Source organism: Sorex araneus, chromosome 8, assembly GCF_027595985.1.
Source record: "Sorex araneus isolate mSorAra2 chromosome 8, mSorAra2.pri, whole genome shotgun sequence".
NCBI classification, from domain to species: domain Eukaryota; kingdom Metazoa; phylum Chordata; class Mammalia; order Eulipotyphla; family Soricidae; genus Sorex; species Sorex araneus.
The window spans coordinates 52,683,910-52,925,771 of record NC_073309.1 but is presented as its reverse complement, the minus strand read 5'-3'; the positions used below and the strand labels follow the sequence as shown (position 1 = coordinate 52,925,771).

Below are 241,862 nucleotides of genomic sequence, written 5' to 3'. Positions count from 1 at the left end.
GCAACACCTTGTCGTTGTTTTCTGGGAAAAGAGACAGAAACTGTCCTAGAACATTCCAGGTGGATTGAAAATATAAATGCATCAAATGAAACAAGAAAAATATCTGAAGGGTTTAAAATAAAATCTGCATGGTGAAACAAACCCATTTTTTTTTGTTTTGTTTTTTAGGTCACACCCAGCGATGCACAGGGCTCTGCACTCAGGAATAACTGCTGGCGGTGCTCGGGTGACCATGTGGAATGCTGGGAATCGAACCCGGGTCGACTGAGTGCAAGGCAAATGCCCTACCCGCTGTACTATCGCTCCAGCTCTTAAAACAAACCCATTTTATAAACTTGAGATAGAAAAGGAATTTCCTAGCATAATGGTGAAGCTGTCACAATTAAATGTTGATCAAAAATAAAGTAAAACCGGGGCTGGAGCACTAGCACAGCGGGTAAGGCGTTTGCCTTGCACACGGCTGACCCGGGTTCGATTCCCAGCATCCCATATGGTCCCCTGAGCACCGCCAGGAGTAATTCCTGAGTGCAAAGCCAGGAGTAACCCCTGAGCATCGCCGGGTGTGACCCAAAGAGAAAATTAAAAATAAAGTAAAACCGGGGCTGGAGCACAGCGGGTAGGGCGTTTCATCCTGGATTCGATTCCCAGCATCCCATATGGTCCCCCCGGCACCGCCAGGAGTAATTCCTGAGTGTATGAGCCAGGAGCAACCCCTGTGCATCTCCAGGTATGACCCAAAAAGCAAATATAAATAAATAAAGTAAGTAAAACCTTGATCAATTTATGCTACATAAATCTCCATAGTCAAAAACCAAGGTGGAAAGAAATGGAAATCTGGGAACATCATTTAAAGATTTGGTGAGAGAATTTTACTACATAGATCTTAACAATCAGTAAACACTTAGGGAGCTAGAAATGCTTTCCTTCCTTAATAACCAGGAATGTGAGAACTCTGACACAATGTTCAATGTCAAACATCTAAAAACTGCTCCTTTGGGCTCACTCTTGAAGCCCATGTCCTCCCTTGAACACGCTTCTCTCTTGTTTCTTTGCTTACTTATTTCCACTCTAAAGAATTCTGTGTTCTCTCTCCTCTCTCGAATATGTTTCTCCCTCCTTCCCTCTCTCCCTCATATATATTTTTTCTTTTTTGAGTCACACCCAACGATGCTCATGGGTTAGTCTCGACTCAAGAATTACTCCTGGGGCTGACACCCAAGGACAGTAGATACAAGGGCCAGGGGGATTGCCCCATACCTGGAAGACTGCTTCATGAGCAGAGGGGAGAAGGCAGATGGAATAGAGAAGGGATCACTAAGAAAATGATGGCTGGAGGAACCAGTTGGGATGGGAGATGCATGCCGAAAGTAGATAATGGACCAAACATGATGATCTCTCAGAGTCTGTGTTGCAAGCTATAATGCCCAAAAGTAGAGAGAGAATATGGGGAATATTGTCTGCCATGGAGGCAGGGGGAGGGTGGGAAAGGGGGGGGTATACCTGGGATATTGGTGGTGGGGAATGTGCACTGGTGGAGGGATATGTGTTTGATCATTGTGAGATTGTAACCCAAACATGAAAGCTTGTAACTATCTCACGGTGATTCAATAAAATTTTAAAAATTAAAAAAGGGGCTGGAGCAATAGCACAGCGGGTAGGGCGTTTGCCTTGCACACGGCCGACCCGGGTTCGATTCCCAGCATCCTATATGGTCCCCTGAGCACCGCCAGAAGTAATTCCTGAGTGCAGAGCCAGGAGTAACCCCTGTGCATCGCCAGGTGTGACCCAAAAAGCAAAATAATAATAATAATAATAATAATAATAAAGAATTACTCCTGGACACAGCAGGTGGGGCATTTGCCTTGCACATGGCCAACCTGGGCTCGATTTCCAGCATCCCATATGGTCCCCTGAGCACCACCAGGAGTGATTCCTGTGTGCAGAGCCAGGAGTGACCCCTGTACATTGCCGGGTGTGACCCAAAAAACAAACAAAAGAATTACTCCTGGTGATCGATCCTCCGGAACCTATGTTATGCTCAGGATCCAATTGCTGCCTAATGCCCTACTTGCTGTACTATCTGGCCTCCTTTATAAACCAGTTTCAATAAGAACAACTTTGCTTTACACACACACACACACACACACAATGCTGGAATGATAGCACAGGGGGTAGGGCATTTGCCTTGCACATGGCCCACCCGGGTTTGATCCCCGGCATCCCATATGGTCCCCCAAGCACTGCCAGGAGTAATTCTTGAGTGCAAAGCCAGGAGTAACCCCTGAGCATTGCTGGGTGTGACCCAAAAAAACAAAAAAAAAAAAAAAGAAAGAAAGAAAGCAAGAAGGAAAGAAAGAAAGAAAGAAAGAAAGAAAGAAAGAAAGAAAGAAAGAAAGAAAGAAAGAAAGAAAGAAAGAAAGAAAGAAAGGAAAGAAGAGAAAAGAAAAGGAAAAAGAAGAGAAAGAAAGAAAAAGAAGAGAAAGAGGGAGGAAGAAGGGGAGGGAGGAAGGGAAAGAAAGAACAAACAAAAGAATAGAAGAAGGTCCATGAGGGTGGAGAAATGGGTTGAAAAAACAAGTCAGCTTATAATTTAGTTTTTTTAAAAAAATCGGGACACTTGGCTCTCTCTCTGTTCCTCCTTTCTGTCTTAATTTTTGATGTAAACACAGAACCATAACGTATGGGGTAGAAGCAGGACTGGCTGAATGTTCTGTACCGTTGTCTCTCTAGCTCCCAGCTCCATCTATTATGGCTCCCAGTGTTCCCGAAAAGGTGTTGATACACTTCATCTCCCAAAATGTGGGAAGCAGGGCTGGAACAATAGCACAGCGGGTAGGGCGTTTGCCTTGCACGAGGCCAACCCGGGTTCGGTTCCCAGCATCCCATATGCCCCCCCTCCAAGCACCACCAGGAGTAATTACTGAGTGCATTAGCCAGGAGTAATCCTTGTGCATTGACGGGTGTGACCCAAAAAGCAGCCCCCTGCAAAAAAATAAAAGCAAAAATCCCAGACTGAAATATTTAATTATATATTAAATATCCCCAGCACCTACCCAAGAATCTCATTGTTTATTCTATCATTTGTGATATATTAATGAAAGTGGTTAATAATTTGCTAAATATAACCAATGGATTTTTCAGAAGAAAATATTCCTTTGATATGGTTCACAGGGCAGATTACAACTTCAGATATGATTTTAATCTTAATGTTTGATCATCTTTCCTTTTTCTAATTTTTTTGCTTCCTTATAGTTTTTTAGTAATCTTTTTTTTTTCTTTTTGGGTCACACCCAGCGATGCTCAGGGGTTACTCCTGGCTTTGCACTCAGGAATTACTCCTGGTGGTGCTGGGGGACCATATGGGATGCCGGGGATCGAACCTGGGTCGGCCGCGTGCAAGGCAAACGCCCTACCCGCTGTTCTATGGCTCCGGCCCCAGTTTTTTAGTAATCTTTTGATGCTGGCACAGAACATGCTGTTATGACTTTTGACAAATTAATGGAGGGGCCAGAGAGATACCAGAGAGGATGCTTGCCTTGCACGTGACTGACCCAGGTTCCATCCCCAGCACCACATATGGTCCCCCAAACACCACCAGGAATAATTCCTGGATGCAGAGCTAGGAATAACCACTGAGCATAGCCAGATGCGGCCCACAACCCCATAAAACATTTAATGAAGGCATAGGAACACTGGTACTGGTGGGAGTGGGGAGTTATCAACAACTCTGTAAATCATGGTGCCTAAAGAAGAATATTTTTTAGGAAATTAAAAAATGAAAAGGAAGGGGCTGCAGTGATAGTACAGGGAAGGCCTTGCACATGGCCAACCTGGCATCCCATATAGTCCCCTGAGCACCACCAGGAGTAACTCCTGAGTGCAGAGCTAGGAGGAACCCCTGAGCATTGCCAGCCAGGTGTGACCCAAAAAAGAAAAAAAAAAAAGAAAGAAAAGGAAGATGGAAACAAACTAAATGTCTACTCATTTTTGATCTGTGTTAAGCTACAGGTTGCTTTTATATTTGTATCTATGCATTTTACTCTTGCGGTTGTTGCTGTCACAACAAGAATATTACATTTTTTGTTGTTTGGGGACCAACCCCTGCAGTGCTCAGGGCTCACTCCTGGCTGTTCCTGAAGTGAACTCAGGGGTTCACTTCTGGCATAGGTCTGGGGACCCCATGGGGTGCCAAGGGTTGGAACCTCGATCTGCCACTTACGAGAAAAGTGCCCTTTCTCCCTCATTGTTTATTTATACTATTTCCCTGGCCCCTGTGATAGTACTTTTTAAAGCACTGAGGGCGTAAGAGACAGTACAAAGGGTAAGTTTTTTGACTTGTACACTGCAGACCTGGGTTCTATTCCCAGTGGTCTTCCAGGAATAATCTCTGAGCACAGAGCCAGGAATGAGCCCTGAGCACTACCAGGTATGGCCCAATACACACACACACACACACACAAAAAAAAAAAAAAAAAAAAAAAAAAGGGAGTTGGAGAGTCTAAATCTCAGTATAGGATTTTAATTTGGATGCTCATTCAAACAAAAACCACTGTAGAAAGACATTTGTTTTAAATAGCAAATTATGTTTATATAAATAAATTGTATAATCTTATATCAACACTGAATATTATTGTGTTAAAACAATAGTAGACTAGTATGCTTTTATCTTTTTTCATTTTTTATTTCTTTTAATTTTATTGAATCACCATGTGGAGGGTTACATAGTTCTCAGGATTATGTCAGTTATACAATACTCAAACACCCTTCCCTTCACCAGTGCCCATCTTCCATCACCAACCCCCCCCCCGTATACCTGCCGCCCCCTCCCACCTCCCCAGTCCCCACCCTTGTAAGTGATAAGTTTCACTTCGTTTATGCTTTATCTCGATTACATTCCATGTTTCAACACACAACTCCCTACCGTTGCTGGGGTTTCCCCCCAAAAAAGAAAAAGACAGTCCTATTGCCAAGGAAGCATTTGATAGTTCTCCATTGCTAAGAATATAGAGATATTAAGTCCCCGCTGTTTGTTACATAACTTTTCTTTTTCCCCCTTGCCCCGCGCCACCGAGTTCACGCCTGTTTAGTAATCACCACGCTGTCTGACAAAGGGAAAAAATACGAAAAGGATGGTTATTTCCCGTCATCAGCCGGCGTGGGGCTCTGGCTTAGTTGATAGTCTAGTAGAGTGTCTGCAAGCAGTTTCTGGAACCAAAGGTCTTGCACTGGTATCGGCTCCGGCTCGAGATTCCACCAGCGTCCCGCTGTTCCATGTACATAATTTTTCCCCTTATATCCCATTCCCACGCCACCAGGTTTGTTTGCTTAATGGACATCACACTATGATTGACGTCACGCCGCGTTTCTTCCCGAGAAAGAAGGATATTTCTTCTCAGCCGGCGTGGGGATATAGCTTAGTTCAGTCTAGAGAGATGGCTACCACTTTGATTGCCTTCAATATTTCAGCAAAAGACTTACTATTCTTGTTAGGATCTCCCACAAAAGTCCGACCCATTAAAAAGGAACCATTACATATTGCTGATGCTAAGATGACATTAGGTCGCGCGGCCGTGGCAGCGGCCGCGAGGTTTTGGGTTTCTGTATAAAGTCCCGGGAAAGTACAACCAGAAATAACATTACTACAAACTTTTACCCTTTTATGGTGCTCATAAGATGGAGAAACCTAGAGAGAGGCTAGACGTCTCCATTTTGTGCTCAGAAAGCCGTGGACCCTGCGCTGTGCTCGGGAGGAAGGGGTTGAGAGAGAGAGGTTAAAAGAATTGGGGAATGCCCGGTTTCCACTGTTGCGGCCCGCCGTGGGGTCTCCGATCCCGTGCCGGAATTAGTTCAGTGGGCTGCTTAGAGTTCAAGGGCGCTCTTTTGGGCTCTTCCATCATGCTCGATCCACGGCAGCGCCAAAAGGCTGCTTTTGTCTTTATAAAATTCCTTAAATTATCTCTGTGCATTACAGGACATAAATATCATTGGAAACATACTTTAGATAAAATTAAATTATTTTAGAGACAAATGGCAACAAAAATTAACTCTCCAAAACACATAATTTAACTGGCTTTTGCAATTTAAGAACTGTCATTATTTGGAGTTTAGAAAGACATTTTGAGGGAGCTGGGAGCTTCTTGCTGACAATGGCGTTGTGTGGACATGAAGGGACCGGTTTCTCTTTGCGCTCTGAGTTCTCTGTAGCCCCTGCTGACTGATTATACAGTAGGAGAAGGAAGCAAGCCAAACATTGTTACATGTCACTAATTTTTGGGTAATTCATTACTCATGAAGAAACAGCCGAGACAGAGTTCCCAAAGGCAAGGAACAAACTTCCAATTAAAAAAAACTCTTTGCTCTATGTAACAATTTGCAAGAAAGTTGCTAAATTAAGTATACAGTAACATTTCAAGGATAACTATAATAAAAAAGAAAGAAGCAAAAGAGAATTCAGTGCACTTATTTAGAGAGGCAAGGCCAGTGACCAGAGACAAATTGTTCAGAGATTAAGGCACCATTGTGGTGTGTCTCCAGGGCAAGGTCAGTGTGGACCTCTGAGCACTAAACCAGGAGTACCCCTTAAGAAACACCAGGTATGGCCCAAATACCCCTATTGACTCTATATTTTTTGTTTTTGGGTCTCATCTGGCAGTGCTCAAGGGTTGCTCCTGGCTCTGCCGTCAGGAATTACTCCTGGTAGGGCTCAGAGGGCCATAGGGGATGCAAGGGAGAGAACCTGGGTCGGGAGCATGCAAGGCCAGCACCTACCTGCTGTACTATCAATCCAGCTCTCCTCACCCATTTTTCTTTTCTTTTTGGGTCACACCTGACAATGCTCAGGGGTTACTCCTGGCTCTGCACTCAGAAATTATTCCTGGCAATGCTCGGGGGACCATATGGGATGTCGGGAATGGAATCCAGGTCAGCCGTGTGCAAGGCAAACACCCTACCCGCTGTGCTATTGCTCCTCCCTCCCCCCCTTTTTTTTTTTAAGAAAGGAAAACAATGGATTGAGTGACTACAGAAAAGACAAGAAAGGAGGGGAAGGGAAGCATTTTAAAGAACAAGAACTCAAAATAATAAGATGGTGGACACAGGACCAGATAGTACAATTGGTGAGGTGCTTGTCATACACACAGCTGACCGGGGTTCAGTCTCCAGTACCCAATCCCTGCTAAGCGTGATGCTGAAAAGAAAAAGAAAAGAAAGAAAAGCAAATTCACTGATTCAGAGTAACCAAGGAAGAACAGACCCCAAGAGAACTATCATCCTGTAACAGGGACTGGTGATCACTACATGTTACATCCAAATACAGAGCATTAAAATACATTTTGGGTATGCTCTTTTAGGCATACCTTGGAGTGGCTTGGTGCCAGGTAGACCAAGTGGGCCTGGTAATCGAACCTGCATTTCATTTTCCTCCATGCTTTGCTCAATCTCCCTGCTTTGAACTATCTCTCTGGTTCTTAAACATGCTAAAAATAAATAAATAAATTTTTTTTAAAAAAAGGAATGTTGGGGAGTGATGGTACACTGATAGGTCATCTGCCTTACACGTGGCCTAATGGGTTCCATCCTGCACAGAGCACAGCCGCGTGTGGGACACCGAAATGAATTGGGATGAGAGAGATGGGTCAATGGTAAGCTTAGCATATGCCTTACATGCAGGAGGTGGTGGTACAAACCTGGCAACAGACTGATCCACTTAAACTACAGGACAATCAGCCCAGAGGTGGGAGGAGCCCCTGGACACTGCCCAATCTCGAGGTGCAGCAAATAAACAAGACAGAATATTTTTTTTTGTTTTGTTTTTGTTTTTTGCTTTTTGGGTCACACCGGTGATGCACAGGGGTTACTCCTGGTCTGCACTCAGGAATTATTCCCGGCGGTACTCAGGGGACCATATGGGATGTTGGGAATCGAACCCGGGTGCAAGGCAAACGCCCTACCCGCTGTGCTATTGTTCCAGCCCCCAAGACAGAATAGATTTATACCATATGTAGCAGGAAAAAAAAAAAAAGCGAAGATAGCACTATGTTCAAATGTGAATATAAAGCTGTAAACCTTCAACGTTAGGGAAAAGTATCTGGAGAGGATTATTTTCATATTTGGCTTGAAATGCCAACGAATCAGCTCTTTACTCAAATATTATTTTCACGCTTCTGGAAAATAATTTCCTCTTTCAAAAACAATTCGCCTCTCTCGCGGTTACTAAGCAACGCTCGCCAGATCAAACCATCCCGGAGGGTGAAGGAGGATTCTGATGTTTTTGTGGATTTTGCTCTAAGGCTGGGCGATAGTACCCCACTCTCGAGAGACTGTTTACAGCCTCGGAAGGGAAAGGAGGCCTGTTGGGGATTGCTAGGCAACACTTCCCGTCGCCATCTTTGAACAGGGCAACGCGTCGCCCGGACGTTCCTAAGAACGTGGTCGCTAGGCAACGTCTCTCGGCAGCTGCTCCATCTTTGAGCGGGATTAGGGGTTTACCACGATCAAGTGACAATCGAGTCCGAACGCGGTTGCTACACCACGTCTTGGCCCTGATGCTAACTGTGCGCCCCGCCGCACTGTCAAAGGGCAATCAAGATTGAGTACGGTTGTTCGGCAACGCCTCGGCACCGTCTCCATTATGAAACGGCAATCGATAAAGGGAGGGCATCGCTCGGCCACACCTTGGCACCGTCTCCAGCTTTAAGCAACTGCAGCACACAGTTTAATTGTACAAAGCCCTCGATAACGTGAGGGATCCCAGGCCACACTTTTGGCAGGGTGACCAACGTCCAGCCGGCTCTGCATCCTCTTCTTTCAGTAAACGAAATGAAGCCCGTTCAGGGAAGGGAGGCTGCGGGCTCCACCGCCATCTTTGTTAGGGGCACTATGACTTCCGGATAGCCCGGAAGAGGCTTATGGGAGTCGTAACGGGATTTGTGGGAGGTTCGATTTGTGGGAGAGTGGGTTCGCGTTGGGTGAAGAAAGCTGGAGTGTAGTTTTCTTGCAATCCGTTCCTCATCTCCCTCTCTGGCGGCTTCCGACGCCAGCCCCGCTTCGAGAGACCACGTCATGCTCCAAGGCGGGCAGTGACTGTCCTCTCCGACGGGAGGGGGGGAAGTTCCAAATGGGGGAGGAGGGGTCCGAGGGCACCGTGCATCTGCTGTGCCTCGCGGCCTCCAGCGGGGTTCCCCTGTTCTGCAGGAGCAGCCGTGGCGGCGCCCCAGCTCGCCAGCAGGTGGGGCCCTGAACGCTTGGATCCAGATATTAAAAGGGGCTTCTAGACCCCTCTAGAAGCCAAAAGGGCTTAGACGGGACTGAGGAAGTTGCAGGGATGAGTTTTGAAGGAAAAGGGGCCTCGTAACTGGACTCGAGTTTAGAGGTTATCCTGGGTCCCCGAAGAGAAGCCCTGGGGAATCTGGAAAGAGGAACGACCGGGAGCCTGGATATGATGGGTCCCAAGGCCAAGAGACTCGGGGCTTCCTGACCCCAACAATTCCCAACTTCTCCCCAGCTCCCTTTCTCTGTCATCGGTTCCCTCAATGGAGTCCACATGTTTGGACAGAATCTCGAGGTGCAGCTGACCTCTGCGAGGACCGAGGATACGACCGTGGTGTGGAGAAGCTTCCATGACAGGTCCCCAAGCAGTGGCACGCGCCGGGGACAGGGCCCTGGTGACAGATGACCCTGAGGCCTTTCGTGATCTCCATGGGCAGCTGTGCGACTGTGGGGATCTCTACACAGACATGACCCTCTCTGCCTCTCTGAGCCCTGACTGTCACTCCCCCACAAACCCCACTATGTTTGGCCTGTCCTCATTCTTCTTTCTCCCCTGTCACAGCATCACCCTCATCATTCTGTCATCAGAAGAGGGCACCTCGGAGCTGAAGCTGGAGCGTCTCCTTCAGATGGTGTTTGGGGCTATGGTGAGACTCCCCTTTCCCAAAGCAAGCCGCCTCCTCCCTGTGGCCCAGAATCCTGCAGCTTGGGACCTCCCGCTCCCCAAATCAGGGGTGTCCCTGCCTTTTCCTTTGATTTTGTTTTTCTAGGTTCTTCTGGTGGGACTTGAAGAGCTTACCAATATCCGCAATGTGGAGAGGCTGAAGAAGGAGTTGAGGGTGAGGCGGTGGGAAGGGGTGGAGGGGAGGAAGGATGCCAGGGTGCTGCTCTTGGGAAACTACAATTCCCAGCAGTCCCTGGGACAGTGTGACTGGGAGTTCTCAACTTCCTGAGATGGACCGGTTTGTTTCCAAGCTACACCCAGAGATGCTCAGGGGTTACTCCTGGCCTTGCACTCAGGGATTATTTCTGGTGGCGCAGGGGGACTGTATGGGGTACCGGGGATAGAATGTGGGTTGGCCGGGTGTAAGGCAAGCGCCCTCTCCGCTGTGCTATTTCTCATGCCCCTGGACCAGGGAGTTTTGAGGGGGAGGCAGCCGAGCGGAGCCTGGCAGGATCCTAGCTCCTTCCTCTCCCCTCTGCTAGGCCAGTTACCGCCTCATTGACAGCTTCCTGGGGGATTCGGAGCTCATTGGGGACCTGACTCAGTGTGTGGACTGCGTGGTACCTCCAGAGGGGTCCCTCCTGCAGGTATTGGGGAAGCCTTGGGGACTCTTCAACTTGTCCCTCTGCCTGGCTTGACATCTTCCTGCCTTCTCGGCTTCCGGTCCACCCGTGTGTCTCTTGAAGGATCTATCTGCGCCCAGAGCTGACCCCATCTCTTCCTGGTCCTGACCCCTCTGCCTCATGTCTGAGGACATAGGGAATCTGACACCCACCAGCCAACTAGACCTTTCTTCTAATACCACCAGCTGCGTTCTCCCAGCAGCCTCCCGCGGCCCATGGGGCCCAGCAGCTTCCTTGCTTCCCTCCTGCTAGTGAATCTGCCCCCTGGTCCTCAAACACCTCCTGGGATCCTGCACGGGTTTGGTCACCTGCGTGCAGCGCCACTCTCGGCAGATGACCAAGCATCGGTCAGATGAGCCTGTATGTTGCCAGACGCTTTCAGCCCCGCTGCTTGTTAATTCGCTTCGCCAGCTTGATAACAGGCCAGGGAGCAGGCACCTTCCCTGTTCAGTACACTCACAAAGTGACTTGGATACTGCACCCACACATAAAGGAACCCAGGCCTAGGTGATCCCCGCTCCCGGCTCAGCCCCTCCTGCTCGCGTTCCCTGACTGCCCGTGGCCTGTCCCCTTCCCCCAGGAAGCCCTCTGTGGGTTTGCCGAGGCCTCCGGCACAGCCTTCGTGAGCCTGATCGTGTCGGGCCGGGTCGTAGCAGCCACGGAGAGCTGGTGGCGACTGGGGACGCCCGAGGCTGTGCTGCTGCCCTGGATGGTGGGGTCGCTGCCGCCGCAGGCCGCCCGCGACTACCCGGTGTACCTGCCGCACGGGAGCCCCACGGTGGGTGGGCGGGGCCTGCGGGGAGGAGGGGTGGGGCGGGGCTGGGCGGGGCTCGGCTCCAATTGGCGTCCTCCGCCCTGCGGTTCCAGGTCCCTCACCGACTTCTGACCCTGACGCTGCTGCCGGGCTTGGAGCTGTGTCTGCTCTGCGGGCCACGGCCTCCCCTCAGCCAGCTGGATCCACAGGTGACTCTGGGACACCCGCCCCCCAGCCTGCCCCTTCCTCGGCTCCGCCCATGCAGCCCGCAGTCTCATCGGGTCAGGGGGGAGGGGGGATGGATGCCTATGGGCGGGCCTGGCCACACCGTTCACGGCCCCCTGCAGCTCCTGGAACGCTGGTGGATGCCTCTGCTGGACCCGCTGAGAGCCTGCCTGCCGCTGGGACCCCGGGCACTGCCCGGGGGCGTCCCCATACACACCGATGTGCTCGGGTAAGGCTAGGGGTGGGGATGGCGTGGGGCCGGGGTCTCAGCCTCCGCTCTGGCCACCCCGCCCCCTTCTCCCACAGTTTGCTGCTCCTCCACCTGGAACTGAAGCGGTGTCTGTTCACGGTGGAACTCTCCTCCGATAAAGGTAACAAAGAGGGTGCGCCGGGAGGGCAGAAGGGCCTGTGCAGCGTATCCCAGGAGGGGCGCTGTCACCGGGTCTCTCCCCCTTCCAGAACCTTCTCCTGAGCAGCGCCGGCGCCTCCTTCGTTCCTTCTACTCCCTGGTCACAGCCACACACTTCCCACCAGGTGAGCACTTCAGACAGGAGCGCTGAGGCATGGATGGGCCACGGAGGGCCACAGCTGAAGGTTTAGCTCTGCCGCTGCTCTGAGCCTTCAGGGGATCCTATTTGTTTCCGGGGCACCCTCCGGAGACAGGTGCTTTGCTGGTTGGTTGTGGGGCCCCTGGAGGTGTTCATGGGGGACCATGCAGTGGTGGGATTGAACCTGGGCCTCCACGTGGCACCACACGTGCTCCAGTGCTCTGGGCCACCCACCTGACCCTAGACAAGTGCTTCAGGGTTGTGACTTGAGTCCCCCGCCCAGGTGGGATTTATCGACCATGGTACAGGCTCTTCCCAGAGCACAAACAAGGAACCAGGCTCCGCTCACGTGCCAGAGAGCCCCGATCCAGACAGAGGTGGCCTGCCAGAGGCCCTGCTGGGGGGCTTGGGGTTTGGGGGGACTGCCCATGTGGACCCCTGGTGGGGCAGGGGGGACTCTCGAAGCTGCAAGGGCCAAGAAGACCCCTTGGGAAGGGCAGACAACTCTGCTTTCCTAGCCATACGCCCCTCATCCCACCACATAACATAGGGGGCCCTGGAGGGTCCGAGAAGCTGGGCTGGGGCCTCCCCAGCAGCAATGGGGAGCAAAGCCAAAGTCTGAGGCTGCCTGTCACCACAGGCAGCTGCTGCTGTGAGGCCCCTTCAGAGCCACAGTCGGGTCCCCTGCCCAGTTGGGCCGGTGCCTGCTGACAGCTTCCCCCCGTCCTTTCTCCAGAGCTGGGGCTGCTGGACGAGAAGGCGGAGGACGCGGCCCCCCAGGCTCAGGTGCCACGAGCCTGCTACCTGGTGTCGGGCACTGAGGAACCAGACTCGGGGTGTCGGCTGGTGGCCCTGCAGCTGTGGCCCCGGCGGCTGCTGCTGCTCCTGTCTCCCCAGAGCCCCACGCACGGGCTGCGGGGCCTGGCCACCCGCACGCTGCACACCCTCACGCCCCTGCTCTGATCCACGTGGGGCTGTTAGCGTCTCTCTGTTTATTCGCTCACAATAATACACGACCCCTGGACGGGGAGAGGCGGGAGGGGCTACGACAGGGTAGGTGGGAGGGGAGGAGGCACACCCGATTCCCTGGCCCCTCTCCCCTCTGTGCTTGGGGTGGGGGAAGGGAGGGAGGGGGCTCCCCCTGACCCCCCAGAATGTAAACAGCAGCAGATGAACAAAAATAAAAATACAAAAGGCCGGAGGAGGGTCCCAGGCATCCCCCCACCCCTGGGGTCTTCCCTGTCACCAGAGGAGGCCCCCATGCCGCCCCGTCCACAGAAGCTGCCTCAGTCCTAGGGGCTGCCGGCCACATCCCCGGGGGCAGAGTCCAGGGCTCAGAACTGCTGGGCCAGCAGGTCACACAGGTGACGGGACACGGTCTCCTTGCTCGTGCGCAGAGTCAGCCGGTACATCTGGAGGGAGGGCAGGACGATGAGAAGCTTGCTATAAGGGCTTGGTGGGTGACAGGTGTGTGTGGGGGGGGTGGGGAGGGCTCACAGGGCCCGGAGCGCCAGCATCACATCATGCCTCAGACACGACCCCGAAACCAAAGGGAGATGAGAATAGATGCACCCCAGAGAGACAAGGCAGGGCGATGGGGACTCGGAGCAGAGGGAAGGGATGGGGGGGCAGGCAGGAGTGCCTGGGCGGGGCTCCTGGGTCTCCCACTCACCTGAGCCTGGGCGTTGGGCTCCAGCCGGAGCAGACAGCCCACCTGCAAGGCTTTAGTCTGGATGATCCCGGCCCCCACGAAGTTCTCTGGGTTGGGGTCGACATTATCCAGGAGTGCAGAGCCAAACCCCAAGAGCTGGGCCGGAAGGGAGATGGTTATCAGGGGGTGCCCAGGGAGGGCAGCTGGCGCGCCTGCGTGGAGAGGGCAACCGAGGCCCAGGGCCCTTCGCCTTTCCCTCACCTTGGCCTTAGTAACTTCTGCGTCCATGGGGTGATTGGCTTTGAAGATTTTCTGCGCCTCCTGTTGGGGGCTTGGGGGAGCGGGCGAGGGAAGGTGGGGTCAGGGGCTGGGTGCTCTAGCTATGTCCGCTACCCCCGTCCCGGGCACACCCCCCCACTGCTCACAGGCTCAGCTGCTTCCAGCGCTGGAAGAAATCCTGGGCCGCCATCTCCGTGGGCTGGAAGAATTTGTTGATGGTCACCGGGAGCTTCAAGGTGAGGGCTTGCGGGGTACCCCCGTACCTGACAGGGAAGAAGGAATTGGGGGGGTCAGCCCCCAGCCCTGCGGCCGGCCCCTGCACCAGAAAGGCCAACCCTGCCCAGGCAGGCCCCGCCACCTCATCCAGAGACCCGCCCCTCACCTGAAGCGCACGGACAGGAGCGGGGGCGTCAGAAAGTCCCGCAGACACTCAATGTTGAGAACCTGCTGCACCTGCGCACCACCATCCACCTGCGCCGCTACGCGCTTGGTCTGCACGGCCAGCTGTGGCCGCTGGGGTCAAGGAAGACAGAATGGGGGGAGGGTGCCACCTGCCCCAACCCGGGATTTCCCCACCCATCCCAGATAATTCCTGGCACTGTGCGCTGCGGACACTTCCCTGAGCAGAAGCCCTGATCCACCCGTTAGGTGCCCTCAGTGGTCCACCGGTAGTCTCCGGGGCCCTCTCTGTGAGGTCCCATATCGCCCGGCTCTCTGAGGCCAGCTTTCATGGCCTGGGGTTCACTCTGCTAACTAAACACTTTCAAGTCTGGCACAGGGCAAGCAAGCAGCTACTGATGTTATCCCCACTGCCTTCATCCCCACCAACCGGGGCAAGGATGGGTGTCCGTCTCTGGCCCTGGCCCAGAGCTGAGGCTTCGGGAAGCTTCTGGAAATGTCATGTTTACTGAAGGACTTAAAAGGTTCCCCAAGCTTGGGGCTCATGCATGACCCGAAGTACAAATGTGGAGACCAGGGTTCAGAGAGGGGGCTGGGGAGAGAACAGGAAGGCACAAGCGCCCCACAGCCCCTTCCTGAGCCCTCGGAAGGGCCTGGCTCAGGGTGCACGGGAGCCCTTCCTGAGGGGAGAGCAGGACCTGATACATGCAAGGCCAGGCATCAAAGGGGCCGGATCAGGTTACACAGACAAGGTGTCCTTTGCACCAGTGACAGGGCACCACTCTCATCCCCTGCCCTGCAGGACAGGGTTCCTCCTGCCCCCACCCCAGATGGCACTGATCGCACAGAAGTAACCCGGCAGCTCAGGTGCTGGGGGCCTGGCGACAGCCAGAGGATATGAGTCTGCAGGTCTCCAGGGTGGACAACTGAGGGCAGGAAGTTCTGGAACTGCACGGAAGTCTTGTTGCCATAGAAGAGATACATGCGGCCTGCAGAGGGGCAGGAGGGGGTGGTGGAGTTTCGTTTCCACCCAGGCCCTGCGCCACCAGCCCGCACCCTGACCTCTCCCACAGTCCCAGCACGCACCCAGGTTCTGCCGGAACTCCGACTTGACACCGATTTGCAGCAGCTGGTTCTCGAACAGGACTCCGTTGTTCTTGCATACGAATCTAGGTGGGCACAATGGGGGATGGCAGAGTCTAGACCCTCAGATCCTCCTCCCTCAGGCCCAGAAATCAAGTTACCCGCCACCGCCTCCCCCAGACCCAGGAGTCCAAACCCTCAAGCACCTCCTCCCTCCGACCCAGCGACCCAAACGCCCCACCACCCTCCCACAACTCACTTATTGAGCAGTTCGTCTGCTTCTGGGATGGGGGGGCCGACATCCTCCGGACCTGGGCTGGAGGCGGAAGAGCAGTGAGATGGGAGAGGGTGGGGCCCAGACGCGCAGGCCCAGAGGTCAGAGTAGGGGTGATGAGAGCGGGCTGGGGCCGACTCCCAGGCAACCTCAAAGAACCCAAGAACCTGGCAACTGTCCCCGGCTCTGCGCTATCCCGCCCTCCTGCCAGAGGACCCGGCCTCACCCTTCTATCCAAGTTCTTGCCTCTGCTGCTCCTCGGGAACCCCACAGCCCGAGCCCTCCCTAGGGACACAAGAGTCCACCCCCACCCGCACCCCCTTACTCAGCAGCTGGAGCTGGATCAGCCAGCAAAGCCATGGGGCTCTCAGGAGCAGGCGGCTCCAGCTCGCTGGGCCATCCAATCCCAGAGCAGACAAGAGAAGACAGGCGTGGCAGGCAGCCAATCCCAGAGAGGCAGCAAGAGGGTGGAAGAGAGCCGAAGAGAGACAGAGGGAAGGAGAGAAGGAGGAGCAGACTGAGACCCAGTGGCGGGGAAGGACAGGGCAGGGGCGCCAGAGAGTCCAGAAGGAGGGGAGAGAGGTGCAAGGGCAGAGGGAGCTGGGGATCGCGGCGCGGCAGTGGTACCTGAGGAAGGCCTCCTCTGGCGTGGGCCCCAGGCTGGGCTGGGTGGCAGGGCCATCGGAGAAGACATCCACCAGGAGGTTTCCTGCCCCCGAAGGGGCTGGGGGTGCGGCCGGGGGAGGGGCTGCCCGCAGCCCCAGGAGGTCAGCGGAGGGCGAGGGGGTCGACTGTGGGGCAGTGGGTAGAGGTGAGCAAAGGGGATGCCCACACTGCCCCCCACCCCAGCCGCGGTAACACCCCCCCACTTCTGCCCCAGGACCCACCACGGTGCTAGGGGTGGGCTCCATGCCCCCATTGAGGTCGTTGCTGCTAGGGTCCCTCCGGCCGTCATCCAGGGTGCTGCCAGCCCCCGGCCCCTTCTTGCGTTTCAGCTTGGCCAGGATGGAAGACTCGCGCTCCGGGAAAGGAGGCATCTCCTCCAGGACGGTGGCCTGCGGAGCAGGGGGACAGCGGACGGCTCAGACCTGGGAATCGGTGGGCAGGGGTGCCCCTGGGAGCAGCAGGGCAGCAGGGCTGGGCGGGGGGCTGACCAGGACGTCAGTGCTGGCCACTGAGCTGAGGGTGAGGTACTCGACGGCCCGCTGCTGCAGCTCCACGTCAGCGTTGCGCAGCTGGGAGCCGGCCCGCAGCACACCCTGGATGGTGGCCTTGGTCTCGGGAAAGAGGTTGATGAACTTGATGTAGGTGGACAGCAGCAGCGCCCGCGTGGCCACACTGCACAGGTGGAACTTGGAGTGCAGCAGCGAGAACTGCACTGAGGGGCTGTGGGGGGGGGGAGCCGGGGTCAGTGGGCAGCCTCGGACCACCACCCCCACAGCCCCTCACCCTGGACCACGAGGTTCTTGGAGGGGAGGCGACAGCCCTGACACCCCAAAGGGATGAGGAGCCCAGGGACCTCCTGGGAGGCGTCCTCTGACCTGGAGCGCGGGTCCCCGGCAATCAGGTTCCCGAACTCCCCAAGGATGTAACCGCCGACCTTCACCATGTTCTCGTGGCAGGCGGGGGCCTGGAGCGCCTGCGGGAGGGAGAGGCAGGGACAGTGAGGGGGACCTCAGACACGCCTCGGCACGCTGAGAGAGAAAGACCAAGCCTGAGACTCCTTGGGATGTGGGGGGACTGCAACGGGGGAAACAGGCCCAGGGCTGTGAGGTGACCAGCCCCGGCTCACCCAGGTGGCAGAGGTCAGGGGACCCGCAGGGCCAGCGCAGGTGGTGGAGTCCCCCAACCCCGCAGTAGGCTGACCTCAAAGACAGTCTTGGCAGCGTAGCCCTGCACGTCGTCCCGATTGGTGACAATCTGCAGCACCCGGTACCACACCTCCTCGCTCACGTAGTCGCCCGCAATGCGGATGAGGTTGAGGATGGTGTCCACGTACCAGCTGTAGTCCACGGCGTACTTCTCAGCCAGGATGGCCACCTTCAGCACCTGCGGGGGGGGTGGGGGCACAGCAGGGTGTGTGCTCAGGCATCTGGTCCCTCGGATCCTCCTCCCTCAGACCGCCAGCTTCCTCCCTCAGACCCGGGTGCCGGTGCGCCCACTCACAATCTCCTCGCGGATGGCGTAGTCTGCCGTCTCCAGGTAGCGCAACATCTCCGACACGATCTGCTTGGCGTTGCTCCGGTCGCACATGGCATACAGGAGGTCGGCCGCCCGCTGCCGCACGCTGACGTCCCGCTCCGTCTGCAGGAGGAGAGCAGGGAGGCTGTGCTCCAGGCTCCACGGGGCCGCGGAAACCCAGAGGGGCCCCGGCAGACCCGCGCACCTTGAGGGCGTTGATGACCGTGTCGATGTGCGTCTTGACGGCTTCGTGGGAGAACTCGGAGCTGGCCAGCGCACACATGCTCTCCAGCGCCAGGTAGCGCAGGTTGGTCTCACGGTGCTGCAGAAACTGGCCCAGCTGGTTACAGGCGCGCACCAGCAGGTTGGGCTCACTGCAGGGAGTGGAACGGTTGGCGGGGGTCACCCTTCACACAGCATCCTCCCCCACTGGAGCCATACACGGACTCCTCCCTCAGACCCAGGATCCAGGCCCTCCTCCCTTCGACCCGGGATCCAGCCCCTCCCTCCGGGGAGCGGGCACCTGTCGTAGTGGATGATGAGGCTGATGGTCTCAAAGAGAATGGCGTTCTTGGCATTCGAGTGCTGCACCTTCTTGGACTTGGGCGGCTCCTGGGCCTTGTTGAGCACCGTCTCCAGACACTCCACCAGCCGCCCTTTCACGGCGGCATCCTCTGGGCACACAGACAGTTTGGTGAGCATGCAGGGGCCGCAGCCCCAGGCGGGGGTCTCTGCACTGCCCCAGCCCCGGCTTCCAGGGCAAAGTGATAGGGGAATTTGTCCCCGCACTCAGGCTCTCTGCTCCTGGAAGCCTCAGTTTCCCCTTAGCACTGATGCCCTGAAGATCCCTCGAGCTAAGACAGCTCCAGGAGCTTCCCCAGATATCCCTGAGCCTTGGCCGGGGGAGGGAGAGCCAACGCCCCCCCATGGAGCAGACAGGGCTGGACTCCGGGCCTGGGTCAGGAATCAACAGCAGACAACGCCAGGCGAGCACAGAGACTGCGATGCTACCGGAAGATCTGAGGCACCCCACCCTTCTGTGGGTCCCGGGCCGGGAGGCAACATGAAGCCCCGAGACCAGCTCAGCTAGGTTCTCTTGTGATGCCGCACCCACACATCAGCAAATTCAGGGGGCAGAGGGTCTGGAAAAAGACCACAGGCCTCTTTGGTGGGGCCCTGGCCCGGGGGTGGCTCAGGGCCAGAGCATGCATGAGGCTGCAGTTGCTCCTGGGCTGGTGTGAGGAAGCCATCCAGGGTAAGGCTCCGCCAGCACGCACAGTGGGCTCAGAGACAGCACAGTGCAGAGGGCACTGGCCTTGTGTGCGGACACCCCAGGTTCAATCCCCGTTCCCATAAGGTCCCCCAAGCCTGCAGGAGTGACATCTGAGCACAATTCTTGGAGTAAGGCCTGAGCATCAGTGGGCATGGCCCAAGAACAAAACAAATAAAGGCACATACAAGGAGCCAGGGACTGGAGATATTGCACAGCAGGTAGGGCATTTGCCTTGCACGCGGCCGACCCGGGTTCGATTCCTCCGCCCCTCTTAGAGAGCCCGGCAAGCTACCGAGAGTATCCCGCCCGCACAGCAGAGCCTGGCAAGCTACCCATGGTGTACTGGATATGCCAAAAATAGTAATAAGTCTCACAATGGAGACGTTACTGGTACCCACTCGAGCAAATCGATGAACAACAGGACGACGGTGCTACAGTGCTACAAGGAGCCAGGCGGGGGGTGGGGAGGCTGATGGTGGCACTGATCCACACAGAACAGCCCAGCAGCCCCTGGACCTGGTGGGGGACTCTGGGCCTGGGTCATCTTGTATATGTGGGTAGGACAGGAGGCCCCCGGCCACTCGTCCCGCAATGGCTTCAGATAGAGCAGAGAGGCCCCAGTGCAGCCTCAGAACAATCCCAGGCAGCCCAGAGGGCCTGTTCAACCCGGCAGGCGGGGTGCGGGGTACCTGGCGGTGGGTAGCACTGCAGCAGCCGCAGGAGCTTCACCGAGAGCCACGGTGCCGGCACGAAGTAGTAGGTGTAGTCCTGGAGGTCAGTGGAGGCGGAGGACACAATCTGGATGGAGGGAGAGGGCAGTTCTGGGTGTCTGGGTGGTCGGCGGAGAGGGCCTTCCCACAGGGGTTTGGACACACAGGGCCCTGGGGCCCCGAGAGCGACCAGTGTGTGCTCGGGGGCAGACAGCAAATGCACTTCCCGTCTACTCTGGCAGCTCCCTCTGCTCAGCACCTCCCCACAGCCCACTGGGCAGGTGAGAGTCAGGCTCGCAAGGTGGCAAGGAAAGTAAGTGCAAATATGCCACCAGTTTTTCTTGGAAAAACTCCTACTCGGCCTTCGAAACCCCATGTCCGAGAAGCACTGCTAATGGTATTCTGCACCACCCCCTCACCGCCATGGCCTGGGTTTCCCCACTGGCCCAGCAACCTGGATGTGTGGTGAATGATGAAAAAAAGGAGGAAGGAACAAGCTGGTGCTTTCTTCCTAGTCAATGGCACAGGGCTTCCAGGAAGCCCTCCCGAACTGCGGGGAAAGTGCCTCCTTTGGGGAGCTCTGCCCCGGGCGACTTGCAAGCCAAGCCTCTCCTGATGCTGTGACTGGACCCAGGCCCACCCTGATGCTTTCCCCAGCAGCTGATGGTCTTGGGTGGAAACAGGTGTCAACACCACAGAGATGGGCCAGATGGGGCCCAGAGACGCACAGCCACCAACCCAGAGTCACACAACCCGGAAGAGGCCTGGAGAGCGCGATGCCAGCTCCCAGCCCAGGCTCCTAACTGTGCCGGGGCTGACACGCACCCGGCTGAGGCGTGACACAGCCAGCGAGATACATGTCTTGAAGTCATCCGGGTTCTTCTTACAGAGGCAGGTGATGAGGCTGACAGCAGCTGTGACCACGCCCTGTGGACAGGCAAGGGGCAGGTGAGGGTCAGCCAGGGTAACGAAGCCGGTCTCAGGGCTCAGGAGGCCACAGGGATGTGGGCGTCTGCAGGGCCCCCCACCCAGGGGGTATCAGACACCTGGGTGAGGGGATGTGAGTGGGAGGGAAAAGACCAGAAATGGAGTGTGGGGCTGGGCAGAGGGCAGAAGGCACGGGGGGTGTGGGAGGGCACCCTGCGCTCAGGAACAAGATGGCCTCACCGGGGATACAGGGGTAATGGGGCAGTAGGGGGGGGGGGCAGAGTGATGAGAGGTGGGATGGGGGCACCTGAGTGAAGGAGGGCAGAAACGGGGGATGGGATCTGGTTGGTTAGGGCAGTGGGGGGGGTGCCAGTACGGTGTTGGGGTCAGAGAAGAGACTGGGATCCCAGGCCCCCAGATGGGGGAGGGCAAGAAGGTGAGTGGGCAGTGGGCAGTGGGGTCAGCAGGCGGTTTAGCAGGTACAGGCGCTCACCATGTGCTGGTCATTGAGTAGATGCACCACGCGGGCTGTCCACTCGCCCATGGGCACCAGGTCAGGCGAGGCCTTGTAGAGACGTAGCAGGCAGAGCGCGGCACTCTGCTTCACACTGTCCATGCTGTCCCTGTGGGCACACAGGGTGGGGGGTGAGCACAGTGGGGTCCAGGCTCTGGTGCGCTCAGGGACCCCCAGCACCACAGCCCCCCCACCAGCAAGAAAAGAAAGAACTCGAGTGTGACTTTCACATGCCTGGTGGTGGCTGGTGCTGCTGCCTGCCGAGGATGCAGGGACAGCCGGCCCCAGGGCACTCAGCAAAAGCACGGAGTGGGAGAAGGGTACAGGGGGCCAGAGGGGGCACTGAGGGCACCACAGCACAGCAGGAGTGGGAGGGAGCTTGCCCTGCAGCGTGGCAACCTGGGCTGAATCCCTGGTACCCCATATGGTCCCCCTCACATGGCCTGGAGTGATTCCTCCACTGCTGGGTGTCACCCAAGACCAAAAAACATATTAGGGGCTGGAGCAATAGTATTGGAGGTAGGGCGTTTGCCTTGCATGCGACCGACCCGGGTTCGATTCCCAGCATTCCATATGGTCCTCTGAGCACTGCCAGGGGTGATTCCTGAGAGCAGAGCCAGGAGTAAACCCTGTACATTGCTAGGTGTGACCCATAAAGAAAAAAAAAAAAAAGCAAATTAAAAAAACCACCAAAACCCAGACCCCAGAGCAGAGGGTGCAGAAAGTGGGGTAGCAGGGCCATAGCAACAGCACAGCGGGGAGGGCGCTGGCCTGGCACGCGGCCAGTCCAGGTTCGATCCTTGGCATCCCATAGGGTCCCCCGAGAATGCCAGGAGTAATTCCTGGGTATAGAGCCAGGAGTGGGCCCTAAGCATTGCCAGGTGTGACCCCAAAAGCCAAAGTAAAAGAAAGTGGGTGCCGCCTGCGTGTCTGGGGTGCTGTGGTGCAGGGTGGAGCTTGGGTCCAAAGGAAGGACCTGACAGAAGCTGGGCCAGGGCCGGGGGCCAGTTCTGGGGGCTGTCCCCCAGGGCTGGGACTGAGGCGGACCCAGAGCTGCAATTCCACTCTGAGCTGCCCTCCTGAGAACGCTGAAGGTACGGGTCAACGGTGGGCAGCCCCCCGCCCCGGCCTCTCCACCCTGCAGCCCACCCCCGGGCCTCTTCCAACTCCTACTCTCCTGTCCACCGCAGCCTCCCTGAGGGAGATAGAATTCTCAGCTCTGGTTTCAGGGCCAGAGAAGGTGAGCTGAGACCTAAGAGTGACTCATCAGCTTGGTGAAAGGAAACAGAGACCCCGACAGTGACTGTTCAGGCCAGACTGGAGGACTAGGAGAGAGGCAGGGGCACCAGCATGCAGGCCCAGATTCAATCCCTGAGGACCAACGGGGGTGGTACCAGTGGGCCCAGAGCACCAATGGGCCCAGACATGAAATCAGCCGGTCCAGACTCGGGCCAAATCTGGCCTGGGTAAGCCTCACAGAGCAGGGCTTAGAAAGGTCGTTCCCCCTCCAACACCCACACGGTACAGGTATGGGCCCAGGCATAAAGGGACAAAACATGCACGGGAAATCCCGCCATCACACTCTGGAGAGCAGGGAGGCAGGGCCCCAGGAGGTGGCTTGAGGGGCTAAAGGGAGCCACTATAACTCTTCACCTTAAATTTTTCATATTACTCTTTTGGCATTTGGGCCACACCCAGCAGTGTTCTGGGCTTACTCCTGGCTGTGCTCAGGGATCACTTCTGGCGATGCTCAGGGACCATGTGGGGTGCCAGGGACGAACCCAGGTTAGCCGTGTGCAAGGCACACGCCCTCCCATCGGTACTCTTGCTCCAGCCCCCCTACATCTGTTTTTAAATCATTTTTGTTTCCCATGACACCTGGAAAAAAGAAAAAGCCTACTTCTTTTTCCGCCCGGGGATCCCTGCTGTGGCTCCTGTCACCCTGATCCGACTCTGCCAGCAACAACTCATCCTCAGCCTGGAGCTTCACGGGTTTTCCCGGCTGCTGCTGTGGGCCCGGGGGTGGGAGGGGAACGCTACCACTGGGTTCCCGCCTTTCAGCTGTGCTTCACTACAAGTTTGTGGATGCCCCCCAGGAGGCCCAGCCTCGGGTTTGAAAGCAGTGAGTGGGTTGCCCGGGCCGAGGTTCAAAGCTGGTAATTGGGTGCCCTTGCTTTGAAGATGGGCCTCCAGGCCCTTCTCTGCCTTGGCCGAAGGCGGCAGGGCCCCACAGACCAGGGCCAGCCTCCCTGGCCGGCACGCATGCCCTCGGGGAGACCCCAGTCACTCTTGGCCTGGGGCTGGCCTGCACGTCCTCACTTTCGGACTTGGGGTGCACGAGAAAATCTCCCTTTGCCTCGGTCACCCCGCTTTGATGCAGGGTTTGGGTGGAGCGTGAGTCTCATCCACCATGCTGACCTATTCAGGGCATGAACACAGGCAGAGGACGCGAGGAGCCCCAGTTCTATCCACTGTCACAATGGTCCCAGAGCACTGCCAGCAGCAATCGTGCGCTCACAGTGTGTGGGGACCCCAGAGCAGCCCCTGAGCTGCTGTGTGGCCCTAGGCCAAAATTAAATCCTAACAATCGCCAAATAAAAATAGGGCCGGGGCTGGAGGGCTAGTACAGCAGGGAGGGTGTTAGCCTTGCACGCGGCCAACCCGGATTTTGATTCCCAGCATCCCATATGGTCCCCTGAGCACCGCCAGGAGTAATTCCTGAGTGCAGAGCCAGGAGTAATTCCTGAGTGCAGAACCTCTGTGCATTGCCGGGTGTGACCCAGAAAGAAAAAAAAAATAATAAAAATAAGGGCCAAAGAGATATACAGGGCACAAGGCACTGCCGTGCACGATGCTGACCCGTTTGCATCCCCAGCCCTGCAAAGGGTCCCCCGAGGCCTCCAGGGGTCACTCGAGCACAGAGCCAGGATTAGCCCGAGCTCTGCTGGCCGGAGCTCCCAAACAAAAACAAGTAACAAATGCAATGGGCCAGAGAGACAGTACAGCAGGCAAGGCACTTGCCTTACACATGGTGGCCCAGGTTCAGTCTCTGAGGCACCCCCTAGGGTCCCCCAGGCCCCCCCCAAAGTAACAAACTTAAGAATAACAGTCAGGGGCTGGAGCAATAGCACAGCGGGTCGGGCATTTGCCTTGCACGCAGCCGACCCAGGTTCGAATCCCAGCATCCCATATGGTCCCCTGAGCACTGCCAGGGGTAATTCCTGAGTGCAAAGCCAGGAGTAACCCCTGTGCATCGCCGGGTGTGATCCAAAAAGCAAAAAAAAAAAAAAAAAAGAATAACACAGTCCTGGGAGCTGGAGCTATAGCACAGCAGGTAGGGCATTTGTCTTGCATGCAGTCAACCCGGGTTCGATTCCCAGCATCCCATAGTTTCCCCCGGGCACCGCCAGAAATAATTCCTGAGTGCAGAGCCAGGAGTAGTAACCCCTGTGCATCGCCGGGTGTGACCCAAAAAGCAAAAAAAAAAAAAAAAAAAACCAAAAATACAGTCCTGCCTTCTTCTCCTCCAGGCCCAGAGATCTCTGGACACACCCAGTCACAATGTCACCCCCCCCAGCCCCACCTGCCTTTCTATCCTCATCACAGGCCACTTCCCCTCCTCTGCCCCAGCAACTGCAGACACCACACCTCTCACCTGCAGGGCCTTTGCACCTGTCACTATCGCCAGAGATACCCTTTCTCTGCAGTTTCCTGGTGACTGTCCCCTCCTCCTTGGTCTCAACTACCTGCCAGCTCCCCCTTGGACACCCCTCCCCCACAGTATCACTGTGGAGGGGTGTTGAATAACATTGGTTTATCCTTGCTCCTCCTCAGGGAGCTTACTTTTATCGAGTTACTCCCATCACAGTGCTCCCAGGGCATACCCAATTCCAACAGGCACTCCTAATCCTTCATTGCTTTTCTCTTTCCTTTGCGTACTTAGCAATGTTCTTTTTTGTATAGACACAGGAAGAGAGTTGATGCTATGCCTTTGTAACATGGGAGTTAACTGACTCTGAATAATATATGCTCCTGGGCATCCATCACTTTTACCTGACTTAAGTCTCAGTTGCCTTTACTTCCTAACAACCCCAAAAGGAGGGTCTAGGAAAGGGACTTGGATGGGCCCAGGGCAAGCCATAAGCTATAATGGAATCAAAAAGGGACAACCAAATCACCATAAGAAGTATAATAAGAGCACAGTCATAGAACAAACTCTGTCATGGCCCAAAAAGAAGTAACGGAATAAGGACCCTGCTGGGGTTAGGAAAGACTAACCTGGCCTGAGGACTGTAGTCTGGGATATAAAGCAATATCCCCAGGAAGAGCCAATCTTTATGCTTAATATATTTATTTCTGTGTTCATACAAAATGACTAGAGATATTAATAACAAGTAAATTTAATATGATTATTTAAATGGCTTACTAGCTAAGTAAAGGAGAGAGCAAGAGTCCTTAGATGGAATCCCGCCCTTGAGCAGATCTCCCAGTTGATCTCCTAGCTGAGCCCCTAGATGAGATTTTGTCCCTGAGTTAATCTCCTAGAAGAACTCTCCCTGAAGGGGGGGCTCTACACCTGTTTATTATTACGATCATGTTCAACCACACCTACATGTACCCCAACCCTTAACAATTTTTCTTTTTTTTTTTGCTTTTTGGGTCACACCAGGCGATGCACTAGGGTTACTCCTGGCTCATGCACTTAGGAATGACTCCTGGCGGTGCTCAGGGGACCATATGGGAATCGAACCGAACATGGGTCAGGTCGACATGTGCAAGCAAACGTCCTACCCGCTGTCCTACCCGCTGTGCTATGGCTCCAGCCCCTGCCTTCACGATTTCTATACAACAGCTAACTCTGATTACCAACTAGCCTGTGGTCAGTTCCTTCATTCCCTTGCTCCACACTGTTCCCCGTCAGCTGGCTGGGGGAATGGTTCTTAGCGAATGCACCCACACTTGAACTCACAAAGGGGTCCGAGAAGTCCCCTCAGCTCAGTCCAGTGACTCCTACTTTCCCCCTCCGAGGTGTCCCCATTCCCCAGGCTGGCCCAGCTCCCAATGGATGCCAGCTCCTCCTGGAAGCACTCGTGGATTTGCCAGGCTCAGGCTCCTCCCCCAACAAAATCCGTTCTTCTCCCAACTACAATGCGCCCCCCCAGCCTGGGTCTGAGAGAGCCCAGTATTTCATCCCATGAGGACTGCACCAACACCCCTTGTGGGACTGGCCACTGGGTGGTCTGGGGGCACAAGCATGCCCATGGCTGAGACAGTACCCAGCACACAAGAAGAGATGCTGCTGGCTGATGAGGATCCAAACATAGCAGTGGTGGGGGACCCCCCCAGATGGAAGGGGAATCCCTCTCTGTTCTGTTTTTATTTGGGGGGGGGTCACACCAGGTGATGCTCTGGGGTTACTACTGGCTCTGAACTCAGGAATCACTCCTAGAGACGCTTGGGGGACCCTATGGAACACCAGGGATCGAAGCTGGGTCAAATGCCCTCCCTGCTGGACTGTCCCCTCTTGGTTCTAACAAGACAGCAACGGCCAAATGAGCACACAACCACTGATCCTGGGATTTTCGGTCATTTGGGGACAGCACCCAGCCGTGCTGGGGATGGAACCAGGGTTGAACCCCATCCTCTCTCCCCAGCACCACCCACTGGCAGCCTCACATGGGCAAGAGGGTTTCGGGACACCCCAGGCCCGCCTCTGCATCCCAGCAGGAAAGCGGTGAGACCCCGGCAGCGGCAGAGGAGGCTCGGGCATGGCCCGGTCCATGCCTAGTGCCTCACCCGGCCACGAGGATGCGAGGGATGTCGGCGGCAAAGGCCTCGCCCATCTCGCGGCTGCCAACGTTGGCGATGCAGTGCAGGGCCAGGCACATGAAGGTGGGGTTGCGGCTGGCCAGGTCGTTCTTGATGGCGTTGTTGATGAGGCGGATGAGCTCGGAGTTGGAGTTCACCAGCACGGAGATGAACAGGTAGCCCTGAGGGCAGCAGACCCCAGAGCGCCGTCAGCCCCTCCACGCTCACACTGAGGGGTGCTGCCCCCACTCTTCTCTTGCAGACTAAGGGGGGTCCTAATCCCCAGCCCTCCTCCCTCAGACTTTATTCGAACTGAGGAGTTCTGGCCCCCGGCCCTCCTCCCTCAGACCCAAGCGTCCTCTCTGAGGGGTGCCAGCCCTGCCCCGCGGCGGGCCAACACTCACGATCTGCTTCTCCGTGTACTTGTTGGAACTGAGAAGGTTCACGGCCTCCATGTGGCCGAAGTCGATGTCATGGCCGAGCAGGAAGATGAAGAGTAGTTTACACACGTACTTTTTCTTGCTGTAGCCATCCAGGGCTTTGTCCCCTGGGCCAGAAGGAGGACATGGGGCAGAAGTGAGCATGTTCCCACGAGGAGAGCACAGGGCCCAGCCTCTGGCCCAGCCGCCCTGCAGCAGCCCCCCTCCCCACCAGCCCTGGTCCTTTCCTTCTCACCTTTGAACTTGGAGCGGATGTTGGCCAATTCCTTGTTGATCCTCTTTATCTCTGCCTCCTTGCTCTTACCTGAGGAGGAGAAGCAGGGGGTTCTGGGGGCACTCTCTCCAGCCTCCCTCACAGCTGCCCCCCACTTGGGGGCCCAGGGAGCCCCATTCCTGCACAGCTCCTCACAGCCCCAGTCCCAGCCCTGGCCTGACAAAGAAATGGATGAATGTACATATTTTGGGGGGAGTCCACACCCAATTCATGACTCTGTGCTCAGGGATCATTCCGGGTGGTGCTCAGGGGACCCGGGGATCGAATCGGGGGTCTCTACAAGCCTGTCATCTCTCTCCTGTATCCCTAGCTCCCTTACCGCCACCACACCCACCGCCCAGTCTCCCAAACACCTGCTGTTCCCCAAGCCCCCAATTCCCAGGAGGCCCCACTGACACCCCATCATGAGGCTGCAATCTTGGGTGCTGAGCTGCCTGTCTGCCTGAGACATCCTGACCCCTCACCCAGAGCCTGCCCGGACCCCCGGGCCAGCTTCTGGAATTCCCCTACAGTGGCCGGAGCACCATAGAGAGTGGACTGAATGGTCCCCAGTACCGCTGGGTTCCAACATGGAGCCACCCAGGCCCAATGGCTAAGTACTGCCAGGAGTGCCCCTGGGCACTGCTCGGAAGCTGCCCACCAGATATCCTGTCACTTTTAGCATCGGTGTTGTCTGAGCCGGCTCCACCACAGACCAGGGTCACTGCACAGGAGCCCCTTGGCAGAACCTCACATACGGCAGATGCTTAATAAGTGCAGTGACTGAAAGACAGACACCTGCTGTGGCCTCCAGCACCTGGGAGCTCAGGTGGCCCTGGAGGGGCCTGATGCGAAGGTTGTCCTTAGAGAAATCCCAACTTTCAGGGATGCCCCACAATGCTCTTTTCAGCTGCCACCTCCTCCAAGAAGCCCCTGGTAATTACCACCTGCTGGTCAGTGCCAAGCTGACCCCAAAGCTGCCCCAGGTGGGGAAAAAGGAGAATGAAAACCAGGTCATTTGAGCACTGTCTTAGGACTTCAGATCCAGTGTCCCACATGCACCAAAGACCAGCCTTGCAGCCCTGCTGGGTGTGGGTGCCAGCAGGAAGGCACGTGTGTGGGCATGAGGCCCACCATGGGGGAGCACAGACTCGGGGAGCTCCTAGCCGGGCTGGGAGACCCACGGCCACTGCAAACAAACAGAAATAATGACAAAGGGAAGTGGTGTGTGTGTGTGTGGGGGGGGGATAATAAATGGATTCATCACTCAGGACAGTAATTATACACAAGCTCCTGTTTCGCATGACGCGGTTTATAAAGGGTAAATTATCTCACGGAAAATATCATCATGAAGTCACAACCTCCACATCATATGGGCAACCGGCTGTCACAGGTACACCTGTCGCTCGCTGGTAACTCCAGGCGACTGGAGGCTCTCTCAGGCAGTGCTCGGCAGTCTAGGACTTCTCCCCAGCTGATATCTGACCAACCAGGCCAGGGGTTCAAGGCCAGGGCCAGGCGGTGCCAGGGAGGGGCTGGGGTCCTTCAGAGGCTGGCTACATCTGGGGATGCCCAGGGATCAAACTGGGGTCAGCCAGCAGGGACCGGAGCCCAACGCCCTGCACAGGGCCAGCCCAGGTTCCATCCCCTCGCACCCAAGACTCGTCAGGAGGAATTCCTGAGCTAAGAGCCAGGAGGGAGCCCTGAGCACTGCCGGGTGTGACCCTAACCCTCCCCCACCCCCCCGCCCCCGCCAAAAAGAAACAAACCTCAATTGAGGTGAGCTCCTGAAACCCTGAGGCCAGGGGATTGGGGCCGGGGGTGCCCGGGCCTGGTGGGCAAAGGCCAGTGCTTCGAGGCGGAGTCTGAGCTGGCCTGGCAGAGCTGGCCTGGGCAGTCCCAGCGGCCACTCGATCCCTCATTCATTAATCACACACTGGCTCCCCGGGCCCCAGGCTGAGTCGGACTCTGGGGGTGCCCAGAACCCCAAGAACAAAAACTCTGGGCCAGGGGAGGCGGAAGGAGGAAGCCCCCCGCCTTACACTGGCGCGAGGTGGAAAGGGAGCAGCAGGGCAGGGCCAACCTGGGCTGAGGCTGTGAAAGAGGAGGAAGAGGCAGGGCGAGACCTACTGTGCCAAGGAGCACTATCCGGAGAGGTGCCAGACGACCCTATGCTCCCCCTGGGGGGACAGCAAGGGGCAGGGCCATCCCACTGCCCCAGGCCTTCCCCCTCAACAACATGAGAATGTGAATGTGAATTCCGTTCCCAGAACTGCCCCCCACCCCCACCCCAAGGGTGGCACTGCCACAGTGACACAGGCAATGTGACAGACAGGGAGAGCCGCAGACAATTACTCTCTCCTAGCAAACAAAACCAACTTCAAACCTGTTTTAAAACAGGCCCACGACCGACTCACGGACACTGCCTGGTCCTGGGCAGACAGGCCTGGCCAGCCCCTGCTCAAGTCTCTATTAGGGGCCAGAGCGATGGCACGGCAAGCTTTGGCCAAGCCGGGTTTGATCTCCAGAGCCCACAGGATCACCTGAACCCCTCCAGGAGCGATCCCTGAGCGTAGAACCAGGAGGGACCCCTTACCACTGCTGCATGCAGCACAAAAACAAAGCAGAAAAAAACACCAAACTTGGAGACATGGGATGGGGCCAGAGCAAGAGTATAGCGGGGAAGGCACTGTCCTTGCACGTGGCCAACCCGGGTTCGATCCCCGGCATCCCATATACCCCCCAGAGCCCGTCAGAAATGATCCCTGAGCACAAAGCCAGGACTAAGCCCTGAGCATCACCGGATGTGGCCCCGAAAACAAAAGAAATGGAGGGGGCCCGGACCTGCAGCTCTGTCCTGTTTTAGGGGTCACAGGAGAGTTGTAGCCACTGCTGGGTGCATCTGGACCCCTTTCCCCTGGCAACTCCCCGAGTCCCCAACCTGCTCTGCCGGCTCCACCTTGGGCTTCTGGTCAGAGGAGATAAAGCAAGGAGGGGTGGCCTCACAGCACCCCCGGGGGCACCCACAAAAGAGGTGTCCCCGGCTGTGAGCTAGGGCCCAGAGTCTAGTGTGCGCCTTCCTGGGGACTAGGAAAGTGTGACGGGGAGTCAACTTTTTTGTTTTGGGGACCTGTTTCTGGTTTGGAGGGCACACCCCACAGTGCTCAAGGGCTACTACTAGCTCTGTGCTCAGGAATCACCCCTGGCTCGGGGGACTCTATGGGGGTGTGGGAATCAAACCTGGGTGGGTCGAGTGCCTGGCGACCCCTTCCCTGCTGTCCTGTCTCCGGCTCAGGAATCAGGGCAGGCTGGCAGGTGTCAGGTATGTGACTGGACCCGAACCTGCTGCTCCCCATGAAACGTTTACTCAAGAGCAGAGCGGCTCCGATGGAGCTGGAGAAGGGTCTAGACGGGACGGGTGGGCACACACCTTGCATGCCTGACCCCAGCACCACCCACGGTCCCCTAAGCACCACCAGTGGTGGCAAGTCCTGAGCAGAGAGCTGGGCACGGGCACTGAGCACTGCAGGCATGCTCCCTACCCCTGCCCTCCAAAAAAAACCCAAACAAATTTACCAAGTCGTAATGGCACTGAATAATGGGCAGTGTAGCCCGGGGCAGTGAACCTTATTCAGATGCAGCTCAAGGGCCCTTCGCTTTTCTCACGCTTGCAAATTTCAAGCATCTGTAAGGCTAGAGTTAATGGTGGTCAGCAGGGGCTGAGGCTGTCTTCACTGCAGAAAGGGTGAGTCTGGCCTGCCTCCCACCCAACCCCTGTCAGCAGCTAACCTGCTGTGCTGGGCACCCTTGCCTCCCCGACCCGAATGCCAGCTCCCCAAGGGCAGGGCATGGCTGCCTGGAGCCTGGTGGTATGGCCGGGCGGCCCTGGCAGGGGAGGTGTGGAATTGCTCAGAGGGCACAGTGAGAAGGGACAGGCGCTGGGTTCCGGCCGGGATCGGTCTGTCCCTACAGCCTAATGCCCAAGAGGGTGGCAGGTCCTGGGAGAGGATGGGAGTCCCCAAGTGCCATGCGTGCCAAGAGGGGCCATCATGCCCTGCCCTGAAGACTCAAAGAAGCAAAGTCTTTCTTCCCTGTGGTCCCCCCTGCACCTCCAAACTGGCTGCTCCCCACCCCGCAGGGGGGCCACATCCTCCGCTGCCGCCTCCTCCTCCTGCCCCAAGCCCAGCCCTGCCCAGGGCCTCTGCCCAGCTGCCCAGCTGCCCCTCCAGCAAAGCCCTTGTTCCTTTCCCAGGAAGGATGCTGCCCGCATCACAGCCCCGTTGCCAGGGGCCCCTCCAGCCCCCTGCCCTGCACTGCCCCCAGCACCTCTCCGACGCCAGAATACCACCCACAGCCTCGAGTACTGGCCAGCCGCCCTGCGAGGACCTGAGCACCCAGGGAGGGGCTGGGGTTTAGAGCTCTGGGAATGGGGTGGCACCGAGATGTGCTTGTGCACACTTCATTCATTCACTCATTCATTTGTTCAGCAGAGGAGCAGGTCCTGCGGAGCGCAGAACTGAAACTGGAGTCAGGGTGGAGAGCGGGCCCGGCTGCCACGGGCTGCCCCCCACTTCAGAGAGGACTGTGCCCAGCAGGGCCGGCTCAGGCCACTGGGTCCCAGGCACTGGCAGTCTGGGAGGTGCAGGGCCCCAGCCCTGCCCTGCGGACTCCCGGACAGATAACTAGCTGAGAGGCTGGATTCCACGCTCCAGAGGGGCGGTCCACGCCCTCCGCCCTTGGATTAGGCCAAGCCTCCTTATCTGTAGAATTTGCCCTTTCTCTCCCTCTTCAAAGCCTGCCTCTTTCCAGAACCTTCCCCCACCATGGTCCTCCAGTTGGATCCTCCACCATGTGACCCCCAGTCCCTCCACTTGAGGCCTAGGAGACCCGCCTCATCCCCACTCCTCAGTGACCACCCACTTCCCTTCCAGCACCCCCCAGGCCTCTCTGCATCCTAGCCCATGCCTCCTGCAGCAGCCACACAAGCCTCAGGACCTTTGCACCTGCTGCCTGTGGTCTTGCCTGCCTCTCCTGCTCCTCGGCTCTGGGCCACGCAGCCACCAGCCTTCCTTAGCCATCCTCCCTTCCCAAAGTCAGCTGAGAAAAGACTCCTGGGCCCCTTCCCAGTGCACTCACTATGGGGTGCCACCATAGGCTGATATCAAATTACAGAACATTCTCATCTACCTCCCCAGAACACCAGCCTGGACTCATTAGCAGTCACTGGCATTCCAGTCCCCCAAACCCTCGGCAGCCCCTAATCTCCTTCCTCTCTCCAGCCTTTGCCTGCTCGAACACTCGTGTAAACGGGGGCCACCCCACATGGCCTGCAGGATCTGGATTCTCTCACTATTGAGTTTTAGAAAACCCCCCCACACACACACACGCACTTTGGGCCACACCCAGTGACGCTAGCAGGACTCTCTGGCGGTGCTGGGGTACTGATGGTGCTGGAGACACACTGCAGGCCTCCCACCTACGAAGCCCATGCTGAGGCCATAGCCCTGCCACCCCAGCCATCACCTTAGCACTTCCGGTGAGGTTTCTCTTGGATCCGAGGCCAGAGTTTCGATCTTTTTTTTTTTTTAAAAAAAAAAAACTTCTATTATTTCTTTTTCTGGGTCAGAGGGAGCTTAGATAGTTAAGGTACTGGCCTTGCATATGGCTGCCCCTGGTTTGATCCTGGTCCCCTGAGCGGCTCGCTCCAGGAATTACCCCTGAGCAGAGCCAGGAGCAGCCCATGTGCATGACCAGGTGTGGTGCAAACACTGCCTTCCAATTGTTTATTATTATTTACTTATTTTGGTGTTGGGGCCACACCCAACATACCCAACGCTGACTCCCGCTCCTGCACTCAAAGAGCACGCCTGGCCGGGCTTGGGAGACCCTAGGGGAGGCCAGAGACAGAATCTAGGCAAGTCACATACAAGGCAAGTGTCCTGCCTGCTGTAGCACCTCTCTCTGGTTCACCCCTCAAAATTTTTAAATAGAAAAAAAATTTTAAATAGAGGTTATAGCCAACAGTGCTAAAGGAAGCGGCCTGGGCCTCCCAGGGGGATGCCAGGCCTGATGACAGGAGCCTGACAGCTACTCACAAATGCGTGCCAGGGAGCAAATGCAGCGCGTGCGACATGTGTCTGCCACATTCACCCGCTCCCAGCCTCACACACCACGCTTTTTCCTGGCTGAGTAATAGTAATGGTCCATTGCAGGAAGAGCACACAGCCCACCCTGCCGCCTGCTAATGGACATTTGGGCTGTTCCCAATGGGGGTATGAGGCGAAAGGCGGCTTTGAGCATCTGGGCACCAGTGTCTAGGAGGTCAGCTGGCACCGGGCCTCAGTGCCCACCTTCCTCACCACGAGGAGCGATCCCTGGTTCTTCCGGCCCCAACTCAAAATGTCTGCATGTCTGCACGCCCCTGGGGTCCCTCTGGGTTCGAAAGTGGAGTGGAGGGGGGCTTTCCCCACACTCTCCATGTCGCATCCAAAAGCCTGGGACAGTCCCTTCCCAGAGTCACTGGGCACCTGTCACCTCCTGGGGTCATTCTCAGGACTCACCCAGGGGCTGGGGCACAGGTGCAAGGGGCTGTATGCAGCTTTGCATGAGGGAAACCAGGGCTCCGACACCAACACCAGTGTCCCTAGAGCACTGAGGTGGGAACAGCCCCGTGTGGCAGCTCCACAGCAGTTCTGACCCTCCCCAGTGCTTATGGAGAAAAGGCAAAAACTGCGCCCTTCTCCCCTCGGCCCACAGAACACGCGGCACCCATCAAGATGTCCCGGGGCACCAGCCTGAGGGACCCCCAGGCTCTGACTCCCCCGCCAACACACACACACACACACACAAACATCCTTCCGCCTCAGGCCCGGGCATCCCCTGGCATCCCCCAGGTCTACTCAGGACCCCTGACAGCTCCCGGGGGCCAGGCCTCCAAGGCTGAGCTGCAGCCGTTTCCTTGTGTTTCCACCCGATGACACTTGTTGGGGTTTTCTGTTTACTCCCCACCACACACACCCCGGCCGTGAAGCTGGGCACGCTCCCCAGGGTGGGAGTCTCAGGTCAGGAGTCCTGAGTCTGGGATAGTGACAAGATCAAAAGGCATCGGAGAAAGAACAGACGGGACGCATGCGCCGTTGGACTACAGAACCCCCCATCAAGTCAAAGGTGAAGTGACAAGTGGGGGGCCCCCCACCCGTCTGGGATGCATGGCAAGGACCCTCCTCCGATCCCCCAACCCACACTCTCCTCTCTCCAGCGTGGGTCCTCACAGTGGCCACTCCCTGAACCATTTCTCTGTGCCAGTGTCTTCTAGAACCATGATATTCCCCGCCAGCCATGGGGTGGGGGGCGGGGGCTCCCTTGGAGGCTGGGTCTCCCTATCTCCCGAGGAGGATGAGTCTGGAAGGCAGAGGCCAGCACTTGCTCTCCTCTCGGTAGGGAGGTGTGAAGAGATGATGAGCACAGGGAGGGGAGGCTCATTCAAGGTCACGGCTGACTCACTGGCACCCCAGCCTGCTGACCCCCCCCAAGCCCCCGGAGGCAGGCCCGGAGGCGCCTGGCAGCTCTGCAGCCAACACCCAGCGGTGGGCACAGACTTGGCAGCCGCCCGCCCGCCCTCCTGTCAGTCCTTCCTGGGCTCCCGCTGACCCTAGGTGGCAGCTGGGCGCCAGTACCTGGCTCTGGACCCCTGACCCCCACCATCACTCCCTTCAAGTGGGCTTCCACTTCTCTTTCCTGAGACCCAGCTGGCATTCCCCAGCCCCCCACGTTATCACACGGCCCCCTCTGTGCTCCCACAGATCTTCAGTACCCCTCTGCACTGCCCCCAGCACCCCCCTTTATCCCTTATCAGGGCCTCCCATCGTCTCCCACCCGCCCCCAGCTCCGTCCTCACCCACCGTCTGGACTTTCTGTCACTCCCAGGCCTCATGCCAGGAGCCAGGGATGGTGGCTCGACCTCTCTCCGTAACACCCTTGCATCCAGCCTCCCCCGCCCCGCACGGCCCCACCGGCCACCCTGTGTCACCCCTCTCGGCCCCGGGGCTTCCTCCCACCCCACGACTCCCGGGTATGTACCCCAGCAGTGCACCTTCTCTTTCTGTAACCCCGCCGTTCTCGGATGCCCCTGCCTTCCCATCACTCCCGGGAGGCGCCTCTGGGGCCCGGACCCCGGGACCCCATCAGCCGCCTCCCTCTCCTGAGACGCTCCCGGACGCCTCCAGCACGACGCGTCGTCACCTCAGGAGGCGCCGTGACACCCCGAGTCCCGCCATCCCACCGACCCGAAAGTTCCCCGACGAACCCCTCGACTCCTCTCCTCTACGACCCCGACGGCTCCCCATCCCTGGGGCCCCCGGGTGGCCCCCCCGAAGCCTGCCGCCGACGCTCCCCCACCCCCAGGCCCCCCGACCGCGCTCTCACAGTTCCGGATGTCGGAGATGAACACCGCGAGCCCCCGCATCCCATCGCCCTTGGACACGGCCGGCATGATGGCGATGGTGTCGGCTCCAGGCCGGGCCGGGCAGGGCACAGCGCAGCGGGGGCTGGCAGCGGGCACCGGGAGGAAAGGACCCCAGGCAGCGCCGAGGAGCCGAGCCGGCCAGGGGGGGAGGGCGGGCTGTGGGGCGGGCGGGCTGGAAGGCCGCAGCACCGCCCCCGAACCCGCCCCTTCTCGCGTCTGTCCCGAGTTCGCAGCCATCCATTGGCTTGAGCGATTGTCGTTCACAGGCGGCCTCACCCCCAATCGCTCTCTCATTGGCCCCCGAACAAAGGCACGCCGATACGATTGGTCCGGAGCCCCGCTATTTCCGTTCGGGGAAAGGAGGAGGGGGCGTTGCCCTAGAGACAGGCGGAGTTCGGTTACGTTCGATGGGACCGCCCCCTACGCGAGGCTGAGGCCGATGGTGATTGGCTACGACCGCTCTACTAAGTGGGAGGTATTGACGTGAAGAAAGGCGGGCGAGCGGGCTTGGGAAGGTGGGGCTTAGGGTGACTGGGACCAATAGACGAGTAGACCGCCCCCGCAAGGGTCACGGATTCGCCCAGCCTTTCCTACTCCGGTCTTCCATTGGGCAGTTGTGAGGGCGGGAGGAGGGCAACGATCAGTAGGGCAGGAAGGAGGAGGAGGGGCTGTCACTCAGCCGGGCTGGGATAGGTGGAGCGACGCCTGCAATTCCCTGCTGCAGAGAAGGGCTTGGGAGGGGCGCGAGAGCGGGAGATGTTTACTGCGCAAGCGTCTCTCGGTTCCCCTTTCTTCCCCCTTCCAATTCCTCCCCCATGCCCCCCCTCGTCCGCTTCCTTAAATCCTCTTCCAGGAAGACTGCCTACCTTCCCCCTCCTTATTGCTGTGGTCTGCATGCCTGGACCCACATTATCGAAACACCCAGAATCGCTGATGCGATTAAAGCCTTGTCCCAAGAAGCAGAGTTGAAACTGAGGTTCCGGAGCGGTGGAATGACTCACCCAAGGTCACACAGTTTAGACTTGACAAAGCCGGGATTTAAACCATATTTTGGCTCTTTTTTTCAATATGTATTTTCCCTTACACGTGTACTTATTTCTATGGTTTTGGCAGCCTTCATATCAAATTGAAATCGGCAGTCTCTCCAGCAGAAAGGGGACCTCGAGCACTGGCTGGAAGAACATTGGTGACTCAGCTTTGGCCCAACAACCACTCCTCTACACCCCAGAAACACTTTGGTTGACTGACTTTGGGCAAACGAAGCTTCTGGAACTCTTAACGCCCCAGGCGATTGAGAAATTGGGGGCAAAGGGGACTGGAAGAATCCATTTCTGTCACCTCCAGGAAATAAACACCAGCCCTTCTAATCTCTGAAGCCTAGCATGTTTGGAATGAGCCTGGGGGGATGCCTTGGGTGTGGAAAGGTCCACTGAATTGGGGGGGGGGCAAGGGGGAAGAGGACACCCCCCTCCCCACACCAGTCCAGTGGACTCAACTGGTTGAGTTTCCAGGAACAGGGCTTGGACAAGTCCATTCTAAATTCCAGGAGGACAGACACGGCTCAGCTGTTTTGATAAGCAGAAGAGTCCATTTCTCCTATGAATTGGGGGTTCTCTCTGCCCCTAAATACCACCACTCGCCAGCACTGCTAACAGGCTTTGGGATTAGGAGTTGGCAAAGGTCTGGGGCCAGAGAGATATTGCATGTGCCAAAGCGGGGGCACCCCTGACACCACATATGGTCACTAGCCCCACCAGGAGTGGGGGGTCCCTGAACACAGAGCCAGAAGTCAGCCGTGAGCACCACCAGGCGTGCCTCACCACCCTCCCACCCCCCCCAAAAAAAAAACAAAACAGAAACGGTCCTTTTTATGGAATGAAACAATAAGTATGACAAGACTAAAATTCCCTTGGTGATTTGGGTAGGAAGTACTTTTTTCTCCCCCAGGAAAACGGCAAAAACATACTTTAGTAAGGGGGTCTGGGGTTAAAGTGAGTTCTTTTTAATGAGGGGAAGCAAATGAGAGACTAAAAACAGGGGAGTGGGGCTGACGCTTGTCTCTAAATAGAGCTGGGAACGTAGCTCAGTGCCAAGTGCATGCTTTTGGGAGTCAGGCTTCAGCACCTGAGATGTTACAGAGCACTGAACTGGGAGTAGTCCCAAGCACCCAAAACACAGCCCACAAATAAAATTAGGGGCTGGAGCAATAGTACAGTGGGCAGGGCATTTGCTTTGCACGTGGTCGACCCGACCCAAACTCCATCCCCAGCATCCCATAGGGTCCCCCAAACACCATCAGAAGTAAGTCCTGAGTGCAGAGCTGGGAGTAACTCCTGAGCAACACTGGATGCGACCCAAAGGGCCAAATAATAATAATAATAAAATTAACAAGAGGTGGACCATAGCGATAGTACAGCAGGTAAGGTGCTTGCCCTCCACATAGCTAGTTCCATCCTAGCCACCAGATATATGGTCCTAGGAGCCCTGCCAGGAGTGATCCCTGAGTGCAGAGTTTGGAGTAAGCCCCAAGCACAGGAGGTGTGGCCTCAAAACCAAAGGAGAAAAGGGGGGCAGGCATTCTTCTCTCTCTCTCTCTCTCTCTCTCTCTCTCTCTCTCTCTCTCTCTCTCTCTCACACACACACACACACACACACACACACCACCTCCCTTCGCTGCCACCTGGGAGAGCGAACAGCCCACCTGGGGTCCCACGGAGGTCATTAGGGATTCCTGTGGATTGCAGAGAAAAACACCATGATGAGGAGAGGGCGGTGACCCTAGCTTTTGTTGTTTGGAGGCCACATCCTGGGCACTTCCTGGTTCTGTGATCATGAGCTGCCCCTGACTGTGCAGAAGATCTTATGCAGTGCCAGGGGTCAACCCAGATCAATCCCACAGGCATGGTACCAGCTTTATCTTATGGACTATCCAGCCATCCAGGTTCTACCTTGGTAGATGTGGAACTCTCTCCCCAGCTGCCATACTTGAGCGGAAATGGAAGCATGTTTGTCATTTTTATTATTCTGGGGGTTCTGGGCCACACCCAGCGGTACTCAGAGGTTACTTCCGGCTCTACACTCAGGAATCATTCCAGACAGGCTTGGGAATGAGATGTGGGGAATCGAAACCAGGCCAGCCACCTACAAGACAAATGCCCTGGCCGTTGTACTGTCACCCCAGCCCCTGGCTTTTATTTTTATCTTGTTTTGGGGGCCACAGCAGGCAGTGGTCTGGGGACTCTGCAATGTTGGGGATTCAACCTGGCACTCCCTCATACAAAGCATGCACCCTTGTCATTTTTTTCTTTTTGGGTCACACCCAGTGATGCACAGGGGTCACACCTGACTCTGCACTCAGGAATTACCCCTGGCAGTGCTCAGGGGACCATATGTGATGCTGGGAATCGAACCCGGGACAGCCTTGTGCAAGGCAAATGCCCTACCCGCTGTGCTATCGCTCCAGCCCCACCCTTGTCTTTTGAACTGTCTTCCGGTTTCAAAATACATTTTTAGCGCTGGACCTAGAGCAAAGAATTCTGAGGTCGAGCGGAAGGAGCCTGACGGGAAGGTTCAATAGCCTGGAATTCCGAGATCCATGATGCAGGGGGCCGATGTGGTTCCCCCCAAGAGCTCTTGGTGGGAGTCCTAATGACTTGAAGCCACATTTCCCAGTCCAGGGAGGTGTGGGCCGGGAAGTGATGACTCCATGGTGAAACGTTTCTGCCGTGTAAGTGTGGAATCAGAAAGCCCCCAATTCTGCCCCTAGCATAACCCCACTTGTCTAGTGCGTTCTTAGCAGCCCTGTAGGTTCCCGGAGGCCCCACGAGTGCCATCTCCAGAAACAACAATTACAATGAAGGGAAAATGGGGGGAAATGAAAAAAAAAATACAGTGAGAGCCCCATGCCCTATTAGAGATCTGGAGAAAAACAGAATGAGGGGCCTGAGAGACAACAATTCAAATACTGCCCCCAAAATGTGAGATGAATTTTAATAATATTATTTTTAGTTGTTGGGCCACACCCAGTTGAGTAAGCTGAAGCTTACTCTTTGCTCTTTGCTCTGGGATCACTTGGCTCATGGAACAGTATGAGGGGCCTGGGATCAAACTGGATTGGTCAGGGGAGCTGGAGCTATAGCACAGCGGGTAGGGTGTTTGCCTTACATGCGGCCGACCTGGGTTCAATCCCTGTCATCCCGTATGGACCCCCAAGCACTTCCAGGAGTAATTCCTGAGTGCAGAGCCAGGAGTAACCCCTGAGCAAAGCTGGGTGTGACCCAAAAAGAAAAAAAAAAAACACCACACACTGGATTGGTCAGGCAGAAGTGACAATGTAGCAGGACTGACAGGTTCTACCCCCGGTATCCCATATGGTCCCCCAAACACCACCAGTAGTGATTCCTAATTGCAGAGCCAGGAGTAACCCTTGAGCATTGCCGGTGTGGCCCCCAAACAAACAACAAAACAAATTGTCTTTATAGTGTGCAAAGCAAGTGCCTTAACCCTTCAACACTCTCTCCAGCCTCAATAATAACTATTTTATTTCACTCTGTCACTGTCACTGTCACTGTCATCCGTTGCTCATCAATTTGCTCAAGCGGGCACCAGTAATGTCTCCATTGTGAGACTTGCTGTTACTGTTTCTGGTATATCGAATATGCCACGGGTAGCTTGCCAGGCTCTGCTATGTGGCGGGATACTCTCGGTAGCTTGCCAAGCTCTCAGAGAGGGACGCAGGAATTGAACCCGGGTCGGCTGTGTGTAAGGCAAACGCCCTACCCGCTGTGCGATATTTATTTCACTCGATAGAACAAAATATCAACATGCCTTTTTGGGGGGAGGAGGGTGTGTAGGGCCACACTCATTGATTCGAGGGGACTGTTACTCCAGGCTCAGTATTCAGGGAGCGTTTCAGACAGTGCTTCGGGACTACAGGGTGCCTGCAAGCAAAGCCCAGGTTTAAGCCATTGGCCTCTCCCCGCCCCAACATTCCAGACGTTCTTAAATCTCTCCAGCCTTGGGAACCCGCCGGCCTGAGCTTCCTGCAGAGCCCGGCCACCCTGATCACATGGCCAGCCTCACGCGGCTGTCACATCAAGTGATATGGAACTAGTGGACCTACTGGAATGAGACTATCTCAGGGAGTCAGAGCTGGAGCCAGTGTGAGATTTCAAGGCCAGGTCAGGGCCAAGTTCACATCTGGGGAGCCAAAGGAAGCGTGGGCAAATCCTCACTGGTATAACAAGGGAACCCCAAAAATCCAGACCTTTAGCTTCCCCAACCTGGATCTTCAAGACTGGTCCTGACCAGATCAAGTGGCTTTACTCAAGAGAAGTCGGGCTTGTCCCATCTTCCCGGCTAGCAATGGCTTCCGGCCAGGACCACGCCAGGCATTGGCCCAACACCCACCTCCTCACCCTTCATGGGGCTGGCCGGGGTGGGGCCCCTGTGATTCTCAGCTCCTGGCAGCAGCTGACTCCCATCCAGGGCCTGTGGCCAATTCTCTGCCCATCCCCGGGGCCCTTGGCCAGTTCACTGCAGTGGACACATAGCCGCCCTCTTAACCACACCTCACACCTCCACCCCCCATTCTCCTCATGGCTGGCTTCCTCTTAGTTCAGTTTTGGTCTTTAGAGAAAACTTTCATTTTGTTTTGTCTTGGTTTTTAATTTTGGGGACCACACCCAGTGATGCTCAGGGCTGACTCCCAGCTCTGCGCTTGGCGATCACTCCTGACGGTGCTCAGGGGACGCCCTGTGGGATGCCGGGGATCAGAGAGGGTCAGCCATGTGCAAGCCCTCCCTGCTGAGCTCTGGCTCAGCCCTTTTTTGTTTTGTTTTTAGGGTGAGGGTCTATTTAGGGTTAAGCTAAAGGTGAGGGCTATAGAGTTGGGTAAGTTTCAGGTACAGGGGGCGTCATCACTGCCATATGTGCCAATACAGCATGACGAATCAGGTATGATGAGGGGGGCTTGGGAACCCTAAGCAAGTCTTGGGGAGAAGGAAGTGGAACCTGCCCGAGGAACTGTCCAGTGTTGGTCCAGGGACTCATCACTTCCTGCAGGGGCTGGATCCCAGTCAGGGAGGCTGGAGTAATAGCACAGCGGAGAGGGTGCTGGCCTTGCATGCGGCTGACACCGGTTCTATCCCCAACACCCAATATGGTCCCCCAAGCCCACCAGGGCTGATTTCTGAGTGCAGAGTCAGGAGTCATCCCCTGAACATTGCAGGGTGTGGCCCCAAGACACAAACAAAAGACATGCAACGCTACTTTGGAGTGATAGTACAGCAGGAAGGGCGTTTGCCTTGCAGGCGGCTGACCTAGGTTTGATCCCTGGCATTCCACAGGGTCCCCTGAGCACCACCAGGAGTAATTCCTGAGTGTGGAGCCAGGAGTTAGCCCTGAACATTACCAGGTATGACCAAAAAGCAATAAATAAAGAAATAGAATCCCAGCCGGGGGGAGTTCACAGAGACCCTGGGCAACAGGCACCACCCCCGCTGGGCCCCCTGGGGACACAGTGGTTGGACCCTTTATGAGGCGGGCAGGGGTCAGGGATCTGGGGGCCAGCGCAGGTGGCATCTCAGAGAAGAGCTGCTGGGAGCTGACAGCACCCGCCATGGCGAGCGTGGTAGTGAAGACCATCTGGCAGTCCAAGGAGATCCATGAAGCCGGGGACCCCCCGGCGGGGGTTGAGAGTCACTCCCAGCTGGTTCCTGAGGCCCCCGGGGGGGTGACCAGCCCAACTAAGGGGATCACGAAGAAAAAGAAGGCTGTGTCGTTCCACGGGTGGGTTTCCTGAGCCTCGGGGCTCTGAAGGGTTCACATCCACCCCATGGAGTTGGGGGGTGCTGAGGAGGGGTGGGAAGAAGGGGAGCAGAGGCGGATAGGGCATGGAGGAAGAGAGTGGGGTGTGTAGGGTGGGGGGAGGAGCAGGGAGGTGTGAGGGTGGAAGGGAAAGGTGCGTATTGGGAAGAAGGAAGGGGAAGGTGGTGGGCAAGAGGAGAGGTGCCGGGGTGGGGGGCAGAAAGGTGGGAAATGGGATGGGAGGGACAAAGGGGGTGCAGGAGTGGAGCAAGGTGGGAAATGGGGGTGAGGGAGGGAGGGAGGGTATGCAGGAATGAAGGAAGGTGGGTGAGGGAGGGAGGTGGGGTGCAGGATGGTGGAGAGGGAGTGGAGGGAGGGAAGGACACAGTGGACAGAGAAGGGAGACACAAGTCCTGAAAGTCCACAGGGCTGGAGGGGGGCAGAGCCAGGGGGCTGCGCTGACCCACCGCCCGTCTGGTCCAGGGTGGAGCCCCGGATGTCCCACGAGCCCATGCACTGGTGCCTGAACCTCAAACGATCCTCCGCCTGTACCAACGTGTCGCTGCTCAACCTGGCCGCCATGGAGCCCACAGACTCCTCAGGAACCGAGTCCATCACGGAGGACAGCGGGCCGCTCGCGCTGCCGGGGCCGCCCCCTTTCCCCAGTGTACCCTGGCCTGCCGATGACCTCGACCTCTCAGATGTTCTGGTGAGGGGCTCCGCTGGGCAGGGGCCCACAGATTGCAGCCAAAGGCCTAAGATGGGGAGGGAGAATCCTGATTTGGAATGAGAAAGAGAGGGCTGTCCACCAGCAGGAAGTCCAACTTTGGTTCTTTGTCATCCCAGAGATCATACCAGGGTACCCCAGAAGGGCTTCTCAAAGCCAAATTGAGAATATAAGGGAAGGCTTCCTTGAGGAGGCAATGTTAGAAATGGGTTTTGATGAGTGAATAAGAGTTCTATGGTTGCTTCACAGAGAATCAGGATTAAAAGTGGGAAACAAGCTAGATAGGCAAGATCAAAGGGGATCAATCAGTCAATCATAGTTGAGTTCATTATCGCCTGTGCCAGCTGCCAAGCCCAGGTCTTTCAGGGGCTGGTCCCTGAACTGGGCTTGACAAGGCTGCTGAGAGTCACACTATAGCAATAACTCTGGTAAGAATGAGCTAAATAACAAAAGGCTGATAATCTCATGGTTTTATACCCAGGATATTGTGCCCTGTTCAGCAGTGGCCCTCGGGGACCTGCATCTTATGTGATGCCTGACAGAACTGACCAGTTTAAAGATAAAAAGAAAAATCCTGGAATTGAGGAGGAAGTTCTGAGGTGTCTTGGGGGCGACTCTGCAAAGCAGAAGAATCTCAGAGCAGGCTGGAGGCAGGGGTGGGAAATGCTGGGCTGGGCGAGTAGAGCAGATGGGGAAGGGGGGTGCACTCTCCTCCCTCCCACCCCAGCCTCCCGTCCAAGTTATGTCCCCAGCAGACTGTGACACCAGAGAAGTTGCTCCAGGCAGCGGGAGTGGACACAGCTGTGTGCTTGTCCAGGGCTGTGCCCACACGGTCAGCTGGATCCAGAATATGTGAAACCAGTGGGACCTCAGTCCCCTCGTGGGGGGGTCTAGGGACACACAGTGGGGCAGATGCTGAGCGGGAGACAAGGACCCCAAGAGAGGGGGACAGAGATCCAGAGGGAGGGGGACAGAGGCCCAAGAGGGGGGCAGAGGCCCAGAGAGGAGGATAGAGGCCCAGAGAGGGGGATAGAGGCCCAGAGAGAGGGGGACAGAGGCCCAGAGAGAGGGGACAGAGGCCCAGAGAGAGGGGACAGAGGCCCAGGGGTGGGAGACTAGGCCAAGAGAGGCCAGAGACAGGGGTCAGAGACCCCAAGAGGGGAACAGGCCTGGGTGGGGGCCCGCAGGTCAGAGCTGAGCATCTGCCCCCAGACTGATGAGGGGCTGGTGAAGGATGTGGCTGACAGATGATACTGATGACATTCAGCGCTGGCAGTCTCAAGGCCCCATGACCGGAGGGTCAGCAGTCAGAGGCGCCGCTGGCCCCCTCACTCTAACCAGCCAATGGCCTGTGCTCTCTTTTGCTTTTCTTTTTTTTTCCCCTTCTTTTATTTTGGGGGGCTCGGCTGTGCCAGGGCTTGACTCCTGTTTCTGTCTTCAGGGGTCACTCGGGGGGCCCTATGTGGTATTCCGGGGTCAAACCTTCACGGCATGAAGCCTGTGAGCATGTCTGGCCGCAGGAGCAGTGCTCAGGTTCATGGGAAAATGGGCACCGAGGCAAAGGTCCTCGCTGAGGTCACCCAGAAAGGAAGCAGCAGGACACGGTGACCCAAATTTCCCAGAAAGTTACTCACGGAAGCCACATCCTTCGGGAAGCCCCGCTGAGCACTGTCCTGCTTGCGCGGGGCCTCCGCTGAGTTGCGGCCCATGGGGGTGTCGGCCGTGTAGGCTGGATAGGGGCTGCCACCAGGGCCCCTGACCCACCGCTCAGCAGGACCCTTCAGCAGCTTTCCGCCTAAGTTTCTTACCACAGAGGCCTCACCAAGATGCTGCCCCTGGGGGCCATGTGGACAGTATAGGGGGTAGGGGCCTGGTCTTGCATACAGAGGGACCTGGACCCTGCTTCCTTCCCCAGCACCAGATGTTATCCCCTGAGCACCACCTGGAGTGATCTCTGAGTACTGCTAGGTGTGGCAAAAAAAACCACTTTCTTTTGGTGTTGCTTTTGGGGTACACCTGAAAGTGCTCAGGGTTCACTCCTGGAGATGCTGGGGAGCCAAGGACCAAACCAGGTTGGTCACGTCAGACAAGAGCCCTACCCACTGAGCAATCTCTCTGGCCTTGACTTTTTTTTTCTTTTTGGGCCACACCCAGTGATGCACAGGGGTTACTCCTGGCTCATGCACTTAGGAATTACTCCTGGCGGTGCTCGGGGGACCATATGGGATGCTGGGAATCGAACCTGGGTCGGCCGCATGCAAGGCAAATGCCCTACCCGCTATGCTATTGCTCCAGCCCCGCTGGCCTTGACTTCTAGTGTATGTGCATTTCTCTTTTTGTTTTGGCTTTTTGGGTCACCTGGTGATGCTCTGGGCTTACTCTAGGCTCTGCACTCAGGAATTACTTCTGGCAGTGTTTGAGGATCATATGGGATGCCAGGAATCGAACCTAGGTCTGCCCCATGTATACAAAAACCTTGCCCACTGTGCTATCACTCTGGTCTTAGGACTCCGAGTCTCTTTAAATGGTGCCTTTGCTACTACTTCGCTCATGAGCAGGCTCTCATCATTCAACCCAGCCCTCACTCAACAGTGGGGATCAGGCTCTGCATTTTTTTTACTTTTTGGGTCACACCTGGCATTGCACAGGGGTTACTCCTGGCTCTGCACTCAGGAATTACCCCAGCAGTGCTCAGTGGACCATATGGGATGCTGGGAATCGAACCTGGGTCAGCCTTGTGCAAGGCAAAGGCCCTACAAACTGTGCTATTGCTCCAGCCCCCAGGTTCCGCATTTTTTTATTTTGGGGTCACACCCAGCAATGCACAGGGGTTACTCCTGGCTCTGCACTCAGGAATTACCCCTGGCGGTGCTCAGGGGACCATATGGGATGCTGGGAATCGAACCCAGGTTGGCCGCGTGCAAGGCAAACGCCCTACCCGATGTGCTATTGCTCCAGCCCCCTCCAGGTTCCGCATTTGAAAGGTGCACCGAAGAATCTGTAGATGGGAGAATGCGCCCAGAGGAATTTAGGGGTTACTCCTGGCTCTGCATTTACTTCTGGTGGTGCACAAAGGATCGTATGGGGTTCAGGGGATTGAGCCTGGGTCTGCAATGTGCGAGGCAGGCACCTCAACCTCTGTCCTATCTCTCTGTTCCCACCCCCCATATATATGGGTGTGTGTGTGTGTGTATATATATATGCATATATATATATGTATTTGAGGGGCCACATCTAGTAGTGCTCAGGTACTCTTCACTCTGTGCTCAGAGATCACTCCTGGAAGGGCTCAGGGTGCAGGGGCTCAAACCCTGGATTGGCTGTGTGCAAGGCAAATGCCTTACCCTCTGTTCTCTCTCCAGACCCTCTGCATGTACCTTTACTTATTGTATCTTCTCAGTTATTTGAGTTACACTGTTTTTGTTCACTTTTAAATGTTTGTTTTGGGGCAACACACAGCAATGCTCAGAGGTTACTCCTGGCTCTGCACTCAGGAATCACTCCTGGTGGTGCTCAGGGGACCACATGGGATACTGAGGATTGAACCCCGGTCGGGCACATGAAAGGCAAGCAACCTCCCCACTGTACTATTGCTCCAGCCCCTCATTTTTTAATTTTACAAAAGGGTGAAATTTGGGGGTGGCTGCTGCCTCCACCATTATGCTTCTACCACCTTAATGTAATAGCTTTTATCTCATTCTTCTTCTTCTTCTTCCTTTTTTTTATTTTTTGCTTTTTGGGTCACAGCTGGCGATGCACAAGGGTTACTCCTGGCTCTGCACTCAGGAATCACCCCTGGTGGTGCTCAGGGGACCATACGAGATGCTGGGAATCAAACCCGGGCCGGCCGCATGCAAGGCAAACGCCCTATCCGCTGTGCTATCGCTCCAGCCCCTCACTTATTCTTTTTTTTCTTTTTGGGTCACACCCAGCGATGCTCAGGGGTCACACCTGGCTCTGCACTCAGGAATTACCCCTGGCCGTGCTCAGGGGACCATATGGGACGCTGGGAATCAAACCCGGGTCGGCCGCGTGCAAGGCAAACACCCTACCTGCTATGCTATCACTCCAGCCCCTATTCTTATTATCCAGAGAAATCACACAGGAAATATAACAAGCCCATTCACAGTGGAAGAAACTTGTCCCCCCACCCCCATCACTTTTTCATTATGTCTTAGTTCAGCAACTGTGATGAGAAACTAAAATACTTGGCTTAACGAGGATAATTTCCCATACGAAAGTCTCGACAAGTAAAGTAGGTTTGATCTTCCACGGGTGCAGTTACAGGCCCCTAGGTTCTGATTGTTCAGCTGTTTCTAAGCCACAAATCTGTCCACTACCTCCTAGACATTAAGAAAGGGCATGTGGAGGGGAAATTATATCTGTACTCTCAGAGTTGTCTCAGTACTGCAGTTTCACTAATTTTCTTCTCCCACGTGTTGAAACTGGTCATTTTGAGAGTGAAGAAATAGTGCCTGATATGTAGCACAGCTGAGGTGGATTCAATCCCCAGAACTCCACATGGCCCCTCGAGCCCACCAAAAGTGACTCCTGAGCACAAAGCCAGGACTAAGCCCTGATCACCCTGGAGTGTGACACCCCCTTCTCTCCTTCCCCCCTTAAAAAGGCTAAGAGCATGTTTTGCTTGTGGGGAACTGGGGTTAGATCCGTGTCATTGCGTGGTCCCCAAAGACCGCTGGTAGAAACCACCCGCCCCCCATAGTCACCCTCCAGCACCACTGGGTGTAACCCTAAACCAAATAAATTAGAGGAAGATTTGGATATTACTTTTAGGAGTGTTAACATTTGCCCATTTTATTGGCCAGAATTTAGTCCCATGACTACACCTACCTGCAAAGTAGGAAATGTAGTCTTTGCCTAAGCCGTCCGTGTCAAGTGAACTCTTTTGGATGATATAAGAAGCAGCCCTCCAAAGCCAGTCAGGCAGTATTCATTTGTATGCTTCTATGGTAATGGGGCTGGAGCAATAGCACAGCAGGTAGGGTGTTCGTCTTGCACATGGCCGACCCGGGTTCGATTCCTTCGCCCCTCTCACAGAGCCCGGCAAGCTACCGAGAGTATCCTGCCCTCACAGCAGAGCCTGGCAAGCTACCCGTGGCATATTCAATATGCCAAAAACAGTAACAAGTCTCACAATGGAGACGTTACTGGTACCCGCTCGAGCAAATCGATAAGCAACAGGATGACAGTGACAGTGACTTCTATGGCAATAGACCTTAGTGCTCAGAGGCACCACAGGGTGGCCGGAGCGAGAGCACATCAGGGAGGGCGTTTGCCTTGCATGTGGCTGACCAAGGTTCAATCTTTAGCGTCCCATATGGTCCCCCAAGCACCGCCACGAGTAATTCCTGAGTGCAGAGCCAGGAGTAACCCCTGAACATTTTGGGTGTGACCCAAAAAGCAAAAAGAAAAAAAGAGGCACTACAGGGTCAAAAAATAAATGTAAAAAATTAAAAAACAAAGGTCATGCCTTACCGTCCAAGTACTCAGGTCCACAAGGCATAGCGCCTTCATTTGCAAAATGAGCCTGAATGATCTGAGCCCTAAGTACACCCAGGAGGGCGCTGACTTTGAATGTGGACAAACCGGGTTTGATCCCCGCCACCCCATATAGTCTTCCAAACCCACCAGGAGTTATCCCTGAGTGAAGAGCCTGGAGTAAGCCCTGAATACCGCCAGAAGTGGCCCAAGAACAAACAAACAAACAAAAAATGAGTCAAATAATCTCAGGAGCCTTGCCAGAGAAGGAAAACCAGGTGAGCACTTGACCTCAGGTAGAGAAAGCACTTATATGGAGTAAGCTGGGAGATCTAGTATCTCCAGTTTCTGGAGAGAAAATAGTCTATATTTCATATTTATTTTATTGCTTTGAGGTGAGGGCTCCCAAGCAGTGCTCAGAAGACAGCTGTGCCACTCCTGGTGTTATCTGGCTGGCAATGCAGCCAGAGAGTTTAGAGCCAGGGATCAAAGGAAGGTGTGGGCAAGGAAGGAGCTCCAGCCCTTTAGTTTTTCTACACATGAATTCTTTTTTTTTTTATTTTGTTTGTTTGTTTTGGGTTTTTTGGCATTTGGGGGTCACACCCGGCGTTGCACAGGAGTCACTCCTGGCGCATGCACTCAGGAATTACTCCTGGTGGTGCTCAGGGGACCATATGGGATGCTGGGAATCAAACCCGGGTCGGCCGCGTGCAAGGCAAACGCTCTACCCGCTGTGCGATCGCTCCAGCCCCCATATGAATGCTTTTTTTTTTTTTTCTTTTTGGGTCACACCCGGCGACGCACAGGGGTCACTCCTGGCTCATGCACTCAGGAATCACCCCTGGCGGTGCCCAGGGGACCATATGGGATGCTGGGATTCGAACCCGGGTTGGCCGCGTGCAAGGCAAACGCCCTATCCGCTGTGCTATCACTCCAGCCCCTATGAATGCTTTTTTATGTTTACTTTTTAAACTAATTTATTTTATTGGGCTGGAGTGATCGCACAGCGGGTAGGGCGTTCACCTTGCATGCAGCGACCCGGGTTCAATTCCTCCGCCCCTCTCAGAGAGCCCAGCAAGCTACTGAGAGTATGTCGCCCATACGGCAGAGCCTGGCAAGCTCCCCGTGGCATATTCAATATGCCAAAAACAGTAACAACGAGTTTCACAATGGAGACGTTACTGGTGCCCGCTCGAGCAGATCGATGGGCAACGGGATGACAGTGACAGTGAAACTAATTTATTTTATTAAATCACTGAGATATAGTTACAAAGCTCTCATAATTGAGTTTCAATCATAAAATGATCAAACACCCAGCCCTCCATCAGTGCGTATTTTCCGCCATCAATGTCCCCAGTATCCCTCCCATCACCCCCACCCCCTCCAACGCCCGCCTCGGTGGCAGGCACCTTCCTTCTTACTCTCTACTTTGGGCATCATGGTTTGCAATACAGATACTGACAGGCCATCGTGTTAGGTCCTTTGTCTACTTTCAGTACACATCTCCCGTCCTGAACCATCCCGCCAATCATCATTGACTTAGTGATCCCTTCTCCATTCCAACTTTCTTCTCTCCCAGCACCTGAGGCAGGCTTTCAAACCTCCTGGCTTTTGTCTCTACTGTCCTCGGGTGTTAATCTCATATTATATTATTTTATATTCCACAAGTAAGTGGAATTCTATGTTTGTCCCTCTCTTTCTGACTCATTATACTTAGCATGATAATCTCCATGTTCATTCACTTACAAGCAAATTTAATGACTTCATCTTTTCTAACAGCTGCATAGTATTCCATTGTGTAGATGTACCACAGCTTCTTTAACCAGCTGCCTGTTTTCGACCACTCGGGTTGTTTCCAGATTCTACTGTGAGCAGTGCTGCCCTTTGAGCTATCTCCCTAACCCCCAGCATGTTGTGGGGGGAGTGGAGCCACTCCAGGCAGTACCCAGGGCTTTCTCCTACCTCTGTGTTCAGGAATCACTGTCGGCAGGATTGGCGGCCCCTATGTGGTGCGGAGGACCGAATCCAGATTGAGTACATGCTAGACAAGCACCCGACCCACTGTGCTATCTCTCTAGCCCTGTATGTTTTTGTTAGTGGTGTTTTTTTTCTTTTTGAGTCACACTCGGCGATGCACAGGGGTTACTCCTGGCTCATGCACTCAGGAATTACCCCTGGCAGTGGTCAGGAGACCATATGGGATGCTGGGAATCAACCCAGGTCAGCCGCGTGCAAGGCAAACGCCCTACCTGCTGTGCTATCATGCCAGCCCCCAGTGGTGGTGCTTTTTGGGGGGCCACCCCCAGCAGTGCTCAAGATTTAATTCTGGCTCTGTGCTCTGGGCTCATTCCTGGTGGTGCTCTGAATCATATGGGGTATAGGGTGCTGGCATTTGAACTGCCTGAGCCCTGTGCAAGGCAAGTGCCATCCCCGCTGTACTCTTACTCTAGATTTGTATGTTCTTTGTTTTATTTTGTGGGGCCATGCTCAGGGGCTCTTCCTGGCTCAGTGCACTGGCGTGAGACTGGAGAGTGCTCGGAAGACCCTCTCAGTGCTGGGTAAAGACCCATGAACAGCCACATACAAAGGCAACACCTGACTCCAGTACTCTGTTCCCTTCCCCGCTAAATCCAGGACTAGGTGTGGGCCATAGCCACCTCCCAATTCCAGGCTTTTCCTGGGGCTTGGCTTTTGCTCACACACACCTGACTCACCCCCCTCTCTTTCTTCCCCAGAATGGGGTCAACAGTGGACTGGTCCGTGCCAAAGATTCCATCACCAGCTTAAAGGAAAAGACCACCCGGGTGAATCAGCATGTGCAGACACTGCAGGTGTGAGGCTTGCCCCTGCCAGCACCCCAGAAGAACTCAGCCCTCTAGGGCCCTTCTTAGAGCCCATCCCCCATTTTAAATTTGCACAGACTTGGGGAGGTGGAGGTACAGGAAGGAAATGGAGTGGCCAGAGCAATAGTAAAGTGGGGAGGGCGCTTGAGCTGCCAGGAGTGGCCCCTGGATGCAGAGCCAGGAGTAAGCATTGAGCACTGCTGAGTGTGCCCCAACCAAACAAACAAAATAGGGAACAGAAAGTGTTCCCAGACCATGAGCCAAAGAGCACAGCACGTAGGCCACCGGCCTTGCATGCAGCCAGCCCAGGCTCGATCCCCGGAACCACACATGGTCCCCTGGGTCTTCCAGGAGTGATCCCAGGGCATATCTGGGTGTGACCCCCACAAAAAAGAAAGCATCCCAGCAGTGTCCACTTCTCCCTGGGGCCAGGGGGTGTCCCCTTCCCCCAGCCAACCCCTCATCCCTCCATGCTCCAGACTGAGTGCTCTGTGCTCAGTGAAAATCTGGAGCGAAGACGGCAGGAGGCAGAGGAGCTGGAGGGGTACTGCAGTCAGCTCAAGGTGAGACTTGGGGATCAGGTGCGGGGGGAGAGAGGAGCAAGAGGGTGGGCGGGCAGCAAAGAAGGGGAGCCAGAGGGAAATTACCACTGGAAAGGTCTCAGGAGAACGCTGTCACCCCCCCCCCCATGCATCAGAAGTGGGAGTGGGCGTGTCTTGGGCTAGAGAGAGAGCACTGAGCTGGGAGTAATCCGAATAATGAGGACAAAAGTTATCAGGGATTTTGGAGTGAGAGTCCAGCAGGGAGGGTGCTGGCCTTGCATGCAGCCGACTCCAGTTCAATCCCCGATCTCCCATATGGTCCTCTGAGCACTGCCGGGAGTGATTCCTGAGCCTGTGAGAGCAGGAAGATGCCCTGAGCACCAACACATGTGGCCCCAAACCCAACAGTAATAACGACAATAATGACTAATGGGGCTGGAGTGATAGCACAGTGGGTAGGGTGTTTGTTTGCACGCGGCCGACCCGGGTTCGATTCCCAGCATCCCATAGGGTCCCCCGAGGACTGCCAGGGGTAATTCCTGAGTACAGAGCCAGGATGCACAATCCTGTGCATTGCCGGGTGTGGCCCCAAAAGCAATATAAATAAATAAATAAATAATGACTAATCATGTACCTTGGGCTGAGGAGCTAGTCCAGCAGGGAGGCACTATTGCAGCCCATCCTGGCTCCATCCCAGGAACCCAAAGATTTCCTTGAGCACCAGTCAGCAGAGAGCCTGGAATAGCCTCTGAATACCACAGGGTGTGGCCAGTCTCCGTCCCCCTCCAACTAAAAGGAAGTTGGGGGAGAGGCGCATTGTCTTGGTGTGCTTGACCGGTAAGGAAATTGCCTGGGAAAGGAATGGGAAGAGGAGCTGGGAAGTGAAGGCAGGACCCTGCCCCGCTGTCCTGACCCAGGAGAACTGCCGGAAGGTGACTCGGTCGGTGGAAGACGCGGAAATCAAAACCAACGTCCTGAAGCAGAACTCAGCCCTACTGGAGGTAAAGGGGTGCGGGGAGCCCAGGACCAGGGGAGCGGATCAGGTGCATGAGGAATATGGCATGAGAGTACCACCAGGGCACGCCCATGGTCCTCAGACTTACAGACATGTGTCTAGGAATCAGGCCTCTTGTGATGACCGGGATGGGAGTGGGGAGCTGGACGGAGACAGGGAGAGATGGCAGTAGAGGGGATTCAGTAGACCTCCAATGAGGCAAACCCCATTAACACTGGTAAGTGGGATGCCCCAACATCCTGTCCCCCATCCGCTGCCTGTCCAGCCAACTCCAGCATTGCATCTTGTCTCTTTGTCTTGGTTTTTGAGTCACAGCCGTTGGTGCTCGGGGCTTACTCCTGGCTCTGTGCTGAGGGTTCACTTTTGGTGGGCCAGGGGACCCTATTGGGTGCTGGGTATTGAACCCAAGTTAGCCCTGTGCAAGGCAAACGCGCTGCACCATCTCTCTGGGGCCTGGATTACATTTTGGATTTGAGGGCATCAGGAGACAAGGAGATGGATACTGACGCCTTCCTGTACCACCCCCAGGAGAAGCTCCGCTACCTGCAGCTGCAGCTGCAGGATGAGACCCCACGGAGGCAGGAGGCAGAGCTGCAGGAGCTGGAGCAGAAGCTGGAGGCTGGTCTCTCCAGGCATGGTCTGGGCCCCGCCAGCCCACCCCAGGGTGGTTCCGGACAGCCCGGCAGCCCTGAAGAACCCCCTCGAGCACGCAACCTGGTTGCAGGTGGCTGGGGAATGGGATCCCGGGCGTCTGAGGGCCCCTACGTGAGTGAGCAGGAGATGCAGAAGGTCTCCGCCGGCCTGGAGGAGCTGAGGTGGGTGGGCTGCAGGGGTGGAGCCTGGGGTGATGGGAGTGCCGGAATTACCAGAGATTAGACCTTCAGGGTTGACCTGGGTGGGCAGGAGCTAGGGCAGTTGGGAGTTTCATGAAACCCCTGTTGAAGGGCTTGGGGCAGGTCATCAGATCAGTGAGGGGTACCTGATAACAATAGAAATGGGGGTTCTTGGGCTGGAGAAAGAACAAAGGGGCTAAGGCACTTGCCTTGCATTCAACTGCAGCAGGCTGCACCCTGGTTCCAATCAATATCCAGCAGCAGATATGGTCCCCCAGCACTGCCAGGAGTCACTCCTGAGCTTAGAGCCAGGAATCATCTTAGAGCGCTGCTGGATGCAGCCCCCAAACCTCAAACGAACAGAAATTATGGTTCTTTTAAAACATGGGGGTGCAGAACACTAGTGGAGTGGGTTTCATGTTTGTCTTGCACGCGATTCACCTGGGTAATGGGTTCAATTCCTATTACCCCATATGGTCCCCAAGCATCGCCAGGCGTAATTCCCCAGTGCACAGCCAGGACTAACCCCTAAGCATAGCCGAGTTTGAATCCAAAATTTAAAAAAAAAAAAAAAAAGGGCCTGGAACAACAGTACTGCGGGTAGGGCTGTTTGCCTTGCACGTGGCCAACCCGGGTCCAGCGTCCTGTGTGGTCCCCTGAGCACCGCCAGGAGTAATTCCTGAGTGCAGAGCCAGGAGTAACCCCTGTGCATCCCCAGGTGTGACCCAAAAGGCAAAACAAAACAAAAGGATGGGATGAGAGCAGATTTACATGGAAGGGCCGAAGGTCTGGGTGGGGCAGGGGGTTGGGGTTGTCAAAGGCACATCCACCCTGAGACCCTGACCCGATCCGTTCCTCTGATGGTCCAGGAGGGAGGTATCTTCGCTGACCGCCCGGTGGCATCAAGAGGAGGGGGCAGTGCAGGAGGCCCTGAGGTTGCTCGGCGGCCTGGGTGGCAGGCTCGATGGCTTCCTGGGCCAGTGGGAACGGGCGCAACGAGAACAGGCACAGACCGCACGGGGCCTACAGGAGCTGCGAGGCCGGGCTGACGAGCTGTGCACCATGTAAGGACCCAGGCGAGTGGGGATGTGGAACCCAACCTTAAGGGAAAGCCTGAGCCAATCAGCTAGTGCTACGACATGAAGCCCCTAGACTGACAGGAAGAACCTCCAATTAGAGATCAGAGAAGGGACTTGGCTTACCTACTAAAGTCTTGTGGGCGGGCCCGTTGGGGATGGGTTTGTTCTACCTCTTAGAAGGACAGAAAGCTCAGTCTGTTACCAGACCACTAATAAGTGTATAAGAAGGTAATGGTGCTTTAAAACACAAAAATCAGGGCTGGAGCGATAACACAGCTGGTAGGGTGTTTGCCTTGCAAGCGGCTGACCTAGGTTCAATTCCCAGCATCCCCTGTGGTCCACCGAGCACCGCCAGGAGTAATTCTCGGAGTAATACTCCTGAGAGCTAGGAGTAACCCCTGGGCATAGCCGTGTGTGACCCAGACGGTGTAGCCTACTGTGTTCGATCCCTGCCATCCCATGTTTTCCTGAGGTCCCTACCAAAACGTGACAAAAGGCAAAAGCCAGTAAGTCACAGCAGAGGGTCAGGACGGGATAGAGACAGGCATCTGGGCTAGTAATGGGTGGAAGGGGATTTGGAGGAAGCGCCCTTGCAGCACGGATTACTCTTTCATCTCAGGGTGGAGCGGTCAGCAGTGTCTGTGGCTTCACTAAGGAGCGAACTGGAGGGGCTGGGCCCAGTGAAACCGGTTCTGGAGGAACTGGGGCGGCAATTTCAGAACTCACGGAGAGGATCCGAGCTCTCCATGAACCTGGATCGGGCCCCCCAAGGCTCCTGTACCCGCTGTGCTAGGTAAGAGTGGAGGGGAGCCTCCCTGAGTCATTTCGAGTATCCTGACTTGTGGTGCTGGGAAGGAGGGAACGTGGTCATAGGTGTCCGGCTTGGAGAGTCCAAGCAAAGCCCAACACACTTGGGCCCTTTGGGGGGAGTGTGTGGGGGGGTGAATTTCAATTGGTGCATGGTGGTAAAGGTGAGTTTGTAGCCATCTGATGCCCTTGGGTGGTGGACATCTCTGGGCTGAAATTCCCTGCACTGGCACTGAAGGGGTGCCCCGGTGCATGATGGGAAGGATCAGTGCATGCGCAGTGGCACCAGGGCGGGAGGGTGGACGTCTTTATCCTGGTGCCCTCTCCCCACAGCCAGAGCCAGCAGTTGTCCACAGAAACCCTGCAGCAGCTGCTGGAGCGAGCTCTGACGCCGCTGGTGGACGAGGTGAAGCAGAGGAGCCTGCCCCCCGCCTGCCCCAGCTGCCAGAGGCTGCACAAGAAGATTCTGGTACAAGGAACCAAGGGCCATCGTGCCCCACTTTTCAGTCTGAGCAGAGGAAGGGGAGCCCTGGGTGTGTGGCAGGATGGGGAAGGTTGAGCTATGGGCAGCAGGTGCCAGGGGACCCATACATGCATTGCAGTGGCAAACAGAGGGGCCAAGAGTTGGGGTCCAAGGGCAGAACCCTCGGGATGGAGACTGGATAAGCAGATGGGACACTGGTTCCCATCTACTATAGGACACAGGAAACTCTCCTAGTGGACTTTCCCAAGACCCTCGAGGACCAGTATGGATAATATGCATGCGCCCACCCTAGGTTCAACCCCTGACACCACATAGTCCCCCAAGCATTGTGGGTATAGCCCTAGAGGCCCCCGATTACTGCCAGGGTGGTTCAGGCAATTGGACAGAGCCGGTGGCTGTTGAACATAGGGCCAGTGGGCAATAATTGACGGTGGGGTCTCCTGGAACTCTGAGCATCATTTAGGAGCCCCCCTACCCAAAGGCAATCAAGATGTTACAGCGGTCAGAGGGGGACCCCTAAAACATCCAGACGCAGTGAATGCTAATGCTTTTGAGTAGTTGGTAGAAGATTAGGTCTGGGCCAGAGCTGCACTGGGGATGATGCCTAAAGCATGCTGGGATAGAAGTTACCGTAGGTGACATAGCCAGGGAGCCCAATGGGACATTGATAGGACAGAGCCATGGGATGGACTGGATGAGGTCATGTGGGCCATAGGGCCTCAAGGCAGCCTTGTGCCAGCTGGTGGGACTCATAGAACAGGGCATTGTGTGGTTCCATGCATGATGGGATGTAGGACACCCTGTGACAGAGACACGGTCCCAGACACACAGCTGATGAGTGGCCGAGTGGTAGACCCTGACTTAGCACCTGCTGGGACATAGGGAGCCAGCGCACAGTAGGGGACAAATCCAGGCCTGCTGGGAAAGGTGGGCATGGGGGAGGCGCCACTAGGGTCTACCCCGGGGGAGGCACCTGGGCCCCCTGGGATCCTGCCCCTTGCCCTCCGCGATCCAGCTCCCCTCCACCCCCAGCCCAGTTCCGCAAGCCCAGCTGGGCCCACACTCCTCTTCCCAGGAGCTGGAGCGCCAGGCCTTGGCCAAGCACGTCCGCGCAGAGGCCCTGAGCTCCACCCTCAAGCTGGCCCAGGACGAAGCCTTGCGGGCCAAGAATTTGCTGCTGACGGACAAGATGAAGCCGGAGTGAGGAAGGAGGCGGAGGGCATGGGAGGAGGTGACATCTTGGCGGAAAGGCAGGACGCCTCTGCTCCTCCAGCCTGCTGGCATGCCGCACCATCCACGCCCACCCCCCTCCCCGCTCTGTCACACAGGGAGAAGGCGGCCACTCTGGATTATCTGCATTTGAAGATGTGTTCTCTCCACGATCAACTCAGCAACCTGCCACTTGAAGGGTCCACGGGGACAATGGGGGGAGCAAGTGGCGGGGGAAGTCCCCCCAAACGGGGGGGCCAAACCCCAGAACAATAAATGGCCCCTCATGCTGGCATGAATCCTGTGTCTCTTTGGCATCAAAACAAGGACTGATCAGTTCCACGCACCCCAAAACAGCCTCTGCTTGGATGACTCATGCCTGGCGGGGAGGCAGAGAGCTGCTGATGGCGCAGCTCTGGTTTTCACTTCGGATTTTTTTTGTGTGTATGTGTGTGTAGGGGGGGGTTGGTTGTTTGTCTCATTATAGGGCTAGAGAGAAAGTACAGTGTGTACGGAGCTTGCCTTGTACACATTTGATCTGGGTTTGTGCTCCAATGCCCTGAGCCCCAGCACAGAGCCAGGCGTAAACTCCGAGCACTGCTGGGTGTAGCCCAAAAAGCAAAATGAAAAGATACCAGGGAAATAGCCCAAGGACTGGAGCATGTGCCTTGCATATAGAGTTTGATTCCTGGCAGCACGTACTCCCCACCCCTGGAGTCCCCCAGCACCCACTGCTGAAGTGTCACCAGGAGTGACTTCTGGTCTCTGGAGCATTTCTGGGAGGCCCCCTGGGCTCATAAAGGTAGAAAGAGGAGCTGTAGAGAGAGAGAGTACAGCTGGGAGGGCACTTAACTTGCACGCGGCTGACCCGGTTCGATCCCATATGGTCCCGGAGCACCACCAGGAGTAATTCCTGAGTGCAGAACCAGGACCAACCTCTGAGCATCGCTGGGTGTGGCCCCAAGACAGAACAAAACCCAAAAAGGACCGGGGCAATAGTGTAGTGAGCAGGGTGTTTGCCTTGCATGCTGCTGATCCAGGCACCCCAGATGGTCCCCCAACTCTGCCAGGAGTGATCACTGAACACGAGCCAGGCGTAAGCTCTGAGCACAGTCAGATGTGGAAGGAAGGAAGAAGACTCAGGAGGTAAACAACTGGGCTTGAGCCTGCATTCCATCCCTGGCACTGCAGTGAACTCTGGGAACGAAGCCCCGAGCACTGACTGAGCAGGAGGATCAGCTGAACACAGCCAGGTGTGACCTAAAAATCACCGAAACAAGGGTGAAGGTGCGCTGGAGGATAGTACAGAGGGTAGGGCACTTGCAATGCCTTTGGTGACCCAGGTTAGATCCCCAGCACTGCATGGGGTTCCGGAGCCCTGCTGGGAAGCAGCTGCAGCAGATGATGATGCTAATAAGCTTAGGGCGCTGTTCGGCTTTCTGGTGCGCATCTGTCTCGGATGCCCCCTAGTGGCTTGGTTGACTGGGAAGGCGGAAATGTGATTTTCAGTGTCCAGCCCTCAGATTCCCAAAGCTTAGCACAGGAGGATGGATAGGTTTGGCTTCGGGGGGCCCTCCAGAGCAGTGCTCAGAGGGTATGGGGGCCACTCCTTGGTGATACTAGGGGCAGATGTTTCAGCGCTGTGGCAACCTTTGTGTTGGGGGAAAGGAGGATGAATTTGAAACCAAGAGAATAGTTCAATGTTTGGTGCACACAATTCCAGTTCTGGCAGGAGAGAGCACGGTGCGGCTGAGCACAGGCTTTATTATTTTTTTGGTGGGGGGAGGTACTTCTGGCGATGCTCAGGGCTTACTCCTAGCTCTGTACTTAAGTCACCCGGCAGTGCTCAGAGGACCATAGGGATGCGGTAATTGAACCCATTCAGCTATGTGCAAGGCAGATGCCCTACCTGCTGTACTAGTGCTTCAACTCCTGACCACAGGCTTTCCATGAAGGAGACTCGGGTCCCATCTCCGCCATGCATGGTCCCCCAGCACCATAAGGAGCAACCCCAAGCACAGGGCTTGGAATAGCTCCTCACCCCAGCACATAGCCCAGAATATCTCAAGCTCCAGACAACAGTTGTAGCCAAAACACAAGCCAGTCACCAAATATTCAGTACAAAGTGCAGTGTGTGCCAGGCCTGTGTATTATGTGTAAATTAATTTTGTATTCCTAATGTCCAACTGTCTGCTTTTTTATTTTGGGGCCACACCCGGTGATGCTCAGGGCTTATTCCTGGCTCTGCACCCAGGAATTCCTCCTGGAAGTGTTTGGAGGACCATACGAGGTACTAGGGGTAGAACCTGTGTCAGCTGCATGCAAGACAAGTGCCCTCCCTGCTGGGTTATTGGTCTGGTCCCCAACTATCTGCTTTTTAAAGTTCCCCAAACACCAAAAACTGATTACTTTCCTGGATAGTTAAGTCTGAAAGTGTCATACTATTCATTTCATCCAAGGCACATTATGCTTTAGCGCATGCACACTCACAACCACAATAGGATAGGGTCTGGTTCTGTTTCAGGGCCACACCCAGAAGTGCTCAGGGCTTACTCCTGCCTCTGGACTCAAGGATCACTCCTGGGGGGTTCAGGGGACCATATGGGGTCAACTGCGAGCAAGGCAAATGCCTTACCTGCTGTACTATTGCTCTGGCCCTTGGGGTTTATTTATTTTGTAACACCTTTGATGCCAGTTTTCTAAATTTCTTCTAAAGAACTAGATCAGCAGCTAGAATTTGATCAAATTAGTTTGATACTCAAGACCGCATGAGGGTCCACCACACCCGCTAGGAGTGATTCCTGAGTGCAGAGCCAGGAGTAAGCCTGGATTGCTGCCAGGTGTGGCCAAAAAACAAAACAAAATAAGAATTAGACCAATGAGGGGCCATATAGATAGTCCAGAGCTGAAACACTTGCTTTGCATACAAGCCAACAGAACTCAAGCCCTAACACCACATAGGGTCCCCACGGAGTTTCTCGAGGAGTGATCCCTGGGCCTAATCAGGGCTTGAAGTAAGTCCTGAGGACGGCTAGGTGTGACCCCAAAATAAAATAAAAACCCAAGGAAGAGGGGTACCGCAGTTCAGATGCAGCTGATTCCTGGTTTGCCTGCTGGGGCCACAGGCTGCAGCAGCACCACTGGGAGGCGCCCCAGAGCACCTTGAAGTGCTGCACAAAATGCAAAACCAAACAGATTAAAACACGAAACATTTATTATCTCACAGCTCCCGCCCAGGGCCTCAGTGGTCTCAGCGAGGTATCCCAGGCTGCACTCATCGCCGGGCTTGACGGGGGCTGAAGAACAGAAACCAGAGCCCAGCGAGCCCCTCCACACCTCTCCCCCAGGCTGCTGTTGGCCCAGAGCGCAACTCCTCATCCCAGCACCTCTGTGCAGCTGCTGTGGGTCCGCTGTGGGCCGCTGCTCCAGGGCAAAGGGCTCAGGAGACAGAAGGAATCCAGAATGTCGCTCAGGGCTGAGGTGCATCTACCTGATTCTTCAAACCCAAAAACAAAAACCAACAACAAAGGAGCTCACTCTGGGGGAGAGAACTAAGGCAGTTGTGGGGGTCCACTGGTGTCAGCAGGTGAGAGGCAGTGAAGGGGTTCTGGATTTTTTTTTTTTTTTTTGCCTTTTGGGTCACACCTGGCAATGCACAGGGGTAACCTCCTGGTTTTGCACTCAGGAATTACTCCTGGCGATGCTCAGGGAACCATATGGGATGCTGGGAATTAAACCCGGGTTGGCCGCGTGCAAGGCAAACGCCCTACCCGCTGTGCTATTGCTCCAGCTCTGGGGTTCTGGATTTTTAAGGTATTTTTTATTTTTGCCACACCTGGCGATGCTCAGAGGTTATTCATTTTTATTTTTGTTTTTTGGGTCATACCGGGCGCTGCACAGGGGTTACTCCTGGCTCATGCACTCAGGAATCACTCCCAGCGGTGCTCAGGGACCATATGGGATTCTGGGAATCGAACCCGGGTCTGTCACGTTCAAGGCAAATGCCCTACCCGCTGTGCTATCGCTCCAGCCTCAGGGGTTACTCTTGTTCTGCACTCAGGAATTACTCCTGGCGGTGCTCGGGGGACCATATGGGATTCTGAGAATCAAACCCGGGTTGGCCGTGTGCAAGGCAAACACCCTACCCCTGTGCTATTGCTCCAGCCCCGATCTCGACCTCTTACCTAGGTAGAAAGCCCCTCGTGGAGCATCTTGGAAGAAACCCTCTAAAAGCTGAAGCGCATGCATATGTGGCTGCGCCCATGTGCAGCCTGTGTCCATGTGTTGTTGCCCAAGCGTATGTATCACCTGCATCTCCCCTCTTGAGATGTGGACTTTCTTACTTCTATATCGAACACTGGGATGTGTGCTGAGGCTCCCTCTCTCCTTTGGAGGAGCCCGAGTTCTCTCCTGAGTGTATTTCTCTCTTTCTCCCTGACTGGAATTCTCCTCTGAGAGGGAAAGGCCTGGGGAAGGTCTAGGACTGACTTTCCTTCCCTGCAGGGTGCCAGGCTCACAGCTGATTCTCGACAGTCCTAGATTTCCCCAGAGGACAGAGGGAGAGGTGAGGGTCAACGGGGCAGGGTGCACTCCTGGGGCTGGCCACAGGCAGGGGGTCTGGGTCCTCGGTTTTGAAGGAGGGGCCGGAATCTGGACTCCCGGGTCTGAGGGAGGAGGGACTGGGGGTCTGAGGGAGGAAGTTGCAGAGAGAAAGCGGCAAATTCTCTTCTCTAGCTGTCGCCCCTCCCTGCTCCATTTTGCAGAAGTCACCCGGAGACCCCACCAAATATCAGGGCCATACCCAGGGGGACTGAGGCGGACCAAGAAACACCCCTAGGGTGCTGGAGCAATAGTACAGCGGGTAAGGTGTTTGTCTTGCACGAGGCCGACCAGGGTTCGATTCCCAGCATCCCATATGGTCCCCTGAGCACCGCCGGGAGTGATTCCTGAGTGCATGAACCAGGAGTAACCCCTGTGCAACGCTGGGTGTGACCCAAAAGGGAAAAAAAACACCCCCAGGGCCTCTCATGTGCACAGCCTGGGCCGCCATGTGAGCTGCCATGGAGAAGTTGGGTGCAGTGAAGTCTGGGTGTACCTGGGTGTACCTCACGCAGGCTGTACCTGGGCTCCTTCCCTCTACACAGGCACTAAAGTTGTGGCAGAGGTGGAGATGGAGGTGGAGATGGAAATGGCAGTGATGGGCGTTGGAATCTTGGGCCCCGGGTCAGGGTGCCAGTACAGTGGGGTGGCGTTTGCCTTGCATGCAGCTACCCCAGCATTCCCATCGGGTCCCAAAGTACTGCCAGATACAATTCCGTAGGGCAGAGCCAGGAGTAAACCCTGAGCATCACCGCCAGGTGTGACCCAAATACCAAAAAAAGCAAAAAAAAAAAAAAAAGTTGGGGGCATATTCAGGATGTGCCATGTAGCTGGTACCAGCTGGGGCCACTGAGCATATATGTGGGTTGGTGGGTCAGGCCCAGGACTGGCTATTTTGGGGTGAATGGACCTTGGGAATAGAGCCCCCAGCTGAAGTCTGGAGTGTGGCTGGGAATTCAGGGTTGGGTAGGTGAATGTGACCAGGTCCTTCGACTCTTCCTGCCCCACCAGATCAGGAGCTCAGTGGACAATGCTAGAGTCGCACGCATCTATTTTTTGACGGGTGTGGGATTTTCAGACTCACGCAGGCGCCTCTGGCCCGCACCGGCTGAGGCAGAGAGATAACCCCTAAGAAGTCTGGGAAGACCAGCTCCCCACTAGGTGGGCTGAAAGGGCAGAGGGCGCTGTGGAGGTCTTAAAACAGAGGAGGAAGATGCAAACCTGTGCCTCAAATCCTTCTCCCCTGCCCCTCTGGCCCTTTGCGTGAGACTCTGTCTCTCTGGGAACAAGGAAGCGATGTCCAGCAAGGCATCCTCGATGTGCTGGCCCAGGCGGTGCGAGTCCTGGCGGGAGAAACAGGCAGGTGAGGGTCAACGGGGAAGGGTGCACTCCTGGGGCTGGCCACAGGCAGGGGGTCTGGGTCCTCGGTTTTGAAGGAGGGGCCGGAATCTGGACTCCTGGGTCTGAGGGAGGAGGGACTGGGGGTCTGAGGGAGGAAGTTGCAGGTTTTGAGCCCTGGGTCTGCGGGAGAGGGTGGGGCGTGTTCCTGGCTGTCTCACCGTCTTTGTGCTTGATTTCTTGCTAGAGATGTGAAAGGTGACCATGTCTTCCCCCATGAAGATGTAAGAAACGCCATAGCCGTGGTCATCAGCCTGCAGAGGAGCAGGAAGAGGCCCGTGGAGCCAGGTCGCCCCTGCGGCCACCACCCTCAGCGCAGAGCCCAGAGTCCTCCTCCTCCCCCCAGCGCCTCCAGGGTCCCAGCTCTACTCACAGGCCCGAATCCACCCCCGGAGGAAATGTAGTCGGGGAAGTTGTGGACATCAAACAGTTGCGTCTGCTGAACAGGGATCTGGCTGGTGGCCAGAGGCCACTGCTCCGAATGAACCTGCGGACAGGAGCTGGGCTCCAGTGGCGGACATCCTGACTCACCTGCACCCTTTCATAAGGCCCTTCTAACCTCCAGCCCCTGCTTTCTTTAGGGACCCCCTCAGGGTTTTGGCTTACTTGACTCCACCCCTCTGCTCCTCGCCCTGCCCCACGCCCCTCCTCATCACTATCACCAGTCCCTTCTCCATTGAGCCACCCTCCTCCACGCCACGCCCCTCTCACCGTGCCCCACCCTCCCGTAGCCACGCCCATATCCAACATGCCACACCCCTTTGTGGTTACGCCCTCTCCTCATGCCCCACCCCTTCTTCATGGCCACGCCCTCCTCTATAGCCCTGCCCCTCCTCATTCTCATTTTTCTGTTTTTCTCTTGTGCTCACCAGTATCCCCCCATATGCCCTACTGGTCCTGAAGTGCCTCCCTTCTCCAGGGGCTTCCATATCCCTCTCTAACACTTTTCCTTCACCCCAACCTGGTCCAGGAATGGTGATGGCAGGTGGAGGAACTGGGACACGAGGCAGAGTGCAAAGAGGTGGCGGTCGACGCCCTGTCCAATCATAGCCGCCTTCAGCAGAGCCTGATGCTTGTCCACTGCCAGACGGAACAGGGCCAGGCACTGTGAGGCCTAGGGTCCCCAAGAGGTCACAGGTCATGGAAAGACAGGAAGGGATCTTACTGCCAGGGCCTGTCGAACCCCAGCTCTTAACCCAGCTTTTAACATGCCTTACAAGGCAGAGGTAACTATTTTACTGCAATAAACAGGCCCAGATTCACCCAGCAAAGCAGAATCAAAGGCATGTCCAGGTCTGATACCTGACGAGCGTGGGCTGAGGGACATAGGTGCTGGGGATGTTCGGAGAAAGAGGTTATATTGAGCATTGGTTTGGGTTTTGTTTTGTTTTTTAGTTGGGGGGAGGCTATCCCTGGCATTTCTTGGAGGATACTCAAGAGTCTGTCCTTGGGGGACCCTATAGTGCCAGGGATTGAACTCAGGCTTCATGCCTGCAAGCCCTCAGAGTATGCGTCTTCAGCTTTTTTTTTATTTTTGAGGGCCACACCAGGCAGTGCTCAGGGCTGACTCCTGACTTTGCATTTATTTAGGAATTACTCCTTACAATGCTCAAGGGACCATATGGGATGCCGGGGATCAAACCTGGTCACATGCAAGGCAAGTGCCTACCAGTTGTACTATCTCTTTGGTCTCCCCTTTTTTTTTTCTTTTTGGGTCACACCCAGCGATGCAGGGGTTACTTCTGCACTCAGGAATCACCCCTGGCGGTGCTCAGGGGACCACATGGGATGCTGGGAATTGAACCCGGGTCTGCCGCGTGCACGGAAAAATGCCCTACCCTCTGTGCTATTGCTCCAGCCCCTCCCAACCATTTTTTTTTAAAACACTTGTGGGCAGTGGTTGTGGATAGTGGTTGCAAACCACCTTCAGTGAAGCAGAAATATTTTTTTCATGAGCTGGCAGGAAATCTCTGTAGGCCAGCAACGGTCTAAGCACCTAGAGTCTAAAGCCACTGTTAGGAGTTGGAGAGATAGTTCAGCAAGTAAGTTCTTGCTTTGCATGTGGCCGACCCCCCTAAGGTCCCCTGAATGTTGCCAGCAGTAACTCTGAGCACAGAGCCAGGAGTTGAGCCTGAGCATCTCTAGGTGTGGCCCCCCAAACAAAAAAAACCAAAGTCACCAATAGAATATATGGAACCGTGTAAGTGAAGTTTACATGATCAAGGAGAGCTTGAGGTGGGGTCAAGACTCTTGGGGTGCTCTCCAGTGGCTCTGGGCTCACCACATTTCCCCCCCCCCCACACACACACACATGCACATATCAGTGAGCAATCTTGGGTCAGGGACTGGGTATGGCTTGGCCTGGTTCATTACACCCATCCTGGAGTCTGGCTGCCACGGGGGCACCAGACATGTGTCAAATGCCCATGTTGGAGGGAGGAATGAGCGCCACGCGGGGCCACACCCACCAGCCTCTCCTGGGACTCCATGGCTCTCACAAAGTTGCAAGACTCTCGTGTGCAAGACCGCACAGTCTCCGTCCGACCTTCGAGGAACAAGCGGGTCATCGCTGACTCATACGTCAGGCAGAATCGGCCCCGGTCCTGGGAACAAGAAGAAGAGCCCGTCAGCGGGCCCCAGGCATCACCACTCACTCCAGACTCCCCCACCGAGCACTGTGAGCGGTCAGAGAGACAAATGATGCAGCAGCAACTGAGGAGTCTGGGAAAATGCCCAAGAGGGTCCCACCTCATGGCACTGAGGGCCAGAGCACACACGTGACAAGCAGGCCCTCTGGGTTAGACCCTGGCATTGGGAGGAAGGACCACCAATCCCAGAACACTTGTGGGTCTGACCCCAAATCCCAATCCCCGCTCCTCCAGAAAAGGTCAAAACGACAGGTCCTGCGAAGGGAACTGTGGTCATGGGAGTCAACTGACCCGGAAGTAGGCCAGCTGCAAGGCCGTCTGGATAAAGCCATCGGAGGACAGGTGGCAGTGTTTGATGAAGCCCTTGCCAAAGTGGGAGAAGGGGAAGACGTGGCAGTCGATGTCCTCAGCCAAGGTCTTGGCTCCTCTCAGGGCCAGAGAGATGGACAGATCGATCTAGGGGAGCAATGGCCAGGATTAGACACAGGGCAGGACCAGAGCTGGGAATGGAGTTCAGGTAGGGGTGAACTCGGGGTACAGGGACAGGGAAGGCACTGGGGCTGACAAACCAGGTGAAGGGATAGATGTGGGGAGGAAGGTGGTGAGGGAGGAGCTGGGGGCGGGGATGTGCTGGCATTCTGACTGGGTCAGGGAGAAAGAAGACTGGGGTTCAGGAAGGAGGTAGTTGGGAAGAGAAAGAAGACTGGGGTCGGGCAGGAAGGAGATGGGGTTGAAGCGATAGCACAGCGGGTAGGGCATTTGCCTTGCACACGGCCGACCCAGGTTTGGTTCCCAGCATCCCATAGTGTCCCCCAAGCACCGCCAGGAGTAATTCCTGAGTGCAGAGCCAGGAGTAACCCTTGTGCATCACCAGATGTGACCCCCCAAAAAAAGCAAAAAAAAAAAACAAAAACAGGTAACCTCTGAGCACAGCTAGGTGTGACCCAAAATCAAAAATAAAAACAAAACAAAAGGGGATGGGGGCTGGGGACGGAGATTAGGTTTGGGGGATTGGGTCATTGAGATGAAGGATCTGAGTTTGCCATTGTGGGGGTGTCTGGGCTGGGGGAGGGACGCTGAGGCCTGAGTTCACTGAGACACGACTGGAGGTGAGAATGGAGGCTGGGGGAAGGCTGAGAGTGAAAAATATGAGAATGTCAGAGCTACAGTCGGGGTTGGGGACATGAGATTTCAGACCCGGTTGGGGCCTGAGGGGTTGCAGGGTTGAGGGAGTCTGACTTGAAATGGAGCTATAGCACTAGGGAGAGCTGCTGAGAAGGGGAAGGGATGGGGTGCACTTAGAGTCAGACGCTCCTCACCTTGTCTGGGAGGTCCCAGTGCAGCCGCTGGGGCTGGGGCAACGTGGAGTCTGGGCAGCCCTTGCAATGCCCATCGGCCGAGTACCCCAGCTGAAAGCACTCGGTGGCCAGCATGAACTGCAAACAGAGGCAGCTGTCACTGTCGTTCCTCCCGCTTCGGCGACAGGGTCCCTAACTAGGCTCTATGTTAGGTGGCTATGAATGGGCCAGAGATGAAAATAAACTAAGTTTCATTTACAAGAAAAGTCAGTCAGGGGGTCGGAGTGATAGGACAAGAGGGCACTTGCCTTGTACACAACTGACCCAGGTTTGATCCCCCTGTGGTCCCCTGAGCACTACCAGGAGTGATTCCTGAGCACAGAGCCAGGAGTTAAGACCAGAGCAATGCCAGGACCAAAATACAAAACCCAAAAACACAGGGAAGTCCAGGGCTTAGAGAAACATTGGTTAGAGCATGAGCTTTGCATGCAGGAGGACCCAGTTCCACCTTCAGAACCACACAGTCCTCTTGAACTGCTGGGTGCGACTGCACATGGGCACCTTGCCAGGAAATGTCACCTAGTGCCACCAGATGTGTCTCCCATAACCGAATAAAAGGTCAGGGATGGTGAGCCACTGAGGGAAGGTGGCCCAGCAAATCTGGATCAGGGAGCTGAGGGTAGGAGACTTCATTCACGGGCATAGAGCGAGCGTTCTGGATTCCGACCCTCGCCCTGGGTCACAAACTGCTTGTCTATCCCCTGCACAATCCCACACCCATATCTTTGTGGGGGGAACACAGTGTCCTATCCCGGCCTCTCTCGAGCCTCTGCCTTTCCTCTGACAGAGACCCAGGAGACAATGATCGCTGGCAGTGGGGGGTGCTGGTGCCCAGGGCAGGGCGTTGCTGCTGGCCCTACCTCCCACATGTGTCCTGAGATGGGGCAGTCCGCCCACGAGTGCTCCACGCTGAGCCCCAGCTTCCCGTTGGAGAAGACGATGAGGGTGAAGGATTTGTCAAACCAGCTAGGGAGGGAGAGTTGGGCGCCATCACCCCAGGCCTGAAAGAAGGCTCCAGGCGCTGAGTGCAGGCCCCAATCCCAGCATCCCAGGGAGCAACCCCCAAGTGCAGAGCTGTGAGTCTCCCCTGAGCATCGCAGGGGGTGGCCTCCAAACCAAAAGACAGCGGTCACCAATGACTGGGGGCGAAAAGAGGAGTTTGGGTGCTCTGTGGGAACCTTGTAGGGGTTGGGATCAGGGAACCTGGGCTCCGGTCCTGGTGCATCTTAGCATCGCTAAGAGATTGGGGGTTTTCAGTGGTGGTTCTGGATTGTCTGACATGTGTCTGGGGATTAGAGAATTGGGGGAACTTAGGAGGACCAGCAGAGAAAGCCTCGAAGCATATGGAGTGTTAGAAGTTAGGGCAACTTGGGGCTGGAAAGATAGCACAGCGGGTAGGGCGTTTGCCTTGCATGCGGCCGACCCAGGTTCGATTCCCAGCATCCCATATGGTCCCCTGAGCACCACCAGGGGTGATTCCTGAGTGCAGAGCCAGGAGTAACCCCTGTGCATCGCCAGGTGTGACCCAAAAAGCCAGAAGTTAGGACAACTTTAGGCAGGGTACCTCAGAAATGAGAGTGGTTCCTGGTGGGTGCGGGGCCCCAAGCATGGGGGTTCCATCTTCCTGAATCTGTGGCCTCCAGGTTTGGGGTTCTAGCTCTGGGGGTACAGATCTGGGGATTGTTGCTCTCATCTGAGTCCCCTTGACCACCTCCCACCACCCCATATTCATTGACCCTTGCTCTAACATATGCTCCCAAAGTCCCCCCAACTCTCCAAACCCTGGATCACAGGGGCCCACATGTGGGTTCCTGGGCCCAGGGCTCCTCCCCAAGGGATGAGTGAACAGATTGGGGGTGCCTTCTAATCCTGGGAGGCTCCAGGCTGGGAGCCTGGACACCCAGCTGCGGGGTGCAGACCCGGCCCCTCCGGGTACCCCCACGCACTCACCGGTCATAGCCCCTGCCGGCCAGTAGGGCGTGAGCATAGGCATCAAGGGAGGCTGCGGGGTTCTCCTTCATAAGCCCCCGGGGCTCCCAGTCCAGCGAGACAAAGAACGCCGCCCCTTCCACTGTCTCCAAGGTCTCCCGCGCCTGCCTCTTCAGGCTGCACCTGGCCTGCGCCCACTGGTCCCTGAGAGCAGGGCACGTCTTAGCTCCGCCCAACGGCCCCGCCCTTCCCATATGGCCACGCCCCTTCGAAGAGGCCCCACCTGGCTGGGCCTCTGACTCTCACCTGGGGGCAGCCGTAAGGGCAGCCAGATGTTCCTCGAGGGGGCAAGCAGGCGAGGGGTCATCCAGGATCCGCTGGAACTGCTGCTCTAGGGCCCGCGGGGAAAGCAGGCCGCTGGGAGAGTGGGTCCCCACGCGGAAGAAGCGGCCTCGGTGGAAGACAGCCACATGGCGACTGTCATCTAGGTGGTGGATCTGGTCTAGGGGCAGCCAAAGTGGGGTGCAGGAGGGTGAAAGTGGCAGCAAGAGAATAGCGCCCACTGTCATCATCGGTGTCCATGCACACCAGCAGTGTTCTTATTTGTTCTTTGGAGAGCGCACACTCGGTGGTGCTGGGGGCTGCTCTTGACTTTCTGATCAGGGATCACTCACATACAAAGCATGCACTTTACCCCTGTCATTGTTCTGGTTTTTTTTTTTGGGGGGGTGCCATCTGTGGTAATCAGGGGCTATTTCTGCCTCTATGATCAGGAGTCACCACCGGTGGCTGAGCTCAGGGGACCACAAACGGTGGTGGGGACTCAAACCCAGGCCGTCAGGATGCAAGGCAAGCACCTTAACCCCATCTCTCCGGCAACCACGAAAGTTTTAACCTGGTCAAGGATGCAGCCAAGTGGGGCTGGAGTGATAGCACAGCGGGTAGGGTGTTTGTCTTGCACGCAGCAGACCCAGGTTCGATTCCCAGTATCCCATATGGTCCCCAAGCACCGCTAGGAGTAATTCCTGAGTGCAGAGCCAGGAGTAACCCCTGTGAATCACCAGGTGTGACCCAAAGAGAAAAATAAATAAATAAATGCAGCCAGGGCTCATGGTACCGCAATTGCAGCCTAGGATCTCTGACCAGAGAGCCAAGTCTCACTTCACCTTTTCTTTTTTTCTTTTTTTTTGGTTTTGGACCAAACCCCGCTGAAGGTTTGAGGGTCACTTCTGGCACCAGGGAAGTGGGGAACCATGCAACGTGGGAATCGAACCTGGGGCATCCCGCATGCAAAACTTGTTCTCTGGCCCTGCAAACCGTCATCTCTCTGGCACAGGGGGGCTCACCTTTATGGATGCCGGGAATACGAGTGGTGTTGAATATCTTCTCGTACTGAGCTGAGCACAAAGGCCGCATTCCCAACAGCAACGTCTGCAGGAGAGAGCCCGCTGGTGATTTGCCCCTCTGGGAACACGCCCCACTGGGAACACGCCCCCCTCACCCCGGGACAACGCCTGGCTGGGGCCACGCCCCCGCCGGGACCACTCCCCTGCCTTGGACCACGTCCCCACAGAGACCACCACTCGTGGGGACCATAACTAGGCCACTGCCCCAGGTTGTTCACCTCTTACCGGCAGGATCTCCTGGCGGTTGAGGTGGTGTCGGTACAGGAGGAGAGCGTGGACCGCGTTTCCGGCGCGAGCTGCCTGCAGTGGTGTGGGGGTCACGTACAGGAAGTCCTAAGGGCATCAAAGGGAAGAGAATGGGGTCAGGGTTGCCCCGAAGGGGGCAGAAAGCCCAGACACAGGCCCTGACCCTGAGAGAGAGAGGTATGTCTAATTTCCAGATGCGATTCAAGGAAAGGGCCATAAAATCCACATTATACCCAGACACCCAACCTGAGATTCAGGGTGCTAAGGACACAACCCCCACATCACCCCTAGCTTTCTTCTCTCCTTTTCTTGAGGGGGGGGTGGAGGGTAGAGGCACATCCTCAGGGGTTATCCCTGGTACTGTGCTCAGGAGTGACCCCTGGCAAGGCCAGGGGACCACATGGTTCCAGAGATTGACCTGATCAGAGGCATGCAAATGTCCTGTCCTATGTGTCCGGTCCTCTTTCTAACCCCCTCCCCTTTCATTTTTAAATTTGGCATCCCCAGTGATACTCAGGGCTTATTCCTGGCTCTTCTTTCAGGGTCCTAGAGGGCTTGGGGACCATATGGGATGCTGGAGATCAAACCCAGGTCAGCTGCATACAAGGCAAGCACTTTACCTGCTGTCCTATCTCTCCATCCCTCTTGCTCCCCTTCTTACCATCATATAATAGTTGCTGTTCACCATCAGTGAGTTTCGGGAACGCAGGTACACAAATTCTTCCCACCAGTCACTGACCTGGGAGCAGGGCAGAGAGAACACACAGTTGGTACACTTGGATCCACTGGGAGGCTGGGGTGGGGCAGGAGGGAGCCCAGGAACCTGGGCTGAATGAAGCATCGAGAATACCAACAATCAGAAAGTACCAGCACTCTAAAATGCATCATTGGGGTAGGGCATTTGCCTTGCATGTGGCCGACCTGGATTCCCAGCATCCCATATGGTCCCCCAAGCATGCCAGGAGCAATTCCTGAGTGCAAAAGCCAGGAGTCACCCCTGAGCATCGCCAGGTGTGACCCAAAAAGCAAAACTAAATAAATTAATTTAATTAAATGCATCATTGTGGCTCACACATGCTCACAGGGGTAGTTTCTGTTTGGGAAGATGAGCAAATTTTGAAAAGTGATCTAATGATTGTTACATAGTGGTGCTGGATGGGTCCACTCTGGGCTCAGTGCTAGGGGTCATTCCTGGCCATGTCTGGTCCCCAGACTCCTTCATGAAAATCCTCTTAAGTTCTTTTTTTCTTTTTTTGTATTTTTTTTTTTTTGTGTGTGTGTGTGTGTGGCGGGGGTCACACCTGGAGGTGCTTAGGGCTTAATCCTGGCTTTGCATTCAAGAATCACTCTTTTCTGTTCTTTTTTTTTTTTTTTTGCTTTTTGGGTCACACCTGGCGATGCACAGGGGTTACTCCTGGCTCTGCACTCAGGAATCACTCCTGGTGGTGCTCAGGGGACCCTGTGGGATGCTGGGAATTGAACCCGGGTCGGCCGCATGCAAGGCAAATGCCCTACCCGCAGTGCTATTGCTCCAGCCCCTCTAAGAATCACTCTTGGGGGGCTCAAAGGACCATAGCTGGGGGTCAAACATGGGTTGGCCGTGTGCAAGGCACGTGCTCCACCCACTGTACTATAACTCTGGTTCCTGCAAAGCCCTTTACCTCCTCTCTCTGGCCCTATGCCAGCTGCCCTGTTTTTCCGGAGAGAACGCTGCCGTCAGTGTACATGGGGAAATGAACAAGGCTCGGGGCAAATTCATAACAAAGCTAGGTCCCTGTACCACTCAACAACATCCAGGGTCCACATGCTCTGCCACCCCACCAACATCTGTCCAACAATGTCCTTCAAACTCTACAGCCAGAGCAAACACTCCTGGTTCCCAGTCATCAGTTCCCACCTTTACCTCCAAGTTCAGCTGTATCAGGTTCTCTGCAAGACTCAGCCCCGGGACCTGCTCTAGAGCCTTGATTCTCTCATCCAGCTACACCCCGTCTGAGCAAGCAAGCTTGCACTCTCCCACTCAAACGCCCCACCTGTCTCTTCATGGCCACCACCCCCCTTTCTGCCTGCTGGTAGTTATTTATGGTTTACGATAAAAGGGATGGCTGGAAACCCAGTAGCAGGGAACTGCTGACTGGATCTGCACCTCCTTTCCCCAAGGAGCTCAGCTCAAGCTCCTGAATTCAGAATGAAGGTCAGTTTTCAGGAGACAGACTTGGGGGTGGAAAGACAGTACAATGGGAAGGGTGTTTGCCTTGCATGCAGCTTACCTGAGTTTGATTCCCAGCATTCTTTATGTGGCCCCCAGAGAACTGCCAGAAGTGATTCCTGAGTGCTAACCCCTGAGCATTGCTGGGTGTGCCCCCAAAAGAAAATAGGGGTTGGAGAGATAGTACAGTAGGCAAAATCCTTGCCTTGCACAGAGTCAATCTGGGTTTGATCTCTAGAATCCCATATGGTCCCCCGAGCACCGCCAGTAGTAATTCCTAAGTGCAAAGCCTGGAGTAGTAACCTCTGAGCATCACTGGGTGTGACCCAAAAACCAAACCAGCAAAGGAGGTGGTCTTTTATTTATCTATTTTTGGGGTACACTCAGTGATGTTCAGGGGTTACTCCTGGTTCGACACTTAGGAATTACTCCTGACATTTCTCAGGGCACCATATGGGATACTGAAGGTCAAACCCAGGTCTGCTGCATGCAAGGAAAATGCCCTCCTGGTGCATATGCTGCCTGAGCCCATGTGCTGCTTGCACCCACGTGGCAGAGCACATGTGATGCTTGAGCACGTGTGTCGCCCGCATCTCCCCTCTTGAGATGTGTACTTTCATGCTTTTGTATCTAATGCTGGGATGTTTGTAGGGGCTCTCTGCCCTTGGAGAAGCCTGTGTTCTCTCTCTCTCTCTCTCTCTCTCTCTCTCTCTCTCTCTCTCTCTCTCTCTCTCTCTCTCTCTTTCTTTTGCTTTTGGGGTTACATCTGGCAATGCTCAGGGGTTACTCCTGGCTCTGCATTCAGGAATTACTCCTGGCGGTTGTTGGGGAACCATATGGGATGCTGGGAATCGAACCCGGGTCGGCCACGTGCAAGGCAAACGCTGTACCCACTGTGCTATCACTCCAGCCCCGCCTGTGTTCTCTCTTGAGCGCATTACTCTTCACTCTCTTCCACTTTCTCTCCCTCCTTCCCTTCAAAACCTCCAAATAAGATTTTTTACTTCAAAAAAAAGAAAAGGAAGGAAAGAAAGAAGGAAAGAAGGAAAGAAAGAAAGAAAGAAAGAAAGAAAGAAAGAAAGAAAGAAAGAAAGAAAGAAAGAAAGAAAGAAAGAAAGAAAGAAAGAAAGAAAGAAAGAAAGAAAGAAAGAAAAGAAAAAAGAAAATGCCCTCCCTACTGTACTATGACTCCTACCCCAAAGAGCAGATCTTGCCACAGAGGATCTGGAGTGACCCAACTCTTCCATGGCCCAGAGGATGGATGGCCACTGGCAAGAGTCTAAAGTGGTTTCTAGAATTTTTGCCCCAATAAGAGGGGTGGGGTAGGACATCCTAGAGGTGGAGTTTACCAGGTTGAATACCTGAGCTCAGAATATTCTTAAGCAAGGGGTGGGATTCAAAATGTTGCAGCTTGAGACATGCTCCCGGGCCCCACTCATGCTGAATATCACATCCAGGCAAGTTTGGAGGGGGACCGGATAGTGGGATTTGCCCACCCCAACAGGGCCCAATAACCGAAAACCTCCAGAACTCAATTGCAGCCATGCTCACTGCCAATCTCCACAGGCTCAGACGAGCCTCATTGATGAGTGAATCTGCTGAAAAACTCAGGTATGCAGTTTTTATGACCAAAATCTCTAGTCTTGCAGTCAGGAATGGGCCACCTCCTCCCATCTCCCTGTTCTTCCAGGAGCCTGGCAGTCACGCCCACAAACTGCCTCGGGTGCTATATAAGCACTTTAAAGGCCATGACCCAGCCTCATCTCAGAAGACAGCAATAAGCCACAGACACACCTCCAGACCCCAAAGTCACCATCCAGTTAAAAACCTAACTCCAGCAGTACCAACCTATTTAAAATTTTAGAATTTCTAGAGTATGTGACTGCATTTGTGGCCATGAGACATCTTATACTTTCACCACTGATATAGCAGGAGTAGCACATCACATTGGATGGGGAGTAAAGTAGAAGGCAGCTGATCTCCATTAAAGAAAAAAAATATGTATATATAAATATATTAGCACACAAGGCTCAACCTGCAGCTTGATAGTAAATCTCGTATACAAGGGCTTAATGACTCCAGGTGGAGATACAACAGTCTTCACACACTTTCTTCTAAGGAAACTTTGAACATTTTTAGCGGATTACACATAAAAGCAATACAAAATAAATTATTTATGGTTTGCTATTGGGGTGTTTGGGTGGTGGTGTGGAAAATTCAAAATATTGGTGGTCAGAAGGTGTAATGGTGGTGGGATTAGTGTTGGAAATATTGAATGTAATAAATTATTGCAAACAACTTTATAAAAATAAAATTTAAATTAAAAAAAAATTTTTTTTTCGGGCTGGAGCAATAGCATAGCGGGTAGGGCATTTGCCTTGCACACGGCTGACCGGGGTTCGATTCCCAGCATCCCATATGGTCCCCTGAGCACCGCCAGGAGTGATTCCTGAGTGCAGAGCCAGGAGTAACCTCTGTGCATCGCTGGGTGTGACCCAAAAAGAAAAAAAAATTTTTTTCATTCCTGGCTCTGCACTCAGGAATCACCCCTGGCGGTGCTCAGGGGACCATCTGGGATGCTGGGAATCAAACCCAGTTCGGCCCTGTGCAAGGCAAATGCCCTACCCGCTGTGCTATCACTCCAGATGCCCCTCAAAAAAAATTTTTTTAAGTTTCAGCTTGCTCAGGGCATTCCCGGGTTTGATCCCCAGCATGACACCTGATAACCTAGAACCCTCCAGAAGTGATCACTGAGTGCAAAGCTGTGAAGTAATCTGGACTGTCACGAGTAAGCCAGATGTGGCCCCAAAATAAAACAAAAGTCACTACATGTGGTCATTGGAAAGAGAATTTGAATCCTTGGTCCTGCATATGACCACCACCACCCCAGTACCACTAAGGGTCACTTCTGAGCACAGAACCAGGTCCCCAAACCCCAATGAGTGTAGCTCAATCACCCCCTCCTGCCACACACAAATAAAATAAAATTTAATGGGACTAGAGAAATAGTGCAGCAGGAGAGCATTTGCCTTCCATGCTGCGACCCAGGTTTGATCTCCAGCATCCCAAATGGTGCTCCAAGCAGTGCTAGGAGTAATTCCTGAGTGCAGAGCCAGGAGTAACTTCTGAGCATCACTGAGTGTGACCTTCCCCCTGCAAATATACATGTATACGTGAATGCATTGGGAAATGGAGCTTTTGCTTAGCTGTGTGAGGCCAGACTCTGGGTATAGCCCAACAGTCAAATGGGGTTGGAGAGATGTTCAGACATGTGCTTTGTATGGAGGGAGGTTGCGTGGGGTCGGGGGGGGGGGAAGCAGGTTGGACACAGGGGGCATCACATGAGTTCCCACCACAACCCCTGAGAACTGTGGGGGTGTGGTCCCACAAACAAGAAACAGGCTCGCACAGCTGGCACAATGAACTGAGCACAACAGGCTGACTTATGTTTTTGTTTTTTAGGGTTTTTTTGGTTTGTTTTGTTTTTGGATCACAGGGCTTACTCCTGGTTCTGCACTCAGAAATCATGCCTGGCGGTGTTGAGGGCACCATATGGGATGACAGGGATCGAACCCAGGTCCGATGTGTGCAAAGCAAGTGCCCTCCCTGCCATGCTATCTCCCCAACCCCTGAACTCATGTTTAGCATGCTGGACAGAACCCCGAGCATCACCAAGTGTGAACCACACCCCAGATAACAGGAATAACAAATCGCCAAATGGAATTTGATGGAGACATGATGGTGTTCAGCATACTGTTGAGCAGGCAAGTGCTGAGGATAGCAGTGTATTGGAGAAGGGCTGAAACCAGGGAGCGACCAGGGACAGGTGAACTATTGCAGGATGAGGAGGGGCTCGAGGACTGAGCAGGGAACAGGACAGGAATATATATATTTGGGGGCGTGGCCCTGAGTGTTGACAGGCATGAGCACACGCCAATCACTGCAGGGTCTGGGCGGTGAGCATGAGAGGGCAACTAGGACTCACGTAATTGGACGCCCACCACGACTTGAAGCGCAGATACCGTTGCAGTGAGGACCCTTGCATCCTCAGGAATCCCTGCGCCAGGACGGCCGTCTCCTCGAAGTCCTCCTTGGAGAGGACGGGCTCCACGGACTCCAGGTACTGGGAGGGGGGGCGGGGAAGAATGGGCTTAATCAGGCCCCCGTCCCCGTCCCCGGACCTCATCGCAGTCGGGGGTCGGTACCTGACGCACGGTGTCCTGCAGCGAGGGCACTGGCAGGCGCGGCAGTGAGCGCTGGTAACTGAAGAGCATCGGGTGGCGGCCGGAGAAGATGCGGACCAGGGCCTGGGCGGAAGGTGCCGTTATTGAGGCACTGGGCCCCTCTCCCGGGGGGCCAGGGTGTGGCCAGCCACGAGAAAGAGGAGGACTCGAGCAGGGGAGAGAGGACCGGGCCTGTCACATACTAGCCAGGTCTTGGTGGTGGCCGACATAGCTCCGTGGGGCTCGTGGAACCAGCCGTGGTAGGACAGAAGCAGCCGCAGTGCCACGTGCAGCGTGAGGATCAAGGCGCCCCAAAGACAGGAAGCAAAGAGCGCCGCGGCCAGGACGCCCCGAAGCCGGTGATGCTGTCCACCCCTGGGGAAGAGCAGGGGGTGGCCTGGGTCTCCCAGAAATACACACACACACACACACACAAACACACGCACGCGCACGCTAGTACTCTACCGATTTTTATTTTTGGGGGGATGGGTTTCAGGGCCCACTTGTCTCACCAGTCCCTGCATGATGGTCTTTGGGCTTTAGGAGGCTGATCTATAGTATCGTCATCCCATCAGATATCTCTGGTCTCTAGATATTTTTTATTTGTTTTTGGGGGGGCCACACCCTGCGATGCTCAGGGGTTACTCCTAGCTCTGCACTCAGAAATTACTCCTGGCAATACTCTGGGGACAGAACCTAGGTTGGCTGCGTGCAAGGCAAGCATCCTACTCACTGTACTGTCCGTCTGGCCCTTCTTTTTTATTTATTTTTTTTGTTTTGGTGAAGCAAGGTAAAAGTTCTTTTGGTTTTTTGTTTTTTTCTGCTTTTTGGGTCACACCTGGTGATGCACAGGGTTTATTCCTGGCTCTGCACTCAGGAATTACTCCTGGCGGTGCTCAGGGACCATATAGGATGCTGAGATCGAACCCGGATCTGCCACGTGCAAGGCAAATGCCCTACCCACTGTGCTATTGCTCCAGCCCCGCAAGGTAAAAGTTTTATTGAAACTTATTTAGGGAGACATGAGGGGAGAGCACATGAGAACACATGACAGGCTCGTCCAGAGTGAAAACAGGCAAAGAAAATAGAGACAAGCACATGAAATACATGTTAAGGGAGAACACAGGCTTGAAGAGTGAGCCCCTTTTGAATTTTTTTTGCTCTTCCCATGGACACAGTCAGATGTTAGATCCGTGGAAACTGGTATTTTGTCCAACCCACAGAGATCTTGTCCCTCCAAGATTTCAAATTCTCAAAATGTGGCTGAGGGGCAGCTGGGAATTGGCGGGGAAAGCAACTTCCTGGGACGGACAGGCAGTTCGATGGACGGAAGCGCCTGCTCTGCCCACAGGAAGGCTGGGCTCCAGCCCTGGCGCCACGTGGTCCCTAAGCACTGCAGGGAGTGACCCATGAGCAAAGAGTCAAAAATTATCACCTTGCACCCTCGGATGTGGCTCAAAAGCCAAACATTAAGCAAGGAAAACTCCTGGGCTCACCCCAGACCTACTAAGATCCCTTGGGGTAGGGCCTGGGTGTTACTGATCTTTTTCATGCTGTCCACATAATCCCAATACAAACAGAGACAGAGAGACAGGACATGGAAAAGTCAGGTTTGATTCTTGGCTGCACAGATGTTCCCCTGAGTACCACCAGGAGTGATCCCTGAGCACCGCTGAGGGTGGCTCAAAACACCAAACCCAAGGAAACCAAGAAGCTTGAGAGATAGTACAGCTGCTTGCTTTGCGCGTGGCCGATCTGGGTTTGATCTCCAGCCCTGCATATGGTCCTGTGAGCACCGCCAGGGTGAACAGAGTCAGGAGTAAGCCCTGAGTACTGCCAGATGTGTCCCTCAAACAACAACAACAACAACAACCCAAAGCCAAGTCAAATTCAACTTTGAGGGACTGGAGCGATAGCACAGCGGGTAAGGCGTTTGCCTTGCACGAGGCTGACCTGGGTTCGATTCCCAGCATCCCATATGGTCTCCCGAGCATCGCCAGGAGTTAATCTCTGTGCATCGCTGGGTGTGACCCAAAAAGGAAAAAAAAAAATTCAACTGTGGGAAATACTGATCTCAAAGTAACACTATATCAACATGTTTGCAAAATACAGAGGGATGGGAGACATACCCCACCATGACAGGGGCGTCATGCCGGAAATGACTCCCTTCGATTCTGCAACTGCTCCTTGCAGCTGTTGGCAGAATCTGGACGTTCCCCCAGGAGGACAGTAAGCTATTCGAAACTGACCCTCCCCTCCTCCTGCTTTTCAATCCTTCCCCAAAGTGAACACCAATGACAGAACCAAGGACTGTCCTGAATGTCCCATGCACCTAAGTTGGGTCACACCTAGCAGCGCTGGGGCGGGGTGGGGGCTGCTCACCCCTCAGTGCTCACTCCTGGCAGTGCTTGGGAATGATAGGCCTCCAGTATGGAAAGCATGAATACCAGTCTTGAAATTTTCTCCCTGACCCCATATCCCTGATTTTATTTAATGTTTCCAATCACCTTAAGGAATAATTATTGTGCCCCTTCGTTGAGACCCTGCCACCAGAGATGGTGAAGCTTCTTGTCTAAGACTGAGCAGCTGGGAAGCCAAATTTAGACATTTGTTAGTTTCTGGACATTTCAGGACCATGCCTGGCCATTTTCTAGCTTGTTACCCTCTGTCTTAGCAAGAAACATCCAGGATGGAAAATAGGCACAGAGGAGAGAGAAAATTAGCTTCTTTTTTTTTAACAGATGGTTACTGTCACTATTGTCCCATTGTTCATCGATTTGCTCGAGCGAGCACCAGTAACATCTCCATTGTGAGACTTGTTGTTACTGTTTTTACCATATCGAATATCGAATACGACACGAGTAGCTTGCCAGGCTCTGCCGTGCGGGCGGGGTACTCTTGGTAGCTTGCTGGGCTCTCCGAGATGGATGGAGGGATCGAACCCGGGTCAGCCTCGTGCAAGGCAAACCCCTACCCGCTGTGCTATCGCTGCTTTTATCAATCTGACCTAGATGAAAATTCAGAAGTTACTTTTTTTTCTTTCTTTTTTTGTTTTCCCAGCCACACACTCAGCAGGGCTCAGGATTCCTGCCTTGGTGCTCAGGGGGTGCTCCTGAGGTACTGTTCCTTAGCAGGCACACATACTGATGGAGAAACTTACTGGTGGGGGAGGAGGTTACGGAGGCGGAGCTCACCAGTTAGGCAAAGACTCTTTGATCCTCTCCATGAGGCCCAGGGAGGGATCCAGCTGGAGGAAGCAGGCGAGCTGGATTGCAGTGAAGAGGAAGAGCCAGCTGAGGGGGCTGGCAGGGAACACTCCCGTGAGGATGTCGTTCTGCAGGCAGAAAGGACATAGGCTCGAGCGTTCCTTTCCTCTGCACCTCTCTCGGACATGGGCCAGCACTCATGTGGGGGCCACGCCTTGGCACTTTGGAATAATACAATGGCCCACTCGGAGACTGAGTCTCTCCCCACATATGAAATGAGACAAATGATAGATCTTCCTGGTTTGACTCAATTGATTATTTGCTTTGAATTCTAGGCCACACCTGGCAGTGCTCAGGGTTTATTCCTGTCTCTAGACTCAGAAATTACTCCTGGCAGGGCTCAGGGGACCATATGGGATGTTGGGGATTAAACCTAGGTCTGCTGCATGCAAGGCAGGTGCCCTCCCTGCTGTACTATTGCTCCAGCTCCAAAGACCCTATTTTATAAGTGGGTAAGCTGAGAGACTGGGCTTAGGGGCTTAGGGTGGCCTGGACCTCCAAACCAGGGTCCAGAAGCTGAAACTTCCAGACTGCTCCTGAGGGCTTGGTGTGGAAGAGGAGGGACATGAGAGAAGCAGGTAGCCAGGAGAGAGGAAAGGACAAGTACTGAGAGGGGAGCGCCTTCACTCATACTAACGTGTGCGCATATGCATGTGTGTATGCATGTGTGTGCATGCATGTATGTGTGCATCATGTGTGTGGTGTGTGCGTGCTTCTGTTTAGGCATTGAATGGGGCACAGAGACAACATCTGACTCTGAAAGAGCTTCAGGCTCTAACTCAATGCAAGCAGATAGATACAGCTAGAGTAGACATATCGCGGAGAGGGCGCTTGTCTTGTATGTGGCCAACCTGGGTTTGATCCCTGGAACCCCATATAGTCCCTCACCCACCAGCACTGCCAGGAGTGATTTCTGAGTGCAAAGCCAGGAGTAAGTCCTGAGCACTGCCAGGTGCGACCAATCAAAATCCACTTAGAAGCACAAAAATAAAAATAACAAACATCAGAACAGTGACTGCCTTATTGTTTTGGGGTCACACCTGGTGATGCTCAGGAATTACTCCTGGAGGTGCTTGGGGGATCATATGGGATGCCGGGGATCAAACCTGGGTCCATTGCATGCAAGGCAAACCCTCCTCCCCTCGTTCTATGGCTCCATCCCTGTCTTTTTTGTTTCTTTTGGATCTTAACCTGGGGCTGAGGGGGGGAGGGGAGCCGACCATATGTAGTACCAAGGATAGAACTTGGTTGTTTGTGTGTAAAGCAAGCACCCTGCCCGCTCTGTACTATCACTCTAGCTCCATATTCAATCCAGTCCTGCCCTGAGCACTGCCAGGAGTGATTGTGATCACAGAGCTGGGAGTAAGCCCTGAGCACCCTGGGTGTGGACCCCCAGTAAAACAAGGGGCTCTCTGATTCGGCAGGCAGAGCTGGGTGACAAGACGTCTCTAAAGGACCAGGGTGTGGGCTGCCCAAGATCCTGATCAGGTGTTGAGGTTCTGCAAAGTGAAACCCCTAGTTTAGAACCTGGGGGAGAGTGGGAAAGGGAGGAAGCTCACCCTGCAGGTGGGAACTTCACCCCTAGACTTTGGGGTGAAGGTCATGCTTAGGGGCGCAAGGGAAAGGAAGGGGGCTGCCCAGAGAAGCGGACGCGAACAGTGAGCAGTTTCCCAAACTGGAGGTGGGCATGTCTCGTCCTAGATGGGGACCCCAGCACCTGGGAAGGCGGACCCCAGGAGGCCGGTGGCTTGGGGCTCAGGGAGAAGGCAGGCGGCGGCGCTCCTCACCCAGAACCGGGAGAGATGCCTCTTCCAGGAGCGGAGACCCGACAGGTAAACGTCGCGCAGGACCGGCGCGCCCAGCTCCTGAGGCCTCAGCGACGACGGCGGGAAGCCCCCCGCCTGGCGCGCCTCCGCCATGGCGGCCCGGGGCCTGGGGGGAGGACGCGGGTCATTGCCCCGGCCCCGCGCCCCTCCCGCCGATCCAGCCCACTCTTCCCTAACCGCGGAGGGAGCCTGAGGGCGCTGACCCCGAGCCCGCACGGCAGTCGCGGTCGTGAACACACGGAAAGGCAGGAGGGGGAGCCTGGGTGCGCCCCTTTCCTCGGCTCCGCTGAGAACTGGCACGGCCCCCAGTAAAAGGCTGGCCAGATCTATCGTGGGGGAGGCAAAGTGGACCCCGGGTGAGCGGTCCGGGCTCGGGAAAAACAGCAGCCCCAGAAGCACTCGAAACACGCACCTGCACGGCCACTCCATCTCCTCTCCCCACTCCAAGGCGGGGTGGAGGAGAGACCCCCTGTCTTTAAAGTCACCCGCTCCCGGGTGGCCTGCAGCCCCTCCCCCTCGCTCCCAGGGCTGGAGGGGGTGGGGAGGGAGCGCCCTATTGCGCATGCCTCGCAGCCCGAGATGCCCGAGAGCCCCTGGACCAGTGATGGGGAGGCCCGCAGCCCGACCCTGGGCACGGGCCTCCAGGCCCCCGAAGGCGCCCGGGTCTTACCGCGTTGAGTCAGGGATCCGCCGATCGGAACCTAGAGACCAAGCCCGGGCACCCCACCCCCACCCCGATTCCGAGAGCCGGGACCCGAGTCTCCCCCGTGCATATGTCCAATCCCAGAGCGACGAGTCCGCGACTCAGTCGATGGGGCTCCGGAGCTCCTGCCTGACTCCCCGACATCCAGGGACCCCGATTTCTGTCTTGCGGGTGCTTCGCAGGGTATTAAAGTCCGGAGCTTTATCCCCGCTCGGTTCCGAGCTCCGCGCTATGGCCCCGCCCCGTCCATGCCCTCGGCGTTATCGCCCCGCCCACTCCCAACCCTGCGCGCTGGCCCCGCCCACTCCCACCCTGCCCGAGCCCGCAGCGTTATCGCCCCAACTCCAATTTCCGTAAGACCCCACCCAATCCCTCAGCGTTTGGCCACGCCCACTTCAAAACCCCATCACATTTGGGTTCCACAACGTTCTGGCCCCACCCACCTCCAACCCGCACCCAATCCACGCCCTCGGTGGGGTTCCAGCCCTCCCTCTCCTACTGCTTGGCCTGAATCTGCCCTTGGCCTCCCCCTCTGAAGCCCCGATTGGGCTTCCAGGTCCCTTTTGTGGCTTTTGTTTTAGGGCCACAACCTGTGATGATCAGACATTTCTGTTGGGCTCAGGGACTCTCATGAGGTGCCCGACACTGACCTCAGGTTGGCCACGTGCAGAGGCGCCCTCCCTCTGTACTACTGCTCTGATGTCCCCAGTCTTCCTTGTAGCTCTTACTTTCTATTCCTGGAAATCCCTCAAGCCCCACTCTGGACGTACAAGTCAATGCGTGAGATGGAGCCAGCGCCCATCTCAGCGGTATCCCCAGGAACCCTTAATCTATGATTGAGGGCAGGGCCTTCCCCAGACCACGGACATTCCATGAATGTAAGGCAGCCTCAATCTCATGGGCTTGCCCTGGCAGCACCAAGGGCGGTGGAGCCAGGAGCGTCAATGCTTGGCGACCAGCAGGAGGCCAGGCTTGGACATAATTGTTCATGCCCACTGGGGGCAACATGATTCGGCAATGTCCCTGGCCCCTCGGAGTTACATGTATCTGGACAATGAAAAGTGATAGCCAAGATCAGCACCCACATGTCACTGAGTGGGACCTGGAGCCCCAGGTCTCTGGCGGAGGTCAGGGAATCCACAATACTGGAAACAGCTGCACCTCTGATTACCCGGTGCTCCAGGATTTTCTCACTGCCTGTGGGGCACAGGGAAGATGCAGCAGCAATGGACAGTCACATGGAGGCAAAAAACCCAAGATGGCCCTGTAGTGCACTCAGAGCAGGCACTGGCTTAGGGCATTGAAATCTCCACCCCAACCTGGAACTCTTTCTGCAGGAAGGGGGGAAGGGGGCGGGAGTAGGGGTGCTGCTGTAAGAGAGATGTTGGAAGCCAATAGGGCAGCTGTACTGAGACCCATTCCATAGCAAGAAAGCTAAAGAGGTGCTCCCCAGGGGAGTGATAGCACAGCAGGTAGGGCATTTGCCTTGCACATGGCCGACCCAGTTTCGATTCCCAGCATTCCATATGGTCCCCTGAGCACCACCAAGGGTAATTCCTGAGGGCAGAGCCAGAATTTTAACCCCTGTGCATTGCCAGGTGTGATCCAAAAAGAAAAACAAACAAACAAAAAAAAGGTGTTCCTCAGAAGCAGGGGCAAAGGAGTGACACCATGATCCAGAAGTCAAGGTGGAGACCTGTAGTGGGCAGAGCGTCCCATCCAGCGCAGGACACGGGAACCAGAACCCCAACCCCACTGCACCCCCAGGAAGCCAAGGCATCCCAGCGGAGGATTTATTGGCGTAAATGCAACCATATAAAAACATAAGTTATGAAAAACACAGTCACGATGTGCCCCCCTCCCAGCCCAGGCCCCCAAAGCCCCCTTCTGTGAGAGGGAGGGAGAGAAAGGGGGAGCCCCAAAACCGCCTAAGAAGGCCGTGGCCCTTGGGCCCGTGCAGGGCCGGCCCGGCCATGGAGGGGCCAGGCTCAGCGCATCCGGTAGTCGGTGGAGCAGGACAGCTCACACAGCTGGCCCTTGAAGTCCAAGTCGATGGTGAAGTCCAGGTCGCGCTGCGGGGACAGACCCGCAGCCATCAGTGGGGGAAGGGCCCCCCGTGGTCAAACACCCACCCCAGGGCACCTTAACCCGCCTGTGGGGCTCAAGGGACATGCTCAGCACCTGCACCCCCTCCCCTGACTCCCTTGTGTAAATACCCCCGCCATGATCCCAGTGACCTCCCTCCCGGCCTCCTGCTGCTTCCTCCAGCGCCCCAGACCTCCCTGAGCACCCCAGAATCATCCCCCTCCCCCGAGAGGGAGGTAGAGTTTGATCAGAGCTGGGTCCCCAGGCCGAGAAGGTGCCAATGAAACCATATGGGGGGCAGTGGGACCAAGGTGCTGGCAGGAGGGGACAGTGCAGGACCCCACGGACTGGGCCAGCTGCTCACGTTGTTCTTGGCATTGGGCCGCATGCCGATGGTGCCAAAGATCTCCTCGCCGGTCTTCACCGTCAGGTAGTCCTCCATGTAGAACACCGTCTGCTTCCAATGTGTGTACGGGGACTCGGGGCCTGCAGGCAGGGCCTGGTCAGCTAGGGCCCACCCTGTCCCCGCCCCACGCCCATGCCTGTGCCCCCACGCCCTGCGCACTGGTGGAGAAGCCGGTCCTCTTGTGGCAGCGCGTGAACTCGATGTTGAAGTAGGCCACCAGGGCGTGCACGTAGTCATTCCGCTTTACTTGCAGGCAGAAGGGCGACGTGAAGGTGAGGTCTTCCACTTTGACGGTGTAGATGTCCACCTCCTGCGGGCAAGCCGTGGGGCACAGCAGCCTGCGTTCAGCTTTGGCCCCGTCCCTGCCCTCCCCAACACCCCCCCAACTCTCATGCATGCCGTGAGCAGGGCCAGACCCCGGCCTCACCTTTATCAGGCAGGCGTTGGTGACCAGCTGCTTGGGGTCAACCACATCCACCAGGGGCTCCTTGATGGCCACATCCTTGATGCAGGACATGTCAAAGCCATACACGTTCTCCCACCCTGGGGTAGCAGAGGGGGGAGAGGGCTGAGCCACAGGAACCCGAGAGGGCACTCGCCCCCCCAACCATGGGGTTGAGCTCACAGTGGATCTTGTAGTCCTTGTATTGTCGGTCCTCAATGGCCGTCACATACAGCGTGGCTCGGTCTGGGAAGATGAGGCCGTCGGGGGCCTGTGGAGTGCAGGGAGCCAAAGGCCAAGGTGAGGGATGCGGCAGGATGCCCCCAGCCCACTTGGCACTGATCTTCCGTCCCGGTGTCCCCGCAGAGCTCCAGAGCCTGGCCACCCAGCTGCATGTAGGCCAGACCCTGGCAACGAGGGTTCTAAGGCTGCGATCAGAGCCCCCGACCCCCACGCTGACCCCCAGATCCTCCAGGCCGCCACATCCCCCCCTCACCAGCCACTTGTCGCGCGCGTAGAGGACAGTGTTCAGCATGGACTCGTAGAAAAGACAGTAACCCATCCACTCGCTGATGATGATGTCCACCTTCTCCACGGGCAGCTCCACCTCCTCCACCTTCCCTTTGATGATGGTCACCACTGCGGGCACACAGCACGCTGCCACCGGCTGGCTTCCCCCATCCCTGGGCCCTCCACGCACCCCTACCCCCAAAGGACTGCAGAGCTCAAGTCACATCCTGTCAACTTTTCCCCCCTAATTTTTGTTTTGGGGGCCACACTCAGTGGTGCTCAAGGACTGCTCCTGGTGGGGCTGTGAATACGCTCCAGCCCTAAGACTTGCTCTCTTAAACTTTTCAAGCAGCACAAATTAAGAGTTCCTCAAAGCTGGGTTTCAGGAATACAACGAAGCACCAATTCCTTCAACAGTGCCCATTGTCCCCCCACCTGGTATCCTTCCTGCCCCAGCCTGCCTTTAGAGCAGACACTTCCTGTCCCCTTTCGGGCACTGCAGTTTGCAATCCTGTCCCTGAAGGTCACCATGCATCAGCTTGCCTCATATAGAGTGGCCACTGTCCAGGTGGCCCCGCTCTGCCCCCCGTTTCTGTCTCTGGGCATGAGTTATTCCTCTATAATGCTTCCTTCTATCCTACATACGAGTGAGATCACTGCGCCTGCCTTGCTCCCTCTGGCTCATTTCTCCCAGCATGAGACTCTTTTGGGGTGCTGCTGGACCGCTCACCACCCGTCCACACGGGGGCTAGAGCTGATTTTGGGGGGGGGGGGTGTTGAGACTGTGGGACCAACTCCAAGGTCATGCATTCCAAATGGCCTGTGAGGTGGGGAGGGCTCAAAGGGCTGGCACGTATGCTTGGTCTTAGGATACCCCCAGTCCAAACTGTGGGACCGCATGAGCCCTAAGTACCAATGGGAGCTGCCACATGGACTGAGCCCAAGCCACAAAGAAGGAACGGCCTTATGGGTCAGAGCCACAGGGACATGCAGGGGAAAGATGCTGCAGGCGTTTATCTTCAAATGAAACATGTAAGGCCAACAAAGGGAATGGGGGTGGGGGTGGGGGTGGGGGAAAGAAATGGTGTGGAAAGGAAGGGGCTTGCCTCGTACCCAGCTAACCTGGTGCAATTCCCAGCACCACAAATGGCCCCTCAGCTCTGCCAGGAGTGATCCCTGAGCAGAGCCAGGAGTAGCCCCTTGAACACCGCTGGGTGTAACCCCTCCCCATCACAACAGAGGGCAGGATGCACTTCCCACCAACAGCTAGATTCAGACCCCGCTAGGGCCCAGGGGTCAGAGGTGTGAAGAGCCCGGAAGGCTTCTTGGAGGAGACTCTTCCCCACTCCCACCAGCCCTCCGCTTCCCACCCAGACGCACCGTGGTCTAACTTGTTGGCCTTGACGATCTTCACCGCGTAATCAGAGATACTGGAACACTCGATCTGGGGGCCCCAGTGAGAAGGGAGGGTGAGAATACCCCAGGCCCAGCCCCAAGGCCCTGGCTCCAATCCCCCAGCCCACAGGATGCCCGGAAGACTCACCCCGATGACCTTGCGGGCCCCCGCCTTGGCAGCAAACATGCAGAGGATGCCCGTGCCTGAGCCCACATCCAGCACCACTTTGTCCTTGAAGAGGTGCCGGTTGTGGAACATGGAGTTGCGGTACGTGAGGGTTCGTACCTCATCTTTCAGCATCTCCTGTGGGTTCAAAGGAAGAGCCATGCCAGGGGATGGAGATGGACACACAAAAACGCATGCATGCACACACACACAGATGTCCCTCATCTATAGCTAGAGAATGCAGCCCCTCAGGCCCTTGAGGTGCTTGGGCTTGGTTACCCCACTTGTTTACTACTTAGGATCCAGACATGGTCTCAGTCTCCCCTATTTGCAGAACATCTAGCTGCACTAGAACCCAAGTCCCATCTAGCCAGATTCTATCCTAGAAATGTAAGCCTGAGGATTCTGGTTCTGCTGTGTGTGCATGTGGCGTGCAGAGAGGGAACCCAGAGTTAAGTACTCTGCTGATGGTCCCATCTATTTGATCAGTTTTCAAATGAGAGGTAGCGGGGCTGGAGCGACAGCACTGAGGGTATGGCGTTTGCCTTGCACACAGCCCACCTGGGTTGATTCCCAGCATCCCATATGGTCCCCCGAGCACCACCAGTAGTAATCCCTGAGTGCATGAGCCAGGAGTAACCCCTGTGCATCGCCGGGTGTGGCCCAAAAAGAAAAAATAAATAAGAGGCAGCTCTGTACTACTGCGTGGGAGAGCACTTGCCTCGCAGATTTGAGGCACTGGGTTCAAGCTCCAGTGCAAAAAAATTTAAAAGAGAGAGAAGAGAAAGAAACGAAAAGCCCAGCCCAGCTGCTCTCTGGCACTGTGCCGTCTGGCAGTGCAAAAGGGTCCAGAACCATCTGCAGGTGGAAGGACAGCTGGGAAGCCAGTGCCACGGACGCCCAGCAGAGGGCGCCGGAGCCCCGCCGGCCCCGACCCGGTGTTGCGCGCCCTGTGCGCATGCGGCCCTAGTGCCCCAGCAGCCCAGGAGGCCTCCTGTAGCTGCAGGCTAAGCTAGATCTCCAAGGCAACCGAGGGGGTGTGGGAGGTGACCCTGGGGTGCTTACGGCCCAGGCTGAGCTCAGGATCGCGCCCCCCACCCCTGCAGGCAACCCCCCTCGCCCCTGGGCCTCACCTCATGTATGCCGAAGTGGGCATAGGAGTCGAAATAGTAATCTTTGGACGTCATGTCCTCTGCGTTGGGCTTCTCTGTGCTCTCTGCCTGGCCACAGGACACCTGCAGGGGGCGGATGGGGGCACAGGTCAAAGGGGGGGATCTTGGGAGAGTGAAGGCCCCCCTTCCCCATCATACCATGGCAACCTGAGAGCCCCCTGCTGGCGTCTAGTCTCTTCTTTAGGGAACCCCGAGTCTAACAAGCCCATTTGCCTCTTCCAGGACCCCCTCCCAGCCCAGGGAACCATCCAGGCCAGTACCCCAGCATCTCAGGCACGCCTACCATCTCTCCAGTTTCTCTGCCCCCGTCTCTAGCTCAGCCCACAGCTGGGGTGGGGGGAGGGGAGGGCAGAACTGGGGGAACACAAGGATCGGTAAGGGGGGGCTGGAGATGGAGTTAAGGAAGTAGCCAGAGTAAGGGGGGGGCAAGGAGGGAACTGCACTAAGGGAGGGGCTGTGAAATGGGAGGAATGGGTGCTGATTAGAGGCCAGAAAGGGCTTAAGATGTGGCAACATCTGTTTCTGGGGGGGGGTCTCACAAAAGGATATTTACTTCTTCAAGAGGCGGCTGGAGGCTCATCCCATTAGCCAAGGTGGCTACAAAATTCTAGGAGAGAGTAACAGGGAGAAAGGATTAGCTACTGGGCATGGCCAGGCCTGAGGGCTCCTGGGGGAGCCTCAATCAAGAGGCCTCGGTGGGGAGAATGTGAGGCAGGAGGGGCGGGGTTCAAAAGGAGAAGCAGAAAGGGATGGGGAGAAAGGGGTCCTAGCCCAGCTGTGGCTGCAGAGACGGTGGCACAGTCCTGGCTCCTCTCTGCCGGCCACTCACCCGACACCTCCCCCACTCGCTGGCCCAACTGGCACCCGGGCACTGCCAGCTGTCGCTTCCCCCCATCACCTAATCCCTCGAGATTAGGTGACACTTCCTGCCAAACACCCCCACGCTGAGGTGCCTTGATAACTGGGGGAACCTTAGTACACTGGGGGCACCTGTCCCTGTGGTCTGGGGGGTGTCCCAGCAGAGGTGTGAGCCCCCAGGCTGCCCCCTCTTCCTCTGGCCCCATACAAAGCCACTGTCTCACTGTGGCTCACTTCCTCACTGCCCTCTCCCTGACGGGGGACAGTGTGTCCCCTTCACCCTTCCCTGTCCAGAAGCTATCCTGGGCGACCCAGGGGAGGCACCCCGCACCCCACATCAGCCGTGGTCCCGCAAAGCCGGGAGAAGGATTTGTGTGTGTGTCACTGACATGACCCCCAAGAGTGAGCCCCCCCGGGGGTGGGGGCGGCGGCGCCAGACTCCTCCTCCCAACCCCCCCGAAGGCGACAGGCTGGGGGTGCGGGGAGGAGTTGGGGATTCATGAGAGGGGGGTCTCCCCCAGCTCCAGTCGCACGCCCGCCGCCGGAGGGACGAGTCACGGTGGAGAGGGCTTTCCGGGGCCCCTCAAAAGCACTGAGCCATCGCCAGACACACCCCGGGAAGCGTGGGGGCCAGGTGGGAAACCAGCCTCAGGGGCACATCTCACGCGCCAGCGGAGTGGGGGTCTGTGTGCTCCCCGCACCCCCAACGCCGGGTGTCCGAGCTCGCTCGCGGCCCCAGCCCGCTGTGCGCCGCTTTCCCGCGCCGGGGGCCGCCCCCACTCGCCGGGAGGTGGGCTCGGGGACACGCCCCATGAAAAAGACGGGCCTCCCACACCCAGGGCCGGCCACAAGGGGGTGCGCGGCGCTTATCGCCAAGGATCTCCTTCAGCCGGCCGTGTCCCCCACCACCGAGGGAGGTCACCGGGGCATGCCCCATCCCCCGCCCCGGGTTCCAAGGCCCCGGGCGGGCGGGGGAGAACGCGGGGAAAGGAAACCGGGGGGCCCCGACGCAGGGAAACAATTCCCCGTCGGGCTCCGATACCGCGTCGGGAGCGCCCGAGTGCAGGCCCGGAAAGGGAAGAGAAGGGGCGGGGGTCTGAGCTCGGCCTCTCCCTGGACAATCGCGCTCTCGCTGCGGGCCCCAAACTGGTCCCTTCCGGAGGGGGTCTGTCGCGGCCCCCAGGGAGGACACCTAAGGGCCTCCGAGGGAGGGTCCTCACCTCCTCCCGCCCCCCCGGGGCGCCCCTCCCCCGGCCGGGGGCGGGGCCTTTGTCCCGCACGTGGAGCCCGCCCGGCCACCCGACACGGCACACCCCCTCCCCAACCACCGCGCCGCGGCCACGTGGGGGCCAGGCCGGAAGCGCCGCGGCCCCCTGCCACGTGGGAGGGGGCACGAGACCCTCGGATCGAGGGGTGCCGCAGCCCGGCGAAACTAGGGATCTAGCATCCCAAACAGTACCCCCATATCAGAGCATGCGGCGCCCCCTCCGCAGAGCGGGGGGGCCTCCAGCCCCAGCCTGCCGCCCCCGAGCCCCTTCCCCACGATGGAGGCATAAAACATCGACCCCAAACCGCCTCCTAGGCCCGGCGATACTCCAGGCACTCACCTCCATGATGCAGTTCGCGGCCTCGGCTGCCGCCATCTTCACCCGCACCTACTCCTCCTCCGGCTGCCGAGACCCCCCCCTTCTCCGCACTCCCCCGGGACCGCTTTATACGGGAGGGTCCACGACCCGCCTACCACAACCCCGCCAAGAGATTTTATTGGTACTGGAGGCGGCCCGTCTGCGAGAACACGCGTGACATTGGGTGTTGAAATTGCCCGTCAAAGCACATCTGCCCGCCTAGTCTGGTGTGCAGCGCCCCGCCCCCTCAAGTCGACTAGGACGGGAAAGCCTACCCGTCTATCGCAAAAAAGGCGACTAATAATTGGACAAAGTCAACCAGGGAGTCCCACCCCTTCCTTCCCAGCCCCGCCCCATTGCTTCCCGGCGGGCCCCGCGCTTGAGCGGACATCTTTAAACAGAGCTGTCCATCAGGAAAACCGCCCGCCTCTTCATTGCTGCTATTGGGTGAGCCAGGAACTGACGTCACAGGGCTTGAGACCTGCCCTAATTAAAAAAAAAAAAAACCTGGCCTCAAAAGGAACGCGCTGATTGGGTCGCCCGGGGCGTTTCACGCTCTAGCGATAGGCTGACGGGCGTTGTCACTCATCCTCCATTCGGAGGATTCTCCTGGCCGGGATTTGGGGGAGGAAAGGGGCTTGTGCCCATTTATTTGAGGGGGGAAAAGAAACGAAGACTGAGAGGCTCAGAGAGGAGGGCCCGTCCAGAAAAGCAGAACAAGTTCAAGAATGGGACTCGAGACTGGAGCGATCAGTGGAGTAGGCTCTCGCCTTACCCGCCGCCCCTTCCTGCCCCCGCCATCCCCTGAACACTGCCAGGATTTATCCCTGAACCCCGCAGGGTGTGGCCCATCCTCCAAATAAGACAAGAATAAGACTCAGGCTTCAAGTCGTTTAGTGATGTTGCAGGCAGCTAGATGGGGAAGCCTGGTAACGTATACTGGGGGAGACTGGCATCTGCACCAACTCAAAGGCATGAAGTCGTTAGAGAACAGGACCCAATCAGAGGAGCCCAGAAAAACACCGAGATGCAGAATTCCAGGCCTAGAGGCTGGCGGGACCCCCTAGGAGTTGAGGCTCCTGCCTGGAACAAAGGCCATCAACTGCTCCAGTCGTCCCCCTGGCAACTACCCTAGCAACAGACTTTGGGGGCAATTTGGCCAAACTTGGCAGAAGAGACAGTGCGGTTTGCCCTCATCTCTCTGCCTGAGATGTACGTTTCTTTGACCTTGGGGCGATTTTGTACCCACCCCATCAGCTGTCTTTAGGGGAAACAGCCCGCTTCTTCCCGAAACCTCTATATTTGGCTTTTTGCTTTTTCATATGGAGAAACCCATGTTCTCTCTTGCACGTGCATTTCTTCTCTTCCTTCACTTCCTGAATAAACTTGTCTTACTTCCCTATTTGTCTCCCTCTCCGGTTGTTTTTTGTGAAGGAAGGATAGAACCAACAAAAGTCTGGATAGGATTTAGATCTCCGTTCCTGGCTCCCCCCGCTCCCTGGAGAAATGGGGGCAGGGCCTGGGGTCATTTCCCACTCCGCTGGTGCTTTTGTTTATTAGTCATTTTGGGTCACATCTGGCAATACTCAGGTTATTCCTGGCTCTGAATTCAGGAATTACTCCTGGTGGTGCTCAGGGGACCATGTGGGATGCCAGGGATCCAGCCCTAGTTGGCAGTGTGCAAGGCGTTGCCCTAGTGACTGTACCATGTCTCCAAGGCCCAAAACCCAGGTACTTTTTTTTTTTCTTTTTGAGCCCAGCGATGCTCAGGGGTTACTCCTGGCTCTGCACTCAGGAGTTACTGCTGACGGTGCTTGGGGTACCATATGAGATGCCAGGGATTAAAACTGGGTCAGCCTAGTACAAGACAAATGCCCTACCCATTATACTATCGCTCTGGCCCCAACCCAAGTACTCTTGATGCTGTACTATACAGGGGCTCTTGGCAACCTCTCATCGGCCTTCCAGTACCCCAGGTACGAGCCTGAAGAATTCTTAGACTTTTTCTCCAGGCTGCTATCTCTCCGCCTTCACATAAGCCAAGAGGACCCCCACTCCTCCTAGTAGGACTCTCCTCAGCCACCCACAACAATCCTTTGCCCTTACATTACTGTTCCAAGGTGTGTTTACTTCATATTTTTCTTTTGAGTCACACCCAGAAATGCTCAGGCAATGCTTGGAGGACAATCTGGGAGGACAATCTGAGATTGAACTTGGGTTAGTTCTGTATAAGACCAGGTCTGCTGTACTATATATATATAGTTCAAGCCCCCTGTTCCAAGGTTTTTTTTTTGATGTTTTTGGTCCATACCAGGCAGTGCTCAGGAATTACTCCTGGCAATGCTTTGGAGGGGAATGCGTCCAGAACCATAACGGATGCTGGGGATTGAACCCAGGCCAGCCATGAGCAAGGCCAACTTCCTACCTGTTGTACATCACTGGCCCCGTTCCAACTTTTTAAAGCCCAGAAACCCCACTAAGGGGCCGAAGTTGTAGTACAGCAGGGAGGACGTTTGCCTTGCATGTGTCTGACCTGGGTTCGATTCCAAGCATCCAGTTGCCCCACACACCACCAGGAATAAGCCCAGAGCATTGCCAGATATGGCCCCCCCAAATAAAAAATTTCTTCTTGAGTTAAGATGAATGGCAACTTGTGGGCTAGTCTTATCACCTATGCCATGATCTCTGACAGTCAATACCTACCCAAATTGGAGTGGGGATGATTTAAAAGTCCTGGGTTCAGTCCCTGACACCTAAAGGGTGTCAGGGTCGGCGTGTGCATGGCTCGCGCCTAACTCACTATCCTCTCTCCAGCTCTCCTGTTTGACTCTCTTTTTGGAATGCTGGGGTTCAAGCCAGGGTTTCACATACATCCAAGGCTGTTGTTCTATTTATTTTTGTTTGTTTGTTTGTTTTCTTTTTGGGTCACACCCAGCGATGCACAGGAATTACTCCTGGCTCTGCACTCAGGAATTACTCCTGGCGGTGCTCAGGGGACCATATGGGATGCTGGGAATCAAACCGGGTCAGCCGCATGCAAGGCAAACACCCTACCCACTGTGCTATAGCTCCAGCCCCTTTGTTTGTTTTTTTTGCTTTTTTTGGGTCACACCCAGCAAATGCTGGGAATCGAACTGGGTTGGCCTTGTGCAACGCAAACACCCTACTCAACACCCTATTCTGCTGTGCTATCTCTCCAGCCCCAAGGCTGTTGTTCTGTTTGGGTTTTGAGCCACACTCTGGGGGTTGCTCCCGGGACCCTGAGAGTCCTGGTACCCAGGATCAGACTCAGGTCTTCCCCGTGCCAGACCTGCATTCATCCCTCTCATTCTTTCTTTTCCAGTTTTTTGTTTTTATTTTGGGTTTTGGTTTTTTGGTTTTGGGCCGTACCCGGGCCCCGAGTCCCCTGCTCTGTCTTCTGTTTCTTTTTTGTTGTTTTTCGGGCCACAGCTCGTGGTGATCTGGGACCACTCCTGGTGCTCAGGGGACCATATGTGGTGCTGGTTATCAAACCTGGGTCAGCTGTGAGCAAGGCAAGTGCCTTACCCATTGTACTATATTTCTGGCCTCAGTACCCACATCTTTTTTTTTTTCTTTTTGGGTCACACCCGTCGATGCACAGGGGTTACTCCTGGCTCTGCACTCAGGAATTACCCCTGGCGGTGCTCAGGGGACCATATGGGATGCTGGGAATCAAACCCGGGTTGGCCGAGTGCAAGGCAAACACTCTACCAGCTGTGCTATCACTCCAGCCCCCAGTACCCACGTCTTAAACCCTCTCTGTATATTGTTTGGGTTCCTTGAGTTCTTTGTTTTGGGTCTTTGGGCCACGTCCAGTGGCCCAGTGATGTGGGAGCATCACAGTGCTCATTAGCAAGTCTAGGCCTCTTGGTGACTGAGCACATACTCGGCCCCTTGAACTTTCTCTTTAGTCCTTGGAACTAAACTTGTCTATATTTTTTCAGGTGGGGAGGGGAATGCATTCGGCAGTGCTCAGCGCTTACTCCTGGCTCAGGGTTCACTCCTGGAAGGTCTCAAGAACCATCCGGGTGCAGAAGATTAAACCTGGCTTAGCTGCTTGCAGACAAGAGTTGCAAACCCCATGCTCTCTCTCTGCCCCCGGGGGCTGGTTTCTGAGCCACACCTGGTGGTGGTACGGGATTCTCCAGGCTCAGTGCTTAGGGGGTTGCTCCTGGCCATGTTCAGAGGGCCCATATGATGATGGCACTGATCAAACGGGTCAGCCTTGTGCAAGGCAAGCACCTTGGCCCTTCTCTTTCAGCCTCCTTGTAGGGAAAGTTGGAGAGATTCTTGTTTTCTTTTTTTTTGCTTTTTGGGTGACACCTGGCAATACACAGGGGTTACTCCTGGCTCTGCACTCAGGAATTACTCCTGGCAGTGCTCAGGGGAACCATATGGGATGCTGGGAATCGGATCCAGGTCAGCCGTGTACAAGGCAAACGCCCCACCCATTGTACTATCACTCCAACCCCTGGAAAGATTTATGACCCTCAAGCCAAGATTAGGCAGAAATAGATGGAACCACTGGGAAAACTGTAATTTGCAGGAATCTTATTAGAAATGTGCTCAATAGACTGCAAACTCATCCAACACAGTCTTTTGAGAACAAGCCAATTGCTTCCTCTCTGAATTCATAAAATAAAAATTTATTTATCTTTTCATTTGTCTGGCATCTAGCAGTGTGGGGCTGGAGCGATAGTACAGCAGGGAGGGCATTTGCCTTTCATGCAGCAGACCTGTTTCAATCCCTGGTATTCCACAGGGTCCCCCAAGCACTGCCAGGAGTAATTCCTGAGTACAGAGGCAAGAGTAATCCTAGACCATTGCAGGATGTACCCCCTAACAAACAAGCAATAATATCCAGCAGTGCTCTGGAGTTACTCTTGGCAGTGCTCGGGGGACCCCGGTCAGCTGTGTGTAAGGCATGTGCCTTACCCTCTGGAATTACCTTTCGGGTGAAGCGAATCTCCTTCTGATGAGACCACAAGATCAATGAGATCGATGAAGACAACAATCCCAAATGTGTAAAAAGTGTTTAATAAGAACACCCCCGCCCCCCAGCGATTGGTGCTTTTTGGCTACATTGGGGAGGGTGGCACTGCTCCCCAGCCCTGAGAGGACCCTGGCGTCCAACAGGGCACCTGAGGCAGGAACATGAGGTCCAATGTTCATGGAGCGCTGCATCTACTTCAGAAGCTCAGTCCAGGGGTAGGTTCAAGTCCACAGGGGAGACGGCCAGGATCCCCTCCTGCAGAGAGAGGGGGGCATGGCCCTATGAGCTCAGACGGCCCCGCCCCCAGCCCTGCACCCCACAGGAACAGATCTGGGAGGGAAGCAATTTGGCGGTAGAAGAGCACTTTTCTTTCTTTTGCTTTTTGGGTCACACCCAGGGATGCTCAGTGGTTACTCCTGGCTCTGTACTCAGGAATTACTCCAGGTGGTGGTTGTCCTGTGGGATGCTGGGTATATAACCTGGGTCAACCACATGCAAGGCAAATGCCCTACCCGCTGTCCTATTGCTCTGACTCCAAGGAGAAATTTCAAGGGGCCCAGAGCCTGTGGTATTAGCAGTGATGACCTCTTGGCCTGCTTCTGAGCTCCTCTCAGCCTCCCTGAGATGGGAAAATGACGAAATCCCTGAGGGGTGCTGTAAGGAGTTACTGCGTTCATTCCACTGAGTGTCAGGGCTAAGGACCTCCCCATGCTTACCGGTGGCCATTTTTCTAAAGAGTAAGAGGGGGGTACAATGGGGCAGGATCTTGCCTTGCATGCAGCAGACCCGAATTCGATTCTCAGCAACCCAGTGGGTCCCCTGCACACCACTAGGAGTGACCCCTGGGCACAGAGGCAGAAGGAAGCCCTGAGTGTGGCTCATCACTCACCAGGAGTGACCCTGCACACTGCCAGGTGTGGCTCCAAGAGCAAAAGAAACAGTACAAAAGTCCTGAATACCGCCAAGCACAGTTCCCAAAGCTAAATAAAATGAAGACAAAATGAAAGAAGGCCAGGGGTCTAGCTCATGAGTGGAACATTTGCCTCGGATATCTGAGGGCCTGGGATCATTCCTGAGCACCACAATATCAATCAATCAATCAATCAATCCACCAATCAGGGGGTCAGAGAGTGCTTACAAAGGGGCTGGACATCCACTTCAGTCAGCTTAATCAGTGGCTGAATAAATAGCAGTACTCCTACATTTATTAAAAAAAAAAAAGGGGGGGGCCCAGAGATATAGGACAGTGGGGCATATGGTTCTCCAAGAGCCGCCAGGAGTAATTCCTGAGTGCAGAGCCAGGAGTAACCCCTGAGGATGACCGGGTATGACCCAAAAAGCCAAAAAAAAAAAAAAAGTGGTCAAGAGCCTGAGCAGATTTTGTATTCTGGATGCCCAGATTCCACCCTTGGCACCGCACTCCTGAGTGCCACCATGGTGACCCTCAGCATTGAGCCAGAAGCAGTGCTGAACGCTGCCTGGTGTGGTTCTAAAACAAAGACGGCCCTGATTCCGGCCACCCCTCCCTTCACTACTTTATAAAATAAAACATGGAGTTGGGGACACATCTCAGCGGCAATGCGCAATACCAGTCTGTGAGGCCTGATGCCAATCCCTGTGCCACTCGCCCTCCCCCACACCCAAGGGGGCAGCCCTGGGTTAAAACCCTGAAGGTTAGGACCTGGAGCGTCAGTACGACATTGAGTAAGCGCTGAGCACAGCCAGGAGTTTCCCCGCACACACACAACGGTTAAAAAGTAATCTCACAAGTAAATAAGCATTTTTGTTTTGCCCTGCTTTTAACCGCTGTGTTCTGTCGTCCCAGGGGAGGCTCTGTCCCAACTGGACCACCTCCAATTCCCTCGTCCCCTGTCCCCACCATCAGATTTGGCCCCCCAGCTGCTCAGGCCTGCACCCCGAGTCCTGTAGTCCACTCAGTCGCCTTCACTATGGGAAGAGCAGCAAAATATGACAAGTGGCGGGGAGAAGGGGGGAACGTGGGACGGGGCAGAACAGCAGAAAGGGCGTTTTCACTGCACATGGTCCCAAAGGAGGTGATCCCTGACACCACACTGGTCCCGTGTGAGAATCGATCCCCAGCCCACCAGCAGCGGCTGTCACTTATCAATGTTCCGGGAGTAGTGTGCTATGTTCCCACACCTTGGATCAACCAACCGACCAACTCGACTGCATCTCAAAACCAGTAAAGCCAGATTGTGAAGCCAGAGTCCTTGACTTCAGTGCTACTCCTGCAGTGTGCCCCATGTGGCCACTAGAGGGTGCCCGTGAGGCCCTAACGCTCATGTCAGGTCAAAATCCCACTTCTGCCCAGCCTACTTAGACTCTGGTCTCGCTAAAGCTGCCCCATGCACCTCTGTGCAACCCTCCCCTCCCCTCTCCTTGCTCCACAAATACAGGCCCCTACTCCCACTCCTGCCTGTCTGTGAAGCTGGGAGCCTGCTGCATGCCCTTCTCTTCTTTCCCGCCAGCAAAGCCGTCAGTGAGCCCACTGAATGGGCGGGACAAGGGCAGTTGCCAAGATCACACAGGTCTTGAGCCTGGAGCCGGGACCCAGCTGCCACTGGACTGAAAAGGAGAGGTGGCAAGGCAGGAATTCCAGGAGCCAAATTTACAGAGCACAGAGACACAGACCAAGCTCAACCATCTTGTTAGCACTGCCTGAGAAGAAGATGCAGGTTCAGGAAAGTGAGAGGGAAGAGAAGTGAATGGATACCTCTCCGCAGTGGATAAGGGCCAAGGCAGGCTCTACTGCGGTGAGACCTTAGACAGGGGGGTCAGAAGGAGCAGGGCGGAAGCCAGGCAGACTGTCAGGGAAGTAGTTGATCCCAGGATAATCATGGACTCTCACACCAAGGTCCAAGCACTCCAGTAAGGCTGCTCCCTGGTTAAAATTTGGGGGCTGTACCCGTGGTGCTCAGGAGTGACCCCAGGGGGTGCTTGGGGACTGGATGTGGTGCCAGGGGCTGAATCAGGTTGTCTGCAGGCAAGTGCCCTACTTTCTGTTCTGGTTCTGATTTCATTTTGGGGCCACACCCAGCAGGGCTGGGAACTTGCTTTGAGATCACTTCTGGTGGGATTCAGGGGACCACATAGAATTCTGGGTATTAAACTTGGACCGATTACGTGCAAGGTGAATGCTCTACCTGCTGTACTATCTCTCCAGTCCCTGAAATTCTATTTTATAGCCTGTGCTAGAGAACAGTGGGTGCTGGGGGCAGGTCTTGATACATACACTACCACTTCAGCCATATCCTTGGCCCCAAGGCCGATCTCATTTTACTATTTTTAGTTTTGGGAGCCATTCCTAGCAGTGCTTTGAGGACCGTATGTGTTATTGAACCAGGGTTAGTTACACGCAAAGCCAAGTGCCTTATATCCTATATTATCTCTCCAGCCCCTAATCTCCTTTATGCTCCCAGTAAACCTTTGACGGAGGTGCTACCACTCTCCCCACTTGATAGATGAGGAAACTGAAGTCCAGGACAGGGCATAAAAATTGCTTCCAATTTTTTTTTTTTTTTGCCTGGAGGGAGGGTAGCAGGACAGTATGGGCGCTTGGGCCACACGGTCAGCGTTTTGGGTTTTTTTGGGCTTTTTGGGTCATATCTAGCAATGCTCAGGGGTTACTCGTGGCTCTGTACTTAGGAATTACTTCTGGTGGCGCTCAGGGGACCATGGGAAAATGGGAATCAAACCTGGGTCAGCCACATGCAAGGCAAAGGTCCTCCCTGCTCTACTCATCACTTTAAAAAAAAAATTGTTGGGGCTGGAGTGATAGCACAGCGGGTAGGGCGTTTGCCTTGCACGCGGCTGACCCAGGTTCGAATCCCAGCATCCCATATGGTTCCCTGAGCACCTCCAGGGGTAATTCCTGAGTGCATGAGCCAGGAGTGACCCCTGTGCATCGCCGGGTGTAACCCAAAAAGCAATAAATAAATAAATAAATAAATAATTGTTTTTGGACCACACTAATTCTGCACTCAGGAATCACTTCTTTTTGTTGTTTTTGGGCCACACCCAGCAGTGACAAGGGCTTACTGCTGACAGCGCTTAGGAGACCGTATGGGATGTTGGAGATCGAACTGGGTTAGCTGTATGCAAGGCAAGAGCCCTTCCCACTGTATTAGAGCTTCAGCCCCTCGGGAATCACTCCAGATGGTGCTCAGGGGATCACATGGGATGGTGGGGATTGAACCCGGGTCAGCTGTGTAGCGGGCAAAAGCACTACTTGCCGTACTATCGCTCTGGCCCCCACACCATCAGTTTTGGGAAGCTACACCTGGCTTGATCCTTGGGCAACCATGAACCCAGGGCTTCATCTAGCATGCAAACCCTTCTCACCTGCCCCGTGGCCCTGCTTCTATTTGTTTGGTTTTGGACCACAGCAAGTGGTGCTCAAGGCTTATCTCTGGGTCTGTGCTCTGGGATCACTCTTGGTAGTGCTCAGGGATCCCAGGAGGTGCTGGGGATCGAACCAGGGCAGGCCAGGTGCCTTACCTGCTGTCCTGTCTCTCCCGCTCCTACTTCCAATCCTGAACTGAACTGTTAGTGTATCCCACGAGTAAAGTTTCATGGGTCACAGCGCCTGACTGCATGCGGCTCTGTGTCCCAGAAGCCATCCCTCCCCACCCCTCGGAATTCCAATTGCTTCAAGCCAACAGGTCTTGGCGCCTCACCCAGCCCCCGTGGGCCTGGATCCAGGGGGTGAAGCTGTGCACGTGCTCCACGCTGAGCCCCGCAAGGGTGCCCCCCAGCCAGGCCACGCGCCGGCTCAGCTCCATGGCCAACGCCAGTCGGGCCAAAGGCTCCGGGGAAGGCGGTGGGGGCGCCGGGCACTGTGGCATGGAGGGACGACGCGCATGGCTTGGGCGAGGGCTGCCCTCCCGGCTGGAGAACAGCTCCACCAGACGGGCAAAGGAGCCGGCGGAGAGGCGGGCCAGCTTGCGACGCAGGGCTGGGTCCGAGGCCAGCTGTGGGGAAGGGCAAGAGAAAATATGGCTCAGTCTTCTTCCCTCATGGGCAGGCCAATAGGCGGCCTAGACCATACCCCCGACAGGCCCCCCAGCCAATCATAAACCAAACTATAGGCCGAGAACCCAGCCGCTACGCCACATCCCCTCCAAGGACAGCCAATGAGAGCTCAGCTCTACTTAGCTAAATTTCGAAGTGTTAATTTCTAGTCAATCTCAGGGGTGTACAACTTTGTCTTCTTTGTTTTGCTTTGCTTTGGGGCCACGCCCAGCGGCGCCCAAGGTTTTCTCTTGGCTCTGCACTCAAAAATTATTCCCGGTGGTGCTTGGGGGTCTAATATGGGATGCCAGGGAATGAACCTAGGTCAGTTGCGTGCAAGGCAAACACCCTTCCCCTGTAATATCGATATGTCCCTGGACTTCAGATTTTTTTCCCCCTCCCCTGGACTTCAGGTTTTTGACACTTCTCTCCTAGCCAGCCCCGGGCCTGGGAAATTTTGCTCCAAGCTACAAGGTGGAACAGACTTTTTTTTTTTTTTTGCAATGCACAGGGGTTACTCCTGGTTCTGCACTCAGGAATTTGCCCTGGCGGTGCTCAGGGGACCTTATGGGATGCTGGGAATCGAACCTGGGGGTCGGCAAATGCCCTGCCCTCTGTGCTCTCGCTCCAGCCCCTGGCACAGACCTTTTGGTTGATAACTTCAGCCTCTTCCTCCAGCAAAGCCACCAGCCTCCGAAGCAGTGCCTCCTTCTCTGTGGGTGGGGGACCCTGCAGTTCTGGGAAGCAGAGCAGAAATCCGCTAAGAGGGGTCAGAACTCTGATAACCTTCTCCCTCATTCTGTTCCAGCTGTCTGCCCCTCACCTGGGCTTGGCGGGGATTTTAATTGTTCTTGGACCAGTTGTTCCAGCCGCTGTGCCACCAGAGCATAGAAATCCGGAGTGTCTGGGCCTGGGTCGAAAAGAGGCAACGATGATCTTCAGGACACCAGGACCGCTTTGCCAGGTGGCACTGGTTTCCATCACAGTGGGCTCGTTGGCCAGTGAGGAAACTTGGCCAAAGACCCTGTACTTTTCCATTGTTTGTGTCCCCAAACTGGTCTGAACTTGGACATGGTCTTTGAATGTGATCCGTCCAAGGATGCCAAACACCCACTGCCACCCATCCAACTGTGTGGGTTGATGGCAGAATTGCTTCTTCTCCCCGCTTTGACGCCCTTTCCAAGGCACCACCTCATGGAACTTTTGTCCAGCCTCGTAGGTGGCAGGAAACCTACTGGTTCCTTCTTTGCTACTGGAGAAACAGAGAAGCAGGGAAGAAAAGCGTTCTTTCCAGAGTGTGCGGGCCAAAGAGACAAGGAGTTATTATCGAAGGAGGGGTTCCCTAGTGAGGGGGCAAAGGTGGTTAGAAAACTGTTGAGAGGCTGGAGCGATAGCACAGCGGGTAGGGTGTTTGCCTTGCACGCGGCCGACCCGGGTTCGAATCCCAGCATCCCATATGGTCCCCTGAGCACTGCCAGGAGTAATTCCTGAGTGCAGATCCAGGAGTAATCCCTGTGAATCGCCAGGTGTGACCCAAAAAGAAAAAAAAAAAACAACTGTTCAGCAGGGGGCGAGAGACAGAGACAGAAAGACAGAGTGCACAGGGGTAGAGCACCGGCATGCAGATGCTGGGGTCAGGGTCCTGGCTAGATCCCTAGCACTGCAAAGGGTCCCTAAAGCACAGCCAAGGTCACTTCCAAGCACAGAGGCAGAAAGGGCCCCTGTGCACTGCCTGGCGTGATTCCAAACAAACCAAAACAAAGCTCCAGGGGCTGGAGATATATAGTACTGTGGGGAGGGCCCTTGCCTTGAACGCAGTCGACTGGGGTTCAATTACCCCGCACTCCATATGCTTCCCTGTGCACCAACAGTAGTTATTCCTGGGTACAGAGCCAGGAGTTAACCCCTAAGCATTGCTGGGTGTGCCCGTCTCCCCCCCTCCCCCACAGAAAAAATCCAAAACCACAAAACCACAAAACGCTAAAATTCCTGAGTAAAAGGTCGCATCAATGGATTTTGGGGTTACAGCTGGCAGTGCTCAGGGATACTCAGGACTCTGTGCTTAGTCCTGGTGATGCCTGTGGGGGAAAGGCACTGCAAGGCAGGCGCCTCAACCTCTGTCCTATCTCTCTAGCCCCCAGAGAAGAACGTATGGAAGGAGAGAAATAGCAAATAGAAAGGAGTACCACCCATTCCAAGTCAGCTTGAAGAATTAACAGACAGCAAGCTACAGGGAGGGAGCCTGTCTAGACTGCAAGAATCAAGCTCCCATCACAAAGATGGGGTTGGGGGGGACAGGGGGTGGTGGAATCACTTACTCGGCTCCTCTGAACCATAGCAGGGCCGGAGGGGCAGGGAGCTAGGCCGAGGGGACTCAGGGGTTACTGGCCCTCGGCTCAGGGGACACAGAAGACATCTTCGAAGGCGGCTCAGGAAGTCTGTTGGCTGCTCCTGGGTCGAGGTCCTGAGGAAGGGGACCTCAGAGAGTGACTCCCAGAGATCCCAGCAAACAGTCCCCCTCCCCTCCCTCAGGGGCTCTCCTTATAGCCCCGGGGAACAGGAATCTGAGCAGGCGAAGAGGAGAGAGCAGGATTCAGCCAGTCACCAGAGGCAGAGGGCTCCACGGCAAGACAGGCCACTAGGTCCTCTTACCTGGCTAGGGTGGGCACCGAGCTCCCTGGAGCCTCACCCCGCCTCAGGAAGGCAGCTAGGACTCTCAGTGTGTCCTCTCGGAGCCCCAGCTCTTCCGAGCGTGCCATGGAGGCACCTGCAGGAGACAGAGCTAGGGTTGGCAGGAGAGCTCTGGACCCAAATCTCCTAAGTCAGGATCCCGCGAGTCCTCAAGGGTGGAAGGGTCTGACGATCTGGACTCTACGTCCATCGGCATAGATGGGCCTGGGGTCCCAGATTCCTGTGTCCCCATAGAGAGAACAGAGATAAGAAGCAGGACCCGTTGAATTTAGAGGGGAGATGGGGAGGCAGATTCTATGGCCTAAGGGAGGACGGGGCAGAGAGCCTGATCTCCAGAAGGAGTTGGGGACCCCTGGGTTCCTTGACAGAGAAGAGGGACTGGGTCCTGATTTCTGGAGTCTGAAATCCATCACCAAACTACTTAAGTCTTTAAAATGATTGGAACTACCAATCCCATTAGACCTTAAGGCAAACGCCCGCCGCAGTCCCCCACTTGCTTGCCGCGCAGCATGTTGGGAGATGTAGTTTAACGGTCTTAGGCTGGATTCGGGAGGCCGGGATGTCGGAATAGCAGGGCTGGGGTCCCAGCTTTTAGGTCCCGGCTCCCTCCTTTTCCCGCCTCACCCCATCCGTCGTCAACGATCCGCTCACCTAATCCCGGGCCTCGCCGCCACCGCCGACGTCTCCTCCACTGAACTTGGATGAACTTTCAGGAGTTTTAACTTTGGCGCGCCTGCGCACTGGGCCGGGCTGCAGACGGCCCGACGTCAAGGGGCGGAGCGCTGAAATTTCATTTGCATGTGACGTTCCCAGCATGCCCGCGGCCGGAAATCCAAAAAAGGCCTGGCGGGGGGGCGGGGGACGGGGCCCAGCCCTTTGGTTCAGACCCGCCCCATTCACTCTGCAGCCTGTCACGAATAAGGAGAAAGTTGTTTGCAGGTCCAGAAATCGATTGGAAAGAACAGTCCGCTGCTCTAAGAGCTCAGACCGCGGGAAGAATGTGCAGCTTCGAGCCCGGGGGCTGCCGGATTTCCGAGCCGGGTGCACCCGCGGCCCCGCGCGCCGTGGCCCTAGGTAACACGGAAGAACCTGGGGACTCGTGGGGGCCGAGGGAGAGAAACCGAGAGTGAATTGGGCTGGTCTAGTGCAGAAGGGGGTCTAGTGCCTGCGGTCCGGGTGAAGTATGGCAAGGGGGTGGGGCAAAGGAAAGCCCCACCTGGCGCTTTAAGAAGTCGTGGGGTCCGGGCAAAGTGGCGGATCTCAGTGTCCCCCCGCAAGGAAAGGGGGCGCGTGTCCGAGCGGGCCGGGTGTCGGCTGGAGTTTTTGAGAAACCGCACCGACGGTGTACGAACGGATCGGCGGGAAAACTACGGCAGTCCACACGGCGACCAGTGTGGGAGGGAGAGGTCTACACCGGCGGGACGTGGACGCTGAAATAACTAACTAGAAGGGAGGCGCCCCACTGGAAATGGGGCTACGTGCAGTGGGTGTCGTGTGAGGGAGTGGGGAGGGGGTGTCCCGTAGAGGAACAGGGGGGCTGTAGGGTTTGCGTTTGCGTGTAAGTCTCGGGAGAGAGGAGCGATGTAGTTTCGATTTACTGGGAAAACCTCTCGGCGGAAAGGGAGAAATCGAGCTTTTAATCAACGGGTGCGGAAAGAGCGAGCCCGGGAGAGGAGCGAGAGCGGGGTGCGGAAACCTCCGGCTGGAGTGGGAGCGGCGCCGACTGCCCATGCCCAGAAACTGCCTCATGTGCACAGGCCGGAACATGGGAACCCCCAAGCCCCGGATTCTGCCTTGGCTGAAGTCGGTTCTGGACGAGGGCCGCTTTGAAGGCGTAGCCTGGCTGGATGAAAGCCGCACGCGCTTCCGCGTGCCCTGGAAACACGGCTTGCGGCAGGACGCCCAGCAGGAGGACTTCAGCATCTTTCTGGTGCGTGTGAGCCCCACCGCCCAGCCAGGTCCGGGGCGCCGGAACGCCACTGGGCGCATGCCCGGGGCGGAGGACGCGGGGAGGGCCCGCGGGGGCGGGGCCTGCTGGAGGTGGCGCGGTGAAGTTCGGGGAATCGTGGGGAAAACCGAGAAGGGACGCGAAACGCACCCTACGGCTCTTGGAGAATGCTGGATTGGGAATTGAACTGTAGAGACCAGACTCAGATCCCGAGGTTCCTTAACCCCAAATGAGCGAACAGCAGTTGTGAGAGGGGCTATATGCAGTGAATTCAAAGGGGAGGGAGAAGGAAGTGGTTGCTGAACCTGGAAAGTTTTTTTTTTTGGGGGGGAGTCACACCCGGCAATGCACAGGGGTTACTCCTGGCTCATGCAGTCAGGAATTACTCCTGGCTGTGCTTGGGGACCATATGGGATGCTGGGATTCGAACCCGGGTTGGCCGCGTGCAAGGCAAACACCCTACCCGCTGTGCTATTGCTCCAGTCCCTGGAAAGAAAGTTTTGAAAGGTGGAGGCAAGCGGGACTTGAGGGTGGGTGATGGAGCGTTTGCAGGTGGGAGAGTCTTAGCAGGTTAGTAGGACGGGGTTAGGACCCCCTGTGGGATCTACATCAGCCTTTCCCACTGCCCCCACTGCTTTGGGTTCCCAGGCCTGGGCCGAGGTCAGCGGCGCCTACATCCCTGGGAGAGATCGGCCTGACCTGCCGACCTGTAAAAGGAACTTCAGAGCTGCTCTGAACCGGAAGGAGGGTCTTCATGTAATTGTTGACAGGAGCAGGGATCCCCAGGACCCGCACAAGATCTATGAGTTTGTGACCCCAGGTGTGCTGCATGGCGGGCAGGATGGGCTCCCCAGCACCCCAGCACCCCCTACTCCCCTCACCAGCCCTCTCCACAGGAGCTGGGGACTCCTCAGAGATGGACAATTCTCCAGACTCCCAGGTAAGAATGCCCAACCGCCCCTGCCCCCTTCACGGCATAGGAGGGTGGGCACTTGCATTGCATCCAGCTGACCAGGGTTTGATCCCCAGCACTGCCCCTACAAGCCCCACCGGCAGTGATCCCTGCAGGCTTAACCAGGAGAAGCCCTGAGCACCAGGAGTGGCCCCCAAACCAAGGGGGAAAAAATAAAGAATGGAGCTTTGTCCCCAGCCCCACATTTCTCTCTCTCCTCTGCTCAGCCTCCCTTGTGGCACCACCCTCTGCTCCAGGTTCTCCAGGCTTCCAGCAACCTCAGCAGGAAATGCAGTTTCCCCCAGGCTACATCTTCCTGCTTATCCCAGACTTCCTAACTCCGGGGATTTCTGAGAACACCCTCCCCCTGCTACACCCCAATATCTTACCCCTACCCCAATATTTTACTTTTCTCAGTATCAAACCAAATCCCCTGTATTTTATTTTTTTGCTTTTTTTAAAATTTTTAAATTTTTTTTTTCTTTTTCAGTCACACCTGGCAATGCTCAGGGGTTACTCCTGGCTCTGCACTCAGGAATTACTCCAGGCAGTGTTCCAGGAACCATACGGAATGCCGGGGATTGAATCCCATTCAGCAGCATGCAAGGCAAATGCCCTACCCACTGTACTATTGCTCTGCCTCATATTCCCTTTGGAATCCTGTCATTCCTCCTGTGCCCTGGTGATGGGAGCATAAAGCCAGACCCAGCACCCACTGAGGGCAGAGGGGAAGTCTGGTTCCTTTCTGGGCCCTGGCATGAGTTCAGCTCCGTCAAAGGTTCCAGAAAAAGACATGAAGGGCTGGAATGTGCAGCCTTGCATGCAACCAGCCCGGATTCGATTCCCATCATCCCAGATGGCCCTGAGTTCCACCAGGAATGATCCCTGAACGCTGGCGCTGGGAAAGTCCTGAGCACAGCCAGGTACCAGGGAAAAAAGCAAACAAAGGAACTAGAGCGATAGTACAGTGGGTAGGGCGTTTGCCTTGCATGTAGCCGACCTGGGTTCGATCCCCAGCATTCCATATGGTCCCCCGAGCACTGCCAGGAGTAATTCCTGAGTACAGAGCCAGGAGTACCCCCCCCCCCAAAAAAAAAAGAGCAAACAAAATTAGAAACCAAAGGATTGGAAAGGCCCAGGCCTTTTTTTGTTGTTGTTCTTTTCCCCTTTCTAGGAAGTTCTGGAGTTACTGAATGGCCTGGGCTTGCCTTCCGCTGAATATAGGGCGCCCTCAGCTCTGAATGCGGTCCCTGAGCCCACCTCTTCACCCTTAGATATTGCTGCTTTTGAACCCTCTGACCACCCAGCCATGCCAGAGCTGGTGCCTAAAGATGGTGAGTACACCAGATGGGGTGGGCAGGGTGGGGAGGGGACACCTGTGTGTATCCTGCTTATCCTCTCCCTGTCCTCCTGTTACTATTGCCACCAGCCTGGGATTTCGAGGTGACGGCCTTCTACCGGGGCCGCCAGGTCTTCCAGCGCACGGTCCACTGTCCAACGGGCCTGCAGCTGGTGGGACCAGATGCGGGGGACGACGGGACGCTGCAGGGGCTGCCCATCGCTCTGCCAGACCCTGGCAATTTCCTGACAGACCAGGGTGTGAAGGACTATGTGAATCGGGTACTGGGCTCTCTGGGCCGAGGGCTGTGGCTTTGGAGGGAGGGGCAGTGGCTCTGTGTCAAGAGGCTGGGTCACTGCCACACCTTCTGGGCCCTGGGAGATGAGCTGCTGCCCCCGGACAGCTGCGGACCTGAGGGCGAGGTCCCCAAGGAGTCTGGAAAATACATCTTCAACCTGAGGCCCTTCGTGGCAGGTGAGCAGTTCAGACTTCCGCTGTGTAATCACCGGGGCATGGAATTCAGGTCCTGCTTGCTCAGGCTGTCGCGTGGTTCAGGCTTTGGCTTTGTAGTCACTGGGGCAAGGGTTTCAGGTCCTAAGTGCTCAGGCTGTGAGGGTTCAGGCCGGTAGCCCTTATCTCTGCCTTTGCTTCACTGCTTGCTGGCTGGGTGCAAGTTGGATAGCGCCTTAGGGGCTTTGCATGAGCCCCTTGGGCCCCCGATGGGGGAGTGTAGACGGAAGGCAAAGTCCCACGAGAGAGTTTTCATTCACTGCCTAAGGGCAGCTCTTGGCTCCTGGCTGCAGAGTAGACAGCGAGCATGAACCCTGAGCAGGGTGACACAGAGCCCCTCAGATGGGAGGCTGGGGGGAGGAAGGGGTGGATTCTGCTCTCCCTGGGGTGAGGAAGGGGGGCTAAGTGTGGGTGTGAATGGGGCTTTCCCCTGCTCACAGCACCCTGCCACCGGGGGTGCAGCTTCAGATCAAGGGAAAAGGCTGGCACCCAAGCATGGGGATGGGGGCAGGTGGAGGGTCCTTTGCGACCCCTCCCCCCCCAGAACAGGCTCTGGTTCCCAGGTCTGATTGACTTCATCAACGGAAAACCAAGCTCGCCACACTTCACCCTCTGGTTCTGCATGGGGCAGTTGTGGCGTCCAGAACAGCCATGGACCAAGAGGCTGGTGATGGTCAAGGTGCTTGCGGGCCTGGATCTGGGGTCAGTGGAGGTGGGGGGGTCCTTCCTGAGGGAGAGGAGGCCCCACGCCCAGAGCTCCAGCTTCTCTAGGCATGATTTTGACCTCTTGAGGGGCGCAGACCCCCTAGCAGCCTCACAGCCTGTGGTCATGGATGTGAACAATGTGGGGGGGTGTTGAGGGGTGCTGCTGGCAGCTGTCACCAACGGGGTGTCTCCCTACCTCCTGCAGGTTGTCCCCACATGCCTCAAGAGCCTTCTAGAGATGGCGAGGGAAGGGGGTGCATCCTCGCTGAATGCAGTGGAGCTGCACATCTCTGACCAGCCCCAGCCACTGGCCCTGTCCTCGGACCAGTACAGGGCCTACCTGGAGGACATGCTGGAGGAAATGGAACTGTAGGGCTGTGGCCTGGCCCAGCTGGATCACAGCCGGACTCCAGCCGGCCAACTCTGGGTTTCCATTAAAACTCATTTTGCTTTTCTTTGTAAGGAAAATCCTTTTCTCCCCTTCCCCCGTGCTGCCTCCCATCCTCACCCTCAGGCAGGGAACCTTAGTTCTGTTATCCCAGGGCACTGGCTGCTTTTTGTTCTGTCTTTTGATTTTAGTTTCCAGGGAGCGCAGGAAACCCCTCTGCTGTTTTCTTTCTTGCAAGGCCCCTCAGAGAGGCGCCTTCTGCTTTTCAGCACCAAGCCACTGGCCCCGCTGTTTTTTTGGTCTGTTTTTTCGGTCATGCCTGACAACGCTCAGATTTTGCTCCTGGCTCTGTCTGCACTCAGAAATGACCCCTGGTGGTGCACAGATGTTACTGGATGCTGGGGATCCAACCCATGTCAGTCGGGTGCTAGGTGAGCACCCACCCCGCTCTGTTATTGCTAAGGCCTGGTGACCTTTATCTTTCCTCCCAGTCTGCAGCCTCAGCTTACACGTAGCGTGCAAATGCCCTCCACCTGTCTCAACCTTCCCATTTCCTCCCCAGGTTTGTTTACCCATTACAAGGGGCTTCAGGGGCCACTCTCCCGGCCATCCCTCTCTTCCAGGGACCTGGCAAAGAGGCAGGGCCCCCCTTTCACAAAGCAAGCCCCAGGTGAGTCTCAGGAGTGTACAGGGAACAGCAGGCACTGCACACTGTTGCGACTCCCGCAGGGCGGGGGGGCTTCACCTTGTTCCTCTCCAACTGTGCTCGCCCACTCTTCACCAAGCTGGATTCTGGGGAATGGAGGTTGAGGGGGAGGCCAGCAGCCCTGGCTGCTCTGTGCCTCAGTTTCCCTGTCATGGGGGTGGATCAGATTTCCTATCCCTGACTCACAGAGCAACAAAGAACCTGTTTCTGGGACGAATCCAAGGGAGAAGCCTGCCCTGAGGTGCCCTGAGTACCGCTGAGAGGGGGACCCTGTACCCCATTGCCACTTGAACAGGCCCCAGCCCAATCCTCCACCTGACCGGGTGAGACAGTAGGCCAGAGAGGCCCCCTGCAGCCTCTCTGCAGGGAAGAACGGATCTCTTCAGACAAAGACATGTCCCTGTCCTGTGTGATAGCCTGCAAAAGGGGTGTCACCTTGTGTGAAGCTGTGTGCCCCAAGATCCACTTCTTCCAACTAGGAGACACCCAGATGTGGTTTGAGTGGGTAGAAGAGGCCCCCTGCAGCCTGACCTCCCTGCCAAGGGGCCCAAGCCTGGGACCCAGGACCTAGTTCTGAAGACAGGGCGCAGGGAAGGGAAACATTTCATGAAATCTTTAATGAAACAGGGCGGGGGCACGGACAGAGGGGCGTGGGGCTGGGTTTGGGGACCAGGGTGCTGGGCAGGGGTGGGTGGGGCGGGGCTCTCCTCTTCCCCCTGCGACTCCCCAGATCATCCCGCTGACGGGGGAGGGCGGTGCAGAGGCCGAGCCATAAATATGTCCAGAATTCCAAGGCGGCGAAGAAGGAGGGATGGGGCGGCAGGGCTCAGAGGGGGGGCAAGGGCAGGCCTGGACCGCCCTTATCAGGGGGCCCTGGCTCCTTGGGCGGCCGGGGGGGCCCGGGGGGGTCCCCTGGCTTGCGACCGTGCTTGCGAAAGTAGCGGTAGCGCTGGACGTAGGCCCGCACCAGGTTGCTCACCTTCACAGGGTTGATCTCCCCGCTCTTGCTGTGGCAGATCTGGGGGGCAGGTGGGGGGCAGCTGTGGTCAGAAGTGGCCGTAGGCGGTCTCCCCCCCACCCCACATGTCTGGGCTTACCTTGTGCACGGCCTTCCGCAGGATGTCCTTGTACTCGTCCTTGGTGATGTCCTTCTTCTGGTAGTAGGGCTTGATGGCCAGTTTAACCTCCTCCACCGCCCGTTCTTGCGTGTGCAGCTTCTTTAGGTACTGTGGGGACACAATGGCAGCCCGCTGACATCTGCCTCCTGGGGCAGTCCTGTCCTGTGTCCTAATGCTCCCCCAGGTGGCCACGACCAGGACAAAAGAAGTGCAACTTTAAGCAGGTCGGCCCCGGACGCTGGCCTAGCTGTGCTGAGGGCCACAACCAATCCCGAGGAGCTCTGGACAGCACCTGTGCCCTGACATACTGGCCCGAGAGTGCACCCCGCTGTGGCTGGCCTGGGGACAGTCCCCAAAGGGAGGACATAATAAGGTTGCCAGTGGGAAGCCTATCCAGGGAGTGGAAGCACAACAGTGACAGTGGAGGGACAGGATGGGGAGCAGCTGAGGGGCCCCCCAAGCCCACTTCATTGAGAGGCAGGGAAGGGCCAGAGTGATGGGACTACCAGGGAGGGCATTTGCCTTGCACAAGGTGGACATGAGTTCTATTCCCGCACCCCATAGGGTCCCCTAAGCCTTGCCAGGAGTGATCTCTTGGCATGGCCAGATGTAGCTATAAAGCCCCCCTCATTAATCATCACCCCCTCAAAAAAGAAGGGGAGATACCCAAAAGGCAGGCCCACGAACACTGCACACTGCTAGATGTGACCTGGAACCAGGGCCCCCCACATGCAGGGACCATGCGCCTGGGGAGCAGAGCAAGGACAAGAAGGCGGGAAACCCAGCGTAGGGCAGCCGCCCAGCTGCTGGCAGTGCCTCCTCCAGCCTCCATGGGCCCCACAGGAAGTGAGTTTCCTCAGAGAAAAGGGTCACAGTCCATGGCCCTCCGGGTGTGGCAAAGGACACAGCCACTGCCACCAGCCCTCCAGGGGCCGCACTGGGAACCCAGAACAAGCTCCTCTCCTCATTGGGCCTTCCTGGGGTTGACGGGGGAGTGTGAGGATGTGTGATGCCAACACCCCTGACGAGGCAGCAGCTAGAACCAAAACCAAACAGCAGAGCACCAAACCTGACCAGACAGAGGGGCTGCGGAAACAGCCTGGCCCGGCCCAGGGGTGGAGGATAGTGGAAAATCATGTCCTTAACAGCTTAGGAGGGGCTGGAGCGATAGCACAGCGGGCAGGGCGTTTGCCTTGCACGCAGCCAACCCGGGTTCAATTCCTAGCATCCCATATGGTTCCCGGAGCACCAGCAGGAGTAATTCCTGAGTGCAGAGCCAGGAAAGAAAAAAAAAAAAAACAGCTGAGCCCCTATTCAGTTTTTTTGAGGGGGCCACACCTAGCAGTGCTCAGGGGTCACTCCCAGTAATACTCAGGGCACCATGCACAATGACAGTGCCGGGGATGGAAGCAGGGTTGGCTGTGTGCAAGACAAATGCCAGAACCTTAGCACGATCTCTTCACCCTGATACCCTGGATGTGACTTCAGCCTCGGCCACTCTCCCCGGGCACCGGTTAGCCTGGGCGAATGTCCTTGTTCTTTTTCTGTCCTAGCATTTGGGCTGACTACCGGTGGTGCTTGGGGGACCGCATGGGGTGCCAGGGAAACTTGCTGTGCAAGGCAAGCGCCCTACCTGCTGAACCACAGCTCCGGCCCTGGTCCCCATCCTCTTGCTGAACCGCCACCATCAGCCAACCACTCCCCGGCTTCGCTCACCTTGTCTGTGTCCCCTCGTCCCTCGGAGCTGCTGCTGCCTTCCCTTTTGTCAGACGCTGCAGCCAGCCCAGTGGGGGTGGGAGGGGTGGAGCCGCAGCCCCCCAGGGGAAGGCTGCCAGGGAGCAAGTAGCTGGAGGGACCAGGGGGGAGGCCCAGAGAGGTGGGCACAGGTGCAGGTGTCACCAGGCCAGAGGGCGGCTTCCTGTGACTGAGGATCTGTGGAAAGGGAATGGAGGGAAACTGAGTCAAGAGAGGAGGGTATGAGCAGCTTGTATTCCCAGCAGCCTCTGGCCAAGACCTTGCCCATGGCCTGCGGGGAGCATCCCCCGGGGTAACCCACCTGATTGGTGGCCTGGATCAGCTCCTGGGCCTTGGCTCGGCTCGCCAGGTTGGCTTCTTCCATCTTGAAGAGAAGTGCGGTCACTGCAGGGCCAAGAACCGATGGGGGAGATGGGGAGTCGACGGGAGAAGAGATGGGGTGACTGTCAGGGACACAGGCCTGTCCTCAGGCCTCTGGGGGGTGTGTGTGGGATGGGACCGCGGCCAGTGTTGGAGCAGGAACCTCCAGCTCACCCACTTCTGACCCCTCCCCGCAACATGTGCCTCTGGCGGCAGGAGGGTCTGAGGCCCCCATCCTTCCATCTAGGACCCTCTGCACAAGTGCCTGCAGCCTGTTCCCACCAGCTCCTTTTCGTGCCCATCTCTCTCCATCTGTCCAAGCCGTGCCCCACTGCCTCCCCCCTGCAACCAGACCCCCACTCACAGGCCAGGACACCGCTGGTGGTGCAGTCCACGCCTGCAGGCAGGTTCCAGGGCATGGGCGGGGGGAGCGTGGGTAGCTGGGGCACACGGGCTGCCGGCCCGTCCTCGGTGCCCGAGTCCCCGGTGGTGGAGCCGGCACCAGGGGCCGTGCTTGGGGCGGCAGCAGCCGTGCTGGTGGCCGTGCTGGTGGCCGGCTGCTGCTCCAACTCCTCCTCCTCCTCCTCTTCCTCCTCGTCCTCCTCCTCTTCCTCCTCCACCCCACCACGGCCTCCCGTCTCCTCGGCAGCCTCCTCAGGCAGGAAGGAGACCTCAGGGGTCTTGCAGCTGCTATCCACCGTCTGCGAGTCCGGCGTGAGTGCGGGCGGTGGGGGGGCTGCCTTGGTGGGTGGGGTGCTCGGGGCCTTGGCCCGCTCCTCCCCGGACCACGTCTCCTCAGAGCCCTTGTGGCCTGCAGCCTGGCTGCAGCTGTCCGCCCTGGACTTCTTCAGCGTCCCGGGCCCACTGCCGGTGCTGCCCGGGGTACTGCGCACCTTCTTCCTCGTCTTCGACGGCTTGGTCTTCCCCTTGGTCCCCTTGGCTTTCTTGGCCGCGGCCTTTGCCTTGACCTTGGTCTTCTTGGGCTTGGTGCTACTGCCGGGCGTGGCCTTGGCCACCTCTGCTGGCGTCCGCTCATCGGGCTTGAGGAAGGGCGAGCGGCTCTCCCGGTCCCTGCTGAACTTGACCCCGATGGAGCCCAAGCTGGCCCCGGAGGCCTCCTTGGCGGGCGTGGTGCTGCTGACGCCCTCACGGATGAGCACTGCCACCTTGGACTGCAGCTTCACCTTCCGCGAGGACGACGAGGACGACGAGGAGGATGAGCCGGAGCCACTGCTGAGGGGAGGCTTGGCCGGGGGCCCTGAGGCTGCGGAGTCCTTGGGTGGCCGCACCTTCTTGGAAGCCCGGTCTCTGTCCCTGTCCCGCTCGCCCCCGTCCAGCGCCTTCCGCCGGGACCCCTTGTCCCTCGAGGAGGAAGAGGAAGAGGCCACCCCCGAGCGGCGCCGGTCCTTGTCGCCAGCCTTGCCTCCCCGTTCCTCGGCACTCAGCCCCTCCGAGTCGTACAGCACCTCCCGCTTGGGTGAGGCGGCGGGGCCGGGGGACGCGCCGCGCAGGTCGCACTTGTCCGGCCGGCCCACGGTGATGGTCCGCTTGATGGCGAAGAGGTCGTGGTCGGTGAGGTCCTGGATGGAGGGTGGCACGGCGCCGCGCCGGCGATCACGCTCTGAGCTCAAGGCCACAGCGCCCGAGGCCTTGTCGCTGTCCGCTGGCCGCTTGTCGCCCCGCGACCGCGAGCGCTTTTTCTTCTTCCTGCTGTCACGGTGCTTGCCGCGGTGCCGCTCCCTCCGGGACGACGAAGACGAGGAGGTGGCGGGCGGTGGGGAGGCCGAGCGCCGGCGCCGGCGCCGCTTGTCCCGGGAGCGCGACCGGCGGCTGCCCCCGCGGCGGCGCTCAGTGCTGCGGGAGCGGCGGCGGGCCGAGCGGGATCGGGAGCGGGATCGGGAGCGGCGGCGGGCAGACGCCGAGGACGAGGCGTGGGTGCCAGGCTTGCGCTCCCGGGTGCGGTGCTTCTTGGAGTCCCAGGGGGAGGTGGGGGCTGGCGGGGCGGGCGGTGCCCCCGATGCCCCTGACGCTGCTGCCGCCGCCGTTTCCTTGCCCTCACCACTGCGTTTGCGCTCGCGCCGCGACTTCTTGCGGGAGGGTGGGCCAGGGGGCACGGGGGGTGCGGCGGGCGGCGAGGGCGAGCGTTGGCGGTAGCGCTCCCGCCGCTGCGTCAGGATCTTGCGGCGCAGGTCCAGGCCGGCCCAGCGCGCATCGGTGGCGTTGGAGGCGGCAGCGGGGGTTGCAGGCGCCGGCTCACCTAGGTCCACCTGTAGGGCGCCCTCGCCATCCGACTCGGCGTGCAGGGACAGGAAGTCGTCCCCCTCGGCGGCCGCCCCAGCGCGGGACACGGGTGGCGGGGCCGGGGGCTGGACCGGGGGTGCCGGCGTGGTGGGCGCAGGGCGAGGGGCGCGGCCCCCGGCACCACGGAACAGCGCTAGTGCCAAGCGGGGCTCCTCCTCGGGTTGCACGATTTCGCCCTCCTCGATCTCTGAGTCGCCGGGGGCCAGCAGCGCGCCACCACCTGCCGTTACCACCTCCACGGACACCTTTCCTTCGCGACAGGCCTCGGCCTCTGGGCCCACCACGAAAACGCGCCTGCGGGTGGCGCTCTCAGCCCTGGTGGAGTCGGCCTGTGGTGGGGTGCCTGGGGCGGCCGTAGGTGGGGGCTGGGACTCCGGGCGGGGGCTCTCGTCACCTGGAGGGTCCTGGCTCAGGCTGTTGTCATCGTAGATGCCCGCCAGGGTCTCAGAGATGCGGCTGATGCTCTGGGACAGGCCCTCCTCTTCTTCCTCCTCCTCTTCTTCCTCCTCCTCCTCCTCCTCTTCCTCCTCTTCCTCCTCGGGGGAAGGGGTCCCCACCGATGAGCTGGGGTTGGAGCCCGTGGGCTCAAAGGGGTCGTACTTCTGCTCCGGGGCAGGCGGGGGGGAGTAGGCCTCATCGGTGGGGTGGAAGGGGTCATAGATGTCAAAGCGGGGGGCCGGAGGGGCTGGTGGGGCTGGGGGCGGTGGGGGCGGAGGCGGGGAAGGAGAGGATGAGGAGGGTGAAGGAGAAGGGGAAGAGGAAGCAGAGGAGGGGGCCGGGGGTGGGGCGGGACCCCCATCTCCAGTGCCCAGAGTGAGGAGGTGGCGGGCACATGCAGGCCGAGCTGCCTGCGAGTGCAGAGAAACTGCAAAAGAAAGGGACACTCGTCAGGGCTCTGGTCTTCTCCTTGCCCTGCTGTCCCAGGGGAAACTGGGGCAACAGACAGCCTTCCCTTTTCCCGAAGTACCCAAGGGCAGGTCGGAGGGGCAAATGCCACTCCCCCGGCACAGGCATCAGCTTCCAAGATCCGCCAGGAGCGCCTGACAGGAGGCACAGGGCTCGGCATGGAGGGGCCGGCAGAAGCACTGAGTCTCAGGGCAGCCCCCTCCTTAGAGGAAGGCTCACTGTAAACTCTGGGGGAAGGCAGCTCAGTGGGCCAGGAGTTACCCTCAAACACTGCACTAAGGGTACCCCCCAAAAGTCCGGGATGTGGTCCCAAAACGCAAACAAACAAGAAGATATAATTCCAGCCTCCTGAGACAGGACATGTCAGAGCTGGGACGGTCCACAGCCTGTCCTCGTCCCCCCATCCTGCCCTCCTAGGAGCCTCACCTGCCCTGCACCACCCTCTCCGGCAGGGAGACCATGGCTGGTCCCAGGCACCACTGGGCAGGTACGGGCACAAGCTGGCGCTGGGCCCCCAGCTCAACCCCAAGACATGTGAGGCACTGCCCTGTGACTTTGTGCCTCGGTTCTAGTTCTGAAGGGGGCCGGGGCAGTCTCATCACTCCACATAGCTGAGCAATTAGCTCGGGTGCCAGGCCAAGGTCGGGGCACCTGCGTCAGAAGGTGCTAGAACAGTGGCCCAGCCACAGCCAGGTGCCCCAGTCAACAGGCAGGCAGTACAAAGGCTGGTGGCGAGGGCATCCAGGGGCACCCTCAAGACCCTGTGCCCCTACCCTGGGCAACCCCAGCACTGCTGGAAGCATGCAGCCCCGGGGCCTGCCAGGCCGCACATGCAGTGGCTGGGTGCGAATCCCAGCACTGAGCCAGGAGAACCAGCCCTTCCTGAGGAAAGTAGGGAGGGTGAGAGTAGGGAGGGTGTTTGCCTTGCGCATGGCAGACCCAGGTTCCGTCCTGTTTTATACACGATCCCCTGAATGCAGAGCCTGACCACCTCTGGGTGTGGCCCCCAAACAACAAACAAAAGCTGTACACCTGAGCTTTGGGACCACGGCTGAGAGGAGCCTGAGGATCAAGGGCGCAGCCCAGGACCCTGCTGAGAACTGCCGCTGGACATGCTGCAGGTCCAGTCCCTTCAGAGCAACTGAATCCCAGGGCCAGCCAGCAGGTCCCTCTTGAGCCCGGGAAGGCTGGGGGTTGGGCACAGGTGCATTTGTTCTCCCTGAGACTGATCTGCAATGCCAGGGCCTGGCCCAGAGGACCAGAGCAGCAGCCCTGCTGGCAGCCGGGCTCTCTCTGTAACACTGCATGAGCCCTCCCCCTCCCCCGCCATGTGGCTCCCAAAACTGCCACCAAGGCAAGTCTACATCTAAATGACTATGTTTTCCTGCATCCCAGCGCCTGGTCCCTCTTGAGGCCACCTGTCCCCACCCCCAGCCCACATACCCGTCTTGCCCGTCCTCCAGGCCCTGAGCCGGGGCACCAGGCTTGGCACAGGCAGTGGCAGGGGGTCCCTGTCTCCAATTCGGACCTCGGCCACCAGCTCCAGCATGTCCTCGCCTCTGCAGGGCAGAAGGGGTGAGTGAGCCGGGGGTGGGGAGCAACATGGGTCCCATTCCAGAAGCCCCTCGACTCACTCGCCAGTCCGCAGGTCCAGATGGCTGGGGACCCAAGTGTCCGGGGGGTCCAGGACGCTCACCAGTCCTGCCAGGAAGCTGTCTGCAGCTACGTCCAGCACCTGGAGCAGGCAGGGAAGCCCCACCCCTCACCTCAGTACCCCAGGCCTCGGAGACCCCCCAGGGATGTCCATCCCCATGAGGCCCTGTTCCCGCACCCATCTTGGGGAACCAGCGAGCAGCCTCCCCTGCCCCTCTTACTCACAGCAGCTGTGTCAGTCCCCCCGGACTCCTGGGAACGGGCCTCAGACCGGGGACTCCGGCAGCGCCGCCATCGGAGGCCATGGCACCGAGAACCTTCTGCAGGAGAGATGTTTGCAGGATGGGTTGGCGACCGGGGTCTGGATATCCAGATTGGGGGGGGGGGGCAGGAAAGGGGCTGCTCAGGAGGGAGGAGCCCGGTCTAGCTTCTGGCTTGGGAACCAGCTCGGACCGCTCCGGCCCCATCTACATGTGTCTGTCTGGGCCCCCATGCTCCTATGCACCTGCCTTCTCTTCTCCGACTGCTCTGGGTAAGGGACTCTGAACCAGTCAGCCTGGCCCCCAGAGCCCTCCCTGCTGCCCACCATGGCCCATGAGCCCTAAGAACAATGCCTCTGTCCAGCCTCCTTGCCTCTGCCACTCCTGGCCGTGTGCTACAGGAGCCACTGCCCTGTAGGTTTGCCTCTTCACCAGACAACTCTAAGACAAACTTAGCCAATTCACCTGTCACCTCTTCCAGGAAGCCTTCTAGGATCCTTCCCACACTGGCTTAGTTGGGTTTCCTGATGATGTGGAGGGGCCCTCTGGCTCCCCCAGGCCCTGACTACATCTCCCTCCACCAGACTGGGGGCTCCTCACAGGGTCAGAAGGTTGGGGGGGTATCCCCACCAGGTGCACCAGATGGAAGCCGGCCCGGCATACCTTTCTCGTCGGGCAGCCCGCCGTGCAGGGTACTCCCCACAGCATGCTGAACGGCCCGCTGGCGCCAAGGTGGAGGGAGAAGGGGCGGAGAGAAAGGGGGGCGGGGTCAGCAGCAGGCTGGCCACGGGCAGGGGCTCCCTCCGCAGAGACAAGACATGATGGCAGCCCAAACCCAATCCCTTCCACGGGGCCCCTGGCTCCCCAAGATTCCTCCCCAGCCCCAGGCTTTTGGCTGCCTCACCAGGATGAAAGCAGAGGGAGGCAGCGCGGGGTCTCGGTCGGGCGGACCGTCACCCCGATCCTCGCCCGACTCCTCCGTCTTCCCTCGAGACTCATCTTCTTCCTCCATGGTCACCTAGGAGGTGAGGGCAGAGTTGGGGGTCAGGCTGGGGAAAGTGGGGATGGGGTCCCTGTAGCCCTCTACAGGGGTCTGAGCCATTCTCCTGCCCCACAGTCCTGTCCCCAGTGTCCAACCAGAACTCATGTCTCACCACCCACCTTTCTGGGAGCCAGCCTAGGGGCAAGGCCTTACCGCCAGGCGGGAGTCCAGAGCACCCTCTACGTCACCCACTCAACACACCTGACCCCCCACCCCAGCTGAGGCATAAGCCTTGAGGTGGGGGCACCTCGCAGAATACATGACTTCCTAAAAGCAGCAACTCTCAGCACAGAGACACAAATGCTTATTTCTAGTGATCCACGGGCACTAGGACTGAGCGAACTACAGGCGTGCAAGGCCAGAGATAGGACAGTGAGGAGGGTGCTTGCCTTGCATGTGGCATCCCGCAGGGTCCCCAGAACACTGCCAGTAGTAAACCCTGGGCATCGCCGGGTGTGGCCCCAAGTCAAAAGAAAACCAGCATGCGACTTGTTTTTTGTTTCTTGGTTTTGAGTTGGGGGACAACACCCAGTGAGACCCCGGAGCCCCTGCAGTGCCAGGGATGATACTGGGCCTCCCACAGGATGCAAACACTCAGCCCCTGCTCTCTCTCCACGCCAGCTGCAGGCTACCAGTCGTGACCAGCACTGCCCAGCGTCCCGGGCACCTCCGCCACACCGCAGGCTCTATGCTTCTTGGAAGCTGAGCCCTGAGCATTACCACTGGCCTCAAGCGGCAAGCGGCGCAGTGGCAAACCGGGGGATTTCGGCTCCTGATGCTGTGGGCAGCTAGTCTCAAAGGTCCTGGAAAGATTCCACCTCCCTAACTAACTCCCTAACTCCTCAACTGCAACTTCCTCAGCGCATCTGTAAGAGGTGGGGGGGCGGGGGGGGGGGGAATGAAGGGCTGAAACTTTGGGATGCCCAGTGAGCAGCAGCCTGGGGGGTGGGGCTGGGTAACAAAAATTTGCATTATTAGCCCTCAATGCCCCATTTCCCAGTTGGCATTTCCCTACCCCTTACCCCTCCCCCTCAGCTGCATTCCCGCCAGGGAGAGACCTCTCTCAGGTCTCTTTCCTACCCAGATTTTCAAACTGGCTCCAAGGGCCTGCATGCAAACTCCTGGATCTCTAAAAGCCTGAGGCTCCTTCCAAAGAGACACTCCTACCGCTGTACCCAGCCCTGATAAGCCTCCAAGGACCGATCAAAAGGACCGTTCCTAGCCTCCAGCTACTCTCCAGCACCTCTGGGGGAAGCACAGACCTGCCCCAGACCCATGGCTTTGTCCCCACTCCACGGAGCTCACTCACAGACTCACCCCCACCTGTGCAGGTAAAAAGAGGCACCCTGGCCCAGGCTTTGCACACACTCCGGGTGGTCAGGACCTTCCATGGGAAGGCTCTGTAGGCGGCTGGGAAGGTCCCTCCAGACCTGCATTTCCCACCCTGTGGCGTCCCAGAGTTTTACAAAAAGCTGGTTATAAAGTGCCCCTCGGCCACCTCAGAGGGCCCAGTGATCTCCAGAGGTTTTAGTTTCTGCAGCCAGGGTAGCCCTGCAGTTAGATACACGGGGCCGGGAATGAGCCGTGTGCCACAGCTATTTCTTACTGAAGATCCAGGTCAAAAAGAGTTGGAAAAGGCTTCACAGGAGATGCGTTGGGACAGAAAGCCTGCAGGCCACATCGGGGTGGCCACATCTTTATACTCTTGGACTCCAGAGCAAGGTAGAATTTGTGCATATTTCTCGGGGATCACTTCCTAAAGCGCTGCTCCATCTGAATGGAGGGTACTTTCCAGTACTCTTTGTCTTCTTCTCCAACCCATCTCCTGGCATCAGAATGGAACCCAAGCCCTGGCACATCTGCAGTCACCCACCAAGTTCTGCGAACTGCCCCTTGCCTCCTGTCAGTGTGAGACTCCCCAGCCGTCAGAAACCATCCCGGCCCCTCAGTGCATCTGAGTATTCGCCTCCCTCCCTGGCTAGGCACCTAGTACCCTGGGGGAGGTCTCCGCAGACCCCCCAGGCTTCGAATAGTTCTCCCAGACCCGCTAAATGGCCCCGGCCCGGAAAGCAGGCGAGCCGCATCCCCGGGTCAGCGGGTGCAGACACTTCCCGGCCATCCCAGGCGGACCGCGAGCACTGGAGATGGCTCTGCAGGGGCCCCCGGCCCTGCGGACCTCCTTCACCCCCGGGACGGCCCTCAAGATGGCCCCAAAACCCTCCAAACAGACCCCAGCCTCCCGTCAGCCCACCAAGACGATCAACATTGGCTGGAAGAACTACCCCGACCGACGAGAGGATGGCAGACAGGCTCTAGCGCGGCCCAGGCCCCGCGGACGCCCCCCGTCCCCCCGGGAACGCCCCGCAGATGCACCCCGGCACCTACAGACGCGTCCCGGGGCCTGGAGAAGGCCCCCGATCGGCGCCAGGCTCCGCCGCCGCTGCCCGGCCCCAGGCGGGCCCGTGAAGCCCTCCGAGCCCCGCGGCGTGTCGTGAGGGTCCCGGGGAGGCCAGCGAGCCCGAAACCGCCCCGCCCACCCCAATAGGCCCGAGCCCCGCGGCCCGGACCGCCACCGCCATCTTACCCCGCCGCTCGGGCTGCGGCTCCGGCCCCGGCGCGGGGCGGGGCGGGCTGGGGCGGGGCGCGCGCGGAGGGCGGGGCGGGGCGGGGCGGAGGCACCGCCGAGCTTGCCGGGACTGCAAGTGCCGGGCGCCGCGCCGTGAAGGCTGGCGGGAAGGTGCTGGACTCGGTTTCCCGGCAGCCCGCGGGGCGCTCTGGCAGGGAAGCGCTCGAAGGACGCCGGGAGGCGTAGTCCGCGTCGCCCCCGTCGCACGGGGCAGCCGCGGGGTGAGAGGTGAAGGGGGTGGGGCTGCGCGAGACCGCTAGAAGGCCCCACAGTGCTCCGCGCGCGCGCGGAAAGAAGCGGCGGGACCGGACGTGACGTTGAAGATTCAGCCAGCCTGCTGCAAGGGAATTGTAGTCCTGCAGTGTGGTACAAATTTAGAATCCAGGAGGTGTTCCGCCAGGCAGGCTCCTCCTTTTAGGGTGGCGAAGTCCAAATCCCGATTCCTTTCGCTAAGACCAGAGACGTTTGGGCTCCCCTTTCCTTATTCACTCGGACTCATTCTTGATCTCAAGCTTATAACGTACTATTCCATTTCCCTTGGATCCAGGATTCTGGTGCTCTGTACCCAAGAGTGCCCGTCTTAGGTGCCCTCATTTCTAGACCCTAGTAGTAGTCTAGATCCCAAAATCGGCACCTCCCCGGTACCCAAGAATAGCTCTCCAGACCCCTTATCTCCTTAGGGACTCAGGTGTTGGGTCTCAAGCTTCCTCCTCCAAGATTCAGAAATCGTGGCCCGCGGCCCCTGGTGACCTAGACGTCCGAGACTGGACGAGCTGGCTCATGGATTAGGAATGCAGTGATCTCACGGCCCCTCCCGGCCCCGTTATCCGGCTGTTGCTCTATGGGGTTCTATCTCCCCTTCCAAATCTGTCTTCCGCTTAGGTGGGACCAGCGAGAACCGGAAGCCTGAGTCCCCTGGGCGGGCGTACACCCCAGCTTGTAGCCCAGACGCCCAAGCCGGGAGCTAAGCGGCAAACCCAGGACGGAGGTGGGATTTCCACTCAGCCCCGCCCCTCCCGCCAAAGCGCGTCTATATACGGCCGCGCGCGAGCCGACGAGCTCCGCCCACTAAAGCGAGGCCTCGGGGACCGAGCCCTGAGAAATACTTTCCAGCCAATCATTTGTATATCCCCACCCCAAAGAACCTTCTGCACCCATCTACCGAGAGAATCAAAGTGCTATTTAGCATGACCCCGCCCCCAACCGGCTCGCCCGCGGAGAGCGCGTGGCGCCACTCGGGCTTGAGCCTGGCTCTTCATTAGCATATCCCCGCCCCGCCCGGAATTCCCCGCCGCGGCGAGGGCGGCCCCGCCTCCTTATTAGCATGAGCCCGCCTCCCCGGCCTGCCGCCTCCTTAAGTGTCCCGAGACTCTGGCCCTGCTGGCCGGAGCTCATGATTATGCAGTAACCTTAAGTGCGCAGCCCGCCCCCAGGCCCCGCCCGGCTTCCCCCACACACCCCCCCTCCGCGGTAGAGGCGGCGGCGGCGGCGGTGGCGACATGAGCAGCGGGGCGGCGTCCGGGACTGGGTGGGGGCGGCCCCGGGGCGGGGGGCCGGGGCCCTGGGACCCCCCACCCAGCGAGACACACAAGCTGGTGGTCGTGGGCGGCGGCGGCGTGGGCAAGAGCGCGCTGACCATCCAGTTCATCCAGGTAGTGGGCTCTCGCCCGGGGGGGGTGCCCGGGGGATCTAGGGCTGAGCCTTTTGGCGGATCACTGAAACTCCTCCGATTTCCCCGCGAACCATCACTGAGACCCTCCTGTGAGATCCTCTAATCTAATACCCCCACCTCCTAGGACTGTTATCCTGAGGTCCCCTGGGACCTCCACCTCTACAGAAGGGTCCTTCCTCCTATTCTTGCATCCTGACGCCCACCATTCTCTAACCCCTCTCACCTCTGGCCTGAACCTGAGCACCTTCTGGGAGCACTCTCAATCATGGAGTGAGCCTATTTATCCCCTAAACACGTTCACCCCCAGCCCTTCTGGGTACCTACTTCCTACCCTGGGGTCCCCTTTCCCACCCCCTGAATCCCAGCTTTCCCTATGAGTTATTTGGAACTTCTACCCAGCACCCTGCATTTCTCCTGGTTTGGATCCTTAGCCCCTAATCGAGAAGTTGTGCTCAGACTGACACTGAGGCTCGACCAGTCCTGACCCAGGCAGGCCCTGTCAGCCCCAGGACACTGGCAACGAGACCCTTTCCCTTGGCCATTCCAGGGAACTCTAACACCCCAAGTACTAAGAACCCCACCCCACCCTTAGACACTCCCCAGGAAAGTCAGCAGCTCCTCCATCCTGAATTTTCCTTCACTCTGCTTCCCCAACGCCTGTCAGAAACCCTGGCCAGCCCATAAATCATCTCCTTAGAACAAACTCCCCGATTCTTGACCTTCCCAGAAAGACCCACTCCTTGGGAGTTTGCTCCCCCTGTCAACGCTTCTCGGCATCTCTAAGAATCTCTAGACCCAAACTAATCTCTGACAAAGGTGCCAGGCAATCTGGGGCACCAGTGCTCATCCCAATTTTGAAGACAGCCCCTAATTTCCCCAGAACCTGATCCCTACACCCTTTCTCCTCACTTAGCAACCCACCAACCTCTCTTCCCAAATAGAATACAGTCCTCAAACCCCCAGCTGCCAAGTCACCCTTCTCTCCTGAACACCCTCCCTTACCCAGAATTTTGGGTACCCAGACAGCCCACTCTGCGGGCAATGCTAGGTCCTCTGCCAAACCCCACAGAGCCCCTGTCCCTGGGGTGTCAGGCTCCTCCAGAGAATCAGCCAGCACCCGCATTGCGGGGGCAGGCATTGCAAGAGATGGGAAAGGCCCCAGCACCGGGTGGGCTCTTGCACCCTGGGGCAGACACAGAAGCTGGCCCACAGCCTAGCTGGAGGCAGGCAAGGACCCAGGCAGGAAGGGAGGGGCGGGTACACGGGTGGGGCTGCATCTCCACTACTGGATGGAACCGGGTCCTTCCCAGGGGAGGAGACTTTAGAAGCGAAGAGGAGGAGGAGGAGGAGGAGGAGGAGGAGGGCGAGATGGGGACAGGAGACCGGAGATATTCTGCACAAGGACTACCCGATAACCAAGCACCTCTATGTGCAGGCATTATGTTCAAAGTCTCACAGGGCTGGCGCCTGAGTCTCCCCCACGCTGGACGAAAGGCGGCGCGTTCTTAGCCTCCTTTTCCCAAGGCGGAAACTGAGGTTGAGAGGGGAAGTAATCAGTTCACTCACACAACCCGGAGTCACTGTCCCCGTGTACTTTTACCTCCAGCCAGAGAGCCAGAGAGTGGCAGGGGCAGGGCAAGAGACCAGGACCCCGGGGGCCCCTGCGAGGAGAGGAGGGACGGGCAGGCGGTCCAGTTCACAGTGTCCTCTCCCCACCCCACCAGTCCTACTTCGTGTCCGACTACGACCCCACCATCGAGGACTCCTACACGAAGATCTGCTCTGTGGATGGCATCCCCGCCCGGCTAGACAGTGAGGGCGGCAGGGAGGAGGCTGCGGGGCGGGCGGCGGGTCTGGAGGGAGGCGGGCGGGTATCCCCATGCGGCCTTGCACCCCGCTCTCCGCAGTCCTGGACACGGCGGGCCAGGAGGAGTTCGGCGCCATGCGGGAGCAGTACATGCGCGCCGGCCACGGCTTCCTGTTGGTGTTTGCAATTAACGACCGGCAGAGGTGAGCAGGGGCGCGGGGCGGGGCCGGGCCGGGGCGGGGCCGCTCACGCCTCCCGCCCTGTCCCGCTGCAGTTTCAACGAGGTGAGCAAGCTCTTCACGCAGATCCTGCGCGTCAAGGACCGCGACGACTTTCCCGTCGTATTGGTCGGGAACAAGGCCGATCTGGACGCCCAGCGTCAGGTCGGGAACCTCTCCACCTTGCCCTGCCTGGGCCAGGAAGGGCAGCTCCTGCCTCTCCCCCATGTCTGCATCCGCTTCTGGCTTCCCTCAGCACGAGTTGTCCCCCACTGTTCTCTCCTCTGGGTCCCCAGCATTGCACGCGGGGTTCCCGAGGTGGGGTGCGGTGGCTGGGTTGGGTCACTAGTGGGCACACCTACTTTCCAGCTTTCCCTCCATAAACCTGCATCTCTGTCCACCCAGGTTCCACTGCTGGTTCCCAATCCCACCCTCACCCCCTCTTCTCTCCTCCAGAAATCTCAGCTTCGCCCCACTGTTCACAGCACTGCCAAGCACCCCTGGGAAAACATTGCAGTTCTTCATGCCCTGATGCATGTAGAGCGTCGGTATCTCTGGGGTTCTGACCCTGTGTCCCAGGGACCAGAATTGTGCACACAGCTGGTCTGTTACTAGAGCAACTGTCCACCCTAGCGCTGTCCTCAGGCCTTGGGGCACCTGCCTCACTTCTCTGCCCATCATCTCAGCCCTCTGCTGCTAAAGAGGCTGGCAGCGGACGCCCCAGAGCCCAGCACCCCTCCACATCTCCCTGGAATATTTTTTTTTCCCTTTTGGGCCACAACCAGCAGTGTTCAGAGCTTACTCCTGGCCCTGCTCAGGGACCAGTCCTGGTGGTACTGAGGGGACCCTATGTGATACAGGGGATCAAACCTGGGTCTGCCCCATGCAAGGCAAAGCGCCTTCTTTTTCCCCACTGAACTCTTCTCTCTGCCTTCTGGAATTTTTCTTTGAAACCCGCTCCCCATACTATAACCCTCATTGGAGCAGTGTGCCCACCTCCCCCTCTCTGGGACCATTCTGGAAACCTAAACCCCTGTCCCCCACACCCAGGTGTCCCGATCTGAGGCCACCTCCTTCAGTGCCTCCCACCATGTGGCCTACTTCGAGGCCTCGGCCAAACTGCGCCTCAACGTGGATCAGGCCTTTGAGCAGCTGGTGCGGGCTATCCGGTGAGCTGGGCTCCATCCTGCCCTCCAGGCTACCCCCCTCGAGGCCCCTGCTACCCCCCAACTCACCACCTCTCCTCACAGACAGTTCCAGGAGCAAGAGCTTCCACCCAGCCCTCCCAGCGCCCCCAGGAAGAAGAGTGGAGGCTGCCCCTGTGTCCTCCTGTAACCCAGGGCCGAGGAGCCACCAGCACAAACCCTCGGGACCAGCTGCCCCAGCTCAGCCTCAGTTTCTCCATCGGGGCCTCCCAGAGCACACTACACCCCCTGCCCTTCCTTCCCAGCTTCCTCCAGGCAACTGCCACTGTGTGCCTTCTTCCAACGCCTCTCAGGCCCCCACCCCCAGCCCCCCCAAGGTGGGAGTGACGGGATCCCGGGTCACTGCTGTATATAATCCCCACCCCAGAGAAATAAACTTATGTGCCAATGTAAGGAGGTGCTTGGTAGACACAGAGAGCACTGGGCATTCGGCCTCACATCTGCTCAAAGCCTGAGCCCCTGAACACATCCCATCTAGGAACTTCTGTAGGAGGAGGCGGGAGGTGGGCAGAAAGAACAAGCCAGTATTTTGGGTTTGGAGCCACACCTGTGCTCAGGGGTTACTCCTGGTGAAAGGCGAGTGTCCTCCCTGCTGTGCTGTTGCTCGGACCCTTAGTAATTGGATTGGTTTAGATTTGGGGGCCATACCTGGCAGGGCTCAGGGGTTACTCCTGACTCTGTGCTCAAGGATCACACCTGGAAGTGCTTGAGAGGGACCCTATGGGTTGCTGGGAATCCAACCCAGCTTGGCCGTGTGCAAGGCAAGTGCCCTCCTGTGGTCCTATTGCTCTCCTGCCTGTATGTGCCAATTTCTAAAGAAACTAACGTTTTTCATAAGAGCCATGTTCTGAGGTCACAATTGTAAACCTCAGACAGTGTTCTGGGTGGTCTGGGATTTCAAAGAAGGGCAGCAAAGGCTACAAGCCTTCCCAGAAACAGACTCCACCCCACACATACACTCCTGTAAACTGAATTGAGGCTGGCACAGGGATGGGGTGCATAAGGGTGTCTGAGTAGCCAGCTAGCCTGCTCTCAGTTCCAGAACATTCCCAATTGAGTTAACTCTAAGTCTGAAATCCAACTGGCCAGCGACAGAAGTCACATAAGCCTCTCTTTTGGGAAGGGTTGGAGTCCTTTGGAGGCATCACAAGTAAGTTGCCAAGGCACTTGAGCCTGGGAAACTGTGGAGCCCCCCGGAACAATTCAAGCCAGGCCCCTCAGATGCGGGCTAAGTCTGCTAATCAGAGCTAGAGGAATCAGAACTGGGACACTCGGGGTCTGAACCCCCGCACGGCAGGAAGCGACCCCTAATGGAGCAGGAAGCAGTCTGAGCATTGCAGGGTGTCACCCAAAGACCAAAAGGAAAACCAAGACATGCCCATGCCTCCATATACATCCGCCAGTATCTGAACCCTGACACCCATCCCTGCTGGAAACTTCAGCTGAGATATCCCTACGCCTGGGACTTTGCACCCATCCATCCTGGATCTGCTCTCCAGCCCCCACATCTGCTGAGACGCTGATCCTGACAGCTGCCCCCACCCCCTCCTTCAGCAATTGAGGGTAGCTGGGGGCACAGGGGTCCACACTTCCTGCGTTGTTGCTGTCTCAGCTCTGCCAGTGGTTGGATCCCAGATCACAGCTGTATCCTGGGAGGCCACGGGGATCAGAATATAGCCTGAGAGAGTCCAAGGACTCAGCAGCCACGGCTATGACCCCACTGTTCTCCCCAGAACCATGAATGTCCTTCTGTGCTCCAGATTAGAACAATGATTAGCTAAATAGTCCCTTCCGGGTTTCATTATCACAGAATCCTTGGCCTGCTGTCAACCTTCCGCCCTGGGAATCAGTGTGGCTGGGGCGGCTGGCGTTGTCCCTGCCCCTCCCTGCAGAAACCCAACTTCCCCGGGCCTGTCCCTGGCTACCACAGTGTGGGGCGAAGGGGAGAGGCAGCTGACAAATGTACATGTACATGTACAGCCCAGACCACCTTCTCTGCACCCCCAACACTCCTCTGCATCATTCCTCCAAGGTCTGATGGGTCTAACCGCAGACACCCCAGCTCCTTGAAGGCTCCTGTCCCCAGGAGGCATTATGCATGCAAGCCCCAGGCCGCTGCAAATCTAGTTGACAACTGGTGGCCACGTTTGGAAACTTCCCACTCACAGCAGACAGGGAGGAGGCGGGGAGGGCCTGACTTGGCAGTGCCCGGGCAGGGCACACCCGCCCCACGAGCAGAGTCTGGGCCCCTTCCTGTCCTGTTGGTGGGGGGAGGGGTCACACCCAGCACAGTTCAGCTCTCCCCCTGCTGACCCTCTTGATTCACGTCCTCCTCTCCCTTTGGACTCCATCTCTGGGTAACAGGGTCGAAGGCTTCCTTTTTCCTTCATGACCAAAAGCTTTTGGACCGAAGACAAAGCTGATGGCGCAATGATTTAGGCCTTCCCTCTGGCTAGCGCTGGAACCAGATTCAAGTTTGGGCTGTTGGACGCACAAGGCCAACCACTAGGTTATACTTCAACCAGGCACAAGCCATGCTGGTAGGCTGTGGACATCCCATCCACATCCAGTCCCTGCACTCTGTCCTGGGCCAGTGCTGATCCCAGGGTCCCTCTAGACCTCCTAGGCCAGAGTCTCAGGGCAGCCCTTGTGCAAAGGGAATACACCCAGGGGGTCATGGGTTGTGGTTCACGGGCACCAAAAGCTTCTCCCCAACTGTCCTCATTCTGTTTCGGTATGGGTGGGGATTTGGGTGCAGTGGTGTCCAGAAGCTACTCCTGGCAGCTCCTCCTAACTGCTACCATGTGGTGCCATCACTGTATCACTGTCAGCCTGTTGTTCATCGATTTGCTTGAGTGGGTGCCAGGAACGTCTCCATTCATCCCTGAAGCATGGACCAAACAGGGGTCAGCCACATGAAGGCAAGTGCCTTAATCCCTGTGTTCTCTCCAGGCACCACTGTAGTCACTGGCCTGCTGACACTGGCCTTCCCATGATAGTCCCCAAATGCCACCCACTTCTAGACTTCCTCCAACAGCGTCTTATGATCTTTCTCATTATGGTTCCTTTCTGACTTTATTTCCTAGCTGGGGACCCCATGTCCTACAAGCTGACACTGTCTAGTCTTGTGTTATAACCCCCTTAAAATATCCTGAGGGCCCCAGAGCCAGTGCTAACCTAGACCATATCCAAGGTTGTAGAACCTTTTTCCTGGAAGGGGTGTTCTTCCTCTGGGTGGGAGCATTTCATCTGGGCAGGAAGCCAGAAGGCTAACAATAGTCAGCTTCATACTCCAATGACCAAACACCTCAATGATGCTTGCAGGGTTTGAGTCATCAAGACCCCATTTTCGGGAGCTGGAGTGATAGCACAGCGGGTAGGGCATTTGCCTTGCACGCAGCCGACCCAGGTTCGATTCCCAGCATCCCATATGGTACCCTGAGAACTGCCGGGGGAATTCCCGAGTGCAGAGCCAAGAGTGACCCCTGTGCATCGCTGGGTGTGACCCAAAAAGAAAGAAAAAAAAAAAAAGACCCCATTTTCCAGGCTCCTGAGTAAGACGATGGTCTATAATTTTCTACGCTGGGTTCTAGAATGTTCCAAGTTGACTATGAAAAACTAAATATTGGGGTGGGGAAAACACACGGCAGCTGGGGTAGTCCTGGGAAAGGTCATGTATGATGCTGACAATCAAAGCCATCCACTGGCATCGCATCCAAGCATGGGAGGTCTGAGGCCTCCAGTCAACAGAATGGAGCTTCTTCGAAGACCACCGGGGTGGAGACACCTGTCAGACCCTTAGGGCTTGCCACTCAGGACTCCCCCACCACAGCACCTAGGTCAGTGCCACCCAGCTAGCTGCACCCCAGTTCCTGGCTCCTGCAAGCCCTGGACATTGCAGGTGGGTGGGCTAACGTGTTAGCCCCGTGACACATAATGAAGGCAGAGTCACCAGTGTTCCAAAAAATACACACAAGTGCCAGGGTCAGGGAGACAGGCAGCATTTGCCTCTCGAGAAGTCAATTCTAGTTTGACCCCCAGCTCCCAGCCCCCCTCCCCACCCCAGGAGTGAGTGTGGCCCCAAAAGAAACAACCAACAAAAGCAAGCCCAGTTCCAGGGCCAGACCCTCCCCCGCGCCCCAGCACCCGGCGCCAACGACAGAGACTCCAGCGTGGTAAAGCGTTTGTTTGCCGTGTTGGGTTTTGTTTGGCTGGTTGTGTGTACACAGAGTATACAAGTTGAGTTGTACAGAAGCCCAAGAAAGAGCAAGAGACAGAGGGTGGGGACAGGTGGGTGCTGCGGCTGGACAGGGGGCAGGAGAGGGGAAGCGATAAAAAATAGAACCACATCCGGACAACAATGGGGGGGAGAGACACCGACACATCCGCAGTAGAAAAGGGGTGGGAGGGACAAAAGGAGGGGACCCTTCACCCCGCCACCTCCCCAGTCCCCACCCTGGGTATGTACAATAAATAAGATTAAAAATAATTAACAAGATGCGTTTTCTTCCCCTTCCCACCCTACGCCAAATGCCCTGGGGAGGGAATGGCCTTTAGCAAAGATCGTGGCCTGGTGGGGGGATACGGGGGGGAACCCCCAGCTCGATGAAGCTGCCCTGCCCCCCCAGCCATACATAGACATTTCCTATACATTATGTACAAGGTGGAGGGGGCGGGGCTGTGGCCGTGGAGGGGGGGTCACAGGGAAGGGGGGAGGGAAACCGTTACTAAATAGACATTTATACATATATATAAATAATTTCTCTGTACACCGGACAGTGGGAGAAATGGGGGGGGGACTTAGGGAAGGCTGGGGGGGGAGATGGGAGTCGAACATTGAACCCTGCCCTGGGAGGGGGGGGCAGCATGAACACACCCTGACAAATGATCCCCCGTTCCCTGGAGACAGGGCCCAGGGCTGAGTGAGCTCCTGAGGACGCAGCTCTGTCCCCCTTCTTGGGGCTGGTGGCGGAGGTGCCCGGGCTGGGGTCACCCGCAGCGGCTGTGCGCCTGTGCTTGCGCCAGCAGGTCGCTGAAGGAGTCGAAGAGCTGCTCGAGCCACGGCTGGTTCCGCATGCACTGCTGTACCACCTCCTCCTGGCCCAGGTCCTCGGCGCCGCCTTCCACGGCCAGGGTCTGAGGGGGACAGAGCTGGGCTGGGCGGGGGGGTGGGGCGGAGCCAGGGAGGGCGGGGCAATAGGTGGGCGGGGCCAGGGGTCCTGGGTCTGAGGGAGGGGGCTGGGGCTGGTCTCCCAGGGCTTAGAGAGAAGGCTGGGTCCTGAATCCTGGTCCCCAGAGGTGTTGGGAACTGCAGGGCAGGAGGGGTGGGCGGGGCCCGGGGGCTCACCTGGTCGCGGCAGCGCAGGAACGTGTGGTACTTATAGTGGTGGAGTGAGTGGTAGAGCGTGTAGTAGCCCGACTTGTCCAGTTCAACCTTGAACTCCTGGGCAGCGAGGGACAAGCCTCAGCCTGGCCTGGCTTAGCTGCCCCCTCCTCCCACCCCCCAGCCTCAGCACCCCGACCCGCCACACCTGGGCTCGGACCACGCTCCTCTTGAGTTTGCTGAGTGTCTTGCGGTTGTAGGGTTCCCCCGCTGGCCGCAGCCTCACGGCCCCTTCCTCTGGGGAGCCCTCCCCGCTCTGCTCCACTTGTAGCTGGGGAAACGTGTGCAGGGCGTCCTGTGGGAAGCCCCCCAGGTCATTTGATGCCTCCCGGGGCCCACCACCCAGTACTCAGTGGCACCCTCGGCTCTTAGTCAAGGACAGAGATGCCCAAGCTTCTCAGAGACCCCAAACATCCAGAATTCTAGGGTCTGGGCTAACACCCCACTGGGCTGATCAGAGCTGGATCAGAGTATAACAGATTCAAGTGTAGGATGCTCAGAGCCCCTCTAACCTGCTCCCTACGCTGTCAACAGTTCCAGCCTCCAATTCCCAGCCTTAGTTGGCCTCCTGCAGCCCCCAGAATTCTCAGCGCCAGCCCCAAACTCAGCTCCGACCCCAAACGCTATTCCCAATGGAGCTGGCCTAAAATCCAACCCAGAGGGGCCTGGAGAGTGCAAGCACAGAGGGGGTCTGTCTTGAACACGGCCTGCGCAGGTTTGATCCCCAGCACCCCACAGGGTTCCCCCTCCCCCCCGCCCCAGTCCTACTATAAGTGACTCCTGAATGCAGAGCCAGGAATCAGTCCTGAGCACTGCTGGGTGTGGCCCAAAAACAAAACAAAACAAAATTGTCCCAGAAGTCAGAGAAGCCCTGACACTGGATCTAAGATCCTCAGCAAGGGACGGAGCAAAGGCACAGCAGGGAAGGTGTTCGCCTTCCAGGTGACCGACCCACTTCCAGGCGGCCGGCATCCCATAGAATCCCGCCCTCGAGCACCACCAGGACTAATTCCTGAGTGCAGAGCCAGGAGTAAGTCCTGACCCGCTGGGTGTGACCCAAAAAGAAAACAAAGAAAAGATCCTCAGCACCTGGCCCAACTGGCCCCTGGGCCAGAGGGACATTCTATCCCAGAATACCCAGCACAGGGGCTGGAGTGATAGCACAGGGGTAGGGCGTTTGCCTTGAACGCAGCCGACCTGGGTTCGATTCCCAGCATCCCATATGGTCCCCCTACTACTGCTGGGAGTAATTCCTGAGTGCAGAGCCAGGAGTGACCCATGTGCATTGCTGGGTGTGACCCCAAAAATAAAATTAAATAATACCCAGCACAGCCCTGCTTGCCCTCACTCGGGGGTGGCCAGGCCACCCCGATCCCCTCTCAGCCCCCTCCCTTGGGGAGCCCCCAGCACCTGCAGGGCTGGGCTCAGCGACAGCCGCTTCAGAACTTTCTTCTTGTGCTCATTGAGGAGACCGTCGATCTTCCGCATGGGCGGCAGGTACAGCTCATCTGCGAGAGGGTGGCAGGGGGCTCAGCCGCAACGCACTGGGCAAAGGTGGGCAGGGTGGGCCAGGGCCCCAGTGCCCCAGGATGATTCGAGTCCCGGCCCCTGCCATCCTCCCTCCCACAGTGGGGTTCATCCCCCCCCTCCTCCCTCAGACTCACACCCGGGCTTGCTCACCGTGCGTGTCCTCCAGGGCCTGGATCATGTCCGGGTCGAGCGCTGTGCTCACCAGCATCTCCACGTAGCTCCGGTACATCTCCCGCATGGCCCGAGTCTTCAGCAAACGCCCAGGGACGGCCCGCTCTGGGGGACACAGACACCGACTCATGACCCCAGCCCTCTCAGCTCCCCTTAGGTGGCAGGGGCGGTGCCGAGCGTCCTGGGGTTGGGGGCTGCTAGACCCTAGAAAGGAGGGCTTCCGGGACAGCCTGTTAAAGGGCACCCTGAAGTCAGGCCCTTAAGCGATCCTAGCAGAGTTTCTGGCCTCTGACGAGGCTGAGTGTTGCTTCCACAAAGCCTGAAGCGGTAGCTGAGAGGCCAAACCCAGTACGATCCCCAGCCCCAGACAGTCCCCTGGACATAGGCGGGAGTAGCCCCTGAACACCAGCTAAACCTCCACGCCCCCCCCGCCCCGTAAAATACATAAATCACACAGCAACAGAAAATTAGGTCAGAAACCTGGCTCATGCGAAAGGCTCTGGGTTCACTCCCCTGTTCCCCCCGCCCCCACACACACAGAGCAGGGGTCACCTATTGAGAAGAGATATATCAAGAGCAGCAACAGAACTTGAAGAGAACCCATAGAGACCCTAAGAGGCGTGAACAAACAACCTTCCCCCTTGTTTATTTTTAATTTTTTTTTTTTTTTTTGCTTTTTGGGTCATACCTGGCAATGCACAGGGGTCACTCATGGTTTTGCACTCAGTGCTCCTGACAGTGCTCAGAGGACCATATGGGATGCTGGGGATCGAACCCAGGTTGGCCGTGTGCAAGGCAAATGCCCTACCCACTGTACTATCACTCCAGCCCCACCCCTTTATATTAAAAAAAAAATTTAAAAAAAAAAATTTTTTTTTCTTCTTGGGCCATACCCGGCGATGCTCAGAGCTTGCTCCCGGCTCTGCACTCAGAAATCACTCCTGGCAGTGCTCAGGGAACATATGGAATGCCAGGGATTGAACCTGGATTGGCCTCATGCAAGGCAAGTACCCTACCCAATGTACTACCGTTTTAGCCCCTAGTCTAGAGGTTTTCCCGATATCCGGACACCAAACATCAGCTCCTCTCCTGCCCGGTCCCTCCCTTCTGGATTTTCCTGCCTAGCTGTGAAATGTTTTTTTTTTTCTTTTTGGGTCACACCTGGCGATGCACAGGGGTTACTCCTGGCTCTGCACTCAGGAATTACCCTGGCGGTGCTCAGGGGACCATATGGGATGCTGGGAACCAAACCCAGGTCGGCTTAGTGCAAGGCAAACGCCCTACCCTCTGTGCTATAGCTCCAGCCCCTGGGAGAGGTTTGGAACTATGCAGCTTCAGCACCCACAGGCCACTCAGGTTCAATGTAGGGGTTTAATGGGATGAGCAGAGATAGAACCTGACCCAGATGGAGCCAAGTAGTGCCCCCTGCAGGTTGTGAGATCCATTCCCTTCTCACAGAAATTCAGAACTGCACCCCTTGCAACGGCTAGAGAATGGCCAGAGAGCACAAAGGCAGGCGCCCGCCTCACACATGGCCTGCCCCAGCTCCATCTTGGCATCCTGGGGGTCATTCTAAGCATGGAGCTGGTGAGCACTGCTGGGTGTGGCCCCCAATCAAAAACACAAATAGCCAGGAAGTGAAAGCAGACTGTAGCGAGCTCGCAGAGACCAGTTCAGAGCCACGGCAACTACCGTAACTAGAACAGTTTTTTTTCTTTTCTTGGCCGTTGGGCCACACCCAGCTATGCTGAGGGCCTCCTTTTGGTGGGGCTCAGGGGACCATCTGCAGTGCGGGGATCAATCCTGGGGCAGCCATGTCCAAACCACAGGGTCCAAGCACCCTATCTGCGGTGCTATCACTCTGGTCCCTAAACTATACATTTCAAATTGATGACGTCAGTAGCAGTTGGCCTTCACTTCCGGTCTCAAATACCAGTGCCAGGGCACAGGGAACAGCAGACTGAAGCCATGGGTCTGTAGTGTTAGAATTCCAAACCTGGGCCCGTGGCAAACCTCCCTAAACATCTTCCCCACCCTGGTTTTATACGCATCCACCAGGGCAGGTTGCCTCGAGGAAAAAACACAGCCCAGATTTCCTTGTGGTTAGACCTGGCCCGAGAATAGGGTGCTGGCCAAGCCATACACCAAGAAAGTTGGTCATGGGGCTGGAGCAATAGCACAGCAGGTAGGACATTTGCCTTGCACGCGGCCGACCCGGGTTCAATTCCCAATATCCCATCTGGTCCCCTGAGCACCACCAGGAATAATTCCTGAGTGCAGAGTCAGAGCCAGGAGCAACCCCTGTGCATTGCCGGGTATGATCCAAAAAGCCAAAATAAAAAAAGAATGTTGGCCACGTGCTGCAGCGGGAGTCAGCTAGGAGGGTACCTGCCTTACCTGCAGCTGACCAAGGATGGATCCCTAGCGCTCCATCTGCCCAGATGGTCCCCTGAGCTCACCAGGAGTGATCCCCGAGCACAAAGCCAGGAGTAAGCCCTGAGCACTGCCAGCAAGGCCCCCAGAACACAACAACAAAACACCACTCTGTCGTGCTTAGTGCCAACGCCATTCTCAAACACAGGACAAGTTACATCAGGCTTCCTTGTCACCACCTTTCAAGAATGATTCTCCAGCCCGCACCTCGGCACGAGAAAATAAGCCTTTGTGTGAGAAGCCTCCAGGTGTCTGGCAGACAGACTGGGTCACACCTGGCGGTGCTCAGGCCTTACTCCTGGCTCAGCGCTCAGGGATCAGTCCTGGCAGGGCTCGGGGGATCACCAGGGAAGCCAGGGGTGGAACCCAGGTTGGTTGCCCTTTGTCATCACACACCGGACTCATACCTGGTGTCCACCTCAGGCAAGACCCTCCCTGGCGCTTTCACTATTAACTTACTGGTCACAAAGGCACAGTAAAGAGACCCAGTACCAAGTCCTGGGGTTGAGACTCTTGGTCACCCATGGCCCTGAACCCTAAGGAGCTGACATTCTGAGAAAGGGTGGCATCCACGAGCAGAGTGTGCAAGACTATGGCACAAGGCCCAGCCGGGCTGTTCAATTGTTCTCTCACTGCCTCAGTTTCCTCACTAGTCTAAGAAGACCATCCTAGCATTCACTTCTAGGCACACTGAAAATCTGGCAAATCAGCATGTGAAAAAAGCTTCCAACTCAGCCCTGTGTTAAGGCTGGAAGCTAGGGCTCCCTTTACCCCCATATTTTTTTTTTTTTTTGCACCCGGTGATGCACAGAGGTTACTTTTGGCTCATGCACTCAGGAATTACTCCTGGTGGTGCTCAGGGGATCATATGGGATGTTGGGAACCGAACAACCCAGGTCTGCCAAGTGCAAGGCAAACGCCCTACATGCTGTGCTATCACTCCAGCCTCCCCCCACCCTTTTTTTGAGGTAGACCTTGCGGTGCCCAGGGTCTACTTCTTTTCTTCTTTTTTTTGGGGTCACACCAGCAACACCCAGGGGTTACTCCTGGCGGTGCTCGGAGTATATATAGGATGTTGGGTATCGAACCTGGGTCAGCCTTATACAAGGCAAAAGCCGTCTCTGCTGCACTACTGGTCTGCCTCATCGGGGCTTACTCTTGGCTCTGTGTTCAGGTATCACTCCTGGCAAGGCTCAGGAAACCATATGGGACACTAGGGTCAAACCCAGGTTGATCATGCCCAAGGCAAGTGCCCTACCGGCTGTGCTATAGCTTCTTTTTATTGGTTTTGTTGTTTTGCTTTTGGGTCATACCCTGTGGAGCTCAGGGCTTAGTCCTGGCTCTGCACACAGGACTCCCTCCTGGTGGTGCTCAGGGGTCCCTATGGGATGCTGGGATCAAAGCCACATTTGATGTTGATGTTTTGTTTTGTTTTTTTTTTTGCTTTCTGGGTCACGTCCGGTGATGCACAGAGGTTACTCCTGGCTCATGCACTCAGAAATTACTCCTGGCAGAACTCGGGGACCATATGAGATGCTAGGAATTGAACCCGAGTCGGCCATGTGCAAGGCAAATGCCCTACATGCTGTGCTATCACTCCAGCCCCAGCTGCATTTGATCTTTTTACTTTTTTTTTCTTTTTGGGTCACACCTGGCAATGCACAGGGGTTACTCCTGGCTCAGGAGTTACTCCTGGAGGTGCTCAGGGGACCATATGGGATGCTGGGAATCGAACCCGGGTCAGCCGCGTGCAAAGCAAACGCCCTACCCGCTATGCTATCGCTCCAGCCCCAGCTGCATTTGATCTTAAGCAAGGCCAGCACTATTGTCCTCTGGCTTGGGCCCCCCAATCTGATTTTTTGATTTCATGCTGCTCCTCTATGGACTCGTCCCTCACACCGACCCCTGTCTCCTGCGGCCGAGTCTCACCCACAGCCCCCAGCCCAGTGCTGCTATTGTAGAGGGTCTCACCGTCCTCGCTGGGTGCTCCGGGGGAGGATTCTGAGTCTGACGAGCTGCCAGGTGGGGCTCCACCAGCCGAGGCGGCGTTGCCTGCTGCCTCTTTCAGCCACTTCTTCCTTTTCTTAGGGGGCGGCTCTGCCTTCACCTTGGCGGGCCTGGCCTTGGGCAACCGGGCAGTGGCGGGCTGGCTGGCAGCAACGCTCCGCTCAGGCCGTGCCTGACGCCCACCTGCACCCCGAAGCAGCCGCTCCCCCCGTGAGCTTCGCTCCCGCTCCTTCTCCTTCTCCTTCTCCCCAGGGCGAGGGGGTGAAGGCTTGTCCGGGGGAGGGGGCTCCGGTGTGGCCGTCTCAGCAGTCTGCTCTGGGGTTTTTTCAGAAGGCGCCTTTTCGGGGGTCTCAGGCTTCAGAGGTGGGGCTGGAGCCTTGGCGGGAGGTGCAGAGCTGCTGCCCCCCACAGATGTGGGGCCCTTGGACTGCCCAGAGCGCCTGAAAGGGCATGTAGGGGAAATTGCATCTGCCACTGAAAGGATTCCCCAAATCACACAGCTCAAAGCTATGTGCCCGTTTCCCTCTCTCTGAACCTACATCCCCTTTCTTTCATTTAGTTTTGGTTTTAGAGTCACACCCAGCAATGCTTCAGGATCACTCCAGGCCCTGCACTCAGGGAACACTTCTGGTGGTACATCGAGGACCTTATAGGATGCTGGGGATTGAACCCAGTCAGCCACGTGCAAGGCAAACCCGCTCCCCACTCTTCTGCTGCTCTGGCCTAGACACCACCTTTCCTGACTCAGATTGTACGTCCTTTTCTGCAGGCACCCTCCCCCCTAGACTGCCACCCACATGGTCGCCCCATCATATACCTGACAGGCGCAGGGGGCCGGTGCCAGGGCTTCCGGGCACAGACCCGCACATAATCCTTCTTGTTGACATTTTCCAGGAACTTGACATAAAGGCGCTGGTAACGGTTCTTCGCGTCCCCAAAATACCCCAAATACTATGGAGGGGAACAAAATGCACGTGAGTCTTAAGAAATACATACAGACAGGAAATAAAGTGGAAGCTTCAGGGAGTGGGGAAAGGCATGTGGGGGTCCTGCCAACACCCTAAATCCCCCCCTGCCCCAAGGTGCCCCAGCACAGATGCCCTGCAGGGCACCTGCGTCTCCACTGCCTTTGGGACACTCACGTTGCTGGTGGCACAGAACTGTCGTTGCCCATCCTTGATCTCCGGGGTGAATTTCTGCAAGAGAGCCTTCTGGACACGCCAGATGGGGGGCGGCTCACGGCCCGTCTGCAGCGCCAACTGAGGGGGGGGAGCAGCGAGGCCAGCAGGTCAACACCTTCCTGGCCCTGCCCCCCAGCTCCTGGCCCGCTGTTTACCCGCATTCACGCCCTGCAAAAGGGCATGCTTGTGGCAAGTGTCCCAGTGTCAGGCTGAGCACCTTCTCCAGCGCCGGGACAGGCTCAACCGCTGGGGGCGCCGCTCCAGCCTGGCGCCTTCCCCGCAGCACTCTCCCCCAAAGCTATTCCCCACCTGGACCACACAGCAGACAGGATGCTGAGGGATGTACTGCAATGGAATGGATACCCCCCCTTACAAATTCCCTGTGGGGTCTTTGTTCCAAAGACAAGCATTTATTACCCAATGGAGGGAGGCTGTCGTGTGTCCCCAAGACACAGGCAACCAAGGCCTGCATCAGCCTTCCTACCGCGGGGCAGGGCATGGCGGGAGAAAGGCTCCTCATCTCTGTTCCCACACCCCAACACTGATGCCTGTGCCCCCCCACAGCCCTGGGAACAGGCCTACTCGTCAGCTCAGCTCCTGAGCTCGGGGAACAAAGAGAGTCCCAGAAGACCTGACATGGGCGCAGCACAAAGAGTGAACAAAGTCCAGAGCACGAAGACAGCGGCCCTGAAGGCAGCGCCCTGCAAGGAACATGGGGCTAGTTCAAGGCTGGGGACTATTACGTCACTGCTTGGGATAAAGAGGAGGGTGGGGAAGGTGCCTTGGGTCTGTGCCAACCCCAAGCCGGTGCCAGGCAGGCCCTACACACACCCGCCAGTCACATGATACCCAGGATCCCTGGTGCAGAGGACAAGGCCAATCAATTGCTCCTGTCTGCACAGGAGGCCTGGGATCCATTAGTGATGTCTGGCCTGGCAGCAGCTACCACTCCAGGCCTGTGTGCCTGATGTCGCCTGTTCCTGGTTTCCAGGCAGCTGTTAAGCTGCTATATCAGTAAATTGTCTTGTCCTTCACATCAGCCCCAGGGAGCGGAAAGAAGGGGCAAGGGTGTATAAGAGTCTAGGATGGATTTGAGTGACACTGATGTCCAGAACAATTCTTGGCTGTCTCAGACAAAGGATGCGGCACCCCAATTCATATCTCTTTGGGTCCCACTCTTGGACCCGTCGGAGGTACAAGGAAGGCAAAGCTCATCTCAGACCACTCCTTGCCCTGTGGGGAACCAGAGCCCCCATGCAGTCTACAGCCTGGTACTGGGCCTGTTTGCGCTCCTTCACTGGCCTCTGCCCAGACCCTTCAAAGCACAGCAGACCCCTCCCCCCACCCCTTTCACACACAAGGCACAGCAGACCCCACCCACTCCCTCAGGGAGAGCCCATCATAAAACCTGGGTCAGTCATGTTCAAGTCAAACTGTGTTATGGGTCTGGCCCCCACACTGATTGTTTTAAAGTATAGCAGCCAACAGAGTAACATCACGGGGTGCTTGAGGTGCCAGGGATCAAACTCAGGTAACTATCTCCCGCCCAGTAGGCTGAGTCTGAAACCCCTCCACTACATACCGATCCCCAAACCACCCAGGGACAAGTTTTCCCCAATTCAACACTTTCAACCCTGAGGCACCATCCTTGCCTAGGATCCAAGTGGAACCTGCAGCACCCAAGCTCCACCTTTTGTTTTCATGTCAATCACATCACTGACCACGCCCCCTCTCGTTGGGCAGTCTTACAATCACCAAGTCCCATCTCTGGAAGTCCCTGCGGATTTGAGGTTATCTGACTGAGGTAGCCAATAAAAAGAATACTGTCATCTCATCCCCACAACCCCTCCACACACACATTAAGGGGAACCTATCGGAGTCTCATCTCAGGTATTGGCCAGGAGAAAGCAGGGGGAATAAATAAGCTAGAATCACCCAACTTGCTATTAACAGGGAAGCTCAGGATCCGATCGTAAGAATCTGTGGTACAGAACTGAGGTCGTACGCAGCCTACCACGGAGTGCACCCCAACATAATCTGGTACCTCCCCATTACCCATCCAGCCACTCAACTCCATGGTCCCTGGACCTCACTAACACACGATGTTTTTTCTCATCCTGGAGCTTGCATAGGCTATGGCCTCTGCCTGAACTGGCTTCATGTGGCGCTCAGACCTCATCACATCCAGCGCAAATCTTGCATATCCCCCAAGAACTGGGAGTGAACACTCATCAGGAAGGGGAAGGCTGATCCACAAGGTGCAGTTCAGCCATAACTCCTCACACATGGCCCACGTATTTGAAATGCTGCTAATCAAACTGAAGCTAAATGTGAAACAAGGCCCCCCCCCACCTCCCCGCCAAAACTGGATGTCTAAGTCTTTTTCTTTTTTAAAAAAATTTTGCTTTTGGGTTATACCCGGCGATGCACAGGAGTTACTCCTGGCTCATACACTCAGGAATTACTCCTGATGGTGCTCGGGGGCCCCTATGGGATGCTGGGAATCGAACCCTGGTCGGCCACGTGCAAGGCAAACGCCCGGCCGCTGTGCTATTGTTTCAGCCCCTGGATGTCTAAGTCTTGATCTAAAAAAAAAAAAATGGGAAACATCATAGCACTTTTTTTCTTTCTTGGTTACAAGTTGCAAGGTATTTCAGACACACTGTTGCAGATCAAATACATCGTTTTGAGCTACACCTTGCAGGGTGCTCTCACCAAAGTGTTCTGGGGTGGTTCCCAGGAGTCAAACCTGTACCTCTTGCAGGCAAAGCATGAGCTATCTGTCCAACGTCTAAAATATTCCATAAGAAATTATTCCATAATGTTGGATAACATTGGTTTGACCTTTTTGTGCCCTGTCCCCACCCCCCACTCCAGGAAGCTTAAGTTTACTGAGTTACACACCCATCATAGTGCTCCCAAGAATACCCTCTTCCATCATGCACTCCTAATCTACTGTGTTTATCTTTAACCTCTCCTTTGTGCTCTTCTTCCCCTATCTGTTAATCACTTTTATCCCCAAACCAGACCTGGGACTTGTAAAGTCATAGTCTTCAGAGCACTCGATTTTTGTATATGCAAGTAAAATACTGCTATTTTCTTCCCTTTATGTCCTTTGCAGTTTACTGCATAGTTGGGGTTTGCTTTTGTTTTTGGGTCACACCTGGCGATGCTCAGGGGTTACTCCTGGTTCTGCACTCAGGAATCACTCCTGGCAGTAGTTGGGGGACCATATGGGATGCTGGGAATCAAACTGGGGTTGGCCACATGCAAAGCAAATGCCCTACCCACTGTGCTATTGCTCTAGCCCCCTTACTGCATAGTTTACTTTAGAGTAATGTCCTTTTTGTATAGACACAGAAGGACAGTTAATGCTATGCTTTTGTAACTTGGAAGTTAACTGACTCTGAATAATATTTACTCCTGGGCATCCATATTTACTTGATTTGAACCTCAGTTGCCCTTACTTGCTAACACCCCCAAAAGGAGGGTCTCAGCGAGGGACTTGGGTGAACCCAGGACAAGCCGTAAGCTACACAGGCATTGAAAAGGGACAGGCTAAGTGCCACAAGAAGTATAGTAAGTTAAGAGCATGGTCATGGAACAAACTCTGTCATGAACCTAAAAGAAGCAACTGAGTAAGGACCCTGATGGGGTTAGGAAAGACTAACCTGGCCTGTGTTCTGTAGTCTGAGATACCTAGTGAGATGTCTCCAGGGAAACCCACCCTTTAAGCTGAATACATCTCTTATGTCCACAAAAAATGACTAGAAATATTAAGAGGCAAATTAAATGACTGTTGAAGTAGATACTGGTTAAGGAAAGGAGAAAGCAATGCACCTTTTTTTTTTTTCTTTTTGGGTCACACCTGGCGATGCACAGGGGCTACTCCTGGCTCTGCACTCAGGAATCATCCCTGGCAGTGCTCAGGGGACCATATGGGATGCTGGGAATCGAATCCGGGTGAGCTATGTGCAAGGCAAACGCCCTCCCTGCTGTGCTATTGCTCCAACCCCAGCAATGCACCTTTGATAGAATCCTGCCCTGGAGCAGGTCTCCTAGCAGGAATCTAGAGTGCTGAACCCCCAGATGAAATTTTGTCTTTGAGTTAATCTCCCAGAAGAACTTCCCCTGAAGGAAGGGCTTTACATGTTTACTGATATGATAATGTTCCATCACACCTATGTGTACCCCCACCCCGCATGATTTCTATATAACTACACTGTGAGACTAGAATAAACTGTCACTGACGACCAACCAGCCTGTGGCCCCATTCCTTCCTTCCCTGTTTCTTCCTTTGTCGACCAGCCTAGGGAGACAGTTCTGGCCACGGAACGCACCATGGAAGACCCTAAGAGAGGCCTGAACGACAGTGCAGGACAAAATTAATTAATTAATTAATTAATTTTTAAAAAGTACAGCACATGGGGCATTTGCCGTGCCCTGTCCTGCCATCCCATATGGTCCCCTGGACCGCCAGGAGAAATACCTGAGTGCAGAGCCAGGAGTAACCCCTGAGCATTGCTGGGTGTAACCCAAACAAACAAAAAATATTATTTTATAAGGCCATAAGAAATTATGGTCTTGCGGGGGCTGGAGTGATAGCACAGCGGGTAGGGTGTTTGCCTTGCATGCGGCCAACCCGGGTTCGATTCCCAGCATCCCATATGGTGCCCTGAGCACCACCAGGAGTAATCCCTGAGTGCAGAGCCAGGAGTAACCCCCGTGCATTGCCGGTGTGACCGAAAAAGAAAAAAAAAAAAGTTGGCCATGTGCAAGCCAAACGCCCTACCCGCTGTGCTATCACTCCAGCCCCTGAATAGTTTTTAAGTTGTGTTTTGAACTCAAGTCTCATGCCTGGAAGGCTTTACTGCTGATCCACATCCCACTCTCAACCCCTTTAGTATTTTGGGCTTTGTTTCCGCTTTGGGTCACACCCAGAGATGCTCAGGGGTTACTCTAGCAACGAACTCAGGAATTACCCCTGGAGGTGCTGAGAGACATTACTAGATGCCAAGGACTGCCACATGCAAGGCAAGGACCCTCCCTCCTGTATGATCTTTTGAGCCCTAGTATTTTGGTTTTTATTTTGAGGCCATATCCACCCAGAAGTGCTTAAGGGTTATTCCCCCAGCTCTGGGCTCAGAGAAAGAGCAGTGCTGGCAACTAACCCCATGACCTCCAGTGCTTGCTCAACTCACTGAACTCTCTAGCGCGTCTCGTTCTTGAAAATATGAATTGGCTCATCTATTTCTACTGAACTGCCATTGTTCTTCTAGAACACTCTATGGTCTGTGGTCCTTTTTTTTTTTCTTTTTGGGTCACACCCAGCGATGCTCAGGGGTTACTCCTGGCTCTGCACTCAGGAATTATTCCTGGCGGTGCTCCGGGAACCATATGGGATGCTGAGAATTGAACCTGGGTCGGTCTCATACAAGGCAAATGCCCTACCTGCTGTGCTATTGCTCCAGCCCCTGTGGTCCATTTTTATAGCTCTGTGAATGCAGCATCTTTTTTTCTTCTTCTTTTTTTTTAACTTTTTGGTTTTTTGGGGGTTTTTTTTTGCCATGGCTGTCAAAGCTTAGGCAATACTCCTAGCTCCAACATTGATATTGGAATGCTCAGAATTGAACCTGGAGGGCCGGAGCAATAGGACAGCAGGGAGGGCATTTGCCTTGCATGCAGCTGACCCGGGTTCAATCCCCAGCATCCCATATGGTCCCCCAGCATGGCCAGGAGTAATTTCTGAGTGCGAGCCAGGAATAAGTCCTGAACATCACTGGATGTGACCTGATCCCATATATATATATATATATATATATATATATATATATATATATACACACATATATATATATTCACAGTGAATTACAAAATTATTAAAGGAGAGTTAAAAAAAAAAAAGGTCTGGAGCAACAGTACACTGGGTCGAGCACCTGCCTTGCACAGGGCCTACCCAAGTTCAATCTGCAGCTTCCTATATGGTTCCTGAGCACTGCCAGCAATAATTTCTGAGTTCTGATAAAAACAAAAAGAAAAGAAGAACAGCAAAGACTAAGTGGCAGAGGGGCCAGAGAGATCATTTGGGGATCTGGGTACCAGCTTGCAAGTGGGTAACCCAGTTCGATTCCCCAGTACCCCATATTACCCCCAGCCCTACCAGGAGCAATCCCTGAGCTCAGAGTGAGGAGTAAGCCCTGAGCACTGCTGAGTGTGGCCCCAAATAGCTCTGCCAGTAAGTGGCAGAGACACAAACTCAGAAATACACTAACTAGCTAGCCCCACATCACAAAAGCTGCCACATTTGACACTAGAGATTTGTTCACGATCACTGTGGGGAATGAAGGAAGGAAAAAAGGGAGGGAGGGAGGAGGGCCCCTTCAGTGTGTCCCCAAGGCACAGCCCCAGACAAAATGTCAGACCTCCCTCCACACACATAAGCACCCCATTTCACACAAGAGTCAAATGTGAAGATTCGCTTTTGGGGAGTTAGTTTGGTTGGGACCACCCCCAGCTGTGCTTGGGGTGTACTCCGGGAGGTATTTTGGGGGTCCCAAATGATGGCAGGGATAGAGCCCAGGCCACCAATGAGCTCACTCTGGCTCCAAATGTAGGAGAATTGGATCCACTGCTCCAGCACAACTGAAACTGAGCTTTTTATTTGAGGGGGTCGGGGCTCATTTCTGTAAATACCTAGTCTGAGTGTGAGGGGCCTGAAATTGGGGTGCTTGCGTTCAGCGATGCTGGTGGCCACAAAGGCTCTATTCCCACTAGTGCTCAGGGGACCACCTGGTACTAGGGATTGAACTGGGGTTGATCTGCATGCCAGGCATAAGTTTTAGCCCTTGACTAGGGCCCCCCGCTTAAGCTGTGCTCCTTAATAAACATGCCACCATGGGCCGGAGCCATGATACAGTGGGGGAGCATTTGTACTGTTCACAATAGCCAAAATCTGGAAACAACCCGAGTGCCCTAAACAGTGGGGGAGCATTTGCCTTGCAAGTGGCCAACCTGGGTTTGATCCCCAGCACCTTCTATGGTCCCCTGGGCTACCAAGAATGATCCTGAACTCAGTCAGGAGATCACTGACTGGGTATGGCCTGCAAACAAAACAATCAACAGGCCACCAGCCTGCCCTGCCTCCAGGTTCCATGAACAAATCTGCATGTGAATGTCGGGTGCAGTCCTGGGGCTGTGGGCCATTCTAGCACACACTCATGTTGTATTTTAAGACTCTGAATCCTGGCCTGGCCCCTTCCCCTGCCCTGTGCCAGCTGGGATGTGGTGTCAGATGGCGCTGGCACCAATCCCGGCCTGCCACCCGTGCACTAGCAAGTCCATCCCTGACCATGAACTTCCTCGTCTGCAAAAGTCCAGGCTGGGCGCCCAGTAGCATCGGCCATGGTCACTGTCAGTGTCTGAGGATATACAGCCGAGAGCTGAGCTGGACACTCAGAAATGAGCTCCCAGGGGCCAGAGCAATAGTACAGTGGACAGGGCGCTCACCTTGCATGTGGACCACCAGGCTTTGATCCCTCACACACCACAGGGTCCCCCAAGCTCAGCGAGTATGATGCCTAAGTTCAGCGCCAAGAAGACCTGAGTGAGCACCACTGGGTGTGGCCCCAAACCAAAAACAAACAACAAAAGGCTCTCACAGTCAGCGGCACAAGGTTTGTTGCTGCCTGGAACGAACTAGAGCACTGATCCTTAGTCACCCTAGACACGAAGGGCAATTATGGAGACACAGTGGTGTTGGCTGCACCAATAAATATCCTGAATATGTGAACAGTGCACTCACAAAGGCTAAATAAGGGGTCAGAGAGCAAGAACACTGTGGTTAGGTGTTTACATTGCACACAGCTGAGCCCAATCGGACTACGGCACCACATGGGAGGCACCACCAGGGGTCGCTCCTGAGCACAGGGCCAGGAATAGCCTTTGAGCACTACAGGTGGGGCCAGAACTACAGGTCAGAAAGTATGGAGCTTGCCGAGAACAACTGACCTTGGTTCGATCCCGGACACCCCACTGGGTCCCCAGGGCCCGGTAGGTATGAACCCTGAATGCAGAGCCAAGAGAAAGCCCCAAGAACCGCCAGGTGTGGCCCTTCAGCGGCCAGAACATACAGTACAACAAGGCTGGGCTCGGCATACAGGATGGCCGGGTTCAAGTTAACCCCAAACCAACAAAGGCAAGCAGATCGCTGTTACTATCCTTATAATGAACTCATCATACCAATTCACCACATTTTTGTTTGGGGACCTCACCCAGCAGTGCTCAGGGCTTACTATTAGAGGTGCACAGGGGACCATGCACGTTGTCGGGATTGAACCCAGGTCAGCCGTGTGCAAGGCAAGCACCCTCCTCATTGTACTACTGCTTACTCCCCCCCAATTGTACTTTTGAATCATACAAATGTAACATAGAACATGCAATATACACTAAGGGTGGTTTCTGCCTCGGGGCAATACACAGAGAAGTACACAGAGACGCTCAGAGGAGGCTTAGGTTCCAAGTGGCCAAATGGGTGACAGGTGTAAGTGGTCACTGGCCCAGCTCAGGCCCTGGAGTAGCCCTACATAGGCATCCAACCTCACTGACCCCGGGGGAGCACCGGGTCTCATTCTTCATGTGCACTGAAGCAAGCAAGACCTGACTATTTCGGACCAGAAAGGAGAAAAGGGCTCTGTGGACTGCTAGACTCTGTCCTAACGGTCGCTACATGAGTCACTACATACCCAGCCATGATATGTAAAAGTGACAGCCAATGTTGGTCAATAAAAGTTTATTTAAATAACAGAAAATGGGCTACTTTGGGCTAACCTTTGGAGTAGAGTAACTTTAAGTGATGAACCGGCTGACTTTTTTTTTTTTTTTTTGCTTTTTGGGTCACACCCGGCGATGCACAGGGGTTGCTCCTGGCTCTGCACTCAGGAATGACTCCTGGCGGTGCTCAGGGGACCATATGGGATGCTGGGAATCGAACCTAGGTCTGCTGCGTGCAAGGCAAACACCCTACCCGCTGTGCTGTGGCTCCAGCCCCGAATCAGCTGATCTTCATGAAAGTTTAGGGGATGAAAAGAACAAGGGAAGCTTGGGGCGGTGAGACCCCTCACAAGTTTAGCTTCCAACAACATCTCAGAAGGACAAGGACTAGGGCAGCTGGGCCTGGCAGGTGAAACATACAATGGTCTCCCTGGACCAGGGGGTGCAGAGAACCGTGCCATCTGGACTGGCTCAACCACACGGTTTAGGCACAAGAGACCAAACGACCCCGCTCGGCCTGTCATGTGAATGACAGATTATCCCTCAGGAAGACCTGGCTGTCCCTCCAGCACAAGGGCACCCCATGGCAAAGCAGCCAGGGGGTGGCCGTCTGTGCCACCTGGGGTCCCTCCACCTCTAGCTTTGTGCCCAACTGCCAGCTGGCTATTGGCAGCGGCTCATAAACCCATGGGCTGGGCTGAGCGCTGAGACAGACGGTGGCTGTGTCCCGTAGGCACCAGGTGGGCGTGGGGGGCACTCACCTTGAGGGAGGGGATGTCCTCGGCACGGATGACGAACTCGTCGCGCTCCCGGAAGATGCCCTCGCCCCCGCTCTCCCCTGCCTCCTCATCGGTCTCGCCGCACACAGCCGCAGTCTCCTGCTTCTTGGCCAAATGCAGCGGGCGGGCGTCGGGCGGCTCGGGGTCTTCGGGGGACGCTGCTGGGGGCTCCTCGGGAGGGGGGGCAGAGGCGGCGGCGGCGGGCTGGGGGGCCGGTGGCGGCGGCGGGGGTGGCGGCGGCGGCGGGGGGTGGCGGCGAGGGCAGCGCGGGTGGCACCGCGGGTGGCACCGGTGGCGGCGGCGGCGGTGGCAGCGGGGCCGGCGAGCTGGGCGCGGGGGCCACCAGCGGAGGTGGCGAGGGCAGCGGCGGCAGCGCGGGAGGCGCCGGAGGAGCCGGCAGCTGCGGCAGCGGCGGCGGGGGCGGTGGGGGTGGCGGCGGCGGAGGTGGGGGCGGCGGCGGGGGCGTCGTCGGGGCTGGGGGCGGTGACGGAGGGGGCTTCTCCTCCAGCAACGGGGGCTCTGGGGGGTAAGAGGGGCGTCAGGGCAGGCTGCGGGGCTGCGAGCCCCCTCCCGCAAGTTTGGCTTTCAGCGACATCTCGAGTTAGCAGCTGGGCTGTCGGTGAAGTCTCCGCGCCCCGTCCACCCGCTCTCTAGGGTCCGGCACGGCATCCTGCCCGACGACGTCCCTGAGCCCCTCAGAATCGTGTCTGTTCCCCAGTTCTGCTCTCCACTCTGTGTGAGACCTGCAGGGCCCTCAAAGCGCCACTCCCCGCCGGAATTAGCATCCAGGCGCTTCTCCCCACTGTCTTAGAAGCCGTCCTCCCCAGCAGCTGGGGTGTCCCCACCTCGCCCCTATCCTATCCCCACACTTTTTTTTTTTCTTTTTACTTTTTGGATCATACTGGCGATGCTCGGGGGTTACTCGTGGCTCTGCACTCAGGGATCACTCCTGGTGGGGCTCAGGGGACCCTATGGGCTGCCAAGGATCGAACCCAGGTCAGCTGTGTGCAAGGCAAAAGCCCTCCGGCCTGTACTCTGGCTCGGACCCCTCCCTCCAGCTCCTCCTCCCCGTCCCCCCTCCCCCCGCCCCTCCTAGGCCTCTCACTGTATCTGTGCCCTAACACCATGGTTTGGCCATTTCCCTTCCTGCTCCTGCCCAGGGCAGGACGGACCGTCCTGAGGCTTAAGTGTTTGCCTTGCACACTGCTGAATGGGGCTGGATCACCAGCACTGCTCCACCACGTGTGGCTAACGGGTCCCCCCAAATAAAGTCCAGGGCTGGAGATAGTACAACAGGGAGAGTGCTTCCCTTACACGCGGCTTACCCAAGGTCTATCCCCGGGACCCCTTAATCTCCTAAGCCTCACCAAGAGCAATCTGAGTGCAGAGCCAGGACGCCCTAAGCACCACCAGATATCTCCCCCCCTCACCCAAAACACCCAATTAAAAAAAAAAAAAGAAAATCGAATAAAAGTAAAATATGACTTCCCTCCAACCCATCTCCCCTCAGCACCCCAGACTAATCTCCAGTGTGCCTCCTGGGCCCCAAGACCAACCCAGCACCTCTGCTCTGGCCCCTAAACGTCACTTCCAAAGAGAATAGCCCCTTTATTATGATTCAGCACCCCCAGAGTAAGGTTCAAGAGAACCCTCCCCCAGCTCCAGGGGTTATGCTGAGACCCCCCCCCACAATCTCTAGCTTCTCCCCAAGGCCCCCTTGAACTCTGGATGGCCTGTGGGCTGCTGAATGGACAAACCCTGGGCTCATCCCAACTCTAGAGCCCTTCCCCGTCTCCCCCTGTTCCTCCTCCGCCCGTCCCCAGTCTGAGGGGCTTTCTGAGCAGGACTGGCACCCATGTCTAACTCCCACTGGGTGGGGGGGGTTTGTTTCGGCAATGATTGGGGAGCCAGCCATAGTAGGACACACGCCAGGGAGGTGCTTTCCCTCTGTCTGCACCTACTTGGGCTAAGGTACTCATCCTTAACACTCCAAAGGGTTCTCTGAGCACTGTCAGGAGTAAGCTATGAGCACCGCCCAGTGCGTTCCCATTGCCATATGTCCCCCCAATCCCAGCTCCGGTCCCCAAATACCTGTTTGGTCCTTTAATGTTTGGCTCCTCCATGGGTCTTGCTAACACCCCTTTCTATCACCCTCAGATCTCATCAGACTTCCTCCTCCTCCTCTTCCTCTTCCTCCTCCTCCTCCACTCTCTGGTCTCAGCTCTGCCCTTCCTGCCTGTCTCCTCAGAGCCCCTAGGAACCCCACAGCTCACCACTATTCATATGCCTCCCGTTACCCCCAAATCACATTCCTCACTCCCCCTTTCCCATCTTCTACATACCGCTATTCCCTAGGCACCTCAGGGCCTTCAAACACCTTCTGTATTTGTTTTTAGGGGCCATACCCAGCAGTGCTCAGGGGTCACTACTGGCTGGATTCAAAGGACACCCTGTGGGGTGCTAGGGATTGAATCTGGGTGAACTGCATACAAGGTAAGCACCTTTCCAGTTGTATTACCCAACCTTCTATTATTATTATTATTATTTTTTTGCTTCTTGGGTCACACCCAGCGATGCTCAGGGATTACTCCTGGCTTTGTACTCAGGAATTACTCCTGGCGGTGCTTGGGGGACAATATGGGATGCTGGGGATTGAACCCAGGTCGGCTGCATGCAAGACAAACACCCTACCCGCTGTGCCCGCTCCAGCCCCCCCCCACCTTCCATTTTTCCAGGAGGGTGGAAGGGTCTACATCCAGCAATGCTAACAGGTACTCCTAGCTCACTGCTCTGTGTGGTGTTAGGGACAGAACCCAGATAACCTGTATGCAAAAATGGTAGTACTCAGACTCTCATGCTCTCTCTGTCCCTCAAGCCTCCCTTTTTGGGGGGTAGGGTGTTGGGAACATACAAGACAGTGCTCAGAGCTTACTCCTGACAGTGTTCAAAGAATCATTTGCAGTGTTATGGATGAGTACCGACCCAAGCCCAAGTATGACTTTTTTTTTTTGCTTTTTGGGTCACACCCAACGATGCTCAGGGATTACTCCTGATTCTGCATTCAGGAATTACTCCTGGCAGTGCTTGGGGACCCATATGGGATGCCGGTGATCGAACACGGGTCAGCCGTGTACAAGGCAAACACCCTATCCACTGTATCATCTCTCTGGCCCCACCAAGTTGACCTTCCTGGCCCTTCAAGCCCTTCTCTCACGGTCCCATACACCCCCCAGTTCCAGCTCCTGCCCCCAGGTACCTGTTTGGCTCTCTAAGGCCCATGAATTTTGATCATACTCTCTCAGAACCAACCCAGCCCCTCCAAGCACGGCCACTAGGCCAGAGGGAGTTTATCAAGTGCGTATGTGCCGAGCAAGTCGGGAATGACCCCTGAGCACTGCTGGGTGTGGCCCCCAAACAGTAAAAATACAGAACAGAAAAACAGACCAAAATTGTTTTCGGCTTCTGCTCCCAACCACTTCCAATTGAAGGCTTTCAGCTCCTTCATGCTCCCGCCCCTCTTTCTTTCTCTGGGGCTTCTGGGTCACGCCCTGCAGTGCCTGGGGGATACTCCAGCTTGTAGCTCAGAAACACCCCTGGCCGTTCCTTGGCCAGGGCTGGCCCCATGCAGCGCCTGAACTCCTGTACCATCTGCTTGCAACTGCCTGCCCCATAGTCCTTCCCTGCTCCCCCACACCATTCTCCCTGTCCTTCACCACACCCCCCTGACTCCTGTCCCCCCGCACCCACCCCGCCTTGGCCGCACCATGCTCTGGAATCTGCCCCCCACAGCACCTATGGGCAGACAGGACAAAGCCCCATTCTCAAGACACTGTTTATCCTCAATCAAGACGCTCTTTTTGAGGCCAGAGACACAGGACAGCAGGAAGAGCACTTGCCTTGCATGCGGCCAACCCGGGTTCTATACCAGCACCCAATATGGTCTCCTGAGCACCGCCAGAAGGGATTCCTGAGTACTGAGGGTAAACCCCCACCACCACCACCACCAAAAAGGAAAAAAATCTCTCCTGGACTAGAAACACAATACACCAAACAGAAAACATAAGTCTGCACATTTGATGTTCATACTCAATCCCCAGAACCCTGGGAGCTACGCCCCACCCCGAAACCAAGCACCCCTGGGAATAAACCAAAAGCATAGAACCAGGAGTAGCCCTGACTACTGCCAAGTATGGCTCAAAGAGCCCCCAGCCCCCTCAAAAATGGAAAAAAAAAAATCCCACAGAAATATTTTCCTTTTTTTTTTTTTTTTTTGCTTTTTGGGCTCACACCTGAAGATACTCAGGGGTTACTCCTGGCGATGCTCAGGAGATCAAATGGGATGCCGGGGATTGAACCCAGGTTGGCTGCATGCACAGCAAACGCCTTCCTGCTGTGCTATCCTGCTCTGGTCCCAAACTTCCTTTCTTTTATTTTTGCTTTTTGGGTGACACCCAGCGATACACAGGGGTTACTCCTGGCTCTGCACTCAGGAATTACCCCTGGCAGTGCTCAGGGGACCATATGGGATGCTGGGAATCAAACCCGGGTCAGCCGCGTGCACAGCAAACGCCGTTCCTGCTGTGCAATCGCTCTGGTCTCGAAATTCCTCTCTTAACCACACAAGTCTACATCACTCACGTGGCATCCCTTGAACAGTGCACAACCTGTGCAACCAAACAGACCACAGGAAGCCCTGCCCATCTGCCCCCAGGTTGGCGGCTCAGAGCTTACCTGGTGTGCCAGTGCTGCTAGCACTGGGAAGACCCGGGAGTGGGGGCGGCCCTGGGACAGCAGCCTCCGTGGTTAAGGACGGCCCATCGGGTGGGGAGGTGTCCTTGGGCCCGGTGAGGGGCGGGTCATCCAGGGCAGAGATGGCCGAGGAGATGCTCTCCTGCAGGTCCCGGTTCTTGGCCACGGAGTCCTCCTCGTCCGAGGAGAAGGAGGGCAGCGTCTCCAGGTTGCGCTTCAGCTCCTCATCCAGCCGCTTGCAGGGTGAGGGGCAGCCAAGCCCCAGCCCCTCACTCTCGGCCGCCTCCAGGGCGCCCCCCAGCCCAAAGGCGCCGGCAGGAGGTGGGTGTGGCACCGTGGGGGCGGTAGGGGGCTGCGGTGGCAAGATTCGGGTGGGCACAGAGGGCGGCATGCTCTTGGGGGGGCTGAGAGGGGGCGTCAGGCCAGCCTGGTAGAGGGGAGGGTGTCGCTTCCCAGACTTGAGGAAGTCCAGGAAGGACGCCATGAAGCCCGACTTCATCTCAGGCTGCTTCTCCTCCACCTCCTTGATCTTCGCCTCGATCTTCTCCCGCGTCAGGCTGGAGTCTAGACTGTTGTGGTCAGGGCCCGAGACCAGGTCACCAGATGACACGCCGAGCCCCTCGCCAGCCTTGGGTACAGACAGCTTGATCTAGATATGGGGGCAGGGGGGAATCAGGCCTGCCCCTCACCCAGGACTGCGGAGAGACACCCCCTCCCCATTCATCTCAAACCCCTGACGCTCCAAATCCCAGGCCAGGTGCAAGGAAGCATGTGCTCGGCGGGCAAGGGTCCCATGTCGGATTCCCAAGCACCACCGGGAGTGGCCCCCAAACACTGAACAAGGAGTGGCCCTCTGCCCTGCTGGGTGTGGCTCCAAAAGCAAATAGATGATTGTTTTTTGGGCAGGGAGGGAGCACACCTGGCTGTGCTCAGGGTGGGTTTTTCTTTTTCAGGTCACACCCGGCCATGCTCGGGGGTTACTTCCTGGCTCTGCACTCAACAATTACTCCTGGAGGTGCTCAGGGGACTATGGAATGCCAGGGATCAAACCCGGGTCAGTCGCCTGCAAGGTAAATGCCCTCCCCATGGGACTATTGCTCCAACCCCTTGCTCAGGGGTCAGCCCTGGAGTTACCCAGAGAACTCCGATGCAGCACCCAAGCCACAGGGCTAACCCAGGCCTATACGCACGACCAGCACCTTCGCCTTGTATTATTCCCCGTCTGTCCCCAAAGGGTGATCAAACATAGGCCTCACACACGCCAAGCATGTGCCTGATCATGGAACCATAGGCCCTGAACCTCCAAACCCCCGGCCCCTTCTCCCAGGTTCTAAAAAGACCAAACTGGGAACCCCCCTCAGGAGACACAGCAATCTGTCCTTGCCAACAGCCCAAAAGTTGGGGTGACTCCCTCATCTGAAGCCCCACAAGAATATAGGGTCCTAACCCACCAGAGCAGAACTCAATGACAAACTCATTGTCCCCAACTCTTGGGGACCCCAGTGTCCTTCTGTAGATACCTCCAGCATTAGAAGCCAGAACCCGGGCTGGAGCGATAGCACAGCAGGGAGGGCCTTTGCCTTGCATGTGGCCGACCCAGGTTCGATCCCCAGCATCCCATATGGTCCCCAAGCACTGCCAGGAGTAATTCCTGAGTGCAGAGCCAGGAGTAACCCCTGAGCATCGCTGGGTATGACCCAAACAAGAAAAAAAAAAAAAAAGAAGAAAGAAAAGAACCCAGAATCCACTCTCAGTGGTCTCCACTCATGCAAAGCACCCACAACCCCTGTCCCCTCACCTTCAGCGGCTTCAGGGGCTCCAGCCGGGGACCACCTGCTTCCTCAGCCTTCCTGCCCCGGCCTCGGCCGCGTCCCCGGGGCTTCTTGGCACCATCAGCCGGCGTGGATGCCGAGGCGGGTCCGTCTGTGGTGGGGACCTCCAGCGGGCGGATTCGGGGTCGCCCCCGGGGCCGGGGCGGCCCATCCCGTTTAGCCTTGGTGGGCTTGCGGCCGCGACGCCGGGGCCCATCGGGGCCTGGGTTGGGGGGACAAAAGTCAATGTCACCCAGTGGGGAGAGGGCCGGACGGGAGCGGCAGCTGGAGACCAGGTCAGGGAGGCGCCGGGGGTTCAGGCGGATGTCAGCGGGCACGTCTGCCTTGTCTTCATCCGCCTCAAACTCGTACTCCTGGGCGTACAGCTTCTTGGGCGTCTGGAAGGGGGGGTCGCGGCGCCGCAGCAGGTGGAAGGAAGACGTCTTCAGCAGCTTCTTTGGCTTGGTGGAACAGAAGATGGGCGAGGTGAGGCCTCCCTTGGGTTCCGAGGCGGGTGGCGGCGGGGGTGGCGGCGGCGGCGGCGGGGGTGCTGACTGGTGGGGGCCGCTCTGGATCAGGCCCAGCGGCTCTGCGTTGACCGTCGAGGGCAGCTCCGGTGGCTTGTTCGGGTCCAGGCCCAGCCCCGGAGTCTCAGGCCCTGCTCCAGACGCCCGGGCGGGGCAGTAGCCCCCATAGGGATCATAGGCAGGGGGGCCCGGTGGGGGTCCTGTTCCCGCCTTAGGGTCGCCCTCGTCCTCGGGGGCGCCCCCCTTGCCGTAGTCATCCGCAGCAGCACCCCCGAACATCTCCTCCATGGTGGGGAAGAAGCTGCGTTCCTCATCTTGGAGCAGGGAGTCGGGGAAGCAGATGGACGTCAGCGGCACGAAGCGGGGCGCCTTGGTGCCCTGAGGGCTGGGGCTGCGGTAGGCAGCTGTGGGATCCTTGCCCTCCGAGTTGGGTGGGCCCACGCCCGTGTCCCCAGGCCCAGGGGGCAGCGGCTCCAGGGCCCCCAGCAACTCCTGCATAGCCCCAGGCGGCTCCAGGCTCTCCTCGGGGCGCAGGCGGGGACTGGGGGCGCTGGGCTCCAGCCCGTGACCTCGAAGGTGGGCCTCCAGCTGGAGGGGGATGGGTGGTGGGGGTGGGGGCGGCGGGGGCTGGGGTGCCCCATCCCGAGTGGCGGGTTCAAGGAGGTGGACACCGACTTTGGGGGCGCTGGAAGAGGGGCTGGGGGCGTGGCTAAGAACAGAAGGGAGCAGCTGGGGGGGCGGGGGAGGCAGCACCAGTGGGAGGTCAGGGCCCCCCGCCTCAAGGAGGAGACCATGGGGGGTGGGCTGGGTTGGCTGGGCCGAGGGTGGTGGTGGTGGGGGGCTCTTCTGCAGGAAGGCCCCCAATTCCTTGGCACCTGCCCCATAGTGGACAACAGAGGTGGCCAGCCCCTCAGGGGTCTCGCCCCCCCGCTCTGGCCCTTTCTTCTTCTCTTTCAGCCTCCCCAGGCCCAGCTCCAGGGCCGCCGTGGCACCCTCGTCAAGGCTGGCACTGGTGCGGATGACGCTCTGCAGGTGGTACCGCTGGGGGTCTTCCTTGGCTAGCTCGTAGGGTGTGCCTGGAGGACCCCCAGCCCCGCCACTCCCCCCAAGTCCCTTGGAGGCATCCGCCGCCCCATCTTCCCCCACCAAGCTGTCTGCCCCTGAGGTCCGCGGTGGGCTGGGCGCCTGCAGGAGATGCTGGATAAGGAATTCCTCGTCCTCTGTGCGCTCGGTCGGGGGGCCTCCGGGACCCGCCAGCAGCTCGGAGCCGTCCCCCTTGCCCTTGTAACCACCGGCACCAGCAGCATAGCTGCCGGCTCCCGGGGGAGCCAGGAACGGGGCTGAGGCCAGGACGGAGCTTAGGTATTTGCCAGGGGCTCCTGGGGAGCCGACTCCGGGCGGGCGGCCAGGGGCAGGTGGAGACTGCAGGGGCCGGATGATATGTGAGGGGCTGGCTTCGCCGCCGCCCCCCAGGGAGCTGGGCCCCCAGCCTCCACCATGGCCCGACAGCGCAGGCGAATGGCCGGTGCTGTAGCTAAGGGACGGGCTGGCAGTGGGCAGCCCCTGGGAGTGGGCAGCGGGTCCAGGGTATGGCTCGCCCTGCACTCCATATAGCTGCCCCTGCAGCTGGTCCGGGGAGTAGCTCTGGCACGTGGCAAGGCCAGGAGGTGGGGGGCCGCTGGGGGGCTGTGGGGGGCCCCCAGAGTACCCTGGGCCTTTGCTCAAGTCCTGGGCTTGGCCTCCCCCGAAGCCCTGCCCGTAGGCCTGGGGGCCCAGAAGCCCTTGGGGCTGCCCGGGGGAATAGGCCTGGCTGCCCGCCGCCCCGGCCCCAGAGGCCTTTGTGGTGCCATAGGCAGCCGCAGGCCCACCCAGGCTCTGGCATTTAGGGGTGGCCGTGGAGCGGGGTGGCGGGGGCCTGGTGGCACCACCCGCAGCTGCTGCATAACCACCTTTGCCCGTCTTGTACCCCGGGGACTGAATGATGGGACGGTACCCCCCGCCACCCCCAGCACCGCCTCCCCCCGTGGCCTCCGGGCCGGCAGCCCGGCCTGAGGCCCCCGCCGCAGTGCCGCTGGGCCCCGCCTTGCTGGGCTCCCCAGCGCCGGGGGAGGGCTCCCCCCCACCCAGGGGGCTGCAGGCCAGGTTGGCACGGTGACCCATGGAGGGGTAGCTGCCTCCGCAGCTCAGGTAATGCTGGAGGGCATGGGCTGGGGGCGGCGGCGGGGGCTGGCCACTCGCCGGCCGCTGGTAGTGCTTAATGACCGTGTCCTGCCGGGGCAGGGCACGCTCGGGGGGAGGGGGGCCCGGGGCGGCCCCTGAGAAGTTGTAGAGCTGCGGGGAGGACTGCTCGGCAGCAGCGGCGGCAGAAGAGGAAGCGAGCAGGTTGAACTGAGTTGGGAGGTGACGGGGAGGGGGCGGCGGGTCTGGGGGGCCCGGGCGGTAAGGAGGGGTCTGGGCAGGTCCGAGACCAGCGGGCCCCAGCACACCACTGCCCGCCAGGCGCTCAAAGCCAAGCGAGGAGGGCACCGTGGGGGCTTGCGAGGGCTTCAGGTGAAGCACGTCGTGGGGGGACAGGAGCCCGTTAGCTGGGGGGCTGAACGGAGGGTCCTGCAGGCTCAGGGACGAGGGCACGGGGAACGTGCGGCTGCCGAAGGAGGCCGGGTGCTGGTAGGCCGACAGGGCCGAGGAGGACGGGAAGGTGCTGGAACCCGGCAGGGCACCCGAGATGAAGAGTTCCGTGGGGCCTGGCGTGTGCATGGCTGGGGAGGCCGGAGGAGACCAGAGGTCACGAGCCCACCCTGACTAACCCTGGCCCTCTGTGGGGGTCTGGCGCCCAGCTTACCTGTTTGCCAGGAAGGACTGCGGAACTGGGAAAGAAGCGAGGAGGCGGAGGGACCCGGCTGCGGGCCCCGGGACTCCAGGGCTGAGATGAGGTTCATGACGGAGGCGTCAGGCCCGGCGGAGCCCGCATGGTGGAGGCCAGTGTCAAAGAGTCCAGAGAGGCCTGGCCAGAGACAGGGGACGGGTCAGTAAGGTGAGGGGCGGGACAGGGTTCAAGGGGGGCTGTGATGAGAAGGCAAATGGGCAGATACAGGCACAGGGAGCGGACCATCCATACAGAGAGGACCACAAGGGAGAGAGGGGGACAGGAAACAGGAAGACGAATCACAGGGGGAAAGAGCACAGAGGGGAAAAGTAGAGGAAAGAGGAGGAGATACAGGCATGTAAGGAAGAATCACTCTGGGCAGGGTGGATTGGACAGGAGGCCAAAGTCTGGGGGGAAACCGAGAATGGGATGTCTGGAAAGGGGTTGATACAAAGAGTCGGGGAGAAGGAGAGAGCCAGCCAACTAGGACGCTCAAGAATCAAAATTGACAGCATAATTTGGTCCATCTAGGAAGGAGGGGGCCGGATTGAAGAAAGGAACCAATCAGAAGCGTCAGAGACAGACTAAGGTAGGAGAGCCAGGAACAGGGGGGCGGTGCAAAGATTCAGAGCCAATCAGGAAGAAAGGGAATCAGGAAGAAAGAATTCAGAAAACCTAGGAGCAGAGAATGAGGTAAATCCAGAGGGGAGAGACTGGGGGGTTGGGGGTGGGGGGCAGGGGTTGCTAGAGAGGGAGGAAACCTGATGAGGTGGGATTTGGGAGATGATGGGAAGGGGCAAACTGAAGCAAAAGAGTTGGGGGCAGAGGCCCAGGCAGCTGAATCTGGCATGAAATTAAACAGGGACCAGCAACCTCAGAAACAACCAATCAGATGAAAGATGGTAAGGGGCGGTAAAAAAACCTACGGTACGGCCAATTAGGAGGGGATGGAACTTTCAGCATCCAACCAGCTGCCTCGGAGGGCAGGCCAGGCCAGTCTGGGCGGGGCGGGATGGGGGCCGTACCTGCCGGGTGGTGGTTAGTAGCATAGCTTTGCAGTGGGTGGGGGGCCGCGTAGGCCTGGCGGTGTAAGATGTCCGTCTCAGGGTGCGAGGTCCTGGAGCTGCCATAGACCAAGCTGGATGGGGCAAGAGGGAAAATGTTAGAATATTCCCTGGAGCAGGAAACTCAGCAAATCCCGGAAGATTGGGGGACTCTTCGGCTGACTGGATGCTACCCTAAATTTAGTCAAGGACACAAGAGAATTCGGGTCTCCATCAAGCCCCACGAAGTAGAGCCCAGATTTTTAAAAAAACACAGGCACGGAGACAAAACACTGACTGGGAGGGGGGAGGGGAGGGGTTGAAGGGCTTGGGGGGGTGGGAAAGGAAGTGCCTTGGGTTTAAAAGTGAAAGGCAAGGCTGGATTGCCCCCCCCCCCATCGTACAGGTGACACAAAGGTGCACAAGGACCCCCCTCCTTTTGCAAACACGTGGAAATTCAGGGATTTGGGAGCAGGAGGCCGAGTGTTCCCCAAGCAGCAGGGCTGGGGGCGGGGAACGGCGAGGGGACAGGAGTAGGGAAAGTACCAGGTACAAGTGCTAACACGACCGCCATCCATCCCCCAGGGTTGAGGTTCAAATGCATAAGCCCATGCAAAGCCAGGTATGCAGCTCCCCAGCGGGAAAGACAAGAGTGTGGAGGTCACAAGGAAAATGCTCATACACGTGAGGGTCCAGCCCTGCCGGGGCTAGGAACCCAGGCGTGCAGAGGCAAAGGGCGCCAGGGGCAGGTGGAGTGAAGGCAAGGCAACAACAGGAAAGGGGCAGACTCGTCAGCCACTCGCCACTGGCACACACCCGGGAAACATCGACTTTCCCGTGCATCCGCCCAAGCGCGGCCCACACAGGTCACACTCTCCACTGCCCGCCATCAACTACGATTCTCGACCTGGAGGGTGGGGGGATTACAGGGGGCGTGTCTCTAATGCCAAGGGCCCCCCCTTACAAACAACCCCAGCATAGAAAGGGGGCGGGGCCCCATGCCCACTCTGCGCGCGGAATTTGGTGGGGGGGGGGCCCGCCGAGTGGCGCGGCCTCGCGCAGTCCCGGAACAATAGGACCGTGAGGGGGGGGCGCGCCCCCCAAGTCTGCGTTCCAAGTCTCCTTTCCCTTCCACCTTTTGCAGGACCAAAGCCCGGGGCGCGAGGGGGAGGGGTCAGCAAGCCGGGAATCCGAGGATGGGGGGAAATCCAGGCCTTGCTCCGCCAGTCCCTCCCACCTTCCCAAGGCCTTCCCGTCCGAAATTGTTTGTGCACCCCATTTCCCCCGCTGCATCTCTCCCTTTGCATGCCGGAGCTGGCTTTGGTGGAGTTTGCAATTTGCAAACTGGGGCGGCGGCGTGGTTGCAAACCGAGGAAGGCCGCTCCCTTGCAAGCCGGAGGGGAGTTTGCGATGCACGCGTCGCCGGGCGGGCCCGGCCCGGCCAGGCTCGGCGGGGCCCCCACCCCAGGGTCCCTTCCTCCAGGCCACCTTCGGCTCCTTACCTAGCTTTTGCTGACCTCTCGTAACTCCATCCCGCCCCGGCGCCGAGCGGGTCCCCGAAGCCGGCGCTGGGGTAGTTCCTGTCCATGAATTGGCCGCGGTGGAAATTGGGGGGAGGGGGAGGGAGGGAGGGAGGGAGGGGGCGCGCGCGCGCTCTCCTCCGCCGCCGCTCCCTCCGCTGCTGCTTTTTTTCTTCTCTCTCTCTCTCTCTCTCTCTCTCTCTCCCTCTCTCTCTTTTTTTCTTTGCAGCCGCGGAAAGGCCCGGGAAGGCCCCGGGCGGGGGAGGGAGGGGGCAGGGGCGGAGGGGCGGGCAAGGGAGGGGGTGCAGCCGCCGAGCCAAGGAGGGGGGAAGGGGGGTTCCCCCTGGAGGGAAAGGGGGGAGGTGGGACCCCGCTGTCTCCGCCTTTGCCCCGGCGCTTGCAAGAGAAAAGGGGGCGCGCGCTCAGGAGGGGGCGTCCCGGGCGGCCCCGGCGTGGGTGCGGGCGCTGGGTGCTCGCTCTCCGGCCGCCGCCACCGCCGCCTCCTCCTCCTCGGCGTTCACGGTGCAGCCATCTTTGCACAAGGCGGCTGGGGGAGGGGGGAGGGGAAGGGGGGGCGGGCGGCGGGGTGTCTGGCTGCGCTCCGCTTCCTCCCACAATCCCGTGCAAATGCAAAAAAAAAGAGAGAGAGAGCGAGCGAGCGAGCGAGAGAGAGAGAGAACGAGAGAGCGCGAGCGAGACCGAAAGCAACCAGGGCCTGGGGGTGTAGGGCGCTGCGTTTGTACGGAAGGCCAGCTCAGCCGCGCGCAGCCGCACCAAGGAAGGCGGTTCAGGCTTTTTTTTTTTTTTAATTTTTTATTTTTTTGCAGTTTCACTTTTTTTGCGGGGGGGTATCTTTTTCCAAAAGGCTTCTATTTCGGGGGAGAGCTCACCTCCACACACATACACGGGGTGCTGTGGTACACAGCACCCTCCCCTCATCTCAAGACCATGAAACGCCCCTAGGTGCACACCCGGAGCACCCCAGGAAGGACGATCCACCGTGCACAGCCAGGACCCTGTGTGCAGTGGTCGGTCACACCTGCTCTCAGGCGAGTCTTCCCAGACCCGGTGCTCCTGGGTCCGAGTTGCTACGCACTCCATGGGAGTGGGACAGGCTGAAGAACACAGGGGCCCGCGAGAGACACGCTGGCCACGGGGACCGGCTTTTATCCGTATGCGGCGGAAACACATGTGCCAACGCAGGCTTCGGGCTGGGCGACCCCTACTCCCACCCCACCCCACGCTCAGCTCCCGAGTTGAAGCCTGGGGGCTTCCGGAATCCGGTGCGAATCTGGGGCACAATTCTGGGAACCCGGGCTCTGAAACAGATCTTCAGCGAGACCTCCTGAGGCTGCAAGAAGAGGGGCACAGTGGGGAGTCAAAGACCGACTGTCTTTTCCGCCCCCACCCCAGACCTAGGCCACTCCGGGCCTCTCAGCCAATCCCGAACCCGCTAGACGGTAGCCCCACCTCCTGCTAAAGCCGCACACACGCCGCTGGACCACGCCCCCTGCCAATTGCTTGGACAACGCCCCCCGCGCCAAGCCCCTCCCAGAACAGGCTTATTTCCCCCAGGTCCCGCCTCCTGGGCGCGGCTCCTCCCCCTATGGTGCCCGCCCCTCGGCGCCCCGCCCCCGAGCACAAGCCTGGCCCTGTACCTCGTGTAGGGGGGCGGAGGCGCGTCATGCACCCCTGAGGCCGCGAGCGCCTGCTCGTAGGTGGGCAGACCCGGAGGTGGGGGTGGCTGCAAGGGCGGCGGCGAGCCTAAGGAGCTCAAGGGGCTGATGAGCTCTGCCCTGCAAATACAAAGGGTATGCAGTTAACCGGGTAACAGGGGCTATAGGGATATGACAGACCGGAGGGCGCTGGACTTGCATGAAGGCCACCAGAGTTCTATCCCTGGCACCTCACTTAGTCCCCTGAGCATCACCCAGCAGTGATCCCAGAGCACTGAGCCAGGAGTAAACCCTGAGCACCACTGGATGTGATCCCCCAAACAAACAAAAATGATAAACTGAGAGGTTAAAGACACAGGGGAAAAGATGAGAGATGACAGAGAACAGCTAAGGAGGAGCATGGACCAGAGAATGAGTCACCTTCACCCTGACCCTGAAGACAGGCAGATGGCACACAGGCAGAAACAGGAAACAGGCGCTTAAATGCACACGTGCCCCTGCTCCAGCAGAATCCAACAGAAAACCCTGCATAGCTGTGGGGTGGCAGGGACAGTGACAAGGGTGATGACAGGGGCAAGGACACACAGACAAAATCCAGATCTACACTCCCAGATCTCTCAGATGCACTCTCAACCCCAGACCACTCTACTCTCAGGGCTCACACAGAAACACTTTTCTCATTCATTTTCTTCAGGGCTTGGGCCACTTGTGTGGTGCTAAGGGGCTATTTCTGGCTCTGTGCTCAGGAGTGTCCCCTGGCGGTGTTCCAGTGCCCATATAGAGCATGCTGGGGTTTCAAACCAGGCCAGCGGGATGTAAGGCCTGACCACCTGTATCATCTCTCCAGCCCTTCATGTCCCCTCTTTCTCCCTGCCCTTGAGCAAGTGTAGAGAGAGGCCTGGGTGCCAGGCCGAGAGGCAGAGCACAGATGCCATCGGCATGAAGCCCTGGGTTCAACCCACAGCACACACGCACACACATGTACCAAAGAGCACACCTAGACACCTGCTCCCATACTAACACATGCATGCTATGCCCTGCAACCACGAAACTCACATACCACACACTCCCACACACCACAGGCCAGCCTGGACAGGGACAACAAACAGCCTCCACTGTGGGCCAGAGGATTGAGACAGACTCCACCATACACACACATGCACACACACACACACACACACACACGCAGACAAAGATACAGATACAGAGACACACAGAGAGAAACAGAGAGACACAGACACACAGAGACACACAGATATACACAGACACACAGAGACAAAAACACACAGACACAAATACACACAAACATACACACATGCAGACAAAGACAGATACAGAGACACACACAGATATACATGGACACACACAGACAGACAAAAACACACACACAAGGGGCCAGAGCGATAGCACAGCGGGTAGGGCGTTTGCGTTGCACGCGGCCGACCCAGGTTCGATCCCCGGCATCCCATATGGTCCCCCAAGCACCGCCAGGAGTAATTCCTGAGTGAAAAGCCAGGAGTAACCCATGTGCATCGCTGGGTGTGACCCAAAAAGAAAAAAAAAAACACACACACAGACACACACACATGCAGACAAAGACAGATACAGAGACACACAGAGAGAAACAGAGACACAGACACACAGAGACACACACAGACATACAGACACACACAGAGACACACAAAGAGACACAGACACACCTTTCACATGACTGCCACTGACCTCCCTCCACATCTTTCCGCTCAAGCCCTTAGATCTCCGTCCCCGCCCACTCTGTCCTTCACCCTCTGCTCTCTGCTCCCGGAAGAAGATGCCTTACTCTTGGGGACAGGGGTGTCGCGGGCCCCGATGCTGTCTCCAGTGCAGGTACCAAAAGGCTCCGAGGCCCACCAGGATGATGAGCAGAATGCCAGCTGTCAGTCCCACGGCCAGGCCGGCGACATCCACTCGTGCACGCCCTGTAGTGGGGGAGTATAAGAGGGGGGGGAACACTACCTCCTGGACTGCCAGGTACCCCCACATGCTAGGGAGGAGTGCAGGTCAAGAAGTCAGGCCACTTCTCAGCCACCTGACCTCATGGAACTCCTGTTCTCATGAGCTGCCCTCTGTTTCCTGCTCTGGAAAAAAAGGAACAATAACGGCACCCCCACAGCCTGAGAAAATGCCCTGTGTTCCACAGGGGCCAAAATCACTGATAGTGGGCCGGAAAAATAACACAGCAGGGAGGCAGCTGTCTTAGGCAGCTGTCTTGCTAGTGACCAACCTGAATTCGATCCCTGGCATCATATATGATCCCCCAAGCTCCTCCAGGAGTGATCCCTAAGTGCAAGCCAGGGTGAGTGCTGAGCACTGCTTGGTGTGGTCCCTGCCAAAAAAAAACCCTGACAGAGTCATCCAGATTCTGAAGATGAGACTCCAGGCAGCAGAGGGTCCTCCTGCACCCCCCATGGGGTGGGTCGAGGTTCCCGGGAGTCAGACATACACGGGTTTCAGGAAGCCCCACAATACAAGCATTGCCAGATTTGGAAAACACTAAAGTAGGCGACCCAATTCTATATGAATTTCAGGTAAGCAATGAATAATTATTTGGGGGGAAGGAGTGTTGGGACACAGGGGAACATGTGATGCCGAGATCAAACTCAGGTCGGCTGCTAGGGCTGGAGCAATAGCATAGCGGTTAGGGGCGTTTGCCTTGCACACGGCCGACCCGGGTTCGATTCCCAGCATCCCATATGGTCCCTTGAGCACCACCAGGAGTAATTCCTGAGTGCAGAGCCAAGAGTAACCCCTGTGCAATGCCGGGTGTGACCCAAAAAAAAAAAAAAAACAACTCAGGTCGGCTGCATATAAGGCAGCAACCGTACCCCTATACCCGGCACCCGAGATGGTCTTCCAAGCACTGCCAGGAGTAATCCCTGGGCACAAATCCAGGTGTAAGTCCTGAGCACAACCGGGTGAGCCCCCTCCAACAACAACAACAACAACAAATATATATACAAATATATATATATATATGTATACATATATATACATGTATATATATTCACATGTCAGTCTGAGTGTAGGCTTCAAATGCCTCAGCATTTCATGGTCCCCTGAGCACCAATGGGAGAAACCACCAAACATAGCATTGGGAATAGCCCCCCAAATACCACTCGGTGTGGCCCAAAATTTTTCCTTAAAAAATTTTCTTTAGGGGGCTGGAGCGATAGCACAGCGGGTAGGGCGTTTGCCTTGCACGCGGCCGACCCGGGTTCTAATCCCAGCACCCCATATGGTCCCCTGAGCACCGCCAGGGGTAATTCCTGAGTGAAGAGCCAGGAATAACCCCTGTGCATCGTCGGGTGTGACCCAAAAACCAAAAAAAAAAAATTTCTTTAGGTAGGGCTGGAGCGATAGCACAGCGGGTAGGGTGTTTGCCTTGCATGCGCCCAACTCGGGTTTGATTCCCAACATCCCATATGGTCCCCTGACCCAGGAGTAATTCCTGAGTGTATAAGTCAGGAGTAACCCCTGAGCATTGCTGGGTGTGACCCAAAAAGAAAAAATATATATATTTTTTCCCTTGGGGGCTGGAGCGGGTAGGGTGTTTGCCTTGCATGGGGCCAACCCAGGTTCAATTCCCATCATCCCATATGATTCCCCAAGTACTGCCAGGAGTAATTCCTGAGTGCATGTACCAGTAGTAACACCTGTGCATTGCCGGGTGCAACCCAAAAAGAAAAAAAATTGTCCTTGGAGGGTAGGAGCCAAAACACAGCAGGTAGGGCAGCTGGCTTGCATGCAGCCGACCTGAACCCTGGCATTCCACAGAGTCTGCCCAAGCACTGCCAGGAGTGATTCCTGAGTGCAGAGCCAGAAATAAGGCCTGAGTACTGCCAGGTGTGACCCAAAAATCAACAATTTTTTTTCTTTAGGGTTGGAGCAATAGCACAGAGGGCAGGACCTTTGCCCTGCCCTCTGTGGTTCAATCCCTGGCATCCCACATGGTCCCTTAAACACTTTCCAGAGTAATTCCTGAGTGCAGAGACAGGTGTGGGCTCAAAACAAAACAAAAATTCCTGGGCCAGGGAGATGGCTTAGAGGGCTGGAGTGCACAGAGTTCCAGTTTGATTACCAGCATCACTAGATCCCTGCCTCCCAGCACCTCCAGTAGGGCTAACATGGCTCCCCTTTCTCCCCACCAACTCTGAGGATAGCCCCACCCCCCACCAGCACCAGCAAGCAAAACAAAATGCAAAATAAAAGCTATTCATGTGGGTATGAAATACCAATGGCAAGGGAGGCCTGGGGTGGGGGAGGTCTGTATTTTCTCTGGCAATCTTTGCCCCCCACCACCAAAGCAGCCACTTTTACTGACCAGGCCACTGGGGGGAGTGTGATGCCAGTCTATTCACTGGCCAGCAGGGTCTCATGGACAAAAGCTATAGAAATGTCCTTTCTCATTGGAGGAACTTAGGAGGCCTCCTCCCCCAGTAAGAACTGACAGGGGCTCTCTGCCAGGGGGCAGCGCTCTGTTGTCAACTGGGGCCTAGTTTGTGTTTTCTTTTTGGGAGACCGGGAGGAACCCCGGTCTGGTCTGGGACACGCAGAGCCTGAGTCTTCCACCTGAGCTGTATCCTGGACCAAATTGTGAGAAAAAAGGGTGCAGGGAGAGTGAGAGCTAAGGCTTGAGAGATTTCTTTCAGCAAAGCAGGGTGGCCTGGGTCAGAATTCAGGGTGCAGTGTGGAGCCTTTACCTGTCGCCCTGTCTGTCATGGAGTAGGTGTTCCCCCACTCGTAAGGGGCTTCTAATATTTGGGTTCCAGTCCAGATCCAGGGCCTGTTGCTAAGGTACATCTACCTTAGCAACCAAGCCACAAGGCAGCCAGGGCCTGCTGGTCCCTGAGGGGGTCCTTCCATGGGCAGGAGGCCTGGGGTCTGCAGCCCCACTAGATGTGGTTGCTAGGGAGAAGGCCTCCTTAGCAACCAGGCCCTGTGGGGATGGGGCTGTGGGGGAGGGGAGGACAGCCAGGTAGCTGGGGCTTCTGCTTCCTCCATCCCATCAGGCCAAGCCTCCTTGTTGCTAAGGAGCTGCCCCCTTAGCAACGAGAATGCTGTCCTGATGGTGCCTCAGAATTCAGAGGAGGGGTGTGTCCGTGGAGAAGATTGGGCAGGTGAGGAGAGACAGGCCTCCAGGCCCGGTTGCTAGGGGCAGCCCCCCAACAACCCAGCCCCACTAGGGACTGTAACCAGCCCAGACTGCCGAGGAACCGAGAGGCTAGGCCACCATCCCTCCCTCCACCCCACTTCCCCTTCCGGGGGTCTTTGAGTCACAGGTTATAGTTCAGAGGTGATTCATACAACAACCATATTCAGGAACGAAATGGATGGTGGGGTTGTAGGGGACGGGATGGGCATGGGGGGAGTGTGGTACGAGTCCCCTCTGAGGTCAGGAACTCTAAGGGGTCGCCCTCCACTCACCTCCTTTGCCATTATGGATGTAGTTCTCCCAAAAGCGTTTCTGCAAAGGAAAGGAGTCAGAAGGCGGGAAAGCCAGGGGGTCCCCTAGGACAGCACCTCCACCCCCGGCCTCACCGTCAGAGTATTGTCCTCAAAATATTCCCTTGCTTCCTCAAAGGAACACTTCTCCTCAATGCACTCCCGTTCTAGGTTCCCAGGCGTGAAGAGCTCAAAGTCCCAGTGGTTGGCTCGGGGAACCCGCCTGAGGGGGCCCAGGAAACTCTGGGCCTCTGGGGAATCCAGGAAGATGTCTGGGCCTAATAGACAGAAAAATGAAGAATTGCAAAGGGATCCCTCAAGCACCGCAGGGAGTGAGCCCTAAGCACCCGGTGCAACCCAGCCCCACCCACCATGCATAAGTAAAAGGTTCCCAGGGTTGGTGGGGTCATGAGCAACCAGAACCTGGGGACTGACAGAGGCAAGGGATCCTGGCTGGGGAGGGGGTTTCAGTGCCCAGATGCGCTGGGCTCTTCCTGCCCCCGTACTCACCGTGGTCTTGCTCCCCATCAAGCGGGGTATCGAGACAGGTGATCAATCCCACATACAGCAACAGCAGAGAGGGGTTGCCCCTCATATTTTGGGGATACTGAAAGCAGGTAGAAATGGCCGGCACTCAAACCCCAGGTTCAAGGTCCGCTCTCCGCGGCTACGCCAAGGATTCGTCACCGTGGGACCCATAGCAGTCCAGTCAGTGCCCTGTCTGCTCAGTTTCACTTTCCCATCCCCACTGGCCAGCTGAGAACACTCAGCACTCAGAGAGCTAAAAGGACTTATCCAGGGCCCTACAGTCTCTGGGTCTGAGGGAGTCAAAGGCAGGCCTAGAGCCGGGTCAGCATCCCTGCTGGGTCCTGAGCAGGGCCTTCACTCTCCCTCCAGCATAACTGCAGCATCCAGCAAGGGCACTCAGAAATGCACCCTGGGTGGCAGGAGTCTGTCAGCAGGTGTCGCCTCTCAACACCCATTGCCACATCCACCCACTGAGATCAATGATCACAGAAGCAACCTGAACAGTCGCTTCTTCTCTTTGAGGGCTCCAGAGGGAATTGAATGGGACAGATGGCCTGGACACCTGGGCAAAGGGAGGGTCCTACCATTCTGGGTTCTAGAGAGTTGGGGACCAGGACAACCAGGGTCCCTTCCCAGCTTCTGTCTCCAAGGACATTCACTTACCAGTCCAGACTTGGACGTTCTCTTCCCCACTTTGATCTGGGTCTTGGGGGCCTGCTGTGGTCATCTGTGAAGGGGTGGGGCCAGGGAGAGGGGAGGGGAGAGGCGGGAGGGGTGTCCCACTCTTCTGGAAGCCCGGAGATCCTGGTTTCTGACAGGGGGCGGGGTTTTCATTACCTGCTCTGGGCGGGACTCAGGTAAGGGACAAGTTATTTAAAGGGACACGGGTGAATGGCAGCACTCCACAGGGATGCTATAAACTGGATACAGCCCTCTCCTGCCATTTACTCCTAGGACCTGTCTGGCCCTCTAGGAAAAAAAACCGTGGAGGCTTCCAGATAAGTCTCAGGTTGAGAAACTGTCAGGAACTAGAAACTTTGGTCCCTAGGGTATGCAAACAATGCCATAGTGAATTTCCCGAGCTGATCTGATTCCATGTCGTCCCTGTCCCTTTACAAAATAGGGACAGAGGAGTCCCTTTTCAATTGTGTCTTTAATTTTTTATTTTTTGGGTCACACCCAACTGTGTTCTGGGCTGACTCCTGGCTCCGCGCTCAGGGATCGCTCCTGGTGGGCTCAGGGAACCCGATGGGGTACCGGGATAGAACCGAGTCAGAGGGTCAGAGGCGTGCAAAGGCTAGCGCCCTACCCGGTGTCCTATCGCTCTGGCCCTCCTCAATTGTGTCTTAAAGCATAGCAAAAAAAAAAAAAAAAAAAAAGGTATTAACTAGTTGGGAAAGTAGCCTTCCCAACCTGGGAAAGCGGCCAGTTCTTCAACTCGGACTTGAAGAGGGACAAGCAGGAAATCGCCCACCCAAGGCAATGCCTAGCGCAAATCAAACACACTTCAAATTTACATCAGCTTCACGAACCGGAACGATCGGCTTGACACTCGCGTTTCCGGAGGGAGGAAGAGTAGAAGACAGGACTTACCGAGGCGCTCCGAAACTCGGGGCAGCTCCACTTCCGGTCTGTTCTGAAGCGGAAGCAGAGGGAGAACTCCGCGCTCACTTCCGGTGCCTGGGCACAGTCGCGGAGACCGCGCAGACACCGGGAGTTATCGGCGAGGTGAGTCCAGGCAGCAGGTGAGTAGTGTTGGTGGCCCTGCCGCTGACGAGACTCATAGGGTCCTGACAGAGATCGGGACAGGCTTTCAAATTCCCAGTCGCCAGTTAGTCATTAAAAGAGCGGGCCTCCCAATTTGGAAGTTGAACTACATCTCCCAGCATCCTCTCGGCCCCCCTCCGCGGTTCCCTAGAGGAGACCCTCGGTGACGGGGGCTTTGGGCCGGGGGTTCCTGGGCGAGGGAGTTTGAGACTCCTGGGGATCCAAGGGTGGGAATCGGGTACGATGGACCCTCCCCGGCCTCAGTTTCCCCGACTGTAATGGGGGACGCGGGTAGGAGTTGCGGAGGGGTGAAAAAATGGTGCAGTCGCCTCCCCTCCATGCACCACTCTTGCTGCCGCTTCCCATCGGGATTTAGAGAATTTGAGCTTTCTTGTGTTTTTTCTTTGTTTGTTTGTTTTGATTGTTGTTGTTCGTTTGTTTGGGGAGGGGACCCCACCCAGCAGTGCTCGGGCTTACTCCTGGCTCTGTGTTCAGGGATCAACTGAGCCCCACCCACAGTGCTCTCTGGCCCCCTTAACCCTACTCTGGATCTTTGGGCTCTGTCCGTCCTGGGTTCGTGTCCTGATCGCGCTGTGCATTCTATTCTTATGAACAGCCTACAAACGCCATTTACTTGGAGGTTTTATCATCATCATCATTATTGTTATTATTATTTATTGGACTGGAGCGATAGCACAGCGGGTAGGGCATGTGCCTTGCACGAGACTTATCCAGGTATCCAGGTTCGATTCCTCTGCCCCTCTCAGAGAGCCGGCCCGCACAGCAGAGCTACCCATGGCGTATTCAATATGCCAAAAACAGTAACAACAAGTCTCACAATGGAGATGATACTGGTGCCCGCTCTAGCAAATCGATGAACAACGGGATGACAGTACTGCAGTGCAGTGCGTTGTTATTTATTATTATTTTGACTCTTTTGGTCACACCCAGCAATGCTCAGGGGTGACTCCTGGCTTGCCACTGAGGAGTTACTCCTGACATGCCCTGGGGTCTATATGGGATGCCGGAGAGCCAACACAGGTTGGCCACGTGTGGGGAAAATGTCCTTCTCACTGTACTATTGTACTCGCCCTTGGAGGTTTTATTATGAAAAAAATTGAAACATACAGACTTTTTATTTTGGGGAGGGGGCAATTTGAGCCAAGCCTGGCGTTACTCAGGGTTTACTCCTGGCTCTGTACTCAGGAATTATGCTTGGTGGTGCTCAGGCAACCATATGGGATGTCAGGGATTGAACCTGGTCAGCTGCATGCAAGGCAGGTGCCTTACCTGCTGTATTATCTCTCTGGGCCCAAAAGTATATACTTAAGTGAAAGAACAGTATAAGCTTTATGTGAAAGAATAGTACAAGAGGGCTGGAGCCATAGTACAGCGGGTAGGGCATTTGCCTTGCATGCAGCTGACCAGGTTCGATTCCCAGCGTCCATATGGTCCCCTGAGTACGACCAGGAGTAGTTCCTGAGTGCAGAACCAGGAGTGACCCCTGTGCATCGCTGGGTATGACCCAAAAGAGAATAGTATAAGAATCCCCACCGCCCAGGTTTACCAATTGCTAATATGTTCGCCATGTTGATTGGATTCCTATGTATAGGTAGATAAGTAATCAAATATGGAAAGCTAATTCTCTTCTCCATGACTTTTCCACCCTAGTTCCTTTTGTGTTTTTTAGTTTGTTTTTCTTTTTGGGCCACACATTTTAGCAATCCTTAGGGGTCACTCCTGGCTCTGCACTCTGAAATTACTCCTAGTACTGCTCAGAGGACCATATGGGGTATTGGGGGGTTGAATCCAGGTCAGCTGTGTGCAAGCATCTACCTGTTAATACTGTTGTTCCGGCGTATCCGGTGGTTTTTGTTGGGTGGGGGGTGTCTCTGAGCTATTTCCAGGTCTCTGCTGGGGCAGGGAACCAGGTGGTGCCAGGGCTCCAACCCAGGGCTCCTGCGTGTGCACCAGCCTTCCAGCACTCTGGCCACCATGACCCAGTGCTGTCCCCTCCTGCCCCCAGGATGACACGCCATGGCAAGAACTGCACAGCAGGAGCCGTCTACACTTATCATGAGAAGAAGAAGGACACAGGTATGGGTCCCCCTATCTGCCACCACCTCATTGTCACACCCTGTGCAGCTCTGTGGGTGACGCAAGTCACTGTTGCCGGGGGCCAGTTCCCGAGGAGGAAACTGAGACCTAGAGAGCAGTGGGCTCTGGGCTGGGACCCCCAGCCAGGAGGGGAGGGACTGGATGCCTCGGACCAGCCCTGTGTCTGTCACTGTCCTTCCCAGGATTGTGTCCCTATCCCCCTAGCTTTTGTCTGTTGGTGTTCCTCTGATTGCCCCGTCTCTGGGTCGCCTGTCCCTTCACACCCCCTTCTCTGTCCCCAGCGGCCTCGGGCTACGGGACCCAGAACATTCGGCTGAGCCGTGATGCCGTCAAGGACTTCGACTGCTGCTGCCTGTCCCTGCAGCCCTGCCATGACCCTGTGGTCACGTGAGTGGCAAGGAGCCTTGGCTTTCCTGCTGACTCCCACAGAGATCCTGGGAAAAGGCAGCAACCCCAGACAGGTCCAGGAGTCAGGGCGTTGATTCCCCCCACCCTCGGCTGGAGGTCTGCATGCACCCCAACTCCCTCCGGACAGAGCTGCAGAGCCTCAGAGAGCGTGGCCACCTGGGAACAGGCCTTCCTGAGTTCTGTGTTAGACACTGTGTTCTCTCTCTTTTTTTTTTTTCTTTTTGGGTCACACCCGGTGATGCCCAGGGCTTACTCCTTGCTCTGCACTCAGTAATTACTCCTTTTGGCGGTGCGTGGGCAACCATATGGGATGCCAAGGATCGAACCTGGCAAGGCAAATGCTCTCACTGCTGTACTATGGCTTCGGCCCCCGTGTTCTCTTTTTCTTTTTTTGTTTTGTTATGGTGGGACTTTACCTGACAGTATTCTCCTTGGTTGGGGGTGCTGCCCATGGTACCAGGGAAAGAAATTGGGCCTTCTGCATGAAATCATGTGTTCAGCCCATTAATCTCTCTGGCCTCTGGTGTGTGTGTGTGTGTATGTGTGTGTGTGTGTGTCCACATACAGTTATGTTGTGGTCTACTTACAGTTTGGTACTTGGGGGGTCCCTTTTTTTGGTGGACGCACCTTACAATGCTCAGTCCTTATTCCTGGCTCTGTACTCAAGGTTCATTCCTGGTGGTGCTCAGGGAACCATATGGGATGCCAGGGATCGAACCTGGGTCAGCTGCATGCAAGGCAAGAGACTTCCCCATTGTGCTATCACTCTGGTTCCCCCTTTTCAGGGGGTCACTTCTTGTAGTGCATGGGGGACCATGTGGGGCTAGGGACCAGTCCCAGGGCTCCTTTCTGCCCACCAAACTGTCTCGCCACCCTTAGACCACAGATTCTCACAGGAGAACCAACATGTCATGAATATCTCCAGGAAGAGGCGATGCATTTCTCAAAGGCTGTCACTCTGGATCCTGAGTGACTGGGCTGTATGGAGGGGCCCACACAGCCCCGGGCCATGCCGCTCAAGGCTGCATGTCTCTGTCTGCAGCCCTGACGGCTACCTGTACGAGCGGGAGGCGATCCTGGAATATATTTTGCACCAGAAGAAGGAAATCGCCCGGCAGATGAAGGTGCGGGGAGGAGGGCGCTGGCACGGAGGGCTGCTGGACTCCAGGTTTCTCCGCCTCACAACCTCCTGCCCTTGCTGTGGCCTGGGGCGGGGGGAGTGTCCCTGTCCCTAGGTATCACAGGGTAATTAAGGCTCTTACCTTGCACGTGGCCAGCCCATTTTTGATCCCCAGTGCTACAGCCCTGAGTCTCTTGGGAGACATCCCTGAGCACAGAGCCAGGAGTAAGTCCTGAGCATTGTGGAAGGGGCAAGGCGACAACCCCCACCCCGCCCATAAAAACAAAAAAAACTCTTTTTGGGGGGAGTGGGCACACCCGGTGGTGCTCCATTGTTAATCCTATCTCTGTGCTCAGGAAGGGGCCAGATGGGGTGCAGGGGATCGAAACCCTGGTCAGCCATGAGCAAGGCAAGTTCCCTCCATGCTGTGCTCTCTGCAGCCCTGGAACAGAAAGTCCTCTTGTCCAGACTTTAGCCTTGGGCGGCTGTAGGAGTACTGCAATATATTCAGCCATTGATTAAGCTGATTGAATTGGGCCCGAACTCCACACCCAGCAGTTGTGCTCAGGGATCACTCCAGGTGCGCTCAGGGGACCAGCTGTGGTGCCCAGGTCACAGCAGGGTGGGCCATGTGCCCAGCATACCTGAGCAACACATTGATTCCCCAGGGCCTTCTGGCCCCAGGCAGCCCCGGCAGGGCACGGCTCTAAGGCACAGACATAGAGTCTGGTGCTTGGTGACCTGTACGGAGCAGTTCCAAGTACTTAACTGCCATCCTCCGTTGTGACCCTTGCCCTGAGCCCAGAAGAGGCCTCCACCAGGCAGCGCCTCTACCCTACCTCGCCAGCACTGGCCTCAGTGTGCCCACCTGGGAAATGGGAGGGACACGCAGGATGACCCCAGGCCTTGGGCTCATCACCTGTCCACAGGCCTATGAGAAGCAGCGGGGAGCCCGGCGCGAGGAGCAGAAGGAGCTGCAGCGGGCAGCAGCCAATGACCAGGTGCGCGGCTTCCTGGAGAAGGAGGCAGCCATCGTCAGCCGGCCCCTAAACCCCTTCACGCCCAAGGCAGCCCCTGGCCCAGGTGAGGGGGAGCAGGGTGAGGGTCTTCGCTGCAAGAGCTGGGTTCTTCCCTGGCTGCGGACCCTAAACCTCATCTCCCCGGGACAGATGACACCCAGCCCGGCTCCAGTGGTGGCCCTGCCAGCAAGAGCAAGGATAAAGCGCTGCCCAGTTTCTGGATCCCATCTTTGACCCCCGAGGCCAAGGCCACCAAGCTAGAGAAACCAGTGAGTGGCCCCCACACACACCACCCTTCATTTAGCAGGGCCGGCCAGGCCGCCCAACGCTGACACACCCTCCCTGCACCTGCACAGTCCCGCACGGTGACCTGCCCCATGTCGGGGAAGCCACTGCGTATGTCAGACCTGACACCCGTGCGCTTCACGCTGCTGGACAGCTCCGTGGACCGCGTGGGGCTCATTACTCGCTCCGAGCGCTACGTGTGCGCCGTGACCCGCGACAGCCTGAGCAATGCCACGCCGTGCGCCGTGCTGCGGCCCTCGTGAGTCCCCGGGGCGTGCAGAAGGGACGGGCTGGGGAGGATGCCCGCCACCAACCACGATCACCCCAACCCCCACCGCAGGGGGGCCGTGGTCACTCTGGAGTGCGTGGAGAAGCTGATTCGGAAGGACATGGTGGACCCTGTAAACGGGGAGAAGCTCACAGACCGGGACATCATTGTGCTGCAGCGGGTGAGATGTGGGCCCCCTGCCAGAGCCCCCCGCTACCCCCACAAAACTCCCCCTCAGGCCCTGCCCACACCATAAACCACGCCCATAACAGCCCCGCCCACCTGTGGGACATCGGGCCTCGCCCCCACCCTTCACCCTCCGGGATACCCAGGACCCACCTCACCTTCCCTGCTTGGGGGTGGGGGGGGCGGATTTTCTGAGCACCCACGTCTCCCTCCACCTTGTCCTTCTATTCCCTCCCCAGGGCGGCACGGGCTTCGCAGGGTCTGGAGTGAAGCTGCAGGCCGAGAAGTCACGGCCAGTGATGCAGGCCTAAGTTCGGGAACGCCAATAAACACGCTAACAGGCAGCCGAGCTGTGACCCCTTCCTTGGTGCTCCAGGACACAGTGGGAACACTGCAGGAGGCAGGAAGAGCAGGCTAAGGATTAAGAGGAGACTCAGCAATGGCACATGCCCCGCCCCATGTTAAACTGGAGAGAGTGATGGGGAGCGCTAACAGGGCATCCAGCGTTGGGCTAAGTGAAAATCCCCTGGCATCGCTCCGGGGTCTGCCAAATCTAAGGCGGCCAGAGAGACCCCTCCCATCCCCTGCCAGCGGGAGGGAGGACATGAAGACTAGAGAGGGTAGGGGTTCCCTGCTGTGGATGGGCAGTACAGGAAAGAGAACAGGAAGAGCAGATGGGGTGCACAGGTCAGCTTGAAGGAGGCTCCAGGAGTCTCCAGAGGTCAGGGAGAAGATAGCAGAGCCACTGGCTTGTGGGCCTGTGGGGATCTGGGGACTTTCAGTGAGGTGTCACAGTCCTGAAAGTAAGTAGCCCTTTAACCACAAAAGCTAACTAGAACATTCCTTCCAGCCCAGATGGACAGAGGAGCCCACATTTGGTGTCTAGTCCAGCTGGCTGGATCCTGCCCTTCCTGGCACACACCTGCATCCAGAGCCTGCCTGCCCCTAGCCCTTTTTTTTTTTAGTCACACCCGGCAATGCTCAGGGGATACTCCTGGCTCATGCACTCAGGAATTACTCCTGGTGGTACTCGCAGGACCATATGGGATGCCAGGAATCGAACCCGGGTTGGCCGCTTGAAAGGCAAACGCCCTACCTGCTGTGCTATTGCTCCAGCCCCCCACTTGCCCTTTTGGGGAACAATGTTTGTCATGTTAGTAAAATGCTACAATTCAGAAACCCAGGAGCGCCCTCTGAGGCCCTTGACTATTGATTATTTCTTCCTGTCCCTGTCCAGGCCAGAGGGGAAGGTGTGGGGGTGGGGGGCGGGCAGCGTGTGGATTGCCTATCCTTGGAGTCTGGGGGACTCAGTCTACCATTTGTTCTAGAGGCTTTTTGAAGGTTCACTTAGTTCTGAGAGCCTGCAATTCATCCGTAGGTATCCCGTCCCCAAAAATTGACCCAGCTGCCACCGACATTAAATGAATCCCCGCTCTCTTGGCCTCTCCCACAGGAGCACCCCTAGGCCCCGCCCTCTACCCAGTGTTTTTCTTACCACCTTCCCATAACTACCCTTTTTTCCTTATCAGGACTCCCCAACTCCCCTGAACCCCTCCAGTTTTCCCCAAAACCTCAGGATCCACAACCTTGAGACCTGCCCCCTTCCCCCCCTATGCTATACCCCAGAAATGAGACTGCACCCCTAATCCATTCATTTGCGGTGCTGGCCTTAGCCCAGCCCTCCAGGAATTTCCAGTCCTGCACTTTGCAAAAGAGCTAAGTCCCACTCACTTATTCTCAGGCCTGTGAGGCGCAGGGGTTTCACAGTTGGGATCCTCTATGCCAGAAGTAGCCCTGGGCGTGCTATTTAAGTTTCCAGACACACCCTGGAAAGGAAGCCAGCAGGTGCCGACCCACTGCTGAGGAGGAGGAAGGACCGGAAGTGATGTCTGTCTGGTTTGGTCTCCACAGACCCTGGGCTAAACTCTAGAGCCAGACAATGGCAAGACTCCTGCTGGGTGCGCCCAGAAAGCTGCAAAGGACTTGAGATTGGGGGCAGGGGTTGGGCGACACCTTATGGTATGTAGGGGCTACTCCTAGCTCTGTGCTCAGGGGTCACTCCTGCGGATGTTTGGGGATCCGTGCCAGGCTGGGATGGAATTAGTATCTGCCACATACCAGTGGTAGCAAGTGCCATAACCCTATCCTGTGTCTCCAGCAGCACCACTGACAGTTTCTAAGTGTCCCTCCCCTAGCTGCCATGCATGGCTGAGTGATCAAGACCCTGGGTTCCATCCCTAGAACCAAAAGTGAATGACAGCAATGAAATAATGGGGAGCTTGATTCTGCAAAAGGACAACTGGGCAGACGGAGCAAATTCTGGGTAACCAGGGGAGGGGACTGGGAGAATGGTGAGGTGAAGTCTGCATCCAGATTGTGTGTGTGTGTGTGGGGGGGGGGGGTTGGCATGTGACATAATAAAAGGGGAAGGAAGTAAAACATGGAAATGCAAGTGAAGGAGAATTTCATGGGGAAATGTAGCCTCCCCTCACCCCATCCTGACTCTGGTGCCTGAGATCAAACCCTGGATTCCTGAACACAGCACATGCTCCAGCCCTGAGCAGTCTCCCCCAGAATGCCGTTGGCTTTTTCTTTTTAGAGTGCCCATCACAACAGAGTTGGGGATGAGGGTTGTTAAATACGTTGGGGCTGGGGACACGGGGAGACAGTGCACATTCCTGGTGTGTGCATGTCCTGCGTTTGTTCCCCAGCATACTGCGTCCCCAAAGCATACTACGTCTACCCTTGGTCACTCCCCGAGCCATCAGGCCTGCATGTTGGGGAGTGACCCCCCCACAAAATGTATAGATAGGACTAGAGAGTACAGCAGGTAGGGTGCTCTTGTCTTGAGCGTGGCTGACCCGGGTTTGATCCCCCATATGCCATAGTGATTCCTGAGCACGGCCAGGTGTGAACCCAAAACAAAATGTATACATGGATGTCAACTCAGTGATCTTGTGCCCAGGTATATGCCCAAGAAAACAAACACCCACACTAAAACCTGAATGGAAGAATAAAACTTAGGCTTGATTGAATGTGGCAGTAAATACATAGCCCTAGGCGGAAACGCCAGGCTAGAGGTGACTGATGCAAATAAACAGCGTGGGCCGAACTTACAATTGGATGTTCGCCACAAAAATGAATTATGCAGAACCAGAGCCATAGTACAACGGGTAGGGTGCTGCCTACATGCCGCCAACCTTGGTTCCCTCCCTGGCACTGTGTATTGTCCCCTGCCCAGAGCCAGTAGAATGCCCTGTGCACTTTCAGGTGTGGTCTAGAAACAAAAACAAAAGGTCAGTCCCCAGCACTGACTGGGTTCTCCGAGCCCCATCAGGAGTGAACCCTGAGTGCAGTCAGGAGACAGCCCTGCGCACAGCCGGGAGTGCTCCAAACTCCGACTCCTCCAAAAACCAAAACAGAAAAATTTAAAAGCTACACCCAGGGGCCTGAGCTATACCACAGCAGGGAGAGGGCTTGCCTTGCACAAGGCTGACCAGGGTTCTTGACCAGGTCCTTGGTGTCCATATGCACACCCCACCCCCTGCAGTCAGGAGTAAACCCTGAGCATCGCCAGGTGTAGCCCCAAGACAAAACAAAAAACTACAAAAAAAAAAACTACACCCAATAACTGAGCCAGCCCACAAAATCTACTTTTAAAAAGGATATTGGTGGGGCTGGAGAGATAGGGCGTTTGCCTTGCATGCGGCCGACTCAGGTTCGATTCCCAGCATCTCATATGGTCCCCTGAGCATCGCCAGGAGTTAATTCCTGAGTGCATGAACCAGGAGTAACCCCTGTGCATCGCCGGGTGTGACCCAAAAAGCCAAAGTAAATAAATAAAATAAAAAGAATATTGGGGGCTGGAGTGATAGCACAGCGGGTAGGGCGTTTGCCTTGCACCCGGCCGACCCGGGTTTGATTCCCAGCATCCCATATGGTCCCCTGAGCACCGTCAGGGGTAATTCCTGAGTGCAGAGCCAGGAGTAACCCCTGTGCATCGCCAGGTGTGACCCAAAAAGCAAAAAAATAATAATAATAATAATAATATTGGGCCTCTGCATTAGCTATTACACATTAGTCTTTTCCTATCACTCCAGTTTCAGACACTAGGGGGCAGCATGTCACCGGGGCTGAGAGTTTGGAGTCAGAGTCTAATTTACCTGCAATGATACACTGGATTAAGTAGAAAACATGGTTCAAGGCATTAAAAGTAAACAACAAAAGCAGGAGGGACAGCTAAACCTTGAAAAGAACCTTATACTAGAGTAAAAATAGTTTTTTAGGTAGAAAGTAAAAATAACCACGCAATGTTCAACAGACTAAAAGAAAGTATCTTTACAAAAAACATTTTTTATGCATTTTTTTTCTTTTTGGGTCACACCCAGCGATGCACAGGGGTTCCTCCTGGCTCTGCACTCAAGAATTACCCCTAGCAGTGCTCAGGGGACCATATGGGATGCTGGGAATCAAACCCGGGTGGGCCGCATGCAAGGCAAACGCCCCACGCGCTGTGCTATCGCTCTAGTCCCTATGCATTTTTTTTCTTTTTAATTTTTTTTTTTAATGAATCACCATGTGAAAAGTTACAAAGCTGTCAGGCTTAAGTCTCAGTCATATAGTGATCAAACACCCATCCCTTCACCAGTGCACATGTTCCACCACCAAGAACCCCAGTATACTTCCCATCCCACCCCCACCCCCCGCCTGTGTGGCTGATGATTTTCACTTTACTTTCTCTTTACTTGGATTACATTCAGTATTTCAACAGAAAACTCACTATTATTATTTGGAATTTACCCCCAACAATCAGACCTGCTGAAGAGGCATCATTTGATAATTTGTTTTACATTGCTGAGAGCCTGGCAAGCTACTGAGAGTATCGTGCCTGCACGGCAGAGCCAGGCAAGCTACCTGTGACGTGTTGGATATGCCAAAAACAGTAACAATAAGTCTCACGATGAGAGAAATTACTGGTGCCCGCTTGAACAAATCGATGAGCAATGGATGACAATGACAGTGACAGTGACATTGCTGAGAATGAAAAGCATATGAGGTCACGCGGCTGCAATAGCAGCTGCATGGTTTTGGATTTCTGGTATTTGAATAATTAAGTCCAGAGAAATTTCTGCCAGAAATTGCATCACTGCAAGCTTGTACCTCTGTTTCGTGGGCCTTATAAGACGGCGGTCAGCCACGCCGCTGCAGGGGAAAGCAAAGGCCGAGAGAGAGAAAAACTTTTTCCCTCCTGGGGTGGCATGGGGCCGTAGCTTAGTTCACAGTCTAGAGGCATTTCTGCAAGAAACCACTGGGTGCTGAAAGTAGTTGGCCTCCGGGATCATGGGCGTTCAGGAATGGAGAGGCTGCTCATGTGCAGCCACTTGGGATCACATCTGGGCAGAGCGTGATTCTTATTCTGTTCTTGGCCCTGTATTTCCTTTCATGAATCCAGCACTTAGCATGTTGCTGGCTACTTGATTGACCCATATGCAATTTGGTCCTATGCATTTTTTTTAAATAAAGGAAATTTTTTTTAATTAAAAAAAAATTTTTTTTTTTTTTTGGTTTTTGGGTCACACCCGGCGATGTACAGAGGTTACTCCTGGCTCTTCACTCAGGAATTACCCCTGGCGGTGCTCAGGGGACCATATGGGATGCTGGGATTAGAACCCGGGTTGGCCGAGTGCAAGGCAAATGCCCTACCCGCTGTGCTATTGCTCCAGCCCCAATTTTTTTTTTTTAATTTAGTGGGGGCACACCTAACAATGCTCAGGGGTACCTCTGAGCACAGAGCTTGGGGGAAGCCCATTCGGTGCTGGGGAGATTAAATCCAGACTTATGTAGTTTTATGTTTACAGAAAAATGAGCGCAAAATAAAGGAAGTTGCGACCCTGGGGCTGGAGGAGTGTCATGACAGTCAAGTTGGGCTCTGCACGCCAGTGGCCCAGGTTCAACCCCAGGCCCTGCATGATTCCTACAGCCCCACCAGGAGTGACCCCCAAGCACAGCTGAGTAGCCCTGAGCACCACTGGGTGTAGCCCCACAAAAAGACCTAAATAGGGGGGCTGGAGTGATAGCACAGTGGGTAGGACGTTTGCCTTGCATGCGGCTGACCCGGGTTCGATTCCCAGCATCCTATATGGTCCCCTGAGCACCACCAGAAGAGAAGTAATTCCTGAGTGCATGAGCCACGAGTAAACCCTGTGCATCGCCGGGTGTGATCCAAAAAGCAAAAAAAGAAAAACAAAAAAAATAAATGGGGTTGCAGCAATAGTACAGCAAGGTAGGCCCTTGCCTTGCACACAGCTGACCAGGGTTCGATCTCTGGCATCCCATATGACTCCCCCAAGCATTGTCAGGAGTAATTCCTAAGTACAGCGCCAAGAGTAACTCCTGAGCACTGCCAGGTGTGGCCTCAAAACAAAACAAGCAATTTTTTTTTCTTTTTGGTGATGCTCAGGAGTTATTCCTGGCTCTATGTTCAGGAATTACTCCTGGTGGTGCTGGAGGATCATACTGGATTCTAGGAATCGAAAACAGGTTTGCTGCACGCAAGGCAAACGCTGTGCTATCTCTCTGTCCCCAACAAACACAATTTTTTAAATTTCCATATGTAACCTTTCCCACCACCTTCCCTCTTCTTCCACATCTCAGAGTACAGTGGGTAGGGTGCTTGCCTTGCACACAGAGTTTGATTCAGCATAACAGATGGTTCCCCAAGCACCAGACCACCACATATGACCTCTGAGCACTTCTCAGGTGTGGTTAAGGAAAAAAAGGACTGGGGCCAGAGTGATAGCACAGTGAGTAGGGCGTTTGCCTTGCACGCGGCTGATCTGGGTTCAATCCCTGGCATCCCATATGGTTCCACAAGCACTGCCAGGACTAATTCTTGAGTGCAGAGCCAAGGGTAACCCCCGAGCAATGCTGGATGTGACCCAAAAAGAAAAAAAAAAGGACCTTCTATTAGCAGGTGGATTTGTTACAACTGGGGCAATGTTAATACATTATTAACTAAAGTCTAGAAGTGAATTAGGATTGCTCTATATTGTCCATGTAGTGGATTTGGTATTACAGTGTATTAAGGTATATCTAAGTATATAAGAGTAACGTTCATATGGTTATAAGTATCCATCAGAATCCTTACTGTTACAGTAGCAATCAGAATCCTTGCAGTTCCCTACACAGCAGGGATCTATTTGAGGGGAGAGGGTCACATAGGGTGGTGACTCCCAGCTCTGTGCTTGGGGGTCACAGAATGTCCAGGACTGGAGCTGGGGTCTCCCACCTGCAAAGCGAGCACTCACCCCTCGGCACTCTCTCTCCATCCTGGGGAATTTTCTGTTTGTGATTCGGTCTGTGCTCAGGGATCATTCCCGGTGGGGCTCAGGGGACCCTGTGTGGTGCCAGGGTTCAAACCATGATGCAGGGACCGGAGCAATAGCATAGCGGGTAGGGCGTTTGCCTTGCACGCGGCCGACCCGGGTTCGATCCCCGGCATCCCATATGGTCCCCCAAGCACTGCCAGGAGTAACCCCTGAGCATCACTGGGTGTGACCCAAAAAGCAAAAAAAAAAAAAAAACCCACGATGCAGTAGTCACTGTGCATGTTCGACAAGAGTCCAAATCTTCGCTCTGTGTTGAGCATCTTAAGAGAATTTTGGGGGGCTGGAGTGATAGCACAGCGGGTATGGCGTTTGCCTTGCACGCGGCCGACCCGGGTTCGAATCCCAGCATCCCATATGGTCCCCTGAGCACCGCCAGGGGTGATTCCTGAGTGCATGAGCCAGGAGTGACCCCTGTGCATCGCCGGGTGTGACCCAAAAAGCAAAAAAAAAAAAAGAGAATTTTGGGGACTAGAGCGATAGCACAGTGGGTAAGGCGTTTGCCTTGCATGCGGCTGACCCCGGTTCAATTCCCAACATCCCATATGGTCTCCTGAGCACTGTCAGGAGTAATTCCTGAATGCAGAGCCAGAGCCAGGAATAAACCCTGTGCATCGCCAGGTGTTACCCAAGAAGCAAAAAAAAAAGAAAAAAAAAGAATTTTGCTTTCCAATCATAGCAGGCTGTGGGTGCTCGGGGGACCAAATGAGATGCTGGGGATCAAATCTGCATCAAATACATGCAAGGTATAGCTGCTATACCTGCTCTGGCCCCCAATTTTTAAAAATAAATTATTTTATTTTTTATTTTTTATTTTTTTGCTTTTTGGGTCACACCCAGCAATGCACACAGGGGTCACTCCTGGCTCATGCACTCAGGAATCACCCCTGGCGGTGCTCAGGGGACCATATGGGATGCTGGGATTTGAACCCGGGTCGGCCGCATGCAAGGCAAACGCCCTCCCCGCTGTGCTATCACTCCAGCCCCTATTTTCTTTTTTATTGCACATGCCTGGCTGTGCTCAGAGCTTACTCCTGGTTCTGTGTTCAGGGATCACTCCTAGGAGGCTCCCGGGGGGCCTTATGGGATGCTGGGTTGAATCTGGATCTAGTGGGACTGGAGTGGTAGCACAGAGGGGAAGATGTTTGCTTTGCACCTGGCAGACCTGGGTTCTATAGCCAGCACCCCATATGGTCCCCTGAGCACCCCAGGAGTAATTTCTGCAGGATGCAGAATGCAGAACCAGGAAAAACCCCTGAGTATTGCCAGGTGTGACCCAAAAATAAAACAATTATTTTTTTCTCTTTGGGTCACACCCGGCGATGCACAGGGCTTACTCCTGGCTTTGCACTCAGGAATTACTCCTGACGGTGCTCAGGGGACCATATGAGATGCTGGGAATTGAACCCGGGTCAGCCTTGTGCAAGGCAAACGCCCTACCCGCTGTACTATCGCTCCAGCCCCCAAGAAAACAAATTTTATTTATTTATTTATTTATTTTTGCTTTTTGGGTCACACCTGGCAATGCACAGGGGTTACTCCTGGCTCTGCACTCAGGAATCGCCCCTGGCGATGCTCAGGGGACCATACGGGATGCTGGGAATCGAACCCAGGTCGGCCGCGTGCAAGGCAAACGCCCTACCCGCTGTGCTATTGCTCCAGCCCCATGAAAACAAATTTTAAACCTGGATCTGGCACATGCCAGCCAAGTGCCCTCCCTGCTATACTCTCTGGCCCCTGGCTGTTATTTTGAGTGTCTCAGGCTGCTCTGTTGTTGATTGGGGCGACTTTCTTTTCAGTCGGGAGCTCCCAGGACAGAAAGAGCTGGAACAGAAGACAAGCAAGCTCAGCACTTAGAAGGTGTGGGTGGGAATCAAGCCAGAGGAAGAAATGGTGGTGGCTCTCTTAGTCATTCTAGTTTTTATTTTTTGTTTGGGGGCCACAAAAAGTGGTACTCCTGGCTCTACCTATACTCACAGGACACTCCTGTGGTGCTCAGGGGACCATATGGGATGCCAGAAATCGAACCCGCATTGAGTGCATGCAAGGCAAGCACCCTACCCGCTGTTCTATCTCTCTGGCCCGTCCTGTTCTGAGCACCAACCCTCCCCCTCACCGCCCCTCGCCCCCCACCGCAACAGCCCAGAGAAGTCAGAATGCTGATTTTCGCGGTCCTCTCCTCTGCTCCATTCACAGCATGCTGCCCTCATTGCTCCCCAAAGGGCAGGCCAGGCTTCCTGCCTCCACAGAGCATTGTTTTGAGGCCTTCCAGGCTTTACCCAGCGATATTCAGTGGCTATTCACAGAGGTCCTCAGAAGCTGCTCTGGGGACTCTGAGGTCGGAGCTTGCACCTGGCACTCCCCCATGCAAAGCTCAGGCTTTGTTACCTCCCTAGACGTCCTTTTGGGGCCCAGGAACATTCTGGGAAGCCTGGCAGCCCCCGGTCTCTGTTTTAAACTCTTGATTCCCCTCCCTCAGCCCTGCCACCTCCGCCAGGCCAGTGCTCCCCCAGTCACAAGCCCCAGTTCCTGCCATGGCTCCTCCCCCCTCAGACACACACACGGCGCCCCCAGCACTGCATTTTATTGCCTCCCTGGCAAATTGGGGATCAGGGGACAGTGCGGTGGACTGATCCAGGAGTGTTTCTCATGGGTGTGCTGAGAGGCTCAGATTGGATTTGGGGAGCAGTGCGGGAGCCAGGAGGCTGGACTTGTCCTTGGAGAAGATGAAGGGTATGGAAGGTGCTTCCAGTGCTCATGCCTGCAGTGTCTGTGGGAACCCCTGGGGTGTGCTGGGAAGGGGAAGGAGGGACTGGGTGGAGGATCTCAGGTGACCTTGTGGGGGGCCTGGGAGAGGCCAGAGATGAGGGTCCCGGGGCTGAGCCCCATCCAACATGGCTGGGCCACTTGGCCCCTGGGGACTCTCAGAGGCAGAGGCAAGGAGAGGATGGGGGCTCAGAGCTCGTCATGATGGCGTGTCAGGTCCTCGCCGTAGTTGGTGGCCTGACTGCCCACGAACATGTTCCAGTTGCCCAGAATCTCCGCCTTGCTCAGACGCCCGTCCTGGGGAAGGGTCAGAGGTCAGCAGGAAGACAAGGGCTGCTTCTAAGACCCCTCTCTGAAACTATGAACCCCAAGTCTCTGTAAGCCCTGTCCTGCTCTCTCTGGGTCTCTGTCCCCCTCTTTCTGGGTCTCTGTCCCCCTCTCTGGGTCTCTGTCCTCCTCTCTCTGGGTCTCTGTCCCACCTCTTTGGGTCTCTGTCCCCCTCTCTGGGTCTCTGTCTCTCTCTCACTGGGTCTCTGTCTCCCCCCATGTTTTATGTTTGGGGACCACACCTGGCAGTGCTCACACTGTCCTCTCTCTCCAGCCCCTGGACGCTCTCTGTGCTCCTGCTCCCCCAGGTCTCTCCCCTTTCTAGGTTCCTCTCTCCCCTTCTCTGAATCCTGTCCCTCTCCCGCGGTCTCTCCCTCCCCAGTCTGTCCCTCTCCCACAGTCTCTGTCCTTCTCCCCCAGTCTCTGTACACGCCCCATCCCGGTCCCTGTTCCCACCCAATCTCTGTCCCCCATCTCTGCTCCTCTCTCACCTTGTCGGTGTCACTCTCCTGCAGCAGGTGATTGGCCTCCACCAGTGGCTGGTCCTGGGAAGGTGGCAGCACCCAGTGGCCAACCTCACTTCCGTCCAGCCGCCCGTCCTTGTTCAGGTCCCTGAAGTCCCGGAACTGCTCCCGCTCTGTCTGTACCCAGGCTGGCTCGGCCTCCCCAGGCTCCGCCGTGTACAGATCCGCTGCGGGCGTGATGAGGGGCTCAGACACTGCCTGCCTCGCCCCCAGCCCCCACCTCACTTCCCAGCTTCCTGGTCTGTGGAAAGGGGTCCTGCCCACACCTCGGCCTCCAGAGCCCCCAGGGAAGGCAGAACCAGCCTGCTTGGCCTCCACACATATTTCTCATGGCAAGGAGACGTGCCCCGACTGTCAGGTGGGTGATTCGAGTGGTGACCCAGCAGGAGTGGCTGACTGGGAACTACTGGAACTCACCAGAAAGATGCAGACCAGGCTTGCCACCCAATATGCCTGTCGTTCAACTGTGGCCTTTGAGTTATTTCTTTTTTATCTGTTCAATTTTGTTTTGGGGCCACACCCATCAATACTCAGAGGTTACTCCTGCCTGTGCACTCAGGAATCACTCCCGGTGTTGCTCAGGGGACCCAGTGCGACGCCAGAGATTGAAACTCAGGTTGGCTGCATGGAAGACAAACGCCCCAGCAGCCCAGCAGCTAACACATTTGCCTTGCGTGTGACTGGCCCAGGTCAATCCCTGGGTCCTCAGCACCCCTTTAGGAGTGATCCCTGAGCTCAGAATCAGGAGTGAAGCTCGAGCACTATTGGGTGTGCCCCAAATACCAAAAGAAAAAAGTTTTCAACTTTTTCTTTTTTTCTTTTTGGGTCACACCCAGCAATGCACAGGGGTCACTCCTGGCTTTGCACTCAGGAATTACTCCTGGTGGTGCTTGGGGGCCCATAGGGGATGCTGGGAATCAAACCTGGGTCAACCATGTGCAAGGCAAACACTCACCCATTCCAGCCCCCTAAAAGTTTTCAACTTTTCAAAACATCTATGAGGGCAAGAGCGATGGTACAGTGGGGTAGGGCAAAGCTTTGTATGCAGCCAACCCAGGTTCAATCCCTGGTATCCCATAAGGTTCCCTAAACACTACCAGGAGTAATTCCTGAGTGCAGAGCCAGGAGTAACCCTTGAGTAGGAACAGGTGTGACCCCCAAACATTTATGCCAGGGACTGAAGAGATAGTATAGCGGGTAAGACACTTGCCTTGCACACACCCAACCCATGTTTGATCCTCATATGGCATCCTGTTCCCTAAGCCCCATCAGGAGTAATCCCTGGGCACCACCAGATGCGCAACCCAAGCTGGGAAAGTAAAAGTAAATTTAAAAGCTTCTGAGGGACTGAAGTGATAGCACAGTGGGTAGGGCATTTGCCTTGCACGCGACCAACCCGGGTTTGATTCCCAGCATCCCATATGGTCCCCTGAGCATTGCCAGGAGTGATTCCTGAGTGCATGAGCCAGGAGTTACCCCTGAGCACCGCCGGGGTGGCCTAAAAAGTAAAAAAAAAAAAGCTTCTGTGCTAGAGGATTTTCCCCTTGATCTCAATTCTGTGCCCTCTGAGAGGGCTGGGGCAGTGACACGGCAAGGACATAGTTGGGGGACAGTTGCAAGGGCCCCTCCTCAATATCCTATGTTGTGCCCATGTGGTTCATTCATGTCGCCTGACTTCCAGACACACCCTGGTCCTGAGCGGAACTTAGCGAACACTCCGGACCTTCCCAGGAAGAGGCGAGGTCAGCTTGGTCACCCTGCTGTTGGTCCTCAGCAGGTGAGGCATCTAGGGACCACCTCTCCAGCAGGCCCGGGAGGTGCATGAGCAGACCCTCCTATTCCAGTGCTCCCAAGCACCGATCTGCCCCCACACTCACCAATGTACTCCTCGACCTGCACGTAGCCATCTTTATTCCGGTCCAGGTCCTCCAGCGTCTCCTGAGGAGAACGAGGCATTAAGGTAGGCCCCGGGACTCAGGCAGAGGTGGCTCTGGGAAACTGTGCTGGGCCTGCGTGTGCATGCACACTCTCTATGGCTCGCTTGCCATGGGTTATTCTTAGCTCTGTATCTTTTTCCCCTTTAGTTTTGGGGCCACACCCTGTGGTGCACAGGGTTATTCCAAGTTCAGGGTTCTGAAGCCGTTGCTAACACTGCCCGGGGGTCGCAGCTGTGCTGCTGACATCAAGGCCTCATGAGCAGACAAGACCCGGGGGGGGGGGTGTGGCATGGGAGATTTGTCCCCCACTGTCAGGCCCTCTGGGAGAGGGACCAGGGGACAGGGACTAGATATCCCCAGCAGTAAGTGCTGGGAGGTGCCCCAGCATGGGGGAGAGGAGCCTGCAGGGCAGAAAGTGGGAGGGCGCCACTCACAGCAATCACGATTTCCCGCATATGGGGGAACTCCTCTGGATGCAAGAAGGCTGTCAGCTCCTCCCGGGTGGCCATAGAGTCCCCATCCTGGTCAGCCACCCGGAACCGCCGCTCGTCCCTAGCCAGCATCTTCTTGTAGGTCTCAGCATCATCCACGTCATGGAATTCTTCCCCTGGAGAAAAAGGGCAGAAATGAGATGAGCACTGAAGCAGGGTCTACCAGGAAAAAGACAAACATGGGATCCAGGGCAGGGGAGTCAGGGCTGGAAGTGACTCATCAGTAAGATGGGGCTGGAGTGACAGGGCAGCGGGTAGGACCCTTACCTTGCATGGGGCCAATCTGCAATTCTGGCAAGACAGGGGGTCTCTGGGTCCCCACAGGGGTGATCCCAGAGCACAAGGCCAGGAGTAAGTCCTTAGCACTTCAAGGTGTGGCCCCAAAACAAAACAAAAGTCTAGGATAGGGGCAAGAGAGATAGTACGGGCGGGTAAGGTGCATCCCTGACTCGGGAGGGATCTCTGAGCATCAGGAGTAATCCCTGAACACCACCAGTTGTAGCCCCCAAACAAAAAGAAAATAAAAAAAAAAGAAGCCCAGGACTGAACCACCCCCATGACAGAATTCTAGGGGTGGGTGTGCCAGGACACACAGAGATCAGGAATTGGGGGGTTCACGGTGCTGGGAATTTAGAAGTGGATAGACTCTCAAAGGTCAGTGATCAGATGAGAATTCTGGTTAGTCGGACAAGGCTTCTCAGGACCAGGGTGTCAGGAAGGTCAAGGGTTCCCGTGTGTTGGGGAGCAGGGGAGTCGCCGCATACCAGGCGCGTAGTGGCCATAGGTGGCGTTGCGCAGCTCCTCCCAACCCACACGCCCGTCGCGGTCCGTGTCGTACGTGTCCCAGGCCGCGCTCACCGAGTCCCGTATATGCCGCTGCTGCGTGTGCGCGATCCACGCGCGGAGCTCGGCCAGCGACACCCAGCCGTCGCCGTCCCCGGCACGGTCCATGCGGTCCACGATGCGCCTGAGAAGCGGGGTGGGACAGTCAGACAGGCCACGCCCACAACTCCGCGCTCGGGCGGGACACACCCCTACAGGGCGGGGATAAGGTCAACGCGCCCGGGCAAACAGAAGAAACACCTGTCAGTCACAGGCCACACCCACCTAGGCTCCGCCCCTCCCCGGGGCTCTGCGATTCCGCCCCCTCCACCGGGGCTGCCTCCCAGAATTCGAGGTTTAGAAACGCCTGTCAGCTCCCCCCAGGGCCACATTCCCCGACTGTACTTGCACTCGACCAACTCGGGATCCGAGCAGGAAGAGAGGGGAGTTGCACCGCGCCCCTCGCAGGATCCCCGTCCCGAGACCCACTCTGAACTGCTACCACCCTGACACACCAGGGCTCAGGCCACGCCCCTTCGTCGCTAGCTCCGCCCCTGCCTCGTCCCCTCCCAAGCAACGCAAGTTTCTCACACTAGCCTCTTTCTATTTGAGGGTCACAGCCACCGGGCTCAGGGGTTACTTCTGCCTCCGCACTCAGGGATCGCTGCTGGCACGAGGATCGAACCCTGGTCAGCCGCGTGCAAGGCAAGCGCCCCCTCTCTAGAAGATAGCTGCAGCCTAAGAACTCAACACGCAGCGCACATTCTTCGCATGCAGAAGTTTCGATTCCCAGCACTGCACAGTATCCTGAGCATTAAACGGGCGGATCATCCCCCCACACGGGGCCAGATGTAGCCCCTGAGCAACACTGGTTGTGGCTCCCCTCTACCCCGCCAATGAAAGAGAACAAGAGATAGAAGAGAGATAGTACTACAAGGGCTAACTGGTGCTTGCCCCGCATGCAGCTGACACTGGTCCAATCCCCAGTGCGTATACGATCCCTACGCACTGCCAGGAGTAATCACTTACCAGCCAAGAGTAGCGTCTGAGTGGCCTTAAAACCCCACACCTTCCACCTCCAACCCCAGGGCTGGAGCATAGCAGGCAGGGTGCTTGCCTCACATGCAGCTGATGCAGGTTTAATCCCTGGCATCCCATATGGCTCCCCAGAACACTGCAGGAGTGATCCTGAGCACAAAGCCAGGAATAAAAGGAATAAGCCCTGAGCAAAACTCAGTGTGCTCCTTAAAAAAAAAAAACAAAAAACAAAAAACAGCTCGGCTGAAGCGATAGCACAGCGAGTAGTGCATTTGCCTTGCACGCGGCCAACCCGGGTTCGATTCCCAGCATCCGTATGGTCCCCTGAGTACCGCCGGGGTAATTCCTGAGTGCAGAGCCAGGAGTGACCCTGTGCATCGCCAGTTGTGACCCAAAAAGAAAAAAAAGCCCCCCAAAAGAGTGGGTTCACGGTCTAAAGAGATAGCTACACAAACAAGAGATAGCTACACAAACTGAAGAACAGGTTTTGTATGCAAGCGGTCCTGTTAGATCCTCAGTGCCACAGAATCCCCCTAAGCACCACCAGAAATGACAACCCTGAATACCAAAGTGTTACTATGAACAGTAACTCCTGAGCACCACTGAGTGTGATCCCCTCAAATATAAAATGTGAGTCCATGGGACCAGAGCGAATAGTACAGCTGGTAGGGCTCTTGCCTTGCACGCAGCTGATCTAAGTTCAATCCCCGGGACCCCATATGGTTCTCTGAGCACCATCAGGACTAATTCCTGAATGCAGAGCCAGGAATAAGCCATGAGCACTGCTGAGAGTGGCCCAAAAATGCAAACAAAAAAGTGTCAGTTCAAGGGGCTGGAGCAATAGCACAGCAGGTAGGGTATTAGCCTTGCACTTGGCCAACGTGGGTTTGATTCCTAGCATCCCACATGGTCCCCCAAGCACCGCCAGGAGTAATTCCGAAGTGCAGAGCCAGAAGTAACTCCTGAGCATTGCCAGGTATGACCCAAAAAGCAAATAAATAAATAAATAAATAAATAAAAAGTGTCAGTTCAAATCCTGTGGTCTTGGGGGCCAGAGACATAATACAGAAGGTAAAGTGCTTGGCTTACATGTGGCTGACCTGGTTCAAGCCACAGCACTCCAAAGACTCGCCAGGGCTGACACCTGAGCACAGAATCAGATATGGCATCCCCCCAAAAATCCTATGACCTCTTGTTGGTTGTGTTTGTGTGGACGTATCATTGAAACTCTCTGTGCCTCAGTTTCCCCCCTCTATAAAAATGAACTAAAAATTTCCATACCATGGTGCTAGGAGTTAAATGGGTGCATTCAGAATAATGGCAGGTGCTGTAGAAATACTGTGTCAAAAATCGCCCTCTCCCCCTCATTGGCAGCCACCACAGGGACAATGGTCACTGGTCCCCTGCTCCCCAGCCACTGTGCCTTGTGTCCCACCTGCTCTCCACCAGCTGCTTCTCCACCAGGCTTCTTCCTGCTTCCTGCTCACTCTCATGTATTGCCAGCTAGGCACCCACAGGAATTCTTTAAAAACCCAAGCAGGGGCTGGAGCAATAGCACAGCGGGTAGGGCATTTGCCTTGCACGTGGCCGACCTGGGTTCGATTCCCAGCATCCCATATGGTCCCCTGAGCACCGCCAGGAGTAATTCCTGAGTGCAAAGCCAGGAGTAACCCCTGCGCATCGCCGGGTGTGACTCAAAAAGAAAAAAAAATTTAAACCCAAGCAGGGGCTGGAGCCATAATACAGCGGGGAGGTGGGGAGGGCATTTGTCTCACATACAGCCAACCTGGGTTTGAGCGCTGGCATCCCCTATGCCCCCCTGAGCATTGTCAGGAGTGATTTCTTTTTTTTTTTCTTTTAGGGTCACACCCAGCGATGCTCAGGGATTACTCCTGGCTTTGCACTCAGGAATTACTCCTGGCGGTGCTTGGGGGACCATATGGGATGCCGGGGATCGAACCCGGGTTGGCCGCGTGCAAGGCAAATGCCCTACCCGCTGTGCTATCGCTCCGGCCCCAGGAGTGATTTCTGAGTGCAGAGCCAGGAATAACCCCTGAGTATCACCAGGTGTGATCTAAAAAGAAAGAGAAAAACACCAAAGGCAGCTAAACATTCTCCCTGCCTGGAGCCTTCCCCTAATTCTCAGTGGACTCAGAGAGGTTTGAATCTTCACTGACCCCCAAGGCCCTTCATGCCATCTCTGCACTCACCTTCCACCATGTCCCCTTTGCCCACAGGGCCCTCACAGCCCCAGGGGCCCCACCTTCTGCCCCAGGGGCCCCACAGCTGCTCTCTCTAGCTGGAACTCTGCTCCCTTGGGTACCACTGGATTCACTTCCCACCCAGCTGTCCTCTGCCCTTCTAATTCCTTATATAGTTACTTCTTTATTTGGGGCTTAAGGACTGCACCTGGCTGTGCTCAAGAGTTATTCCCAGCTCTGAGCTCAGAAGCCGTTCCTGGCAGTGCTCAGAGAGAACCACACCCTACAAGGGATGGGATCCAGGTCTGCCATGTGCAGAACAGTGACCACTCCGGTCCTGCTCTTCTGCTTTCAAGTCACCATCATCGAGGGATGAGGATAGAGAGAGAGTATGGGACTGAGGGACTTGCCTTACATGTGATCCAACCCAGTGGGTCCCCAACAATGCATGGTCCCCAGAATACGAAAGCAATGACCTTTGCATCCAGAGCGGGAGGAGTAGTTCCTGAGCACTGCTGGGTGTGGGATTAGTACCCCCCCAAAATGGTACCAATAAAGTTACGTCCAGGGCTGGAATAACAGGGCGTTTGCCTTGCACGCTGCCAACCCAGGATAAATCCCTGACATTCCTTATGGTCCCCTGATCCCTGCCAGGAGCAAATCCTGAGTGCAGAGCCAAAAGTAACCCCTAAGCAATGCCAGGTGTGGCCCAAAACCCTCCAAATATAATAAAATTAAAATTAAGTCAATTCAACCTTGATGTGGCGGGAGCAAAAGAACAATCACTCAATGGGCTGTGTGCATTCTTTGCATGAGGGAGACCTGAGTTTGATCCCCACTGCTGAATAGTCCTCCCAGGCACTGCCCAGAGTGAGAACTACAGGGGGCTGGAGAAATAGTACAGCGGGAAGGGCGATTGCCTTTCATGCCGCTGATATGGGTTCAATCCCAGGCATCCCATTTGGTCCCCGGAGTCCACCAGAGGTAGTTCCTGAGTGCAGAGCCAGGAGTAACTCCTGAGCATTACCAAGTGGACCCAAAAACAAAAACAAACAAAAAATTCAATCAAGCTAGATACAGTCCCTGAGCATCCCAAAGTGTGACCCAATTCTTATTTAAGTTTTTTTGTTTGTTTTTGGGCCATACCCAGCTGTGCTCAGGGTTTACTCCTGGCTCTGTGCTCAGGGATCACAGGGGTCATATATGGTGCCAGGGATCAAAACATGCAAGACAAAGCCCTATCCACTATCTCCAGCCCCCTAAAAGAAACGTTTTCTTTTCTTTTTTTTTTAATGAAGCAAGAAAGTTTTTATTGAGGGGTTGGAGTGATAGCACAGTGGGTAAGGCGTTTGCCTTGCATGCAGCTAACCCGGGTTTGATTCCCAGCATCCCACATGGTCCCCCGGTCCCCCGAGCTCCGCCAGGAGTTATTCCTGAGTGCAGAGCCAGGAGTTAACATCCCTGTGCATCGCCAGGTGTGACCCAAAAAGCAAAAAAAATTTTTTTTTGTTGAAACTTATCTAGAAAAATGTGAGGGAGAGAGTGGGAGAAGTGTGTGTTTGAAAAATAGACTTCTCCAGAGTGGAAATAGGCAAGCTGAGAAACACAGGGATACCCAAGCGAGATTCATGTTATAGAGCGAACCTACAGGCTTTTTTTTTCACAAAAATAAGATAAAGTCAACAGCCTGCACCCCCGGCTCCCACCCTTACTCCACAACCCCTGCAATCTTTTTCCTACCCTAAACGGATCTGGCTTTCCTCCGGGCTGAGCTGGTCGAATTCCTTGGCCACCTCTCGTCCCAGGAAAGCTTCATGGTCGTACTGGAAATTCCCGTGGGCGTCATCATGAGGAGCCTCGCTCAGCGGGGTCTCCTGGTGCACCCGCCCGTGTCCATGGGGTCCGGCATCGGGGGATGGCTTCCCTTGGGCCCCTGGCCTGAGAAGCAGCAACAGCAGCAGCAGCAGGGGAGGTCGCCACATCATCATTGCCTGGAGAGCGGCGAGGGCTGAGAGTCAGGGGACAGAAGGAAAAAGAAAGCACGATGGGAGGGAAAAACCTAGGACTCCCGCATAGAGCCACTGACTGAAGCTAAAAAAGTTTTAGACCCAAGGAGAGCCAGGGCTGAAGAAGGTAAAGCGCAGGGCTTTCGGAGGTAAAACCATCTGCGAGTCCCAGAATTGCAAGTGGTGATGGGGGGGGGGGGGAGCGCGGGGGGCGGTTACTAAAGGGGTCTACGTGGCTGCGCAATTCACAGAAAGGAGCAGGGGGGGGCGTCATCAGGGGGAAATCTGTCCCGGGACCCCTAATCGCTTCCCAGCTGAACCCTAATTCCCAGTTCGAGCGGATCCAAACCGTCCTCCTAGACAGGAGCCCCAGCCCACCCAGCCCGGGTCGCCTTTTACCCAGTTATCCCGATCCACTGAGCCCGCCACGCTCGCGGTCCGGGTTCTTGGCCAAGAAGATGCCCAGAGCAACTGGCTGCTCGCTAGTCAGGCCCCGCCCCCACGAGTCAGGCCCCGCCCCTCCGACCAATGAGCGCGCAGGATCACCCCACAGGGCGTGGCCGGAGAGCTCTGGAAACGCTGCACAACGCCCCTCGCCACGTCCACAAAGACCAGCGCAGTCCACGCGGCTCCGCCCAGCCCCATCTTGAGGTCGGACGGGTGGGCCACGCGGGAATGAGGCGGGGAGGGAGGTCTGCAGCCCTCCCCGGATGCCTCCAGTTGTCCCAGCCCCAAGGTCTCATGGGACACGTATTTTCAGCTCCCTTTATCAGAATAGTCTGAGAAACTGCAGAGCCAAGGCCCCTGCAGGAGGCATCCCGTCCCTTCCCCCAAAGAGGCAACGACGCTTCCGCTCTGCCAAGGAGCAAGTTGGCTTGCAGCAGAGGAGTCACACACTCTCGCGCGCGCCTCCACTCTGCCGAGGAGCAAGTCGGCTTGCAGCGGAGGATCCGGACCAAGGTTGATCATGGGCTCAATCCCTGACATCCCCGGGGCACTGCCAGAAGTAACCCCTGAGTGCAGAGCCAGGAGTAACCTCTGAGCATCGCTCAGTGTGACCCAAAAAACAAAAAGAATTCAGAAAGTATCCAGACAAGAAGTCCTCAAAATGTCTAGCACAGGATCTGGAGCGATAGCACAGCGGGTAGGGCGTTTGCCTTGCACGCGGCCGACCCGGGTTCGATCCCCAGCATCCCATATGGTCCCCTGAGCACCGCCAGGAGTAACTCCTGAGTGCAAAGCCAGGAGTAACCCCTGTGCATCGCCGGGTGAGACCCAAAAAGCAAAAAAAAAAAAAAAAAAAGTCTAGCACAGTGTAGGCACACATACACGCATACGCACAAGAGAGAAAAGGAAAATTAAAAAATTGGTATATAAAATTGGTAGATCCTGGGACCAAAGAAATAACTCAAGGGACTGGAGCATAGATTTTTTTGCTTTGTTTTGGGCGATGCTCAGGGGTTACTCCTGGCTCTGCACTCAGGAATTACGCCTGGTGGTGCTCAGGGGACCATATGGGATGCCAGGGATCAAACCCTGGGTTGGCCAAGTGCAAGGCAAGCACCCTACCTGCTGGAATATTGTGGAGCACAGATTTTGTACGCAGGAGATTGAAGTTTAATCTCAGTCATCACAGGGTCTCCTGAGCACTGCCAAGAATGACCCATGAGCACCCAGCCAGGAATAGCCTGAGTACAAACTAAAATGAAAGTGACAGCATGGAACCTTCGGCCTCTGGAGATGAGAGGCCTCCGGCTCACCATTCCTTTCTCCCTCCCCTCCCCTTACTGTCTCTGCCTGGAACGTTCAAATGATGAAAACACACTGATTTGGGCCCAACTCATGTTATATGTCAAAGATGAAGAACCATGGATAACAGGAAGGGAAACTGTGGCAGGCCACAGGAGGAGGAATCCACGGGAAGGGCGTCAGGCCCGGGGTTTCTGGAGGCTCAGGATTCCAGATGTCACAGCATGAAAGAGACCTGACCACAATAGCAGGAAGCAACCAGGACGGGGGACAGCAAATATCAGCTCAGTTCCTGTCCTAAGAATGGGCATCCTTGGATTGGCCAGGAGTGGGCAGGAGGGCACCAACATCGTCTCCACTGAAAGAGATCCACTGAGCTGCGGAAAGAGCAAGAGGGGCGGGCATGAGCATCTGCGATACAGGCTTGGCACAGAGGTTAAGGTGCTGGTAGTGCCCGCGGCAAGCCCGGGCCCATCTCCAGCACCACCTCTGGTCCCCTGCGCACTGCAGAGTGAGCTCAAACCCCCATCTCCAATGAGAACAAACAATTTTGGGGCTGGAGCGATAGCACAGCAGGGAGGGTGTTTGCCTTGCACACAGCTGACCTGGGTTCGATCCCCAGCATCCCATACAGTCCCCTGAGCACTAACAGGAGCAATTCCTGAGTGCAGAGCCAGGAGTAAACCGTGAATATCACGGGATGTGGCCCAATAACAAACAAATAAGTAACAGAATCTCAGACCCTCCTGATCTTGAACTGCTCCGCCTCTTGTGTACAAGTGTGTACATATGTGCAAAAGTGTGCATGTTACATGTGTGTAAGTGTTGTGTGAGTCTGTCCCCAAATCCAAACCTTTGTTGGTTTGGGGAGCTAGGACGGGGGACAGCAAATATCAGCTCAGTTCCTGTCCTTTGTTTCCTTTTGGGGCCACACTTGGTGGTGCTCAGGGCTTTGTGATCAGGAATCACTCCTGGAGAGCCTGGGAATCCTATGGGATACTCAGGATCAAGCCATGTGAGGCAAGTCCCTCCTCATTGCACAATCTCTCTGGCCACTCGTCTTTTTTTTTTTTTTAATGTTTTTGTTTTTTTGTAGCGGGTGATGGAGGGGGCCACACCCAGCAGTGCTCAGGGGTTATCCCTGGCTCTGTACTCAGGAATCACTCCTGGCAAGCTTGGGGATCATATAGGGTGCCAGGGATCAAACCTAAATTGGCTGTATGCAAGGCAAGCGTCTTATCTGCTGTACTATTGTTTCAATCCCTAAAGTCTTTTTTTGTGTGTGTGTGTGGGCAGTGAGATGTCTCTCCTGGTGGTATTCGGGTGCTACTCCTAGCTATGCTTGGAGATAACTCCTACTGATTTTTGGGATCAAGGTCAGGTCTCATGCATGCAAATGACATGCTCTTGTCCACTGACCCATCTCTCTGCGCTTCCCACATCCCAAGCCTCTGCCCGCCCACTACCCTTTCTCAGGGTCTTTTTCTTTCTCTCCAGGTCTCCATCCCGCCCCCCGCCCACCGCAGGAGTTTATTTCCCTCTCCTGTAGGGGCTCTGTCTCTCCAGAGCTTCCTGCTTCCCCCACACACCGGGCAGCCCGTTCCTCATTTTCCTCCAGAGCAGGGCTCCCCCGACAGCCCCCACGACGAGCAGGACACCCAGGACCAGGCCCACCACAGGCACCGATGACTTGGAAGGCGTTTCTGCAATCAGAGAAGCCCTTCCCATCTGAGTGGGGCAGCCCGTGTGGTACCCGTGCCTCCCGCCCTCAGCGACCCCAGCACCAAGCCGGGGGGCGTGGATGGAAGCACCGGCCCCACAACCCTAGCTGTGCAGCAAGCGGCATGGCAGGGGTCAGGCTCATGGAGACGCAGAAGTGAGGCAGCGAGGGGTCAGTGGCGAGTCATGGCAGGAGTGAACAAGGAAGAAAGAGCCAGGTTCCACATGGACACAATGGCAGCAGGACAGAGGCGATTGCCAGGCTTACAGGCAGGCCCATCCGTGGTGCTTCCCAGGAACCTGATTCGCAAGGTTAGCCACAGCAAGATGGAAGGTGGTCAGACTTGGGCAGGACCAACAGACAGGCAGCAGGGAGCAGGGCTGGCAGTGGCAGGTGCACGAAACTGGGACTCAGGCGGCGGCGGCAGCAGCAGCAGCGAGGGGACAGAGGCTCCAGGGGCCACGAGGGGTGCGCCTCACCCAGTTCCACCGTCAGGGGCTGTGCCAGCCCTGCGTGCTGCACCAGGCAGCGGTAGTGCTGTTCGTCCCCACTCTTGACGGTGAGTGACGTCCATGCGTGGAAGGAGCCGTCGCCGTTCGGGCCAAGGCCGCCCTCCCCGGAGCCGGCTGCCAGCCCGTTGCGGAGAAAACGCAGCTGCAGCTCGGGCGGGTAGAAGGAGAAGGCACTGCACGTGAGCACCGAGTAGCCAGGGCTGCCTGGCCGGGCCTTCAGGCGCATGGAGGGCGGTTCTGCGGACACAGCACACAGGACAGGGCTCTGAGCCCCAAAGTCCCCCCGAGCCAGGCCTGGGCCAAGAGGGGTGGACACACAGTGGCCTCTGGGTATGTCCATCATGTCCAAGAGACTCTGCCCAGCTCTGGGCATCAAGTGGAGAAAGGTGGAAGGAATGACAGACATGGGTATAAATAAAAGACAGAAAAAGAAAAAAAAAAGGGCTGAGTCCAGCGATCATCTGCTGCCCGGACACCACAGTCTGTCAACACGGGAGACAGAGTGGAACAGGGTGGTCAGCCACGGTCCCTGTCTTTGAGTTTATGTTCTGACAAGGGATTTCTGTCCAGCCAAATGAAAGACAAGTAAACTGCAAAGCTTTTTTTTTTTTTTTAAACTGCAAAGCTTTGTTATGATGGGATAAAAGTTGAACCCTCCAGGAGCCATAGCACAGCGGGTAGGGCGTTTGCCTTGCACGCGGCCAACCCCGGTTTGATTCCCAGCATCCCACATGGTCCCTCAAGCATTGCCAGGAGTAATTCCTGAATGCATGAGCCAGGAGTAACCCTTGTGCATTGCTGGGTGTGACCCAAAAAAAGCAAAAAATAAGGAGTAGTGAGGCAGGCCTTCCAGGAGGGACCTGTGAGTATAGCAGAGTGGGCCCAGCCATCCACCCCCCAGACAAAAAGATCTAGTCTTCGGTGTGGTTGGTGGCTCCCAGCCTGCTGTATATACAAATACCAGCACCAGGAAAGAGAAAAACAGCTTAGGCTGAGTGAGGCCTCAGGGTTACGACACTCAGAGAAAACCTGGTGCTGACACTTTACAGCAACAGCAGAAGCCAATGGCCCATCCCAAGGGGCCAGGTGAGCCGGCCCTAGGTGGGACTCCCCAGCGACCAACACCATCCAGAGAGAACTTCAGAAGCTGATCCAGAGTGGACAGGAAGAAAGAAAGTTCCAAAACAGCAAAGTGGTTCAAGGAGAGACCACTTTCTTCAAAACTAGAGCAATAGCTCAGCAGGTAGGGTGTTTGCCTTGCACTCAGCCAACCCGGGTTCTATTCCCAGCATCCCACATGGTTCCCTGAGCACCGCCAGGAATAATTCCTGACTGTACAGCCAGGAGTAACCCCTGTGCATCGCTGGGTGTGACCCAATAAGGAAAAAAAAAATAAAATGGAAAAGAAAAAATAGACAGGGGCTGGTGAGATAGTCAGGGGTAAGGTGCTTAGGTTCCCCAACACTGTAGAGAACCCCTGAGCACTGCCAGGAGTGGTCCCTGAGCACAGAGTCAGGAGTAAGGCCTGAGCATCACCAGGTGTGGCCAGAAAAACAGGCAAACACAAGAGAAAGAAATCAATCTCTGGGCTGGAGCAATAGCACAGCGAGTAGGGCGTTTGCCTTGCCCGCAGCCAACCCGGGTCTGAGTCCCAGCACCCCATATGGTCCCCCGAGCACCGCCAGGAGTGATTCCTGAGTGCAGAGCCAGGAGTAACCCCTGAGCATCGCTGGGTGTGACCCCCCCCAAAAAAAAGAAACTCATGTAGATCTGATTCAAATTGTTGTTTTGGGGCCACACCTGATGGTGCTCAGGGCTTACTCCTGGTTCTTAGCTCAGGGAATCATTTGGGGTGCTGGGAATTGAACCTGGGTCGCCCATTTGCAAAGCAAGCACCTTGCCTGCTGTATTATTGCTCTATCCCCCTGATTCAAACTTTATTTTTTTTACTTTGGGCCACACCCAACTGTGCCTAGGGCTTATACCTGGCTCTATGCTCAGGGATCACTCCTGGCAGGGCTGGGGGAACAAATGAAGTACAGGGTGCTCAAATCAGGTATGCAAGGCAAGTGCCCTACCCATTGTACTACTGCTCCAGCCCCCTGATTCAGATTTTTTTTTTTTTTTTGGCTTTTTGGTCACACCCGGCGATGCACGGGTTACTCCTGGCTCTGCACTCAGGAATTACCCCTGGCGGTGCTCAGGGGACCATATGGGGTGCTGGGAATCAAACCTGGGTCGGCCGCGGGTAAGGCAAACGCCCTACCCGCTGTGCTATTGCTCCAGCCCCCAAACTTTTTTTTTTTTTTTGCTTTTTGGGTCACACCCGGCGATGCACAGGGGTTAGTCCTGGCTCTGCACTCAGAAATTACCCCTGGCAGTGCTCAGGGGACTATATGGGGTGCCAGGAATCGAACCTGGGTCGGCCTCGGGCAAGGCAAACGCCCTACCCACTGTGCTATTGCTCCAGCCCCACCAACCCCCAGACTTTTAAAAAACATTTCTGGGCTTGCTCTTCAAGCCTGTTTCCCTTAAAAACATATCTCAATTGTTTGTCTAGACAAAGCACAGGATTAAGGCACTTGCTTTGGATTTATGGTGCCCCAAGAATCACATGGGGTACCCAGGCACCACCAGGGGTCATGCCTGAGCACAGAGGCAAAAAATAGCCCTTGAGCACTGGTGGGTGAGGAAGGAAGGAAGAAAGGAAGGAAGGAAGGAAGAAGAGATTGATGTTTTGTTTTTGCGATGTACTTGGCAGGGGTTCTGCACACACTAAGAATCATTCCTGTAGTGCTCAGGGGACCATATGAATTGTCAGGGATCAAACACAGATAGCCCTGTACTATCGCTTCAGCCCAAGAAAGATTGATATTGAAGATAATCAGTGAATTATGAATAGAAAGCGGGTTCTGCGGCTAACTGCTTGTAGGTGTCACGGCAATGCTGGCGTGAGGGAATCTCAGCCCTGACCTTCCCAGCCAGGCGGGGCCGGAACTGCCTACATGGGGATTTGTGGCCTCTGCTAAGGAGTCCCCACCTCTTCCTGCATGCTGTGGGGACAACCTGCTGAGCTGGGAGGGAGTGGGGGGTGGGGATAGGAGCCATGGTGTGGCATGGCAGGGTCCTGTGCCAAGGGTCCAAGGAACCCAGTGCCCTGGCTGTGTGGACAGACGTGTCAGTGAAATGCAGGAAAGGGCAGGGTCTGGAGGAGTTGGGGAGCCCCTGAGCCAGGTGGGGTGTGGGGGGGGCCCAGGGTCAGGGGCGGGGCTCACCCTTCCACTCCAGGTTCCCGCGGCCCCGCTCCAGGTGGCCCAGCAGCCGCTGTGGGCAGGAGTAGAGCAGGAACGTCTTCTCCTTGTTGATGGTGTCCGCCTGCTCGGCCCACTTTTTCCCAATGGCCTCCGACTCCGGCCAGTTCCCCGTCCAGTTGCTGGCCCTCGGGAGGAAGCTCATGAACTCCTCACCGTTCAGGGCGAACTTGGCCACGGGCACCGACACGTTGTTGGGTCCCAACTCACAGCCCAGTAGACCCTGCAGGGTGTAGGACCCTGGGGTACCCCCAGGCAGGTGAGGGGAGGGGCACACGAGTCCAGGCTCCAGGCCTGCCCCATCAGACCCAGGAGTCCGGGCCCCCAGCCTCCTCCCTCAGACCCAGAAACCCTGCCTCCTTCCTCTGACCCCTCAGCCGAGTCTCACCTCCTTCCTCCAGGACGGTTAAAGCATCTAGGAAGAGCTTCTCCTTGACCCTGAGGTCTGTGGTCTCCTTCTCCCAATACCACGACACCTGGTGTTCCCAGACCCAGGCCCCGTAGGGTTCAGCCTGGGGCCGCAGGTTGTTGTAGCTCAGGTACTGCTGGGGACCCAGCCAGCCCGACACCCAAAAGGCAGGCGATCCGGGCACAGCAGGGGACACGGCAGTGAAATGGTAGAGGAGAGAGGGACGGCTCTCTGCTGCGGAGAAAAACTGGGCTGAAGAAAGACCCGGCGTCCACACCTCACTGAGCCCTCACACGGAGAAGACGGCCCCAGGTTGAAAGGGTAGAGAGCCACGGCAGGGCAGGGGGAGCAGGGACCCAAAGAGGGGGACAGAGACCCAGAGAGGGTAGGACAGGGAACGAGCTTTTAAGGCTGGAGCACAAGGTTTTATGTTTGGGGTTTGGGTCTGGGGCCACACCCGCTATGCTCACTCCCGGCTGGCTCTGGGCACCACACTGGGTGCTGGGCTCAGCCATGGGCGGCGGCATGCAAGGGCGCGCCCTCCCCCGCTACTATCTCACTGCACAAGTTCTGCGCTCTGGAGCCGGGGAGACCAGCGCACCCCCGAGACCTCCGAGACGGGAGAACCCAGGAGGGAGTAGCCCCGGGGCGGGAAACGAAACCCAAGGCGCCTGGGAGTAAGCGCAGGGGGCCAGGGGTTCCCAGGGCGCCGCCCCTCGCCCGCCCCCGCCCCGCGCGCCCCTCACCTGCGTGCAGACCCGCGGGCAGGAGGCAGAGCGCGAGGCCGAGAGCCCAGCACTGAGGCCGGGGGGCCCCCATCCTGAGCCAGGAGGCCTGGGGCGGGAGAGGGGCGCGTGATTCTCGGGACCCCACCCCGCCCCGCGCGCAACTCCGGGGGGGGGGTCTCGGCCGCGGCGGGGGGCCGGGTGAGGGGCCCGGCCGGGAGGTGACAGCGACGCCTCCCCCCCGCGAACTTTCACCCTCTCCCCGCGCCAAGGTGGTTAATTAATGACAGAGCAGCGGGGCCCGGGTTTCCGCCGACCCGGCCCCTCCGCCGTCGGACCCGATCCTAGACCCGGCCTCCTCCCTCCCCCCCCCCCCCCCGGCGCCCCATCCTCACTCCCCACCCCCCTCGCTGACCTCTGCTCACACAGCCTGGCTCCTTCCTCTTGCAGCCCCAGCTGCTTCGGGACTGAGACCCCAGTTCCTCCCTTACATCCTGTCTCAGCTGTTCCCCACTCCAGGAATACGCGCCCCGCCCCCGGCCGCGGGGCGTGCTCAGCCCCAGAGCTGGGCCCAGCCTGTTGGTCTCGCCTTGAAACTTTTATCTTTTGTCTGTTTTTTTTTTTGTCTGTTTGGATCCTGGTTTCTCGGAGTTTGTGGGTGTCAGCGGGTTGCAGCTTCTCTGCAAATCCTCGTTCCGCCTTCGGACCCTCCCCCAAGTGCTCTCTTAATGCGCAGTTGTTGTTGCATGTCACCCAGATGGATTCCATTCCCCGGACAGGACTTCAGGCGCTGGGGCTTAGCGCCACGGCTCCAAGGACGACTCCGGGCACCACACAGGGTGTGGGCTGGATCCCTGGTCCTTAGGGTTTGGAGTCATAAAACAGCAGGCAGCACCCAAAGGACAGTTCCACCAAGTGAGCAGACTTGGCATTGGGGAGGTCCGGGTTCTATCCCAGCACCCCACGGTCCCCCAAGTACCTCTGGGTGCAAGCACAGTGCCACGAGAGACTCTCCAGTACCTCTGGACGTGAAACACTGCCCCCTCACCTACCCAAAAACAAAAACAAAAACAGAGAACAGAAACCGCACCATACCGGATGCACAGTGGCCACTGGAGCAAATGTAACATTGAATGTAAAGGTGCAAGTCTCACGCTTGTCACCCTGGGGACCAGCCCTTTTCTTTTTTTTTTTTTTTTTTTTTTTTTTTTGCTTTTTGGGTCACACCTGGTGATGCACAGGGGTTGCTCTTGGCTCTGTACTCAGGAATCACCCCTGGCTGTGCTCGGGGGACCATATGGGATGCTGGGAATTGAACCATGGTTGGCAGTGTGCAAGACAAACGCCCTACCCGCTGTGCTATATTGCTCCAGCCCCAAGGACTAGCCCTTTTCATACTGCTCAGCACCCCCTTTTATTGTTTGGGGGCCACACCCAATAGTGCTGAGATGCTGGAGGTAGGGAGGGCCAGAGAGACAGTCCTACAGGTGCCTCATCCTAGGACAGCCAGTCAGGAGTCATCCCTGAGCACTGAGCCAGGAGTAAGCCCTTGAGCACTGCCGGGTGTGGCCCAAAATAAAAACAGATAGAGGAAGGGGAGGAGGGTCCGAGAGCTGGGTACACACTTTATAAGCAGGGCATCAGGCTAGATCCCTGGCGTCACTGGGTCCCTGAGTACCAATGGGAGTGACCCCTCTGCACAGAGCCAGAGTAGCCCCTGAGCAACATATGGTGGGGACCCCAAGACCAAGACAAAAAGGGAGAGAGGTGGAATATGGGCACTGGTGAAAGGACGGGTGTTTGAGTGTTGTATAACTGAGACATAAGCCTGAGAACTTTGTAACTTTCCACATGGTGATTCAATAAAATAAATTTAAAGGGGCTGGAGCAATAGCATAGCGGGTAGGGCGTTTGCCTTGCACGCGGCGGACCCGGGTTCAAATCCCAGCATCCCATACGGTCCCCCGAGCACCGCCAGGAGTGATTCCTGAGTGCATGAGCCAGGAATAACCCCTGTGCATCGCCGGTGTGACCCCAAAAACCAAAAAATAAATAAATAAATAAATAAAATAAATTAAAAAAAAAAAGGGAGAGAAAAGAAAAGAAAAGGAGGGGCCGGAAGGATAGTACAGTGGGGGAGGGCGTTTGCCTTGCACTCGGCCGACCTGGATTTGATCCACGGCATCCCACATGGTCCCCTAAGCACCGCCTGGAGTAATTCCTGAGTGTAGAGTCAGGAGTAACCCCTGAGCATTGCTGGGTGTGACCCAAAAAGGAAAAAAAAAAAGAAAGAAAAGAAAAGAAAACAAAAATAATAGAAAGAAAAAGAAAAGTGAAAACAAGAGAAACCAACTGAGGCAATAGTATAGTGGGTAGGGCACTTGCCTCACATGTGGCCGACCTAGGTTTGATCCCCAGCATCCTGTATGGTCCCTGAACACCACCAGGAGTGATCCTTGAGTGCAGAGCCAGGAATAACCCCTGAGAATCGCCAGGTGTTGCCCAAAACCAAAAAAGAAAAAAAGAGGAGCTGGGGTGATAGTATAGTGGAGAAGGTGCTTGCCTTGCAGGCGGCTGACTCAGGTCCGATTTTCAGCATTGCATATGATTCCCTAAGCACTGCCAGGAGTAATTCCTGAGTAGAGAGCCAGGAGTAACCTATGAGCATCACTGTTATGGCTCAACTCCAAAAATAAGAAAAGAAAAATATACAGTGCCCTATGTTTTTTTTTTTTTTTTTTTTTTTTTTTTTTTTTTTTCTTTTTGGGTCACACCTGGCAATGCACAGGGGTTATTCCTGGCTCTGCACTCAGGAATTACTGCTGGCGGTGCTCAGGGGACCATATGGGATGCTGGGAATCGAACCCGGGTCGGCCGCGTGCAAGGCAAACTCCCTACCTGCTGTGCTATTTCTCCAGCCCCTGCCCTATGTGTTTTTCGGGAATTCAATTCCCATGGTTGCTAGAACAGTCACTGAGTTTTGGGTTTTTTTTTTTTTTTTTTTTGGCTTTTTGGGTCACACCCGGCGATGCTCAAGGCTGACTCCTGGCTCTGCACTCAGGAATCACTCCTGGCAGTGCTTGGGGGACCATATTGGGATGCTGGGGAATCAAACCCGGGTTGGCCACATGCAAGGCAAACTCCCTACCCGCTGTGCTATCACTCCAGCCCTAAGAATGGTCACTGAGTTCTTGGTGGCCTAAACACAGCCCAAACCTTTACCTTCTCATTCATTATTTCTGGGGGCCACAGGTCTGGTTTCTCTGGTACCACATATAGTCTCCCGAGCATCGCTGGGAGAGACCCCTGAGTGCAGAGATCAAAATCCCCCAACTGTGGCTCAAAATCCCCCAAGCAAGCAAAACCAAACAACACCCCTTCTCTCTGATCCCCTTTTTCGGACTTCCCCTCTCCCAGGCTGCTAGCCCCCCTGCATAATCTAGACCACTCCTGAGCGCCAGACCACGTGTGCCAAACCCCTTTCATCCTATAAGGTCCCCCAGGTCCACGTTTGAGGGTGCAAGGTTTGATATTGTTGGGGGACAATCTCCAGCTTGTTGTCATGACCAGGGCCCCCCCTTCTCCTTCCCCTCTCAGGGACCTGCTCTAACGGGCCTGCCAGAAACTTCTAGCTGTCCTAGGACCTGCATCCAGGTTCTGCGGGGCCGGCAGGGCAGAACAGCCTGGAGTGGGGCCATCCCTGGTGGCCCAGTGGCAAGTGAATGGTGGCCATCCTTGGGAGAGTTTTGGAGAGCTGCAGCCTACAGGCAGGAGGCCGAGAGGCTGAGAGTTTGATCCCAGGTGGCACCCTCGAATTATTCTGGTCTCACTCTGTTTGGGTTCCCAGGGCTGTTGCCGGGTGTGGAGCCCTGTCATCATAAAATAATGTGGGGGTCTCTTCTGAAGGACCACACCCGTGAGGTGGGGAGCCCCCTGAGCAGGGGAGGCAGTCAAGGATGTCGGTCCCTAGCACCATATGGCACCTCCCAGTACCTGGGGGTATGGCCTTGGTGGCCCCCAGCACCCCACCAGGGGCTGGAGCCTCAGTGGGGGATTAGCCCAAAATCTAACACAATCACATACCCCAACATAGCTGGGTGTGGTTCCCTAGGGGGGAGGGGGGCCTGAGGCATAATCCACCAGTGCTCAGGGCTGAGTCCTGACTGCACCCAGGGATCATGCCTGGCAGGGCTCAGGGAGTGGTGCCAAGGATTAAACCCAGGTCACCCATGCACAAGGCAAGAGCTTTATGGCGTCGCTCTCTCTCCGTTTCTCCAGCCCTTTGTGACCTTTGTATAATGAAGGGGGCAAGCTCTGGGGGTCCTGCTCCAGGAATCTCCCTGGCCAACACTCACTGTGCCCTGCCCCCAACCCCAACTGCCCCCCACTGCCCCCTACTGCCCCCAGGAAACAATCGCACCTGCATTTAGAACCAAATCATCAAATCCTTCCTCTTCCCAGGAGTGTCTCTATCTCTTTTGTCTCTTAATCCGGATAATAATCTGTGCCTCTGGGAAGCAAAGACAGAAGCAGGCGCAAGTAGGTGAAAGTAGTAACACGTGCTCCCCTAACAGCTCCCCAGAGTGCCCACTTGACCCTCCCACTGGGGCTGGTTCTCTCTCTCTCCTCTCTCTCTCTCTCTCTCTCTCTCTCTCTCTCTCTCTCTCTCTCTCTCTCTCTCTCTCTCTCTCTCCTCTCTCTCCTCTCTCTCTCTCTCCTCTCTCTCTCTCTCTCTCCTCTCTCTCCTCTCTCTCTCTCCTCTCTCTCTCTCTCTCCCCTCTTTCTCCCTCCCTCTCTCTCCTCTCTCTCTCTCTCCTCTCTCTCTCTCTCTCTCTCCTCTCTCTCCTCTCTCTCTCTCTCCTCTCTCTCTCTCTCCTCTCTCCTCTCTCTCCTCTCTCTCTCTCTCCTCTCTCTCCTCTCTCTCTCTCTCTCCCCTCTTTCTCCCTCCCTCTCTCTCCTCTCTCTCTCTCTCTCTCCCCTCTTTCTCCCTCCCTCTCTCTCTTTCTCTCATGCTAGGGCTTGAACCCAGGACTTTTCACATGCAGGACAGTGCTCTGCCACTGAGCCATGCCTTTGCCCGAAGGCCAGCAAGATAAGAACTTGTAGAACAGAGGGCTGGAGCTATAGTACAGCAGGTAGGGCATTTGCCTGGCACGCAGCCGACCCGGGTTCGATTCCCAGCATCCCATATGGGTCCCCTGAGCACCGCCAGGAGTTAATTCCTGAGGGCGTGAGCCAGGAGTAATCCCTGTGCATTGCCGGGTGTGACCCAAAAGCCAAAATAATAATAATAATAATAATAATAATAATTTGTAGAACAAATGGAGGCAATAATAAATAACCCCTACCTGGCTGGTTGGACATGGCCCTGAAACAATTCTACAATGACACTGAGGGGGCCAGAGAAATAGTACCTTGTGAGTGATCCCCGTGCCCTATATGGTCCCCTGGATCCTGCCAGAGTAATCCCTGAGTGGAGAAACAGGAGTAAGCTTTGAACAGCATTTGGTTCCCCCAAACCAAAACAACAGCAATGACATTTTCGGGAGGCTGGAGAAACGGGACAGTGGGTGCTTGGTTCCTTAGAAACACGGGTGCAAGCACAGAATTTACATGAAGGACATTCATGCCTGCCACTGACATCTCAGGCTCAGCATGGGGGAAGCAGAAACTGTTAACTCTGGTGCCAGTGGTTGGTGGGTGAGGTGCAGGAAGGGGTGGGTTTGTCTGCTGTATGTCTGTCCTCCATGGACTCATAAACCTTTTTTTTTTTTTTTTGCTCAAAAACTTTGATGCAGGGCCAGATAGTACAGCGGGTAGGGTACTTGCCTTGCATAGAGTTAACCTGAGTTTGATCCCCCACATCCCATATGGTCCCTGAGTGCAGAGCCAGGAGTGAGCCCCGTGTATTGCCAGGTGTGGCCCCGGACCCAAACCAAAACAAAACTCTGATGCTAAGACAAACAGAGCAGAAGGAAACCACTGCTATAAACAAGGGCGAAGTTTCTAGTGTGCGTCTCTCTGGGCATGGGCCCAGCAGCAGAGCCCTACGACAGATCCCAGCACCCCTCATCCCACAGAAACCACCAAACTTCCTTCTTGCTTTGGGCCACACCCGGTGGTGCTTAGGGGCTACTCCTAGCTCTGTGCTCAGGGGAAAGTTCTGAGGTTGCTTGGAAGACTTAGAGCTGGGGACTGAACTTGGGGCAGCACGTGTGCCAGTGCCTGAACCCCTCTCCTATCTCTGCAGCCCACTGAGATACACCACGCTCCTAAGGACCAAAATCTTTGTTTTGGGGTCACACCTGGCAGCGTTCAGGGTTTAGCCTGGCTCTGTATTCAGGAGTAACTCTGGCGGGGCTTGGGGGCCACGTAGGGTGGCGGGGGTTGAATCTGATTGGCCACACACTAGGCAAATGCCCTCCCCATTGTACTCTCTGGCCCCCCAAAAACACTTTTGATGTTCAACAATCGCTTCCATGTGCATTCACTCTCTCACTCCTGCTTTTCATGGGTCAGGGATGTGGGGGTGCAGGACTCGAGCACATATTGTTGGGAGCATGTGAGAATCCCAGGTTGCTGGAACCATCACTGGGAGACATGCCAACTCCATCACAGTGGCCTCAACCCAGGATCCTCTCACCCTAGGCGAAGAGCAGTTCCTGGAGGGGCTGCATGGAGGTTTCAGGGGCCTCGAGGCACAGGGAGCGACACTGGAGACCAGGACTCGGGAAGGGGCTAGGCACCCCAGGGCTCACCCTGTGGCAGGGGGGCGCTGGTGGGCAAGGCCACTTAGAGGCTAGAGCGGCTCTGTCCCCAATACATGGCAGCACAGGCCAGTCTGGGGTGCACCAAGTGCCGAGGAGACGCCCCCAGCAACAGCTGTGAGGAAGGAGGCTAAGCCCAGCTGTTGTTGTCTGCAAGGATCTCTCGAACGGAAGCACCTGCGGGGCCCCCACCCACCCCACCCACGGGCCCCCACGCCCCCACGCCAGGAGTCCCGGTTGGACCACATCTGTCTGTCTCAGCCCTTCTCTCCCTCTGGGTCTGCCCCATCCCTAGGCCTGTCCTCCATTTTCTGGAACCTGGGTAGAGCAGGTTTGCCGGCAGCTGGGGCACACCCCTCCTATAAGGTTAGCCCCTTCCTGTCCCCTTTGATGCGGCCCCACTTCCTCTGTCAAGAACCCCCGCCCTTATGGGCCTGATGAAAAGGAGGTGCTGGGCTGCCCAGACAGCTGTTGGCCTCAGGATCCCCACTCCTCAGGGCCCTGTCTCCCAACCCTTGTACCAGCGCTGCCAAGTTGCTGGTACAGGTTTGGGGGGCAGGGACCTGGGGACCCCAGCAGTGCTCATGTGAACAGGAGACCAACAGGGAACTCCAAGTGATGTCCAAGGCCAGCGGTTTCGGCGTCTGAGGCCCTTCATCTGGACCATCCCTCAGGTCTGTAGCTCCCAGCACCCCTCACCCACACTTCCTCATCTCTAGGCGGCAGACAGGGACATATGGGAGGTGGTCAGCCTTACTGGGTTTAGAAACCCTGAAAAACGTTTATTCCTGGCCACAATTTCCTAAAAGTCCATTTCCTATTTAAGTTGAAGGAAATTTTTTCAACAAAGTAAAATCAGGGGCTGGAGAGATGAGGGGAATTGTTCCCCTCACCATGTAGACCTGGGACCAATCCTGACACCTCATCAGGTGTGGCCCTCTCCCCAAAGGCCATCTCCAGAAATGGGTGGTTGCTCGGTGTGGAGTGGGGGCTCCAAGGAGAAGCTTGCCTATCTGCAGTGGTTAGTGCAGTCCCAGGGTGGTGGTGGGGGGTGTTCAGGTTCTGTCTGGCCTCTGAGCCCCCTCCTTCCCGGGGTCAAGCGCCAGGAAGGTTATAATGCCAGCAGGTGAGGGAACCATGGGGATCCCACGAGGAGGGTGGGCTGAAGCTTCCCTGAGACAACCCAGAACCCTGTCCCCAACATAAACCCCACTCAATTCCCAAGGGCACGAATAAAAAAGATCTTTATTGTGCGGGGCCCGTGGGCTCAGAATTTCTGGAACTGTTTCTTGGTGCCAGCAGCCTTGGTCACCTTGAGCACGTTGAAGCGCACAGTCTTGCTGAGAGGCCGACACTCGCCCACCGTGACGATGTCTCCAATTTGCACATCTCTGCAGAGGAACGGTGGCAGCGGTGTCACCTGGGGACCCCTCAGCTTAAGCCCACCCTTCCCTTCCCAGAGACTCGGCAACCCCGTGCTCACCGGAAGCAAGGGGACAGGTGCACGGACATATTCTTGTGGCGCTTCTCGAAGCGGTTGTACTTCCGGATGTAGTGGAGATAGTCGCGTCGGATGACAATGGTCCTCTGCATCTTCATCTTGGTCACCACGCCTGTGGGGACAGCACGCAAGAGTTAATGTGCTGTGAATAAGGGACAGGGCCTGCCCAAGATGTCCCACTTTTTTTAGCCCTTTTGGGTCACACCCAGTAATGATCAGGAGTTAACCCTGGCTTTGCACTCAGCAATTACTCACTCCTGGACAGGCTGTGTGCAAAGTAAGAGTCCTCCCCAATTCTGACATCAGCAGTGCCAAATGGCTTTCTCAGCAATGCCCCAGGTGGGCATCTGAAGACCATCGTGAGTACAAACATCATATGCCAGGGGTCCCCTGGACCCAGAAGTAGACACACCCCAGCCGAGCCCCCCCCCAGCCCCCAATGCAGGGGCTCACTCACCAGATAGGATCCGCCCTCGGATGGAGACATTACCCGTGAAAGGGCATTTCTTGTCAATGTAGGTGCCCTCAATAGCCTGGAATGAGCAAGAGGTGGGAATTAATCTTCTGGAAAAAGAGCTGGAGGGCGTGGCACCAGGGACACAAACTACAACTCCCAGCAGTGCCCAGCTTGGATCCCAGGAGACAGCACTGTCCCTCTCGCTTCTCTGGGTCCCTTACCTCCTTTGGAGTCTTGAAGCCTAAACCAATATTCTTGTAGTATCTTGGCAGTTTCTCCTTGCCGGTTTCTCCAAGCAGGACCCTCTTCTTGTTTTGGAAGATGGTCGGCTGCTTCTGGTAGGCGCGCTCGGTCTGCAGAAAGGAGGGAGCTATTTAACTCCACAGCCACTGGAGCTGGAGGCTCCTGCCCCCTCAAAAATCCTGACCTGTTTCCTGCTGCCCAAACTTCCCTCTAATCCAGAGCACTTTAAACCCTGAGTTACTCGGCAGCTGTATTCCACATCATCCCGTACCATCCATTAAATTCACCTCTTCAAGCCCGCAGACAACGGGGCGGGGATGATAGTACAATGGGTAAGGTGTCTGGCTTGCACGTGGCTAATCCGGGTTCACCCCTGGAGCCACATATGGTCCCCCGAGCCCCGCCAGGACTGATCCCTGGGCGCACTGCTAGGAATAATCCCTGAGCCCCGGCGGGTGGTCAGAAACCAAAAAGCAAAACAGAACCCGGAGCCAAAAAACTCACAATGTCTACAAGTTTACTTTTTCGTTCTGGGGGATCTCTGAACAAAACAGAGACGACGGGCACCCGTTATTGATGTCAGGGCCCATGAACTCCTGTAGTCCAAAAACTTATCCCCTGAGTCCTGAATTTCAAGAAATTCGGCTTCCAACGCTACATCCGCCATTAAACCCCAGCAGCGAATTCCGATTTAGGAGCCGCGAGCGTAGATTAACCCTCCGAAAATTAGGGGGGCCCGCGATTCACCCCACAGCGGGGCGCGGAGCGAGTCCGGCGTGCTGGGGGCCCCGCGGCTTTGGCGTCTGCCCGGAGCGCGCACCTGAATATCCGCCATCTTCGCGGCCGCCAGGAAAAAGGAAAGTCGCGGCAGCGTCCGGTTTCCTTATCGACTGCGCATGGACCGGAGCGGAAGTGACGGCAATAGGGAGAGGCAGCACGTTTGGGCGGAGTCTTGGGCGCGACTCTGACGAAGGGGCCAAACCACAGTTGGGAGACGGCACCGACAACGCCATGATGGTCAAGGGAGAGAGGCGGGAAGCTGTTACATGACATCGCGAGAGTTCAGACCAGAGTCGTGAACTAGCCTAGCTAGTTCACGTTGGGGAGGCGTGGTCAGCCTACCTTATGGGCTATCGCGAGAATTCACACGGAGGCCGACATATTTTTGCAGGCTTACACATGGGCGTCTTGCGGTCCCTCATGGAAGTGGTGGCCGCCATCTTTTGCACAGCGGGATACGGAAGTCATAGACTCGTGTATCCTCCATCTCCTGGGGAGTGTGGAGCTGTTTCTGGGCTTTATAAAGAATTACACATCTCGGGCTGGGGCGATAGCACAGCGGGTAGGGCGTTTGCCTTGCACGCGGCCGACCCGGGTTCAAATCCCAGCATCCCATGTGGTCCCCTGAGCACGGCCAGGGGTAATTCCTGAGTGCAGAGTAACCCCTGTGCATCGCCAGGTGTGACCCAAAAAGCAAAAAAAAAAAAAAAAAAGAATTGCACATCTCCCCATGCGGGGCATCGCACCCAGGTCTCATGCATGCGAGGCGTGCTCTTTCCGCAGAACCACCTTCTGGTGCAATTCTGTATTTTGTTTTTTGGGTCCCATATGGAGTTGCTCAGAGCTTACCACTGGCTCTGTCCTCAGGAATCATTCCTTGGAGGCACTTGGGACCATAAGGGGTGCGGGGGATCCACCCTGGGACGGCCGTGTGCAAAGCAAACTCGATAGGCACCATGAAAGCTCTCCTGCCCCTCTATTGCAATTTAATGTAAAATGTAAATTGCGCTCCACTTAGGCCCTTTTTAAATCCCCAAGGATTGGTTGGTTGGTTTGTTTTTAGGGGGCGGGGAGGGGGAGTGTGGTAGATTTTGTCAGTAAAGACAAAGATGTGCAAAGGCGTTTTTTGCTGAAACGTTATCCGCACTCTCTGAGTAGCACCAACTTTGTGGTACCTGATGAATGTGTTTCTTTTGGGGAGTGTCACACTTACCAGGTACTTAGGGGCTACTCCAGATGAGAGACAGTCTGAGAACTCACCAGGCAAACCTTACGGTGGGAACGGGAGGCGAGGGGCACTACCATGCAGTACAGTATGGAGTAGGCTTCCAGCACACGAAGCAAGTGCACGAGCTCTAACTCTTTGAGCTTGCTCCTGCACTGTATCTTTCACTTTGATTGTGAACTCTTTAAATATAAAGAGCCACATGAGACCATTTCATGTTATACATGTTTAGAAAGCTGAGTCTGGGGCGGGAGAGATAGTACAGTGTGTAGGACGCCTGCCTTGCAGCCAGCCCAAGTTGATTCCCTGCATCTCATGAGGTCACCCACCCCACCAGGAGTGATCCCTGAGCATCTTCAGGTATGGCCCCCAAACAAAAACAGAAAGCTGAATCTTAGGCAGCAATGGCCCGAGGCGGGCGTTGTGCCAAGGATTCTTCCCGTGATTGAGAGAGATTGAGGCTACAGTTGCTCTGAGTTCTGCAAAAAAAAAAAAAAAAAAAAAAGAGAAGCGAGTTGGGTGGGGAAGGGAAGTACAATTCTCAGCCCACTGGCAGGCTAAGTGTTCCAGGGACCGCATGGTGAAGTGGACCCAGACTTCTGCAATCAAAGCCCTCTTGAATCTACCTTCTCAACCTGAAACCTGCCTTTAAAGAAGGAAGCTTAGGGGCTGGAGTGATAGTACAGCAGGAGAGGGGGGACTTTTGCCTTACACATGGCTGACCCTGGTTGGATCCTTGGCAACTCATATGGTCCCCAAGTACCACCAGGAATGATTCCTGAATGCAGAGAGAGCCAGGAGTAGCTCCTGAGCATTGCTGGGTGTAACCCCCCCTAAAAAAAAAAAAAAAAAGGAAAAAAGAAAAGAAGGGAGTTTGAGGTACCAGGGAAATGTGGCTCAGTGACAAAATGCAAGCTATGTAGGTGGTGTGAAGTTCTGGGTTCCATCCTTGGAAACAAGAGGGCAAGGATGAGGCATTTTTGTTTGGCATAAGTGAATGTCTGACATCTGGCCCTGCAAGTGCCTGTGGGCAGGAGCCAGCCTCGCCAGCAGCTCCCCTGACACCTGTTCCTTCTCTTGGACCTCTTTCAAGATTTCTGAGTCTGGGGCCCTGGATGGAGCTCGCAGGAGAGCACTTGCCTTGCATGTGAGACCCTGGTTCCCTCTCCAAGGCCCTGAGCACTGCCAAGAGTGGCCCTGTACCACAGTCCCAAGAGTTGCTCTCCAGATGTGGTCCTAAATCCTCCTCCACCTCTCTCAGCCCCTCCCCTCGAGTGAACTACCCAAGGGCTGGAGCCATAGTAAAACAGGCACAGCTTTTGCCCAGATTCCATTGAGGCATCCTGAGCTCACTGGAATGACTGAGGGCCAGGAGTAACTCCTGAGCATTGTCAGTTGTGGACCCTGAAAATGCACTGTATCACTGTCCTCCTGTTGTTCATCAATTTGCTTGAGCGGGCACCAGTAACATCTTCAATGTGAGACTTGTTACTGTTTTGAGCATATTGAATACACCATGGGTAGCTTGCCAGGCTCTGCCATGCGGGCGGGATACTCTCGGTAGCTTGCCGGGCTCTCCAAGAGGGATGGAGGAATCCAACCTGGGTTGGCTACGTGCAAGGCAAATGTCCTACCCGCTGTGCTATCGCTCTAGTCCAGAAGCTGAAAATAAACCCCTAAATGTCCTACTCCAGTCGTCAGCAGAGGTATCTGCTGCCTCCTTGGTGTTTTGTTCTTTGGGGGCCACCCAGCGGTGCTTAGGGGTGACTTCTGGCTCAGCACTCAGGGATCACTCATAGTGGCATCCAGGGGATCATATGAGGTGCTGGGGGTAGAACCAGGGTCAGCCACCTCCTGTTTTAATCTCCTGGCCCCTTTTTTGTTTTCAAAACCCATCATGGGGCCTTGGTATCTCAGATGCATGCTAAGACCTCATAAGTTCCTTGATAAAACCCTGGAAGTGGTTGGCATCTGGGGGGATTTAGACTTGATTTCCTGTTGTAGTGTTCCCTGTTTTGCAAATCTGAGTGATTTGTTGATGAAAGCAAAGCACCAGGGCTTCCTTCTGTTTGGCCACACCCAAGGGTGCACTGAGTGCAAGTTGATTTGGGGTGGCTCCCATAGGTGCCTTGGGGACCGAGCAGTGATGCAGGAACCTGGGGCTCACTTGCAAAGGAGGCACCCCAGCCTCTCATATCCCTGATGGTTTCTCACAGGGGTTCAAGTGAGAGTTACAGCCCATAGGTGTTTGGCACATGTTTGCTTAACTAGAGCTGGACCTGTCCTCCTGCACGCAAAGGGTGTTAAGCCCTGCCAGGAGGGACCCAGAAAAAAACAGGCTGTGAGAAATAGCTTTCACCTGACTTTAGCCCCGCCTTCCTTCATTGTATTCTTTGTATTTAACCCAGGTTCTCACACATTCCCTTTGCTTTTGAAAAGCCAGAACCCCACCTTAGAGCCACACCCTGAAGCCCATTAAGAGCTGAGGGTCAAAGTTCAGGGAATATTCCTGGTGGTGCTTGGAATCCTACAGTGATTTGTTGATGAAAGCAAAGCACCAGGGCTTCCTTCTGTGTTAAGTGCCATTTAGCCCCAGGCACCTGGAGCTCTGCATCAGTGACCAGTCCAGTAGGACTGTTCGGAAGGGACCAGCTGAGGTGCCTGACCTGATGCCAACTCACTTTTACTGACGCCCAACCCTAGACCTGAACCCACTGCCCACACCACCCCCAACTCTGCCTGGTCCACCTGAGGTGAGCTGTTGCGTACAGAAAACGCACTCGCTGAGATTCCGTCATCAAGGCAGATTCCTATTTGTGGGGACCGACACTGCGCGGCCTTGTCCAGTGCAGGATGGGTCCCAGCTAACTCTCGCCTCATGCCTTTGTATATAATACAGGTCCTTTGGTGAATGGGAACCCCTGGATGGCTGTTGAGAGGAGCATCCCAGGGGCGTTCTACCAAGGAAAACCACTTGGCCAGGGTACCAGCTGCCCCTTGGTACATTACAGGCCCTGGGCATGAGCGCAGGGACCTTGTGGGCCAACACTCCCAAGGAAGTGCCTGTGTTGGTGCAAATGGATTTTGGCGCTGCACCTGGATTCAGTGACCCTTTTCTGGATCCCCTGCAAGGCCGGGTTCAGTTTGAGGCTTTCTTCACACCAGGGGCGAGGGCCCAGGTCCCTGTGGCGGACAGTGCCAGTCAGCCCCCGCGGCAGTCATACCCAACCACACGGGGAATCAGGTCCTGGCAGAGCATGCCTGCACCCACTCGTGGTTTAGAGGTTGGGAAACCTCTCATCTCCCCAGCATCCCAGGCGCCGGAAAGGAAGACAGGCCAGAGCTCACATTAGAAGCAACAGTCAAATTTATTGCGCTCAGACCAGGAGTCCGTGGGCCTTGAGGACATCTGTGAACTTTGTGATCTTCTTCTCCACATTCTTTTCGGCTTGTTTCCGTAGCCTCTGTGGAAAGAGGCAGAACCCATGAGACAGGCTGCCGCCCGAGCAGCACCCGAGCCCATGCCAGGCCCTGCCCTCACCATGAGCTGCTTTTTCTTGCGGTAATGCATCTTGGCCTTCTCCTTCCTCTTCTCCTCAAGAGTGGCTGTTACTGCCTGGTATTTCCAGCCGACCTCGTGAGCCAGGCGCCCCAGATAGGCAAACTAGAGGGAGGGGGGTTGGGGAGAGAAAAAAAAAGTGGCAAGATGTAAACTGGGCAGCTATGAGAGAAGTTCTGAGGGCTGGGGGTGGGGTGTGTGTGCATGAAAATAGAACCTGGGGAACTTTAGCACCTTTCACCCAGCATGCTCTAATTGAAGGGCTAGAATGAGCTTGCTGAGGGCCCCCTTGCCCTAGCATCAGCTGTGCCTTTGGCATTCTCGGCAGCGCCCACTGTGGCATCCGCAGACCATCGTGAGAAAGAGCCATCATCTGCCAGGTCAGGAGCTCCAGCACCCTCCTCTACCTGTCCTACCCCACAGGCCCTGGAACCCCTCCATGGACTCACCTTCCGGGTGGGCTTCAGGCGAACCACCTTCAAAGCAGCTGGTACCACCATCCGCTTTTTCTGCAGAGAAAGGAAGGAGCTTAGAAACAGATGTGGGGTAGGAGATCGGCTGCAGGGCCAGGGACGTCTCAGGCAGTGCTGTTCTCATGAGGGTCAAACAATGTAGGTAGAGATGCGAACATCATCGACGCCCGTGACTGCCCTGCCTAGAGGTGCTGTTCCAGCTCACCTTGTCATAGGGGGGTGGGATCCCATCGAACACTTTGAGACGGTCCAAGGCAGCCTGGCCTCGCTTGGTCTTGTGGGGCAGCATGCCTGCGGGCAGGGGAAGATTTGAGCTGCTGAGACTCTGGGGACCCATCCTGTGGTGGGGGGGCACGCGCAGAGTGGCGGCCTCAGATGGTAGTGCATGTGGAGTCATCTCATGGTTGGGTAACTCGAACATGAGTGGGAGAAACCTCATCACTAGCCGTGCTCGCTCCCAAGCTGCCCCCGTCTCCCCAAGGGCCCAGCTTACCTCTCACTGTCCGCCAGAACATGCGGCTGGGGGCCCGAAAGTGGTAGGGACCCCGGGAAGGGTTAGTGTTCATCCGCTTCCGAAGGAAGGCTAGGTACTTCACTGGGGAGAGAGGTGGGGGTTGAGCATGAGCCCCCGCCCCCCCACCAGCCAGGATGCTCCAGACACATCCATCTCCCACCCTAGCACCACCGCCCCCTGAACTTACATTTATTTCTGTAGAAATTTCCAGAAATGTTGATGCCCTCACACCGGACAACCACTACCTTCCGGCCTATAGGGAGGGTAGGACAGAGGGCAAAGGTCAGCACCAATCAAAGGCATCAACACCACCCAGCAAAGGGCCCTGGGGTGGAAGGAGCCGTCCCAAACCATCAGGACCCATGAAGGGGCTAGTCCAGCCACATGGCAGGGCCCTGGCCAGAGTTCCCAACAGCCCACAAAACCCCTGAGATTTGCCCCCAGCCTCAGGTCTCAGAGCGGTGCATGGGGTTGATCTCATGGTCTTGAGACTCAAACGAAAGATGGTGATTGTTGCTCATCACTGACCAACGGCAGGCGACAGGCCCTGTGGGGTGAGAGGCTGACACCCACTTACCCAGCAGCACTTGCTTGGCCACGATGGCCGCCAGGCGGCCCAGGAGATGGCCTCGGCCATCGAGCACCAGCACCTGATAGAGACAGGGAGAGACCTTGCAGGCACCCCACTTTAGACTCCCCTATGCACTTCACCTTTGCCACCCACCTCCCCCATCCCCTCCCGTCCAACTATCGCAGCCAGGAAGCAGGACCCGAGGCTCCCTTTACGGACGAAGCCTAGGAAGCAAAGGGTTCAGTGATGCTTTGAGTGAACGGGATCAGCCCCCAGAAAACCCCTTCATGTCGGAGCGGAAGGGCAGGCGTTTGAATCCCAGGTCACACTAGCCCGGAAGGCCCCGGGCGGGCTCGGCAACACTCGACCATCCAATTAGCACTTACGAGCTGTAAGCTGAGCCATCCTGCCAGAATCTAGCTCTCCTGATCTCGGTCCTTGTTCCTAACTGCAATACACAGCAAAGAAAACTGAGGTTCAGGGCCAGCGCGGCTCCGCCGGCCTCCACTTTCCAGCTAACTGCCACACTCCTGCATCGAGCGTCCCGCCCCCACTCTCAGGTCTAAAGAATTGTGCTCTGGAATGCGGGCTCACCGAGGGACGCCCAACAATGCCATCCAGCCAAGTAAACAGAGCCACGTGTCCGGGGACCCCTGCGGTGTCGCCCTGCTTTGCATTTACCTGAGACCGGGAACCCAACTTTCGCTGTCTTCCCAGCGCCCCACCCCAGGAAAAAGCGAGCAAAGTCGGCGAGGTGCGGCTTCATCGTCCCCCGAAGCGCCAATTTGCTCCACAACGTCCCTAACTCTCGACCCCATCGCTTTCAGATTTAACAGCGAAACCCTCTTGGCTGCCTGCGAACGTTCATTAGCGTTCCTATAAGCAACGTGATCCCGCGTGTAGGGGGGCGTGGAAGGACCCTCAATGCATGTCAGCCCACGGCATCATTTAAAGTCCCGAGACCGCGGGCCACGCGCTTACGCGCCGCCGGGGACACGAGGGTCTAACTGGGGGCCAAGCCAAGCGAGATCGAAACAAGCAGAACCTGAGTACTCCCTTCTTCCCGCGCGCTAGAAGGTTCTATCGCCGCCCAGCGGGGAGCAACGAGGCCGCCATTCGGCCAGTCCCAGACAACCCCCGCTGCGTCTCTTACCCCCCATGTAAGATCCCTCTTCCCCCCACAAGCGTCCCGCTTTGTTCAATTACCGAGCTTAAGTGTCACCACACAGGTACGAGGGGAAAGAGGGGGCAACCCCGCGCCGGCCCGGGTCCCACCCGGCCCCACGCCGCCACAGCCCGCGCGGAGCCCCACCTGCCCCTCCGCCATCTTCGGCAGCCGCCTGGGAAAGAAGGAAGACCCGCTGCAGGGTTTCTTATGCCTTGAATCAGGGGCGGAGGAAGTGATGCCACGTGGGCGGCGCGGGCGGCCTTCCGACTTCCCATTGGCCAGAGGTTGTGCGCATGCGTAGAGAGCCCCCCGCTTGGAGGCGGGACGGCGACTGACTACCCAATCAGGGAATCGTTCCGCTAGGAGCTCGGCGGCCCGGGCGGGACTAGGTGAAAGTCACGTGGTGTGTGAGGCGGGGCTACTGGGGCGGGGTCGTCCTGCCAGGACCGCCATACTTATGAGGGGCTCCTTGCACGCCTTCCGCAAGACGCCGGCAGGGCTGACCGCTGCAACGCCGTTACCCCCCCTAGCGACGGCAGGTTGGGGCGCGTGGTGACTCGCGGGCTGCCTTTCGGAGCCCAGCCTGGATTAGATTAGGACTCAGGTGTCCTCACGGTGACCTGGCCCAACCAGGTCGGACTCAGTGGGTGCAGCTGCCAAACAAGTGGCCACATTCTTCCCTGTAGCGTCGGAATGCTTGAAAGTGCCATTGCTGACCCCTGAAGACCGCACTTCCTGCATTCAGAACCGTCCTTGGGCTCAGCCTCCACTCCCCTCCCGCGGCCTGGGTTGCCTCCCTGTCCCTGCCCATCTCTCCAAATATTACATGGTACAAGCCCAGTGTCCGCTGTCTCCAGCTCTTTCAACCAGGGAGTTCCCTAAAGAGCACCCTCGAAGTCTGCCACAATAGAAAGGGATCAGGTCACCCTGGATGAGGGGCTCTCTAGGGTCTCTTCCACCCGCACCCCTCTCCCCTCAGGCAGAGGCCTCTGGAGAACTGACTGGTTCAGACCCCCATGTTGGGTGGGGGGACGGGGCATGGTGTCTGCAGAGATAATACAACCACTAAGGCACTTGCCTTAAATGCAGCCAACCAGGTTGGAATCCCCACAACACATATGATCCCCAGCACCTACCGGGGGGGCATTCCAAAGCAGAGCCACAAACGGCCCCTGAGCATCTCTGAGTGTGCCCACCTTCCCCTCCCAAAACTGGGTGATGAGGGCCAGAGGGAGTAGTGTGCAGGGTGCTTACCTTGCATGTGGTCAAGGTGGGGTCCACCCCACCAACACATAAGGCACCAGAGCACTACCAGGTAGATCCCTGAGCACAGAACCAGGAGTAGTTCCCGAACACTGCCAGGCAGCACCCCGCCCGTCCCCCCCCCCCAAAAAAAGATTAGAACAAAAACCAGATTCCCATTAGGCCCCAGATCTGCAATGGGCACCCCCTGAAGAGGACATGGCAGTCACTGAGAACCGGCTATTCCATTCGAAACCCCTCCTACTACACGAGGGGACATGGGACAGCAGGTAGGGCACTTGCTTTGCATGCAGTTGACCAGGGTTTGATCCCTGGCACCACAGTATTGTCTCTGGATTACTGCCAGAAGTGGTTCCTGAGTAGAGAGCCAGGAGTAACACCTGAGCATCAATTGCCAGGTGCGGGCCCCCAAACAAACCCTCCAAACCACGCCCACCACACCTCCTTGTCCCATTCACAGGCAGGCTGGCCAGACACTGGTAGAAAAGGATGATTTATATACAATTTCCAGGGCACAGGAACTTTGTACAGAGGGAGGCAGGTAGGGCCCTGCCCTGGCATCACCATGGTCCTAAGGGAAAGAGAACAGCAAAACCAGACAAGGGGCAGTGGCCAACTGAGTTCCCTCCAGATCGGTGATATGCTTCTCCGGGCTTTGATGTCCTCTGCAAATAGGGACGACAGATGCTTCTGATTCACTAGGTTTTCTGAGACTCCTGGATGGAGAGAAAAGCAGCCGGCTCAGAACTGACCTGGTGCCACGGCACCAGAGATGGCCCATGGGCTGAGCCCCTCGGTTCCATACCAGCCACAGCTGGGAGAAGAGTCGGGAGCAGTGGCGCCAGCACAGCAGGGGGTGGGCCCCAAACAAAAACATAGACTCGGTTCTTAAACAGTTCTATTCCTTGCGTTTTCAGCATGCTCAGTGCATCACTGGCCAGAGAACAGCTGGCAAGAATGGAAACAGTGGGGCTGGACAGCAGGTAAGGTATTTGCCTTGCACACGGCCGACCCGGGTTCAATTCCCAGCATCCCATGTGGTCCCCCGAGTACCACTAGGAGTGATTCCTGAGTGCAGAGCCAGGAGTCAGCCGCCCTGAGCATCACTAGGTGTAACCCAAAAAGCAAAAAAAAAAAAAAAAAAGGAAACATCTGTGCTCTCCCCTGCAGGGCAATGTAGATAGGGCTGGCCGAAGTTGTTTGCTTTGAGGCCACACTTGGCAGTGCACAGGGCTTATTCCTGGCTCAGTGCTCCCAGAATACATGCAGTTCTGGGGATTCAACCCTTGTTAAATAATTTATTCCCTTCTATCATCTCTCTAGCCCCCATTTTTGTGTATTTGGTTTGAAAGCCACACCCATCCTGTACTCAGGACTGATTCTGTGACTCAGGACTGATCAGGACCTGGCTCTGTGTTCAGGGGTCACTCTTGTCAGGGCACAGGGGACTATGTATGGTGCCGGGATTGAAGTTGGGTTGGATTGAAGTTGGGTTGATCGCATGCAGGGCAGTGTCTTACCCACTATACTGATTTTCTTTTTTCTTTTTGGGTCACACCCGGCAATGCTCAGGAGTTACTCCTGTCTCCAAACTCAGGAATTACTCCTGGCGGTGCTTGGGAGACCATATGGAATGCTGGGGACCAAACACGGGTCGACTGAATGCAAGGCAAATGCCCTGCCTGCTGTACTATCACTCTGGCCCCTAAAGTAAAATTTTTTTTTTCGGTTTTTGGGTCACACCTGGCGATACACAGGGGTTACTCCTGGCTCTGCACCCTGGAATTATTCCTGGCAGTGCTCAGGGGACCATATGGGATGCTGGGATTTGAACCCGGGTCGGCCGCGTGCAAGGCAAACGCCCTACCCGCTATGCTATCACTCCAGCCCCCCTAAAGTAAATTTTTTATGTTGTCTAATTTTCTCTTAATGTGGATGTGGGGTCGGGGAGACAGCTCAAACAGCTGGTTTGCATGGGGGAGGAGAACAGTGCTAGATGTGGCCTCAAACAAAATATGTGGTTATCAGGGGGATGGGCAGAAAAACTTCTCAGTGATCTAAAAAATGTATGGGGTGGGGGCAGGAGCCATGGTACAGCGGGAATGGGCTTGTCCAACCCAGGTTCTAGCCCCAATATCCCATATAGTCCCCCAAGCTCTCCAGAAGTGATTCCTGAGTGCTGAGCCAGGAGTAAGCTCTGAGCACTGTTGGGTGTGGCCACAAAAACAAGAAAAAAAAGAATATGGCAGCTGATCCAGGTTCTATTCCAGTCACTGTCTATGGTTCCCCAGCAATGCCAGGACTCATCTTTGAGCACAGAGCCAGGAGTAAGTCCTGAGCACAGCCGGGTGTGGCTCAGAAACAAAAATCAACCCCCAAAATGATAGGACATGGTCTGGTGGCCCCAAACCTCACTGGGTGTGACCTTGTAAACAAAATTGCAATTAAATGCCAAGAGAGACAGTTTGGAGGGCGGGAGGTCAGCCTTGGCATGGGGGAGGGCGTCACATGGAGCTTTGAATACTGCCAACATAGCTCCTAAGGGAACCCCAAAACAAAAAAAAATAAATAAAAACTATTGTTCAGATTTGCAACAACCTGAATGGAGCTGGAGGACATTAAGCTGAGTGAAATTAGTACAAAAGAAAGAGAGAAATACCACAAATACCAGAAGATTTCACTTATAGGTGGAAGACAAAGAATCAAGCCCAGTGTGCAAACAAAGCAATAAACCAACCCTTTCCTCCAGACCACAGCAGAGCTGTTGGGAGAGGGGAAGGAGTGAACGGCTAGGATGGATGGAGACGTCGACTTTGGGGGCGGGTCTGGAGAGGAATAGTGCCCCTGCACTCTAGCTCTTGCTGCGAACCAGAGCAATCCCTGCGTCCCAGAGCGGGAGCGGCGATTGCTTAGTCTCAATCGCCAACATGACTTGCAGTTCTATGGGTACCGCCAGGGGTCGCTCCTGAACACAGAACCAGGGAAAGCTCAAGAGCTAGTCAGCGTGTCTGAACCAAGTCCCAATTGGTCTAAACCAATGAATTTTTGAATAAATAAAAAATAAACAGTTTCTGCTGCGGATGTGGCCCAGTGCTAAACTGCATGCCTTGCACGCAAGAGACATGGTTACATCTCTGTTTGTTTTGATTTTTGTTTTTTTGGTCACACCCAGTGATGCACAGGGGTCACTCCTAGCTCATGAACTCAAATTATTCCTGGCGGTGCTGGGGGGGTGGGGACCATATGGGATGCTGAGGATCGGACCCGACCCGCTATGCTATAGCTCCAGCCTCAACATGGTTACATCTCTGCACCACACATACACACAAATGCACTTCAGAAACATGCTGAAGAGGGCTGGAGCATAGTACAGCGGGGAGGGCGCTTGCCTCCCACGTGTCTGTCCTGGGTTGGGTCCAGGCACCCCATGTTGATCCAGTGAGGTGTGGTCCCTGAGTGCAGAGCCAGCAGTAAACCTTGAGCACCCTGGGGTGTGACCTCCCAAATAAACAAAGCCACAAAGGAAACACATGTGGACCCACAACAAATCCAAATAAGTGCTTAAAGTTTTGAAAACCAATGAAATTAGAAACTGTGCCCCACCCGCCCAGTGAGAGAGAAAACTGGATGTTTTAAAGTTGAGCAACACAGGCTGCTGGCACAGATAGAGCAGGGAGTGAGGCCTGACATGGATCCTATGTAGTGTGTCAGGTAATCCTGGCCCCCCAGTCCACCATTCGCTCCGCCAGCGTTGACTGCACCCCCAAATAAAAATAGCATCTGTGCATCTGCATTGTGCTGTATTCTGAGGGTAGCACCAGATTCCTGAAGCTTATTTATTTATTTGTTGTCTTTTTGGATGGGAGGCTATACCCAGTAGTACTCAGGGATCAGTCCTGGTGGGCTCAGGAGGACCGTGTGGTATGCCAGGAATTGAACTGGGGTCATCACATCCAAGGCCTTACTCGTTGTCGACCCTTCTCCTGCAACTTAAAAAGAAAGCAGGGGAACCAGAGCGATAGTACCACAGGGAGGGCATTTGCGCGTAGACTAACCTGGTTGGGTCCCTGGCATCCCATGTGGTCCCCCAAGCAATACGAGGAGTGATTCTTGAGGACAAAGCCAGGAGAAACCCTGAGCACTGCTGGGTGTAAGCCAAAAAACAAACAAAAAAAGGAAAAACAAAAGCTGGGAATTGAACTCCACGCATCAATGCAAGAACCCTACAACAAGCACATCCCTGGTCCCTCCCAATTTTTTTTTTTGTGGGGGGAGTTGGGCCCACACCTGGAAGTGTTCAGCTCTAACTCCTCATTCTGTGCTTGGGGGTCGTTCCTGGTAGATCATGGGAGTCGGGAACAAACCAGGGTTGGCCACAGTTAAGGCAAAAACCTTAATCCCTGTGCCAGCTCTCCAGCAGGCCCCATATTTTAATTTTTTTGAAAAAAGTTTTAACTCCTAGGATCTGGAGCAATAGCACAGCGGATAGGGCGTTTGCTTTGTACACAGCCAACTCGGGTTCGATTCCCAGCATCCCATATGGTCCCCGAGCACCGCCAGGAGTAATTCCTAAATGCATGAGCCAGGAGTAACCCCTGTGTGACCCAAAAAGAAAAAAAAAAAAGTTTTAACTCCTAAGTACAGAGCAAGGAGGAACCCATGAGCATTGCCAGGTGTGACCCAAAAAGCAAAAAAAAATTAAAAAAGAAAAAAAAATCTATTTTTTTAAAAAGAGTGATGCTCAGGGGTTACTCCTGGCTCTGTGCTCAGGGATCACTCCTGGTGGTGTAAGGCGAGTGCTCCACTCCTGGCTGATCTCTCTAGTCCCTGCCCCCTATTTTTAAAATATCTAATTTGTGTTTGTTGAACTTCCCAGCCATTGAAAAAGAGGCTTGTCCTGGCACCAGCTTCTCAGTGGCGTGAATGACATGGGGAGAGCTGGGAGGGAATCCCAGGGCCCTGAGCTTGAATGAATGAAGCCAGGGCACAATTGCTGGATGCCTCTGGGCCTCCCTTCCATCCTTGGGACTCAAGCTCCAGGGTTGGAGCAACTCCCCAGCCCCACCCACCCCCTGGCTGCCTGAAGTTACTAGAACCGGAGCATTTTCCTCCCTGGAGGACTCACAAGGCCTGTTTGCCTCATGGCCCGTGGGACTCCTGCACTCAAAGATCTCCCCCTGGGAGACCCTAAGGATTCCCTACCCAGCTCACGAACGTCCCCAAATCTCTCTCTTCCCTGGGGTCCTCACAGGGCCACACCCAGGGGCATTTGTGCATGTCCATCTTCAGCACTGTCCCCCGTGACCTCTGCCCCTGGGGACTGTCCAGTCCTGCGCCCCCAGCTTTGTTCTTGCTCTCTGGACACCTGCACTCTGGCAGCCCCCCTCATGGGCCTCCAGCACCCAGAAAGGACCCTGCCCCTCTCCACTATAGCCGTGTCCCCACTTGGGAAGACTCACCCCAATAAGTCAGGATTCCAGGGACCGTAGGGGCAGCACCTCCTGAGGACTGGGATCGGGGGGTACCTGTGAACCCCACAAAGTTCAGCCACAGCCACTGCTGGAACCTCCGGCAACCCCTTAGCTCCCCGCACTGTGGCTCACCAGTTCCCCGGGGTGGGGTGTCCTCCGAGTCCTCCGCCTCCTCCTTCGCCAGTGTAGATACCAGGCGACCACCAGCAGCGCGAGGGTCACGGGCAGCAGCAGCAGCAGTAGCAGCAGAGGGGGTTCGGGAGCTGGCAGTGGGGTGGCCTCCAAGGCCCCCGGGGTTATCAGGGGCAACAGAGTGGAAGAGTCTGGGAGGAGAGAGGAGGCTGGGTAACCTCGGCTGGCTCCTCAACCCAGGCTCAGTCTCCTCTGTGAAATGGGCTAATCCTGGCCCCTCTCACAGGAAGTCGGCACAAATAGCCCAGGACCTCAGAGTGAGGTCACCTGCGGTGTTTCCGTCCAGGTTGGGGGCCCCTCTGGGCACCTGTTTGCCATCTCGCCTGCTGCCTTGCTCTGAGGTCTGTACCACTTTGTACATATCTCTCTGTGTCACTGAGTTACCGGGACTGGGTTTCCAATAATTTGGATATTTCTCCTCTTGTTCAGATCTTCGAGCACTCCCTACTGGCCTGATCTGGTTTTTATTTCAGTATCTGGGTCACACACAGAGGCACTCAGGGCTGACTCCAAACTCTGCACTCTGAGGTCACACCTGGCAGGGCTCAAGGAACCCTCTGGAGTGTTAGAAATGTATCCCAGGTGGGCTGTGTGGAAGGTTACAGTCCTCCCCTCCACCCTGTCATCCCAACCCTAATCTGTCTTACTTGCTGCTTTATATCCACCATTATTTTGTGGCTTGTCAACATATATTACCATAGTTTAACTTAAGAATGGTAGATCTTATTATATTATGGATAATATAATAATCATGAATATAAGGTCCCAGTCTATCTGGCCCTGCTTTGCTTCCTCTGTACCCCACTCTTCACACCTCACTCACCTCTTACAGTTTTCTGCTCCAGGACCCTTGCACTGACTGTTTGCTGGCTTCCTGCTTTCTGGGCTTCTCTGCTAGTCACCCTACCTGAAAATCTTACCCTGTTTTACTGTCTGCTCGAGGGCTCCATGACACCAAGATTTTTCCCTGCTGAACTCTGTGAACATGTTTGTCGTGTCTCCCCAATTAGCATAGCTGCTTTCCAAACCAGGCCCTGGTGCCCCCACAGATGCCAGGTGACTGATGAACACAAATGACTGACCAAGCTAATGAGGAATGACAAATTGATTGGACACGCAGAAACCATGGAGAGAAGTTCAGCGTGGGAGATTTTCCATCACCCTCTCAGAGTGGGTCACATCTAATATACAAACAGTGATGGAAAGACTCAAAATAGCTCCGTGATGAAGCGGGAAGACAGACACTCATTCAACTTCACTGAGGCCCAAAGAATCCGCAATTCTTTCCTTGGATCACGTGCTGGCCAGAGCTGAGGGCCACCGAGATCTGATGAAAGGGCAAAAGTCACAGCCCACGGGCCAATTGTCTCTTCGCGTGCAAGAGAGAACAACTGCAGGGCTGGGGCATGAAGCCTAAGAATCAGAAGACTGAGGACTGGCGAGATAGCATAATGGTTAGGGCATTTGCTGTGGGTTCCATCCTCGGCACTCCATAGGGTCCTCTGAGCCCCTCCAGGAATGACTTCTAAGCACAGAACAAGGAGGAGCCCCTGAGCACTACTGGGTATGGCCCTAAAACAAAACAAAAAAGAAAAATAAAAAAAAAATCTGAAAATAATAGATAAAGGGACTGGAGCAATAGCACAGCGGGTAGGGCGTTTGCCTTGATGTGGCGGCCGACCCAGGTTCAATTCCCAGCATCCATAGGGTCCCCCGAGCACCACCAGGAGTAATTCCTGAGTGCAGAGCCACGAGTTAACCCCTGAGCATCGCCGGGTGTGACCCAAAAAGCAAAAAAGAAAAAAAAAGAAAAGAAAAGAAAATCATAGATAAATTTTGGGGGGGATGTTGGGACATACCCAAGGCCACTCCTGGTCCTGCCCTACGAAGTGCCAGCGATAGAACCCAGTACCCAAATCCACGATGGCTCCCTGCTGCCTGCCAACCCCCTCCTCCTGTGAAAGTACAGACAGGAGAAACTCTGCATCTGTGGGGAACAGATAGGACAGCAGAGAGGGAGCGTGCTTTGCAGGTGGCCAACCTAAGTTTAATCCCTGCACCGCTGATGGTGCCCTGAAGTGACCTCTGCCCCTTCAGAGTGAAACCTAAACACAGAGCCCGAGCTCTGCCAGGTGTGGCCCAAAAGCCAGAAGGAAAAATTCAGAATCTTCTTTTTTTTTTTCTTTTTGGGTCCCACCCGGCAATGCACAGGGGTTACTCCTGGCTCTGCACTCAGGAATTACTCCTGGCGGTGCTCAGGGGACCATATGGGATGCTGGGATTTGAACCCGGGTGGGCCGAGTGCAAGGCAAACGCCCTACCCGCTGTGCTATCCTCCAGCCCCAAAATTCAGAATCTTTGACTGGAGAGAGAGTACAGGGAGAAGGCGCTTGGATCTTGGTTCAAATCCCTGGACCCCGGAGGTGGGACTCCCAGCACCGCCCAATTTCACTCTTGAGCACAGACCTAGAAATAGCCCCTGAGCATGGCCTGGTGTGGTCCCAAGACCAGAAATAAATAACTTTCAATAAAGGAAAACAATACTTTAAATACCTGTTGAAGTGATACCTTATTTTTTTATTTCTTTTTGGGTCACATCCATCAATGCTCAGGGGTTACTGTCAGGTCTGCACTCAGGAATTACTCCTGGTGTCTCTCAGGGAACCATAGAGGATGCCAGGGATAGAATTAGGATCAGCTGTGTGCAACGAAATACCCTCCCCACTGCACTATTGCTCCCCTCCCCCCCTAAGATGATACCATTTAGAAACTATCTGGTTAAACAAAGCTTGTTATGCAAATGACTAATGATGCAGGACCATTCTATGGATCAGAGGGATAGTACAACAGATAAGGCACTCGCCTTGCAGGCAGCTGGCCCAAGTTTAATGCTTGGTACCACATATGGTTCCCTGAGCCTTGCCGGGAATGATCCCTGAGCATAACCAGGTGTGATACCCTCCCCCCCCAAAAAAAACCTCACCCCAATAAAACAATTATAAAGCTTTGAAAATTAAATTTAATAAAATCACTGTAGAGAAGGTATTCAGAGTGTGTACGACCAAAGCACTCTGTTTCTTGGGTTTTTTTTTTTTTTTTGCTTTTTTGTCACACCCAGTGATGCTCAGGGGTTACTCCTGGGTCTGTGCTCAGGAATTACTCCTGGAGGTGCTGGGAAGAGCATATGCCGCTGTACTATCGCTCCAGCCCGACCAAAGCACTCTGTTTTTTTTTTTTTTTTTAGGTTTTTGGGTCACACCTGGCGATGCACAGGGGTTGTTCCTGGCTCTGCACTCAGGAATTACTCCTGGCGGTGCTCAGGGGACCATATGGGATGCTGGGATTTGAACTCGGGTTGGCTGTATGCAAGGCAAACGCTGTGCTATCGTTCCAGTCCCCCCCCGCCCCCCGACCAAAGCACTCTGAATGAGACTGATCTCATCTGATCTCAGAAGCTAAGCATGGTGGGACTTGGTTAGTACTTGGCTGGGAAAGAGATCAGAGTCCTCAAGAGCTAGAGTGGGATTTGCTACGGGGTTCAGTGTCTTTTTTTTGGGGGGGTCACACCCGGCGATGCTCAGGGGTTACTCCTGGCTTTGCACTCAGGAATCACTCCTGGCTGTGCTTGGGGGACCATATGGGATGCTGGGAATCAAACCCAGGTCAGCATCCCGCTGTGCTATCACTCCAGCCCCTGGGGTTCAGTGTCTTGCTTGTGATAACAGGAAGCTGCATATGTTAAACCTCATTGACAGGGCCAGAGTCACAGTACAGCGGTGAGGGTGCTTGCTTTGCACATGGCTGACTTAGATTCGATCCCTCAAACCCCAGATGGTCTCCTGAGCCCTGCCAGGGAGTAAGCCCTGAGCACCACTGTATGTGGTTCTCTGAGCAAAACAAGCCCAAAACCTCAATAGGGTCTCAAGAATGAGCTGAGTGTAGGCTTTGCTTGTGGGAAGGTCAGGGGTCCAGCACTGCACGGTCCCCTGAGCACAGAGGTGGGAACAACTCCTCAGCACCATTGGGTGAGGCTTCCCCCAACCCTGAAAAGCTCGTAAACAGTAAAAAAAAAAAAGCAGTAAAATCCTGAAAGAAATAATAAGGGATTTGCACACCCTGGTTCCAGCTCTGGAGCCCCCAAAAAGAAAGTGTATGCTTGTTTCCATAAGCTGCCTTGAGCCTTTCTCAGAGATGGGGAAACGGAGGCACTGGAGGTGAATGAACTTAGGGGTCCAAATACCTAACCGCTGTGGGAAAGGGGGCGTGCGCGCCTGGAGGGGGGGGCAGCAGAGGACAGGGGCCTTTACCCGGCTGACACTGCAGCTCCAGGCACCTGGAGAAATTCTGATGGGTGATCCAGGGCTTCAGGGCCCCCAGCTGCTCGGCTGTGTCCTGCAGGAGGTGGGAGATGTTGGTCTGGACGAGGCGAAGACAGCTGGGGAGGGGCTAGGGATAGGGGAGGGACAGTCACCACCACATCATTCCAAGTGTCCTCAAGCCCAGAGCCTTCCCTGCAACAGCATCCGCCTGCCACCTGCGTCTTCCAGCTTGTCTCCAGCTCCCTGGTCGCTAGGGGGCAGCGTCCTTAGCAACGCCCAGCAACCCGGAGAGGCGCTACACTCCACTCTGGGAGGGGGCCCTTTCTCCCCGTCCTGGTCCCCCAAGTTCAGGGCTGACCTGGAAGGCACATAAGGTGACAAAATGGATCTCGACGTTGACCGCTCTCACGTGTTCTTCTATCTTGGCCCCGGCCACAGACTGAAGGTGCTCCATCCAGCGCTGGGCCAGGACCAGCCTCCAGAAGGCCCCGCAGACCTTGTCCTGAGGGGCGGGGCAGGGGGGACGACAAGCCAATCGGAACTCAGGAAGGTGGGGCGGGGCCTCACAGAGTCGGGCGGGGCTTCTGGTCTGGGGGCGGAGCCTCAGAGACGGGGCGGGGAACCTTCGAAAGGGGGCGGGGTCTCCAGGGGCCCCAGAGGGAGGGGTGGAGTGTTAAGCAAAATCCCTTAAATCCCTGAGTCTCTCCTTCCCATTTCCATCTTACGCCCCTCCCGTCTGACTCACGTCCTGCAGGTTGGAGGCAACTGTGACCGGGTAGTCCTGGAGCAGGTGGTCAGCCTGCAGGAGGAACCGGATCGGGGCTGTGAGGGGACAGAGATCCCTGCAGCGCCAGATACCAGAAACCGAGGCATGGGGATCCAGAGAGAAGGGGTACCTCACACCCAGGGCTCCCACACCAGCCTGGAAAGGGGCGAGACACCGGCTCACCAGCTCGCGGATTTTGGTCTCGAAGGTGGAGGAGATGGGGTTGTACTGGAAGGAGCAACCCGGGGTCCCGCGAAGGCCGGGACTCAGCAGCAGCAGCAGCAGCAGCAGCGGGGTCTGCGATGGGGTACCCGCACCTCTGCACACAGCCCCCCTCAAGCGCTCCCGTACACACCCCCCGGGATTCACCCCACTGACCTCAGCGTTGGGACCTTGTCCGTGGGTCTCTGGCTGTGGCCAAACCCTGTTTTACTCTTATCCCAGGATGGACTCCCAACTCTATCCCCCTATGACTGCCCCTCAGCACTGTCCCCCTCCACCTGCCTGTCCCGCCCCCACTCCACCGCTCCCGTTGCAGCCTCCTTTTCCCCCATCCCCACCCATCTCCCCGCTGTCAGCCCCATCTAGGCTCAGCTCCCCCTTGCTCCCCGCCCCCAAAATACGCACTGTTGGGCTCCAGGCTGGCGCCAGCACTATCATCTCTGCCAGGGGCCCCTCATGCCTGTGGCCAGATCTTGCGGGGGACAGAAGAGTGAGGTTCGGACCCTTGCAACCCAGCCCTTTCCTCAGCCACCCCGTCACCTCCCCGCCCCTCCCTCGGCCCCTTGATGTGGCCAAGTTTCCGCCTCCCACCCCCTCGGGCTTCCTGGGTGAGCCCCAGTTATGCTGTAAACTCCGCATCTCTCCTTCCAAGAACCCCGACGTCCGGTCCCCGGAACCCTCCCCAGGCCCAGCACCCAGGAACCCGTACTCCCCATGCCTCCTCCCTCAGCCTGAAGTGAGGGGCGCCGCTCCGCCCCCCGGGAAACAGGAGCCCATTTCTCCGCACGCATCAGCCTTGCTCCAGCTGGGCTGACAACGGGAGACCGAAAGTGAAAGGGAATTTGGGGGGGGGGGGAAGAAAACGGAGAACAGGGGTGGATCTGGGGGGGAAGGGCACCACCTGGTGGCGATCATGGGGGGGTGGAACCCTAGAGGACTGAGGTTGGTGGCCCCCCTCACTCCCTCCTCCCGACTCTATCTGCCTCCTGCTAGAACCAAAGCCTGCTAGGGCAAGTGGCAAATGACTCCAAACTCTCCACTCTTGCCCTGACGCCCCCTGCAGACATTAAGATCACTGTCACCTCTTCAGCTCCCCACCCCCAGCCTGCGAGAGTCTGGAAAACTCCCCCTTCAGTCCCTTCTCAGCTCGAGACCCTCCCTGACCCCAGAATCTAAGCCAAATCTCTAGCCAGCCTGCTGTACTGGGTCCAGAAGCCCCTCCCGCCCCTGCATCCCTCTTCATTTGGGTCACATGGGTACACCACACCACACTGTCCCCTCAACCAGAACACCCATCCCCCAGGAACCCACGAGGTTCACTTCATCTCATTCAGGTCTGGATTCAGATACCCAAGGCATCATTCTGGTCACCCCATTTTAAATGGCGATGCCCTTCCCGCCTCCCCCACACTCCCACTCACCCCTGCTTGGTTCTTGTCCTGCTTCCTAGTCTCTGCTGACACACCACAATTTACTTCTCTTTTCACAATCCCGGGTTCCCATTCATGAGCCTCTTGGGGGGGGGGTGTTGGGGTCCGATTACCCCACTGGCCCTCTAGCGCCTAGGATCACTTGGGACTCCTAGCGGGAGCTTGACCTGGGTTCAAGGACAAACAAGTGCATGTCCGTAGCCTCTTGGTTTCTACCTGAAGGTCCAGCAATAGAATATGCTAGAACTTGATCACAGTTCCAGGGAGGACAACCTCTAGGAATTTCCCCAGTCAGTGATCTTTGTTATTCAAGGGACAGGTACCATGGCCACACCTGAGTTTATGCTAATGGTGACTCAGGATTTGGCTTCATAGGGCCTGAAAGATCACATGGTAGAGATTGGGGCTTTGAAACCAGAATCCCAGCCCAACCTGTCCTCCAGCCTCCAGGTTCTGGGAAGAGGAGGGGTCAAGAAACTGAGTTGCCTGCCCTCTGGTCTCCCCAAAGTCCAGCCTCTAGATAGCCATCTCCTCCTCTCACTGCCTCCTCATCTGTCTGCAAGAACAACTGAGCGATAATACAGTGGGGAGGGAGCTTGCCTCACATGAGGCTGACCCAGGTTCGATCCCCGGAATACATATGAGAACCAGGAGTAATCCCAGAGCAAGTGTGATTTGGGGATAAAGATGGTGACTTGGCCAAGGGTGCCTCCTCCACATTGGTTACCTCGAAAGCAAGGGGAACATTGACCTCTCTCTTAGAGCACTTGGCCTGGGATGCTTTTAACAGAGCAGTCTCAATGCAACCCTTAGACAATCTTCAGGAAAATGCAAATCAGAGGCACTAGGAAAAATCCCCTCTCACTGGTAGATTGGCCCTTCTGAGGGAAAGAGGGCCAGAGAGATAGTACAGGGGCTAGCAGTGCTGCACCCAGGTTAGATTCCTGGCAACAAAGAAGGTCCCCGGAGCCATGCTAGGAGTGATTAGTGAGCACAGAGGCAGGAGTCAGTCCAGAGCACCATTGGGTGTGGCCCACAAGCTAAAACATAAACAATACCCCAAACCAAAATCAAACCAAAAAAGACCAAAAGTGCTGGTGAGGATGTGGTGAAAAGGGAAGCCCAGCACTCTGAGGGTGAGGGGGCAAAGATGGATGGTGTTGGAGACAGAGTACAGTGGGTAAGGCCTTGCAGACGCTTGTCCTAGGTTCAATCCCCGACATCTCACAGGGTCCCCCAAGCACTGCCAGGAGTGATTCCTGAGCACAGAGACAGGGAACTCCTGAGCACTGCCGGGAGTGGTCCCCAAACCAAAAAAAGAAAATTAAATAAAAACAGTGTTACTGGAACAAAAGACAGGGTGGAGGTTGCAGCAAAAATAAACAATAGAGCTACTATATGGGCTGCAATCTGGCTTCTGAGTCCATATCTTGAAGAGATACCCACAGCCCTAACGCCCACTGGCGCTTTATTCATAATCGGCCCAGCCTGGAAACAACCTACATGTCCATCTGCCAATGGGGCTGAAAGGGAACTGGTCTCGACTCAAGCGGATAGGAGTCAGCGGGAACAGGGAAGTGCTGGAAGGAGCAGGAGGCCTTCTGCTATGTGGAACCAGAAAAAGATGTGGACTTGAGGGCTGGAGAGATGGTGCAGGAGTAGAGCGCTTGCCTCTGCCACAGCCACCACCGCCTAGATCCCCAGCACCACGTATGGTCCTGAGCACTGCTAGGCGTGACCTCTGAGCACAGTGGCCCAAAGCAAATAAACACAGACATGGGCTGGAGAGACAACATGCAGGAGGCCTGCATTTCCCCCCTTGTACCAGAGCACTCACTGCTGGGAGCACCCTCTGAGAAATGGGAATAATCCCTGAGCACTACTTGGTATGACCCCAAAGAATACATACAGAAGGGGCTGGAGTGATAGCACAGCGGGTAAGGTGTTTGCCTTGCACTTGGCTGACCTAGGTTCGATTCCCAGCATCCCATATGGTCCCCCGAGCACCATCAGGAGTAATTCCTGAGTGCAGAGCCAGGAGTAATCCCTGAGCATCACCGGGTGTGACCCAAAAAGAAAAAAAAATACATATAGAAGCAGAGAGTAGGATGGGGGCTGTTAGGAGTTGGGGCAGTAGTGGGGAAAATGGGGCTCACTGTCAAAGAGAAGGAAGGAAACACCTAAACAAGTACCAGGGGAACGGAGACAGTCCAGAGCTCACGTACTTGCCTTGCATGTGGTTGCAGCCATGATGGCTTGAATCCCACGTCTGATCCGGATTTGGTCCCCAGTACCACATATAGTTTACTAACCAAGGCCAGGAGTGACTTCTGAGCACAGAGCAGGGGGTAATTCCTAAGCACTGTCGAGTGTGGCCCAGAACACCCCCACAAAAGGTAATGGGGGGACTGGAGAGATAATACAGGAGTTAAGGCACTTGCTTTGCTTGTGGCTGTTCCCAGTTCAAGCCCTGGCACTACATACGGTTAAGAGACAGCGGCTCATCTCCCTCCCTCCTCCCTGGCACCGGAGGGTATGGCTGCTCCTCTGGCTTCACTTTCCCGGACCCTGGCACACAGACCCTGGCACACAGAAGCCGGCAGGTGTTCAGCCTTCACTGTGGCTCTAGGAGCCTGGTTACCTCCATGTCCTGTGTCTTGTTCGATATGCCAAAAACAATAACAATAAGTCTCACAATCAGATGTTACTGGTGCCCACTCGAGCAAATCGATGAGCAATGGATGACAGTGACAGTGACCCCAAATTGGGGGAATATGGGGTGAGAGGGGAAATGAGACAAAATATAAGGTTTCTTCCACATGCAGTTCCATTCAGAAGCTTTCTGAATATCTCTGGTTTGTCCCAAACCTCTCACTGTTCCCAGGCATGGGCTGGATTCTGGGACTCTACCCTAGGGAATGTGAGGGCTCACATGACCTACTTTGGCTGATGAATGAAATGAGTGGAGGACTGGGCAGTGGACTGGCCACTCCCAGGCATGTAGGGGACTCCTGGGAGCTCTGATAAGCAGGGGGTCTCTGGTACCCCACGCCGAGCAGGCAATCAGCAAGAAAGGCACTTTTTAGTCTTGTTGATTCACCCTCCATGAAGCTGGGGTTGTTTCTGCAGCCCAGCTTTTTTTTTTTTTTTTTTTTTTTTTGCTTTTTGGGTCACACCCGGCAATGCACAGGGGTTACTCCTGGCTCTGCACTCAGGAATTACCCCTGGCAGTGCTCAGGGGACCATATGGGATGCTGGGAATTGGACCTGGGTCGGCCAAGTGCAAGGCAAACGCCCTACCCGCTGTGCTATCATTCCAGCCCCACATGCTGACTGCTTTTGTTGGTCTGTTTGTGTTTTGACTTCTGGGGGTGTCACATTCCATGACACTCATGGCTTATTCCTGGCTCTGAACTCAGGAGTTACTCCTGGCAGGTCTCAGGGGTTATGGGACGCTGGGGATTGAACCCCACGTGCAGGGCAAACGCCCTCTCCTGCTGAACTGTCCCTTGGCTCCCACCACTGGTTTTGAAATCCACGTGGCCACAAACCAAGGGACACAGGCAGCCTGTGAGTGTGGCAAAAGCTCCCACCATGTTGGAAAGAAAGGCAATCCTGCCGATTCCCCTTCAGGACCCCAAGGTGCCTGCCTGTTCTGAATCCCTTTCCTGGAAGCTGATTCTCCACCTGGTTCCCCGTTGGCTGCCCCACACCCAAAGCACCTTCTCACTTGGAGCAGGCGCCACACTTGTTGATCCAGGTGGGTGGTGGCTGCCACTAGGCACACCTGTGCCTTATGGCTGACCGGACCAACTCCGTACCCGATTGGGCAAGAGGCGGACACCTGATCCATGCTGGTCAATCACATCTCTCCTTAGGGGACCCTGGTAGACAGTCCCAGAGGCCTAAGCTGAAGTCACATTATTTTTCTTCTTTGATTTTTACTTCCTGGCTTTGGGGCCACACCTGATGATGTGACTCTGGGGACCCTATGGGATGCCAGGGATCAAATCCAGTTGGCTGCATGAAGGCAAAAATGCCCTCCCTGTTGTCCTATTGCTCCAGCCCCGTAAGTTATATTCTTGGTCTGGGGCCAAAGTGATAGGACAGTGGTGAGGGTGTTTGCCTTGCATGCGACATATCTGGGTTTGATCCCCTGCATCTCATAAGGTCCCTCAGCGCGGAGATGAGTGATCCCTGAGTTCAGAACCAGGAGTAACCCCTGAGCATAGCCGGGTGTTGCCTCCCAACACACACACACACACACACACACACACACACACACACACACACACACACACAAACAATTTTCTTAGGACACTGGTTTGAAATGGTTGAAGCCACGATCAGCAGGAAGGTCACTTTGGCAGCCCACAGAGGCAGGAGGGAGTTGTCAGGTCACTGAGAGGAACTCAAATCTTTTAGGGACTTTCCTCCAATGCTCTCACCCACATGTCCAGATCCCAAGAATGGT

The 241,862-nt window shown here is 56.0% G+C and overlaps 17 protein-coding genes and 5 non-coding genes across 43 annotated transcripts; 5 read left to right on the top strand and 17 right to left on the bottom strand.

Annotated features, from left to right (window-relative positions):
* Nucleotides 1-8,918: 8,918 nt before the first annotated feature.
* Nucleotides 8,919-13,113, top strand: FUZ (fuzzy planar cell polarity protein). The gene is made up of 11 exons (XM_004619850.2): nucleotides 8,919-9,226; nucleotides 9,503-9,624; nucleotides 9,830-9,914; nucleotides 10,038-10,106; nucleotides 10,474-10,578; nucleotides 11,195-11,392; nucleotides 11,482-11,577; nucleotides 11,716-11,822; nucleotides 11,900-11,964; nucleotides 12,053-12,127; nucleotides 12,878-13,113. Exons 1-11 carry the CDS (start codon nucleotides 9,116-9,118, stop codon nucleotides 13,102-13,104), a joined length of 1,260 nt encoding a protein of 419 aa, XP_004619907.1. The 5' UTR covers nucleotides 8,919-9,115; the 3' UTR covers nucleotides 13,105-13,113.
* On the bottom strand, nucleotides 13,114-36,546 carry AP2A1 (adaptor related protein complex 2 subunit alpha 1). 2 transcript variants are annotated; one of them, XM_004619847.2, is made up of 24 exons: nucleotides 36,358-36,546; nucleotides 27,916-27,984; nucleotides 27,645-27,787; nucleotides 27,229-27,422; nucleotides 21,412-21,541; nucleotides 20,817-20,918; nucleotides 19,971-20,079; nucleotides 18,532-18,682; nucleotides 18,214-18,382; nucleotides 17,994-18,131; nucleotides 17,694-17,876; nucleotides 17,369-17,466; nucleotides 16,982-17,213; nucleotides 16,715-16,882; nucleotides 16,455-16,618; nucleotides 16,153-16,218; nucleotides 15,813-15,869; nucleotides 15,557-15,639; nucleotides 15,370-15,459; nucleotides 14,454-14,577; nucleotides 14,218-14,334; nucleotides 14,054-14,123; nucleotides 13,814-13,948; nucleotides 13,114-13,553 (listed from the first exon to the last, which is right to left on the bottom strand). In XM_004619847.2, exons 1-24 carry the CDS (start codon nucleotides 36,422-36,424, stop codon nucleotides 13,476-13,478), a joined length of 2,937 nt encoding a protein of 978 aa, XP_004619904.1. In that variant the 5' UTR covers nucleotides 36,425-36,546; the 3' UTR covers nucleotides 13,114-13,475. The 2 variants fall into 2 exon arrangements, with proteins under 2 accessions (XP_004619904.1, XP_004619905.1); XM_004619848.2 differs by lacking the exon at nucleotides 16,153-16,218.
* Nucleotides 36,547-43,016: 6,470 nt separating this feature from the next.
* Nucleotides 43,017-58,541, top strand: TSKS (testis specific serine kinase substrate). Its single transcript, XM_004619846.2, has 11 exons — nucleotides 43,017-43,186; nucleotides 43,688-43,913; nucleotides 52,166-52,261; nucleotides 52,753-52,836; nucleotides 53,733-53,816; nucleotides 54,359-54,645; nucleotides 55,533-55,727; nucleotides 56,362-56,535; nucleotides 56,883-57,018; nucleotides 58,109-58,233; nucleotides 58,362-58,541. The coding sequence occupies exons 1-11, from the start codon at nucleotides 43,017-43,019 to the stop codon at nucleotides 58,516-58,518; spliced, it is 1,734 nt and encodes a 577-aa protein (XP_004619903.1). The 3' UTR covers nucleotides 58,519-58,541.
* A 2,893-nt stretch (nucleotides 58,542-61,434) lies between these two features.
* On the bottom strand, nucleotides 61,435-84,308 carry CPT1C (carnitine palmitoyltransferase 1C). Of its 2 annotated transcripts, none has more exons than XM_055145790.1 (20): nucleotides 84,021-84,308; nucleotides 83,312-83,456; nucleotides 81,453-81,592; nucleotides 78,462-78,633; nucleotides 78,241-78,342; nucleotides 78,021-78,158; nucleotides 72,488-72,565; nucleotides 71,806-71,913; nucleotides 71,521-71,605; nucleotides 70,481-70,676; nucleotides 70,196-70,378; nucleotides 69,106-69,211; nucleotides 68,207-68,323; nucleotides 67,179-67,343; nucleotides 66,708-66,842; nucleotides 65,201-65,353; nucleotides 64,613-64,726; nucleotides 64,401-64,493; nucleotides 64,063-64,184; nucleotides 61,435-61,680 (listed from the first exon to the last, which is right to left on the bottom strand). In XM_055145790.1, exons 2-20 carry the CDS (start codon nucleotides 83,441-83,443, stop codon nucleotides 61,617-61,619), a joined length of 2,403 nt encoding a protein of 800 aa, XP_055001765.1. In that variant the 5' UTR covers nucleotides 83,444-83,456; nucleotides 84,021-84,308; the 3' UTR covers nucleotides 61,435-61,616. The 2 variants fall into 2 exon arrangements, with proteins under 2 accessions (XP_055001765.1, XP_055001766.1); XM_055145791.1 differs by having other exon boundaries at nucleotides 61,435-61,738; nucleotides 84,021-84,307.
* A 1,524-nt stretch (nucleotides 84,309-85,832) lies between these two features.
* Nucleotides 85,833-92,845, bottom strand: PRMT1 (protein arginine methyltransferase 1). 3 transcript variants are annotated; one of them, XM_004619843.2, is made up of 11 exons: nucleotides 92,695-92,789; nucleotides 90,783-90,836; nucleotides 90,191-90,292; nucleotides 89,040-89,195; nucleotides 88,877-88,940; nucleotides 87,483-87,625; nucleotides 87,170-87,257; nucleotides 86,972-87,087; nucleotides 86,704-86,854; nucleotides 86,503-86,624; nucleotides 85,833-86,125 (listed from the first exon to the last, which is right to left on the bottom strand). In XM_004619843.2, the coding sequence occupies exons 1-11, from the start codon at nucleotides 92,728-92,730 to the stop codon at nucleotides 86,042-86,044; spliced, it is 1,116 nt and encodes a 371-aa protein (XP_004619900.1). In that variant the 5' UTR covers nucleotides 92,731-92,789; the 3' UTR covers nucleotides 85,833-86,041. The 3 variants fall into 3 exon arrangements, with proteins under 3 accessions (XP_004619900.1, XP_055001967.1, XP_004619901.1); XM_055145992.1 differs by lacking the exon at nucleotides 92,695-92,789 and adding an exon at nucleotides 90,513-90,614 and having other exon boundaries at nucleotides 90,779-90,795; XM_004619844.3 differs by lacking the exon at nucleotides 90,783-90,836 and having other exon boundaries at nucleotides 92,695-92,845.
* Nucleotides 92,846-97,750: 4,905 nt separating this feature from the next.
* On the bottom strand, nucleotides 97,751-106,227 carry BCL2L12 (BCL2 like 12). The gene is made up of 7 exons (XM_004619751.2): nucleotides 106,100-106,227; nucleotides 105,410-105,524; nucleotides 105,076-105,221; nucleotides 103,581-103,667; nucleotides 103,403-103,494; nucleotides 102,424-102,717; nucleotides 97,751-97,981 (listed from the first exon to the last, which is right to left on the bottom strand). Exons 2-7 carry the CDS (start codon nucleotides 105,514-105,516, stop codon nucleotides 97,931-97,933), a joined length of 777 nt encoding a protein of 258 aa, XP_004619808.2. The 5' UTR covers nucleotides 105,517-105,524; nucleotides 106,100-106,227; the 3' UTR covers nucleotides 97,751-97,930.
* Nucleotides 106,228-106,310: 83 nt separating this feature from the next.
* On the top strand, nucleotides 106,311-111,389 carry IRF3 (interferon regulatory factor 3). Its single transcript, XM_055145991.1, has 8 exons — nucleotides 106,311-106,522; nucleotides 107,206-107,378; nucleotides 108,045-108,216; nucleotides 108,293-108,336; nucleotides 109,523-109,682; nucleotides 109,778-110,161; nucleotides 110,761-110,876; nucleotides 111,108-111,389. The coding sequence occupies exons 1-8, from the start codon at nucleotides 106,447-106,449 to the stop codon at nucleotides 111,273-111,275; spliced, it is 1,293 nt and encodes a 430-aa protein (XP_055001966.1). The 5' UTR covers nucleotides 106,311-106,446; the 3' UTR covers nucleotides 111,276-111,389.
* Nucleotides 111,390-112,594: 1,205 nt separating this feature from the next.
* Nucleotides 112,595-124,064, bottom strand: SCAF1 (SR-related CTD associated factor 1). 3 transcript variants are annotated; one of them, XM_055145896.1, is made up of 11 exons: nucleotides 123,976-124,064; nucleotides 121,254-121,367; nucleotides 121,013-121,070; nucleotides 120,315-120,409; nucleotides 120,071-120,171; nucleotides 119,880-119,995; nucleotides 115,594-118,395; nucleotides 115,171-115,253; nucleotides 114,831-115,046; nucleotides 113,094-113,222; nucleotides 112,595-113,014 (listed from the first exon to the last, which is right to left on the bottom strand). In XM_055145896.1, exons 2-11 carry the CDS (start codon nucleotides 121,359-121,361, stop codon nucleotides 112,823-112,825), a joined length of 3,900 nt encoding a protein of 1,299 aa, XP_055001871.1. In that variant the 5' UTR covers nucleotides 121,362-121,367; nucleotides 123,976-124,064; the 3' UTR covers nucleotides 112,595-112,822. The 3 variants fall into 3 exon arrangements, with proteins under 3 accessions (XP_055001871.1, XP_055001872.1, XP_055001873.1); XM_055145897.1 differs by lacking the exon at nucleotides 123,976-124,064 and adding an exon at nucleotides 123,777-123,963; XM_055145898.1 differs by lacking the exons at nucleotides 121,013-121,070; nucleotides 123,976-124,064.
* A 1,426-nt stretch (nucleotides 124,065-125,490) lies between these two features.
* On the top strand, nucleotides 125,491-129,299 carry RRAS (RAS related). The gene is made up of 6 exons (XM_004619842.2): nucleotides 125,491-125,669; nucleotides 127,414-127,501; nucleotides 127,597-127,699; nucleotides 127,771-127,879; nucleotides 128,765-128,883; nucleotides 128,965-129,299. The coding sequence occupies exons 1-6, from the start codon at nucleotides 125,517-125,519 to the stop codon at nucleotides 129,047-129,049; spliced, it is 657 nt and encodes a 218-aa protein (XP_004619899.1). The 5' UTR covers nucleotides 125,491-125,516; the 3' UTR covers nucleotides 129,050-129,299.
* Nucleotides 129,300-133,095: 3,796 nt separating this feature from the next.
* On the bottom strand, nucleotides 133,096-163,892 carry PRR12 (proline rich 12). Its single transcript, XM_055145026.1, is given in 15 exon segments — nucleotides 133,096-134,055; nucleotides 134,267-134,362; nucleotides 134,451-134,597; nucleotides 135,713-135,810; nucleotides 135,983-136,108; nucleotides 140,408-140,883; nucleotides 141,261-141,394; nucleotides 141,586-141,702; nucleotides 151,155-151,421; nucleotides 151,423-151,691; nucleotides 155,904-156,570; nucleotides 157,720-161,018; nucleotides 161,102-161,263; nucleotides 162,151-162,263; nucleotides 163,671-163,892. Coding segments are annotated over 15 exon segments (6,204 nt in total). The 5' UTR covers nucleotides 163,757-163,892; the 3' UTR covers nucleotides 133,096-133,908.
* Nucleotides 163,893-164,386: 494 nt separating this feature from the next.
* Nucleotides 164,387-173,002, bottom strand: PRRG2 (proline rich and Gla domain 2). Of its 4 annotated transcripts, none has more exons than XM_055145028.1 (8): nucleotides 172,967-173,002; nucleotides 172,037-172,100; nucleotides 171,356-171,452; nucleotides 170,942-171,123; nucleotides 170,828-170,867; nucleotides 167,184-167,322; nucleotides 165,347-165,484; nucleotides 164,387-165,039 (listed from the first exon to the last, which is right to left on the bottom strand). In XM_055145028.1, the coding sequence occupies exons 3-8, from the start codon at nucleotides 171,438-171,440 to the stop codon at nucleotides 165,021-165,023; spliced, it is 603 nt and encodes a 200-aa protein (XP_055001003.1). In that variant the 5' UTR covers nucleotides 171,441-171,452; nucleotides 172,037-172,100; nucleotides 172,967-173,002; the 3' UTR covers nucleotides 164,387-165,020. The 4 variants fall into 4 exon arrangements, with proteins under 4 accessions (XP_055001003.1, XP_055001005.1, XP_055001006.1 ...); XM_055145030.1 differs by lacking the exon at nucleotides 172,967-173,002 and adding an exon at nucleotides 172,906-172,956; XM_055145031.1 differs by lacking the exon at nucleotides 172,037-172,100 and having other exon boundaries at nucleotides 172,967-172,981.
* A 16-nt stretch (nucleotides 173,003-173,018) lies between these two features.
* NOSIP (nitric oxide synthase interacting protein) lies at nucleotides 173,019-179,727 on the top strand. 2 transcript variants are annotated; one of them, XM_055145027.1, is made up of 9 exons: nucleotides 173,019-173,101; nucleotides 175,167-175,237; nucleotides 175,540-175,645; nucleotides 176,709-176,790; nucleotides 177,716-177,869; nucleotides 177,956-178,074; nucleotides 178,162-178,349; nucleotides 178,431-178,539; nucleotides 178,784-179,727. In XM_055145027.1, exons 2-9 carry the CDS (start codon nucleotides 175,168-175,170, stop codon nucleotides 178,853-178,855), a joined length of 900 nt encoding a protein of 299 aa, XP_055001002.1. In that variant the 5' UTR covers nucleotides 173,019-173,101; nucleotide 175,167; the 3' UTR covers nucleotides 178,856-179,727. The 2 variants fall into 2 exon arrangements, with proteins under 2 accessions (XP_055001002.1, XP_004619898.1); XM_004619841.2 differs by having other exon boundaries at nucleotides 173,036-173,118.
* Nucleotides 179,728-188,484: 8,757 nt separating this feature from the next.
* On the bottom strand, nucleotides 188,485-198,552 carry RCN3 (reticulocalbin 3). 2 transcript variants are annotated; one of them, XM_055145924.1, is made up of 7 exons: nucleotides 198,441-198,552; nucleotides 197,776-198,043; nucleotides 192,739-192,941; nucleotides 191,918-192,090; nucleotides 191,424-191,484; nucleotides 189,514-189,713; nucleotides 188,485-188,992 (listed from the first exon to the last, which is right to left on the bottom strand). In XM_055145924.1, the coding sequence occupies exons 2-7, from the start codon at nucleotides 198,021-198,023 to the stop codon at nucleotides 188,885-188,887; spliced, it is 993 nt and encodes a 330-aa protein (XP_055001899.1). In that variant the 5' UTR covers nucleotides 198,024-198,043; nucleotides 198,441-198,552; the 3' UTR covers nucleotides 188,485-188,884. The 2 variants fall into 2 exon arrangements, with proteins under 2 accessions (XP_055001899.1, XP_055001898.1); XM_055145923.1 differs by having other exon boundaries at nucleotides 197,776-198,026; nucleotides 198,441-198,527.
* Nucleotides 198,553-199,869: 1,317 nt separating this feature from the next.
* On the bottom strand, nucleotides 199,870-206,995 carry FCGRT (Fc gamma receptor and transporter). 2 transcript variants are annotated; one of them, XM_055145783.1, is made up of 7 exons: nucleotides 206,883-206,995; nucleotides 206,489-206,576; nucleotides 205,722-205,976; nucleotides 205,298-205,573; nucleotides 201,990-202,259; nucleotides 201,380-201,493; nucleotides 199,870-200,167 (listed from the first exon to the last, which is right to left on the bottom strand). In XM_055145783.1, exons 2-7 carry the CDS (start codon nucleotides 206,559-206,561, stop codon nucleotides 200,088-200,090), a joined length of 1,068 nt encoding a protein of 355 aa, XP_055001758.1. In that variant the 5' UTR covers nucleotides 206,562-206,576; nucleotides 206,883-206,995; the 3' UTR covers nucleotides 199,870-200,087. The 2 variants fall into 2 exon arrangements, with proteins under 2 accessions (XP_055001758.1, XP_055001759.1); XM_055145784.1 differs by having other exon boundaries at nucleotides 205,722-205,973.
* A 7,466-nt stretch (nucleotides 206,996-214,461) lies between these two features.
* On the bottom strand, nucleotides 214,462-216,412 carry RPS11 (ribosomal protein S11). Its single transcript, XM_004619839.2, has 5 exons — nucleotides 216,256-216,412; nucleotides 215,414-215,545; nucleotides 215,193-215,268; nucleotides 214,718-214,847; nucleotides 214,462-214,625 (listed from the first exon to the last, which is right to left on the bottom strand). The coding sequence occupies exons 1-5, from the start codon at nucleotides 216,268-216,270 to the stop codon at nucleotides 214,502-214,504; spliced, it is 477 nt and encodes a 158-aa protein (XP_004619896.1). The 5' UTR covers nucleotides 216,271-216,412; the 3' UTR covers nucleotides 214,462-214,501.
* On the bottom strand, nucleotides 215,029-215,116 carry LOC129406891 (small nucleolar RNA SNORD35). Its single transcript, XR_008631312.1, has one exon. It is a non-coding gene; the product is annotated as a small nucleolar RNA SNORD35 (small nucleolar RNA).
* Nucleotides 216,413-220,784: 4,372 nt separating the features above from the next.
* On the bottom strand, nucleotides 220,785-223,951 carry RPL13A (ribosomal protein L13a). Of its 3 annotated transcripts, XM_055145694.1 has the most exons (9): nucleotides 223,764-223,785; nucleotides 222,944-223,005; nucleotides 222,564-222,636; nucleotides 222,174-222,239; nucleotides 221,966-222,067; nucleotides 221,678-221,763; nucleotides 221,449-221,508; nucleotides 220,982-221,104; nucleotides 220,785-220,904 (listed from the first exon to the last, which is right to left on the bottom strand). In XM_055145694.1, the coding sequence occupies exons 5-9, from the start codon at nucleotides 222,036-222,038 to the stop codon at nucleotides 220,818-220,820; spliced, it is 429 nt and encodes a 142-aa protein (XP_055001669.1). In that variant the 5' UTR covers nucleotides 222,039-222,067; nucleotides 222,174-222,239; nucleotides 222,564-222,636; nucleotides 222,944-223,005; nucleotides 223,764-223,785; the 3' UTR covers nucleotides 220,785-220,817. The 3 variants fall into 3 exon arrangements, with proteins under 3 accessions (XP_055001669.1, XP_004619892.1, XP_055001668.1); XM_004619835.3 differs by lacking the exons at nucleotides 222,944-223,005; nucleotides 223,764-223,785 and adding an exon at nucleotides 223,870-223,951; XM_055145693.1 differs by lacking the exon at nucleotides 222,944-223,005 and having other exon boundaries at nucleotides 223,764-223,898.
* Nucleotides 221,291-221,377, bottom strand: LOC129406892 (small nucleolar RNA SNORD35). Its single transcript, XR_008631313.1, has one exon. It is a non-coding gene; the product is annotated as a small nucleolar RNA SNORD35 (small nucleolar RNA).
* LOC129406888 (small nucleolar RNA SNORD34) lies at nucleotides 221,570-221,641 on the bottom strand. Its single transcript, XR_008631310.1, has one exon. It is a non-coding gene; the product is annotated as a small nucleolar RNA SNORD34 (small nucleolar RNA).
* LOC129406884 (small nucleolar RNA Z195/SNORD33/SNORD32 family) lies at nucleotides 221,838-221,921 on the bottom strand. The gene has a single exon (XR_008631307.1). It is a non-coding gene; the product is annotated as a small nucleolar RNA Z195/SNORD33/SNORD32 family (small nucleolar RNA).
* Nucleotides 222,434-222,517, bottom strand: LOC129406885 (small nucleolar RNA Z195/SNORD33/SNORD32 family). The gene has a single exon (XR_008631308.1). It is a non-coding gene; the product is annotated as a small nucleolar RNA Z195/SNORD33/SNORD32 family (small nucleolar RNA).
* Nucleotides 223,952-225,485: 1,534 nt separating the features above from the next.
* Nucleotides 225,486-236,774, bottom strand: FLT3LG (fms related receptor tyrosine kinase 3 ligand). Of its 8 annotated transcripts, none has more exons than XR_008631268.1 (10): nucleotides 236,364-236,488; nucleotides 236,115-236,147; nucleotides 235,920-236,033; nucleotides 235,716-235,769; nucleotides 235,329-235,472; nucleotides 234,959-235,097; nucleotides 230,592-230,782; nucleotides 230,448-230,513; nucleotides 229,044-229,129; nucleotides 225,486-225,704 (listed from the first exon to the last, which is right to left on the bottom strand). XR_008631268.1 is itself a non-coding variant. In XM_055146015.1 (10 exons), the coding sequence occupies exons 2-9, from the start codon at nucleotides 236,394-236,396 to the stop codon at nucleotides 230,457-230,459; spliced, it is 765 nt and encodes a 254-aa protein (XP_055001990.1). In that variant the 5' UTR covers nucleotides 236,397-236,430; nucleotides 236,668-236,774; the 3' UTR covers nucleotides 225,486-225,704; nucleotides 230,448-230,456. The 8 variants fall into 8 exon arrangements, 7 of the variants coding, with proteins under 7 accessions (XP_055001990.1, XP_055001991.1, XP_055001993.1 ...); XM_055146015.1 differs by lacking the exon at nucleotides 229,044-229,129 and adding an exon at nucleotides 236,668-236,774 and having other exon boundaries at nucleotides 236,364-236,430; XM_055146016.1 differs by lacking the exons at nucleotides 229,044-229,129; nucleotides 236,115-236,147 and adding an exon at nucleotides 236,668-236,767 and having other exon boundaries at nucleotides 236,364-236,430.
* Nucleotides 236,775-241,862: the final 5,088 nt, after the last annotated feature.

Excerpts from the sequence above, each read along its gene's own strand:
- FUZ (XM_004619850.2), top strand. The coding sequence starts at position 9,116 with ATGGGGGAGGAGGGGTCCGAGGGCACCGTGCATCTGCTGTGCCTCGCG. Across the intron at positions 11,965-12,052 it reads GGAACTCTCCTCCGATAAAG|AACCTTCTCCTGAGCAGCGC; the intron begins GTAACAAAGAGG and ends TCCCCCTTCCAG. Across the intron at positions 12,128-12,877 it reads AGCCACACACTTCCCACCAG|AGCTGGGGCTGCTGGACGAG; the intron begins GTGAGCACTTCA and ends TCCTTTCTCCAG.
- FCGRT (XM_055145783.1), bottom strand. The coding sequence starts at position 206,561 with ATGGGGGCCCCCCGGCCTCAGTGCTGGGCTCTCGGCCTCGCGCTCTGC. Across the intron at positions 205,574-205,721 it reads AACCGTCCTGGAGGAAGGAG|GGTCCTACACCCTGCAGGGT; the intron begins GTGAGACTCGGC and ends GGGGTACCCCAG. Across the intron at positions 202,260-205,297 it reads CGGGAACCTGGAGTGGAAGG|AACCGCCCTCCATGCGCCTG; the intron begins GTGAGCCCCGCC and ends CTGTGTCCGCAG.
- RCN3 (XM_055145924.1), bottom strand. The coding sequence starts at position 198,023 with ATGATGATGTGGCGACCTCCCCTGCTGCTGCTGCTGTTGCTGCTTCTC. Across the intron at positions 192,091-192,738 it reads CTATGGCCACTACGCGCCTG|GGGAAGAATTCCATGACGTG; the intron begins GTATGCGGCGAC and ends CTTTTTCTCCAG. Across the intron at positions 188,993-189,513 it reads AGGAGAGTGACACCGACAAG|GACGGGCGTCTGAGCAAGGC; the intron begins GTGAGAGAGGAG and ends ACCCTTCCCCAG.
- RPS11 (XM_004619839.2), bottom strand. Across the intron at positions 215,269-215,413 it reads GCTTCAAGACTCCAAAGGAG|GCTATTGAGGGCACCTACAT; the intron begins GTAAGGGACCCA and ends TGCTCATTCCAG. Across the intron at positions 214,848-215,192 it reads CCGAGGGCGGATCCTATCTG|GCGTGGTGACCAAGATGAAG; the intron begins GTGAGTGAGCCC and ends CTGTCCCCACAG.
- TSKS (XM_004619846.2), top strand. The coding sequence starts at position 43,017 with ATGGCGAGCGTGGTAGTGAAGACCATCTGGCAGTCCAAGGAGATCCAT. Across the intron at positions 52,262-52,752 it reads AGCATGTGCAGACACTGCAG|ACTGAGTGCTCTGTGCTCAG; the intron begins GTGTGAGGCTTG and ends TCCATGCTCCAG. Across the intron at positions 56,536-56,882 it reads TCCTGTACCCGCTGTGCTAG|CCAGAGCCAGCAGTTGTCCA; the intron begins GTAAGAGTGGAG and ends CTCTCCCCACAG.
- NOSIP (XM_055145027.1), top strand. The coding sequence starts at position 175,168 with ATGACACGCCATGGCAAGAACTGCACAGCAGGAGCCGTCTACACTTAT. Across the intron at positions 175,238-175,539 it reads TGAGAAGAAGAAGGACACAG|CGGCCTCGGGCTACGGGACC; the intron begins GTATGGGTCCCC and ends CTCTGTCCCCAG. Across the intron at positions 176,791-177,715 it reads AAATCGCCCGGCAGATGAAG|GCCTATGAGAAGCAGCGGGG; the intron begins GTGCGGGGAGGA and ends ACCTGTCCACAG.
- PRRG2 (XM_055145028.1), bottom strand. The coding sequence starts at position 171,440 with ATGAGGGGCAACCCCTCTCTGCTGTTGCTGTATGTGGGATTGATCACC. Across the intron at positions 171,124-171,355 it reads TGATGGGGAGCAAGACCACG|GCCCAGACATCTTCCTGGAT; the intron begins GTGAGTACGGGG and ends TCTGTCTATTAG. Across the intron at positions 170,868-170,941 it reads TTGAGGACAATACTCTGACG|AAACGCTTTTGGGAGAACTA; the intron begins GTGAGGCCGGGG and ends TTTCCTTTGCAG.
- CPT1C (XM_055145790.1), bottom strand. The coding sequence starts at position 83,443 with ATGGCGGAGGCGCGCCAGGCGGGGGGCTTCCCGCCGTCGTCGCTGAGG. Across the intron at positions 71,914-72,487 it reads ACAGCAACTATTATATGATG|GACTTCCTGTACGTGACCCC; the intron begins GTAAGAAGGGGA and ends TGATGCCCTTAG. Across the intron at positions 64,727-65,200 it reads CATCACCATTCCTGGACCAG|GTTCATTCGGAGCAGTGGCC; the intron begins GTTGGGGTGAAG and ends TCCTGTCCGCAG.
- AP2A1 (XM_004619847.2), bottom strand. The coding sequence starts at position 36,424 with ATGCCGGCCGTGTCCAAGGGCGATGGGATGCGGGGGCTCGCGGTGTTC. Across the intron at positions 15,460-15,556 it reads GGAGTTCCGGCAGAACCTGG|GCCGCATGTATCTCTTCTAT; the intron begins GTGCGTGCTGGG and ends GCCCCTCTGCAG. Across the intron at positions 13,554-13,813 it reads AGCCCAACGCCCAGGCTCAG|ATGTACCGGCTGACTCTGCG; the intron begins GTGAGTGGGAGA and ends CCCTCCCTCCAG.
- IRF3 (XM_055145991.1), top strand. The coding sequence starts at position 106,447 with ATGTGCAGCTTCGAGCCCGGGGGCTGCCGGATTTCCGAGCCGGGTGCA. Across the intron at positions 106,523-107,205 it reads CCCGCGCGCCGTGGCCCTAG|GCCGGAACATGGGAACCCCC; the intron begins GTAACACGGAAG and ends TCATGTGCACAG. Across the intron at positions 108,217-108,292 it reads CTATGAGTTTGTGACCCCAG|GAGCTGGGGACTCCTCAGAG; the intron begins GTGTGCTGCATG and ends CCCTCTCCACAG.
- RRAS (XM_004619842.2), top strand. The coding sequence starts at position 125,517 with ATGAGCAGCGGGGCGGCGTCCGGGACTGGGTGGGGGCGGCCCCGGGGC. Across the intron at positions 127,502-127,596 it reads CATCCCCGCCCGGCTAGACA|TCCTGGACACGGCGGGCCAG; the intron begins GTGAGGGCGGCA and ends CGCTCTCCGCAG. Across the intron at positions 127,700-127,770 it reads GCAATTAACGACCGGCAGAG|TTTCAACGAGGTGAGCAAGC; the intron begins GTGAGCAGGGGC and ends GTCCCGCTGCAG.
- RPL13A (XM_004619835.3), bottom strand. Across the intron at positions 222,068-222,173 it reads AAATTTCTACAGAAATAAAT|TGAAGTACCTAGCCTTCCTT; the intron begins GTAAGTTCAGGG and ends CTCTCTCCCCAG. Across the intron at positions 221,509-221,677 it reads TCCCACCCCCCTATGACAAG|AAAAAGCGGATGGTGGTACC; the intron begins GTGAGCTGGAAC and ends CTTTCTCTGCAG.
- PRMT1 (XM_004619843.2), bottom strand. The coding sequence starts at position 92,730 with ATGGCGGCAGCCGAGGCCGCGAACTGCATCATGGAG. Across the intron at positions 90,837-92,694 it reads CCGCGAACTGCATCATGGAG|AATTTTGTAGCCACCTTGGC; the intron begins GTGAGTGCCTGG and ends ACTCTCTCCTAG. Across the intron at positions 90,293-90,782 it reads TCCAGCCGCCTCTTGAAGAA|GTGTCCTGTGGCCAGGCAGA; the intron begins GTAAATATCCTT and ends CGCCCCCTGCAG.
- FLT3LG (XM_055146015.1), bottom strand. The coding sequence starts at position 236,396 with ATGATAGTGCTGGCGCCAGCCTGGAGCCCAACA. Across the intron at positions 236,148-236,363 it reads CGCCAGCCTGGAGCCCAACA|CCAGAGACCCACGGACAAGG; the intron begins GTGCGTATTTTG and ends GTTTGGCCACAG. Across the intron at positions 235,098-235,328 it reads TCACCTTATGTGCCTTCCAG|CCCCTCCCCAGCTGTCTTCG; the intron begins GTCAGCCCTGAA and ends CCCTATCCCTAG.
- SCAF1 (XM_055145896.1), bottom strand. The coding sequence starts at position 121,361 with ATGGAGGAAGAAGATGAGTCTCGAGGGAAGACGGAGGAGTCGGGCGAG. Across the intron at positions 121,071-121,253 it reads CTCCCTCTGCTTTCATCCTG|CGGGCCGTTCAGCATGCTGT; the intron begins GTGAGGCAGCCA and ends CCTTGGCGCCAG. Across the intron at positions 120,172-120,314 it reads GGGGGACTGACACAGCTGCT|GTGCTGGACGTAGCTGCAGA; the intron begins GTGAGTAAGAGG and ends TGCCTGCTCCAG.
- BCL2L12 (XM_004619751.2), bottom strand. The coding sequence starts at position 105,516 with ATGGCACGCTCGGAAGAGCTGGGGCTCCGAGAGGACACACTGAGAGTC. Across the intron at positions 102,718-103,402 it reads CTGAAGTTATCAACCAAAAG|CTGGCCTCGGACCCAGCCCT; the intron begins GTCTGTGCCAGG and ends CCTTCCCCACAG. Across the intron at positions 97,982-102,423 it reads TCCAGGCCCACGGGGGCTGG|GAGGGGATCCTGGCCGTCTC; the intron begins GTGAGGCGCCAA and ends CTCTCTCTGCAG.